At 46.6% G+C, this 215,195-nt stretch overlaps 1 protein-coding gene across 1 annotated transcript; it reads right to left on the bottom strand.

The window, feature by feature from the left end:
• Nucleotides 1-48,291: 48,291 nt before the first annotated feature.
• LOC310660986 (vasoactive intestinal polypeptide receptor-like) lies at nucleotides 48,292-158,218 on the bottom strand. The gene is made up of 13 exons (XM_083406650.1): nucleotides 157,796-158,218; nucleotides 122,295-122,391; nucleotides 97,142-97,249; nucleotides 85,842-85,945; nucleotides 84,431-84,528; nucleotides 83,646-83,778; nucleotides 67,460-67,613; nucleotides 66,870-66,930; nucleotides 64,029-64,095; nucleotides 63,041-63,132; nucleotides 55,838-55,970; nucleotides 54,559-54,600; nucleotides 48,292-50,156 (listed from the first exon to the last, which is right to left on the bottom strand). The coding sequence occupies exons 1-13, from the start codon at nucleotides 157,859-157,861 to the stop codon at nucleotides 49,965-49,967; spliced, it is 1,347 nt and encodes a 448-aa protein (XP_083262776.1). The 5' UTR covers nucleotides 157,862-158,218; the 3' UTR covers nucleotides 48,292-49,964.
• Between the last annotated feature and the right edge of the window lie 56,977 nt (nucleotides 158,219-215,195).

The following is a 215,195-nucleotide window of genomic DNA, read 5'->3' as shown; positions in this document are numbered from 1 at the left end:
CCTAAACAGGCAGGCCTCCACCCTGCAACATTTTGCTGCAGGTACCTCTCATTAGAGCTGCCTTGAAATTTAATCAATGGGCATGATGCTCTTATTAATTTTATTGGTTGTAAGCCACTTTTGGACGCGGGTGGCGCTGTGAGTTAAACCACAGAGCCTAGGGCTTGCCGATCAGAAGGTCGGCAGTTCGAATACCCACGACGGGGTGAGCTCCCGTTGCTCGGTCCCTGTTCCTGCCAACCTAGCAGTTCGAAAGCATGTCAAACTGCAAGTAGATAAATAGGTACCACTCTAGCGGGAAGGTAAATGGCATTTCTGTGCGCTGTTCTGGTTCGCCAGCAGCGGCTTAGTCATGCTGGCCACATGACCCAGAAGCTGTACGCCGGCTCCCTCGGCCAATAAAGCGAGATGAGTGCCGCAACCCCAGAGTCGGTCATGACTGGATCTAATGGTCAGGGGTCCCTTTAAGCCACTTTTACGGCGCCACCGACTGATGGAAAAGCAGAATCCTCATCATTTGACACCTAGTGTGAAGAAGAAGAGGAGTTTGGATTTGATATCCCGCTTTATCACTACCCGAAAGAGTCTCAAAGCGGCTAACAATCTCCTTTTCCCTTCCTCCCCCACAACAAACACTCTGTGAGGTGAGTGGGGCTGAGAGACTTCAGAGAAGTGTGACTAGCCCAAGATCACCCAGCAGCTGCATGTGGAGGGGCGGAGACGCGAACCTGATTCCCCAGATTACGAATCTACTGCTCTTAACCACTACACCACACTGTCTCTGTGTGTCAGGAGATGGCTAGTTTAGAACTCTGACCTGCTACTTTTCTAAATTCAAGGAATTATTTCTTATAGAGGAGCAACATCACCTGCTATTTTCCTAGCAGACACATTTGATGATGAGAACAAAGCTTTTGCAACTCCTCACCATTTTTTTTCTGCCCTCTGCAAATTTGGGTGTGCAAACCCTTTCCTTCTGCTTCTAAGAATATCCATCTGTCAAACTGGTAAGACAAATACCAAATTACATCAGGGCATGTGACATATGGCTCATAAACAATGATGGATGGCAGCTTGTATCCTACCCTCCACGGAGGTTATCAGATCAGTTCATGCTCAGATATTCGGCTCCTTGGCTTTCACCTTTTCGTCTTTCGACTGCTGAATTATGTGAAAGGGCATTGGCTGCAATTTGCTTTGTGTATTTCAGATTTTTCTTTACAGCCACAGGCACTGTGAAAACCCCCCATTTGCAGAGGGCAGGAAAAAAAAGTTAAAGGGACCCCTGACCATTAGGTCCAGTCGTGACCGACTCTGGGGTTGCGGCGCTCATCTTGCTTTATTGGCCGAGGGAGCCGGCATACAGCTTCCGGGTCATGTGGCCAGCATGACTAAGCTGCTTCTGGCGAACCAGAGCAGCGCACGGAAACGCCGTTTACCTTCCTACCAGAGCGGTACCTATTTATCTACTTGCACTTTGAGGTGTTTTCGAACTGCTAGGTTGGCAGGAGCAGGGACCGAGCAACGGGAGCTCACCCCGTCGCAGGGATTCGAACCGCTGACCTTCTGGTCAGCAAGTCCTGGGCTCTGTGGTTTAACCCACAGTACCACCAGCGTCCCTATTTGTGTGTTACACATCACAAAATTACTGCCACCCTTCTCAGCCACTATAAGGAAAACTAAGTACGTGCAGTGTTGCAGTGATGGGGGAATTTGGGGAGACCTTGGCTCTGGGGCTTTCTTCAGACCAAGTGAGCAGATATCATCTGCCCCAGGGCAATTGGCAGGTCCTCTTAGAGTTAGTATTAAGAAAGGCAGAAAACATGGAAGATGATCACGAATTGGCTGGTTACGTCTCTCCTTTTCTTTGATGGAGTTCCTTGCTTCACAGTAGCAGCTTAAATGTTGCACTTCTTTGTGCGATTGTTCCACATTTCTAATGAAAAGCTAAGCTCTGCATTTTAGCTGGCTGAAGAGCTTTCGTTAAAGGATTTTGCAGGTTGAATCTGTGCAGTCAGATGGAATCACTGCTCAATGCAACGGAGCTCATGGTGCCGTTCCTAATAAATTGGGTATTTTGCTACATCAGGGGTGGGGAATTGGATCCAGCCGGTGGGTCATATGGTTAATTCAACCACTCCATGTAGGTCAGTGGTGGAGGTGTGTGGGACTGTGCAAGGGACTTTGACTGTTGGGCAGGACAACCCATGTGTTGATCATTAGATGTCCTAATAATACTGGTGATTGGCTGGTGACTTGTCCCACCCACCTGTCAAAGTTCATTGAATTGTAGAGTTGTAAAGGACCCAAGGGAAATCTCATCCAACCCCTTGCAATGTAGGAATCTCAGCTAAAGCATGTGGGATGTGAAACACAAGAGCAGTCAAGTACAGCATTCCTAGAGTGAACATGTTTACACATGGGGAGGAATGTTTGTCCAGCCAGCAGGTAATCTTCCTGTTTCCTTCTGGGCTGGGACAGACTTCCTCTGCATGTGACTAGAAGTGGGCGTGGCCTCACCTGTGCAGGTAATGACAAAAGCACAGGGCAGGGCAGCCATCTCTCTCTCTTTGACTACATGCATCAAAGAAGCAACATCTGCTTAGCCAAAGATGCTCTCTTGGCCTCCAGCCAAGAGGGGACAAAGGGACTGTCTCCTTATGAGATAGTTTCCATGTGTATGTTACTTTTCTAAGCTAAGTCTGCCTTCTGGGATCCGATTGTGAACAGAATGTGAGTAAACTCTTTTTATACTTTTATAAAAGACTGTGTTGTGTCTTATCTTTTATGAGGGAATAAGGGGGAAATACCAGAACAGTTATTATATGGGCTTCAGCGAGCCTGAGCAAATGGATCCGCTGCAAGTTTAAAAATGGGAATATTACTCTGCTAAATTGTTAACTTGTTACCACAAATTTAAGGCTATAATCAAACAATATAGCCTCTCCTGCATCCCTGAACATTCCCACAAAGCACCCATGACAGATGACCACCCAACCTCTGCTTAAAAATCTCCAAGGAAGTAGAGTCCACCACCTCCCAAGGGAGTCCATTCCACAGTCGAACAGCTCTTACTGTCAGAAAGTTTTCCTGACCTTGAGTCGGAATCTCCTTTCTTGTAACTTGAAGCGATTGGTTTGAGTCCTACCCTCCGGAGCAGGAGAAAACAGGCTTGCTCCACCTTCAATGTAACAGTCCTTTAGATATTTGAAAATGGCTATCATATCTCCTATCAGCCTCCTCTTTTAACATACCCAGCTCCTTCAACCGTTCCTCATCAGGCTTGGTTTCCAGACTCTGGATCATCTTGGTCACCTCCCTCTGCACACGTTCCAGCTTGTCAACATCTTTCCTAAATTGTAGTGCCCAGAATTGCACACAGTACAGTGGTGCCCCGCAAGACGAATGCCTCGCAAGACGGAAAACCCGCTAGACGAAAGGGTTTTCCGTTTTGGAGGTGCTTCGCAAAATGAATTTCCTATGGGCTTGTTTCGCAAGACGAAAATGTCTTGCAAGTTCCTGCGGGGTTTTTTTCCTCCCCCCCCCTTTTCCCCAAGCCGCTAAGCCGCTAAGCCGCTAAGCCGCTTAACAGCTGATCCACTAAGCTGCTTAACAGCTGATCCGCTAAGCCGCTTAACAGCTGATCCGCTAAGCCGCTTAACAGCTGATCCGCTAAGCCGCTTATCAGCTGATCCGCTAAGCCGCTTATCAGCTGATCTGCTAAGCTGCTTATCAGCTGATCCGCTAAGGCCGCTAAGCCGCTAATAGCGCTAAGCCGCTAATCCGCTAATGGGCTTGCTTCGCAAGACGAAAAAAACCGCAAGACGAAGAGACTCGCGGAACGGATTCTTTTCGTCTTGCGAGGCACCACTGTACTCCAGGTGTGGTCTCAACAAGGCAGAATAGAAAGGGACTATGACTTCTCTTGATCTGGACACAAGGCTTCTGTCAGCCCATGTGGAGACAGGGACAGGGAAGGATCTGGTCCTGTAGGCCAAAATGCTCCTCTTTCAACAGGAGATGCCAGGAACCGAACCCAGAACCTTCTGCATGCCAAGCAGGGGCTCTGCCGCCGAGCTGCAGCCCCTCCCTATATTGAACAACTCGCCGTCTTGTTTTGCGTGTTCTCCCTCTGTGTACTGTGGATTCAGAAATTCAGAGTCGGAAGGCTCTGGCAAGCCTCCAGCCTGGATCCGTTGCGAGAGATGCTCAGCTGTGAGATTAAAGTCATTTGTCAATTGGCTACTGCAGATAAGGGAGGTATCTGTTCGGAAATCCCAGGAAAAGCCTGTGACATTTCCCCAGCGGCATTTGCGCCTTGCATTGGGGGCTGTGTGCGACGCTGCAGATTGTTTAAGAGACAAGCTGCGTTCATTCTTGGTATTTACAACATTTCTCATCTTAAAAAGCAGAGACATCGCCTTGCCAACAAAGGTCTGTATAGTTAAAGCTATGGTTTTGCCAGTAGTGATGTATGGAAGTGAGAGCTGGACCATAAAGAAGGCTGATCGCCAAAGAATTGATGCTTTTGAATTATGGTGCTGGAGGAGACTCTTGAGAGTCCCATGGACTACAAGAAGATCAAACCTATCCATTCTGAAGGAAATCAGCCCTGAGTGCTCACTGGAAGGACAGATCCTGAAGCTGAGGCTCCAAGACTTTGGCCACCTCATGAGAAGAGAAGACTCCCTGGAAAAGACCCTGATGTTGGGAAAGATGGAGAGCACAAGGAGAAGGGGACGGCAGAGGACGAGATGCTTGGATAGTGTTCGCGAAGCTACCAGCATGAGTTTGACCAAACTGCGGGAGGCAGTGGAAGACAGGAGTTCCTGGCATGCTCTGGTCTATGGGGTCACGAAGAGTCAGACATGACTAAACGACTAAACAACAACAACAACAACACAACATTTCTCAGGATCACTTTTGCCATTTTAAGAGGGCATCCTGCCTCCACGTTTTGAGGAGTCCCCCCGTACTTCATGCAGAATGAGGAGGCCGAATTCTGGACAGCACTAGTTCAAGCTAGACTCATAGAACTGTAGCATTAGACAGGCCCCAAGGGTTATCTAGTCCAACCCCCTGCAATGCAGGGATATATTTTTCCCCAATTTTTTAATTAGTTTTCCAAATTTATAACAAAGAAGAAAAACATCACAGTAAACACAAACAAACAAACAAACAAACATTTATCCTAACTGTTAAAATCCCAATTTTGTTATCATTGTTAGGTGACTTCCTCAAATCCCCCTAGCTGAGTTTCCATATACAGTGGTACCTTGGGTTACAGACACTTCAGGTTACAGACGCTTCAGGTTACAGACTCTGCTAACCCAGAAATAGTGCTTCAGGTTAAGAACTTTGCTTCAGGTTGAGAACAGAAATCGTGCTCCGGCAGCACTGTGGCAGCAGGAGGCCCCATTAGCTAAAGTGGTGCTTCAGGTTAAGAACAGTTTCAGGTTAAGTACAGACCTCGGGAACGAATTAAGTACTTAACCCGAGGTACCATTGTAACTCATTGTAGCAGTTTTCCAATACTACTTTCAAATAAAATTAACTTAGCCAGTTAACATCTTTCTTTCTTTTCATATTATCCTCTATCCATAATGTTATACAATTTAACATATTTAACTCCTAGGCCAATTTGGTACTTACAAATAGTTCTACTTATGTTATCTTAGCATATTTAACTAAATAGTCCTTAAATTTCTTCCGTTCTTCTTGGTGCTCCTCCTCTTTCCGTTCGCGGATTCTTCCAGTCAGGTCAGCCAGCTCCAGAAAGTCCATCATGCAATGCAAGAATATTTTGCCCACAGCTGTCCCTGGGTGGGCTCGAACCACGAACCTTCTGGTTAGCAGCCAGATGCATTGACCCATTGCACCACCTATGAGCTATGGGGAATTGTGGTGGTATGGACCTGGGGGAGACCCTTGTTTGAAATCACAGAGAGTTGGCAGCTTTTGTAATGTGCTTTTTATTCATTCCTAAGTACAAGTTAGGGACACGGGTGGCGCTGTGGGTTAAATCACAGAGCCTAGGACTTGCCGATCAGAAGGTCGACGGTTTGAATCCCCGCGATGGGGTGAGCTCCCGTTGCTCGGTCCCTGCTCCTGCTAACCTAGCAGTTCGAATGCACTTCGAAGTGCGAGTAGATAAATAGGTACCACTCCGGCAGGAAGGTAAATGGCATTTCTGTGCACTGCTCTGGCTCGCCAGAAGCGGCTTAGTCATGCTGGCCACATGACCCGGAAGCTGTACACCGGCTCCCTTGGCCAATAAAGCAAGATGAGCACCGCAACCCCAGAGTCGGCCACAACTGAACCTAATGATCAGGGGTCCATTTACCTTTACCTTTAAGTACAAGTTTAGCTGTCGGATTCTAGCACTGTTGCATGTCAGCTATGAAATGTCAGATTTCATGGCCTAGGACCCTCGTACCTACGGGACCGCCTCTCCTGGTATGCCCCACGGAGGACCTTAAGGTCCATAAATAGCAACCCCCTAGAGGTCCCGTGCCCTAAGGAAGTTAGATTAGCTTCAACCAGAGCCAGGGCCTTTTCAATGCTGGCTCTGGCCTGGTGGAACGCTCTGCCTCATGAGACCAGGGCCCTGCAGGATCTGATTTCTTTCTGCAGGGCCTGTAAGACAGAGTTGTTCTGCCTGGCTTTTGGCTTGGAGCCAATTTGATTCCCTCCACCTCTTTCTTTTTCCTTTTTCCTCCTGTGATGAGGCTGCATTTTAATATTTTAATGTTGTATTTTAATCTTGTTTTTAAGTTGTACTCATTCAACTTGTTTTTATTACTGCCTGTTAGCCGCCCTGAGCCCGGCCTTGGCTGGGGAGGGCGGGGTATAAATAAAAATTATTATTATTATTATTATTATTATTATTATTATTATTATTATTAACGCCTAACACTGTTGCATGTTGTCTGCTAAAATCCTAAAACACTGCTGCATGCTGCCAATTGTCCGGTACTATCTAGTCAGCTATCAAGAAGCGTCAAAGAACAAATGCTGAGAATACGAGAATACCTGCATTCAAGACCAACAGCAATGCATGTGCTTGGGCTATTACTTCTGCTCTGTTCTTGGCTAGTGTCAGAGTCACAAAGAAAACGGAAGCCCGGGTATTGAAATTCTCCAGGAGTAGTTCCCAGATATCAGTGCGGGTTTGCAAAATGGAATTCATTAGCTCATTCCCCCAGCACAGTTCATGATTCAAGTCCAGACAGCCTGCGGTGCTATAATGCATATTGGAGGGAAATGATGGTTTCCTTGCCAAATAAAGTCCATCTGCTGCCTTGGCAGGAACCAGAATACGAATGTATTGATTCTGACAGCGTTGTCCTGATTTTTATCTTCTCAAAAATGGCCCAGTTTCCTTGCTGCTCTGATGTTTGAAAGCTGGAAATAAAGTACTGCTTGTGGGAAGCGACAAAATCTTGCTTGGAGTCATAGGGCTGGTGTGTGTCTGTAGGAGTGTAGGAGAAATCTGGTTTGAACATTTTTATGTGAGCCTAATTCCCAATTCCTAAAACAAACATGCAACCGAAAATGCAGCTTTGCTTCAAATGATCACGTCTCCTCGTTTTGTGACGCAGTTCTGCAACCCAGAAATATGCACAAAATTGCAAATGTTAAGAGAAAGTGGGCTAAAAAATTTGCATACATTAGTGAACATCGTTTGTACAAGTGTGTATATTAGATGCAAACTGAATGAAAATGTGTATGTTGGGGGAATGCATATTATAATGCTTATGCATTTTCCTGAGGACTTTTTATTTATTTTAAAAATGGCAGACTGATGTGAAAATGTTGCTAACTGACCAGAGCTTGGAAAAACAAAACTGATGGGATCACCCAACCTTAGTTCCCTGCCATGGATTCCCTGACTGCCGTTGGGAGGAGACTCTGTGATTCCCATCTGTAAAATGGGTACAGCTTGAAATCCATTTGCCACGGCTGTTGGAAGGAATGAGATAGCTCTGAATACTCCCACCCATAAATTAAAGGACAATTAGCATTGATTTAGATCAGATGAATGCTTTTTGCTGAAACATTGTCCTAAACGTTTGCCTTTGTTTCCACAGCATGTATCTGTTCGTGGAAATTGGGTTAAGGCTTGACATCAGTACAGGCTGCTGTTGACTAATGGGGCATCTCCTCCTTCCATAGCACTCGGCTTGTGCTCTAATTGTAAGCTGTCAATATACAGTGGTGCCCCGCAAGACGAATGGCTCGCAAGATGGAAAACCCGCTAGACGAAAGGGTTTTCCGTTTTGGAGGTGCTTCGCAAAACGAATTTGCTATGGGCTTGCTTCGCAAAACGAAAATGTCTTGCGATTCCTGGGTTTTTTTCCCCCCTCCCCCCCTTTTCCCCAAGCCCCTAAGCCGCTTAACAGCTGTTCGCTAAGCCGCTTAACAGCTGATCTAAGCCTCTTATCAGCTGATCTAAGCCGCTAATAGCCTTTTAGCAGCTAATCCGCTAATCCCTTAAGCCTTTAATAGCCGCTAATAGCCCTTTAGCAGCTAATCCGCTAATCCCTTAAGCCTTTAATAGCTGCTAATAGCCGCTAAACCGCTAATAGTGCTAATAGCGCTAATCCGCTAATGGGCTTGCTTCGCAAGACGAAAAAAACTGCAAGACGAAGAGAATCGCGGAACGGATTCTTTTCGTCTTGCGTGGCACCACTGTAATTGTGAATTCAGGTAGGTAGCCGTGTTGGTCGGACACAGTCTAAATAAAAAATAAATAAAAAATTTTTGTCTAGTAGCACCTTAGAGACCAACTAAGTTTTTTCTTGGTATAAGCTTTCGTGTACATGCACACTTCTTCAGATACCTGAAGATACCTGAAGATATCTGAAGAAGTGTGCATGCACATAAAAGCTTATACCAAGAACAAACTTAGTTGGTCTCTAAGGTGATAGACAATATAATTGTGCTTATTGGTTTTTGGGGAAAAGGAGATGCTTTGAGGTAAGACTTTAAAAAAAAATAATGAAAAAAAATCATAAATCAACTGTTGGTCGAATCTTAACATAAAAAAAAAAACTAAGGTCATGGCCACTGGTCCCATCACCTCCTGGCAAATAGAAGGGGAAGAAATGGAGGCAGTGAGAGATTTTACTTTCTTGGGCTCCATGATTACTGCAGATGGTGACAGCAGTCACGAAATTAAAAAACGCCTGCTTCTTGGGAGAAAAACAATGACAAACCTAGACAGCATCTTAAAAAGCAGAGATATCACCTTGCCAACAAAGGTCCATATATTTAAAGCTATGGTTTTCCCAGCAGTGATGTATGGAAGTGAGAGCTGGACCATAAAGAAGGCTGATCGCCGAAGAATGGATGCTTTTGAATTCTGGTGCTGGAGGAGACTCTTGAGAGTCCCATGGACTGCAAGAAGATCAAACCTCTCCATTCTGAAGGAAATCAGCCCTGAGTGCTCACTGGAAGGACAGATCCTGAAGCTGAGGCTCCAATACTTTGGCCACCTCATGAGAAGAGAAGACTCCCTGGAAAAGACCCTGATGTTGGGAAAGATGAAGGGCACAAGGAGAAGGGGACGGCAGAGGACGAGATGCTTGGACAGTGTTCTCAAAGCTACCAGCATGAGTTTGACCGAACTGCAGGAGGCAGTGGAGGTAGTCATGAAGAGTTGAACATGACTAAATGACTAAACGACTACAAAGCAACTAGCTTTCCTTCAAAAGGAAGACTAATTGACCCAAGGATAGTCAGAGATGGATCCATTTCAAGGTATTTTCCAAGTCCTATGCCCCTCAATACAGGTGACTCTCAATTTACACCTGGGTCGAGTGAAAGGATGCGGGTGGTGCTGTGGGTTAAACCACAGAGCTTAGGACTTGCTGATCAGAAGGTCAGCGGTTCGAATCCCCGCGACGGGGTGAGCTCCCGTTGCTCGGTCCCTGCTCCTGCCAACCTAGCAGTTCGAAAGCACGTCAAGTGCAAGTAGATAAATAGGTACCCTCCAGTGGGAAGGTAAACAGCATTTCTGTGCGCTGCTCTGGTTCGCCAGAAGCGGCTTAGTCATGCTGGCCACATGACCCGGAAGCTGTACACTGGCTCCCTCGGCCAATAAAGCGAGATGAGCACCACAACCGCAGAGGCATCCGCGACTCGACCTAACGTATTGGGTCCCTTTACCTTTACCTAGAGTAAAAGGTAAAAAAAGGTAAAGGGCCCCTGGATGGTTAAGTCCAGTCAAAGGTGACTATGGAGTTTTGCTGCTCATCTCGCTTTCAGGCCGAGAGAGCCAGCGTTTGTCCACAGACAGCTTTTCAGGTCATGTGGCCAGCATGACTAAACCTCTTCTGGTGTAATGGGACACTGTGACAGAAACCAGAGTGCACAGAAACGTTGTTTACCTTCATGCTGCAGCATGATATCTACTTGCACTGGTGTGCTTTCGAACTGCTAGGTTGGCAGTAGCTGGGACAGAGTAACGGGAGCTCACCCCGTCGCGGGGATTTGAATTGCCGACCTTCTGATCAGTGAGCCCAAGAGGCTCAGTGGTTTAGTAAGGTCAGGTGAAAAGAACTAACTGAAGGGTGCAGTTTATTTATTGGCCAGCGTGTGGCGCCAAGCGAGAACGGAATGAGGTTACCATAGGGGACCATGTTTAGTTTCCTCTGCAGAGACCTGAGAATCGGATAGGACTCCTCTTATGCCTTTTCTCCAGGTATGGCGATTTTTTAAAAGGAAAAACATTTTCCAATGGGACTGCATATCTGAGGTACTGCTTGGGGGTGGTGGGGTGGTGGAATGGAATGGGAGGCCATGGAGAGAAAGCCAGGATTAATAGCATTCAGCTAAGTGGAACTAATTGAGATGAAAGATGAGCAAAACTCGTCAGCTCCTGACCTAATTATCAGGCAGATGGAAAGAGCAGGAGATAAGCAGAGCGAGTGAGAGCACTTATGGATATTGGAAAATAGCAAGGGTTCAAAAGAGATACAGGGATGGAGACCTCACTTGCTTAAAACCTTTGCTGCTCATGGTATCAGTACAGCTTAAATAAGATGTGCTACTTTATGTCAGGAGTTCAGCCTACACTCGAGTAGGACCCTGGCAGAGACACATGCCCAACTGGCATGTTCTCTCCCTCCTGATCAATAGTTCGGGAGCTTCAAAAGCTTTCTTCAGCCCAAACATCACAGCGACCGACGCCAGCCGACACAGGCACAATTAGGGATCCGCAGAGTTTGCGCAGCATGGGGAACAGACCTCAGCAACTCAGCATTTTGGCTAATCTACTTTACTTACATATAAACACACACGGAGCACTGCAACATGGCTCCCTCCCTCTCTAGCATCAGACAGCAAAGAGAAAAAGAACAAAGGACAATAGTCCCACTTCATGGAACACAGTAGCGCAAACATCCTGTCTCCGTCACTTCCCACTCTGTGGAGTCAAAACATACACTGTCATGTGATAGACAACAATCCCATGACTGCAACCATGGAGCAGGATTTCTAACACTTTATACAGTGATGCATCCAGCTCAGTAAAGTCTACACTGACTGGCAGTGGCTCTCCTGGATTTTGGTCCAAGGTTTCTCCTAACTGTATCTGGAGCTGTCTGGGGTTGAGAAGAGATGTTCTGCCAGTTTGCTAAGGCCTTTGCCTTCATAGCAACACAGAAAGCTGCCTTTCACTGAGCTAGATCGTTGGTCTATCTAGCTCACTATTGTCTATGTGGGATGTCATTCACTGAGAGCAGTCAAGTACAACATTCCCTGTAATGCTAGAGAAGACATGCAGGGGAATGTTTGGTCCAGCCAGTCGAAACTTCCTGTTCCTGTTCCTCCTGGCTGGGGCATCCTTCCTTTTGCATGTGATAGAAGGTGGGTGTGACCTAACCTGTCCAGGTAACAAAAGGACAAGTCATGCAGCACCTCTTTCCCTTTTTTTTTTTACTTCCTTCTTCATTTGACCAGCTTTTAGCTAGGACTGCTCTGCTAGCTCTCAGCCAGCAGAGGCACTGCGATTATTCCTCCATATGGGGTAGATCCACATGTACATATTTGTAACTAAGTCTGCCTTCAGGGATCCAACTGTGGACTGATGTAAGTACAGTGGTGCCTCGCAAGATGAAAAGAATCCGTTCCGTGAGTCTCTTCGTCTAGCGGTTTTTTCGTCTTGCGAAGCAACCCCATTAGCAGATTAGTGGACTAGCGCTAACCTATTAAAGGTTTAAGGGATTAGCGGATTAGCTGCTAAAAGGCTATTAGCAGCTTAGTGCCTTAGAAAAAGGGGGTGGGGAGCGGAAAAAAATTGCAGCAACTCGCAAGACATTTTCGTCTTGCGAAGCAAGCCCATAGGAAATTCGTTTTGCGAAGCACCTCCAAAACGGAAAACCCTTTCGTCTAGCGGGTTTTCCATCTTGCGAGGCATTCGTCTTGCGGGGCACCACTGTAAACTTCTTTTTACAGTGGTACCTTGGGTTAAGTACTTAATTCGTTCTGGAGGTCCGTACTTAACCTGAAACTGTCCTTAACCTGAAGCACCATTTTAACTAATGGGGCCTCCTGCTGCCGCGGCGGTGCCAGAGCACGATTTCTGTTCTCATTCTGAAGCAAAGTTCTTAACCTGAAGCACTATTTCTGGGTTAGCAGAGTCTGTAACCTGAAGCGTATGTAACCTGAAGCGTATGTAACCCGAGATACCACTGTATTGACTTGAAATAAGATTGTGGCGTCTTTATTCTTTTTAAGAGGGATTCAAGGGAATTTACCAAGAACATACAATTCAGTCTGCCTGGAAACCAATGTCCCCACTGTGGAAGGACGTGTGGATCCAGAATTAGCCTCCACAGTCACTTACAGACTCATTGTTAAAACCGTGTTTATGGAAGACAATCTTACTTGGCTATGAGGGATCGCCAAAGAAGAAGACGCAAATGCACCCTGGTTGATTCCTGTTCTGTAGCGGCTGTCAAGGAGTCTCCCAAGCCCCTCTTTGAGGACCAAGAGGCACCTGAATTGTGCCTTTTGATGCTGTGGTTTGAACTTCACGGCTGCACCTGCAAAATTGGCCAAGGGAAATTGTTACCTAGGGTAAAGGGTGGAGGAAATGAGAGCCTTTTGTCAGACTAGTGAGAGAAGTGTCCTCAGCGTTTTGCTGCTCCAAGCTGATAAGTGCCCACTTGGAAGAGCTTCCCCTGTGAAGTGGGCTTCTCTTTTGTGTCTTTAGAAAAAAAGAACTCTGGGGAAATCCTCTGTGATAAAGCAGAGGCAATTGTGCTGCGATGAAGAAGCAGAGAAAGCAGTTCAGATGGAGAGACAGAAATTATTCTCCTTTCTCTGGGAGGGTCCTTTACTGCTGCAGAGCAATTGCTCTTCCTTAGCCTGTCGCTGCGGTCCTGCGCAGCACTTAACCCATCCCCAAATCCCCATTGCAATCCTGCAAGCACTTATCCCCACGTCAAAGGTTTATTCTACACCAAGGCTGCCTCCAGACTGGTGCTTTGTGTATGTGCAGGTAGAAGCATTCTGCAACCTGTCATTGGCACAATAATAGTGTGTTAGCGGTGAATCTGTGCTGGACTGCTCATACATCGGGGAATCACCAGGGAAACACTGGGGAATGACTAATACAGTGGTACCTCGGGTTACAGATGCTTCAGGTTACAGACACTTCAGGTTACAGACTCCGCTAACCCATAAATAGTACCTCGGGTTAAGAACTTTGCTTTAGGACGAGAACAGAAATCGTACTCCAGCGGCATGGCGGCAGTGGGAGGCCCCATTAGCTAAAGTGGTGCTTCAGGTTAAGAACAGTTTCAGGATAAGAACAGACCTCCGGAATGAATTAAGTACTTAACCTGAGGTACCACTGTAAAGCAGGACTGGAGCCACGTTGGCAGTGTACATTTAAAGCACTACGATAGCACTTTAAACAGTCATGGCTTCCCCCAAAGGATTCTGGGAGCTGTAGTTTGTTACGGGTGCTAAGAGTTTTTAAAAAGGTAAAGGACCCCTGACAGTCAAGTCCAGTCATGAACGACTCTGGGGTTGCGGCACTCATCTCGCTTCACTGGCCAAGGAAGCCAATGTTTGTCCACAGACAGTTTTTCCGGGTCATGTTTCCAGCATGACTAAGCCGCTTCTGGCGAAACCAGAGCAGCGCTCGGAAACACCGTTTACCTTCCCGCCGGAGTGGTACCTCTTTATCTACTTGCACTTTGATGTGCTCTCTGGAAGGACAGATCATGAAGCTGAGGCTCCAATACTTTGGCCACCTCATGAGAAGAGAAGACTCCCTGGAAAAGACCCTGATGTTGGGAAAGATGGAGGGCACAAGGAGAAAGGGACGACAGAGGATGAGATGGTTAGATAGTGTTCTCAAAACTACAAACATGAGTCTGACCAAACTGCGGGAGGCAGTGGAAGACAGGAGTGCCTGGCGTGCTCTGGTCCATGGGGTCACGAAGAGTCGGACACGACTAAACAACTAAACAACAACAACAAGGGGCCAGCCACGCAGCCATCTTTCTCTCTCCCACTTTGGCCACTGCTCCTGATGCATCTGATGCTGTCTGAAGAAGAAGAAGAAGGGTTTGGATTTGATATCCCGCCTTTCACTCCCCTTCAGAAGTCTCAAAGCGGCTAACATTCTCCTTTCCCTTCCTCCCCCACAACAAACACTCTGTGAGGTGAGTGGGGCTGAGAGACTTCAGAGAAGTGTGACTGGCCCAAGGTCACCCAGCAGCTGCATGTGGAGGAGCGGAGACACGAACCCGGTCCCCCAGATTATGAGACTACCGCTCTTAACCACTACACCACACTGCCAGAAGCACATAGGATGAATCCCCGTATGGGACGAATCCCCATCTTCTGTAACTACAAGCTTAGAGCCTGCCTTCAAGGATCATACTGTGAACTGAATGTAAGTAAACTTCTTATTACTTTTAAGAGAAGACTGTTGTGTCTTTATTATTTTTAAGGGGGAATAAAAAGGGGAGTTACCAGGATCAAGCCAATCTGGGCAAGCCAGATTTGATTGCTTAACTAAAGAGCTTCAAACGAATCTGCCAACTAGCTTTCTGCAATACAGAAGGGAATGAACTTTGCTGCATGACTCACTAGCTTGAGTTAGGAAGGATAATATTTAATCAATATAGCCTCTCCTACTATCCACAACATTCCCACAATGATTCTGCTGCGGTCCTGATCCAGGACACCTGAAATCCCATCAATTGTCATAAGGGGCACACAGGGCTAACCAAGGAAAACCAGGCGGCTGCTATTAAAATGAGGCTGCATTTTAAATTGTATTTTAACCCGTATTTTAATAAACTGGTTTTGTTTTTGGTTTTGTTTTGCTTGCTTGTTTGTTTGTCCCCCCCTTATGTTTTACTGTATTTTTATTGGTGTTAGCTGCCCTGAGCCTGGCTCTGGCTGGGGAGGGCAGGGTATAAATAAATTATTATTATTATTATTATTATTATTATTATTATTATTATCATACGGCAGGGGTGGCCAACTCCCAAGAGACTGTGCTCTACCTCATAGAGTTAAAAACTGGCAGTGATCTACCCCCTTTTGGGGGGTACAGGCCAACACTGTTGAACTTTAGGCGAGCCAAAGTTGTTGAGCTTGTTTGGGGGGGAGCCAGTGATCTATCAGTGATTTACCACAGACATCAAGTGATCTACCGGTAGATCACAATCTACCGTATTCTTTGCTCTATAAGACTCACTTTTTCCCTCCTAAAAAGTAAGGGGAAATGTGTGTGTGTCTTATGGAGCGAATGCAGGCTGCGCAGCTATCACAGAAGCCAGAACAGCAAGAGGGATTGCTGCTTTCACTGTGCAGCGATCCCTCTTGCTGTTCTGGCTTCTGAGATTCAGAATATTTTTTTTTCTTGTTTTCCTCCTCCAAAAACTAGGTGCGTCTTGTGGTCTGGTGCGTCTTATAGAGCGAAAAATACGGTACCTGTTGGACGTGCCTGATATACAGCAAGTGGAATCCTACTGGCTTCCTGTGTATGTTACGGTGCTGAATGCAGCCGCCAAGTCCTGCAAGGTAGCTAATGAGGCTGACATCTCATAAGAAGGTTTCAGCGCCTCCTGTACACTTTAATAATTCACCACGATATGTATCATTGATGGAGCAACACTCATCCTTTCGAGTTTTTGCAAGCCGTGATATGAAACACCTGCAAAGTGGGAAGGTAATAGGAACATGCCATTAGCTAAGACAGCAATGTCAGCTGTAGGATTTGCCTGTCGAAAGCTCTGCTTTTTTCTTTTACTGTGTTTTGTTTTTCTAGGGTACTGCCCAGGTAGGAGATGATAGAATCGTAGAGTTTTTTGAGGGAAGGGGCATTGACGGCCATGCTTTTTTTTTTTTTTTTAAAAGGTTTAGATGACCAACTCAATGAAAGAATGCAAAAATGGAACATGAGATATCAGCGGAAGAATCAAGGGACACACTCTAAAAGTAGCAGTGCAGAACAAAAATCAAAGCACAAGAAGTTGAGGGTAATTTAAGCATCTCTAGACCTCTAGAGATATGGAATGTAATTGATGTTGTAGATTATCGCTATTGACATATGTAATCAAGTTCCACCAAACTGTATGCAAGATTACATTTCCTTGTAAGCCTCTTAACCGCTGTGTCATTTTCTCAGAGATAGCCGTATCCTACACGACAATGATAAATTTGAGTCCTTTCACGTTTTCCATTTCTGTACATTGGACAGTCATTCGAGGCAAGTAAGAAAGCAATAAAGAGGCAGCAAGAATACTCATCACAAAGTATTGGAAGACACAAGAGCTACCCACCCGGGAAGAACGGCAGATGAAGCTGATGGACTACATGGAATTGGCGGAAATGACTGGCAGAATCCGAGACCAGGGAGAAGAGACGGTGGAAGAAGACTGGAAAAAAATTAGAGTATATTTACAGAAATATTGCAACATTAATGAATGCTAGAAGAATGCTGGAATGAAGTTATATGGTTTTAGCAGAAATGTTATAAAGAATTAAGCAAAAACTGATTGTTAATGGGCCGAAGTGGAAAATTTAAAGTTAGATTGTGTTAAGATAAATTATAGAACAAAAAATTGAAAAAGATGGAAAGGATTTGCTGAAATAACTAATTGAACTGGAATACAAAAAAGGGAGGTGTGAGGAGGTCGATGAAACAAGTAAATGAAAGGTAAAGATATGGAAATGTTGGATGTGTTTTTTGAATGTTTTTGTTCCTCTAGTTGTGTTGATGTATTCTTTTTTTGCTTTTCTTTTTCTTTTTCTTTTAGATGTATTGTTTGTTAAATCTTTTGTTTCTTTCTCTCCCCCCCTGTAACTATTAAACTTCTAATTAATATTATTTTTTTAAAAAAAGAGTTCCTTGAAATTCACATGCATGTCTTTGAATAAAGACAATAGCAGCAACTGAGGTGTAACTTGAACATGTTCTCTATAGGAGAGCCAGTGTGGCGCAGTGGTTAGAGTGTCAGACTAGGAACCTGGGAGACCAGGGTTCGAATCCCCGCTTGGCCAAGAAGCTCATTGGGTGAGCTTGGTCCAGTCACTGCCCCTCAGCCCGACCCACAGAGTTGTTGTGGGGATTAAATGGGGAGAGGGAGAACCATGTATACTGTCTTTAGCTCCTTGGAAGAAAAGGTGGGATATAAATTCAATAAATAATGATGATAATAATTTCAAGCAACACTTTGGACCTGAACTCCCCTGCAAGTGGACATTCCCACCATTTAATATTATTTAAAACAGGGGTCAGCAAACTTTTTCAGCAGGGGGCCGGCCCACTGTCCTTCAAACCTTGTGTTGGGCCGGACTATATTTTTTTTTTGGGGGGGAAATGAATGAATTCCTATGCCCCACAAATAACCTAGAGATGCATTTTAAATAAAAGCACACATTCTACTCATGCAGTAGTAGTAGTAGTAGCAGTAAATAATAATAATAATAATAATAATAATAATAATAATAATAATAATAATTTATTATTTATACCCCACCCATCTGGCTGGGTTTCCCCAGCCACTCTGTGTGGCTTCCAACAAAATATAACATACAATACTCCATTAAACATTAAAAGCTTCCCTAAACAGGGCTGCCTTCAGATGTCTTCTAAAAGTCTGGATTTAGATGTCTTCTAAAAGTCTATATTTGGGGGGGGGGGGACGAATTCCTATGCCCCACAAATAACCCAGAGAAGCATTTTAAATAAAAAGACACATTCTACTCATGGAAAAACACGCTGATTCCCAGACCGTCCATGGGCTGGATTGAGAAGGTGATTGGGCTGGATCCAGTTTGCCTACCCATGATTTAAAAGGTCCAGGAAAAAGTAGAAGGCTACTTTCACTAGTCTGTACTTCTCTGGTTAGCTGCTTTTATTAAGTTGCAGTTACACGCCACCCCAATCCCTTTGAGTGGTGTGGATTCCAGGGGTTGCAGACATGCTTACCGGTGTCTCTGTTCCTTTCTGGGACAATGATATGTGGCTTATTGACACATGTGTGAGACCTGCATCTGGATGGAGAGAGCACAAAGCGTTCACATCCCAAGAGGGTCCTGTTCCTCCCATTGCTGCAGCCTCCGATTCCAAGAGATCCCAAACACGTATGAGCTTCCCACTCTCAACTCTGGGATTGTCTTTTGCTAATTACCCAGAGCTCAGGGCAGGGTCTACCGCCTCCCTATATTTCTGCAAGAGTCTGCCTTGTTGATGGCTTTCTTGATGGGTTAATGACTTTGCCTTTGTTTCATAATGGTCCATCTCCCGGCAATTCCCTGGTCAGGAGAACAAGTCCAGCCTATATTTTGCTATTGTTGTTGTTTAGTCGTTTAGTCATGTCCAACTCTTCGTGACTCCATGGACCTGAGCACGCCAGGCACTCCTGTCTTCCACTGCCTCCCGCAGTTTGGTCAAACTCATGCTGGTAGCTTCAAGAACACTGTCCAACCATCTCATCCTCTGTTGTCCCCTTCTCCTTGTGCCCTCCATCTTTCCCAACATCAGGGTCTTTCCCAGGGAGTCTTCTCTTCTCAGGAGGTGGCCAAAGTCTTGGAGCCTCAGCTTCAGGATCTGTCCTTCCAGTGAGCACTCAGGGCTGATTTCCTTCAGAATGGAGAGGTTTGATCTTCTTGCAGTCCATGGGACTCTCAAGAGTTTCCTCCAGCACCATAATTCAAAAGCATCCATTCTTCGGCGATCAGCCTTCTTCATGGTCCAGCTCTCACTTCCATACATCACTACTGGGAAAACCATAGCTTGAACTATTCGGACCTTTGTTGGCAAGGTGATGTCTCTGATTTTTAAGATGTTGTCTAGGTTTGTTATTTTGCTGTAGCCATTGATTAAACGCAACATTTGCTAGAGCCAGGAATTATGGGTTTTGCCTAAATTCTAACCTCTTTACGGAACCCAGAGATTGTAGGAGAGCCTCTCAACTTAAAACATTGCAAAAAGAGAGAGACAGAATCAGCCCTGTTGTTGTTATCCATTAAATTTCTATACTGCCTTTCATCCGAGGATCACAGGGAGTTTGCGATATAAAGAGGAAGGCAAGAGCCAGAAAACAATGCAAAAAAAAATAAGGCTTGCCTCTTTCTCATCCTTTCTGGGCCCAGCTTGCCATGGATTAATGCATCCCAGCTCCATTGCCTGTAATCACCGACGTTTATTGCTGCCTTGATTTACACAAAACAGGAGCTGTGTTTATGAGAGCTACCACCAGCTGGCAATTGCGAGACCTCTGAGTGACAGTTTTAGGGGCCAGGCAGAGCAGTTTTTGCCATCATTAATTGCATGTCCTGATGACTTCTGGCAGCGCACGATTTTGCAGGCATTAATGGGTGCTGTTAGGAAGAACGTGTCTCCTTGCCAGCTCCAACAGAGCAGCTGGGCCCGTCTCCTCACGGAAAGGACGCCGCCGCTCAGTTTCGACGCTGGAGAGTTGTGCTTGCAACTGGCAAGGGAATTCCTGGACTGTAATGGTTCTAGGGGTTGCTCGTGCGTAAGTTGCCGCCACTCCTGGCTAGGTTACCTGGTTGAACCCTTTCTGTCTGAACAGCCTCAAGTTCCGTGGCTGCCTCAGTTGCTGGCAGAATCCATCAGTGGTCGTTTCTTGAACCTCTTCCAGCATAGAAGCTGTTTGACGCCCAGTCTTCTCCTACTCTCCCTGCGCGGAAGTCTTCTGCGCAGGGAGGGTGTGGGCAGCGGAGTACCCGTGCTCTCTCCGCTGGTCTCCGGCGAAGAGTCCTGGAGCCACCTCTCCGATTCCCCCATCTGCCCCCCTTCTCCACAGGTGTTACGCTGATTTCCTTCCCCAGCGGATGGGCTGCCTCTCTCCCTACTGGGACCCTCTCCGGCATCCCTCTGGAGCCTTCTCTCCGCCCCCAGCTCCGATGGCAGTTCCCTGATATGGACGTTGGAATATCCTTGTAATACCATATTGGCCTGAATATAAGCCTCACTCGCCCCCCCCCCAATTCTGACCGTGAAAAGTTAAAGTGTGGCTTAAATCCGCTTACAAAAAAATTGGCTTTTACGATATCGCTGCTGAAACAGACATACAGTAAAACGGAACGGGTGTGAGTGTCTGCAGAATTTCAAGGGAGGGGCTTATATTTAGTCATTGTCTCTCCCCCCGCCTTAAATTTCAAAGGTGCGGCTTATATTCGGGCCAATACAGAACAGTGGTACTTCGGGTTGCATACGCTTCAGGTTACAGACTCCGCTAACCCAGAAATAGTGCTTCAGGTTAAGAACTTTGCTTCAGGATGAGAACAGAAATTGTGGTCCGGCGGCATGGCAGCAGGAGGCCGCATTAGCTAAAGTGATGCTTGAGGTTAAGAAAAGTTTCAGGTTAAGTACAGACCTCGGGAGCGAATTAAGTACTTAATCCGAGGTACCACTGTAGTTGTTATGGAGAGTTTACAGGGGGGCAGTAAAACTTTTTCAGCAGGGGGCCAGTCCACTGTCCCTCAGACCTTGTGGGGGCTGGACTATATTTTGAAAATAATAATAATGATGCAAGAGCCCCAGTGGCTGCTTACCTGCGTCTTGCAAGTGGCAGGGGCTGGCAGTGGCAGCAGTGGCTGGATAATGAGCGGCGCATGAAAGGGCTCCGGAGAGGGGCTGCTTAAAATGGTGACCGCTCAAGCAACAAAGCCCAGCCCCCCTCCTCCTCTAGGCAGGGTGGGGAGAATCCAGGAGGAGCAGTGGCGTAGCGTGGGTTGTCAGCACCCGGGGCAAGGCAAGTAATTTGCGCCCCCCCCTGCACTGTCCCTCCCCCAAATAGTCCCTCGCTCTCTCTCCGCACCGCACCGCACGCCTGGCACCCTCCCCTCCACAGTGGGCGGCGACCCGGCGGCTCGGATCGGATTCGCACAGCCAGCCCTGCAGTGAGAGAGAGTGAGTGAGCCAGGTAGGGGCAGAGAGCTGCGAGTGCGAGCGCCCCCCCCCCCCAGATGTTGCGCCCGGTGCGGCCGGCCCCCCCTGCACCCCCCACGCTACGCGACTGAGGAGGAGGGAGCATAGCTGTCAACTTTCCCCTTTTCTTGAGAGGAATCCTATTTGGAATAAGGGAATTTCCCTTTAAAAAAGGGAAACGTTGACAGCTATGGGGAGGAAGGAGGCATGACCGGTGCCGCCATTGTGTGAGGGAGAGGGGAAAAATGCATGCATGCTGGCAATCCATGCAGCGATTCCCAGACCGTCCGTAGGCCGGATCCAGAAGGCAATTGGGCCTGATCTGGCCTGCGGACCTCAGTCTGCTGACCCATGCCCAAGAAGCTCACCCTGAAAACCTGTCTGAAACCTTTGACAGGCGCCTCCTCCTTGCCTGCAAATGATGTTCAGAGCATCGTCTCTTGATGCTTGTTTCTGCGAAGAGACCAACGGAAGCCAGCAAAGAGAAGAAAGCCATCACCCACACCATTAAGCAGAGGCCATTGAGTTCAGTGAGACTTGCTCCCAGGTAAGGGATCACAGGACATTGGTCTTCTAGTGTCTATTACATTGAAATAGGTCTTCTTAACTGCCTTCGCCCAGGGCGGCACAGGTTGTTTGACATGACTCTTGCTGCTTCCTGGAGCTTCAGAGGAAGATGAGTGAAGGGGTTTGTGTTCTGAGGATGATCAGACAAGGAAAGCAGGAGAGAAGGAAGGAAAGCTTCGTTTCCTGTCGCTTTGAATCGTGTTGGGCTGTGATGCCTGGAATCCCCAAGGTGAGCAGAGAGCTGAAGGGAGGCTGGTGACGTGTGCAGAATAGCTTTTGATGAATTATTCCGACACAGCGAAAACTAAAAGGAAATAAGGCCCCAAGATTCTGCTTCAGAAATGCGAGCTCCTTTTTGTTGTGAGCTTTCTGCTTCCTGCTTCCAAGAATTGCAAAAGCATCGCCGAAGCTACTGTAGCCTGACTGCAGCATGCCAATGATACAATGCGATAATCTTTATTGTCATTGACCCATAAAGAACAACGAAATTGAAAAATCTACATAAAACATTCAAAACCCAACAAGCCTGCCATCCCAGCTATCCCAGCCTGGTTAGCCCCCTAAAAACTCGGATACCCCATTTTAAAATACAATATACTCCCATAGAGACTCCTTACACTGTGTTTAAAACCAAAATCACATTAGGGTCAAAACTGTTTCTCAGGCGGCTACTCCTAGTCTTTATAAACCTGTGGTTCGCCAGAATCGGCTTAGTCATGCTGGCCATAGAATCATAGAATCATAGAGTTGGAAGAGACCACAAGGGCCATCGAGTCCAACCCCCTGCCAAGCAGGAAACACCATCAGAGCACTCCTGACATATGGTTGTCAAGCCTCTGCTTAAAGACCTCCAAAGAAGGAGACTCCACCACACTCCTTGGCAGCAAATTCCACTGTCAAACAGCTCTTACTGTCAGGAAGTTCTTCCTAATGTTTAGGTGGAATCTTCTTTCTTGTAGTTTGGATCCATTGCTCCGTGTCCGCTTCTCTGGAGCAGCAGAAAACAACCTTTCTCCCTCCTCTATGTGACATCCTTTTATATATTTGAACATGGCTATCATATCACCCCTTAACCTCCTCTTCTCCACATGACCCAGAAGCTGTACTCCGGCTCCCTCGGCCAATAAAGCGAGATGAGCACCGCAACCCCAGAGTCAGCCACGACTGGACCTAATGGTCAGGGGTCCCTTTACCTTTTTACCTTCTTCCAGAAGGCAGAAGCTGAAAGAGATCATTTCAGGGGTGCCCACTATCCTGCGCTATCTCTGCAGCTTTCTTATGGCACCTGGAAGCATAGATTTGATCCAAGGTGGGAAGAGTGCACCCAATTATTCTCTCCGCAGTCTTTACAACCCTGGACAGCATTGTTTTTTCCCTGACCGTGCAGCTCACAGTGATGATGGCAAAAGCAACTATTACCTGCTCTGTGGGTTTCAGGGCTTGAGCCTGTCAGCTGCTGCTTTGGTGGATGATGATTAGGAATGAGATTTGAACCAGGGGACCTCAGGGTCTCACTAACAGTCATTAGCTGTGCTGCACACAGGGATTCTGTTACGACCTGCTGGGAAGGGTTGCGGTGCCCATTTTGCAGACATCAAGCTGCTGTTTTACAGCCACTTTGCTCAGCAATGCGAAGGCGAGTGACATGATAGACGTTTACAGAATTATGCATGGGGTGTAAAATAAGGGGATGGAGAAAAGCTTTTCTCCCACTCGCATAACACTAGAAATCATGGACATTGTCAGGGAACTGCCATCAGTGTCCGAGGGAGAGAGCAAGCTCCGAAGGGATTCCAGAGAGCGTCCCGGGAGTGGGAGAGGCAGCCCGTCTTCTGGGGAAGAGAATCAACGTAGCTCCAGTGGAGAAGGGGGGCAGATGGGGGAAGCGGCGAGGCGGTCCCATGACTCCTTGCCGGGGACCAGCGGGGAGAGAAGGGGTCCTCTGCTGCCAACGCCCTCCTTGCGCAGAAGGCTTCCGCGCAGGGAGAGTAGGCGGAGACTTGGCGTCAAAGAACTTCTTTGCTGGAAGAGGTTTAAGAAACGCCCACTGACGGATTCTGCCAGCGATTGAGATGGTCACGGGCGAGGGGCTGCCAGGACAGGAAAGGTTCACTCAGGCAACCCAGCCAGACGTTGGGACAAGCTTACGCATGAGCAACCCCTAGAACCATTACAGACATCTAATGAAGTGGAATGTCGGAAGATTCAGGACAGATAAAAGGAAGCAAATCTTCACATTTGTGAAGATGGGCTCTGCTGGACTGAACAGACGAGACCAACAGTGGGTCCAGTGGTCGAGAAGGCAGTTTCTCCAGGTGCTGTAGGGGGAAGTGAGGAGCAGATGGTGCTCATACACCTGGGAAGGTAGTGTTGGGATTCACAGAATGCTGGGAGAGATAGTAAGTCTGCAGGCTTGAGTTTGCTGGCTGATGCAACTGGCTGATGCAATCAGCCTGCAAAACTTTCTGTGGAAGTGCTGAGTCAGAAAGACTCGGCAGTAATGTGCTGACAGTTGATTGGCTGTCAATGGTTTAAAAGGGAAACCTGTCCAGCAGTAAGTGGGTGGTGTAGAGGAGTGTGATCAGAGAGAGAGAGTTAGAGCTCTTCCTATTTGCCTTAAGGTGCAGCCAGGTACTCTGTTTGACTGTATGAACTGCTCATGTATTATAGCCTGTAGATATGTGTATATATAAAAAGGTAAAGGGACCCCTGACCATTAGGTCCAGTCGTGGCCGACTCTGGGGTTGCGGCGCTCATCTCGCTTTATTGGCCGAGGGAGCCAGCATACAGCTTCCGGGTCATGTGGCCAGCATGACTAAGCTGCTTCTGGTGAACCAGAGCAGACCATGGAAATGCCGTTGAGCTTCCCGCCGGAGTGGTACCTATTTATCTACTTGCACTTTGACATGCTTTTGAACTGCTAGGTGGGCAGGAGCAGGGACCGAGCAATGGGAGCTCACCCCGTCGCGGGGATTCGAACCGCCGACCTTCTGATCAGCAAGTCCTAGGCTCTGTGGTTTAACCCACAGTGCCACCCGCTTCCCTATGTGTATATATAGCTCACAATAAATATACCGCACTGAAGAACCTGGAACTCTGAGCATTTCTGCTAAAGTGCTGTGGAGAATTCGCGACAGGTAGCCCATCTAGGGAAGGAAAATTCTCATCCTAAACCTTGTGGGATGTCAGGGATCGGTCTCAAGAGGATGAGATGGAAGAAGAGGATTGGTGAGGATCAACCCCCTTCTCCTGACGCTGCAGGAGAAAAGGAAAACAGCCTTGATTTACAGCAGGGCTTTGAGGAGTTTGAGGAAGGTCACAGAGCAGAGATAGACGAACAAAGGAGTTGGGACTTGTTAGAAGAAAGGTGTGTGTGTGGGGGGGGGGAATTGTGACAGGGCAGCCAGCAGACACGTTGTCACTGGAGAGTATTTCTGATTCCCCTTCTCCCAGAATTCTGTGTTCGTTAAGGGTTCAGTAACAACAGAATCAGAGACTTTTGACTTCAAGCCATCGTCATAAGGGAGGCTGCTCTTGCTAGGAATGTGGATGGAGGAGCCCAGTTTGGAGCAATGCCATGTTAAGGCTTGTTGAGTACTTTTGTCTCTCGCTATTAGGAAGGGACACGGGTGGCGCTGTGGGTTAAAGCCTCAGCGCCTAGGGCTTGCCGATCGAAAGGTCGGCGGTTCGAATCCCCGCAGCGGGGTGCGCTCCTGTCGTTCGGTCCCAGCGCCTGCCAACCTAGCAGTTCGAAAGCACTCTCGGGTGCAAGTAGATAAATAGGGACTGCTTACTAGCGGGAAGGTAAACGGCGTTTCCGTGTGCGGCTCTGGCGAGCCAGAGCAGTGATGTCACGCTGGCCACTTGACCCGGAAGTGTCTTCGGACAGCGCTGGCTCCCGGCCTCTTTGAGTGAGATGGGCGCACAACCCTAGAGTCTGTCAAGACTGGCCCGTACGGGCAGGGGTATCTTTACCTTTACCTTTATTAGGATGGAATAAAACTAATTAACAAGGACTCTCCTTGTTTTCTATGCTCTTGTTGCAACCAGGGAGGAATAGCTCTCCTAAAGCCTTGGCAGAGCGTTGATACGGGACATCTTTGGGAGGATAAAAAGCTAGGGAATAAACTCTACATGTCTGGAGTGGAGTCCCTAAGATGGTTTGGTGGCACCTTCTACACCTCCTTCCAGCAACCCCCGCAGCCAAGCTGGTGCCAAACGTCTTGCTTTCCTTTCCTTTGGACCCCGTCAGTGAGGCTGAGAGGGTGGGCAGCCCAGGACCTCCAGACACACTGCCCAGGCTTGCGCCCGGGGAAGTTACCTCGGTGCTGCTAATGTAGCGGTTGGACTTCACCTGTGGGAGCCCACTCCATTATCTCTCAAGACAGATGGGTGCCAATAAGTGTGAAAACTAGGAGAAATGCACTGGTGAATTTTCATGAGGATTTCCCCCCCCTCAATGTAGAGAATTGAACTTAAGTGTCACGGTCCGGTTCACGGGCGATCGAAGTCCTGGCAGGGGATGCCAGGACTGGGGGCAAGATGGCGGGGTGGGAGCGGGAACGGGGGTCCAGAAGCCAGGAGTCAGGAAGCCAAGAGTCCGAGGGTCAGAGAGCTGGGAGTCAAGAAGCCAAGGGTCCAAGGGTCAGGAAGCAAGGAGTCATGAAGTCAGGGGTCCGAGGATCAAGAAGCAAGGAGTCACGAAGTCAAGATCCGAGGATCAGGAAGCAGGAAGCCAAACACAGCAAGCAGGAAGCGTATTGCTGTGGCAAAGAGCCGAAGGGAAAATGCTGATCTTATATCCCTTCCTGGCTCTTGCCACCAGGTGCTGTGAGTTACCAATCAGCCTCACCTGTGTGGCCGCGCCTTGCCTCTTCAGAACAAACTTAGGAAGGCCCCAGTCCTGCAGAGTCCTATTGGTCACAGGGCCTGGCTCCTGTACGCACCCCTGACATTAAAACTGGAAAAAAAATAAGAAACAGGGAGAAACTGAAATTGACAGATGTGGGCATCCCTAAAGAGAAATCTTTACATTTGTCAACCCAGTGGGCAGCTCATGACTGCACTCATTTCTCTAGGAAAGGAACAGGAGAAGAAGAAATCATATTTTCATCCCTCCCCCCTACACCATTTCTGCATCAAAAGGCGATAAATACAGCAGCCGAAAGCGCCAGGGTGGCCGCGATCGGTTACCTTAATAGGTTCTGGCTGCGGCTCAAGCCTGCGGCTGCCTCTGAGTAAATCATCCATTTTGAGGTGATGCCTGACTCTTAATGGTTATTGTTGATTTAATATCACTAGATTTCCCTCAAGGAGGTCACGGAACAGAACTGGAATACCAAGTGTGAGGATGGTGTTTGCAAATGAGATTCTCGGAGGGGAGTTTATTGAGGTTTTTAATGCTGATTGTGAGCGGAATATTCATGCTACTATAACAAAGTGAAATATTGCCACCTCTGACACCAACGATGTACAGTCTCGTAGGAGGTCGAGCTGTAGTCTTTATTTATAAAGACTGCCTGTGCAGACTCAGGCTGTGGTTTTTTTGCCTGGTTCCTTTGGATTTATAACAATATTTGGAATGTCAGAGGCCTTTTGTCAAAGATTAGCTGGTTTATTTTAAAAAAGGCCTTCCTCAACAAGACACTGTAAGTTTTTCAGGGGACCTTTGAAGGGTGTTTAATGTCAAGGGATGTCGTCACACAGAGAGACAACATAATATTTTCCTTTCTTCTTCCTCTCCTTTGTTTTTAGCTAAGATAAACCTGCTGAAAAAGAAAGAAAATTGGTCCACCTGCCAGGAAGACAGATGCTTTTGTCTGGATATTTCTTTCCTTAAACAAAACAAAACAAAAAAATGCACCGCTTTGAATGGAACAAGATTTTATGGGAGGTGTGCGGCTGCTACAGAAAGCAGCATGGGCACATATAAACAGGTCTGCCCATCCACCTTAGACAAAGTGAGCAAGAAACGTAGTTGAAGGCTGCTGCCCCTAAGCTGCCCCACAGCATTCCCCTCTGTTGGAAGGCTGCACTGACCCACCTCTAACCAAATGACTGAATCAGGCACAGTGGAGAACGTTATCCCATTATCAGTGCAGGGAAAAGTTAGATTCCTTCCAGCTCTATAATTCTATGATCCTATAATTCTATGATTCTAAATGTGGAGGCAAATAGCTGGCAGTCCTCCAGAGCAGTGGGTCTGAGACCTACCCCCAGATTAAATCTGCAGAGAAAGAGAGACCTGCCATTCCAAAAACACCTTTATACCCAATTTATGGGAAGCAGATGGCGCTGTGGGTTACAGAGCCTAGGGCTTGCCGATCAGAAGGTCGGCAGTTCGAATCCCCGCTACAGGGTGAGCTCCCGTTGCTCGGTCCCAGCTCCTGCCAACCTAGCAGTTTGAAAGCACATCAAAGTGCAAGTAGATAAATAGGTATCACTCCAGCAGGAAGGTAAACGGCATTTCCGGGCGCTGCTCTGGTTCGCCAGAAGCGGCTTAGTCATGATGGCCACATGACCCGGAGGTTGTACGCCAGCTCCCTCAGCCAGTAAAGCGAGATGAGTGCCGCAACCCCAGAGTCCGCCACGACTGGACCTAATGGTCAGGGGTCCCTTTACCTTTAGCCAGTGTGGTGTAGTGGTTAAGAGCGGTAGTCTTGTAATCTGGTGAACCGGGTTCGCTTCACCGCTCCTCCACATGCAGCTGCTGGGTGACCTTGGGCTAGTCACACTTCTTTGAAATCTCTCAGCCCCACACAACCTCACAGAGTGCTTGTTGTGGGAGAGGAGGGGAAAGGAGAATGTTAGCCGCTTTGAGACTCCTTTGGGTAGTGATAAAGCAGGATATCAAATCCAATCCAAACTCTTCTACCCAATTTACAATTCTCATCCTTAGTTCTAAATTCTCTCTCTCTCTCTCTCTCTCTCTCTCTCTCTCTCTCTCTCTCACCTCCCAGCCTCTCTCATTCTCTCTTTTTCACCCCCTCAACTCTCACTTTCAAACATTCACACCCCAGCCACCCCCCCTTGCCTGCAGTTACACAACCCCTTGCCTGTTCCATTGACAAGGCTGCAGGCAGAAGCACACAGGTTATATTTCTGCTGCTGATTCGCTGGGCCTATGACCCACTTAATAGCACACACTCCAAAAGCCTCTCTCTACGCTTGTAAGCGAGAGATGTCCAGGGCTGCGAGCTGACTGCATTCCCCTCTGTTAGCTGATTCCTGATGAAGAGGTTTCTACGGGTCAAGGGAGCTTGTCGTGCCGCCCTTGTTTATCCCACCTTGCCGTCGCCAAATCAGTTTGGCCTGCAATTAAATGCAGACTTTCTGCCCCTCGTTTTAATTTGAGGAAGAAACCCTGGCAAGCTTGTCATAGCAAATGACAGCAGCATCTTCTAATTAAACTCCCCTGTCAGTTGTGGGTTGATGAATGCAACATCACTGCACCGCGACGGAGAGAAGCAAGGATAAAATATAGCCTTCCTGTTCACCCAGGGTTCTGATGCCTGAAAGATAATGTTCCGCCTTGAAATGATTAGCTGGCTATGTGCGTGTGCAACTATTTTGAAATGTTTTTAGGAATTCTTAAGGTGTGCAGGGAAAGAGGATGGAGAGATATTAATTTGCCCGAACACCCCTCCAGGAAAGAAAGAGAGGATCATTCTGAGAGTTTTCAAGGGCATATTTTTGCCAGCCAAAAGATTTAAGGATGGTGCAAAACAGGGGTGTGAGGGTGCGGTCTAAGAAGGGTTGTGGACAGAGAGAATTCTGATGGCAAGTTGGAGAGGAGGGAAAATTCCTTTATACAGTAAGCCCGCAATTTATGCATATTTAACTGGTGTGCATTCAGCTTTGTGCATGTGGAAAACAATTGAAAAAACACTGAAAAGGAGGTGGAAAGGAGGCAGGGTTTTGGGAAAACTGATTTTGGAAATTGAATTCGATATGTTGGACTGTCTCTCCCCATATGAACCTACCCGGACCCTGAGATCATCTTCTGAGGCCCTTCTTTGTGTGCCTCCTCCTCGAGAGATCTAGAGGGTGGCATACCATAAAAATATATATATCCTTTTAAAAATCTACCAAAGTGGTTTACAGCAATAAAAACATGAAACCATACAGCAAAACCACAAAAAGGCATGTAAAAAGGCATCGATGGTCTGGGGGGTGGCAACACGAGAACGGGGCTTTTTCTGTGGTGGCTCCCCATTTGTGGAATGCTCTCCCCAGGGAGGTTTGCCTGATGTCTTCATTATACACCTTTCGGCACCAGGCAAAATTGTTCCTCTTTAACCAGGCCTTTGGCAGATTGATATCCGATGCCCTTTTAAAATGTGTTGGGGATCTTGTTTTTATTTTCATTATGCATTTTGTGCTTTTATATTGTGATTTTATGCTGTGAGCTGCCCTGAGACCTGCAGGTATAGGGGCAGTATAATAATAATAATAATAATAATAATAATAATAATAATAATAATGCCTGGAAAATAACCTCTGCATAAGCTGTGGGCTTACTGTACTGTGTTTACTGTATTTCAATCACACAAGAGAAAGAGGTTTATAAATACTCACACCATCCAAGGAACCAAGAAGCATAATCGCAGTTCAATATACATTCCAACCAGCCAAGGGCGAGTGTGGTGGGTGGGGATGGGGGGCGGACACAGGGAAAGGGTGTGTCTTGGGGAGAATCCAGAGGACAAGAGTGAGAGAGACACAGAAAGAACTGGAGGTGTCCATTCAGGTCCAAACAATTCTATTCTATAGAAACTGGCAGCTTCTCATGATGGCTTTTCATTAAAATAAAAATAAAAATTGGGAGGCTATTGCAAACATCTGCCATATAACATCCAGCTTGGTTTGCGTGCCAGAAACGAAGCGGGTTTTGTTGTTTTTGTTTCGGATTTTGGCTCAGAGAGAGGAACTGTGAGTTTGCATTGGGTTGGACTGAAAACAGAATGTAGCACAGCAGGGCTGCAGATACGGCTCTTAGGAAGGACTGAGGGAGGATTATCAGTTTTGCCCTTTGCTTTGAGGAGCCTGGCTGCTTCCAATAAGCTCAAGCAGTCCGTCCTGCCTGTCATTTCTCTGCTGGAAATCTCCTGAACCCTGCATTGCCTGCACCTGGCAGAGCCATGCTGGGTGAGTTAATGCAGCATTGCCTTGAGGTACAAAACAAGAAACAAATGTGCACTGTTTTAAAAAATTCATCTTGAGCATGTCTGTCCTGATCCATTAGAAATCTCTGCCAGAATAGCAATGGCTCAGTGAGAGAGAGGTCTAAGACATGAGTAGGCAAACTAAGGCCCGAGGGCCGGATCCAGCCCAATCACCTTCTAAATCCGGCCCACGGACAGTCCAGGAATCAGCGTGTTTTTACATGAGTAGAATGTGTCCTTTTATTTAAAATGCATTTCTGGGTTATTTGTGGGGCATAGGAATCTGTTCATTTTTTTTCTTTCCAAAATATAGTCCAGTCCCCCACAAGGTCTGAGGGACAGTGGACTGGCCCCCTGCTGAAAAAGTTTGCTGACCCCTGGTCTAAGACTTTCTGGACTAGTAAAATGCTGGGGTGAGTTCAGGACCCTGGACAGGGACAATGGTGCCCTGTCAGCATAGGATGTTCAGGACCATGGTCAGCGAACATGCAACTGAGAGCAGGTGGAAGAAGATGCTTCAGCACTGGTTTGTTTCAGTTCCCAGAGCCCTATAGTCTAGCCTGGAGGCTCAAGGCTGAAGCCTCACCTTCTGACTGCTGTAACAAGCCAGTAAAAGAGTAAGTGTTGGATAAATCTGTTGGGAAGTCATGTACTGTCAATGTACAGTGTAGATGTGACCTTGTTGTTGTTTAGTCATTTAGACGTGTCCGACTCTTCCTGACCCCATGGACCAGGCACTCCTGTCTTCCACTGCCTCCCGCAGTTTGGTCAAACTCATGCTGGTAGCTTCGAGAACACTGTCCAACCATCTTGTCCTCTGTCGTCCCCTTCTTCTTGTGCCCTCCATCTTTCCCAACATCAGGGTCTTTTCCAGGGAGTCTTCTCTTCTCATGAGGTGGCCAAAGTATTGGAGCCTCAGCTTCAGGATCTGTCCTTCCAGTGAGAACTCAGGACTGATTTCCTTCAGATGTGACCTTATTTTCCTCAAAATTCTGGAAACCATGGTTTACCCCTCCCTGGGCTGCTGGTCCCAGCACCCTGAACAAACTACAGTTCCCATGATTCTTGGGGGTGTGTGTGTGTGTGTCATGTGCTTTAAATATGACTTGACCGTGCTTTAAGCACAGGGTGTAGATGCGGCAGGCTAGATCTCTGAGTGCTTTGCGGGTGAACAGGCTCTTCTTTTGCCCTGCCCTCATTTTTCTTTCAGATTTCCCCCTCCCCAAATGCTTTTGCCAAGCACTCTCCTCTTGTTAGATTATTTCCCTCAAGAGCCTCCTTGCTCCACCCCCCCCACCAGCCCTTTCCCTTTTATCTTTTCAAAAGATGCAAGGAATGAATTGTTCAAAGCCTCTAAATGCCAAACCAAAGGCAATTTCTGCATTGCGAAAGATCGCTTTCTCCCCCTCCGCATGGAGGACCTTACGAGCCCTGAGGGGAGAAAAGGCAATGGCCAAAGAATGGTTATTATGTCTAATAAATAATGGCCTATATTCTGCAGTCCTTGCCCACGGATTTTAGTAGAGATTAGAAACTCAGCCAACATATTAACCAGCCTTGTGCCTTGAACGCAACCTTTCAGCTGCTGAACAAGACTTCAGTACAACATATCCAGGCTTCAGCCTCAAGAAAATGGAAGAGTGGAAATTATGATAAAAAGACTTCCTCAAAGCATTTGCAGAGTGCCTTCTTCCTAACCCTTGAGCAGATAGCACCCATAAATGTGGGATAGTCCCTGGCCAATTGCTGGGGTCTTCAGGCCAATTTGTGGTAGTGGTCCCCTATGGCTGAGATGCATTCAGTGTCATGGAATTGTAGAGTTGGAAGGGATCTCTGAGGGTCATCTAGTCTAACCCCTTGCAGTGCAGGAATCACAGCTAAAGAAACCCTGACAGATGGCCACCCAACCTCTGCTTAACAACCTCCAGTGTGATACCTTCTGAGATACTCCATTCCACTGTTGAACAGCTCTTCCTGCAAAAACGTTCTTCCTAATGTTAAGTTAGCTTTTCCTTTCTTGTAATTTGAACCCATGGGTTTGGGTCCTTTCCTCTACAGCAGCAGAAAACAAGTTTGCGCCATCTTCCCTGCGACAGCCCTTTAGATATGAGGAGTTGGCTATCATGTCACCTCTCAGTAGCTTGGCTCATTTCCCCCCCCATTTTTTTTTATTGGTTTTCACAATATTATAAACAAACAAACACACAAGACAAACAAACATAAATCATAGCCTTATTGAAAATTACACTTATTAACTTTGCTAAGTGACTTCCTCACTTCCCCTTGGTTGGATTTCATTGCATGTCCTTTTAACGGTTTTCCAAATCCCAATTCTTATGAAATTTAACTTAAACATTAACATCCTTAAATCTTCATCTTATGGAATTAAACATATTAATTATTCACTTAACATAAATAAAATCCTAAGGCAATTAAGTATCTGCAAGCTGTTTTCAGTTAATTTAACTAAAAATATTTAACTAAGGTAAAGGAACCCCTGACCATTAGGTCCAATTGTGGCTGACTCTGGGGTTGCGGTGCTCATCTCGCTTTACTGGCTGAGGGAGCCGGCGTACAGCTTCTGGGTCATGTGGCCAGCATGACTAAGCTGCTTCTGGTGAACCAGAGCAGTGCATGGAAACGGCGTTTACCTTCCCGCCGGAGCGGTACCTATTTATCTACTCGCACTTTGATGTGCTTTCGAACTGCTAGGTTGGCAGGAGCAGGGACCGAGCAATCGGAGCTCACCCCGTTGCGGGGATTTGAACCGCCAACCTTCTGATCGGCAAGTCCTAGGCTCTGTGGTCTAAGCCAATTAAGTATCTGCAAGCTGTTTTCAGTTAATTTAACTAAACATATTTAACTAAATAATCATTAAATTTAATCCACTTTTCCTGATACTCCTCCTCCTTCTGCTCGCAGACTCTTCCGGTTAGGTTGGCTAGCTCCAAAAAATCCATCATCTTCATCTGCCATTCTTCTATCGTTGGCTCATTCTTTTGAGATGCTGATGAGAATTCTTGAAGTGGCCAGCTAAGGTCGTTATCTGACAAGGCCTCATCTCATCCCAGAGGGGAGGGGGTGTGAGCGGGAGCAGCTTCCTGTTGGGGCAGGGAGGTGTGATCGACTCCCTGGCCCTGATTGCTTCTGCTGCCGTGGCCAAGCCTTTCAGCCAACCAATAGGGCCGGCTGGTGGGAGGGGCTAGCCGTATTTAAACAGCTGCGGCAGCGCTCCGCTCCCAGTCTGGTTATTGGAATATGTGTGCTGTGTTGGAGGATTGGGTATGCGCCATCATCTACCCCTCCTCTTTTGGGTATTCCGTTGAAGGAATCCGGCAGTCGTGGATCCTGTCTGATGCCCTGCTGGTGGCTAGGGCCATGGCACGACCCCCGGTGATGTCATGGGGAAGCTTCCAGTTGTATTTGCATCAACAAGCTCCTCCCATTGGTTGTTAACCCTGATATGACTCGCAGCTGTGCGGGGTGGAGTCTGGTATTGCTGTTTCATCCAGTGCCTAAGCCAATACTACTCACATGCTGTAACCAATAAAAGTTGTGGCCTAATTTTGCCCATTAACCTAAAATAACACCAGTGTGGTGTAGTGGTTAAGAGTGGTAGACTCGTAATCTGGTGAACCGGGATCGCTTCCCCGCTCCTCCACATGCAGCTGCTGGGTGACCTTGGGCTAGTCACACTTCTTTGAAGTCTCTCAGCCCCACTCACCTCACAGAGTGTTTGTTGTGAGGGAGGAAGGGAAAGGAGAATGTTAGCCGCTTTGAGACTCCTTCAGGTAGTGATAAAGCGGGATATCAAAGCCAAACTCTTCTTCTTATTATTATACTCCTATGCAGGTGGCGGGTCCTCGACTCATAATAATCAGTCCAGAAACATCCTCCAGTAGATTCCAGCCCTCACTGGGAGCAGGAATTGGAAGCGACTCATGGCATTGTCCAGATTGACCCCCACCCCACCCCCACAGTATGTTCCTATCGCAAATAAACAGCCCTCCATAAAACTGGTCACAGATGACATGGAAACAGGTTACCAGTCCATGGGATCCCACATCCAGGTCTTAAGCTCTTCTCCTTCCTTAAAGGTAAAGGGACCCCTGACCATTAGGTCCAGTCGTGGCCGACTCTGGGGTTGCGGCGCTCATCTCACTTTACTGGGTGAGGGAGCCGGCGTACAGCTTCCGGGTCATGTGGCCAGCATGACTAAGCCGCTTCTGGTGAACCAGAGCAGCGCACAGAAACGTTGTTTACCTTCCCGCTGGAGCAGTACCTATTGATCTACTTGCACTTCGTGCTTTCGAACTGCTAGGTTGGCAGGAGCAGGGACCGAGCGACGGGAGCTCACCCCGTCACGGGGATTCGAACCGCTGACCTTCTGATCTGCAAGCCCTAGGCTCTGTGGTTTAACCCACAGCGCCACCCGCGTCCCTTCTCCTTCCTTAAGAATACAATAAAAGAAAGAAAGGAAAAACTTGGTGCTTACCCCAGTATGCCACCCCAGGGAGACCCCACCCACCTCCAGCTCTCTGACTTTGATTGACAATGCCTTCTCTCAGCCTGAGCCTCTCTATCTGTCCTCCCCCCCACCCCACGTTTCATGCCCGTCAAAATAACAGACATTACGCTAGCAATTAGCAATCAGGGCAGCTGGCTCTTGGATCAAAGAAATTGGCTTCTGGACAAACTCGAGTGCTTTTGTCTTTTCAAAGTAAAAGACTATTTTTTAAAGAAAGAATAAAATGAAAAAAAATGCTGCAAAGCAGTCTTTGAGAGTAAAACGACGACGGGTGCTATTACTGACTTCAGAGAGAATCACTCACAGGAAGGATCAGTCACTGAAGAATTGTACTTAAAGGGGACCCATGAAAGAAGCAGCGATTTGAACTTGAAAGCTGTTTTCTTGCAGGATGGTTGGCATGCATTGCTTTATTCCAAAGATCTGCTTTTCTTAAAATCCGTATTATTTATTTATTTATTTATTTATTTATTTATTTATTTATTTATTTATTTTTATTATTATTATTATTATTATTATTATTATTATTATTATTATTATTATTGCCACCCTTGCAAATCCAAATCTTGGCATTCATGGGCACTTCTGATATTAGAGTTGGAATCTTTCCATGCTATTAAGATAAAGAAAAGTCTGGATAGTGATGCTACAGCTTTGCAACTTAGCTACAGTGGCTCAGTTGCTGGGGCACGAGAATCTAATTCTTGGGGCTGTGGGTTGGGCAAAAGATTCCTGCATTGCAGAGAGCCAATGTGGTGTAGTAGTCAAGAGTGATAGACTCGTAATCTGGTGAACCGGGTTCGCTTCCCCGCTCCTTCACATGCAGCTGCTGGGTGACCTTGGGCCAGTCACACTTCTCTGAAGTCTCTTAGCCTCACTCACCTCACAGAGTGTTTGTTGTGGGGGAGCAAAGGAAAGGAGAATGTTAGCCGCTTTGAGATTCCTTAGGGTAGTGATAAAGCGGGATTTCAGATCCAAACTCTTCTTCTTCTTCTTCTTCTTCTTCTGGATATTAATCTTTTGCATCTTTATTTTATATCTTATGGTTTATATGGAAATTATTTAATTTGGCTGTGTACCTTTTGATGTTTTCTTTATTGCTCATGACTACTTTTGTTATGTTGTAGTTATGTATTTTTTCTCTCCAGGTTATAGGCCATATTGAGCACGATTTGAGCTATGGAAAGGCAGCATACGAATAAAATTATGTATGTATGTATTCATGTATGTATGTATGTATGTATGCGGAAGGACTTCAGCTTGCAGTCCATCAGCTTCACATGTAAAAGCTCTAAAGTTCAATCCCTGCACCTCCAGGAAGGTATGAGAGTGTTCTCTGCCGAAAACATTGGAGGAGCTGCTGCCAATGTTTACAGCTAGGTGGACCAACAGTGTAAGAAAGTGCCAGGAAATGGTCTGAATCAGAGGAGTGGGAAGATCTGCTCCTCTCTGAAGAAGAGCAGGAGGGGGAAGATTCAGTTTCAGGAGCAGAGAGAGACATAGACACTGAACAACTCAAGCAGGAGTGACCTGTTGTTGTTTAGTCATTTAGTCATTTCCGACTCTTCGTGACCCCATGGACCAGAGCACGCCAGGCACTCCTGTCTTCCACTGCCTCCTGCAGCTTGGTCAAACTCATGTTTGCAGCTTTGAGAACACTGTCCAACATCTCGTCCTCTGCCGTCCCCTTCTCCTTGTGCCCTCCATCTTTCCCAAAACCAGCGTCTTTTCCAGGGAGTCTTCTCTTCTCATGAGGTGGCCAAAGTATTGGAGCCTCAGCTTCAGGATCTGTCCTTCCAGTGAGCACTCAGGGCTGATTTCCTTCAGGTTTGATCTTCTTGCAGTCCATGGGACTCTCAAGAGTCTCCTCCAGCACCATGATTCAGAAGCATCCATTCTTCACCGATGAGCCTTCTTTATGGTCCAGCTCTCACTTCAATACATCACTACTGGGAAAACCATAGCTTGAACTATACGGACCTTTGTTGGCAAGGTGATGTCTCTGCTTAGTTACGGGAAAATGGAAAGAAAAACGGAAGGGAGGGAACAGCCAGCAGAGACATCATTAGAGAGTTTAGGGGACCCTCCCTCTCCAAGAAGTAGGAAGTCAGTCCGTATTAGAGAACAAAGAATGCAGAGAGGAGGAGAAGGAACTTCCCATTGGTGCTCAGGATCTTGCTGGAGATGGAAGGGCAAGGAGGAGTTAGAGTAGCCAACTGCTCTCCTTGTGGGAAAGATGTGGATTTTTCCTTGCAACCACATGACTGAATAAAAAGGACTATAAAATATAAACTGCTCATTAATTCTTGTCTGCAAAGTTACCGAAGGGAGGGGAGGACTATCTACGCCCTGGCAGAAAGCTTCCTGTGTTATTTTATTTTTTATTAAGTTTGCATGCTATCCTTCATCCGAAGACCTCAGGGCAGTTCACAGCATAAAGATACAAGATAAAAAACACAAAGTATATAATAAAAACAAGAACAAAACAAACCGATAATGCCGTCCCCTCCATTAAAAAGGATATAGCATTCGGCCAAAGACCTGGTTAAAGAGGAATGTTAGAATTCCTGCATCATGATTGCAGCCATGGGATTGTTGTCTTTCACATGACAGTATATGTTTTGACTCCACAGAGTGGGAAGTGACGGAGACAGGATGTTTGGGTTACTGTGTGGGGCTATTGTCCTTTGTTCTTTTTCTCTTTGCTGGCTAATGCTAGAGCGAGAGGAAGCCATGTTGCAGTGCTCTGTGCGTGTTTATATGTAAATAAAGTAGATTAGCCAAAATGCTGAGTTGCTGAGGTCTGTTACACAAGCTGTGAACACTCTGCGGATCCCTAAGTGTGCCGATGTCTGTTGGCATTGGTCGCTGTGATGTTCGGGCAGAAGAAAGCTTTTGAAGCTCACGGACAAATGACCAGGAGGGAGAGAACATGCCAGTCGGGCATGTGTCTCTGCCAGAGTCCTACTTGAGTGCAGGCTGAACTCCTGCCAGTTTTCACCTGGCACCTAAAATTATAAAATGAAGGCACCAGGCGAGCTTCCCTGGGGAGAGCATTCCACCAACGGGGAGCCAATGCAGAAAAGGCCAGTTCTTGTGTTGCCACCTTCTGGAACTCTTGTGGAGGAGGCATATGAAAAAGGTCCTCCGATGGGTCCGTTCCAAAGTTCCTATTATGCAACTCCTGCAGCTGATGGTGAGATGCGATTCTACAATGGTGAGAACCCACAGCTCTCAGAGATCCAGAATGAACAACACACGGTCAACATTCCTGCCTTCTGGCCTCCGGTTTGTGTCTGTCTTCTGCTCGACATTTTAAAAGCTAAAACTTCTCAGGTTTGGAAAACATCAACAAGCTCTCAGTTCTTTGGCCTTGATAGGAGGAGGCCACATCCAGTCTTTTTCTGGTATATTTTTCAAAGGTTACTGGACATCTTTAGAAACAGCAGAGAGTTCCAAACCCCACCCAGGCTGATTCACAAGCCGTTGTGAACATTCTTTAAAGGTCTTCGCGGTGGAAAGGCCGTCAATGGTCTCCCTAAAATGCCATATCAGGCCCCCGCAAAGCATAGCATGCCAACTTTCCTCAGCAACCAAGCCCCAAATGGCTGAGAGATGTTGCTGTTAGCAAGAAATGACCCAGGAAAGGTGAATCTTCATGCCAAGGTCCTCGAGACTCCACAGTTCTTGGTGGGAAGGGAGGAGTGAAGAAAACCAGCAAGCCAAGGAAAGGTTGGGTTCAGGAGTTCACACAATCTGTGCAAAGTCTTTGAGTGACTCAGCCAGAAGACGCGGAAAGCAAAAATAAATTATAAATAAATAAAGAAGTGCCAGAAAGTCCAAGGACCATTTGTCTTGTAAATCGCGAGGGGGTTATAGCAACAAAATACATCATCTTATGAACTTGTGATAGAAATGGATCAAAACTTAGGTTCCTTTACTTAGGGTTATCTTTATAACAATGACAAACCTAGACAGCATCTTAAAAAGTAGAGACATCACCTTGCCAACAAAGGTCCGTATAGTAAAAGCTATGGTTTTCCCAGTAGTGATGTATGGAAGTGAGAGCTGGACCATAAAGAAGGCTGGTCGCTAAAGAAGGCTGGTCGCTGAAGAATGGATGCTTTTGAATTCTGGTGCTGGAGGAGACTCTTCAGAGTCCCATGGACTGCAAGAAGATCAAACTAATCCATTCTGAAGGAAATCAGCCCTGAGTGCTCACTGGAAGGACAGATCGTGAAGCTGAGGCTCCAATACTTTGGCCACCTCGTGAGAAGAGAAGACTCCCTGGAAAAGACCCTGATGTTGGGAAAGATGGAGGGCACAAGGAGAAGGGGATGACAGAGGACGAGATGGTTGGATAGTGTTCTGGAAGCTACCAGCATGAGATTGACCAAACTGCGGGAGGCAGTGGAAGACAGGAGTGCCTGGCGTGCTCTGGTCCATGGGGTCACGAAGATTCGGACACGACTAAACGACTAAATGACTAAACAACAACAACATCTTTATAACGGGGAAGGAAAACCCTGCCTCCCCATTGCTGAGGGCCACATTCACTCAGGGAATTTTTCTTGGGGGCCACGTACTGGCCATGGGTGGAACTGGGGCCTAAGGTAGATGGAGCCAACCCCTTTTCTCTCCTTCTGCCAGCCCCTTCCAATGTTCCTCTCTCTTTCCCACATGAACATTAGCCTGAGGGCTGAATGAAATTCGGTTGAGGATTACAGGTTGCCCACCCTTGTTTACACGGGAAGTTACCTTTTCATTAAAAACAAGAGAAATACGCCTGAATAATTAATTTAGATGAGCAGTGTGCAAATGAATAACTCTTTCCCTCCCCACATTCAGAGATCACACTATACATTTAAAGCACTATGATACCACATTAAACTTCCTCCAAAGGATTCTGGGAACTGTAGTTCGTTAATGTTGGTGAGTGTTTTTAGACCACTATTCCCTTCACAGACCTACAGTTCCCAGAGTGAATAAACAATCTATCTTCACAGGGTACTTTTAACTATCCTTCAAACTGGAGAAACTTGTCACACTTGGCATCTGCCCATTTTTGAAATTAAATTTCTATATGCAATTGTTGTATTTATTGCATTATTGTTTTTAAACTGTTTTTATATATGCCATTATTTTAACGGTTTTTATAGATGTGATTGTTTTATATAGGCTGTTATTCTGTTGTAATTTGCTTTAAAATGCCTCACAGGAAGTGATTCATAAGTGATAATAATAGTAGCAATAATAATAATAATAGGGTTCACTGCCTCTTGCCTTTAAACTACAGAAGAATTTCCCTTTCTGTTGTTCTGCCCTTTGCATGAAGCTCCACTTGCAAAACTCCTAGCGGGTGCCAATTGGGTGTTAAAAATGCCCAGTGATTGAACCTGGCTTCTAAGCTTGTCTCTAAAGCAACTTTGCAGATTTAAAGTGGCAAGGGGCAGCGGGATAGCTGGGCAGGAGACCCCAGTGATTTTGGCAATCTCCTTCTATTAGAGGGTCACTCAGTGGTCAGAGACGGAGGCTTGGAGGAATACAAATTGACACAGCAGGCCAGCACTCAAGGTCACACATTCGCTACTGACCAACAGGTAGAGACGTTCCCATCAGCCAAGCTGGTGTTCTCAGGGCTCTGTTTTGAGAGCTTCAATACCCCAGGAGACCACTTAATTGTCACCCTTTGAAGCATGAATGAAATGGCACTCTGCGGGAATCTGGGATGCAGATGCTGGGAGCCAATGTAATGGCGCTTCTCATTAGTGAGAAGCATTTCCCCCTTAATCATATTTGCTCACGGGGAACTGTTTGTTTGATGGGAGTTACCAGTGCAGAGGGAGCTGGAATTGCCTTAATGTTCTGTGCTGCTGTATAATAAGCTGCCTTCTATGCAGTGCCAAGTTAAACGATGAACTCCACGAGGCAGTGAGGGCCACCAACCTGGATGGCTTAAAAAGAAGAGTAGACTACGGTGGTACCTCTGGATATGAGCAGGATCCGTTCTGGAGCCCCGTTCACATCCAGAAGCGAGCGCCACCCTCGTCTGTGCGTCTGCGCATGCACGGGTTGTGATTCGCCGCTTCTGCGCATGCGTGTGATGTCATTTTGACCGTCTGCACATGCATGAGCGGCGAAACCCGGAAGTAACGCGTCCCGTTACTTCCAGGTCGCCGCGGAGCACAACCCGAAAGCGCTCAACCTGAAGCACATTTAACCCGAGGTATGACTGTGATTTGTGGAGCTTTAGGCTCTCAGTTTCCGTTTCCGTGCTCTGCTCTGGTTTCCCCAGAAGCGGCTCAGTCATGCTGGCCACATGACCCAGAAAAACTGTCTGCAGAAGCGGACAAACACCAGCTCCCTCGGCCTATAGAGCGAGATGAGCGTCACAACCCCAGAGTTGTCCACGACTGGACTTAATTGTCAGGGGTCCCTTTACCTTTACCTCTTTAGGCTCTCGGTGGCTACAATGGCTGTGTTTTATCGCCACTTTTGGAGGCAGCGTTGTCAGTTAGAGAGATGGTGAGTAAAGGGTGACACGATAGAAGCTTATACGATTATGTGGAGGAAGCAGATAGAGAGAAAAGCTCCTCCCTCTCTCCTAACACGAGAACATTGGGCATTCAACGAAAGTGAAGATTGGAAGACTCAGGACAGAGAAAATAAAGGGTTTCTTCACACGGCACCATGGTCAAACTGTTAGAATTCCTGCTCCGTGATTGCAGTCATGGGATTTTCGTCTATCACATGACGGTGTATGTTTTGACTCCACAGAGTGGGAAGTGAGAAAGACAGGATGTTTGTGTTACTGTGTTCTGTGAAGTGGGACTATTGTCCTTTGTTCTTTTTTCTTTGCTGTCTGATGCTAGAGAGAGAGGGAGCCATGTTGCAGTGCTCATTGTGTGTTTATATGAAAATAAAGTAGATTAGCCAAAATGCTGAGTTGCTGAGGTCTGTCACGCAAACTGCGCAAACTCTGTGGATCCCTAAGTGTGCCGGTGTCTGTTGGCATCGGTCGCTGTGATATTCAGGCTGAAGAAAGCTTATGAAGCTTGTCTCCTGGGAGAGCAAGTTCCTGTCAGGAGTTCAGTCTACACTCGAGTAGGACCATGGTAGAGACACATGCCTGACTGGCATGTTCTCTCCCTCCTGGTCAATCGCTTGGGAGCTTCAAAAGAGGATTTAGCTTCCTGACAGACAAGGCAATCAATGGCTACCAGTGAGAGCCAGTGTGGTTTAGTGGTTAAGAGCGGTGGACTCGTAATCTGGTGAACCAGGTTCGCTTCCCCGCTCCTCCACATGCAGCTGCTGGGTGACCTTGGGCCAGTCACACTTCTTTGAAGTCTCTCAGCCCCACTCAGCTCACAGAATGTTTGTTGTGGGAGAGGAAGGGAAAGGAGATTGTTAGCTGCTTTGAGACTCCTTAGGTTAGTGATAAAGCGGGATATCAAATCCAAACTCTTCTTCTTCTACCAGCCACAATGGCTCTGCTCTGCCTCTCTCTGACCTGTGAAGGACCTGCTCTGCCTGTCATTTCCGTGACACAGGATCAGAGTTTGCGGACCTATTCCCAGCCTGGCAGGAACACTCAGGGTGCAAAGCAAGAGTCAGCGATGGGTATGGCCCAAGTTTGAAGTCTGCTGCTCCTGATTTAGACCACCAGCGGCCCAAACCAGCACCTTGTTGCAAGGTTGTTGTGAAAAAGTGACCCTCCTCCCCGAAGTCTCCTCAAAAGTTGCAGCGAGGGAGCTGCCCCATTTTTTGCCTCTTTCGTTAGCTCACGTGGAAGAGTGGAAGTCCGAATTGCCTTCCATTGCAGCCTGCTGTAGACGTGTGACATTTCCTACTGCCAATAGCGATCTGATTTGAAGCGCCTCGTTTCATGCTAAATAGGTCACGGCCGATGCAGCGAGATGGGTAGCACGTTGGAAGCAACGAGAAACCCTTCTAAATCACCAGGAGGCAATTGAGCCGCTGGCGTTGTATGTTGCAGATTCGAGGAACTTAAAACAGAAAGCAAATAGAAATGCACATTCCGAACCCGTTATAGATGAGTAACCTTGAGGAATTTAGCAAATGCAAGCCAATTTTCATCTGGCTGTTTGAATGCATGCTGCTTTAATTATGGGATGGCTATAGCGCAAAGGTGCCCAAATAAAGTTGTTGAGCTTTTTTCAGGATGGAAGTTACTGGTTTAGGATTTTACCCCAGGATATACCGCCACAGGGGCTGGATTAAATCAACCGTCAGGCCGGATTAATAATAATAATAATAATAATAATAATAATAATAATAATTTTTATTTATATCCCACCCTTGCCGGCCAGAGCTGGGCTGAGGACAGCTAACAACAGTAAAATTACAGTAAAAACATAATGGGGGGGGGGGGAAACCAATTTAAAATACAGGTTAAAATGCAATTTAAAATGCAGCCTCATCAAAACCATAAGGGAAGGGAAACATAAGGGTCAGACTGAGTCCAAACCAAAGGCCAAGCAGAACAGCTCCGTCTTGCAGGCCCTGCGGAAAGATGTCACGTCCCGCAGGGCCCTGGTCTCCTGTGATAGAGCGTTCCACCAAGTCGGGGCCAGTGCTGAAAAGGCCCTGGCCCTAGTTGAGACCAATCTAACCACCTTGCGACCTGGGACCTCCATAATGTTGTCATTTGTGGATCTTAAGGTCCTCCGTGGGGCATACCAGGAAAGGCGGTCCTGTAGGTTTGTGGGTCCTAGGCTGCAAAGGGCTTTAAAGGTCAAAACCAGCCCCCGAAATGGACTTTGGACATGCCTGCTATAGCGGGAGGCATCAGACAGGCTGTTTGCAGGACATTAGAGAGCAGTCCCCTAGGTTTGCCTGTCAGAATCAGCCCCACTGCCAGCGGAACCCCCTCTTGCTGCTGAGAAGGTGGTCTGGGGCATGGCTTTGACCCTCAGCTTCCAAGCAGCAACTCTTTGCAGAATGCCTCAACAAGAGGCGGGGTGTTTCACCCATGGAAGTGGTAGTGAGTGGGTTGGGGTACAGGGAGGGGAGGGGAGGCAGGAGACAGCCATTCCCATCTTGCCTCAGGTGGCAAAACGAGATGAGCCACCGCTGTTCCATCTGGCAGGGATGGGGGTGAATTAGTTCACTTTGCATTTAAGGTAAACCTACCTAACAAGGTCCGTATAGTTAAAGCTATGGTTTTCCCAGTAGTGATGTATGGAAGTGAAAGCTGGACCATAAAGAAGGCTGATCGCCGAAGAATGGATGCTTTTGAATTATGGGGCTGGAGGAGACTCTTGAGAGTCCCATGGACTGCAAGAAGATCAAGCCTATCCACTCTAAAGGAAATCAGCCCTGAGTGCTCACTGGAAGGACAGATCCTGAAGCTGAGGCTCCAATCCTTTGGCCACCTCATGAGAAGAGAAGACTCCTTGGAAAAGACCCTAGTGTTGGGAAAGATGGAGGGCGCAAGGAGAAGGGGACGACAGAGGACGAGGTGGTTGGACAGTGTTCTCGAAGCTACCAGCATGAGTTTGACCAAACTGCGGGAGGCAGTGGAAGACAGGAGTGCCTGGCGTGCTCTGGTCCAGGGGGTCACGAAGAGTCGGACACGACTAAACGACTAAACAACAACACCTAACATGCATGAATGAATTCTGAAAAATAGGCAGAGAAACTCAGGCAAACTTCCATGTGGAATTCTAAAATAAAGAATCACCAAGTGATGTTGGAGTTGGGTAGAAGGTTGGAACAATAGTAACTGTGGTCTTTGGAACTCCCTGCCCATTGTTTTTAGGTAGGTGCCTTCCCTGAGCTGTTTTCGGCAGCTGCTAAATCTGTTTGCTTGTTTGCCTCCCCAGATACGTAAAGCTGACATGTGTTTGGGAGATGCAATTTCATTTTACGACATCTGTTTTTAACCGCTGAATGGACGGAGGTGGCAATGGCTCCGAGTACCAGTTGCTGGAAAACCAGGCGGGAGAATGCTGCTCTTGGGCTCAAATCTCTTGCTTCCCACAGGCATCTGGTTGTCCCCTGTGAGAACAGGATGCTTGACTAGATGGGCTATTGGCCTCATCCATAAGGTTCTTCTTATTTGTGTGGGTCCTGTAGGAGAGGCTGTGCCCAGCGCCCTCTGTTGTGATTTAGCCAAGGTCAATAATGTCTAGGCAACACGTGATGGACTATATGGAATTGGCGGAAAGGACTGGCAGAATCCGGGACCAGGGAGAAGAGTCGGTGGAAGAAGATTGGGAAAAGTTTAAAGACTATTTATAGAAATATTGTAAAACTATGAATGTTAGAAAAATGCTGGAATGAAGTTACATGGCTTTAGTAGAAATGTTATAAGGAATTAAGTGTAAATAGATTAATAGAGTATTAAAGGGAAAAATAAGGTTGGAATGTATTAAGATGATTACAGGATAGAAAACAGAGGAAGATGGAAAGGAATTGCTGAAACAATTAATAGAAGTGGAATACAAAAAGGGAGGCGTGAGGAGGTCGTGGAAATAAGTGAATGAAAGATAAGATGTTGAAACTGATGGCTGTGTTTGATGTATTTTAAATTGTTTTTGTATTGTGTTGTTTTTCCCCCTTCTTTTTTCTTTTTCTTTTTCTTTGTAATTGTTGGAAAAGTAATAAACATAATTTTTTAAAAAATAATAATGTCTAGGCAACACAATGACCACATACATAAGTAATAGACAATCTTTATAGAATTCCTTCAAATCATAAAAAGTTCAAAATGAAATCTTTATTCTCAAAGTCTCTGAAAATCTCTAAATGAAGCGAGGTACCAAACATAGTACGGTGGGAGACAAGCTGTGAAGCTTTGTGTAATCAACAATGATGTCCAACACTGAACGGTAATTCCAGATATTGACTACCGTTTCGTAGAATTCTTTGTCACCTTGGTGGGTGGATATAGAATGCTTCATAAACCCATCTTATTTCAAATGAATGTATATAAATGAAAATATCAAATGCTGTGGAACAGTGCTCATGTAATAATGTATTTTGATATTTTCATTTTTATCAATTCAAAGCTTGTCTTTCATCCTACAGAGTTTGGTACCTCGCTTCATTCAAAGATTTTCAGAGACTTTGGGACTAAAGATTTCGTTTTGAACTTTTTATGATTTGAAGGAATTCTATAAAGATTGTCTATTACTTATGTATATGGTCATCGTGTTGCCTAGACATTGTTGACGTTCTCTTTGCAAAACAGGGGTTTGTTTGGTGTTTTAGCCAAGGCCCAATGGGATCCAAAGATAAGAGTTTTGCCACAGCCTTGAGGTAGGCTGTTTTCACTGCCAGCGATGAACTTTCAGCTCCATTCGTTAGTAGCAAAAGGAGATTAACTAAAGCAAGCGGAGGCAGCTGCCACCTGTTCATCTGCTGAAGATGATTCTTGTTTCTTTTCCTGGATTTTATTGACTTTAGTGCCTTGGAAACTGGGCCCCTTGGTATAAATTCTTAATCAGGCAAAGGGTTAGAGATGGGTTATTATTTTTTTTCTTTTGACTTCCTTTATCCTGTATCTGGCCTCCTTATTTACTTCTTATAAGCTGTTTCTTTACGAATAATTATTAAGATTTTTCTAATTATAACTTTAATAGCCTTTTATGTGGTTGTTTGTCTTGTCGTATGTTATGCTTATTGTATGTTATGTTCATGTTTAATGAGGGTGGATTTCTGTATTGGGGGGTGGGGTGGGGTTTGTAAATAAAATTTCCAATAAAAATTTATTAAAAATAATAACATAAAATAAAATAATTATTATTTTTCTTTTGAAAACAACACAGTCCGACTGCAGCCTCTCTAGGGACTGCACCACTGAAAGGGGATTTATTTCTGAGTCCCCTATAAACATCTGGTGGAAGCTCTCTTTCTTTTCTTAAATGATGAATTGATCCCCCCCTCCAAGCATCTAGTGATGAGCCAGGGCTGAGGTGGGGAACCTCAGGGATGGCGAGGGGCATAATGTGGCCCTCCAGTTCACCTTCTCTGGCCCATGGGACTCTTTCAAGTCCGCATCCCCTACCCCCAGTCCACACCTCAAACTGATCCAGTTCTTCTACCTCCGCCCATGAAAGAAATTGCCCCCCAGGCTGAAAAAATCCCCCATACCTGCTCTTGGTCTATCAACAGATGGCTCTCCTCTCATTTCCCATAGATGGGGAAGTGAGCTGGGCGCCATTTTGAATCAAGATGGTGGAGCGAATCTTTCAAAGTCATACCGATTTTTTTAGTTTATTGGAATTCCTCAGCAAGGCTGGGTACGAGGCGGCTAGGAGTGCACAAATGCTTTGCAATAGCCGTACAGTGGTACCTTGGGTTAATACCTTAATTCGTTCTGGAGGTCCATCCTTAACCTGAAACTGTTCTTAACCTGAGGTACCACTTTAGCTAATGGGGCCTTCTGCTGCCGGAGCACAATTTCTGTTCTCATCCTGAAGCAAAGTTCTTAACCTGAGGTACTTTTTCTGGGTTAGGGGAGTCTGTAACCTGAAGCATCTGTAACCTGAAGCGTTTGTAACCCGAGGTACCACTGTACTGGGAAGAGTCTGGTTCCCACTTTCCTATAAGTAGAATTTAAGCACAGCACGTTTCCCCCTTACCGGTTTATTATTTCCTCAACGGAATGGCAGCCACAAATGAAGAGATTCCTCCTCCCTCCCCACCCCCACCATTTTGAAATGGAAAAGAAGAGACACCTTCAAGATGAACCATTGAAAGGCTAAGGATCCAAACTATTTACAGTTCCAAGTCTGGCGAAATAAATAACACACAGTCAAAGTTCGTAAGGAACAAGGCAGGCTCCGTGTCTGCACTGGCCAAGAGGATATGGTGACGATCGTCACACTGAGAAATGGTCGTTGGTGGAAAGAGGGAGGGCTTCTGCGCACACACAGTCTGTGCTGCTTTCTGAAGAGCGGGCCCAGAAAGTTCCTGAATATTTACAAGAGGGCGGAATTAAGAACTCTGGCACCTCAAGGGAAAGCAGCCAAGGGCAGGATGATCGTCGAACAAGTTGGTCTTCTCCCTGCTTTCCATCTGAACCATGCGCATAACAGGCTCCTGAACTGAGAGTCCATGAGTTATCAAGAGCGCACAAGTCTCATCCCCCCTTGCACGCTTTCTGTCCTTTTCAGAATCCACAGGGTTTGTTGAATGGAGGTAACATGAAAACAGAGGTCCTTGCACCAGCTTGTAGCATCTGGGTATGCGTCAACAGACCCTGGCAGTGGAGTCTCCCTGTCCAAGCTGCTCAGATGTCACCACCCAGCCTGGAAAGGGCAAGCCTAGTTAGGAAGGGCATATTATTCACCCATCCCAGGTCAAAGAACCTGGTGAATCGTCTTTTCTCCAACCAGCAGGTGCTTCCAACACCAAGAAATGGAACATCTCTCCTTTCTTTTTTTGATGGGAGGGATTGCTTGATGGTTGAAGGTGGGGAGAGAGCGCATGAGATGTAGCTGATTCAAAAGCAGTGTGCAAACCACTGCTGGTCACTTCCGGAGGGGCCACAGCTTATTGGGAGCGCATGTGCTCTGCATGCAGAAAATCAATCCCTGGTATCTCCAGTTGAAAGTGCCTCTAGGCAGCAGAGCCCAGAGAGCCTCTTGCTGAGACCCTGAAGGGTTGGCAATTATTGCACTTCCTGGACTTTCCTTCCCCAAACAGAATAGAAGACAACCTTTTCCAGGAGTGCCTTTGGGGACCCAGTTAAAGCTTCAGATATATAACCAACAGAGCATTCAGGATGACCCCATGCTGTCTCTGGAGTTGAGATGGCCTTCTGGCTTCTGAAGTTTATCCGGAGAGAGAGGCTTAGTCGGCTGCATCATGTCCAGGGAGCACTTCTCAGATCAAATGATTCCTTCTCTCCCACGAAAGATCTTGGCAGACGAGGTCGCAACACCTGCTCCTTTCCCCCATTGGTTCATTCTGCACCTGTTGGTTGAGAGCTGCAAAGGCGGGCTCTCTCTTATCCACCATGCACTGAGATTCCGCTGCATTCACAAGCGCTCCAACAACACCCAGAACTTAAAGACTTGAGAAGAACCAAAGGGAGACTCCACCACCCAACCAGGCCTCTTCTCATCCTTCCGCTATTCCAGTGTTTTGTCCTGCTTTGGTTGACAGCAGAGTGTTCTGTCTTAAAAAAAAAGAATGCACACACACAACTTCACACCTGTCACCCTTAATCCAAAGTCCTGGCTGGCGTCATTGCTTTGTGTCCCACCCATTTGGTCCCTCGGTCATTCGCGTCCGGGTCTCAAACCAGAGACAAGTCGGCTTGGAAGCTGGAGCAGCGCCTGCTCTTGGGGCTGCACTTGGTCAGCATGGAGATTTGGGTGCTGAAGTTAGTCCCGTTGCTGCCCATGGAGGGGTGGTGATATTTCATGTCGGAGCCCAGGAACCTCTCCATGTGCCACCTTCGCCACTTCCGCTTCAGCTCGGCTTGGACCTAAAGAAGGGAGCAAGGAAAGGGAGAGGGCAGATGAACTAGGGAAGGGAGAAGGAAGGAGGTCTCCTGGATTTGTGGATGTGCTTCGTGGTGAAGGGACAGGTTACCCAAACCTGAATGTGCAGCTCCCAAACCTGAATGTGCAGCTACCCGAACCAGGCCCCAATAACTCCCAAATGCCTTCTTCAAGGATCCATTAGCTAAAATCCATTAACTTGAGCTGTATAAAACAGGACCCAGCTGTGCAAACAAAGCCGTCTCCTTTATCAGTCCATGAAGGCTTAATGATGGATGGCCTTGTCAGTTCCGAGTGGAGACGGGATGGCAGATCTGGGGCTTATCTTGTAGGTTGTAAATATTCTGACCACTCTGACGCACAGACCTTGCAAGACAATAATAAACTCTTTCTCTGACCCAACCTCGGTGTCTGATTGACTCCTCCCTCCCTCCCGGGAGCAACGCAGACCCAGCCAATGGGAAAGGTCTGAAAGGCTACAGTGGAGCTCTTCTAGGCTGAGAGCCAGAGTGGTGTGGCGGGTCAAGGGCTGGAGCAGGCTTCAGAGGCTTTGCGTTGCTATCGCTGAAGCCAAGGAGCCTGCATTCGCCCCATAGGACACACACACATTTCCCCTTCATTTTTGGAGGGGGAAAAGTGCGTCCTATAGGGCGAAAAATACGGTACTTAAATCCTAAGCCAATTTAGCACTTGCAAGTACTTCTACTTATGTGGTTTGCGAACTATTTTTGGAAGCCAAATGTCCGATGGGGTTTCTGAATGACTGCAGGAGCTTCCTGCAGACAATCAGAAGCTGCGCTTTGGTTTCCGAATGCTTTGGAAGTCGAATGGACTTCCGGAACGGATTCCGTTCAACTTCCAAGGTACAACTGTAATTGCATTCAGCATGGGGATGATGGAAATCCTTGCTGCATTTTGCAGCCATGTGAATCTTGCTTATCACAGATTGCATTTCACCACCCAAAATATCTGTCTTTCTCTAAATCTTCCTTCCTTCCTTCCTTCCTTCCTTCCTTCCTTCCTTCCTTCCTCTCTCCCCCCTTTCTCATTCCCTCTTTTTTTCTTTATTACTTTTTAATTCTCCCCCACCCACTCTTTTCTTCTTTCTTCTTCTACATTACTTACTTTCCTTTTTTCCTCCCTTCTAAATATATCCTGCCCTTTGTCTGAAGGCTCCAGGGCAAGTTACAGCAATAGGCAAATAAAACCATCAATAATAAAAGAGAGATTTAAAACCAGCAAAATAATAATGTTTTTTGTTTTTTTAAAAGAATACCTATTAGTTTTCTGCAGTCTTCTGCCAGGCTTTCAAATGTAGGCTGCAGAAAACTGACAGGTATTTCTTTTTTAAAAAAAAATCTATTATTTTGCTGGTTTTAAATCTCTCATTGTTTGCTGGTTCTAAATCTCTCTTTTATTATTGCTGCTTTTATTTACCTATTGCGGTGACTTGCCCTGGGGCCTTAAGACAAAGGGCAGGATATAAGTAGAGGCCTCTTGAGCCATGGAGTAAAGGCAGGGGAACCTGCTCAATGATGGAGAGTATTAATTAAGAGAGGGGGTTTAAAACACCCAAAGGATTATTTGAAGCAGAAGGGGAAATGGCATAGCAGTGCCCAACCTAACAGTTCAGTTGAGGGAGCAGCTGCCATTTGGCTCACGCCCTCTTCTGAACAGTTTCCATTCAAGCACAATAAACCCTATTGGGGTATTCACTCAAACAGTTAAGAATAAGAATCATAGAATAGAATCATAGAATCATAGAGTTGGAAGAGACCACAAGGGCCATCGAGTCCAACCCCCTGCCAAGCAGGAAACACCATCAGAGCACTCCTGACATATGGTTGTCAAGCCTCTGCTTAAAGACCTCCAAAGAAGGAGACTCCACCACACTCCTTGGCAGCAAATTCCACTGTCAAACAGCTCTTACTGTCAGGAAGTTCTTCCTAATGTTTAGGTGGAATCTTCTTTCTTGTAGTTTGGATCCAATGCTCCATGTCCGCTTCTCTGGAGCAGCAGAAAACAACCTTTCTCCCTCCTCTAGGTGACATCCTTTTATATATTTGAACATGGCTATCATATCACCCCTTAACCTCCTCTTCTCCAGGCTAAACATGCCCAGCTCCCTTTGCCGTTCCTCATAAGGCATCGTTTCCAGGCCTTTGACCATTTTGGTTGCCCTCCTCTGGACACGTTCCAGTTTGTCAGTGTCCTTCTTGAACTGTGGTGCCCAGAACTGGACACAGTACTCCAGGTGACGTCTGACCAGAGCAGAATACAGTGGCACTATTACATCCCTTGATCTAGATGCTATACTCCTATTGATGCAGCCCAGAATTGCATTGGCTTTTTTAGCTGCCGCGTCACACTGTTGGCTCATGTCAAGTTTGTGGTCAACCAAGACTCCTAGATCCTTTTCACATGTACTGCTCTCAAGCCAGGTGTCACCCATCTTGTATTTGTGCCTCTCATTTGAAGTACTGTTTTGGGGGGACAGGGGGCAGGCAGGTGTGGAGGACTCCCTGGTCCTGAATGGGGTAACTGTGCCCCTGAAGGACCAGGTGCGCAGCCTGGGAGTCATTTTGGACTCACAGCTGTCCATGGAGGCGCAGGTCAATTCTGTGTCCAGGGCAGCTGTTTATCAGCTCTATCTGGTATGCAGGATGAGACCCTACCTGCCCACAGACTGTCTCACCAGAGTGGTGCATGCTCTGGTTATCTCCTGCTTGGACTCAGTGGCGTAGCGTGGGTTGTCAGCACCCGGGGCAAGGCAAGTAATTTGCGCCCCCTAACCCATGGATTTGCGCCCCCTAACCCTAACCCCCAGATGTTGCGCCCGGTGCGGCTGGCCCCCCCTGCACCCCCACGCTACGCCACTGCTTGGGCTACTGCAATGCGCTCTACATGGGGCTACCTTTGAAGGTGACTCAGAAACTACAATTAATCCAGAATGCAGCAGCTAGACAGGTGACTGGGGATGGCCACAGAGACCACATAACACTAGTCCTGAAAGACCTACATTGGCTCCCAGTACGTTTCTGAGCACAATTCAAAGTGTTGGTGCTGACCTTTAAAGCCCTAAATGGCCTCGGCCCAGTATACCTGAAGGAGCGTCTCCACCTCCATTGTTCAGCCCGGACACTGAGGTCCAGAGTCAAGGGCCTTCTGGCGGTTCCCTCTCTAAGAGAAGCCAAGTTACAGGGAACCAGACAGAGGGCCTTCTCGGTGGTGGCACCCGCCCTGTGGAACGCCCTTCCATCAGATGTCAAGGAAATAAACAACTATCTGACTTTTAGAAGACACCTGAAGGCAGCCCTGTTTAGGGAAGTTTTTAATGTTTGATGTTTTATTATGTTAATATTCTGTTGGGAGATGCTGAGAGTGGCTGGGGAAACCCTGCCAGATGGGCGGGGTATTAATAATAATAATAATAATAATAATAATAATGATAATAATAATAATAATAATAATAATAATAATAATAATAATAATAATTGCACAGGGGGTAAGCTGGGGCAGCATCTGTCAGCCCTGCCCCACAGAACATCTCCATATCCATGCATTAGGAGGAACGTCAGTAGAGGGGAACCTGATGTATGCAGCTAAGTCTCCTCTAACGTATAGAACCCTGAATGAACAGCTGGCCTGAGTTCCAGTTCACATGGGGAGCCTCTGTGTGTGTTTAGCAGAAATATCTTACTATTCAAGGCCTCCCCAATGTTTGGAGAGCGGAGGCCAGCAGGTGCAGCTCCTCCTCCTCCACCATGAAATTCTTAATCTTGGGAGTGAACACACAATAGGGCTCATGTGACTTTAAGAACTGCTGCCTGGGTTTGCTTATTTTCTTCTTCCCTCCTCCTCCCTTTTTCCTTCTGTGCTGTGCCTTTTAGATCATAAATCTACAGGCATGGGCTTGTTTTGTTTTAAATCTGTGTATAGCATCCAGTAAATTCTAGGCGCTTTTACGAAACAGCAGCAATGTTGCTCTCATTCGGTCTACGTTCCTTGTTCTGTGAAACTAACATTTTTTAAACGAACCACATATCAAAAGACAGCAGTAATTATTAAAAGTCCTCAGAGGTTTGGAGAGCCATTGCAACCTGTCTCAGAATATCTGACCTCAGTTTGGCTTTGGCTCTCGTGTATATTTCGTTCCAACATCTGAGAAATACTTATTTTTCCATTGTTAAACGATGCGTCATAATTTGCTAAACTCTGCATTATGCATTGCGGTGCAAGAATAAGGAGCAAATTCAATTAAATTTGATCGATGAATTAGTTGGCGGAGCAGCAAAAAGGCAGGTCATTAATGAACTAAACGTTATTTAATCGCTCGGCAGCCCCAGTAATGCTTGTTCCCTTTGCAAATATCGTGGCTGATCTTACCTCTCCATTGAGGAAGCAGTACAAGACAGCCACCACAAAGCCCTAAAAAGCAGGGAATAGAAAAGAAGAGACAACATAGATTTTTATTTCAGTGCCTTTGTTTTAGGGACATATTTAAATGTGTAGCCTCACCCCCACACCCCAAAGGCTAGGGAAGAGTTTGTATCAACCCCAATGGAACATTCCGTTCAAACTCTTCCCAGACAAGAAAGAGAAAAAAAAGTCAAAGTTTCATGTCAAGAAGAGAACAGAATCTCTTACTTAATACAAGCACAACAGGAGTTTTCTAAGTGGATCTCTACTGGATCACCCCAGCATTACCCACAAAGACATCCAATCTTGGGCACTGTGCATAGCTGTCAAGCGTCCCTTATTTGGCGGGACAGCCCCTTATCCCAGCGCCATGTCCCGCTGCTGTCCCTTATTGATGATGTCCCTTAAATAAGCTACTGAAGGTAATGGGGCCCTTTCTATGTCTAGCTGTGCTTTGTCAAAAACAAATTGTTGCTGTTTTTTTTGTGTTGAATATATGCTATATGGTGATTTATGGACCTAATAGGTATCTAAAGCCATTTGCACGCAACAAAATATGTATTTCATCAAAGTAATTGTTGATCCCTTATTTTGGCTGCTGATCCCTTATTTTGAAATCCGTAAATTGACAGCTATGGCATTGTGGGAGATACAAAATGGTGGCCAGGATGACAACTGCTGATGCAGATGCAGTAAAAAATATATCTTAGAATAAAGAAGAAGCTATTTTGTTGCTAATGGTGAGATCTCTTCCACAAGAGACACGGTGAAAAATTCCCCTCCATGAAAATAATGCAAAAAAATTCCCACCTCCGCTTATCACCAATCCCGCTAACCATCTTCTTCCCCAATGCACTGTTGCAAGAGACTGGTCTAGAGGGCACCACCAGAAATGGGGCAACAATAAGCCAGTTTCCCACATGTCCTGCTTACGGGTTTCCCATAACGGGCATTTGGTTGACCACTATGGTAAGTGTGTCGCTAGACCAGACAGGCCTTTCTTAAGACTGTGCCCCAGAATCCTCTGCAATGCGTCATGGTCCAGTGGCAGAGAGTAAGCTATCAAGGACATTGGAAAGTCACTGTCCAACACTGAGGCCACACTAAGCAGACGGAGGAGGTGAAGGAAACGGCCAAAGGGACCCTTGGAGCTCACCAATGTCCAGGTGGGGACAGACACAGAGTATGAATGAAATTGTGATCATTCCTGTGAGATCCAGCCTTGCAGCAGGGGGACGTGGCTTACCTGAAAGGATCCCAGCACAAGTTCGAAGACCAGCTTCATCTCCAGCAGCTTTGATTTGTCGGGGAAGAGGGCGAAGATGGTGTAGTGGATGCCGAAGAGTGGGATCAGCAGTAAGGTGGATTTTGCAAGTCTCCTGGCAGGAGGGAGAAGAACAGAAAGGGATTGGTGCACAGGATGGAAGAAGACCTGAAGGTCTAGAGCTGATCTGCATGCCCAGCTGTTATGTACTGAAGTTCTCACCCTGGGCCAGCAGGGGGATACTGTAGATAGTTATGCAAATAAGGGATCGAAAGTGACGTTCAGTGATTGGATAATTTTAGAAAATTGTTACAGTTACGTTGTACTGGAGTGCTATATAAGCAGGCTGACTGAACCCTTCAGTTAAGTTCTGTTCTGGTCTGTGAATAAACAAGAGCTGTTTGAAGAATCGCTGTGTCGTCTGATATGTTCACCCACAACTTAACACCAGCGATAAAAAAATCATGATGCACAGTCCAAGCAGGTGGACTGCACATCAAACTGTACGTAAGATGACAACATAAAGGTAAAGGTAAAGGTAAAGGTAAAGGACCCCTGACAGTTAAGTCCAGTCTCTTCTGTAAATACAAGCTAAAGCCTGCCTTCAGCATCATACTGTGAACTGAATGTAAGTAAACTTCTTATTACTGTTAAAAGAAGACTGTTGTCTTCTTTTTTAAAGAGGGAATTAAAGGGGAATTTACCAGGAACAAATCCAATCTGGACAAACCAGACTGGATTGCTGAACCCAAGAGATTCTAACGAATCTACCAACTAGCTTCCAGCAATATACAGGGGAATGTACTCTGCTACCAGCTCACTAGTGTGAGTGAGGAAGGATAATATTTAATCAATATATCCTCTGCTACTATCCACAACATTCCCACAAAGATTCCCCTTCTGCAAGGGATGCGGCCAGAGAGTCAGAATTGAAGAAGAAGAAGATTTTGGATTTGATATCCCGCTTTATCACTACCCTAAGGAGTCTCAAAGCAGCTAACAATATCCTTTTCCTTCCTCCCCCACAACAAACGCTCTGTGAGGTGAGTTAGGCTGAGAGACTTCTGAAAAGTGTGACTAGCCCAGGGTCACCCTGCAGCTGCATGTGGAGGAGCAGGGAAGCGAACCTGGTTCACCAGATTACGAGTCCACTGCTGTTAACCACCACATCACACTGGCTCTATACGATAGAAACCTGCCTTTAGGTCTGGCCCCAGAACACCTCACCAACTAGAATCAATTCGAGACTGAGCCTTAAGAAGAACCGCACCTCCACCAGTGGGGTTGGCACCATCCTCAGTGAGAAGCCACATCCAGAATCATAGAGATGGAAGGGACCCCATGAGTTATCTAGTCCAACCCCCTGCAATGCAGGAATCTCAGCTGAAGCATCCATGACAGGTGGCCATCCAACCTCTGCTTCTAAACCTCCAAGGATGGAGAGTCCACCACTTTCTTGTGGAATTTGTTCCACTGTCAAACAGAACATACTGTCAGAAAGCTCTTCCGAATGTTTAGTCAGCTAAAGGGACAGAGCTTGTCTCAACGGCCACTGATTCGGATGAAGTTTCTGGGCTGGAGTCTTCTAAGTCAGAGGAAGACAATGCAATCTGCTCTGGTCAGACCTCACCTGGAGTACTGTGTCCAGTTCTGGGCACCACAGTTCAAGAAGGACACTGACAAACTGGAACGTGTCCAGAGAAGGGCAACCAAAATGGTCAAAGGCCTGGAAACGATGCCTTATGAGGAACGGCTAAGGGAGCTGGGCATGTTTAGCCTGGAGAAGAGGAGGTTAAGGGGTGATATGATAGCCATGTTCAAATATATAAAAGGATGTCACCTAGAGGAGGGAGAAAGGCTGTTTTCTGCTGCTCCAGAGAAGCAGACACGGAGCAATGGATCCAAACTACAAGAAAGAAGATTCCACCTAAACATTAGGAAGAACTTCCTGACAGTAAGAGCTGTTTGACAGTGGAATTTGCTGCCAAGGAGTGTGGTGGAGTCTCCTTCTTTGGAGGTCTTTAAGCAGAGGCTTGACAACCATATGTCAGGAGTGCTCTGGTGGTGTTTCCTGCTTGGCAGGGGGTTGGACTCGATGGCCCTTGTGGTCTCTTCCAACTCTATGATTCTATGATTCAATCTGCTCAGGCACAGAGAGATCTAGGAGAACCTGGTCCACTTTGCACTGGGGTCCCTTGAGTGGAGACATCCAGGGCTGACTCTTACAGCAATACCTCCTCTCAGTCCATGGTCTCAGTTCCCCAAAGGTGGAGAGCTAGATCATGAGGTCATGCCAGACAGAAAACATTTGATGGGGAGTGGTGCCAACTGTAAGCTTTTCGGGGCAGGGAGCTGATATACATAGTTTTAATGCTCTTATTACACCCAGAGGAACAATATTTTATCCAAGAGTGCTATAAAAACTAACTGCAAGTTAATGCTGGACATGGATGGGTGTTGGAAAAGTGGCAGCTCCTCATCCATGAATGTACTTTGCGTTGTGACTTCACAATATTTTGTGTTTAGCTCAGTCGGTAGAGCCTAGGATGCCTTAATCTCAGGGTCATGGGTTTGAGCACCACACTGGGCAAAAGATTCCTGTATAGCAGGGGGTTGGACTAGATGGCCTTTGTGGTCCCTTCCAGCTTTACAATTCTATGATTCTATTCTTCCGCCATCTCTTGCTACTTGCAGTCAACGGACTCCATAAAACACCTCTTTTTTTGTCATTCTGGCAGATCTGGGGCTGAGAATGCACCTCTGTTCTGTCTCTGGCTGAATTATTTGTAGTTCTGAGGATTAACTGAGGACAACTTCCTTCCACCAGCACCACTTAATTTGCAAAGGTGCTTGGCTGATGAATATCTAATGCTGGTGTAGTTAGACTTGCAGAGTTCCCGATGAGCTCTGCTAAAAGAGAGGCCTTCGAATCCGTTATGACGCTGCCCTGATTGGGGACATCTTTCCATATGCTGATTTAATCAGAGCTCCTTGGAGCAAGGACATCTTGAATTGGAAATGAGAGGAAGCCGCAAATGTTCAGCAGGGAGTAAGAGAAGACAGAGGGGCCAGAATAGTGTAGCACTGAAGCTGTCAGAAAAGGTTCACGGGGATTGGGGCTCAGATGAAACTGTGATGCTCAAACCATGGCTAAGGGGCAGGATACAGCCCTCTAGGTTCCTCTGTCTGGCTCCGGGGAGTCTGCAATTCAAAGTGATGGTGCTGACCTTTAAAGCCCCAAACAGCCTTGGTCCAGTATACCTGAAGGAGCGTCTCCACCTCCATCGTTCTGCCCGGACACTGAGGTCCAGCGCCAAGGGCCTTCTGGCGGTTCCCTCGCTGCGAGAAGGCAAGTTACAGGGAACCAGGCAGAGGGCCTTCCCGGTGGTGGCACCCGCCCTGTGGAACACCCTCCCACCAGATGTCAAAGAGAAAAATAACTACCAAACTTTTAGAAGACATCTGAAGGCAGCCCTGTTTAGGGAAGCTTTTAATGTTTAATAGGCTATTGTATTTTAGTGTTTTGTTGGAAGCCGCCCAGCTTGGCTGGGGAAACCCAGCCAGATGGGTGGGGTATAAATAATAAATTATTATTATTATTATATATATTATTATTAAGCACTCATTGGACCTGCACCTGTAACAAGAGCGGAATGCAAAACGAGGTATGACTATTGGGGACACTGTTACTGATGCAATAATGTAGCGAGCCTCTCAACTCGTCTCTGTGATAACTGACAAAATGAAGCCTCTCTTTTTTTTGCAATAGGAGCTGTCTTCAGACAGCCCACCTCCTTGCCAATATTCTTGATAGCAAGACTCTGGAGCAGAACAACACAAACAGCAGCCTGGCAAGGAAACACTCAATGAGCGCGGCGGTTCCCTGATGTCCTCGTTTCAGGAACTGCCAATGGATTCCAGGAGCTGCTCACTCTAATTTCTGCAGGTGCGATGGCTTCAGATCAGCCTTGCGCTTCCAGCAAAGTGGCAGAACTCAGTTTCTGAGCAGAAACGTCTTGGCTTCCGCTTCCTGGAAACTTGTTATCAAGTGAAGGTGTGATTGTAAGAAGATCCTTGGCGGATCAGGTCCAAGGCCCATCTGGTCCAGCACCCTGTTCTCACAGGGGCCACCAAATTCCTGGGTGAAAGGGGTACGACAACAATCTTCCCTCCTGTAGTTTCCAACAACTAGCATACAGAAGCATTGCTAAGACCAACATGGAGGCAGAACATAGCCGCCATGGCTAGTAGCCACTCAGGGCTGCATTTAGGTTTGATGCAGCCCTAAGCTACTGAAGGTAATGGGGCCCTTTATATGTCCAGCTGTCCTTTGTCAACAACAAATTGTCGCTGTTTTTTGTCTGTTGTTGTTTAGTTGTTTATGTTGGGATACTGCCAGGGAGACAAAGTCCATCATGACTCCACATCGTCTCCGGACGTCCATCGATCTCCCGTAGACACGCAGTATCAGCAATTAGCGACACGAGCTCCAGAAATAGCTTGCCACATTCCAGAGCTGATGCACGCTCTATCAGCAGATAATGCGCAGCAAAAGATGCACACAGGAGAGCATTATTTACAAGTTTATTCAGCGTTGATCAGAACAAAGAAAACATGACTGCCTGCTTCAGTGTCTCAGACACAGAGGGAAAACGAAAGCATACTCACAACAGAAACATCCTGTGAACAGGAAATACGCAGGCTGTGACACAAACATCCTGCTCCCTGTTAAGGTGGAACGGAAATATCCTCACAGTTTAGTCGTGTCCGACTCTTTGTGACCCCATGGACCAGAGCACACCAGGCACTCCTGTCTTCCACTGCCTCCCGCAGTTTGGTCAAACTCATGCTGGTAGCTTCGAGAACACTGTCCAACCATCTCGTCCTCTGTCGTCCCCTTCTCCTTGCGCCCTCCATCTTTCCCAACATCAGGCTCTTTTCCAGGCAGTCTTCACTTCTCATGAGGTGGCCAAAGTATTGGAGCCTCAGCTTCAGGATCTGTGCTTCCAGTGAGCACTCAGGGCTGATTTCCTTCAGAATAGATAGGTTTGTTCCTCTTGCAGTCCATGGGACTCTCAAGAGTCTCCTCCAGCACCATAATCCAAAAGCATCAATTCTTCGGCGATCAGCCTTCTTTATGGTCCAGCTCTCACTTCCATACATCACTACTGGGAAAACCATAGCTTTTACTATATGGACCTTTGCTGGCAAGGTGATGTCTCTGCTTTTTAAGATATGCTATATGGTAATTTATGGACCTAATAGGTATCTAAAGCCATTTGCACATAGCAGAATGTAGGCACCCTATATATAGAAATGAGTAAACCAGTGATATTTTCGGGAGCAGGCTAGCAGGCAGGGCCCATGGCTTACATCATAGGAGGCTACACAACACACACTGTTGCTGTATGTAGGTTTTATTTTATTTGTCTTTTATCTTATATTTTGGAATATTTTTGGGGGGCCCCCAAGGGAGTGGGGCCGTAAACTATAGCTTGTTTAGTTTATACGTAAATCCAGCACTGTAGCCACTTGTATGATGGTGTGTGAGCATCTAATCTTGAGTTTCCTTTTCTTTCTGTAGCAGAGTTCCTTTTACAGAAAAGCTTTCCTGAATCTTTTACTTCTTTACAGCACCAGCAGCATCTCTTAGTGAAATTCCCACTACAGGAATACACACCATTTGGTTCTGCTTCTTAGAGTATTACCGTATTTTCCCATCTATAAGACGCCCCCGTGTATAAGATGCCCCCTATTTGGGGGGACTCTGATTTAAGGAAATGCAGGGAGATGGCTCCCGTGTATAAGATTCCCCCAAATTTTGTACATTATTTTTTAGGGGGAGTACCTAGTCTTATACACAGAAAAATACGGTATTCACAAAACTTTACACTGGTCCTAAATAAATAAATAAATAACCCAACATAATTTTTTCCTCTTTTAGCCATCCAGGGCAGAGAGACCTTATGTGACTCATTCACATGCTCATTTACACTGACCCAGACTTAGTCGACCACATGTGCTAATAAGGACACCTGTTGCTGGGGAAATTTTCCGTTGCCTAGCAACTTGTTCAAGACCGTTTCCAAGTTTCTTCTAGAATATTCCAACATTGGCAGCCCTCTCCTCCATGGATTGGTCTCATTCTCTTTCAAAGCCAACTAAGTTGATAGGACAATGCATTTCTGAGCGCCATTGCTCCATAGCTCAGACTCCATTTTAAACTGGACTAAAGTGTGCCTTTGTAACCGGATTGCCATTTTAAGCCTGCCTGAACAAAGTTGCTGCATTTGTTACTCTTCAATGAGTATTCTGAGTGAATAAATATTATTGTTACTTTTTGCAAGGCTGTCTGTGTAATTATTGTTTTCAGGGGGGGGGGGAGGGGGAAATATTGGGAGAATCTGGTGGGCCTTAAAGCAACTTGGATTACTTAAACGAAAAGGCTAAAACTAGCCTACCAAAGCTTCGCTTTTTAAGCTGCAAAGTGATGCACTCTGTTGAACTCACAAACATGAGGAAGGAAGGATAATATCTACTAAATGTACCCTCTCCTAGCATCTATAATCATCCTGTGATGGTTCTAGGGGTTGCTCGTGCGTAAGTTGCCCTTACTCCTGGCTAGGTTGCCTGGTTGAACCCTTGCTGTCTGGACAGCCTCAAGTTCCATGGCTGCCTCAGTCGCTGGCAGAATCCGTCAGTGGGCGTTTCTTAAACCTCTTCCAGCATAGAAGCTGTTTGACGCCCAGTCTCCTCCCCCTTTGCCTGCGCGGACGTTTTCTGCGCAAAGCGGGTGTGGGCAACGGAGTACTCGTGCCCTCTCCGCTGGTCTCCTGCGAAGAGTCCTGGAGCCACCTCTCCGATTCCCCCATCTGCCCCCCTTCTCCACTGGTGTTACGCTGATTTCCTTCCCCAGCGGATGGGCTACCTCTCCCCCTACTGGGACCCTCTCCCCCATCGTCCTGGAGCCTCCTCTCCGCCTCCCGCTCCGATGGCAGTTCCCTTACACATCCCTACAGTTGTGAGGATAAAACAGGGAGGGAGGAGAACCATGAATCCCACATTGAGGCTCCTAGGAGGAGATGGAGGGTATAAATATTAACAACCTATCTATCTATCTAACCTCAGGAAACGCAAAAAAAAAACCAAAACATTTTTTGAGCTGCAAAGTAAATTCAGACTTACGAATACTGGCTTGTATCATTTCGTCCGACATCTGGAGAGTGAAGTTTCTGAACTAGGATCCGGATGATGCAAATAAAGAGGACAAAATTTATCTGTGGGGGAGAGAAATCGATAAACAAAATTAGAAAAGGGGGACAGGTAAGTCCCTTTTCTGTCAAACGGAGTCAACAGACATGACTAAACTGCCACGGGGTGATAAGGGGTTAGCTCTTGTCATTCTTTGTTACCTTGCCATGTGGCACGCTAAGATTTTGCCACACATTCGGTGCAGGTGTGTGAGGTAATGTGTGAGGTAATGTCGTGTGTATGAGCTCGTAGAATGGCCCTGCTTCAGAAGGATTATTTTGCCCACCACAACTTCATTTTTTTTTTTTGGTGTACGCAGCATAATCGAGAGACAACAAAGACCAGACACCGTTCAGAGAGCAAGACAGGACGGCAGCCATCTTGGGCCTGCCATCAGCCTGCTTGGGACTTTTGTGTTATGACATCCCAAGTATGATGATGTCAAGCCCACAGAGCACAGCTATGCACACGTCGATGCCATGACAGGTCAAGAGCCTTTTCGGTTAGTCGGGAAGTCGGAGGAGATGGAGAGGTACCGTTTACCACAGCACACCTAAGGTTAGTGCCCCGAACCCAGAAATCTGCTTGACCACATGTTGCTTAATGGACCCTCAACAGGGTCTAGCAGAACGTGTCTTAAAATCTGAGCCTAGAACATGTACCTATGTGGCTTAGAACCCCACCCCACCCTGGAGCAGAAAGTCAGCATGAACTGGACTTGTGAAGGATGTGAATCAGAACTGATACATCCGGGTTCTGTTCCTGCTAAGCAAAGCATATTCTTAGCAAAACTCCTCTCTAGAATCCAGTAACAAAACACCGGAGGCGATTTCTGCTTCCCCAGAAGCAACAGCGATGCATGAGAAGGCCAGCGAAGGAATGAGGGGGGGGGGGAATATATATATATCCATGGATACATTACCAATATGGAAACCAAAATGGGAGCCTTGATGATCCACCAAAAGGGAGATTCGATTAAGTCCCAGCAACTGTAAAGGAATACGGATAGATCAAGAGCTTCTTCTTGAGTACGGAGGAAGCAGTTGAGAAAGTAAATGATACCCTTCAGTTCCAGACAATGTAGAAGGAGGATGTCTGTATCTTAAAGAGGCACACACAGTTCATGGGACCACAGCTCAAGGGTAGAAGCACATGCTGGTATCTCTGCAACAGCATCTTAGGCCTTCAGCTGAGACCACGGGAAGCTGCTGTCAGCTGGAACGAACTATCATGGGTTAGATGGGCCCAGTGGTTTGACTCTGCATGATATATGCTCATGTGCAGCAGTGATGAGGCCTGTGGGGCCCCACAGGAACTGAAAAGGGGCCCCAGACCACAACTAACACTTCCCAATTGCTGCACAATGCAGGGAAAGAGAGGAATAGCAGAAGTTGCCATGAGCCCGTCTTGCTCAGTAATGTCTATACTGGGGCCAACGTTGGGGAACCTCAGACCCAGGAGCCAAATGAGGCTCTCCAGGTCTCTTCAAGTGCCCCTCAGGCCTCTCTAGGCCACATCTCATAGAATCAAAGAATCATAGAGTTGGAAGAGACCACAAGGGCCATCGAGTCCAACCCCCTGCCAAGCAGGAAACACCATCAGAGCACTCCTGACATATGGTTGTCAAGCCTCTGCTTAAAGACCTCCAAAGAAGGAGACTCCACCACACTCCTTGGCAGCAAATTCCACTGTCGAACAGCTCTTACGGTCAGGAAGTTCTTCCTAATGTTTAGGTGGAATCTTCTTTCTTGTAGTTTGGATCCATTGCTCCGTGTCCGCTTCTCTGGAGCAGCAGAAAACAACCTTTCTCCCTCCTCTATGTGACATCCTTTTATATATTTGAACATGGCTATCATATCACCCCTTAACCTCCTCTTCTCCAGGCTAAACATGCCCAGCTCCCTTAGCCGTTCCTCATAAGGCATCGTTTCCAGGCCTTGGACCATTTTGGTTCATCCTTAGGCAATACCTGAGACCATGCCCTCTTGCTTGAATGTGACAATACCTCTTGTTTGCCTGGTTGTAGAGCTGTGGTGTGCATACTCAGTAAACTCAGGCTTTCACAGGGCTGGAATCTAGCTACAGTCATACCTTGGAAGTCAGATGGAATCGGCTCCAGAAGTCCATTCGACTTCCAAAACATTCGGAAACCAAAGCGCGGCTTCTGATTGGCTGCAGGAAGCTCCTGCAGCTAATCGGAAGCCACGGAAGCCGTGCCGGACGTTCAGCTTCTGAAAATTGTTCGGAAACTGGAACACTCATTTCCGGGTTTTGATTGTTTGGGAGCCAAAACGTACGAGTTCCAAGGCATTTGGCAACCAAGGTACGACTGTACTGTACCATGCTAAAGGTTGCATCTGTTCCTCCACCCGTTTTCTCCTTGGCTCTGTCCACCAGTGGCAAGTGACCCCCAGAATAATAATGGTAACAGTAATTTTATTATTTGTACCCTGCCCATCTGATTGGGTTGCTCCAGCCACCCTGGGCAGCTTCCAACAAATATAAAAGCATAATAAAACAACAAACATTAAAAACTTCCCTAAACAGGGCTGCCTTCAGATGTCTTCTAAGAGTCAGATAGTTGTTTATCTGCTTGACATCTGATGGGAGGGCATTCCACAGGGCGGGCGCCACCACCGAGAAGGCCCTCTGCCTGGTTCCCTGTAACTTGGCTTCTTGCAGTGAGGGAACTGTCAGAAAGCCCTCGGCGCTGGACCTGAGTGTCCGGGAAGAACAATGCGGGTGGAGACGCTCCTTCAGGTATACTGGGCCGAGGCCGTTAGGGCTTCCAAGGTCAGCACCAACACTTTGAATTGTGCTCGGAAATGTACTGGGAGCCAATGTAGATCTTTCAGGACCGGTGTTATGTGGTCTCGGCGGCCGCTCTCAGTCACCAGTCTAGCTGCCACATTCTGGATTAGTTGTAGTTTCTGGGTCACCTTCAAAGGTAGCCCCATGTAGAGCACAATGCTCCCTGTGAGGGAATATGGGCTGAAAATGATTCCCTAATCCTGGTCTATCTCTCCAGGAATTCAGAAAGGTTCTTTTCTAGCTGTGGATTGAACCTGGTGCCTTCTACATGCAAAGCAGGTGTCCAACCATTGAGCCACGGCCCTTTCTGAGTAGTGTTGAATAAACACCCCAAACAGGAGACTCGTCCTCATGAAACACCCCCAGTATTTCGGTGGAAATATTTCCTGCTACACACTTTTTTTGCAAAGCAGTTCTCGTATGTTATTTCCAGGAATAACACTTGACCCTAGTATATGCATTTCTGCACTTATTAGTTGGCTAGAGAACATCATTTGAAAATTCGGAGGAGTGCAGATTTTGAAGGATGGCTGTGCCTCAGTTTGGGTCTTGTTTCAGAAAGCGAAAATTAGGCAGGTTTTTCTTTAAATGCAAACTGAACTGGATGTATCTATCTTCCTTTGTGACATACTCAGCGCTGTTGTCTAAATACCACTGCCTGAGTTTGCTGCCTCACTCTGCATAATGCCAATTCGGAGCCCGAGAGGGTGCAAGGAAGGAGCGAGATTCGGAAATCAACAAACACTGAAGTTGCCAGCTCTTCTTGGAAAACAGGAACTGAGCATCGCTTCAACACAAACAAAAAGCTGGCAAATGAACGGAGAGAGTCAGTACTTCTGCAGCCCCAGCCTAGGCGTTAAAGCCCAATTTTACCACCTACAGAGCCCTCCTCATCAAGCCAACATTTTCTCCTGACACCAGGAAGCCTTGTGGATGAATTTTGCCTGCTTACCCAACATCCTCAAAGTGGATCCGAGTGATAGTCCAGGCAGAGATAAACAAGCTGGGTGCACCTGCCAAGTGAGGATCAGATTTTGATTAGATTTCAAAGTTCTGCTTTCAATCTGAAAGTTGCATTTGTATTACATTATTCTTTCTCTTTCTCTCTTTCTCCCTCCCTTCCTTCCTTCCTTCCTTCCTTCCTTCCTTCCTTCCTTCCTTCTTTCTTTCCCTCCCGCCCTTCACCCTAAAGCCCCAGGGTACATTACTACATTTAAAACAACATTAAAAACAATGAAAAACCACTTGGAATATTACAATTTCAATTTGTTTCATTTTTTAGAACTGTTGTTTGATTTCAGCCCTGGATATTCTTGTTCTGGTGTGTTCTTAAATGGTGCTGTATTGCATGCATACAAGAAAAAGAAGGAATAAAATAAAAAAGGGATGATGGGAGTTGTAGTCTGGCAACATTGGGGGGGTCAGGACAGACGGACTACAGGTCCCTCACCTTCTGCTACGGACTATTTCTGTTCTTGCAAAAACACAGCAACGTTTTTCTATATCAGAAAAAAAGGCACGCCGACCAAAGAGGTTGCCTACCCCAGCCGATCAGGATGTACCACCAGAAATATTTTTTCTCTGAGAAGAAGGAGATGACCAGAAGCGTGTGAAGGTACAAGCCTTCAACTAGGAGCCAGAAGAAGTTGGCCATGATGCAGTACTGGAAGAAGACCATGGCAGCCTTGCAGCCAACCTGAAATGGAAAGATGAGAACGAGAAATTTAACGGGTCGGTCGTTTCTGCTTTGTAAGCAAACCTAGGTTAGGGATAGAATCATAGAATCATAGAGTTGGAATCGACCACAAGGGCCATCGAGTCCAACCCCCTGCCAAGCAGGAAACACCATCAGAGCACTCCTGACATATGGTTGTCAAGCCTCTGCTTAAAGACCTCCAAAGAAGGAGACTCCACCACACTCCTTGGCAGCAAATTCCACTGTCAAACAGCTCTTACTGTCAGGAAGTTCTTCCTAATGTTTAGGTGGAATCTTCTTTCTTGTAGTTTGGATCCATTGCTCCGTGTCCGCTTCTCTGGAGCAGCAGAAAACAACCTTTCTCCCTCCTCTATGTGACAGCCTTTTATATATTTGAACATGGCTATCATATCACCCCTTAACCTCCTCTTCTCCAGGCTAAACATGCCCAGCTCCCTTAGCCGTTCCTCATAAGGCATCGTTTCCAGGCCTTTGACCATTTTGGTTGCCCTCCTCTGGACACGTTCCAGTTTGTCAGTGTCCTTCTTGAACTGTGGTGCCCAGAACTGGACACAGTACTCCAGGTGAGGTCTGACCAGAGCAGAATACAGTGGCACTCTTACTTCCCTTGATGTTGAAGCACATAATGAGTCTCTTCCTACATGGCCTGACAAGCATGGGCTTCTTTTTTTTTTTTTTTGTAGCCCCCTGACATCATTTACCATCCACAAACCCCTTTGTACTTCTGTTGTCCCTTCACAGAATCAAAAAATTGTAGAGTTGGAAGGGACCCCAAGGGTCATCTAGTCCAACCCCTTGCAATGCAGGATTCTCTCTCCCCCCCCCCGATGATCTTTATTGAATTTTTAGTTACATACTATACATACACATACATTATATTTCACATTTGTTCTTGCTCTCCCGAGCTGACTTCCCTTCTTCTGGCTTCTTTGTGTCCTCTTTGACTTTTCGAATTGTCTTTGTCCATTTTCAATAAGATTGTTCTTCTTCATTTTTTCCATTAAACAAATAAATCTTTCTATGTATACAAATTCTTGTTGTCTGTCTATATTCATTTACAAACATTGTTCAATAGTTGTCCATTTTTAATTCATTTTGATATTATTATCCAGTAAATTTCTTGTATTTTCCCCTTATGAGATATTATTTTAATTCTACCGGTTTCCCTATTTCACATCATCTTCTCTATATATAACATAAATTTTCCCCATTCTTTTTGATATGTTTTATCCCCCTGATGTCGAATTTTTGCTGTTAATTTGGCTATTTCTGTGTACTCCATAATCTTGTGCTGCCATTCTTCTATTGTAGGCAATTTTTGCTGTTTCCGTACCTGAGCCAGCAATAACCTCGCTGCTGTTGTTGCGTATAAGAACAGTTTCTGGTCATTCTTGTCAATGTCTTCTCCCACCATTCCCAACAGGAATGACTCTGGTTTTTTCTTTTTCTTTTTGGCCACTTCCTTTTTTTTATAATATAAATTATAAAATGTACCACAAAACTTATCACTTATACAATCTTTTTAGACTTCCATCAGCACCTCTGATGATCCACCGTTTTAACCACTTCTTATGCATTTCTTAACTTTATATTGCCTTTACATCTCTTAACAAATCATCCTCCCCCTTGTCCATTTTCGCAATACTTCCAATAATACTGCTCACAAAACTTCTTGCAACCCTACAAACGTCGTCTGGTCTTCACAATTACTTTTCAAATAGTCCGTAAATTTACTCCAGTCTTCCGTGAATTTCTGGTCTCGCTGGTTTCAAATCCTTCCTGTTAGTTTATCTAGTTCTGCATAGTCCATTAACTTCATCCTCCATTCTTCAATCGTTGGTAACTCTTCTTGCTTCCATTTTTGGGCCAATAATATTCTTGCTGCTGTTATTGCATAAAGGTAAAGGTAAAGGTACCCCTGCCCATATGGGCCAGTCTTGACAGACTCTAGGGTTGTGCGCCCATCACACTCAAGAGGCCGGGGGCCAGCGCTGTCCGGAGACACTTCCGGGTCACGTGGCCAGCGTGACATCGCTGCTCTGGCGAGCCAGAGCCGCACAAGGAAACGCCGTTTACCTTCCCGCTGGTAAGCGGTCCCTATTTATCTACTTGCACCCGGGAGTGCTTTCGAACTGCTAGGTTGGCAGGCGCTGGGACCGAGCAACAGGAGCGCACCCCGCCGCGGGGATTCGAACCGCCGACCTTTCGATCGGCAAGCCCTAGGTGCTGAGGTTTTACCCACAGCGCCACCCGCGTCCCACACTGTTATTGCATAGACTCTGTTTTTTTTCAAAAATGTATGCAATGCAGGATTCTCAACTATAGCATCCACGACAGATGGCCATCCAGCCTTTGGTTCAAAACCTCTAAGGAAGGGAGTCTGTTCCACTGTCAAACAGCTCTTACCATCACGAAGTTCTTTCTGATGTTTAGTTGGAATCTCCTTTCTTGTAAAAGAGTCAGACCCTTGGCAGGATTTTAGGAAGCAGCCTTCCGCTGCTGTACCTGGAGACACCAGGGGATTTGCTTTATTGCTGAGCTGTGATCCTTCCCCAAGGAAGGGCGTAATAGGCTGCGGAGAGAGCTGGATCTCCACTGACCTGTAAAAACGCTATCAAAGGCTACAAAAAAAGAGTTATGTAGCTCTCAATGCAATTTCCCATTGCCGACAGATCACTGCTCTGCAGCGCCCTCTGGTGTGACATTTCCATAACACATTTCTAACGCTATAAGCGACCAGTGTAGATTCGCCTACTGGATTTTCCCCGCTGCAGTGCCGAACAAGCAGAGCAGGTCTAAATGGCAACACAGCCGCCGGCTTTGCACAAATTACCTGGGGGAAACCAGGGGGCAGTTTTTCTCGAGGGGGTGGGAAACAATCTTGCTTCCATTCTGTTTTCTTTTCTACTTGCTGATGTGAACCGGGCACGACAATACCATCTTCTGCCCAGCACTAGGGAAGTCAAGAGCATGAGATGTTGCTGAGCTCATGGGTGCTTGGGGCTAACATGCCTTCCAGCAAAGGATGCCTTTTCCTTGCTTGACCCTTCACCCCACCTGCTATTCTTGACTTTCCTTTCCTCCCATTTCTGTCTCTCTTCCCTGCTGTTAACATTTAGATCGCAAGCTTCTAAAAGCAGAGAGCTCCTTTTTTCTTTCCTTGTCTGCTTTGCTCTCTAAAGATTCATCGACGGTGCTGTATTCAGTGACGGCATCAGCAACAAATAACTTGGGGGTTATAAAAGTGCAGCCCCTTTGGGTGGCCCAGTGAAATCGAAAAGGCCAAAAAGGTCTAGTTACATCTCCTCCTGCAGACAAGAATGGCCGTTTCTTCACCTTTGCAGTTTCCAACCCCCTGCAGGAGATTATAGCATAGCAAGCAAACTCAGAGAACACTGTCCGGGGCACAGAAGGAGGAGATATACTGCAAAACGGCCGGGTTCGCCTGAAATCAAACCGAGAAGTGCTCGGTCTGTGTTTGGCTCGAAGTTCTAATTTGCCAAGTCAACCGGGTTTTCAGATGGCACCAAAGGCAAGATGTTGTGAGGACATTTGAGGACAGTCATTGGCCATGAGACAAAGGCTTCTGAGTTGCTAAGGTGGTGCTCGTGACATTAGCATCTCATCAGAACAGAGCAGGGCCGACGTAACCTCTTCTACGCCAGTGTGGTGTAAGTGGTTAAGAGCGGTGGACTCGTAATCTGGTGAACTGGGTTCGATTACCCGCTCCTCCACATGCAGCTGCTGGGTGACCTTGGGCTAGTCACACTTCTCTGAAGTCTCTCAGCCCCACTCACCTCACAGAGTGTTTCTTGCGGGGGAAGAAGGGAAAAGGAGATTGTTAGCTGCTTTGAGACTCCTTAAAGGGTAGTGAAAGGTGGGATATCAAGTCCAAACTCTTCTTCTTCTTCTTTCCCAACTCCTCCTGCCATCACTGTTGCCACACGATCTTGCATTGTTGGTTATAGAGTAGGCCAAAGTTTTAACTACAGAATTGCCTTCAGAGTTATACATTCGTTGAACATGGGTGTTCCACTGAGGTATCATGTCTGTGCCAACCTTTGAACACCTGCTGAAAACTTTTCTATTCTGTCAAGCTTATGCAGGCAATTAAAAATACATCATTCCACAATGGTTAATTGTTTATGGTTTTTATAGTCTGGTTTTAATGCTTTTATTGCTGTGAACTGTTTCGATATATTCTTCATGACACAGCAGCACACGGATTATTATTTTTTACAAATAGATAAATAAAAACTAACAATTATTCACATATGTATCCTGCACAACATTTTTTCTTTGTTGTTTAGTCGTTTAGTCATGTCCAACTCTTCGTGAACCCATGGACCAAAGCATTCCAGGCACTCCTGTCTTCCACTGCCTCCCACAGTTTGGTCAAACTCAGGTTCATAGCTTCGAGAACACTGTCCAACCATCTCGTCCTCTGTCATCCCCTTCTCCTTGTGCCCTCCATCTTTCCCAACATCAGGGTCTTTTCCAGGGAGTCTTCTCTTCTCATGAGGTGGCCAAAGTATTGTAGCCTCAACTTCAGGATCTGTCTTTCCAGTGAGCACTCAAGGCTGATTTACTTCAGAATGGATAGGTATGATCTTCTTGCAGTCCATGGGACTCTCAAGAGTCTCCTCCAGCACCATAATTCAAAAGCATCAATTCTTCGGCGATCAGCCTTCTTTAGGATCCAGCTCTCACTTCCATACATCACTACTGGGAAAACCATAGCTTTAACTATACAGAGCTTTGTCGGCAAGGTGATGTCTCTGTTTTCTTTTTCTATTCCACTGTTAAAACCATTTGAGCTTTCAATATTGGGAGCGAAACAGGGCACCGTAAAATTTGGAATCCCATGTTTTCAAACTCGGGGCATCTTTTTCATCAAGAAAGTGTTCCTTATTTGTGACATCTTCAAGCCACTTCCAGCTGCCCAAGATTCACAGTGGCAGCTTAAGTCAATCAATAAATACAGGTACATGACTGACTTTTGTGCCTCTAGAGAAAAGCCAGAAAAGTCTCAGCTACCAGGAAGCAAAATGAAACTGTGCATTGGATGAGTTTGTACAGGAGAGCAGGGTTATTTATTTTATATAGAAAAAACCAGGAACAAATAACCAGCGACCAACCAAACAGGACCCAGAATGAATTTTAGGTGGGTGGGTTGCCTGTGTGTGTTTTGTTTATATGGCAGACTCTTAATCCTATTCAGGTGACTGGAAGGTTAGCTTTTTGTTTATGGGATTCATCTTGGGTGAAATTGCAAGATTTATGTGGGCAACAGTTTCTCCACACACCCCTCCACTGCCTGCCCCCAAAGGGTTTCCAGTCCTATTCACCCACTCTTAGCCATTCGCTTGTATCTGACCTCAATAATTTCTTCTGACGGTAAGGAAATGTCAAGACATTTAAAAATCCATCTCTCCGAACAGGCAGGCTACACGAACCACAGACGTGTACCCGCCCCTAATATGTCAGTCTTTCAACAGCTTTCGCCCCAAATCTGTGGAGGATGCTGAACGGATGTCACACACGAAAAACAGCCATCTCCCCCAAATATTCATTTTTCTTCAAAGAGTTTTATCTATTTTTGGGTTATTTATTCCCTCCCGTCCCCATTTGTTCTCTAAATATTTTGCTTCCAACGCAAACATTTCAGGCAGATCCACACCGCACGTTTAAAGCACATTTAAGGCATGTGACTTTCCCCAAAAAGAAATCCTGTAGTTTGTTAAGATTCTGGGAGCTGTAGTTTGTTATGGGTGCTAAGAGATTTTTAAAAGGTAAAGGACTCCTGACAGTTAAGTCCAGTCGTGAACGACTCTGGGGTTGCGGCGCTCATCTCGCTTTCAGGCCGAGGGAGCCAGCGTTCGTCCACAGACAGCTCTCCGGGGCCTGTGGCCAGCAGGACTAAACCGCTTCTGGCGCAACAGAACACCGTGACAGAAGCGCATGGAAACATTGTTTACCTTCCTGCCACACCTATTTATCTACTTGCACTGGTGTACTTTCGAACTGCTGGGTTGGCAGGAGCTGGGACAGAGCGCCAGGAACTCACTCCGTCACGGGGATTCAAACCGCTGACCTTCTGATCAGCAAGCCCAAGAGGCTCAGTGGTTTAGACCACAGCGCCACCCGCACACACACCTGCAGAAACCGCCTTCTTGACCGTTGGACCTACTATCAGTCTCGTCCGCTCAATCTGACAGTCTGTCTTCACATGCAGGGGAAGGTCCCTAACCCACCGAGGGTTTGAGACCCATCAGCTACCCTCACCTGATTTAGCCAGCCAGTCGAAGTCGTTCTGGGGTGTGGCTGCTATTGCATGCAGACAGCTTTGAGAAGTCACAGGTGAGAGCTGAGTACAAGGTGGGGCTCAAAGGTGGACAAACTACCCCAGAAGGAGCATTATGTAGTACCCCTCCCCTAACATCCCATAATGTTCATATTTTAAGACCCACTCCTATGCCCCGATTCCACCCCCCCTTTCCACCCTTCATCATACCTGCTGAGCCCAGGCTTTTTCTACCCTCTGTGAACTTGGCTGGTTGATGTCAGCCAAAGTTGACCTGCTGGGCTCACGTGTCAAATCAGGTTTTGAAAACCAGATAAAAATAGAATTAATCCCCTTTTTTCAGCTGCCCTGAATGGAAGCTATTGTCCTGTTCACGGTGTTATTCCTGCAAATCACTCACAGTTGTTTTTAGCCCCTTTTCTGATGCTGCTGTCTGTTTGCCAAGTGGAACTAGGCCAAGTCACCAACATCAAAGGGGGAGTTGTGTGTCTGCCGGGGTTGTTTTGCAGTCTAAGAAAATGTGTGTTGAGCTACAAAGGCAGAATTATAAGTACCTGGGCAGGAGACGAGCAGGAACAACATGGAGGAAGCTTTGATTGAAGACTTCCTGGGGAAGAACCTGTGTCAACTGCACTAAGCTCCTTAGAAGGGGTGGGGTAATATGTGAAATTAATTTTTAAAAGAACCACCAGAAGAAGATGTAAGATTAAGGGGGTGTTTGTCATTTGCTCAGTTCTGCGGTCTGTTCTTAAGCATCTAATTCACTTATGGAACTTGCTGCCCATAGCAAATGGGGAGGATCACTGGTTCAGATGGCTCTGAAAGAGACCCCTAGAGGTCTTGCAAACAGGACACTGCAGTAGATCAGGGATCCCCGATCTTTTTAGGCCCATAGGCAGATTTGGAATTTCGACCAAGTGTGCCACCCCACCTGGTCACTTCTCCCACGCCCTAGTGTGGATTTCTGCCCCCTTCCCAAGGATGGGAAAGTGAGAGAATAATATGCCTTTATTTTGCTTTTCCAAGGGATTTGGGCAAAAGCTGGATCCAGTAATCTGAGCCTTGAAGAGCACATAGAGCTGAAAGAGGAAGTGGGAAAGTGGGCCATTTCCCAAATCTCCTCTTTTGGCTCTGTGTATTTTTCAAGGGATGGGACGTGGGTGGTGCTGTGGGTTAAACCACAGAGCCTAGGACTAGCTGATCAGAAGGTCGGTGGTTCGAATCCCCGTGATGGGGTGAGCTCCCGTTGCTCGGTCCCTGCTCCTGCCAACCTAACAGTTCGGAAGCACATCAAAGTGCAAGTAGATAAATAGGTACCGCTCCGGCGGGAAGGTAAACGGTGTTTCCGTGTGCTGCTCTGGTTCGCCAGAAGCAGCTTTGTCATGCTGGCCACATGACCCGGAAGCTGTCTGCGGACAAACGCTGGCTCCCTCGGCCTATAGAGTGAGATGAGCGCACAATCCCAGAGTCGGTCATGACTGGATCTAATGGTCAGGGGTACCTTTACCTTTACTATTTTTCAAGGGAGAAAAAGGCAAGCAGGCTCACTACCTTGTGACCAAGGGGGACATGTGTGTGCACTCAGAGACTTTGTGGGCACCAAGAAAAGACTTCAAGGGCAACGTTGCACCCATGGGCAACATACCACTGGCCCCTGGACTAGATGGACCTTTGGACAGACACAAAAGAGTTCTTATGTTCAAAGGCCGGAATGCCAATTGAACTGCTATTTGAAAGTGAAGCCAATAGCTGCGGAGGTGGATATTAATTTTCTTTAATGGGTGTCCCTACTTCAGAACAGCAATCTTAATCTGCCATGTTTACTCAGAAGCAAATCCTATTGAATGACACAGGTGGTGATGTGGGTTAAACCACACAGCCTTGGGCTTGCCAATCAGAATGTCGGCAGTTCGAATCCCCATGATGGGGTGAGCTCCCGTTGCTCGGTCCCAGCTCCTGCCAACCTAGCAGTTCGAAAGCACGTCAAAGTGCAAGTAGATAAGTAGGTACCACTCTGGCGGGAAGGTAAATGGGGTTTCCGTGCGCTGCTCTGGTTCGCCAGAAGCGGCTTAGTCATGCTGGCCACATGACCTGGAAGCTGTACGCCAATAAAGCGAGATGAGTGCCACAACCCCAGAGTCGTCCGTGACTGGACCTAATAGTCAGGGGTCCCTTTACCTTTACCTTACCTCAGAATAGCAATGTTAATCTGCCGTGTTTACTCAGAAGCAAATCCTATTGAATTTGGCGGGGCTTACCCACAAGTAAACGGGTCAGGGTTTCTCCCCATTCAACTCCCAGCCTCCCAAGTTCTTTACTATTTTTTATTTTTTTAAAAACAAGACTTTTGGGACTGGTACGGAATACTAACAAGTTTTGACGCTTCGTGTAAATCAGTTTTATATCTTGCCAAATTCACGAGGCATTAAGAGCAAATTGGTCCTTACTCATGATAGCGTGATTGTATCCGATCATTTGTCACGCAAGAAACAAATTAAGGGAATCAAACGAGGGCCTTGAGGGAAGGCGTTTACGTGCCAGAAATTTAGTTCCATCATGAACTCTGATTAAAAATAAATAAGCTCCGGCACTTTCCCAAACATCACGGGCAATGAGTCTCAGTGATCCAGCTGGATGAAAAACAACAACCTCCATCTGAGAAGTCAGTTTTGGCCTATACAGACCTATACGGCCTTGGTCCAGTATATCTGAAGGAGCATCTCCACCCCCATCGATCTACCTGGACACTGAGGATCAGCTCTGAGGGCCTTCTGGCGGTTCCCTCCCTGCGAGAAGCCAAGTTACAGGGAACCAGGCAGAGGGCCTTCTCGGTAGTGTCGCCCGCCCTGTGGAACGCCCTCCCACCAGATGTCAAAGAGAACAACAACTACCAGACTTTTAGAAGACATCTGAAGGCAGCCCTGTTTAGGGAAGCTTTTAATGTTTGGTGCATTACAGTGGTACCTCGGGTTAAGAACTTAATGCGTTCTGGAGGTCCGTTCTTAACCTGAAACTGTTCTTGACCACTTTAGCTAATGGGGCCTCCAGCTGCTGCCGCACCGCTGCCCCACGATTTCTGATCTTATCCTGAAGCAAAGTTCTTAACCCGAGGTACTAATTCTGGGTTAGCGGAGTCTGTAACCTGAAGTGTCTGTAACCCGAGGTACCACTGTACTGCATTTTTATGTTTTGTTGGAAGCCGCCCAGAGTGGGCGGGGTAATAATAATAATAATAATAATAATAATGTTTTTATAAATGTAGGAACACAATATAGGAATACAGAGCCAGTGGACTTAGACCTGGGAGACCAGGTGGCTACTGTTGCATGCTGACAGGTGAGCCACAGGTGAGAGTTGAGTGCAGGCTGCCCAAGTTTCTTCTGCATTGCATCAACAAGGCCAAGAAGGGGGGTCTTGTTGCCTGGGCAGCCCAGGACCCCCATTCACACTGCCCCAGGCTTGCACCCTGGGAAGGCCACTTTGGTGCTGCTAATGCAGAGTTTTGAATTCACCCCCAGAGGCGCACTCCAATGTCTCTCGAGACAGACGGATGCTGACAACAACATGCTAAGGGATACACACCAATTCCTATGCTTCATAACCCTTGGCAGCTGGTGAAAAAGGGGAGGAAAGGGAGAAGAGTCAGTGGAAGAAGATTGGAAGAAATTTGGAAAATTGGAAGAAATTTAAAGACTACTTACAGAAACACTGTAAAATTAATGAATGTTAGAATGATGTTGGATTGAAGTTAAGTGATTTTTGCTAGTAGTAATGTTAAGGAATATGTAAAAAAGGATTATTAACGGGTGATAATCTAAAACTATAATATATTAAGATAAAAGATTAAGATAAAATTAAAGAGGGAAAGGATTTGCTGAATTAACCAATTGAAATGGAATACAAGAAAGGGAGGTGTGAGGAGGTCAGGGAAACAAGTAAATGAAAGATAAGATATGGAGAGACTGATTTGTTTTTAACTGTTTTTACTTTGTATTTTCTTTTTCCCCCTTTTTTATTCTTTCTAATTTTTGTAATATGTTGAAATCTCAATAAATATCTTTTTTTTTTTTTAAAAAAAAAGGGAGACGAAGAGTTGCAAACCTTTCGCTTCTGGAGCGCCTAAGCAGGCAATCGAGGGGAGAGGCACAGACCAGACGGATAATGTAGTTCGTACTCAATTTAGCCTGTTACACCTCTCTGTTTGTTTCTCAGAAAATAAGGCTGGGCCACCCAGGCTGTCGTGGCTCAGACCAACTGTTGCAAAATAAAAATGGGCAAACGTGATAAATCGACCTTATGCTTCCCAGCTCAGTAACACACATTTATTCAATGCTGTTGTCACTTGGGTGGACAAGCCAGAGAGGGGGGAAAGAAGAAGCAGATCAGAAAACAAATGTGGCGGAGCAGGCATGATCCAACACAGATTTTCTTGGAAGAAGGCCTCTGAGTTGGAGGGGGCATCGCGTGGCTAGGCATGGCATGCTTAGGGGGCTTGTGCAGGGGGGGCCCACACCTGAATAGGGGGCCCACTGTCAGCTTCACCTTTGAGCCAGTGCCAGCGACTGGGCTCAACCTCTTCAGCCCCAACTGGGCCAGGATTGCTGAGAAAGCATTTCTAGACCCACTTCAGGGAAGCAGGTCTAAGTGCAATGGACTCACAACTTTGAGCTGTGAGCACCAAACTCAGCAGAGCACAGCAGAGTATGAACTACACGAACGACGGCTCTGAAGCATAACTTCTTTATTCTTTTACAGCTACTGCAAACTAAAATAAACTAAAGACTAATGGAGACTACTGGATTGCATGAGTGTTACAGTTGCTTAAGCAGTCATCTTGAAGAATGGGTGCTTTTCAATTATGGTGCTGGAGGAGACTCTTGAGAGTCCCATGGACTGCAAGAAGATCCAACCTATCCATTCTGAAGGAAATCAGCCCTGAGTGATCACTGGAAGGACAGATCCTGAAGCTGAGGCTCCAAGACTTTGGCCACCTCATGAGAAGAGAAGATTCCCTGGAAAAGACCCTGATGCTGGGAAAAACGGAGGGCACAAGGAGAAGGGGACAACAGAGGACGAGATGGTTGGACAGTGTTCTTGAAGGTGAAGCATGAGTTTGACCAAACTGCGGGAGGCAGTGGAACACAAGAGTGCCTGGCCTGCTCTGGTCCATGGGGCCACGAAGAATCAGACACGACTAAACAACAACATGCAGTCGTCTTATCTCTACACAGATAACACTCAGACTCTCTCAGAGTCAGGCTGGAGCGGAAGAAGCGATGAGCAGATTTCACCCCCTCCTTTCTGGAAACATTGTCAGTAGATTCTTGCAATGGGAGGGGTGAAATATCCACACCCACTGGTAAGAATTTTCTGCCTCTGCTGCACAGAGGAGGAGCATCCAAAACTGGAGCTCTCATTGGGTCTTAACTCACAAAGAGATGCAAAATCACACCATCCCATAAATGCCCACTTGGCTGTTTTGATCTGCAGAACTGGCATTGCTACAGGCTCCACATGACACTCATTCCGCATTTGTAAGAAATCTATCGTCTAGTGTGGACTCTGGAACTCCCTGCCTATTGAAATCAGTCAGATGCCTGCACTGTACTCTTTCTGGCACCTGCTAAATGCATTTTTTTTGTTTCCAGACATCTATCTTGGACAGATAGCTTATTGATGATTTTCATCCTTTTTTGAAGGTTTTCAATAGCTGTGTTGTATACCGGTTCCTCGCCGATAACGTCATTGTCTTATCCTTTCTGTAAACCATTCTCTAAAAAAAGATTAAATTTTAGGAAATAAAAATCAGGGTCAGGAAAAGTGTGGCGATGGAAAATGGATTTGTTTCACTTGGAACTGTTCCCAAAGTCTGCTGTGAGAGTGGATTCAGGTCTTACAACAATACACAGATGGTTGGCCCTCAACAAATAACACTTCCAATTATTATTATTTTTTTGGGGGGGGGGGCAGTGATGGCTGGTGCCCAGTGGGAATTGTGGACTGGAAAGCTGGGAGGAGCCAACAGTAGGTGGCGCTAGAGCCAAGGACAAGGTAGAGCCAACTCCTCCTACTTTTGTCTCCATCCTCTTCCTGCTGGATTCTGCAAGGGCAACACTGGGACTAAGGAAAAGGAAGCTGACCGGAACCCTAGACTGGTTGCAAGTAGGAAAGTGGGCAGGTGGGGGCTGCCTGAGGGCAGACTGAGATTTGTGGGGCCTCCCACCTTCCATTGCTTGAGGGATCAATGACTGTTTTCCTGTGAATGAAAGCTTGTAGTATAGCTATGCACTAAATCAGACTTCCTCAAACTCGGCCCTCCAGATGTTTTTAGCCTAAAACTCCCATGATCCCTAGCTAGCAGGACCAGTGGTCAGGGATGATAGGAATTGTAGTCTCAAAACATCTGGAGGGCAGAGGTTGAGGAGGTAAATGTAAAGGGACCCCTGACCATTAGGTCCAGTTGCGGACGACTCTGGGGTTGTGGCATTCATCTCACTTTATTGGCCGAGGAGGCCGGAGTACAGCTTCCGGGTCATGTGGCCAGCATGACTAAGCCGCTTCTGGCGAACCAGAGCAGTGCACAGAAATGCCATTTACCTTCCCACCAGAGCATTACCTATTTATCTACTTGCACTCTGACGTGCTTCTAAACAGCTAGGCTGGCAGGAGCAGGGACCGAGCAACGGGAGCTCACCCCGTCGCGGGGATTCGATCCACCGACCATCTGATCAGCAAGCCCTAGGCTCTGTGGTTTAGACCACAGCACCACCCGCATCCCAGAGGTTGAGGAAGCCTGCACTAAATAGAGTAAATGATGGTTTAGAGGCAGTGTAGGTAGTGAGGAAGATACAGGGATTTATTTTGGGGGCTTCTTCTTCTAACTGTGTGTGTGTGTGTTTGTGTGAGACCCCCCTCCTTTCTTGCCGTCTTTTGTATATGATTTCTTCCAGCTCGCTTCCGTTGTGAAAGCAGAGGAGGCAGGAGGAGGAGGAGGATGAGAAGCCCGTAATATGAATCAGCATGGACTTTATTAATATAATCGTTCTTTTTTATAGCATTTATATGGATGACTTTTACAAGACCGCTTTCAAAACAGCCACATTCTCCTAGGAGACCATCAAGGCGGAGAAACAGTCCTTAGGAGTGCTACGTGACATCGCAGCAAAACATGTTATGCACACTTCTTGGGGCGAAAAGGTTGCTTAGTGTGCCCAATCGCTTGCCCAGTCTTCGCTGCCGTGCTCTACAACTCGACATTAGCCTGTGCTTTTAAAAAGTCGCCAGCATTTTAAGAACACAAAGACAGCCTTCAGGATCAGGCCAGCATTCTGTCCGCACATTGGCTAACGAGATCCCCCAAAACAGAAACCTGCAAGCAGGATCCAATCACAAGACTGCTCCCCCCATGCAGTTTCCAGCTGCCGCCGTTCAGAAGGGTCACAGCCTTCCAACCATGGATTGCAATGAGAATTTCTCCTCATATGCAATTTTGCCTTGTGCACATTCCCCCCCCCCTTTGCAAAACAGCATCCCTAATATAACAAATTTTGTACCTTCTTTTCAGTGACATATGGGTTTTGCAAAATATGGCCCCAATTAAAACTGTCGGCCAGCCAGAGGAATCCTCGCACCAGCTGTGCATTGCAGCGGCTGAACAGGGACATTCATAGAATCATAGAATCATAGAATCATAGAGTTGGAAGAGACCACAAGGGCCATCGAGTCCAACCCCCTGCCAAGCAGGAAACACCATCAGAGCACTCCTGACATATGGTTGTCAAGCCTCTGCTTAAAGACCTCCAAAGAAGGAGACTCCACCACACTCATTGGCAGCAAATTCCACTGTCAAACAGCTCTTACTGTCAGGAAGTTCTTCCTAATGTTTAGGTGGAATTTTCTTTCTTGTAGTTTGGATCCATTGCTCCGTGTCCGCTTCTCTGGAGCAGCAGAAAACAACCTTTCTCCCTCCTCTAGGTGACATCCTTTTATATATTTGAACATGGCTATCATATCCCCCCTTAACCTCCTCTTCTCCAGGCTAAACATGCCCAGCTCCCTTAGCCGTTCCTCATAAGGCATTGTTTCCAGGCCTTTGACCATTTTGGTTGCCCTCCTCTGGACACGTTCCAGTTTGTCAGTGTCCTTCTTGAACTGTGGTGCCCAGAACTGGACACAGTACTCCAGGTGAGGTCTGACCAGAGCAGAATACAGTGGCACTATAACTTCCCTTGATCTAGATGCTATACTCCTATTGATGCAGCCCAGAATTGCATTGGCTTTTTTAGCTGCCGCGTCACACTGTTGGCTCATGTCAAGTTTGTGGTCAACCAAGACTCCTAGATCCTTTTCACATGTACTGCTCTCATTTACAAGCAGGAAACCCAAGCATCATGGAAGCATAGAGTTGGAAGGGGACCCTGAAGATCATCTAGCCCAACCCTCAGCAATGCAGGAATGTGCAGCTGTCCCATACGGGGATCGAACCTGCAACCTTGGCATTATCGGCACCTTGCTCTAACCAGTTGAGCTATCCAAAGCCAATAACAGCAGGGGAAGGAAGACACCAGGAGGAGCAGCCCATAGCAGCAGCCCTTGGTAATATGATGCCCTGTTTGACACTCCTCTGACCCTTGTACCACCTTCCCAGAAGCGGGTAAGCAAATTGTTGGGCTTTGGGAAGGAGGCTCTGGCAGGGTCCTAGAGCCCTCCCGGCTCCTTCCCAAAGCTAGGTAATGGTTAACTAGGCTTTGGGAAGGAAGAAGGAAGACTCTAGGACTCTGCAAGAACCCTCATGCCTTCTTCCCCAAAGCCCAGCACTTTCTAGGCTTTGGGAAAGATGAGGAAACTCATCCTCCCTTGGCCCCTGTAAGGGGGAAGAAGAAGAGTTTGGATTTGATATCCGGCCTTTCACTCCCTTTAAGGAGTCTCAAAGTGGCTAACATTCTCCTTTCCCTTCCTCCCCCACAACAAACACTCTGTGAGGTGAGTGGGGCTGAGAGACTTCAAGGAAGTGTGACTGGCCCAGGTCACCCAGCAGCTGCATGTGCAGGAGCGGAGACGCGAACCCGGGTCCCCAGATTACAAGACTACCGCTCTCAACCACTACACCACATTGGCTCTCATTGGAACCAGTCATGTTGCCTTAAATCTGCCTCTGCAGCCCTTTTCAGGCAAGCATACGGTTAATAATACTAATACTACTAATAATAATTTATTTATACCCTGCCCATCTGGCTGGGTTTCCCCAGTCACTCTGGGTGGCTCCCAACAGAATATTAAAAACATGATAAAGCATCAAACATTAAAAACTTCCTTAAACAGGGCTGCCTTCAGATGTCTTCTAAAAGTTTATTTCCTTGACATCTGAGGGCGTTCCACAGGGCGGGCGCCACCACCGAGAAGGCCCTCTGCCTGGTTCCCTGTAACCTCGCTTCTCTCAAGGAGGGAACCGCCAGAAGGCCCTTGGCGCTGGACCTCAGTGTCCAGGTTGAACGATGGGGGTGGAGATGCTCCTTCAGGTTATAGGGCCGAGGCCGGTTAGGGCTTTAAAGGTCAGAGCCAACACTTTGAATTGTGCGGAAACGTACTGGGAGCCAATGTAGGTCTTTCAGGACTGGTTATGAGAGAGGCAAAATGGAGCATGCAAGACTAGCACAGAGGAGACCCCCACCCGTCCCTGAGTGCTCCCGGCAGAAGGCACAACTGACCGAGCCAATGGAGCAGTGGTCGGACTCCCCTCTCTCAAAGAGGATGACGTCCTTGATGAAGACGGCGATGGCTCTCATGATGAAGGACATGAAGAGATGCATGTGAATGTAATTCCGAGTGCAGTGGAGTTTCCTGGATGAGAGAAAGAGAGAAAGGAGTCTTTCAAAAGGGGCCCACCACACAGAGAGCCCGACTGAAACTGGTTTAAGAGCCAAGGGGCAAGCCAACTCTCTTCCCCTCCCTCAAGTTTCCCGTGTGTGTCTCTGTGACGTTAACATATGAGAGTGCTGGAGGTGAAATAGTTAAACAGGTTACCCAATCAGAACCCAGGGCGTGGAGTCAGAGGGACTATAAAACCAGCTCTGGGAGGGATGAAGGGAAGACGTTTGTTGGGAGTTGGGTGGTTGGTTGGCGTGGGAGTGAATTGGGATAGTCTGTGGGTAGGTTGTGTTAGTGTAGCGAAATAAGCTGAGTCAGGAACAGTTAGGAGCTAGGAAGACAACTAAATATCTGAGAGGTGGATTAGTGAGGGAGAGCAGGTAGCGGAAGTTATAGATCTGGATAGGCACCCCATGATTGTAATTGTCCGATACTGTTTATGAAACCACACGCTTGTTAAACTGCAATAAATAAACCGAAGTTTATGTTCCAATTTAACCCTGACTGGACTCAGTATTGTACCAGGTAGGGCCTGGGTGGTGGCAGCGAGAAATAAAGTGGTGGCACAGGGATCAATAGACGGTGAAACATCCGGGGACCCTGTGTGATCGCCACAGTCTCTTACCTGAAGAGACACAGAACCACCATGGCCGCCGTGAGAGCAACGAGAGACAAACTGTGCCCGATGGTGTACCCAGTCTTCACAGTGCCGTAGAATGTGTTCTGTCAACACAGAAAAGAAAAGCGAATAACAGCGTGTTTGCCTATTCGTTTGTTCAGTTTGTATCCCGCTTGTCTGACAACAGGCCCTCAAAGAAGCTTACAATGTTTTCGATCGCAAGGCTGCGGCTCAGGGGCAGAACACCTGCTTTTCACGCAGAACATTCCAGATCTGAGCCCCAGGGTCGGCCCAATACATTTTGGCACCTGAGGCAAACCACCAGGGAAGAAGGAGTGAGCGAAGAGCTACGTTAGGAACAAGGGAGGAATAAGCATTGGAATCTGGTCTCCTGTGGATCCTGCCACCTGAGGCTGTCACTTCACCTGACAATCTTCACCATTTCCAGGTGTGGTAGGAAACCCAGGAGAGCAGATGGTGGTCGGTGTAGAGAACACTGAGGTAGATGAACCAATGGTCTGAGACAGTTTTTGATGTTCAGTTAAAATTCAAATTCTTCTTCCATCTTCCCTCATCTCCCAGTTTACTTCACCTTTTCCCAATCCCAGTACCTCAGCCTTCACTTCAGGCCGTCAGCTGCTATTACCTATTGCTTGACAGAGCAACCAATACAGCCCTCAGTATTTTGTGAGTCAGTTAAAAAAACTCCATGCTACTAGTCTCTAAGTCGGGGGTGGATAACCTATTGCAGCCTGAGGGCCACAGTTCTTCATGGAGAACGTTCTGGGGCCTGTTTGTAGAAAGTGCAAAAGCAGATGAGGCTGAGGTATCTGTGGGAAGAGCAAAGGATGTGACTGTTTTCTTTGTACAGTCATACCTCATGTTACGTTTGCTTCAGGTTGAGCGTTTTCAGGTTGCATGACCTGGAAGTACCGGAAAGGGTTACTTCCAGGTTTCGCTGCTCGCACATGCGCAGACGTGCAAAATGATGTCACGCGCATGCGTAGAAGCGGTGAATTGTGACCCATGCATGTGCACACGTGGGTTGTGTTCCTTTCAGGTTGCAAACGGGCCACCGGAATGGATCCTGTTCGCAACCAGAGGTACCACTGTACAGTGGGTTGAGTTCCAGCTGCAGAAAAGCCAGTGGTTTCTACACAAAAACACCCCTTTCTCCTGTTCTCCTGCCCTACTTCAAGGCAAGAAAGAAGCATCGTCGCAGTTCTAGGACATATGCCAACAAGGCAAACACATTTGAAGGAGGTGTGGAACTGAACCCATTTCCCAGCCCAAGCAACCAGTGCGTTGTCACTCTCATAGCGTCAAATGCCGCGGTGTGCCAAAAGCTTCTGGAAACCAGATATTCGGCTTCTCTCGGCAACGCTACCGAACCCGACCTTGCTTCGAGTTTACTGACCTGTTCCACCACGTTTGTGGCGTTGGGATCATACCCACAGGCCGCGATGTATGGAGGGTACATTTCAGACCAGCCTTCGCTGGTACAGTTCCTGCTCACATTACCTAGAAGGGAAGAAAGCAAGAGGGTTGCAAGGCTTGACTGCTACAGAGTTGGGTAAGAATCTCTGGGAATTACATATTCTACTTGATCGTTTGCCTTTTTGACGGGTATACCTAAAATAAACCCCAAAGAGTCTGAAACAATAAAAAGTCGTAAAAACAGAAAAGTATCTATCTATCTACAGGTATTTATCTATCCATCCATCTATCACCTATCTATCTATCTATCTATCTATCTATCATCTATCTATCTATCATCTATCTATCTATCTATCTATCTATCATCTATCTATCATCTATATCTATCATCTATCTATCTATCTATCATCTATCTATCATCTATATCTATCATCTATCTATCTATCTATCATCTATCTATCATCTATATCTATCATCTATCTATCTATATCTATCTATCATCTATCTATCTATCTATCATCTATCTATCTATCTATCTATATCTATCTATCTATCATCTATCATCTATCATCTATCTATCATCTATCTATCATCTCTCTCTCTCTCTCTCTCTCTCTCTCTCTTTCTTTCTATCTATCTATCTTTCTTTCTTTCTATCTGTGCTGGAATGAGACAGTTTCTGCCATGTGCCCCAAATTCAGGAAGTGGGTGCCTCCTTCAGGAGGGAGTTCCAAAAATTGCAACACCAAATGCACGGCTTCTAGTAGTTACGAGCTGTGTGTCTGAGCTAGAAATTACCTCACCAGAGTTCCCTGTGCTGAGGAAAAGATTGTTCAGCCTCTTTGCAAACTGTAGTCTTGTGAGGGGAACAGGGGGCTTGTAACAACTCTTAGCACCATTAAGAAGCGACAGTTCCAAGAATCCTTTGGGGGAAGCCATGACGGTTTAAAGTGGTGTCAAAGTGCTGTAAGTGCAAGGTGTGAATTTGGCCTGAGTGTGCAACTTGGGGTGGTGGGGGTGGAGAGTAGGAGAGAAAGCCTACCAGAGCGCCAGAGTCTTGTGAGGGGAGGGGGAAAGCAACAAGTTACCACTTCCCAGCTTCTCAGAGGCATTTCTCTATCTTTTAAAAAGGTATTTTATTGATTTGTTAACAAAACAAAAGCAAATGTAACAAAAATAAAGAATAAAAAACGCAAAACCACAAAGCATCACAGCCTGGAAGGACAAAAGTACAAAGACGCAGAACAGCTCCAAATAAAGTATTGACTCGTACAAAAAAATCCCTTTACAAATAATAAAGATATACAAAAATGAAAGCATTGTCCACTTGTGAGTTCCATCATTACTGAGAATAAAGGTTCTGTATAGTCTTAAACCTGCCAGGCATTTGCATTTGCTGGTGGCAATGAGCAGCTATGTACCTCAGTGTTCTTATAAGAAATAAAATCATGCCTTCTGTCTCTCTACCTCTGCCACAGTTTTCCAAACTTGGATCTCCAGCTGTTTTTGGACTACAACTCCCATCAGTCCTAGCTAGCAGGACCAGTGGTCAGGGAGGATGGGAACTGTAGTTCAAAAACAAGAGGTTTGGGAAACCCCGGTCTATATGGCCTTTCAAGCTCTGCCCTTTAGATATTTTTAGTTTATGAGATACCTTTTCCAGAAGGGCAATTTGCCAAACCTTATTGCTCTATATCTCACTCATTATGGGATGCAGCAGGGGCCACCAACCTCTCTGGGCCAGCTGACCCTTTTGGGATGTGGAGAAAAGTCTGTGGGTGCCAGTCACAAAATGGCTGCTGTATCCAAAGGAACAAATAAACACACAGGGAGCAAAGAGGCACAGACCTGCCCCACCCTCCATTAATCGTGTGTGTGTGGGGGGGGGAGTGCTATCTACCACAAAGAGAGAAGCTTCTTGCCCATCTCCTCTCCTTGTAACTGGACAGACCTCACCTGGAGTACTGTGTCCAGTTCTGGGCACCACAGTTCAAGAAGGACACTGACAAACTGGAACGGGTCCAGAGGAGGGCAACCAAAATGGTCAAAGGTCTGGAAACGATGCCTTATGAGGAACGGCTAAGGGAGCTGGGCATGTTTAGCCTGGAGAAGAGGAGGTTAAGGGGTGATATGATAGCCATGTTCAAATATATAAAAGGATGTCACATAGAGGAGGGAGAAAGGTTGTTTTCTGCTGCTCCAGGGAAGCGGACACGGAGCAATGGATCCAAACTCCAAGAAAGAAGATTCCACCTCAACATTAGGAAGAACTTCCTGACAGTAAGAGCTGTTCGACAGTGGAATTTGCTGCCAAGGAGTGTGGTGGAGTCTCCTTCTTTGGAGGTCTTTAAGCAGAGGCTTGACAACCATATGTCAGGAGTGCTCTGATGGTGTTTCCTGCTTGGCAGGGGATTGGACTCGATGGCCCTTGTGGTCTCTTCCAACTCTATGATTCTATGAGTCTATGATTCTAAGAGCAGGGTTCCAACAAAGTGAAATGTGGGAATGTTTTTCCCCCATCCCAGACATCTTTTTGAAAGTTCAAAAAGTACATAGGTGCACTACACATGATGGTCTAAACCACTGAGCCTAAGGCTTGCCAATTGGAAGGTTGGCAGTTCAAATCCCTGCAACAGGATGAGCTCCTATTGCTCAATCCCAGCTCCTGCCAACCCATCAGTTCAAAAGCACATCAAAGTGCAAATAGATAAATAGGTACCGCTCCGGTGGGAAGGTAAATGGCGTTTCCGTGTGCTGCTCTGGTTCACCAGAAGTGGCTTAGTCATGCTGGTCACATGACCCGGAAGCTGTATGGTGGCTGTATGATCAGCAAGCCCTAGGCTCTGTGGTTTAACCCACAGCACCACCCGTGTCCCTTATGCACCGTGGGAGTCATTTGTATAACTGTATTATCTGCAAAGCCATTTCTATTATTTATCTGCCCTTTTATGACCTAAATTTGCAACCCGCCTTTCTGCCCAAAGACGCTCCCAAATGCCAAAGTTTGCAAACGCGGCCCAACTTTCTGCGCAGCCCAGGTGTATTTCTTAATTCTTAATAACGTCAAATCCCCAGAAACACCTGCTGGGTTATACGAACTGCCCACATTTTGACAGCACCGTAATAAGTACTCAGCCGTGCTGTGCTTTGTTTCTCTAAGTGCTTGGCACATTAGCTCTGCTGCGTGGGTTTGGCTATCAATAGGCAACTCACCTAAATGCAATTTCTGCCTCTTCTTAAAGCTCATCCTCTCCGTGATGCTTTTGTTCTCCTGTTCCTTACACTTGACTGAAGTGCCCTCCCATTGACAAAGTTTCGCGCCCCTTCCACTCAGATTGATGGGAGATTTGAAACAGATTCTGCTTCCTTTTGGGATTTGTCTGCCTTTCTTACCCAGGGCTTTGTTGGAACCCCAGAATCTTCCCATACCCCAAACTCTGGAATGCCATGAAGGAATAACCATGGGAATGGTTGGAACATGCGCAGAGCAGACATGGCTCAACTGGTGCGGCAGAGCTGCAGTACTAGCTTCCCACCAGCAGGGGCACTGGTGCTAATTGGGAGGAAGAGGGGAAAGGCGTCAGAGGGTTAGCATCACTTTCTCCAGCTGTGGAGGCAGAGCTTCTCTTCTCTCCCTGCCAATCACTCGTAGCCAAGTAAGATCATCTTCCATGAATATGGTCTTAACATGAATATGGCCTCTGCAGCTCAGGAGAGGCTGGAGGGTTACCGGACCCAGAGGCAACCTCACCTTTCCCTGACAGGGCTGGGAGAGGAGCACCTGCAGGCAATGGGTCCTCCATCACCTCAGGAGCCAGAGCAGACTCAGCTGGTGCCTGCACCTGAGGATCCAGCACAGGTGAGGACCTTTCAGGCTCAAGCCCCAGCCCCGGCTCAGCTGGTTCTGGAGGCGGGTACTCCTGTGCAGGCTGGGATTCCTCAGGTTCAGCCTCTGAGTCCGAATCCCAGGCCATCACAGTTGGCCTTGCTTCACTTGGCGACACTCCAAGTTCCGTGTTTACCCAGAATTCCCCCGAAAAATGTAAGCAAGAGTCCAAAAATGCATCAGTTTTTCTCCCCGGGAACGGCTCGACGGATGAAGGAGACGGCGGCGAAATTGTAAGGGACTGTTTATATTTGCTGCCTCGTTTCTGGAAGGCGGCGTGATTGATTCTGCCGGGGCAAAAAGCAGAAAAGAGAACAAAATGATCCGGGAGAGAGAAGGGGGGAAAAACCCTCTTCTGTACGTGGTCCAACATAGAAATGGAGCTAAAGAGACCGCAATCAATTTCAGAATAAATGTTCCTGGCCAAGAAACAAGACCAAAACCCTGATTTGGTCGAAAAAATAAAAATAAAAAGTCTTTGCTTGGCATGTCACATTTCTTTCCATGGAAAAGAATTAACGCTGGAGAGTGTTTTGGTAATATGAAGACTCCAGGAATCTATCTTATACTGAGCCAAATGGTCAGATCACTGGTCCATCGAGATCAGGAATGTCCATCTCAGGGGCCTAATCACTTAATCAAATCTGGCCCTGTTTGAAAAAAGTTTGAGCACCCCTGATCTAGATCAGCCTTATCTGCTCTGTTTGGCTCTCCAGAGCCTCACCAGATCATAGAATCATAGAATCCTAGAGTTGGAAGAGACCACAAGGGCCATCGAGTCCAACCCCCTGCCAAGCAGGAAACACCATCAGAGCACTCCTGACATATGGTTGTCAAGCCTCTGCTTAAAGACCTCCAAAGAAGGAGACTCCACCACACTCCTTGGCAGCAAATTCCACTGTCGAACAGCTCTTACTGTCAGGAAGTTCTTCCTAATGTTTAGGTGGAATCTTCTTTCTTGTAGTTTGGATCCATTGCTCCGTGTCCGCTTCTCTGGAGCAGCAGAAAACAACCTTTCTCCCTCCTCTAGGTGACATCCTTTTATATATTTGAACATGGCTATCATATCACCCCTTAACCTCCTTGTTCACCACCACCTGTTATCTGATCCAATTTTAACTGGAGCTGTCAGGGACTGAACCAGTGACCCTCTGCAAGTAGTCCTCTCTGTCACTGAACTCAGGGGTAGTTTTTGCACTGCCCTCTGGACAGACTCCCAACTCCCATCATCCCCATCAGGGGAGATGGGACCCTCCAAGTTAGACTACTGCAATGCATTGCACGTGGGGCTACCTTTGAAGACTGTTTGGAAACTATAGCTGGTGCGTAACATGTTGGCTATGGAAAGAAAGCATGAGCAGATCACCTGGATCATATAAACTGACCTGAATGGATTGTCTGCCAAGTAGTTTCTGGGCCCAATCCAAAATGCTGGTTTTGACCTTTAAAGTCAAATACTGCTCAGGACCTTAAAGGACTGCCTCTCCACACAGAAAGATGCCGTGATCCAGAGTTCATTGTCCGAGATCCGCCTTCTCTGTGTGCCACCAATGAGGGAGGTCCAGAGGATGGTGATGAGAGGTTGTGCCTTTTCTGTGGTGGCCCCGTTTAGGGAATACAGTGGTGCCCCGCAAGACGAATGCCTCGCAAGATGGAAAACCCACAAGACAAAAGGGTTTTCCGTTTGCAGAGGCACTTCGCAAGACGAATTTCCCTATGGGCTTGCTTCGCAAGACGAAAATTGACGAAAATTTTTGAATTTTTTCCCTGCTCCAAAACCCCTTTTTCTGAAGCGCTAAGCTGCTAAAAGCATTTTAGCAGCAAAACCGCTAATCCCTTAAGCCTTAAAAAGCCGTTTTTAGCCCTTAAACTGTCAATAGCGCTAATAGCGCTAATCTGCCAATGGGCTTGCTTTGCAAGACGAAAAAACTGCAAGACGAAAAGACTCGCGGAACGGATTCTTTTCGTCTTGCGAGGCACCACTGTACTCTTCTCAGGTGGCTCACCTGGTGCCAAGCTTGTCATCGCAAAGACATTTCCCCTTTTTCTGGGCAACACCAATGACATGGCACCATACAGTTAAAATTGTTTTTAATTATGCTTATGTGATCGTTTTGTTGTATTTTGGCTTGGATACAAACTACTTCTAAATTTTCTGAGTCAGAAGCGGTGCACAATTTTAATAAAGACCTGATGGAGAAGAGTTCTTGTGCTCATTAGGCCTCCTTTTAAAAAAATATATATATTATTAATTTTTACATATTAGCTATCATTCACACAACAGAACTTCACATCTTATACAATCTTTTTGGACTTCCATCAGCCCCTCTGATGGTCTTCCGTTCTTATCACTTATTCTGCATTTCTTAAATTCCTATTACCTTTAATTATCTTAACTAACAGTCCCCCTCGTTACCTTTTTTTGCAATATTTCAAATAGTCCACCTTACAAAACTTCTTGCAAACCTACAAGTGTAATATGATCTAGGCCTGACACTCCTGTGTAGATCCTGCTTGCTATTAAAGAGTTGACTACAACTCACTAGGTGTGATTTACCCCTGGTCACTCCTGTCAATTTCATAAAGGTAAAGGTAAAGGGACCCCTGACCGTTAGGTCCATTTGCGGACGACTCTGGGGTTGCGATGCTCATCTTGTTTTCTTGGCCGAGGGAGCCGGCGTACAGCTTCCAGGTCATGTGGCCAGCATGACTAAGCCGCTTCTGGCGAAACAGAGCAGCGCACGGAAACACCATTTACCTCCCCCCTGGAGCGTTACCTATTTATCTACTTGCACTTCATGCTTTCGAACTGCTAGGTTGGCAGGAGCAGGGACCGAGCAATGGGAGCTCATCCCGTTGTGGGGATTTGAACCGCTGACCTTCTGATCGGCAAGCCATAGGCTCTGTGGTTTAGACCACAGTGCCACCCATGTCCCGCAAACTAGAACCTTAGTTGCACTCAAACTTTTCTACCCTACTTATGGTAATAACATTGAGGGCAACATTTTACCAAGTATTGGGTGCACGTGTGAAGTTTTCCAGCAATTCGGGGAAAGTTTTTTTTAAAAAAGAAAACTTTCGGAAAATGTATTAAAGAATTCTTTTCTAAGGCACTTTGTCCCTGCTCCCGGCAGCATGAGGAGGTGTAGGCAATCAGAAGGTTTCCGAATGTTTTGGAAGTTGAACGGACTTTCGGAACGGATTCCGTTCGACTTCCGAAGTACAACTATACTTATATAGTTAAAATGACACACACACACACACACACACACACACACAAGCAAAGCAAGACTGTGGGAACACCAAGGTTTGCAGAAATAGAAAAATAATCTGTAGGAATAAAGCCTAGAGATGCTTCAATGAAGACTGGGTGTGGAATGATAAGTGTTGGGAAGAAACAGTGGAATCCTGACCATAAGAATTTGGTTCTGGCTTTTGTTTCTGTAATTATTTGTATGGGTCTCACCCCATCACTATATATATATATACAGTGGTACCTCGGTTTACATACACTTCAGGTTACATACGCTTCAGGTTACAGACTCTGCTAACCCAGAAATAGTACCTCGGGTTAAGAACTTTGCTTCAGGATGAGAACAGAAATTGTGTGGCGGTGGCACGGCGGCAGCGGGAGGCCCCATTAGCTAAAGTTGGTACCTCAGGTTAAGAACAATTTCAGGTTAAGAACAGATCTCCAGAACGAATTAGGTTCTTAACCTGAGGTACCACTGTATATGGTGATGGGGTGAGACCCTTATACACATACACACACACACACACACACACAATATATATATAAAAAGGTAAAGGTACCCCTGCCCTACGGGCCAGTCTTGACAGACTCTAGGGTTGTGCGCCCATCTCACTCAAGAGGCCGGGGGCCAGTGCTGTCTGCAGACACTTCCGGGTCACGTGGCCAGCGTGACAACGCTGCCCTGGCGAGCCAGAGCCGCACACGGAAACGCCGTTTACCTTCCCGCTAGTAAGCGGTCCCTATTTATCTACTTGCACCCGGGGGTGCTTTCGAACTGCTAGGTTGGCAGGCGCTGGGACCGAACAGCGGGAGCGCACCCCGCCGCGGGGATTTGAACCGCCGACGTTTCGATCGGCAAGCCCTAGGCGCTGAGGCTTTTACCCACAGCGCCACCCGCATCCCTAAAAATATATATACTGAGGCAGAATTCTGGAAGCCTCTAGCTTGCCACAAGAGGAAAGCCATGCCATAAGAGGAAGCTAAATAGAAGAACTTGATCTGCAAAGCAAGCTGTGGAAGTAAACTTGCTGGTTCCTGATGGCGCTATTTAGAGAGGGCTTCCAGGGTGAAAAGGCATCTCATTCAATTTCTAGGTGTAGAAACATAGCCTGGAGTCAATGCGTGGTTTTTTTTTGGGGGGGGGGGGAAATGACACTATCTGAAGCCAGCGGACTCCCCTGTCTGCAAAAAGAGCATACAGCAAGTGCAAAACGATTTACTGGAATCGGGTTTGGCAGCCAGAAATGGGAAAGATGGTAGGAATCCTGGTGCCTTGGAGAATGGAAAACAGAAAATGAAAAGAAAAAAAAAAAAGCCTGGAAAACTGAGCTGGTGATGTGGACAAGATGTCAGCTGCAGTGAGGGGGAAGACAAACAGCTCAGCAGTTACATGATTCAGCTAGATCTTTCTCAATTCTGCCCTGGCCCCTGCATTTATCCTGGCTAGCTAAGGAGAACCACATGCTTGCAGTCAGGCTGTTAAAGGTAAAGGGACCCCTGACCATTAGGTCCAGTCGTGGCCGACTCTGGGGTTGCGGCGCTCATCTCGCTTTATTGGCCAAGGGAGCCAGTGTCCAGCTTCCGGGTCATGTGTCCAGCATGACTAAGCCGCTTCTGGCGAACCAGAGCAGTGCATGGAAACACCGTTTACCTTTCTGCTGGAGCGGTACCTATTTATCTACTTGCACTTTGACGTGCTTTTGAACTGCTAGGTTGGCAGGAGCTGGGACCAAGCAACGGGAGCTCACCTCATCATAGGGATTCGAACCGCCGACCTTCTGATCGGCAAGTCCTAGGCTCTGTGGTTTAACCCACAGCGCCACCCGTGTCCCAGTCAGGCTGTTAGAGGGCACCAAACTCCTTCAAGCAAGGCTTTGGGAGAGTTGCCATTTAATGCCATGCAGAGTTTGGCCCAGAACGTTAAGCTTGCATCCTAGCTAAATGTCTTTGCACCGGTTCTTCCGGCACAGAACAGAACAGGGTTGTGCAGTGTCTGTCTGTGCGACTGACAGAACGTTTGAAGCCTCTGGATTGGCCAGGCCTGCTATCCATTCCCGGAGCTACCCTTGTGTGGTTCATCAAGAAGCATCTCAATCCTGCAGCACTTCAGTGACTCCAGATCCAGCAGTACAGAGCCAGAGACCTGGACCTGAAAAACATCCTTTTAGCACCTAGATTTGGAGATAGCTGCCCACACCCCAAGGCTTGCTCTGACAGCAACAACCAACTGGCAATGCAGGGGCCAGCGATAGCTCAGTTGGTTAGAGCAGGCTTCTTCAACCTCGGCCCTCCAGATGTTTTTGGCCTACAACTCCCATGATCCCTAGCTAGCAGGACCAGTGGTCAGGGATGCTGGGAATTGTAGTCTCAAAACATATGGAGGGCAGAGGTTGAGGAAGCCTGGGTTAGAGCATGGTGCTGATAACACCAAGATTGCAGGTTTGATCCCCCTTTTGGGACAGATGCATATTCTTGCAATAATCATTGGGGTCCCTTTCAACTCTACAATTCTAGAGTATGCCTGAAGGAGCGTCTCCACCCCCATCGTTCAGCCCGGACCCTGAGGTCCAGCTCCGAAGGCCTTCTGGTGGTTCCCTCCCTGCGAGAAGTGATGTTACAGGGAACCAGGCAGAGGGCCTTCTTGGTAGTTGCACCTGCCCTGTGGAATGCCCTCCCATCAGATGTCAAGGAAATAACTGACTTTTAGAAGACATCGGATGGCAGGTCTGTTTAGGGAAGTTTTTTAATGTTTGATTGCAGGCTTCCTCAACCTCGGCCCTCCAGATGTTTTGAGACTACAATTCCCACCATCCCTGACCACTGGTCCTGCTAGCTAGGGATCATGGGAGTTGTAGGTCAAAAACATCTGGAGGGCTGAGGTTGAGGAAGCCTGCTTTATTGTGTTTTTAATATTCTGTTGGAAGCCACCCAGAGTGGCTGGGGAGGCCTGGCCAGATGGGCAGGGTATAAGTAATAAATGATGATGATGATGATACTATGATCTGACCACCACCAGCCCTACCAAATATCAGCAGAGGTAGAGTTAAAAAATGCCCACAGTTTTATGATGACATTTCAAAAGCCTGCAGAAGACAGGTGTGATAACTGCAGTGAGTAAACTCTTGGGGAAAGTTGAATCTTTTAGTGAATCAGCTGTTCAGGGCGAGTGTTTCGCAATCAACAGATCTATTTCTTCTGCCCTTGTCTCACTGCATTCAGCGACTGCCACAGAACAAGGGGCTGTCATGAAGTCTGAGATTTAGAAACAGACGGGCTCTTTACAACCAGCCCTGACAAAAGTTTGAGTGGAGGCGATGGGGAACAGGGGATGAGCTTTATGGAGCTCAGCCCATCTCCAGTGAAGGCGTTTTGACAGATCCGACCCTGCCTATCAAATTAGCTGCGCTTGCCAAAAAAGCTCTTAAGTCAGGGGACCTCAGAACAGAAAGATTTTTTAAAGAAAATCACCGTTTCATTTACAGGGTTCCTGACATGGTGGAGGCACGACTGGGAGAGATGTGCTCAAAATAACTCCTGGCATGGTGTCAAGAAAATAAAAATAAAAGACAATGTCAGAGCTCTCCTGAGGAACATCTTGACTGGCTGGGCAGCATGAGCCAATCAATGGGCATCTACTTAGAAGCAAGTCCCACTGCAATCAGTAAGTACTAAATACTGTGTTGCCTCGGTTCTTGAACATCTCTGTTGATGAATGTTTTGGAACCCGAATGCTGAAAACCCGAAGTCAATGCTTCTGTTTTTGAACGCGCCTTGGAAGTCGAACGGCTTCCACTGCTTGTTTTTCAATTTTCTCAATTGAATTTGTAGACAGCCCTTTGCGCCTTGGTTTTCGAACGTTTCAGAACTCAAATAGTCTTCCGGAACGGGTTACATTCGAGAACCGAGGTGCCACTAGCTAGGTGAGAAGGAGGAAAAAGCTTTCTCTACCCGCTTTCTCCATAATGGGGAAAAAGAAACTGTGCAGGTGCCTCAGGATGACAAGATGTCTGCCATCAGACTTGGCACTCGTTTATAAAGTTTTTTTATCAAAGCTGTTCACCTTTAGTCAGAAAGACTCGCAGATATAAACCCACAGACAAAACCATCTTCCTGTATGCTCTGAATTGGGAGAGCCACTTACCTGCAGTCCTTGAAAAGAAGGTGAAATAGGCAGGGCAGGGCAAGACTTTGACTTCGCCCAGACTTCCTGCAGGCCAGCAAGTAAGGTTATCCCACATACTCCCGCAGCCTAAGAAGAAAGAGAAATGGAAACTTCAATGGAAACAGCAAAACCGAAACAAGCTTTGCACACTTCATGTGGGGCAGCACTATATGGAGGGCCACATACATCTAGAGTCAGCAAACATTTTCAGCAGGGGGCCGGTCCATTGTCCCTCAGAACTTGCGGGGGGCCGGACTGTATTTTGGAAAAAAATAATGAATGAATTCCTATGCCCCACAAATAACCCAGAGATGCATTTTAAATAAAAGCACACATTCTAGTCATGTAAAAACACCAGGCAGGCCCCACAAATAACCCAGAGATGCATTTTAAATAAAAAGACACATTCTACTCATGTAATAACACGCTGATTCCCGGACTGTCAATGGGCCGGATTTAGAAGGCGATTGGGCCAGATCCGGCCCCAGGCCTTAGTTTGCCTACCCATGATCTAGAGCAGCCTTTCTCAACCTGTGGGTCCCCAGATGTTGTTGAACTACAACTCCCATCACCCCTAGCTAGCAAGGCCAGAGCTCAGGGATGATGGGAGTTGTAGTCCAACAACATCTGGGGACCCACAGGTTGAGAACTGCTGATCTAGAGTCTTCAGTTGCCTGTTCCACATGGTGAAACAGTGGGGTGTGATTTGCACAGGTGAAGCAGCACACGGAAGCAGCAATGGGTGTCAAAATCATTCCCCTCCTGGTTTCCCAAAAAGTTTTTCTGCTCTGCATGCATGAGGCTAGAACAATGCATTGTAGAGTTTGCAAGCTGATGGGGAATTCCTCTTCCCTACAAGCAATAAAAATCTATCCTGCCTCGCAAGGTTGCTGCAGGGTTTAAATGTGAAGAACCTATTTCAGTTCATGATTTCATTTCTTTTATTTATATCCCGCCTTGCCTCCCGGGAGCTCAAGGTGGTGTAAATAGTTCCAACCAGCCACATTTTATCCTCACAACTACCCTGTGAGGTAGATTAGGCAGAGAGTGAGTGATCAGTCCAAGATCACCGGGAGAACGTCATGGCAGAGTGGGGATTCGAACCCTGGTGTCCCAGGTCCTAGTCCGACACTCTAACCACTACACCACACTGGCTGCATTGTATACCACCACCTTGAGCTCGTTGGAGAAAAAGGTGAGATAGCAATGCAAATGTTCCTTGCCTTCAACATTTCATCGGCCATGAATGCAGACAATTCCAGGAAGCTATTTTCACTCTGCTCTATGAAAAAACCCATGGTGCCTTGGTGGAATGGTATTATTGTACAACAATCCCACACAACATCTGAGCTAAAGAAACATGAGCTACTCTGTGGCACCAGCATTTTGGCACTGCTCTGCCATAAGGATCCAATGCACCCTAAATAAATTTTGTTTGGCTTTTTATTGATTTATCTCCTCTTGTTCTGCTCTCTAGAGGTGACATTAGAAAGTGTATTGATGCTATGCGAAAAGGGATGTGTAGTATTTTCATCAGGCAAAGCTGCTTTAGGGAGGGAGAAGTCCAGCTGGGCATTTTTGTTAAAACCCCAAGGGATGGAGTGAGTCAGGCTACCAAAAGGCAAAAGACAGAGCAGAGCAAAACCGTTTCTGATTGAGAGTTCAAACTTCATTTGTGCAGCAGGGTGTTCTGCTAATTTAACTGATGCGATGATACTCAGCAATCGCAAGCCTTTGGGAACATTTGGATTTTTGAGTGAGTGTTGAAGAAGAAGAAGAAGAAGAGAAGAAGAGTTTGGATTTGATATCCCGCTTTATCACTACCCGAAGGAATCTCAAAGTGGCTAGCATTCTCCTTTCCCTTCCTCCCCCACAACAAACACTCTGTGAGGTGAGTGGGGCTGAGAGACTTCAGAGAAGTGTGACTGGCCCAAGGTCACCCAGCAGCTGCATGTGGAGGAGCGGGGAAGCGAACCCGGTTCCCCAGATTACGAGACTACTGCTCTTAACCACTACACCACACTGGCTTCACACACTGGCTCCACACACTCTTTTTATCCCCCTCCCTGGATCACCATTACCCACCCTGAAGCAGCAAGGAAGACAAAACACTTCACTTTTCCAATGGATCCAGCAGAAATCATCATCATCATCATCATCATCATCATCATCATATTTATACCCCACCCATCTGGCTGGGTTTCCCCAGCCACTCTGGGCAGCACCCAACAGAATATTAAAAACACAATAGAACATCCAACATTAAAAACTTCCCTAAACAGGGCTGCCTTCAGATGTCTTCTGAAAGTCAGATAGTTGTTTATTTCCTTGACATCTGATGGGAGGGTGATCCACAGAGCGGGCACCACCACCGAGAAGCCCCTCTGCCTGTTTCCTGTAACCTCACTTCTCACAGAGGGAACCGCCAGAAGACCCTCAGCGCTGGACCTCAGTGATCAGGCAGAATGATGGATGTGGAGACGCTCCTTCAGATATACTGGGCCGAGGCCGTTTAAGGCTTTAAAGGTCAGCACCAATACTTTGAATTGTGCTCAGAAATGTACTGGGAGCCAATGTAGGTCTTTCAGGACTGGTGTTATATGGTCTCGGTGGCCACTCCCAGTCACCTGTCTAGCTGCCACATTCTGGATTAGTTGTAGTTTCCGGGTCACCTTCAAAGGTAGCCCCACATGGAGTGCATTGCAGTAGTCCAAGCGGGAGATAACTAGAGCATGCACCATTCTGGTGAGACAGTCTGTGGGCAGGCAGGGTCTCAGCCTGCGTACCAGATGGAACTAGATTGGAACCTAGAAAACCACATAGAGCTGAAAGAGGAAGTGGGAAAGAGGGCCACTCCCCTAACTTCCTCCTTTGGCACTATGTACTTTTCAAGGGGAATTCATCATGCGAAAGGCTGGGTTGGATGAATCCCAAGCCGGAATTAAGATTGCTGGAAGAAATATCAACAATCTCAGATATGCAGATGACACAACCTTGATGGCAGAAATTGAGGAGGAATTAAAGAAACTTTTAATGAGGGTGAAAGAGGAGAGCGCAAAATATGGTTTGCATATATGGTTTGCACATACCCCACAAGAGCTTGGGGAATGTGTTGCCCCTCTAAAGTCCGCCTTCTAACATAGGGTATCTGTAGCCATCCAGCCGTGGCCTAGGACCCACGTACCTACAGGACCGCCTCTCCTGGTATGCCCCGCAGAGGACCTTAAGGTCCGCAAATGACAACACCTTGGAGGTCCCAAGTCGCAAGGTGGTTAGATTGGTCTCAACTAGGGCCAGGGCCTTTTCAGTACTGGCCCCGCCTTGGTGGAACGCTCTGTTCACAAGAGACTAGGGCCCTGCAGGACTTGACATCTTTCCGCAGGGCCTGCAAGATGGAGCTGTTCCGCCTGGCCTTTGGTTTGGACTCAGTCTGACCCTTATGTTTCCCTCCCCTTATGGTCTTGATCTATGGGCTACTATTAAAATGAGGCTGATTTTCAAATTATATTTTAACCTGTATTTTAAATTGGTTTTTAAAAAATTGTAATTTAATTGTAATTTTACTGGTGTTAGCCGTCCTGAGCCCAGCTGGCCGGGGAGGGCGGGGTAGAAATAAAAAATTATATTATATATTATATATTGCTGAACTGCAACTCCTAGCGTGGCCAGGAGTTTGGGGTGATGGGAGTTGCAGTTTCCCTGCCACTCCCATAAAAGCTAGGAGGCATCCACTGCCCGAGGATTTTCTAAGCATTCCTCTTCATCCCGACATCAAGATGGCCAGTTCAAACCACCAAAGAGCAAGCGGCCCAGCAATTCCTCAAAAGGTATCGACACCTGAAAGGCCACACTCCATTTTCTGTCTTTTGACAGAGCTGCACTGCAGAATGAAAATCACATCCAATTGCACTAAGGAACTCCAGAGTCCTTGGATCTCAAGCACAACTTATACATATGCAAGAGTTGAAGCAGCATGAATACTTGAGGGTTATCTTTGCTCCTCGGGCGAGAAAAGTAAACACGGAGTTGACGATGTGAGTCATTTTCAAAGGAGTATGGGGGTTGGGGGAGGAAGAGACCCACTTTCTCCACTGTGGGAGTATTTTAACTTGGTTCATCTGATAAGCGCAGAGGCGTCTTAATTTCTCCCTGTGTTTCATCTGCCAACAGAAAAAAATAAACGAGGAGCTTGCAGTGCAACTGGAAAACTGCAAGTCTTTGCATGTTAGAGCTTCCCCCGTCCAGCCCCCATTCAGGGAGATGGAAGTGGGAAAAGAAAAACCCGGTGGCTTGGAACAGCCCCTGGAGATCAAAAGTGGCTATGAAGAGAAATTTTGGGAGAGAGAGGTCAAAGAAGGAAGTTGTGTCCACTCACTCTTCCATCAATATGGTTGGTGACCCTGCCATAATCCTTTGCAGGACACATGAAGGACAACCAGACCCTACCTTCAAGGGTGCCCCATTCGCATGATTTTCCATGCATGGAAGTATCCCTTCAAGGACACCCATCAGGAACGAAAGCCAAACTGATGCCCGGCAATTCTAATTTAGTACAAGAGGAAATCTGGAAACCATCCTATTTTCAGTTCCACCAACTCTCATATAAGGGCACTGTAGCAACCACTAAGCAAAACTCTCTCAGCTACTTAAGGTTTTTCTCTCTGCAGTGGAATAATAGGTAAAAGTAAAGGGACCCCTGACCATTAGGTCCAGTCGCGGATGACTCTGGGGTTGCGGTGCTCATCTCGTTTTATTGGCCGAGGGAGCTGGCATACAGCTTTCAGGTCATGTGGCCAGCACAACTAAGCCGCTTCTGGTGAACCAGAGCAGTGCACGGAAATGCTGTTTACCTTCCTGCCGGAGGGGTACCTATTTATCTACTTGCACTTTGATGTGCTTTCGAACTGCTAGGTTGGCAGGAGCTGGGACTGAACAACGGGAGCTCACCCAACCACAGGGATTCGAACCGCCGACCTTCTGATCGGCAAGCCCTAGGCTCTGTGGTTTAACCCACAGCGCCACCCGCGTCCCTAATGGAATAATAGCTGGATGTATAAACTCTGCTGAAAAGACTAGTAACGCCTGTTTTCAAATGCCTGCGATTAACTAGAAAACTTGAGAAGTCTGCCCACGAATGCAATATAGGCAGCCTCTTGCTGTGAACGCTCAGCCTTTAGTCTAGATTTTATCAGCATCTTAATCCCTCGACAGGGATGGAGTGCAAAAAGAAAGGGTTCTGAAGAACTCTTTTAATGGAAGTAGCCCTCTTTTAAAATAGGTGATGTTTGAAATGTGCCCCTTGATGATAGAGACCGATCCTCTCTCACTTGGGTGTTGCATTGTGGGACACTTAGGAGTGCCTTATACAGGGTTAAAGGGACGCGGGTGGCGCTGTGGCTAGACCACAGAGCCTAGGACTTGCCGATCAGAAGGTCAGCGGTTCGAATCCCCGTGACGGGGTGAGCTCCCGTTGCTCGGTCCCTGCTCCTGCCACTTAGCAGTTCGAAAGCACGTTAAAGTGCAAGTAGATAAATAGGTACCTCTCCAGCGGGAAGGTAAACGGCGTTTCCGTGCGCTGCTCTGGTTCGCCAGAAGCGGCTTAGTCATGCTGGCCACATGACCCGGAAGCTACACGCCAGCTCCCTCGGCCAATAAAGCGAGATGAGCGCTGCAACCCCAGAGTCAGTCACGACTGGAACTAATCGTCAGGGGTCCCTTTACCTTTTACCTTACCCCTAGGTATACCCCTGTTTTTCAGTCACACCATTCAAAGCTCCTTCAGTTCCCAGCTAGCTTTGCCAAGAAACTCTCTCTCACTCTCTCTTTCCTGCTCAAGATCCAGTGGTTGCCTTCTGACATTGAATTGCATTGTGCACCTGGATGCATGCAAGATAAGGCGCAAGCTCGAGAGAACCTTTTTAACTCAAATTCTTATTAAGCTTTCCAAAAATTTAACACATACACTTCAATACACAGTAAAGCATTTTTTTTCCTTGTTATTTTTGGCAACTTCCCATCCCCTTTTCCATGATGTTTTGATTTCCCTCCCTCTGCCTTCTACTTCATATCTTAGCAACACTACCTTTAAGTTCTTCTGTTGCTCATAGTTCAAATCCTGCTCACATATTCATCCTATAATGACATTTCTTTAAATGCAAGCTCGAGAGCTCTTGTTTGGTTTCGAAACCCTTTTCTTTCGGTGTTGTCAGTCATGCTTATTTTTAAATGCCTGACTTGCTCCTATTTGCTAGTGGGGTTGGCGCTATATTCTTAGAATATCTCTGCTTGTGCACATTGCTGTGGCCGAACCTGTTTCACACTCGCCCAAGTTCCTGTGCAAACAACAGGCCGGGCAGAGTGCTCCAAAGCAAAGTGATCCGTGCTTGCCTGGTCTTGATGGTCTCTGGGCAGAGGACTTGCTACCATAAACCTCTCTTATAATATGCGCTGGCAGAAGGGAACAGCCCATGCACTGAGGGGCTGTCAATGCACACCTGCCAACTCAACTGATCTCTCCCGGTTGGCCACTGGGAGAATAGGATGCTTGACAAGATGGACCACTGCCCTGATCCAGTAGGACTCTTCTAATGCTTTTAAGGATGGATGGCAGATAATGGATTGAAGTTGAATCCTGACAAGTACAGTGGTACCATGGGTTAAGTGCTTAATTTGTTCCGGAGGTCCGTTCTTAACCTGAAACTGTTCTTAATCTGAAGCACCACTTTAGCTAATGGGGCCTCCTGCTGCCACGTGATTTCTGTTCTCATCCTGAAGCAAAGTTCTTAACCCGAGGTACTATTTCTGGGTTAGCGGAGTCTGTAACCTGAAGCGAGGTACCACTGTACAGTCATACCTTGGGTTACAGACGCTTCAGGTTGCGTTTTTTTCGGGTTACGGACCTGCCGAAATCCAGAAGTACCGGAACGGGTTACCTCCAGGTTTCAGGGGTCGTGCATGCGCAGAAGCGCTAAATCGCGCTTTGCGCATGCACAGAAGACCAAATCGCAACCTGTGTGTGCACAGACACGCTGCTGCGGGTTGCGAACTCTGCAGGTTGCGAACATGCATCCTGCATGGATCACGTTCACAACCCGAGCGTCCACAGTATTGTTTCTGGGGGACAGAGGGTGGGCAGGTGTGGGAGACTCCCTGGTCCTGAATAGGGTAACTGTGCCCCTGAAGGACCAGGTGCGCAGCCTGGGAGTCATTTTGGACTCATAGTTGTCCATGGAGGTGCAGGTCAATTCTGTGTCCAGGGCAGCTGTCTACCAGCTCCACCTGGTACACAGGCTGAGACCCTACCTGCCCGTGGACTGTCTCGCCAGAGTGGTGCATGCTCTAGTTATCTCCCACTTGGACTACTGCAATGTGCTGTATGTGGGGCTACCTTTGAAGGTGACTCAGAAACTACAACTAATCCAGAATGCAGCAGCTAGACTGGTGACTGGGATTTTTTAAATATAAAAATGTAAGTCTCAGCACCTAATTCTCTTTTACAAAAACACAAAGCACTGACTAGTGGCCATTGATAGCCTCTCACTCCATAAATTTATCCAATCCTCTTTTAAAACCACCGAAGTTGGTGACCGTCTCTACATCTTGTGGCAATGAGTCCCGTAGGTTAAAGAAGTGCTGTGTCGAGGAGTCCATTGTTTTGCCTGTTGAGCTTCACTGGATGACATCACTAGTCTCCTGAACCACTCTCTTTCTCCATATGCTTATACAGTGGTACCTCGGGTTAAGAACTTAATTCGTTCTGGAGGTCTGTTCTTAACCTGAAACTGTTCTTAACTTGAAGCACCACTTTAGCTAATGGGGCCTCCTGCTGCTGCCGCGCCGCTGGAGCACGATTTCTGTTCTCATTCTGAAGCAAAGTTCTTAACCCAAGGTACTATTTCTGGGTTAGCGGAGTCTGTAACCTGAAGCGTATGTAACCCAAGGTACCACTGTACACGTCTACTGAGCCCTCCTTCCCCCCACTTTTCTTTCCCCCAAACCACAACACCCCAAACACTGTCAACCTTTCCCCATAGGGAAGATGCTCTGCCCCTCTAGTCATTTTCTGCGTGCGAAGTGACAGAGGTCTCTGTTATTGACTGACTGGCAACATCTATCTCTATTTCCTCCAAGGAGCTCAAGGTGGTACAGTCCCCCCTCCCTCATTTTAATCCCCACAACAACCCTGCAAAGTAGGTCAGGCTGTACGGCAGTGACTGGCCGAAGGTCACCCAGTAAATTTCATGGCCAAGTGGGCATTCAAACCTTGCATCTCCCAGGTCCTTGTCACACGCTCTAACCACTACACCACCGCTGCCTCCCATTACTAACTTGGCTATTCAGAACCAGCAAGGCAGGAAAACATTGCTACCAACCTGAAGGCTCTGGGATAGCACCAGTGGCATAGCGTGGGGGGTGCAGGGGGCCCCGGCTGCACTGGGCGCAACATCTGGGGGGGGGGGGGCGCTCGCACTCGCAGCTCTCTGTCCCTACCTGGCTCACGCACTCTCTCTCACTGCAGTGCTGGCTGTGCGAATCCGATCCGAGCTGCCGGGGAGCCGCCCACTGTGGAGGGGAGGGTGCCAGGCGTGCAGTGCAGAGAGAGAGCGAGGGACTATCTGGGGGAGGGACAGTGCAGCGGGGGGGGGGGGCACAAATTACTTGCCTTGCCCCGGGTGCTGACAACCCACGCTACGCCACTGGATAGGACATATCTAGGCAACAGTTTTGCAAACCCTCATCCAAGTTTCCAATCAACATTTGAGCATGAAGTAATCCATCACAGGACACCAGTAATAACCCGACACATACAGGTTTCTTCCTCGTAATACATAATAAATAGCTCTCTTGTTTGGGACCAGCTCACCCGGCTATCAATTACTTCCGAGATCAAGGAGGAGGCGGCTGGATCCGCTCATAGCTGGGGAAGTTTTGGCAAGCAGAACAGGAACAATCCTGTGGTCCAGATGATGCGGTCCAGAAACTCAACTGCTTGCTGCTGCTCCAGCAAAGGGTGTGTGTATGTGCAAGGCAACATCTCCCAGCCAAAATCACAAGCTTTTCTTTCTCAAAAGTCAAATATTTTCGTCGGGACGAGGACCAGCACATCCATCAGGTTGCATAACGACACAGGAATGTTTCCGTGAAGTGGCTGTTGCAACAAATACTTCCCCTTCTGAAGAGACAAGCGTCAGGTTTTTCCCCCAACGTTGGATCCAAGAGGGAAATGCAAAATGATGAAATACGAAACGAAGCAGGATTCCCCAACTGGTGCCCTCCAAATATTGAGTGCCGCACTTCCCCTGGTGGCTCAGGCATTGGTCAAGGACGATGGGAGTTGGAGTCCAGTAACATCACCAGGTTGTTGAAGGATTATTATTATTATGAGATTCCTGCATCGCAGGGGGTTGGACTAGATGACCCTAGGGTCCCTTCCAACTCTAAGATTCTATGATGATGATGATTAAGTAAATTTGTATACTGCCCTATACCTGCAGGTCTCAGAGCGGTTACAACATAAAATCACAGTATAAAAACACAAAATACATGATAAAAATAAGAACACGAAAAAAATCAATAATCCTGCCCCAATACCTTTTAAAAGGGCATTGGATGTCAATCAGCCAAACAAGAGGAACGTTTTTGCAAGGCGCCTAAAGGTTTATAATGAAGTCGCCAGCCAAACCTCTGTAGGGAGAGCATTCCACAAATGGGGAACAACTGTAGAAAAGGCCTGTTCTGGTGTTGCCAGCCCCCAGACCACCGGTGCCTTTTAAAATTCCTTTTTGTGGTTTTGTTGTATGGTTTCATGTTTTTATTGCTGTAAGCCACTTTGATAGATCTTTTAAAATGACATATATGGTACGCAAATATTTTTACAAATAAGTACTAAATCTCTGGGGTTGCAGAGAGGACATCTCTGCCAGGCCTGCCGAGAGACGCCAGGGATTGAACCTGTGACCTTCTGCATCCGAGGCAGAAGCTCTACCACCAAGCTCTGGCTTCTATATGCTGTTGCGCATGTTGCTAGCCAAACCCAATTATTTATTAACAACACTCTAGCCAGTGTGCATTAAGGTCACTGCTCCGTTACTATAATAATAATTTATTATTTATATCCCGCCCATCTGGCTGAGTTTCCCCATCCACTCTGGGCGGTTAAAAACAATACAGCATTAAATATTAAAAAGTTCCCTAAACAGGGCTGCCTTCAGGTGTCTTTTAAAGAGAAGATAGCTGCTTACTTCCTTCACAACTGAAGGGAGGGCGTTCCACAGGGCAGGCGCCACTACCGAGAAGGCCCTCTGTCTGGTTCCCTGTAACCTTGCAATGAGGGAACTGCCAGAAGGCCCTCGGCGCTGGATCTCAGTGTCTGGGCTGAACGATGGGGATGGAGACGCTCCTTCAGGTATGCAGGACCGAGGCCGTTTAGGGCTTTAAAGGTCAGCACCAACACTTTGAATTGTGCTCGGAAACGTACTGGGAGCCAATGTAGGTCTTTCAAGACCGGTGTTATATGGTCTCGGCGGCTGCTCCCAGTCACCAGTCTAGCTGCCGCATTCTGGATTAATTGCAGTTTCCGGGTCACCTTCAAAGGTAGCCCCACACACAGCACATTGCAGTAGTCCAAGTGGGAGATAACTAGAGCATGCACCACTCTGGCAAGACAGTCCGCAGGCAGGTAGGGTCTCAGCCTGCGTACCAGGTGGAGCTGGTAGACACCCGCCCTGGACACAGAATTAACCTGCACCTCCATGGACATCTGTAAGTCCAAAATGACTCCCAGGTTGCGCACCTGGTCCTTCAGGGGCACAGTTACTCCATTCAGGACCAGGGAGTCCCCCACCCCCACCAGCCCCCTGTCCCCCCAAAACAGTACTTCTGTCTTGTCAGGATTCAACCTCAATCTGTTAGCCGCCATCCATCCTCCAACAGTTACAGCTACACATCACTTGGGAAGACAGGCGAACTAATACCAGTGTACTGGAAGAGGCAAAGATCATCAGTGTTGAAGCAATGATTCTTCAACATCAACTTCGTTGGACTGGTCATGTTGTTAGGATGCCTGATTATTGTCTTCCAAAGCAACTACTCTATTTCGAACTTAAAAATGGAAAGCGTAATTCTAGTGGTCAGCAAAAGAGATTTAAAGACTGCCTCAAGGCAAATCTAAAAAATGTAGTATACACACTGACAACTGGGAAACACTGGCCTGCGAGCGCTCCAGTTGGAGAACAACCTTGACCAAAGGTGTCATGGGCTTTGAAGACACTCAAACTCAGGACGCAAGGGAGAAACATACTAGGAGGAAGGCACACTTGGCAAATCCACACTGTGATCAACTCCCGCCCGGAAACCAATGTCCCCACTGTGAAAGGATGTGTGGATCCAGAATTGGCCTCCACAGTCACTTACGGACTCACTGTTAAAACTGTGTTTATGGAAGACAATCTTACTTGGCTACGAGGGATCGCCGAAGAAGAAGACAGCAACCAGTTTTCTGCAAGTGACAAATGAGGTGTGCACCTCCAGATATGGCCCCCAAGGCCTTTCTATCTGGTCCTCAGGACTCTCACGGAGCAATATCCCCTATCCCTAAGCCTGTCCATCACTGGCCCCAAGGTCCTTGCTTGCCTGGGTGGAAGATGGAGACAGGTGTGTGTTTGCGTCTATACAGCTCTAACCTTTGCCCATGAGGAAATATGGACCTCAGTCAGAAGAAAGTTCCCCTTATCTGAGCCAGAATAAACACCCTACAAAAGAAAGAAGACAAAGAGTGCGAAAAGGGGCCCAGGGACAGCAAGTGAATGACTCCAACTCATCGCTGTTAATCACAGCAACAATTGCATCCTTGTGTTTATTGCGACAGTTGTTAGGAGAGCTAATCCCGAGCATATTTGCATCTATTTTCTAAAGATGTGGTGGGAGAGAGGAGAGGAAGCTGTTCCAAATTTAAAATGTCTCTTCCTTCACAGCACAAGGTGATTTGCTGCTAAAAGGCTGCTTAATCCCAGAAGATAGAGGACAGATGTTTTTCTCCCCAGCTACAAGTCAAACAAACTCTTTGGCTTGCATGCCTCTGCCTTCGCGGCGGAGAGACAAAAAGTGTTCCCGCTGCAGCCACCGAGCAAACAAAATGTCATGCGTTTATGGAACGAGGTTGCAAACCCGAAGCTAAACAAAGCAACTAGGTGGAAAATGGGGAAGGAAGTGAGAAATATTTTGCTAAGTCTGCTCTCAGGGGGAAGTGGTAACAGCCAAACGAAATCTCACTCGGGGCCTGTCATGTATAGATCAGCGCTTAAAACCGTGTCGGACATTTTGCTATATATTATGCTCTCTGCCTGGATTGTGGGAGATTTTGCATTCAAACCTAACAATGCACGCCTATGCTAGTTAATAAATGATGGGGTTAAGGACCAGGCAGCTGTAAATTGCTGTGATTTGTTACAGAAGGCTTGGTTAGGTCATGCCCCCCTCACCTTTGGAGAGGAAGTAAATAAGGGTTGTTTCCTGTCCTCCCATCTTCTCTTTGAACTATGTAACTGAGCAGACATCTCAGACTGTATGTTTGAGATTAAAGTCCGTATTTTGTAACCAATAATACCTTGCCTGTGTTGTTTCTGCTGCAGTGTCGAATGATACATGAGTGAGATCTCTGATTCCTGTAAGTAAAGCATTTAAACTTACTTAAGGCTGTAGTCTATTTACTCTGTTGTAAATAAAAATATGCCCTTTTCCCTTATGGGGTATCCAAGAGCCCATATAGAGTCCTTACATAGGTTCCCTATTGGTAGGAGAAAATAACAGAGGCCAACCAGAGAATATTGAGAAGCAAAGCAGCTAGTAAGCTTGATCTTTATTGATCTGTTGCAACAGGGTGCTCCCCTCACACGCAGGAGAGGAAGAGGACCCCCAAAATTGCTGTGCAAGGGCTTATAAAGACTTTTGAAATTCCCATTCTCTAGATCAAGACCACCCCCAGAAACATTATGCATACATCACAGAAGGGGTGTAACCTAAGACCACCCCTCAGATACATCCCACCTACATCACAGAAATTTAAATGTTGTTTTTCTCCTGTCACAGTTTATCTCCTGTCTGGCAAATTACTTGATTGGATTGCCTGGGGAGCCTGGTCATTCTTTTGTAGTGGTAAAATACTTATTTCCTGGGCCAGGTCACAGGCTCACACCTTATTCAAACAGACATATCCTTGAGACAGGATTTGTGAGGAAAGAGACAATGGGGAGGCTTTTCCAGTTTAACCTTGCAGAGAAAGGATTTGGTCAGTTTAAGAATCAAAATGGTTCCAGGTTGGTCTTCCTGTGTTGATCTATGTATGTGCAGTTATGAACATTACCATATATCTAATACCATAAAATTCCTATCACAACTCCGAGAACGGTGGGGGGTGGGGGAAAGCAGAATTGCAAGCACTTAATACAATGGTACCTCAGGTTAAGAACTTAATTTGTTCTGGAGTTCAGTTCTTAACCTGAAACTGTTCTTAACCTGAGGTAGCACTTTAGCTAATGGGGCCTCCCACTGCCACTGCACCGCCGGAGCACGATTTCTGTTCTCATCCTGAAGCAAAGTTCTTAACCCGAGGTAATATTTCTGGGTTAGCGGAGTCTCTAACCTGAAGCATCTGTAACCTGAGGTACCACTGTACTAGGACATGCAAAGGTCTGACAACTTGTATTTTACTGTGCTTTGCAAACACTGCACCTACTTTTGTATAAATCTCTGTTGGAGGCTCTTTTGGCGATGGAGTAACCGAAACTCCATGTACTTTTTGAATTCAGGCAGTCTGCCGTTTTTTTCTTTTCTTTTGCAGTTTCCCCACTCCAGGACTCAGGATTAACTGGTATCCCCCAGTTAATTTCCAACAGGTGTAAATACAGTGGTACCTCGGGTTACAGATGCTTCAGGTTACAGACTCCGCCAACCCAGAAATAGTACCTCGGGTTAAGAACTTCGCTTCAGGATAAGAACAGAAATCGTGCGGCGGCAGCAGGAGGCCCCATTAGCTAAAGTGGTACCTCAGGTTAAGAACAGTTTCAGGTTAAGAACGGACCTCCAGAATGAATTAAATTCTTAACCAGAGGTACCACTGTACAGGTAACTGACATCTTTCGCTTATTATCTTTACATGATCGTAGCTTTGCACGTGTATGTGTATGTGACGGGGGGGATAAATAAATAAATGTGGAGTGGAGGAAACCCACCATTCACCACTCCCCATTTCTTTATCCCTTCTCCCCTGCACACGGCTGTGATCACAGGCTTCCTTGGCACTGGGAAGGCTGTCTGAGGGCTTAGTGCAGGCACCCCCAAACTCGACCCTCCAGATGTTTTGGGGACTACAATTCCCACCATCCCTGACCTGTTAGTCAGGGATGATGGGAGTTGTAGTCCCAAAAACATCTGGAGGGCCGAGTTTGGGGGTGCCTGGCTTAGTGCCTCCTTTACTGGACTTTGTGAAGGTGGAATGAGGGCTCTGGGATGCTGTCTTCCCGAAGCCAGGCAAGCAGCCCTCCACCTTGGGGGGGGGGTATTGGGGGGGCTGTTTCCTGCCTTTATGCATTTATGTGTGGACCCTGGAACCAAACCCTCCTATAAGATGCAAGTTACCTGCATAGTGAAGGCTCTGTATTTACTCCAAATATAGAAACTTTTATTTAATAGCTTTCTTTCCTTCCTTCCTTCCTTCCTTCCTTCCTTCCTTCCTTCCTTCCTTCCTTCCTTCCAAAGTTCTAGGTTCTGGAAATGGCATTTCTGAACTTCAAATGCAACTTCCACAAAAGTTTCAAAGATTAATTTTTCGGTTCCCCAGCAGGCGGTTTTGCCGTCATCCAGACTGAAAGGGCAAGAATTTACCCTCTCAGAGGAAGCAAAAGGATGCATTAATTAATTTCTTATCTTGCCGCGCTACAAGCTGAAGAATAGAGCAGATGCCACATTTGAAAACTCATTAACCTTTCTTGACAGCTTTTATTATTATTATTTTAACATTTTTCTGTGCTTTGCTAAATCTCCCCTCCTGAAAGGCACCACGTGGTGCGTTTTTGACAAAGACTGGCAGAAAGGAAATCACAACAAAGAAATCTTTGCTGGGATCTCCAAGACAAGACCCTTTCAAGAATACATTTCTGCAAATCATTGTCGGAAGGAAATGATTAAATGTTTTGGATTTATACACTTTTGCTGTGTGTTACAGCTTGGGGAGACAGAGCCTCTCTCAAGCGCTACAGTGAATAAAGTTGGATGAAGATGTCATGCCAGAGTGTGACAGCTGTGAAAAAAGCGAATTCCACGTTAGGGATGACTAGATGAGGGATTGAAAAATGGAACTGTAATCTTATTTGGTCTTTCTAGTCGAAGGTGGAGGAGACTCTTGAGAGTCCCATGGACTGCAAGAAGATCAAACCTATCCATTCTGAAGGAAACCAGCCCTGAGTACTCACTGGAAGGACAGATCCTGAAGCTGAGGCTCCAAGACTTTGGCCACCTCATGAGAAGAGAAGACTCCCTGGAAAAGACTCTGATGTTGGGAAAGATGGAGGGCACAAGGAGAAGGGGATGACAGAGGACGAGATGGTTGGACAGTGTTCTCGAAGCTACGAACATGAGTTTGACCAAACTGCGGGAGGCAGTGGAAGACAGGAGTTCCTGGCGTGCTCTGGTCCATGGGGTCACAAAGAGTCGGACACGACTAAACAATAACAACAAGTCGAAGGTTTCCATTGAAATAGGTTCAATCTACAATGCGATGGCTAGCATTTTTCCTGCACTTGCATTATTGGGGCTTGGGGATTATCTTAACCAAAAGATGACTGATAAAGATTAGCCTTCTTGCACTGTTAGAGATAGCCACATGCCAGAAGTCAGCAGAAAATTTGAATAATGAATCATGGCATGCTTGAGGCTGGAGAGTAGCATTCAGGGCCGTCTTAAGCATACGCAGCGCCAGGGTGCAAAGATCCGCCCGGTGCCCCTTGCTTGCCCAGAGTTGTTCGTCCTTTTTTGGGGGGGGGGGACACCCCAAAGTTGTTGACCCTTTTTTAAAGGAAATACAGTGGTACCTCTGGTTGCAAACGGGAAAACGGGATCCATTCCGGAGGCCCATTCGCAACAAGAAAGGAACGCAACCCGCAGCGGCGCATCTGCGTGGGTTGAGATTTGCTGCTTCTGCGCATACGCATGACATCATTTTGCGCGTCTGCGCAAGCAGCGAAACGCGGAAGTAACCCTTTCTGGTACTTCCGGGTCGCCGCGGGACATAACCTAAAAGAATGTAACATGAAGCGGACGTAACATGAGGTATGACTGTAGTTGTTTACCTTTAGAATGGTTGCGGGGCGTAGGAAGGTGGGTGTGGGTTCCATGCTGGGGAGAAATGCCGGGTGGCACAGTCACCACTACCTCCCCCCCAGCTGCATGGCGGCTAACTGTTTCGGAGCGGTGTATAACATTGTGGGCATCGCAACAAGAACTACCCACTCTGGAAGAATGGCAGATGAAGGTGATGGACTACATGGAACTGGCAGAAATGACCGGCAGAATCAGAGACCAGGGAGAAGAGACGGTGGAAGAAGATTGGAAGAAATTTAAAGACTATCTACAGAAATACTATAAGATAAATGAATGTTAGTATGTCATCGGATTGAACGTAAAAGGTTATTAGTAATAAAGTGGTAAAGGAGTACAGAAAATTTAAAGGTTAAAAGGTGTAAAATTAAAAGGCTTTAATTTGTTAAGATATTAAGGAGATTAAGATATATTAAGATACTAAGATCAATTTAAAATTAGACAAGACAGAGGGAAGGGATTTGCTGATTAAATATATGAACTAGAATACAGTGAAGGGAGGTGTGGGGAAGTCTGGGAAATAAGTAAATGCAAGGAATATTACGAAATGGAATTGTTTTTAATTGTTTTTCTGTTTCTTTTTATTTTTGTGTTGCTTTCTCTGTTGTTTTGTATTTTTGTATTTTTGTACTTCTGTATTTTTCTGTTATTTTTTCTTCTTATGTAAAAAACTTAATAAAAAATATAAAAAAAATAACATTGTGGGCACTGCGCGCCACATCCTGTTGCATGCGCAAGCTGCAGGTGGCTTTTCCGTTGTTGGCGCATGCTCCCAGCGCCACCCAACGCTGGAGTGCTGCGGGCTCTTCTGCTGCGGGTGGCTCGTTGCAAGTTCGGGGCAAACGTTGGAGTCCGGGGAAGAGTCGCCCGCAGCAGAAGAGCCCATGGCGTTCCAACGGGCTCTGCTCCACTCGGCTGTCGGCAGCTCTTGCCCAGACTCCAATGCTAGGCCCCAGATTCTTGGCCTGGTACCTCTGAGAGCCTGGTGCCCGGGCGCGGTGCACCCTTAGCGCCAACGATTAAGACGGCCCTGGTAGCATTAGTTGGAAAGCTAACATGTCAACTCAGAGCAGCCAAAAGAAAATCTAATCCTTCCTCTTTTTATAATACTGTTTATCAAATACATGAGGACCAAGGAAGAAAACCACCGAGTACACATTTTGGAATAACGCGATCACCATTTATTGAGATTTGAATGAGGATGGCTCAGTCGGTAGACCATGAGACTCTTAATCTCAGGCTCATGGGCTCAAGAAGAGAAGAAGAGTTTGGATTTGATATCCCACTTTATCACCACCCGAAGGAGTCTCAAAGCAGCTAACATTCTCCTTTCCCTTCCTCCCCCACAACAAACACGCTGTGAGGTGAGTGGGGCTGAGAGACTTCAGAGAAGTGTGACTGGCCTAAGGTCACCCAGCAGCTGCATGTGGAGGAGCGGAGACGCGAACCCGGTTCACCAGATTACGAGTCTACTGCTCTTAACCACTACACCACCCTGGTTCACATTGGGTAGAAGATTCCTGCATTGCAGGGGGTTGGACTAGATAACTCTTGGGGATGCTTTCCAGCTCTACAGTTCTACGATTCTAGGATTCAGTGGTGAGCGGGAATCCACTGGATTCTGCCTGATGGCTCGTGCCCTTGAACACTGGCAATGTCTCTGCATGACAACTCTATTCCGCAATACTGTTATATCAGCATGCTTTTACATGAGTAGAATGTGTGCTTTTATCTAAAATGCATCTCTGGGTTATTTGTGGGACATAGAAATTCGTTTCCCCCTCCCCAAAAATATAGTCCAGCCCCCCACAAGGTCTGAGTGACATGGACCCCCTGCTGAAAAAGTTTGCTGACCCTTGCTTTAATGTTTAAATGAGAAAATCCCAAGCCTCCAGAACCGGCCGCTTCTACCGCCTCACTACTGTAGGAGCAATGCTGAGAAGCTACGGCAGCGGACCCCATTAGGAAAATGAAACTGTGCTCCCTTTTGCTTCATTTGTGACTCAGCCCACCTCGCGCCCCCAATTCCTTTCGCTTCTCCTGAGCTGCAGTGATCGTCCTGATTGCTCTCATATTTACCCCCTAGAGGTTTTTCCTCATCCAATTTGTTAAAGCAATCAGAGCTTTCAAAGAATCAGACCAGGCTGCCCAAGACCCCAGTCGCTTTCTGATCCGTTGTCTCCACTTTACTTCTCAGTGCCATGCTGGGTGGTTTTGTGCTTGTGGAAACATGCAGAGCGGGGGACCTGAGCAGCCAGCAGCCCAGCAAATGAGCCAGAACAGATTGAAAAAGCTTGTTATGGTTTGTGTGTGTATTAACAGAATGAGTGATTAGGAAGGAAATTGATTAGCTAAAATGAGATAATCAGATTACACCCATGTGGATGAGTAGCTGCCATATTGTTTATCTGGCTCTGATATGCCCTCCCCTCAATAATGCTATTCTAGGCAGCATCAACAGGAGTATAGCGGGAAGTAATCATACTGCTCTCTTCTGCCAGTATTTGGAGTACAGTGTCCAGTTCTGGCCACCACAGTTCAAGAAGGGATATTGACAAGCTGGAATGTGTGCAGATGAGGGGAACCAAGGTCTCGAAACCAAGCCATATGTGGAATGGTTGAGGGAGTTGGGAATGCTTAGCCTGGAGGAGAAGACTGAGAAGGAGACAGGGTAGCTGTCCTCAAATATCTGAAGAACAGTCACATGGAAGATGGAGCAAGCTTGTTTTCGCCTGCCCCTGGTCTCCCAGTTCACAGTCCAACACTCTAACCATTACACCATTTACCACTGGACTACAGCTCCCAACATGCATGATCTGCTAAATGGGGCTGATGGGAATTGTAGTTCTTACAATGCTTTGAAAGCACCACGTTGGCTATCTCAGCTGCAGTCAGTATTTGTGAGGACAGATAACAACAACAACAATTATTATTATTATTATTATTATTATTATTATTATTATTATTATTTATACCCCACCCATCTGGGCAGCTTCCAACAAAACACTAAAATACAATAACCTATTAAACATTAAAAGCTTTCCTAAACAGGGATGCCTTTAGATGTCTTCTAAAAGTTTGGTAGTTATTTTTCTCTTTGACATCTGGTGGGAGGGCGTTCCACAGGGCAGGTGCCACTACCAAGAAGGCTCTCTGCCTGGTTCCCTGTAACTTGGCTTCTCGCAGTGAGGGAACCGCTAGGCGGCCCTCGGAGCTGGACCTCAGTGTCCGGGCAGAACGATGGGGGTGGAGACGCTCCTTCAGGTATACTGGACAGAGGGTGCCCACACCTGCCAGCACCACCATATTCTCTCAGAAATGCTTTTTTAAACAAACCGTTTCCTCTAATACAGCACATTTTAAAATGGTAGCTGAAAACCCCAGGAGCCGGCTTCCTTTTCCGCATGGGGAAGCAGACTCTGCAGCTTTCCACGTCCTGATGAACTATATTTCTAGATTATTGGCTGTGCTGACTGGGGTCAATGAGAGTTGGAATCCAAGAACATTTGAAGGAGCACAGATCCTGCAGCTAGCACTCACTGCAAGGCACAGGCAACAAGTTTTCTTGGAGGGCAGTGACAACACCACCAAACTACCACGCCTAAACAATTTCGTCTGTCTTCGCCTTTAGCAATAAACTGAGCCAAACCAATGGTTTCCCCGTTTGCTTTCTGCAAGCCACCCATCGCAGCCAGCTCTTCCTGCTTCATAGAAGGAAACAGCTTGTATATTTAGTGTCCAGAGGTAAAGGAATGATGGATGAGGCTTTGCGGAGGGCTGGTCTTGAGTAATGACTAGTCAGCGGCCTAATCAAACATGTCCAAGCAGATTAATCACCTTTAATCAATGCAAGTGATAAAAGGGCTTCTAAATCCAATGTTCTTTTCAGTTTGTACTGATTATGTCTGACTCTTTCCTTCTTTTTTAAAAAAGACACCCTTCATTTCATTAGCCAAAGGCAACAAATTGCTTTTTAAACAATGACCGATATTCCCACCTGACCACAGGATGCAAGCGGCTGCAGCAGTTAATACACATATCTGCCTATAAAGCTGTTCTATTAGATTTGGGACTGCAAGGATTTTCGTGCTCGCTGCCACGGCCAAGGGGCATTGTATGTGCAAAGGACAGGCATGTTGGAACTGATCAGAGATGCCTGGATGGCAGGTCACATGGGGCTTTGCAGAAGGCTGAGGGAGAGTAGGACTCAAGGCAATGGATTCAAGTTACAAGGAAAGAGATTCTGACTCAACATTGGGAAGAACTTTCTGATAGTCAGAGTTGTTTGGCAGTGGACGGGACTCCCTAGGGCAGTGGCGTAGCGTGGGTTGTCAGCACCCGGGGCAAGGCAAGTAATTTGCGCCCCCTAACCCGTGGATTTGCGCCCCCTAACCCTATCTCCCAGATGTTGCGCCCGGTGCGGCCAGCCCCCCTGCACCCCCCACCCTACGCCACTGCCCTAGGGTGGTGGTGGTGGACTCAGGGCCGTCTTAACTGTTGGCGCTAGGGGTGCACTGCACCCGGGCGCCGGGCTCTCAGGGCGAGAGTCCTGGGCCGAGCGTTGGAGTCCGGGGAAGAGCTGAGCGAAGCAGAGTCCGTTGGAGCACCGCAGGCTCTTCTGCTGTGGCCGGCTCTTCCCTGGACTCCAACGCTCGCCCCGAACTCGCGCCGAGCCGCCCGCAGCAGAGCCTGCGGCACCCCAACGGGCTCTGCTCCACTCGGCTGTCAGCTCTTGCCGCAGCTGCATAGCGGCTAACTGTTTCGGCGCCATGCCCGGAGCACCGTATAATGATGTGAGCACTGCAAGGCGCCGCCTGTTGGTTGCGCCACGCTGTGGGTTCCTTTGCTGGCTTTTCCACTGTCGGTGCACGCTCCCAGTGCCGTCCAACGTGGGGTGCCAGGGCAGAATGACGGGGAATGCAAGCGGCAGAGCACGTGGGGTGCTCTGGGCACTATGCGCGCAGCCGAAACAGTTTGCCACTGGGGGGGGGGCAGTGGGCGGAAAGTGTGTTGACTGTGCTGCCCAACATTCCCCCCCCCCCAGCATGGAACCCGCATCCACCTTCGTACACCCCTGTGCGTGGAGCGCTGGCACCCCCGTTGGTTGGGGCTGTGAGTCCTTGCATCCCACTACCGTATTTTTTGCTCTTTAAGAATCACTTTTTCCCTCCTAAAAAGTAAAGGGAAATGTGTGTGCGTCTTATGGAGCGAATGCAAGCTGCGCAGCTATCACAGAAGCCAGAACGGCAAGAGGGATTGCTGCTTTCACTGCGCAGCGATCCCTCTTGCTGTTCTGGCTTCTGAGATTCAGAATATTTTTCTTCTTGTTTTCCTCCTCCAAAAACGGTATTTCCTAAAAAAAGGTCAACAACTTTGGGCAACCTAGGGGTGCTGGGAGGAGCTTTGCACCTTGCCGCTGCATATGCTTAAGACCGCCCTGGGTAGACTCTCCTTCCTCGGACGCTTTTAGCAGAGATTGGCTGGGCATCTGTCATGGCTGCTTTAGTTGAGAATCCAGAATTGCAGGGGGTTGGACTAGATGACCTCCAGGGTACCTTCCAAATCTAAGCTTCTATGATTCTGTGAAGGGGCAGCAGAAGTACAAGGGGGTTGTGTGCATGGTACATGATGTCCGGGGCCCATAAACAGCGTAAACAAATAAATTCTTCCGATGCTCTACCACTGACCTGTAGCTGCTCTTCTGAAAACAGCATAATATTCCAGCCCTCCTGACTTCCAAGCAAAGGGACTGCTTTAAATAGGAACAAAGGAAACTTCCTTATACGAGGTCAGACCCTTCTACTAGGTAGCTACCGTCTACACAGAGCGACTATTTAAAGACGACTGACCCAGTTTGTGGTTCCTTCACTGATTTACGCAGAAAGATTGCACGCACACCTCTAGTTTTTGCAATGCAGCATCAGTTAAATATACATAAAGGTAAAGGGACCCCTGACCATTAGGTCCAGTCGTGGCCGACTCTGGGGTTGCTCATCTCGCTTTATTGGCCGAGGGAGCCGGCGTACAGCTTCCGGGTCATGTGGCCAGCATGACTAAGCTGCTTCCGGCGAACCAGAGCAGCGCACGGAAACGCCGTTTACCTTCCCACCCGAGCGGTACCTATTTATCTACTTGCACTTTGACGTGCTTTCGAACTGCTAGGTTGGCAGGAGCAGGGACCGAGCAACGGGAGCTCACCCCGTTGCGGGGATTCGAACCGCCGATCTTCTGATCGGCAAGCCCAAGAGGCTCAGTGGCTTAACCCACAGCACCACCCGCGTCCCTTTTTGTTAAATATACATACATACATATATATATAGAGAGAGAGAGAGAGAAATGCACATTTTCTGGGGGAACTGTGTACGACATAATTGTGTATTTGTGTGTGTGTTTAACGTGCAGAAAACCCAGCAGCTGACATGGGATGGAAACATACTAGTCCATGGGTAGGCAAATGAAGGCCCAAGGGCCGGATCCAGCCCAATCGCCTTCTAAATCTGGCCCGCGGACGGTCCGGGAATCAGCGTGCTTTCACATGAGTAGAATGTGTTCTTTTATTTAAAATGCATCTCTGGGTTATTTGTGGGGCATAGGAATTCGTTCTCTCCCCCTCCCCCCCAAAATATAGTCCAGTCCCCCCACAAGGTCTGAGGGACAGTGGACCGGCCCCCTGCTGAAAAAGTTTGCTGACCCCTGGACTAGTCCATCCACCCCAAAGTTGAGCATTTGCTTTGGATGTTGAATGACCTTGTTTGGATCTGAGGAAGCCCTTTGCATGGTATCAGAGGAGATAACACTGGACTGCAACAGCATTGGACTCCAGGTGTTGGACTACAACTCCCATCATCCTTGACCACTGGGCTAAGATGGCTGTGGATGATGGGAAATGTAGTCCAACAACTGAGGACCTAAGGTTGTAGAAGACTGGGCTAGGTGGACCAATAGCCAGCCTCAGAGTCAAGGAGATTCCTGAGTAGGAACATTTTTATTTTTAGTTGGAGGGAGAATTGCTCATTAGTCCCAATTCCCCCTTCCCAACTCTCTCCAGACACGACACAAAGGAAGACCAGATCTGGAGAGTGTTCTGGAAAGATATATTCCTAAGGCTGGCCTTTCAGGCTGCTAAATTCAGAAAGGTTATCTGCTTTCCCCCTGCAAGTGAAACAAATCTCTGCACTACAATAAAGGGTGAATGCTCCCTGTTAGCTGAGGCCAACTCACAGAGCCGATTGTTTACGCCACGTTCAAACCTGCCCCGTTCCTTAAGCCTCCTTTAAATAGAAAGAACTCGTTCGGTGACTCTGAAGGGGAACATGGGGAAGGCAAGTTAAACACACCTGGCTCAACAATCGGACCTGAAAAGTCCCCTCTGTCTGCAGAGCTCACACCTGGGCCCAACCTCTCCTGAACCTCCATCCTGGATTTCAAACGTGACTGAATCCCATGACACTGGTTTCGGAGCCGCGGCAGCCATTTTTAGCCAGAGGAACATTAAAGCCCCACAAGGGGCTAGTTCTCAGTGAGGTGGCAAAGCTATATCTGGGATGTGCATTTGGTCATGTGGGTGGCTCACATGACCAAATGCCTTCATAAAAATAATAAAAAAATTCCCTCTATGCAGAGAAGACAAGCCTGGCAGAGAGAATACAGTGGTACCTTGGGTTAAGAACTTAATTTGTTCTGGAGGTCTGCTCTTAACCTGAGGTACCACTTTAGTTAATGGGGCCTCCCACTGCCGCGGCGTGATTTCTGTTCTCATCCTGAAGCAAAGTTCTTAACCCAAGGTACTATTTCTGGGTTAGCGGAGTCTGTAACCTGAAGCGTCTGTAACCTGAGGTACCACTGTAATTTCTTTCTGACATGCTTGTTTTCTATATTGTGGGGGATCCATGTGTGACATCAACTGACCACCTCAGTTGGAACTAGGTGTTTTTGTAGTTTTCCTGTTCTTGGTCTGGCTCTTTAGCCTAATAATGCGATTGCAGGTTTGGGCAGGAGAGAGTTAACAGGACCAGAAGAATTGCTTAAAATTGGTCAAACTCCTGCCTAGCCTTTGGTCAGATGCATCCTTTTGTTAGTGAAGCTATAGGTGAGGAGTTTCCATGGAAACTAACTGCTAGACCTCCTCTTTAAGTCTTCTGAATGGGGCGAAAGCCGACAACAGATTGCTGTTTGAGTGAGACTAAGACTCAGAAAACCTGAGTTTTTGATTAGCGGTTTATCAGAGTGCTACCTTTCTATCTGACATGGGCTTTGGGTGTCTGTTTAAGCTGCGCTTCTGCCTGCATATTCGCAAATGAACCCGAATGTTGCAAAACACCACACTAAGCCTCCAGCGACCTCCTTCCAAAAGGATTTACTGTATTTTTTGCTCTATAAGACTCACTTTTCCCCTCCTAAAAAGTAAGGGGAAATGTGTGTGCGTCTTATGGAGCGAATGCAGGCTGCACAGCTATCCCAGAAGCCAGAACAGCAAGAGGGATTGCTGCTTTCACTGCGCAGCGATCCCTCTTGCTGTTCTGGCTTCTGAGATTCAGGGTTTTTTTCCCCTTGCTTTCAGCCTCCAAAAACTAGTTGCGTCTTGTGGTCTGGTGCGTCTTATAGATCGAAAAATACGGTACGCCACTTACGAGCTTCTTGGAGAAAAAGTTGGGATAAAAATGCAACAGATTAAATCAATCAATAAACAAACCAGAATGAGTCGGAGAGGATACACAGAAAGCAGAAGAGCTGTTTAAAATTCTAAAACCCCAATTCTTACCTAAAGTTTGGTTATCAAAGTCTGAGTGCTCAAAACATTTGTCCCGTTCAGATTCGATGATCAGCATGATAGAACATTCGGGAGACATGCTTGACACCTGCAGGAAGGCCAGAGAGAAAAAGAGATATTTTTTTTAACCCTCATCCAAGAATTGAGTCTGTTTGTTTAAAATGAGCTGTCCTTCCATAAAAAAATTCTCAGGGCAGCTACCGTCAGGAAAATAAAACACTCAGAGTAAAACTCCTGTGTTAAAACAGCAGGATCATATAAAAAAGACACGCCGTACTGGAGCTGACCTTAACTGACCCAGGACCTTGGAACTGCTATGTTCACACATTCAGTTAACTTTTGCCCCACTCTTTCCAGGCACAGGCCTGCACTTAAAAACTCTATTTCTGAGTGGGGCTCCCCACCCCACAGCTTTCCCCACAAACCCCCACTTTTTAAGCACTCAGACAGAGCAAATGTGAATTTGGGTTTTCAGCGGACGTTTGCTCCGAATGAGCTTTAAAGAGCATGTTTTTGCGAGGAAAGCTCCAGAGCAAAGAAAGAAAGTATGCTAGGACATGGAGCCTAAAAGCACGGACCTAGAATCACAGAGTTGGAAGGGAACCCAAAGATCATTTAGTCCAGTCCCCTACAATGCAGGAATCTTGTCTCTGGAAAGATCAGAGGAAACTTAAATGTATTTATTGAACTATGTAGGACAAAGTAGTTAACTTGAAACCCAATAAAGAATAATTTGTATTTTTTATATATACAGTGGTACCTCGGGTTACATACGTTTCAGGTTACAGACTCCGCTAACCCAGAAATAGTGCTTCAGGTTAAGAAAGGTTGCTGACCCCTGTACTAGGGGGAATTTCTGCCATCAATTCCACCATGAATAAAATGGTTGTGCGCTGGCGCGCTGGTTCAGGGAAATGTAATAGGTAGCAACAGAAGGGTTGAAGCACTGATAGTTACCTGTTTGGTGTGGGGGTGGGAACAGGGACACATGAGCTTAAGTAAGCACTATACCTCTAAACCAAGGGACGAGGGTGGCATTGTGGGTTAAACCACAGAGCCTAGGACTTGCCGATCAGAAGGTTAGCGGTTCAAATCCCCGCGACGGGGTGACCTCCCGTTGCTCGGTCCCTGCTCCTGCCAACCTAGCAGTTCGAAAGCACGTCAAAGTGCAAGTAGATAAATAGGTACCACTCCAGCGGGAAGGTAAACGGCGTTTCTGTGCACTGCTCTGGTGCACAGAAGCTGCTTAGTCATGCTGGCCACATGACCCAGAAGTTCCAGAGAAAGAGGTCCTGGTACTCAACATACAGTTCTTACAGTTAGTGCCATACCAGTGCTTTTCTTAAAGAAAAGAAAGAATTGCCATTGCTGCGTACCATTAATATAGGGTTACCAGAAGTCCCCGTTTCCCGGGGACAGTCCCCGGATTTGCAAATAAGTCCCCAGCCAAATTCCATCCCCGGAATGTCCCTGATTTCATCTAATGTCCCCAGGAAACACAGTCTCAGCAGCCCGGAGTGGTTGGCTCTGGCTGGCTTCAGGAGCTGCTCTGAAGTCCCCATATGATGGTGGTGCCGGAGCTCTAAGATGCAGCTTCTGGGCTGCCTCCACCTTCCCTGACTCCAGCAACTAAGCTGTGAAGGGAGGCTTCATGCTGCCTATCACAGCAGCCTCCCAACTCCTACTTGTGTGCAAGCAGGAGCGTGCAGGGATCTCTCAGTTAGGCCTCCCTTCCCAGCTGAGGGATCCCCGCCCCCTCCTGCTTACACGCAAGTAGGAGTTGGGATGGGGCTGCTCCTCAACGTGTAGCATTTATTGATTGATTGACTGATTAATTGGTTGGTTGATTGTGTCCCCGGATTCATTGAAAAAAATCTGGTAACCTTACCTTAATACCCCCAGAAAATATTTACAGAAATATTGCAAAATTAACGAATGTTAGAAGAATATTGGAATGAAGCTATATGGTTTTAGCAGAAGTGTTATTAAGAATTATATGAATATTAAGTGTGAATGTGTTAAAGTGGAAAATTTAAAGTTACCGGTAAATTGTGTTAGGATAAATTATAGAACAAAAATTGAAGAAGAGGGAAAGGATTTGTTGAACCAGTTAATTTGAACTAGAATACAAAAAAGGGAGGTGCGAGGAAGTCGAGGAAATAAGCTGATGAAAGATATAGATATAAAATTTGGATGTGTGTTTTTGTTTTTTTATGTTGTATTGTTGTATTGTTCTTTTTTCTTTCTTCTTTTTTATTGTTGATGTATTGTTTGTTGAATGCATGTATTGTTTTTCTTCATTGTTTCTCTTTTTATAATTATAAAATATCTAATAAATATTAATTTTTTTTTAAAAAAATTAATACCCCCAGAAAAAGAAGCACCGATGTTATTCTACAGAACACTATGTGCATCACTAATGCTGTGGCTTGTTTCAGGTGATATTCTCTTCCGGCCTCTTTTCACTTTCCTTCAGCTTTGATCTTAAGCATTTTAAGTACATCACCACGCTGCAAACTGCCTTGAGAGCTCAAAAGGCAGTAAATACATTTGAATAAATGAAAGATTGAGAAGCTCCCTCATACGGACGGAAAGGGAAGGTTAGGACTACCCACGTCAAACAGAATCTCGAAGATTTTAACAGACTGGTACTGGTTTTTTTTATATCATGTCTTCAGGGGAAAAAGGGTTTTTAAGCCGATGCTGGCATTTTACCTACTTTCGGAATGATTTACATAAATGAAATACCTGTGCAATGCTCAATCAGAATGGAAAAAAACCAGACAGGATTTGCAGAAAAGATGGAGAAGCAAGCAAACCCGAAAGCGTTATTCCTGTACTCAAGTGATATTTCCTGGAGGAGACTGCTAGCACTACTCTTGGTGCTAGGAAAAACAGGCAAAATAGACTCTTGATCTGATACAAGAGACCTGTTGCCCCAAACCAGATAAGGAGATCCATGCAAGTCAGCAAGGTTTTTGTGTGTGTCAGCAGTGGCTAGATCAGGAATTCCAGACACAAATTGGTTTTTTGCATCTCAATGCACATTGGGAAAACACATCTAACTCTGAATGCCTTTGAAAACAACGCAGGGCACATTCTGATGCACATTGAAACACACATTCCAATCTACATTCTGGCACAACTTAAAATAAAAAATAATATTTTTGGAACTGTGGCTACAGCTGGATTGGGGCATATAAAGGAGACACACTATCACATACAAAGGGTGGGTTTGACATGTTCTCCCTGGCCTTCTGCTGTGAAGGTCATCGCACGCCTGCGTGCCTACTGCTCACAGTGGCTCTTTGGACTTCTTCTGAATCTGTGGACATGCATGTAGAACAATAAGAAAAACACTACATCCAGAAGAACCAGAATACCAATCTATTGGAGGCTTGGGTGCAACTCAGCTTGCAAAAGAGGGGCTAGCATGGAGGTGTGATGGCCTGGGATTCTGACTCGGAGGCTGAACCTGAGGAATCCCAGCCTGCACAGGAGTCCCCGCCTCCAGAACCAGCTGAGCCGGGGCTGGGGCCTGAGGCTGAAGGGTCCTCACCTGTGCTAGGTCCTCAGGTGCAAACATCAGGTGAGTCTGCTCTGGCTCCTGAGGTGATGGAGGACCCATTGCCTGCAAGTGCTCCGCTCTCAGCCCCATCATGGGAAGCCGAGGTTGCCTCTGGGTCCAGTAACCCTCCAGCCTCTCCTGAGCTGCAGAGGCTCAGGGCAGAGAGGTGGAGGGAACTAAGTTCCCACAGGAGGAGTGCTCACCTCCAGGCCAGGAGAGGTGAGTCACCTGTGGACCGGGGCCGCCCTATGCCTCAGGGCAGATAAAAGCCAGCCAGCCCCAGTCCCAGGTTGCGGGAGCAACATTGTTGGTAGCCAGTTCCTGCCTGCACCCTGTCCTGCTCTTCTGCCAGAGTTCCTGACCTCACCTGACTCCCTGCCTTGGACCCAGCTTCAGCTTTGACGGACTGTCTCCATACCGCACCCTCGACCTCGGACTGGACTTGGACCTCACCGCACGGTTAACCCTCGGGACTAGCACAGTAGGTGAGATTGAGGAACCTCCAAATTCCCAGACTATCCGCATACCTTTATCTCTATGCTGACTTCTCTCTCTCTCTCTGTTGTTTAGACCAGGCTTCCTCAACCTCAGCCCTCCAGATGTTTTTGGCCTACAACTTCCATGATCCCTAGCTAGCAGGACCAGTGGTCAGGGATGATGGGATGTCTCAAAACATCTGGAGGGCCGAGTTTGAGGAAGCCTGGTTTAGACCCATACACCTTAGGTTGCTATAGGAATAGAACTACCTATGTAAATCGTATAGAAATTTATTTATGTATGCAACTACAGCGGCAAGAATGTTACTTGCCCCAAAATGGAAAGAAGATGTCGTCCCAGCAAAGGAAGAATGGATACAAAAACTTAAGGAATATGCAGAAACGGCGAAACTTACTGGAAGAATAAGAAATTGAGGTTTAAAATGCATTTCTAGGTTATTTGTGGGGCCTGCCTGGTGTTTTTACATGAGTAGAATGTGTGCTTCTATTTAAAATGCATCTCTGGGTTATTTGTGGGGCATAGGAATTCGTTCATTATTTGTTTTCCAAATATAGTCCGGCCCCCAACAAGGTCTGAGGGACACTGGACCGGCCCCCTGCTGAAAAAGTTTGCTGAGCCCTGGTTTCCTCCTTGCAGCCGCTTTCTCACTATTCCTCCCCAGACATCAGATAAGCCAAACACACAGATACCCAATCCGCCACCCTCTTACTATCCTGAGTTTTGTGCGCATCTTAGCACAGAAATCAGCCTGCAGGGGCAAAGAGCACACTAACTTTGCAAGCTCATACTGCTGGCATAAACTGAAAGCTGAAAAAAGTATAGTACGGGAGACCATCAAGTCTGAAATGGAACATAACAAATCTGGTCTTACCAGCTTGTAACAGCGCCTATAAAGTTAGAGCTCGCTTACACTGGGTTTCTCCATAAACTCTACTGTAAAACACACACATACTTTGCTGTCTCTTGGGTAACCAGAGTCTAGTTTATCGCCGTCGCTCAGAATTTGGACTTTATCCTCTGAAAGGCCTTGCGGTTTCTCCCAGATTTGTGCCTTTACAACTCAATTAATCTTGTAGGAGCCGGGCTGCGGATTGGCGGTAGAGAATCTTCTTTGCATGCAGAAGGGGCCAGGATCAGTCCCCAGAACCTCCATATTAAGTTGGGAGAGAGACTCCCTGCCTGCAATGTTTGGAATTTGCCAGGTGCGTTTTGCACCTGGCTATCAGTGAAGATATCTGGGTGCCAGGATGACGCCTGGCATCTCTACCATCGGGAGGTGCATGCCTGAGAATCCTTGGATCTGGACCGTTTTCACACACTACTACCACATCCTGTAGAATTCATATCAGTTATACTTTATCTACATAATCGGAAGAAGAAGAAGAGTTTGGATTTGATATCCGGCTTTATCACTACCTGAAGGAGTCTCAAAGCGGCTAACATTCTCCTTTCCCTTCCTCCCCCACAACAAACACACTGTGGGGTGAGAGACTTCAGAGAAGTGTGACAAGCCCAGGGTCACCCAGCAGCTGCATGTGGAGGAGCAGGGAAGCGAACCCGGTTCACCAGATTACGAGTCCACCGCTCTTAACCACACTGGCTACCAAAATGCTTTCTCTGTGCAGCCTGAGGAGTGAACAACTTTATAGTTAATTGTTGTTGTTTGTCTTCACTTAAACCCCCCTACTGCCCTGCTCACAGTTGTGAAGAATACTCCTGCATTATGAATGGTGCAGGTCACCATTAAAAAATGGCTAGTGGCCGTCATGACAAGTATGATCTACTGAGAGTTCCCAGTTCACTAGGTTCACAATAACCTTGGTAAATAATGTTATAGCCTTTAGAGGAGAGTGATCATTCTCCAGGACCTCTCAGTGACTTTTCTTCAAATTCTTCTGGGTTAACTGAGAAAGTTGGAATTTAAGGGACACTGTTCCACTCCTACCAAATTGATTCCAGAAGGTAGTACTGGGCCATAGCTGCTGTTACCCCTCTAGGCAGGGATGGGGCACCTCTGGCTTTCCAGATGTTGGTGAACTCCAACTCCCATCAGCCCCAGTCACTGTGGCGAATGGTCAGGAAAGATGGGAGTTGTAGTCCAACAGAGTTGTAGTCCCTCTTCTGCTCTCTCCCCATTTACTGTTTTCCCTTCTGTTTTCTGAGTCATAGAATCATAGAGTTGGAAGAGACCACAAGGGCCATCGAGTCCAAACCCCTGCCAAGCAGGAAACACCATCAGAGCACTCCTGACATATGGTTGTCAAGCCTCTGCTTAAAGACCTCCAAAGAAGGAGACTCCACCACACTCCTTGGCAGCAAATTCCACTGTCGAACAGCTCTTACTGTCAGGAAGTTCTTCCTAATGTTTAGGTGGAATCTTCTTTCTTGTAGTTTGGATCCATTGCTCCGTGTCCGCTTCTCTGGAGCAGCAGAAAACAACCTTTCTCCCTCCTCTAGGTGACATCCTTTTATATATTTGAACATGGCTATCATATCCCCCCTTAACCTCCTCTTCTCCAGGCTAAACATGCCCAGCTCCCTTAGCCGTTCCTCATAAGGCATCGTTTCCAGGCCTTTGACCATTTTGGTTGCCCTCCTCTGGACACGTTCCAGTTTGTCAGTGTCCTTCTTGAACTGTGGTGCCCAGAACTGGACACAGTACTCCAGGTGAGGTCTGACCAGAGCAGAATACAGTGGCACTCTTACTTCCCTTGATCTAGATGCTATACTCCTATTGATGCAGCCCAGAATTGCATTGGCTTTTTTAGCTGCCGCGTCACACTGTTGGCTCATGTCAAGTTTGTGGTCAACCAAGACTCCTAGATCCTTTTCACATGTACTGCTCTCAAGCCAGGTGTCACCCATCTTGCATTAGTGCCTCTCATTTTTTTGCCCAAGTGCAATACTTTACATTTCTCCCTGTTAAAGTTCATCTTGTTTGTTTCTGATCCACTTAAGAAAAGCACACTCTGGATGAACACGACAAAAACAGGTAGCGTTGTCGGATGACATCCTCGCATCCTTATCTCCCCACAGGCACTGCCACAAGTGGGTCAGATGCTTAAACTAGGGCAGGATCAACACACCCCTCTCTTTCCAGGCAGCAAGCAGTCTTGGAAAAGAGAACCGCTATACAGGCGCAAGCTACATACATATAAGCTTGTTGTTCTAGCCAAAGGCTGAAACAAACCTGCAGCAACAGTACCAAAGAAGCAATGCAGATCATATGTCCATAATATGAGCCAACATCCATGATATAAGAGAGAGGTTGGCAGAGACACCAACAAACTTGATTTCAAATTAAACCTCTGACACTCCCCAACAATTTATAGTGATTTTATCTAACTCCCTGTTCCTGGTTTTTATTTTTCATTTGCAGGCAACTGAAATAAACAATTTATATATACAGTGGTACCTCGCAAGACGAATGCCTCGCAAGACGAAAAACTCGCAGAACGAAAGAGTTTTTCGTTTTCTGAGTTGCTTCGCAAGACAAATTTCCCTATGGGCTTGCTTCGCAAGACGAAAACGTCTTGCGCCTTTTTTTAAAGCCATCAATGCATTCCTATGGGAAACCGTCAATACACAGTGGTGCTTCGCAAGACGAAAAAATTCACAAGACGAAAAAACTCGCAGAACGAATTAATTTCGTCTTGCGAGGCACCACTGTATGATAAATGTTCATAACTGCATATATAAACCACATGTCTGAAACCCCACAGAAAAAGTCCTGAAAAACCATTTTGTCCCTCCCAAATTGACCTCAAATATTTCTCTGCAAGGTCGAAGGAAAATGGAAAAGCCTTCCCATTGTCTTTTCGTTCACAAATACTGTCTTAAGGGTATGTCTGTGTATGAATAGGGCGAGCCTGTGACCTGGCTCAGGAACTAAGTATTTATCATTATGAAATAATCGCATCAAGTGACCATTAACAGGTAATCTGCCAGACAGGAGATAAACAATGCACTCAGATTTCTGTTGTAGACCGCCCTTTTGTGATGTAGGTATGATGTATCTGCGGGGTGGTCTTGAGCTACACCCCTTTCTGTGATGTATGCATGATGTTTCTGGGGGTGGTCTTGGACTCCAGGGTGGGCTATTTAAAATGTCTATATAAGGGTGGGCACACCTTTGTTTGGGGTCCTTCTCCTTTCCTGCATGTGAGGGGAACACCCTGTTCAATAAAGATCAAGCTTACAAGCTGCTTTGCTTCTCAATATTCTCTGGTTGGCCTCTGTTATTTTCTCCGACTGATGGAGAACCTACAAAGGACTCTATAAGGGCTCTTGTGTTCCCCATAAGGGAACAAGGGCAGATTTTTGTTTATTAAACAACGCAGCAGTGCCCTCCTCTGTGTTACGAGGCTGTTATTGTCACTCAAAAGAAACTAGACCATTTCTGCCTGGGTGTGCCCTGCTTGCTGGAGTGAGCAAAGGTTTCAGAAAGCGATCTCTTGGGTCTCTATGTAAGAGGCAGAGTAACAGATATCGAGTGATGTCTTCCGCCTGAGGTTGACCACAAATGCAAAGTCTGTCCACGTACGGGACCTTGTTGCAGTGGCCATCTAAGACTGCAGTGGGCATCTCTTGGAAACACGGCTCTGTAAAGGCATTTCTTAAGGAAACTGCTGAGAGTTTGGTCAGAGAACTAGCTCTAAAATGCTATGTTCCCTAGAGAGGGTATCAAGGTGGAGATCTGGTGTTTATTACTAGTTCTTCTGGATTTCAATCCCTTAAAGGTAAAGGAAAAGGTAAAGGGATCCCTGACCATTAGGTCCAGTCATGGCTGACTCTGGGGTTGCGGTGCCCATCTCGCTTTATTGGCCAAGGGAGCTGGCATACAGCTTCCTGGTCATGTGGCCAGCATGACTAAACCGCTTCTGGCGAACCAGAGCAGCACACGGAACCGCCGTTTACCTTCCCGCCGGAGCGGTACCTATTTATCTACTTGCACTTTGACGTGCTTTTGAACTGCTAGGTTGGCAGGAGCAAGGACCAAACAACAGGAGCTCACCCCGTCGCGGGGATTCGAACCGCGACCTTCTGATCGGCAAGTGATCCTAGGCTCAGTGGTTTAGACCACAGCGCCACCTGCGTCCCACAGCGCCACCCACACCCCTTAGTTGGCACTTAATCAAGGTCAAAGCAGAGCTCAGGTGGAAAAGAAGACTACAGGCAGCAGTGTTTTACGTGCCTCCGATATTTGTGTGACTGCACACACCCCAAACCTGGAAGTGACTCGAAAATGTCACAAAAACATCACAAAGGGGGGGGGGGACACATGGAATGGGGTCTCTGCAGGCTTCCTCAATGGTGTTTCAAATATATGCTATTTCACTTTCCAGAGTTGGTTATCACCCAGTTCCATAGAGCACAGTCATAAATTGCTACAACTGATTTTCATCTCGGATATTTAGGTTGCTGCAGCCTGCCCTGGAGCCTCTAACATGGGAAGTCACCCTTTGCCTGGCTCAAAGGCACCCTCAAGTTATCTCCAGCCCACGTCACTTATTGGTTTGCTTTCTTGCTTAGAGCTGTCTAACAAGGTTGACACATTCTCCTCTGCCTTCCCTTGATGATTGTTCCTTCGGCTGCTATAATCCCAGTCTAAATGTTTGGAAACATAAATGTGTCCATAACCTCTCAAGAGCCTGATCGGATTTCCGCAGAGAGCAGCCAATCGCAAGGCTCCAGGCATTTTCGGCCCCTTAGCCTGAGCCAGACTGCTGCCGATTCAACGCCCAGATCTCATAAACCTGAGGAAATGATGTCAGGGGTGACGCATAGAAAATATTTACTCTAGCCGCAATATCAAACAAAGAGTGATTTGTCGTTATCAGGTGACAGCGGTGAGAAAAGTGGAGCAGAGAAGTCCCGGATTTAGAGAGCTAAGGAACCACACACATGCAAGGCCACCAAAGTTGATTCTTGTGTCTTATGCACCAGCAGGCTGAAATTCTGCAGGTGCAGCTTTCCTCTTGGCTGCATTTGCACCTGTTGGATTTTGGCCTGCACAGTTACAGTCCTCTCCCCTCTCTCCCTCGCCACCCAGGCCAAGACGCAGAAGGTGACAGGGACATTGATGAAGTTTTATTTCAAGGAGGGCGGACAGTTGTCTGATTCCATATTTAATTTTTTTGGTAGTGAAGTGATTCCCCCAAATGGAGCTGAAATTTGGGGAGATGACTTGAATGCTATTAAAGGGTTAGAAACGGTTCAGAATCTATTTCTTTGGAGATTGTTCTCTTCACCCAATGGGACATCAGAGGCTCTTCGATGAACAGAAGCTGGTTGGACAATGGTCAAGGTGAGAGTCGACTGTGTATGAGTTAATTACCTGAAACGAAAGACATCCTTGCCCAATGGATGCTTTCCATCCAATTGCTATATGGAACTGAGGAGCACACATTGGGGAAAATTAAACATACAATGTAAAGCTAAAGGTAAAGGGACCCCTGACCGTTAGGTCCAGTCGTGGCCGACTCTGGGGTTGCGGCGCTCATCACGCTTTATTGACCGAGGGAGCCGGCGTACAGCTTCCGGATCCTGTGGCCAGCATGACTAAGCCGCCTCTGGCGAACCAGAGCAGTGCACAGAAACGCTGTTTACCTTCCCGCCGGAGGGGTACCTATTTATCTACTTGCACTTTGACGTGCTTTTGAACTGCTAGGTTGGCAGGAGCAGGGACCGAGCAACGGGAGCTCACCCCGTCGCGGGGATTCGAACTGCTGACCTTCTGATGGGCAATTCCTAGGCTCTGTGGGTAACCCCACAGCACCACCCGCGTCCACAAGCATTCAATGTAGCCTTGATTATTATCGTTTGCAGGAGCTGAATGAGGTTCTGAAGATGGACGAGGGCTAACTTGGGAATCGACTCCACTGGACAGAATCCAGGAAGGACCCACAAGCGATTAAATCATCTTAATGTTCCCCGTGCCTCCCTCTAGTGAAATCGGAGCATTTTAGAGCTAGTTACTTGTCTAAATGTCTGCCTGTACCATTAAGATCTGCCTTCGTTGAGTTGGGATTTCAAGCGACGCTGGTCAAGATTTCATACACAGATAAACTATGCATATGCGGGCAGTCGCAGGTAGAAGGTATTATTCATTATTTGTTTCGAGAAGCCTTGTTTGTTCAAGGAAGCAGTCATCCACTGGAGAGGGTCCAGTTTTTCCAGAGTGACTCCAACACTTGGTGATTCGCAAGATGGCCCTTTTCGCATTGGCGGCAATGAGGATTAGGAAGAAGGAATTGGACTGTGAACCGAAAGGAAGATTCGGAGGTCTAAATCTGAAAGACACTTTGTGTAGAAGTGGAGGCTCCCTAGCTATAGTCTCGCTGGAAATTGATGGTTCTGTTTGTATTAGTAGATGCCTTGATTTATATTTTGTGTTTGAAATTGCTTGTGCTTCTATGCTTTGGTCATGGCCTTTGGCAAGCACCAGTGGTGTAGCGTGGGGGGTGCAGGGGGGCCGGCCGCACCGAGCGCAACATCTGGGGGGGGGGCGCGCTCGCACTCGCAGCTCTCTGCCCCTACCTGGCTCACTCACTCTCTCTCACTGCAGTGCTGGCTGTGCGAATCCGATCCGAGCCGCCGGGTCGCCGCCCACTGTGGATGGGAGGGTGCCAGTTGTGCGGTGCGGTGCGGAGAGAGAGCGAGGGACTATCTGGGGGAGGGACAGTGCAGCGGGGGGGGGGGGCGCAAATTACTTGCCTTGCCCTGGGTTAGGGGGCGCAAATTACTTGCCTTGCCCCGGGTGCTGACAACCCACGCTATGCCACTGGCAAGCAACGTAAACTTACATCTCCTCTCTCCTCTCTTCTCCCTCTCCTTCCCTTCTCTCACCCCCTCTCTCCACCTCTTCTCTCTTCCTCCTCCCTCTCCCTTCTTCTCCCTCTTTTCTCTCTCTCTCACCACCCCCTTCTCAGTTACTCACAGTGGGCTGTCAATGGAGGAAGAAAGCAATCTCAGCCTCACAGACCCCCTACTTTTGGAAAACAACAACCTGATATCTATATGGTAGTTTTCTTTACGGGAATGGTGCCACAGAACCTCTGGGTGGGTTACGCGGACCCCTGGGGTCTGCGGACCACCAGTTGGGAACCACTGCTCTCAGCTAAGCAAGCATTATCCAGAGACTTCAGGTTCTGCAATTGAGGATATTGGGCAGTGATTTTTCTCCCGCTTGGGCTACAGTGGTACCTCGGGTTACAGACGCTTCAGGTTATAGACGCTTCAGGTTACAGACTCTGCTAACCCAGAAATAGTACCTCGGGTTAAGAACTTTGCTTCAGGATAAGAGCAGAAATTGTGCTCCGGCGGCGGGAGGCCCCGTTAGCTAAAGTGGTGTTTCAGGTTAAGAGCAGTTTCAGGTTAAGAATGGACCTGTGGAACGAATTAAGTACTTAACCCAAGGTACGACTGTACTGCATTGTGCTCTACGTGGGGCTACCTTTGAAGGTGACTCGGAAACTGCAATTAATCCAGAATGCGGCAGCTAGACTGGTGACTGAGAGCGGCCGCAGAGACCATATAATACCGGTCCTGAGAGATCTGCATTGGCTCCCAGTACGTTTCCAAGCACAATTCAAAGGGTTGGAGCTGACCTTTAAAGCCCTAAACGGCCTCGGCCCAGTATCCTTGAAGAAGCATCTCCACCCCCACCGTTCTGCCTGGACACCGAGGTCCAGCTCTGAGGGCCTTCTGGTGGTTCCCTCGCTGCGAGAAGTGAGGTTACAGGGAACCAGGCAGAGGGCCTTCTCGGTAGTGGTGCCTGCCCTGTGGAATGCCCTCCCGTCAAGGCAATAAGCAACTATCTTACTTTTAAAAGCCATCTGAAGGCAGCCCTGCTTAGGGAAGTTTTTAATATTTGATGCTGTATTGTGTTTTTAATATTCGGTTGGGAGCCGCCCAGAGTGGCTGGGGAAGCCCAGCCAGGTGGGTGGGGTATTAATAAGAATAAGAATAAGAATATATTATTTCACTGTTCACAGTCAAGGTAGGATTTGAACTCGAGTCCCCATAGCTGACAGCCATGCCACTAGGAACTGCCACGTCCTGACACCGCATGCCCCTGAATAGCAGCTGCTCAGATTAACAGCAGGAGAAAGCTATTACACCCGTTTCCCACCTTTGGACTTCCTGGAGGTGCAGGATTGGGCACTATGTGGAATTGGGTGCTGGCCTAGATGGACCTTTGATCTGATCTGCCAACGCCCTTCCTGTAGGCTTGCCATATTTTGAAGAGCAAAACAGAGGACACATTTGCCGACTTCTGTTGAGGCAATCGCCTGGGTGATGGGCCATGAAGAGAACAAAGGAAAGAGGCTCTGTGTGAGACGGCAAACCTGCGGGTGGACAAAGACAGAGCTGAGAGCAGAGAGTCTGGAGTGATGTGAGCTGGAACCAAAGCAGCAAAACTGGGAACTGAGAGAGACAGGGCGATGTTTGGTTTCTGTTTGAATCCAAGGCTTCAGCTATGGGGGAAGCAAGGCCATCTTGGGGTGTTGATGTTAGAATTCCTGTGAGCTCCTAACAGTTAATGCTGTGAAGCCCTCCAGGGCTTCAAGATGAAAGGTAAAGGTAAAGGTACCCCTGCCCGTACGGGCCAGTCTTGACAGACTCTAGGGTTGTGCGCCCATCTCACTTAAGAGGCTGGGGGCCAGCGCTGTCCGAAGACACTTCCGGGTCACGTGGCCAGCGTGACAAAGCCGCATCTGGCGAGCCAGCGCAGCACACGGAAACGCCGTTTACCTTCCCGCCAGTAAGCGGTCCCTATTTATCTACTTGCACCTGGAGGTGCTTTCGAACTGCTAGGTTGGCAGGCGCTGGGACCGAACGACGGGAGCACACCCCGCCGCGGGGATTTGAACCGTCGACCTTTCGATCGGCAAGCCCTAGGCGCTGAGGCTTTTACCCACAGCGCCACCCGCGTCCCCAAGCTTCAGGTTGTAGATATGTGCAAATAAACCACATAAAGACACCATAATCTCCTCTGTGCTTCATTTCCAAAGGAAGCACGGACACAGGTTAAGCGCCTTGAACCCTGGGAATCTTGCACCGCTCAGAGATTGGAGTGGCATGCAAGAATATTATCCAGCCTCTACTGCCTCTGTAAAGGGAGCCACGGAGAGACGGAGATCTCCGTCTTCTAATAAAGTGGCCAGCCACTTATTCAGCACTACCAAGATGTCAAAACAGATTTAGAGACTTCTCAGGCAAAGCCAGCTCTTTTATGAAATCTCCAAAAGCAGAGATGCGCTCCAGGGCTAGTTTCTCAGCAGAGGAGCCAAGGTTCATACATTGTCCGTGAGAATTCTAACATTTATTCTCGGCAAACCCCCCCCCCCCAAAAAAAAAATTACTCAATGCAGCGGGGAGGGGGGGGAGAAGAAGGAGGAGAGTTACATAACAATAGTTTCTTGTTTTTGCATGGAAGCAAAGTGAAGCTGCATAAAATGGTTGGAGGCATTTTGCTGTCCAGGAATTTTATTATTATTATTATTATTTAGAGGGCTGAAATCAAGGGCTGAATTCTCTGTCCTGCCACAGAATGAAAGGACAGCGGCTTCTGGAAAACTGTTGCTTTTTCATGCCAAGGGAAAAAAATTAATCACTTCTATAACCATCCTTGGTGCAGAAAATAAGATTTGTGCTTGCCGTTTGGAATGGCAAACTAGAGCATCTACAGGTGAGTAAATCTACTTGCAAGCAGGTGCCACAGACTCCCTCTACAGCTGCATGTACAGCTAGCGCAGAAGCCTATTATTATATTATTATTATTATTTATTTAATTTCTATACCACCCTATACCCAAAGGTCTCAGGGTGGTTCACATAAAATGTCAAATACATAGCCAGCATGACTAAGCTGCTTCTGGCAAAACCAAAGCAGCGCACGGAAATGCCGTTTACCTTCCCGGTACCTATTTATCTACTTGCACTTTTGAACTATCCATTCATTTCAATCAGTCTACCCGGAGCAGAGCCAGTTCTTGATTTAGATAAAGGTAAAGGGACCCCTGACCATTAGGTCCAGTCATGGCCGACTCTGGGGTTGCGGCGCTCATCACTCTTTATTGGCTGAGGGAGCCGGCGTACAGCTTCCGGATCATGTGGCCAGCATGACTAAGCCGCTTCTGGTGAACCAGAGCAGCGCATGGAAACACCGTTTACCTTCCCGCCGGAGCGGTACCTATTTATCTACTTGCACTTTGACGTGCTTTCGAACTGCTAGGTTGGCAGGAGCAGGGACCGAGTAACGGGAGCTCACCCAGTCACGGGGATTCGAACCGCTGACCTTCTGATTGGCAAGCCCTAGGCTCTGTGGTTTAACCCACAGCGCCACCCACATCCCCTCTTGACTCCCTACCCAGCCACAAATCCTGCCCCCGGGTGAATTCCTTTGCACCAGGGAAATGAGCACCCCAAACTGGCTCGAGCAAAAATGGAAAATATTATCGCAGCCAGAGGATTGGAACACTGAGGAAATGAGGAAGTTTGTGCTGCATAGACTGTCAAGCCTGGGAGTTGAGGATTGTATAAAGCCCAGAATGAAATTAAAATTAATCAAAAACGAGATGTTTCCATAACAAGAGTTAAGAAGAACTGGCATCTCCCACTTGCTAAATCAAGATGACACTGTTGCTTTTCAGTTCCTACTTCCTGAGTTGAGGTCCAAACTACACATGACATTTGTCATATAGTTTGGCATCGCAGGGCTGATTTATTTTATTTATTTTTTTAAAAAACGAAACAGCGCAGTACGGCTTTGGTAGTAAGATGGATCTGGCCTTTGGCATCGTACAGCTGATTAAAAAAAAACACAAAATAGCCAGCTGGAGGGATCTATCAGATGGAGGTGATGGTGTGTGTGTGTGTGTGTGTGTGTTTAACCCTTTGCTTCTGCCGCAGTCTCAGTTGGAAGCAGCCCCCACCCATTGCTATTTTGCAAAGGGAAGAAAACTCCCACAGGCACCAATGGAAACTATTCTCCCAAGGCAAAGATTGCCCTTATAGTAGGGGGAATGAGTTAACCCCCCCCACCCCCTGCATCCCATTGCATCTTGGGTCCTTCCACGCTGGTTATTTGTGTTTACCATCCAGTCTAGTTTGACTGTTGAAAGAGGGGGGAAATACGAACTTCTAGCAACCTGACTGCAAAAAGGCAACTAGCCATTCCCTGGTTTAAGGAGCCATCAGTGCCTAGCCTATATATCTGAGTTCCTAACACTGCCCTAGAAGTCGAAATAAATTAAAAAATTGTCCAGCAGCACCTTAAAGGTAAAGGGACCCCTGACCATTAGGTCCAGTCATGGCCGACTCTGGGGTTGCGGCGCTCATCTTGCTTTATTGGCCATGGGAGCCGGCATACAGCTTCTGGGTCATGTGGCCAGCATGACTAAGCCACTTCTGGCGAACCAGAGCAGCGCACGCAAATGCCGTTTACCTTCCCGCCGAAGCGGTACCTATTTATCTACTTGCACTTTGACGTGCTTTCGAACTGCTAGGTTGGCAGGAGCAGGGACCGAGCAACGGGAGCTCACCCTGCCGCGGGGATTCGAACCGCCGACCTTCTGATCGGCAAGCCCTAGGCTCTGTGGTTTAACCCACAGCGCCACCCGCGTCCCTTCAGCAGCATCTTAGAGACCCACTAAGTTTGTTCTGGGTATAAGCTTTTGTGTGCATGCACACTTCTTCAGATACACTGAAACAGAAGTCACCAGACCCTTATATATAGTGGGAGGGTGGGGTGGGGTTTTTCTCAGTAGGGTAGTAGTAGAATGCAAAATTGTTCTTATGTGCAACAAAAGCGACAAGAGTATTGTTGGCTCAGAAATGGAAGCAAGAAGAAATGCCAACGAAAGAAGAATGGCAGACAAAATTAATGGACTACGCAGAATTGGATAAAATGACAGGAAGGATTCGAAACCTGCGGGACCAGAGATTTACAGAAGATTGGAAGAAATATACAAATTATTTGAAGAGCAACTGTAATCAGCAAATTACGCTAGTAGCATTACAAGAAGTTTTGTAAGGAGAAATATATGAAATATTGCAAAGAAGAGAAAGAAGGGAGACATTAATTATGAGATTTAAATGTAATAGTGAAAATAAGAAAGGTATATCAAGTCAAAAGATTGGAAAATTTTCAGATGTGATTGATGGAAGTAAAAAAAAATTGTATAAAATATAAAACATACTTTTATAACTTGAAAATCATATGCTAAAAAACTAATAATTTTTTTTTTAAAAAAAATAGGAGCTTTCCTAGCTGCCGTATATGGAGTCAATCCAGCTCATTATAGCCTACACTGACTGGCAGTTGCTCTCTGGGGTTTTAGGCAGGGAGTCTTTTCCAGGATTGAACTTGCAAGGAAAATGCTTTACTCCTGAGCTATGGCCCTTTCCTTTTGAACACGACCCATTGGTCTCCTAAATAGATGCATCCTGGTTCTTTAGGCCTGGGAAGAAGAGGCTGCAACAATTTCATGAATGAAGACTCAGGAGCCAGATGCAAGAACATAAAAAGTGCCCTGCTGTGTGGGAGCAAAAAGTCCACCTCCTTCGACATCCTGCTTCCCACACTGGTTTGCCAAACATAGGGTCGCCATGCGTCCAGAATTTCCTGGACATATCCGGAATACTGCAGTCAGCAGCAGCGTCTGGGCAGAAATCGGGGAAACGTCCAGACATATGGCACTCCATATTGGCAGTGTCATTTTTGCCGATTTCCCGTAAAAATAGCTCAAAATGGCATATATTTCCATTTTGCAAAAGAAGGCTCAGCAAAAACCAAAAGCAAAGAGAAGCAAAAGCTCAGCAAATTTGGACCCCCCCCCCTCAAAAAAGCTCAACAACTTTTCTGCCTGGATTTTCACTGTTTGATATATGACAGCCCTAGCCAAACACATTGGCAAATTCCGAGAAATGCACAAGCGGTGCTTCACATGGAGGTACCATATTTTTCATTTCTTTTTTTATAATATTTTTATTAAGGTTTTTACATAAAAAAAAAATAACAGAAAAATACAAAAGTACAAAAATACAAAATGACAAAAACAACACAAAAGAGAAAAAAACAAATAAAAACAATTCCATTTTCATAGTATTCCTTGCATTTACTTATTTCCCAGACTTCCCCACACCTCCCCTCACTGTATTCCAGTTCATATATTTAATCAGCAAATCCCTTCCCTCTATCTTAACTTAATCTTTATCTTAATCTTAATATCTTAATATATCTTGATCTCCTTAATAGAGGTACCAGATTTTTCGCTCCATAAGATGCACCTGACCATAAGACACACCTAGGTTTTAGAGGGGGAATGCAAAAAAAAAAAATATTCCTTAAAGGGAGCGCTGAGCAGAGCCTGTATGCATCCTGGGCTCTGCTCAGCGCTCCCTTTCATGAGCTGCATTCTGGAGGCCCATTCGCAACATGGAAGGAATGAACCCGCAGTGGCACGTCTAATGACGGGCAGAGCCACCCCCTGGCTGGTTTTAACTAAGGAGCAAGGCAGGCAGGCAGAGCTGTGTGGAGAACCCTCAATTCTGCATGGCTTTTGCAAGTCCTTGATGCCTGCAAAACCTTCCACTTGGTCAAAGAGCAGAGGTGTTCAGCATTCTCTGTCGACTAGCCCCAACCTGGTACCCTGTGGACATTTTTCATTCGTTTCATTTTTTCATTCATTGCATTTATAGAATTTATATCTTACCGTGTGTTTTTTGTCCAAGGGACTCAAGGCGCATACATAGTCACCCCCAATCGCATTTACTCCCCACAACAACCCAAGGTTTTCCTCCTCTTCATTTAATCCCCACAACAACCTGGTAAGGTAGGTTAGGCTGAGAGTCAGTGACTAGCCCAAGGTCACCCAGTAAAATTCATGGCCAAGTGGGGATTCGAACCCTGATCTCCTAGATCCTAGTCTGACACTAACCCAGGCATAGGCCAACTTGGCCCTCCAGATGTTTTGAGAAGACTACAATTCCCATCATCCCTGACCACTGGTCCTGTTAGCTAGGGATGATGGGAGTTGTAGTCCCAAAACATCTGGAGGGCCAAGTTTGCCCATGCCTGCACTAACCCATGGGTAGGCAAACTAAGGCCCAGGGGCCGGATGCAGCCCAATCGCCTTCTCAATCCTGCCCGCAGACGGTCCAGGAATCAGCGTGTTTTTACATGAGTAGAATGTGTCCTTTGATTTAAAATGCATCTCTGGGTTATTTGTGGGGCATAGGAATTCGTTCATTTCCCCTCCCAAAAAATATACAGTGGTACCTCGGGTTACATACGCTTCAGGATACATACGCTTCAGGTTACACACTCCACTAACCCAGAAATAGTGCTTCAGGTTAAGAACTTTGCTTCAGGATAAGAACAGAAATCGGGCTCCAGCGGCGCAGCAGCAGCGGGAGGCCCCATTAGCTCAAGTGATGCTTCAGGTTAAGAACAGTTTCAGGTTAAGAACGGACCTCCGGAATGAATTAAGTACTTAACCTGAGGTACCACCGTAGTCCGGCCCCCCACAAGGTCTGAGGGACAGTGGACCGGCCCCCTGCTGAAAAAGTTTGCTGACCCCTGCTGACTAACCACTACACCACACTGGCTCTTTGTTGTGATTTGGACTACAATTCCCACCAGCCCCAGCAGGAACGAGGGGAGCTGTGGTTCCAAACACGTGGGAGAGCCCACGCTGCGTACGGCTGGTTTATGCAGCCTGGCATTGACTCTCCAGGTTTTTAAATGGAAGACTTTCCCCAGCCCTACGTGGAGACGCCGGGCAGGAATTGAACCGGGGGAGCCTTCTGCCTGCAAAGCCAATGCTCTACCCATTGAGCCAAACCTTTCCCTAAGTAACGCCAGGTGGCAGAATGAAGAAAGCTGGGAAGCAGAGCTCAAAAGGGGGGGGGGCAAGAGAGAAACAAGAGAACATGAGCAGTTGTCATGTACCAGTGAGACAGCTGAGCCTGCCAACTGTACACTTTGGCTATGCAAAAGACAATGTGTTCAATTTGGCTCCCGTCCAGACTGGATTTACGTGGTTGTAATTCCGTTGGCAAAGGCAGAGCGATATTTTCACAGCGGACAATGCACTCAAAGTGAGGCCCGGTGGAAATGTGGCACTCAGTCAAGTCTCCCTCCCTCTTTTTAGCCTCTTGGCGGACATTTTTCTCACTTTATGAAGGTTTTTGGGGTCGTGAAGGAAGGTTTTTTTGCAATGCACCCACCACAATTCCTGGTTAAAAACCTCTAATTTTTATGGCGTTAAGGAACAACACTCGGCTCGGTCCTGCAATGCCAATTCTGGATTGGGGCTTTGCAAAGCAACGCATGAAGAAGAGATCTGTTTAACCCTGAAGCTCACATCCTTCATTATCTAATCGCCCACCCATCTCAATCACACTGAGGTGTTGCTACTCTGTGAAATGAACATAAAGGTAAAGGTAAAGGGACCCCTGACCATTAGGTCCAGTCGTGACCAACTCTGGGGTTGCGGCACTCATCTCGCTTTATTGGCCAAGGGAACCGGCATACAGCTTCCGGGTCATGTGGCCAGCATGACTAAGCCGCTTCTGGTGAACCAGAGCAGCGCACGGAAATGCCGTTTACCTTCCCGCCTGAGCGGTACCTATTTATCTACTTGCACTTTTATGTGCTTTCGAACTGCTAGGTGGGCAGGAGCAGGGACCGAGCAACGGAAGCTCACCCCATCGCGGGGATTCGAACCGCCGACCTTCTGATCGGCAAGTCCTAGGCTCTGTGGTTTAACCCACAGTGCCACCCGCGTCCCTTGAGCAGCACCTTAGAGACCCACTAAGTTTGTTCTGGGTATAAGCCACCCGCGTCCCGAAATGAACATGGCTAAGTGCATTTTCACACAGTTACTTCAGCTTATCAAACTCCTTCCCTGTTTTAATTCCCATACTCTTCATCCTGAGCACTGAATTACACATTTATCTATTTTTGTATCTATCTACTGTATATGGGACAGCTTCTCTAGGACTTTACTCTTTCAAACTTCAGCTGTTGGTACTAGTGCTAATATTTATATGTAGCCCACCCTTTCTCCCAAGCGAATTCGAGGCTGCAAATAAAGCAACAAAAACCAGACAATTAAAGATAAAAGCATCTGAAAAATATTAAGATATCCGAAAACCTTTTAAGGCAATCATGGGTCCTCGCAGCTAATCATTTCAAGGCTCCCGGGAATAGTCTCTTCTAGCCATTGACAGGGAGGGCATTCCACAAGCAGGGAGCCACCACCGAGAAGGCCCCGTTGCGAGGCAGCATTGACCAGGAGGCACCCAGCAACATGAAGCCTCCAAGTGTAGAGACAGTCTACCTCCAAACACCAGCTGCTGGGAGGAACACCAAAGGAGGGCTATCACCTTCAGCCTCTGCTCGAGAGATTCCCCAAAGTATCCAGCCTCTTGCTTCTCTACTGCGTGAAGCAGGATGCTGTGCTAAGATGGACAATTTGGTCTAATCAAGCAGGGCTCTTGCTATGTGCTTAAGTCCCAGTTTACGTCGTCAGCTGCCTTTTTTCTTTACAAATAAATTCACTAGTCCTCCGGGGGGGGGGGGGGGGTTCATGCGATGCATTTCCACTGGCTCTTTCAGTCAGCTTTAGCTGGGATTCCTATATTGCAGAGGGTTGGACTGGATGACCCCTGGTGGTCCCTTACAACTCTACAATTCTATGATTCTATGAAACCTAAAATATCAATAGGAATGAGTGAATGGGTTTCTCATTTTTCCAATCTTAAATCCAGCTCTACACATTTCGACGTCAGTTTGTGGTTATTCCCCCCCCCCCCAAGTCCTCAGAAAAATTAACCAGCATTTCAGTGCGAATCTCCAAACATGTAATGATTTTTGTTCATAATTTTATCTTTAGCATACACAGCTTTAGCAAAGCAATCCCACCTAATATAACACATTTTTGTATGCTGTTTTCACTAATGTAATGCTCACGGCATATGCAAACTGAATACGTAAAAAATAAAAATAAAAATCCAGCAAGCATTTTAATCAAAGTCTGATTTTAAAGTTTTGATTCCTGTTGGTTTTTGGTTTTTTTTTGTATTATACTCACAAACCGTTTAGTGGTTAAGCAGCACATAGCTAGCTTAATTAAATAAGCAAACAAATTTTGCACACATTACTAGGTTCGAGAACGGAATTGGCAAAAGGCAAAGGATTTCAAAGGACGGCTCGAGTTCAGTTTGCAGATTGTAAATTTGGTAGGTTTGCCTTTGTATTCAACCTGAACTGAATTCCCTTTCGCCACCTCTAAGCATCAGAGCCGGAATTCACAGCAAGCATAAGCACACCTGAATTTTCCTTTTTTACAGCAGGTTTGTGGCATCAGCTCAATGCTGCTCGAGCCAGGAAAACTATTTTACAATAACTTTTCAGATGCTGTCCTTATAAATCTAAGGCGAGGGCTGGCAGCTCTAAGAAACCCCAGACCTTCTGTCAAAATTTCTTTCATTCGCCCATTTGTCTTTCAGAGCAGGTGCTCAGAAGTCTTTGGCTCTTGGCCCCTAAACATATTCATCCCACGTCTCCTGGAATTTTAGCTCCGGGTCTCTGACCAAAACAGCTGCTTTAGAGGGCAGGAGAAAGGCTGGCCTCTTTCGCCTGCCACACAAAGAACTCACAGAGACCCGAAAGCAAAGCGTCAAGCTGTGCTGAAACGAATCTAAAATATATATCACAAGATTTTGCACAGAGCCGTGAGAGCTTTGTCATCCGTTCATCACGGCGACACCAGAACAAGGAAAGAGCAATGTTCCTTGGAGGATGGATGGTGGCTAACAGATTGAGGTTGAATCCTGACAAGACAGAAGTACTGTTTTTTGGGGGCAGGGCGGGCGGGTGTGGAGGGCTCCCTGGTCCTGAATGGGGTAACTGTGCCCCTGAAGGACCAGGTGCGCAGCCTGGGAGTCATTCTGGACTTACAGCTGTCCATGGAGGCGCAGGTCAGTTCTGTGTCCAGGGTAGCTGTTTACCAGCTCTGTCTGGTACGCAGGCTGAGACCCTTCCTGCCCGCGGACTGCCTTGCCAGAGCGATGCATGCTCTAGTTATCTCCCGCTTGGACTACTGCAATGTGCTCTACGTGGGGCTAGCTTTGAAGGTGACCCGGAAACTGCAATTAATCCAGAATGCTGCAGCAAGACTGGTGACTGGGAGTGGCCGCCGGGACCACATAACACCGGTCCTGAGAGATCTGCATTGGTTCCCAGTACGTTTCTGAGCACAATTCAAAGTGTTGGTGCTGACCTTTAAAGCCCTAAATGGCCTTAGCCCAGTATACCTGAAGGAGCATCTCCACCCCCATCATTCAGCCCCGACACTGAGATCCAGTGCCGAGGGCCTTCTGGCGGTTCCCTCAATGCGAGAAGTGAGGTTACAGGGAACCAGACAGAGGGCCTTCTTTGTAATGGCTCCCACCCTGTGGAACCCTTCAGATGTGAAGGAAATAAGCAGCTATCCTATCTTCAAAAGACATCTGAAGGCAGTTCAGGGAAGTTTTTAATATTTAATGCTGTATTGTTTTTAACACTTGATTGGGAGGCGCCCAGAGTGGCTGGGGAAACTCAGCCAGATGGGCAGGGTATAAATAATAATAATAATAATAATAATAATAATAATAATAATAATAATTTATTTATTTATTTATTTATTTATTTATTTATTTATTTATTATTCCGCCACTCCGAACATCCTGTGGGCTGGACATTTGCTTATCTTGTGGCTCTCTGCCTTCAGTGGGCACATCAACAGGCAGAAATTCAATGGTGTAGCTCAGTCGCAGAACACCTGTTTTGCATGCAGACGGTCCCCAATGGTACCTCCAGGTAGGGCTGGGAATGTCCCATGCCTCAAACCCTGGTGGGATGCTGCCAGTCCGTGTGGACAATACTGGGTTAGCAGGACCAATGGGCCTGACTTTGTAGAAGGCGGCTTCCTAAGCTCCTATGCGGTGAGGCAGTGCGGAATAATGGTTAGAGCATTGGGCTAGGACCTTGGAGACCAGGGTTCAAATCCCCACTTGGCCATGACACCCACTGGGTGACCTTGGCTCAATCTGTTAAGTGTGGGTGAACATATCAGACGACACAGCGATTCTTCAAACAGCTCTTGTTTATTCACAGGCCAGAACAGAACTGAACTGAAGGGTTCAGTCAGCCTGCTTAAATAGAGCTCCACTACAACACAACTGTAACAACTTTCTGTAACTATCCAATCACTGAACTTCACTTTCGATCCCTTATTTGCATAACTATCTACAGTATCCCCCTGCTGGCCCAGGGTGAGAACTTCAGTACATAACACTATCACTGACTCTCAGCCTAACCTACCTCACAGGATTGTTGTGGCGATTAAATGCAGAGGAGAAGAACCATTTATGCCCCCTTGAGTTCCTTGGTGAAAAAGGCAAGATATAAATGCAGCACGTAATAAATAAATAAACCACAGCTGAAGCATCGCCCTTCATTGCAGGGCTCAGACGGGTAAAGCTTCGCCTGTTGAATACCAGCCTGTTTCGCTGCTATTCCCAGCACAGAACCTCTCCCAGGAAAAAGAAAGCGGTAGAGAAAAGAACGCCAGGGGAGAGTCTGAAGAAACAAATTCTCCTCCTCACCCACGCCCGATAAATCTGGAGGAGAGTCGTTTCCCCCCAGCAGTATGCATGCTGCCTAGTTTTCTGGCATGAATCATTTTGAGAGCTCTCCTTTTCTAAAAACAAAAAAAATACCACCGCCTCTGCTTGTGGGAGTTTTTGAGAGAAGGGTGGGTGTCTCTCCCAGCGGCGATGATTTCACTTTCATAGCAAGCAATGCTCAGAATGCTCACAAAACGGCAGCATGCAAACGGTGGGCGGGGCGAGAGGAAAAGTGGGTGGGGCTGCATCGCAGGGGGTCAGACTAGATGACCCGTGGGTCCCTTCCAACTCTACGATGCTATGATACCATGCAAATTTGGCCTTTGTACAGCAGTTTCCAGATACGCTTTTCTCTGCCCTCCATCCAGGCGAGCGAGGGGCGTTATCAGAGTTCAGGGGCGCCTTCTGGCTTTTCCGATTCCAGGGAGTGGCAGGATTCGATTTCAAGCCCCACTCCACTAACCAACACTCTGCAGCAAACGGTGTGAATAGCAGGCGCAAAGGGAAGGGAAAGAGCACCGCTCTCCGAGTGTTTGCAAGAGAAGAAAACAAACATACAATGCGCTGGAATTAATAAACATCTCGCCTTCTTACATAATTTAGCTTGGCACAGCTTTCCGGAGAGGAAGAACAGAACAGCCTCTCCCCCAACTCAGAGCACTCCATGACACGAGGAATAAAAACATGAATGAGCATCCCTCTGAGCATATACAGAGCGGTTTCTGTTGCCTAAGGAGCAACCACAACCCAACCTGTCTGGTGACTGGGGGAGGCCCCCAAGACCACATAACACCGGTTTTGAAAGACCTACATTGGCTCCCAGTACATTTCTGAGCACAATTCAAAGTGTTGGTGCTGACCTTGAAAGCCCTAAACGGCCTTGGCCCACTATACTTGAAGGAGCGTCTCCACCCCCATCGTTCTGCCCGGACACTGAGGTCCAGCGCTGGGGGCCTTCTGGCGGTTCCCTCGCTACGAGAAGCCAAGTTACAGGGAACCAGGCAGAGGGCCTTCTCGGTGGTGGCACCCGCCCGTGGAACGCCCTCCCACCAGATGTCAAAGAGATAAACAACTACCTGACATTTAAAAGACACCTGAAGGCAGCCCTGTTTAGGGAAGTTTTTAATGTGTGACATTTTAATGTATTTTTAATCTTTGTTGGGAGCCACCCAGAGTGGCTGGGGAGACCCAGCCAGATGGGCAGGGTACAAATAATAAATAATAATAATAATAATAATAATAATAATAATAATAATAATTCGGGGAAATGAAAAAGAACCTCAAACCGTGATGTGACCTTATAAATGTGTCAGCTGTAAGGGTTTTTTTTTTTGGGGGGGGGGGCAGCTGAGAAGACTGATAATTAAGAGGATCAGAGCAGGTGTGAGGGGAGAATCTAACCCACTCCTCCTCAGATTTAATCCCCTGCTTTGAATTTGGTATCACTGAGAGTTGCTCCCACACCCAGTTTCAACATATGGGTTTATCTTCAGCAAAGAAGGAAAAGGTTAAACCTCCACCTCCCTCCCCGCCTGCCACAATCCCCAAAATTATTAGGTCCCCATTCAATCTGATTTTCTTTTTTTAAACGCCCCCCCCCCCCCACGTCATGGCTACTTTGGCCCTAAGACTGCGGGGCTTTGTAGGGTTCAAGGCTATGAAGCGCTTGACACACAAATGTTGTGATGATTGGACTGTGGTCCTTTAATTGCCTGCATCAGCCTTCCCCAAGCCGGTGTTGTCTAGTGGTTGTCAGGCTAGGACATGGGTTGCAATCCTGACTCATCTGTGAAGCTCACTGGGGAACCTTGGGCTCTCGGCTCACAGGGTCATTGCTGTGGGGATTCAGTGAGGAGGAGGTGGTAAAGGTAAAGGTAAAGGTAAAGGTACCCCTGCCCGTACGGGCCAGTCTTTACAGACTCTAGGGTTGTGCGCCCATCTCACTCAAGAGGCACTTCCGGGTCACGTGGCCAGCATGACAAAGCCGCATCTGGTGAGCCAGCGCAGCACGCAGAAACGCCGTTTACCTTCCCGCCAGTAAGCGGTCCCTATTTATCTACTTGCACCCGGGAGTGCTTTCGAACTGCTAGGTTGGCAGGCGCTGGGACCGAGCAACGGGAGCGCACCCCGCTGTGGGGATTCGAACCGCCGACCTTTTGATCAGCAAGCCCTAGGCGCTGAGGCTTTTACCCACAGCGCCACCCGCGTCCCCAGGGAGGAGGAGGAGGAGGAGAACTATTTAAACCACCTTAAACCCCCATGGAGAAAAAACCTGGACTGTAAATGCAATTATATAATATATAAACGAAGAAACCACTCCTTCTGGGGTTCTCTGGATGCTGGTGGAGCCTGCCTTGCATAAAGAGGGGGAAAGGTTCAGCCGGGTTCTCCCAGCAATGGAAGAATGTGTGCAGAGATGTCAAAAGCAAGGAAGCCCGGTGATTCATGAGGTGCCTTCTCCCCAAGCTATGTATCCTAGCATTTTACCCTGCCTAGGTTTACATTCCTACAGAGAAGCATCACGTTCTCTCGGGAGACTGTTTCTTCAATGTGAGTTCTTGCCCTGCCAGGCACTTCTCCTGGCCCTAAAAATATATCACCCTCCTCCTCTGCCTGCTGCCCCGGCCCTAAGTAGCTTTCTGTTTCTCAGATCTCTTGCTGAAGGCAATTGCCTGTGACTTCATCTGTTGCCACAACAAGAGCTGCGCTCTGCAGGAAGCTCACCTCAAGGCTCTCTGACCAACATTTCCAGGGGTCAGCTGTAACCACCCAGCTAGTAGCTTAGTCGTTAGAAGCCCATTTTCAGTACCTAAGGTAAATAACAAGGTGAGGGGAGAGCCTCCATCAGGCAAGGCCTCCTTCCACCTGCCTTGCCCCACTCCCTGGCCCTGGGATTCTTCATAAGGAAGCTGTGCCTGGAGGAAGAACTGTGAGGGGAGAGCCTCCATCAGGCAAGACCTCCTTCCACCTGCCTTGCCCTACCCTCCAGTCTCTGCTTCTCATTTTGTATTGTATTATGTTGTGCGCTATAGGGACGTGGGTGGCGCTGTGGGTAAAAGCCTCAGCACCTAGGGCTTGCTGATCGAAAGGTCGGCGGTTCGAATCCCCGCGGAGGGGTGCGCTCCCGTTGTTTGGTTCCAGCGCCTGCCAACCTAGCAGTTCGAAAGCACTCCCGGGTGCAAGTAGATAAATAGGGACCGCTTACTAGCGGGAAGGTAAACGGCGTTTCCGTGTGCTGCTCTGGTTCGCCAGATGCAGCTTGTCACACTGGCCACGTGACCCGGAAGTGTCTGCAGACAGCGCTGGCTCCTGGCCTATAGAGTGAGATGAGCGCACAACCCTAGAGTCTGTCAAGACTGGCCTGTACGGGCAGGGGTACCTTTACCTTTACCTTTATGTTGTGCGCTGTGGTTTGCTGTTGTTTTATTAACTGGAGTTTAGAAATTACTTATTGTAACTGTTGAGTAGATTTCTGTTTAATTTTGAAATGCTGATATTTAATATTATTCTATATTGTTTAATGAATGTTGAATGTTATTTTATTTGCATATTGTATATTGTATTATGCATATTGTCTTATTTATAAGATGTTAGCCGCTCTGAGCCTGGCTTTGTCTGTGGAGAGCGGGATACAAATAAAATTTATTATTATTATTATTATTATTATTATTATTATTATACTGTGGGGGTTGTAGTGTTAAACTAAGACCTCAGAGACCAGGTCCCTACCGTAAAGCTCATGGGATGACCTTGGGCCAGTCACACTCTCTCTCTCAGCCTACCCTACCTCACAAGGTTGTTGTGGAGAATTAAAAGGCAATGGGGCAAGGATTCTGCCAATGCAACAACACCTCCAAGTATGATATATATACGATATACAATATCTTTATTGTCATTGTCCCATACAGAACAATGAAATTGAAAAACTACATAAAACATTCAAAAGCCCCTAAAAACTCTGAAACCCCATTTAAAATACACTATACTATACTGTAAAACCCCCTAAAAACTGCTACTTTCTTTTCCTCCATTCACTTATATGGGAGAAACTAGATGTGCTCATTGAATTCATTCACTTATATGGGAGAAACTAGATGTGCTCATTGAATTGGGGATCAAGCACCCCATTTTCCCCTAGTGGCCCTCAGGCTAAGGGGCAGACTGCCTGCTCCATTCCATGAATTCCAGATTAAATCCTGCTCACCGTGTTCCTCATCCCATGGAACTGAATGGGAACCGCCGAGAAAACCGGGCCACTTTTGGGCAATCCTGCCTTGTGTTCTGATTCCATTGAAGGTAAAGGGAGCCCTGACCATTAGGTCCAGTCGTGGCTGACTCTGGGGTTGCGGCGCTCATCTCGCTTTATTGGCCGAGGGAGCCGGCGTACAGCTTCCGAGTCATGTGGCCAGCATGCTGCTTCTGGCGAACCAGAGCAGCGCACGGAAAGGACATTTACGTTCCCGCCGGAGTGGTACCTATTTATCTACTTGCACTGTGACGTGCTTTTGAACTGCTAGGTTGGCAGGAGCAGGGACAGAGCAGCGGGAGCTCACCCCGTCACGGGGATTCGAACCGCTGACCTTCTGATCATCAAGTCCTAGGCTCTGTGGTTTAATCCACAGCGCCACCCACGTCCCATAAGTGTGTGTGACAAAGGGACAGAGCCCAGAAGCTGTTTAAAAACAACAACCCCCCCCCAAACTACCAGTGAAAGCAGTATGAAAGTGGCAGGTAGATGATGGAAACACCTTGAAAGGGTGGCAAGAAAGATCTCCCGGCATGAGAGAATGGGAGAGGAGAGGAAAGCTGCAAAGTCAGAGCTGGGGGGGTCTGTCATTTTCTTCTTAAAAGGCACCTTTGAGTAGAAAAAAGATTCTGCATTTTTGCACTGTTCTTTGTATTTTAGACACCCGGCTGCTGATCTCCTCCTCCCTTGTTTTTTTTTATGTGTCACTGCTGTTATGATAACTTGTATTTTATTTGTATTTCTTACCAGAATTGAATTTAAATACAGTAACTGGTTTGGGTTTTACGCTGTGTTGACATCCGTGTTTCTATGTTGCAAACTGGCCTGTGTTGTAACCAATTTCACAACATTGTAACGAAGTAGCAAAAGGAAGCAAACTCCCCCCACCCACTTCAAACGACCAAAGGGAAGAAAAGTAAGGGATGCATGTGAGAATTATTGGGAATATATCAATGGTTACTCAAGTGCTTCCAGCTAAGAAATTAGAAGCCGACTTGGGAAGCTGGCGTTTCAAGAATGGCTGGGTGAGTGTGAGGCTAAATTCATACATCATTTGAAATCTCAACGCTCATCCACCGTATGCCTGTTAATCTGCGCTAAATGAATGCGGTTGGATTCCACTGAAAAGCACTGATTTTAAATCAAAACCATCCTGAGGGCATCAGCAGGATGGAGGAGGCTTGGCATAGCAGGAGATGGCTTTTTAAAACATTGGTAGGAATGAGTGTTCAAGAAGGACACTGACAAAGTGGAACGGGTCCAGAGGAGGGCAACCAAAATGGTCAAAGGCCTGGAAACGATGCCTTATGAGGAACGGCTAAGGGAGCTGGGCATGTTTAGCCTGGAGAAGAGGAGGTTAAGGGGTGATATGATAGCCATGTTCAAATATATAAAAGGATGTCACATAGAGGAGGGAGAAAGGTTGTTTTCTGCTGCTCCAGAGAAGCGGACACGGAGCAATGGATCCAAGCTACAAGAAAGAAGATTCCACCTAAACATTAGGAAGAACTTCCCGACAGTAAGAGCTGTTCGACAGTGGAATTTGCTGCCAAGGAGTGTGGTGGAGTCTCCTTCTTTGGAGGTCTTTAAGCAGAGGCTTGACAACCATATGTCAGGAGTGCTCTGATGGTGTTTCCTGCTTGGCAGGGGGTTGGACTCGATGGCCCTTGTGGTCTCTTCCAACTCTATGATTCTATGATTCTATGAATCTTTCGAAGACCACTGGGCTTAGAAAAAGATCCCTCAATTTCAGAAAGGATAATCTTCTCGGTTCCTATCAGCTGTAAGAGTTTAATGGAAACCCCATGTTCAAGGGCAGTATAACACTGCATAATAGATGCCCAGGAAAAAACAAAAGGAAGGGCTCATCCCTTTCATGCGCTGCCTGTGAGTATCCAGAAATAATCTGGTTTGCCTCTGCACACTGAACTAGATGGTCTCTTGGTCGGATCCTGCAGCCAGGGCTCTGTTTATGGCCCATTCATACTGGCAAGTTACAGTTTTTAGGTGGTGGGATGTGCACATGGGAACAGTCCCGGCAAACGACCCTGAGGAAATATGACTTGCAGAGAGAAGCTCCTTCGAGCTTTTTCTCATTTCGCAGAATTCTCGGTTTTAAGGAAGGCAAGGTGCCAAAACGTGTATTTGGCTCCTGAGGATAGCCATCAAAGGACCGTCGTTCTTTACAGCCAAGGTGACAGCAAAGCTCAAACAACAATTAGAAACACGCGTATTAAGGGGCAAGTCCTACTGAACTCAAGTGGGGCTTAACTTCGGGGCCAACTGTGTGTAGGAAGGGACTGGAGGTGTGACAACATCAATCCCTTTTTCTGTTCGCCTTCTGCATGAACCCATTTCGCAGATGGGAGGACCGAGGCCAAGTGACGCATTGGTTACCCTCCCGCAGGGGTAGGGTTCAAATTCACCATCTCCCAGGTATGCCGGCATTCGAAGGGAGTATTGCAAAGAAGACGTGTGGGCCACAGAAGAAACACAATTTCCCGCAAGACGGAAAAGGCAGGAGGGATTCAGTTTGTCCCTCTTCCCACCCCTGGTCTCCTTAATCCTGATGTGCCATTATTCTCAGTTTTCACACTATGACTTTATCCGCTCTCATGTCCCGCTTCAGTGATAGACTGATGCTGTGGACTACAAATCCCATCATCGCTCTCGGATGGACATTGCAGTCCTTAACTGCAGACCTGGAGATCATCAGCTGGGCTTCCCCTGCCCTTACCTGAACAAAATCTATGTCTGCGTTAACCGAAGTAATTGTCTATTCCTCCCTCCCTCAATAACCTGCAGAGCTCCATACACACTGGTGACAATATTATGAGAATAACATGCAATCTGTGACAGCCTGCACGTTCTGCAGCGCAAATGTATTTTGCAGCTGAACAGAGCGAGTGAAAGGGCATTAACTGTGGGATATGGAAGTGATTAATGGGAAGCGGGTGGGTGGGTGTGGTGTGTGGAAATAACCAGGTGATTACAGTCCAACAGGGTCTGTTTTAAAACGAACCCTGGAATAATATAGCAATGATCTATGATTAAAAAAACCAACAACAACTGGGGGGAAACGAAACAGAACTTGGGGGACAAGCAAATGATTATAGGCAGAAATCCAAGTCCTGCTGCACAAACTCAGTGCAGGGAAGACCACCCTCTTTGTTCAAGGTAAAGTAAAGGTAAAGGGACCCCTGACCATTAGGTCCAGTCATGGCCGACTCTGGGGTTGCGGCGCTCATCTCGCTTTACTGGCCGAGGGAGCCGGCGTACAGCTTCCGGGTCCTGTGGCCAGCAGGACTAAGCCGCTTCTGGCGAACCAGAGCAGCGCACGAAAATGCCGTTTACCTTCCCGCCGGAGTGGTACCTAATTATCTACTTGCACTTTGACGTGCTTTCGAACTGCTAGGTTGGCAGGAGCTGGGACCGAGCAACGGGAGCTCACCTCGTCGCAGGGATTCGAACCGCTGATCATCTGATCGGCAAGTCCTAGGCTCTGTGGTTTAACCCACAGCACCACCCGCGTAGCATTCTGAAAATTGATCACAACCCAGCTAAACATTAGCCCTCCTATTGCCTTCCCAAAGAGAGAGAGAGAGAGAAGGATTAAACACTTGCTTAACTTTCTTGCTGAAATCATCAGGGCTCAGAAACGCTTAGCTATGAAGGGTCTGCTGCCTTTATTGGGGCTATTGATTCAACTTTGGATGAGATGTATGCTGGATTTTTACCCACTGTAAGGCTTGTTGTCCCCTTCATGGATCACTGGACTGCAAGAAGATCAAACCTATCCATTCTTAAGGAAGTCAGCCCTGAGTGCTCACTGGAAGGACAGATCCTGAAGCTGAGGCTCCAATACTTTGGCCACCTCATGAGAAGAAAAGACTCTCTGGAAAAGACCCTGATGTTGGGAAAGATGGAGGGCACAAGGAGAAGGGGACGACAGAGGACGAGATGGTTGGACAGTGTTCTTGAAGCTACCAGCATGAGTTTGACCAAATTGCGGGAGGCAGTGGAAGACAGGAGTGCCTGGCGTGCTCTGGTCCAGGGGGTCACGAAGAGCCGGACACGACTAAATGACTAAACAACAACAACAACAACAGAGGCTTGTTGTGGGGATGAAAGGGCAGCGATTCAGATCAATATTGTGGTGTGTGTGGAGGCGGAAGTTTGAATACCCCCCCAGGACCACTGAGAAACAGCCTCCCATCAGCTTCTTTGTCAAGAGGTCCCATCACAAATCTCCTGATTTCATGTGTGGGTCTGATCCTTGGCTAAAGCACTTTCCCCCCACCAAATGAATCAACGAACGGGGGAAATGGAAATCTTTTGTTTGCCCTGTGCTGAGGAAAAAACCTGAAATTCTCCCCCCATAAACCAAAAATAAGAAGAATTAATAAAGTCCCTTGATATAAGCTGACTTTAAGCTCGCCAAGGCTGATCCATTGGTTTCAATACCAGAACTATACCACGCAGGAACAAATGAAAATGCTCTGAGCATGTGCAGAAAGCACCTGCCTCGTCGCCTGTTTGTCTAGAAATTAAGCATTGATAAAGTTGGAAGATCAATACTGCCAAATGCTATTGATTAATTTAAGACCGTTTCTATGCTACTCAATATATATATATATATTTAAAAAAACCTCTCATGGGTGTAGAATAAAACCAAAGCATAGATATGACAAAATAAAAACACAAGCACGTTTGATATCTGTCTTTGATATCAGACATGCATTTGTGCATGTATGAGAGACAGAGACCGGTGGCCACCATAATAAATACATGGTTTTAGTGGTTAGCAGCATCCTTCCAACATTCAGAATAAACTCGTCCAGATCACTGCTGGATGCTTTAAAAAACCAAGTTTGATATATGTGCGAGTGTGTGCATATTTTTTGCATGCGTGTATAAACACAAAGTGAAGTTTTTAAAGCATCAGACAGCCCTTTGGACAGACCTAGAAAACAGTCCATTTAAAACGTCACCCCCTGGAAGAAGTCCCAGTATGTTTACTGTGACTTGGTGCCTTGTGCCAGGCACTGTACAATGTTTTGACCCAACACAGAATCCATCCTTGTGGGCTTTTCTCCTGACACCCCAGTTTCCCCTCTAAGCTACTCCAAATAGGGCAAATTGAAAAGCGCAGCTCATTGGTAGCTTTGATTCATTCCCTGCTGTGGGATGGGAATGTCCCCTGTCTGAAACCTTCTAGAGAGCTGCTGCCTGCCAGTGTGGACGATACAGGCTTAGATGGACCAAATGTCTGACCCAAGGCAAGGCAAATTCCTATGTCCCTAATAGGGGAAAGGGGTATAGCTCAGTAGCAGAGGAACTGTCTTGTGTGCATAAAGTCCCATCTTCCATCTCCAGCTAGGGCTAGGATCATACCCCATCTGAAACCACCCACAGAGCTGCTGCCAGTCAGGGTAGGGAATACTGAATTTAAAACACTAGTGCTCTTCTAGGCTGCATCAACAGAATGCAGTTCTGATCAAGGGAAGTCATAGGTAAAGGTGAAGGGACCCATGACCATTAGGTCCAGTCGTGGCCGACTCCGGGGTTGTGGCGCTCATCTCGCTTTATTGGCCGAGGGAGCCGATGTACAGCTTCCAGGTCATGTGGCCAGCATGACTAAGCCGCTTCTGGCGAACCAGAGCAGCACACGGAAACGCCGTTTACCTTCCCACCGGAGTGGTACCTATTTACTTTGACGTGCTTTCGAACTGCTAGGTTGGCAGGAGCAGGGACAAAGCAGCGGGAGCTCACCCCGTTGCGGGGATTTGAACCGCCGACCTTCTGATTGGCAAGTCCTAGGCTCTGTGGTTTAACCCACAGTGCCACCCGCGTCCCTGCATCAACAGAAGTACAGTGTCCTGATCAAGGGAAGTCACAGTACCACTCTATTCTGCCTTCTTCAGAACACACCTGGAATACTGTGTCCAGTTCTGGGCGCCACAATTTAAGAAGGATGTTGACAAGCAGGAACGTGTGCAGAGGAGGGTGACCAAGATGATTACGGGTCTGGAAACCAAACACGGATGTTTTCTCCTGCTCTGGAGGGTAGGACTCAAGCCAATGGTTTCGAGCTACAAGAAAGGACTTTCCGACTAAACATCAGGAAGAACTTTCTGACAGTAGAAACTGTTCAATGGTGGAACAGACTCCCAGGACAGGTGATGGACTCTCCTTCCTTGGAAGTGTCTAAGCACAGGTTGGATGGCCAGCTGTCACGGATGCTTTAGCTGAGATTCCTGCATTGCAGGGGGTTGGGCTAGATGACCCTTGGGAACCCTTCCAATTCTACAATTCTTCGATTTTATGAAATGGACCAATGGTCTGGCTCAGTAGAAAGCAGCTCCTTATCTTTCTAAGGTATGAAGGTGGTTAGAAATCAGAGACTTTCCCTTCTCCTGTTTAAGAATTTCCTACCTTGCCATCCCCCTTACCGTTTTTGCAGAGAAAAAGGGGTAATTTCAACCCTTTGCTCACTCACCTCGGAAATTATGCAGCCGAGGACGGTCACCCAAAACCACAGACGCGGTCTTGCTTTATACTCCATAGCGTGACGGTGCGGGGCAAGGAAGATCCAACAATGCAAAATTGCTTCTTTCCTGCCGGATTTTCTCTTGGACAATGAAAATAATAACAACAACTACATTATTCTGCCCCGTGCGTTGCTTTGCTTATTTTTTAAAAAAACTCCTCTTCATGCAAGAGAAAGTGATCTCTGCATTTTGCAGAAGTTGAATTTTAAATAAGAAAAGTCGTTTTTTAAAAACAAAAATCCACCGGCGTCCTCCTTTGATTTTTTTCGTTTTCGTTTTGCAGACTCTGGCAGGGACGAGGCTCTCTTTCGCAGAAGAGACGCAGACCCGGAGCGAGAGGCACCAGCGAGCAACAAGGCTCAAGTCAATGTGCGGCTCTCTCCGAGGCGCCGCGTGGAAGGGCTTCCCTTGGCTCCGCCCAGAGGGCGGGGCTTGAGGGAGGGAGGGGGCGGTGCTGGCGGGGAAAGCCAATGGGAAGAGGCTCGGCTTGGCTGGGTCCAGGTAGGGATCTGAGTTTGGATAGCTTAGCAGGCAGGAGAAGGAGGGATGGAGGAGGAAGGTAAGGAACGAAAGACGGACGCGGAAGGAAGGAAGGAAAGAAAGAAAGAAAGGGGCGGGGGGAGGGGAAAGAGTTTTCTCCTGCAGTTCTCGGGGCGGTTTCCCCGTCGATCGCTCTTCCCAGGACCTCTGGGAACTGTAGCATTTGGCACCCTTTAACGAACTATAAGCAATGACAAACCTAGACAGCATCTTAAAAAGCAGAGACACCACCTTGCCGACAAAGGTCTGTATAGTTAGAGCTATGGTTTCCCCAGTAGTGATGTATGGAAGTGAGAGCTGGACCATAAAGAAGGCTGATCGCCGAAGAATGGATACTTTTGAATTCTGGTGCTGAAGGAGACTCTTGAGAGTCCCATGGACTGCAAGAAGATCAAACCTCTCCATCCTTAAGGAAATCAGCCCTGAGTGCTCATTGGAAGGACAGATCCTGAAGCTGAGGCTCTAATACTTTGGCCACCTCATGAGAAGAGAAGACTCCCTGGAAAAGACCCTGATGTTGGGAAAGATGGAGGGCACAAGGAGAAGGGGACGACAGAGGACAAGATGGTGGGACAGTGTTCTCGAAGCTACCAGCATGAGTTTGACCAAACTGCGGGAGGCAGTGGAAGACAGGAGTGCCTGGCGTGCTCTGGTCCAGGGGGTCACAAAGAGTCGGACACGACTAAACGACTAAACAACAACAACGAACTATAACTCTAAGGATGCTCTGGGGAGAAAACCACAACTGTTACAAAGTGTGGTATGGTGGTGCTTTAAATGCATAGAGCAGATGGAGCCATGGGCGTAGCCAAGCTGGGGCGCAGGGGGCAGCTGTCCCCTCCCAAATCAATAAAAATCAACACAAATCTGTGGTTCTGCCCCTCCCTACAAAAGACTGCCCCCCCAAATCCTTGCTACTCCCATGGATGGGGCCACCCAATCCAGCTCCAGGTGGAAGTGAATCAGCAACCTGATTGGCCTACAGGTGAATCCCAGAATTAGCCAATCACGTGGGGCCCATTGTGTAAATAATGTACAGTGGTACCTCGGGTTATATATGCTTCAGGTTAAATACGCTTCAAGTTACAGACTCGGTTAACGCAGAAATAGTACCTCGGGTTAAGAACTTTGCCCCAGGATGAGAACGGTGGCGTGGCGGCAGCAGGAGACCCCATTAACTAAAGTGATGCTTCAGGTTAAGAACAGTTTCAGGTTAAGTATGGACCTCCGGAACGAATTAATTACTTAACCTGAGGTACCACTGTATCTAAAGCAGACATTCTGGGGGAAATTCCAAACTTCCTCACCACTATGAGCTGAATAAAGAGCATGAAATCCACCCTCAACTCCTTATCTTTTTATGCAGAGTTACAGGTAGATAGCCGTGTTGGTCTGCCATAGTTGAAACAAAATAAAAAAATTCCTTCCAGTAGCACCTTAGAGACCAACTAAGTTTGTTATTGGTATGAGCTTTCTTGTGCATCTGAAGAGGTGTGCATGCACACGAATGCTCATACCAATAACAAACTTAGCCCATCCTTATTAGAATGGCAAAACAAACTCTGCAAATTTGTAGAAATGGCAAAATTGGCGGCAATTATTAGAGGTCACTCAAATCAGAGAATAATCCCAAACTGGGATGGAGTGAAGGAATACATGAAAAAATATTGTTCCGGAATTGAAATATTAATAGATAATGCGTAAAACGTGCAGGGGTAAGCAAGAAAATAACAATAGAAATGACTGAATAATTATTAAATTATAGCAACACAAGATGGAAGAAATAAAATATTGAGATCACACATGGGTGAAGGGGAGTGGGGGAATCTATAATATTATTTATAATATAAATTTCTTAACTGCGATGTATTTACATACAGCAAAGGGAAGCCTAGAGTAATCATGTATATTTTAATTTAGGTAATCTATGTAATAGGCTTATGTTAGAAAACGAATATGGATTTTGAATTTGATGCTTGTGTTTTGTTTCTTTTGGGTTTTGAAATAAAATTAAATAATAATAAAAAACCAATAACAAACTAAGTCAGTCTCTAAGGTGCTACTGGAAGGATTTTTTTTTTTTATGCAGATGTTTCTCTAGTCACCCACCTGATACTGAGGAGCAGTGCTTGAAAGCTCAATGGGTTGCTGACCTGTCCTCAGGAACGATGGGATTGGAGGAAGGCATTGGGACGCGGGTGGCGCTGTGGGTTAAACCACAGAGCCTAGGACATGCCGATCAGAAAGACGGCAGTTCGAATCCCCGCGACGGGGTGAGCTCCCGTTGTTCTGTCCCTGCTCCTGCCAACCTAGCAGTTCGGAAGCATGTCAAAGTGCAAGTAGATAAATAGGTACCACTCCGGCGGGAAGGTAAACGGCGTTTCCGTGTGCTGCTCTGGTTCGCCAGAAGCGGCTTAGACATGCTGGCCACATGACCCGGAAGCTGTCTGCGGACAAACGCCGGCTTCCTCGGCCTATAGCGCGAGATGAGCGTGCAACCCCAGAGCCGGTCATGACTGGACCTAATGGTCAGGGGTCCCTTTACCTTTATCAGCAAGCAAGACAGCATGCCCATGTCTAGGGCAGCCTTCCCCAACCCGGTGCCCGCTCAGTGTTTCAGACCACAACTCTCATCTGCCTCAGCCAGCGCTGTCAAAAGCTGACAGTGTTAGATGCGCCTCGCATCCTCTGCGGCTAGGGATTAATAGAGCTCTTTCAGCAGCCTGAGACGACAGGCGACTTGACAAGTGTATTAACAAGGCAGTTCCCCTCTAAGCACAAAGCACAGAAGGAAATTTTGCTCTTAGCCAAACAGAGGCAGAGCTCGGTGATGACAAACAGAGAGAATGTAGTGACAACATGGAACAATATATAACCACTGAATTGTCATCTTGATGCTGTTGATCAAAGCTTAGAAGACAGCCAAACAAACATCCCTGGTCTTTCTTTCTTTCTTTCTTTCTTTCTTTCTTTCTTTCTTTCTTTCTTTCTTTCTTTCCTTCCTTCCTTTTTTCCTTCTTTCTTTCCTTCTCTCCAGGGCTTTTCCCCCCAGCCAGAACTCACTGGAACTCAGTTGTGGTCGCCATTGCCTGGTGGAACGCTCTGAGAGCCAGTGTGGTGTAGTGGTTAAGAGCGGTAGTCTCGTAATCTGGGGAACCGGGTTCGATTCCCCGCTCCTCCACATGCAGCTGCTGGGTGACCTTGGGCCAGTCACACTTCTCTGAAGTCTCTCAGCCCCACTCACCTCACAGAGTGTTTGTGGTGGGGGAGGAAGGGAAAGGAGAATGTTAGCCGCTTTGAGACTCCTGAAGGGGAGTGAAAGGCGGGATATCAAATCCAAACTCTTCTTCTTCTTCTTCTTCTGTCTCATGAGACCAGGGCCCTGTGGGATCTGATTTCTTTTCACAGGGCCTGTAAGATAGAGTTGTTCCTCCTGGCCTTTGGCTTGGAGTCAATTTGATTCCCTCCCCCTCTTTCTTTTTTCCTTTCTCCTTCTGTGATGGAACTCCTATCTGGGGACTTTCCTGGCTTTTTTCTGGCCCACATAGGATCAGTCTGGATAGTTGGCCTTGGTGAAGTCTTGACGTTTTCATCCCCAAAAAGGTTTTGATTTGAGTTTCTACTGAAATGAGGCTGCATTTTAATGTTGTATTTTAATCTTGTTTTTAAGTTGTATTTTAATCAACTTGTTTTTATTATTGGTTGTTAGCCGCCCTGAGCTCGGTCTTGGCTGGGGAGGGCGGGGTATAAATAAAATTTATTATTATTATTATAGAATGAGGGAGGCATTCATGGTGAGTTCTGGCACCTTTTTCTAGAAAAATAGCACCCTTTTCTTTCTTTCTTTCTTTCTTTCTTTCTTTCTTTCTTTCTTTCTTTCTTTAAGCTGCCTTAGGCCATAACCCAGGTTTGCCTGCACTGACCGCCAGCAGCTCTCTCCAGGGTTTCAGGCAGAAGAAATTTCCAGCCCTACCTGCAGATGCTAAGAAATGAACTTTGACCTTCTACATGGGAAGCAGGTGCTCCGGCACTGACCTCTCTTCCATTAAAGTAAGATCCTAGACCATAACGAAGGCTGATCGCCAAAGAATTGATGCTTTTGAATTATGGTGCTGGAGGAGACTCTTGAGATTCCCATGGACTGCAAGAAGATCAAACCTATCCATTCTGAAGGAAATCAGCCCTGAGTGCTCACTGGAAGGACAGATCTTGAAGCTGAGGCTCCAAGACTTTGGCCACCTCCTGAGAAGAGAAGACTCCCTGGAAAAGACCCTGATGTTGGGAAAGATGGAGGGCACAAGGAGAAGGGGACGACAGAGGACGAGATGGTTGGATAGTGTTGTCAAAGCTACCAGCATGAGTTTGACCAAAGTGCGGGAGGCAGTGGAGGACAGGAGTGCCTGGCATGCTCTGGTCCATGGGGTCACGAAGAGTCGGACACGACTAAATGGCTAAATAACAACAAGAAGATCCTAGTCCTCATGGTTTTAAAGCAAGAACTGTTTGAATAGGTACGAAGGAAGCAGTCTTATACTGAATCGGAGCACTGGGCCATCAGGCTCAGTATTTTGTACACTTCTGTGTGCAAGGCAGATGCTCCCTCCCTCTTTTCCTTTGAGATGAACATTCCAGAGAATATGGCTGGTGTATATGTTAATTCAAGTATTCAGGCTTCTCCTGCTGCTCATTTATTAAACAATACGAACATTTCTGACAGTGACCCAGGAGCTGTCTCAAAAGTTTACAGCAGTGCTGATTGATGGTGCAAGGGAGAGGATGAGCAAAAACACGGGGTCTCAAATAGACACGCACGCACAAGTCACGAACAACACACATGCACCAATGTAAAAGGAGAGTTTCTTTGGGAAGGAAAGAAGAAGAAAACCATGTTTCTCTGTAATTGCAGTTTCTGATCTAGGAGGTAAGCAGAGAAGCGGCTGAAGCGCTTGCATCTTCTGCTGAAGCAGCAACAGACAGTGCACTGCAAAGCCAAATTCATGTGTACAGGACAGACATAAGAACGCTTTGATTCGCCAGCATACAACTGGTCTGTGGAACTCACCACCACAGGAGGCAGCAATGGCCAATGACTCGGATGACTCTAAAAGAGGATGGACAAATTATTGGAAGGGAAGGCTTTCTGTGGCTACTAGCCGCAATGGCTAGATTCACCTTCAACTGTTGGGGCAGGTTGATCTAGGCTATATGTGCGCCACAATGAAACAAAAGGAAACCAATTGGAATTTGAGTTTTGGAGACAGAGAGAGATACAGAGTTCTGAGTGTGCACACTATAGACCTGTTAAGAGCTTGGCTGTCTGCTTGGATTTAATGCAGAGCGCTACACTATGGCTATTTATCAGAAGGCTTAAGCTACACGTCCCCAATAGAACATTTCGAAATAAATGTCAGGATCGCAAAATGCCAGCTAACGACCTGCTTTCATTGGAAGCCAAACCCGAGTTAGCGCTGCACCACTGGAGCTTATGGAATCGTAGAACTGTAGCGTCAGAAGGAACCCCAGAGGCCATCTAGTCCAACCCCCTGCAATTCAGGAATCCCAGCTAAAGGATCAAGCGCTTTAACACCGTGTACACAGACCAGCCCATTGCCGGTAGAAGCCACTGACTCAACATAATTGATAGTCCATGGGGACACCCGCCACCATTTTGCAATAGACTCGAGAAAGTAGGGGAATGATCCTTCTTTTTGGGGCATGGCAAAATATGGCTCCCTTGGCTGATTAGATTTAGGACCTATTTTCAGGAGCAGCAGACACCACTGACATGCATTGTGTGTGGGAATGTTCAGGGTGGCAGGAGAGGATATATTGTTTATTAATATCCTTCCAAACCTGCGCTAGCAAGTTCCTTTACTTAGCAGAGTTCCGCAGCAGAAGCATACTGGGCCCATAACCCTTTGTGGGAATGTTCAGCGTGGCAGGAGAGGATATATTGTTTATTAATATCCTTCCTAACTTACATTAGCAAGTTCCTTTACTTAGCAGAGTGCATTCCCCTTTACACAGCAGAAAACTAGCTGCAAACTTGTGTGAGTTTCTTAAGACAATATGCAATTCCGTCTGGCTTGTCCGGGTTGAAATGTGTTCTAATATTTTCCTGGTAAGACCCCTTGAATCCCTCCTAAAAGAATAAGGACACCACAGTCTGATTCATAAGCAACAAAAAGAAAGTTTACTCATGACCAGGCAGAGCACAGTGTGATCCCTGAAGGCAGGCTTAAGGCTTAAAATTACAAACATATACAAACTGGTTTACCCCCTAAGGGAGATTTACCTAGTGACTGCAGGCTAGCAGTCCAGCAGTTCACAGGACGAAAGGAAGATGGAAAAGGGAGAGAGTGATAGCATGCCTTGTCCTTTTACGAGATCTGGAAAGGTCACACCCACCCACTAGTCACATGCAAGGAAGGATGCTCCAGGCCAGGAGGAACAGGAAATTTCGACTGACTGGACAAAACATTCCCTTGCATGTCCACTCTAGGAAAACAAGGAATGTTCCCTTTTCTTTCCTACCAGTCCTTAATTGGGTATATTCCTTATTTCCTCTTTTAGACAGCTAAGTTGATGTGATGTGCACTGCATACCAGGGATGATTAATTCGGAGCTTTTTCTCTAGAAATTTCCTTTTTCTGCATGATAACATTATGGTTTTCATACTAATTCTTCTTTAACCACAGTGTTGATGGTTTCTGTTTTCACTAAGGAGAAGAAAACCACAATTTGTCGTGTGTTAAAAGATACTTATTCAACATCTTTATCAACGACTTGGATGATGGACTCAAGGGCATCCTGATCAAATTTGCAGATGACACCAAACTGGGAGGGGTGGCTAACACCCCAGAGGACAGGGTCACACTTCAAAATGACCTAGACAGATTAGAGAACTGGGCCAAAACAAACAAGATGAATTTTAACAGGGAGAAATGTAAAGTATTGCACTTGGGCAAAAAAAATGAGAGGCACAAATACAAGATGGGTGACACCTGGCTTGAGAGCAGTACATGTGAAAAGGATCTAGGAGTCTTGGTTGACCACAAACTTGACATGAGCCAACAGTGTGACGCGGCAGCTAAAAAAGCCAATGCAATTCTGGGCTGCATCAATAGGAGTATAGCATCTAGATCAAGGGAAGTTATAGTGCCACTGTATTCTGCTCTGGTCAGACCTCACCTGGAGTACTGTGTCCAGTTCTGGGCACCACAGTTCAAGAAGGACACTGACAAACTGGAACGTGTCCAGAGGAGGGCAACCAAAATGGTCAAAGGCCTGGAAACAATGCCTTATGAGGAACGGCTAAGGGAGCTGGGCATGTTTAGCCTGGAGAAGAGGAGGTTAAGGGGGGATATGATAGCCATGTTCAAATATATAAAAGGATGTCACATAGAGGAGGGAGAAAGGTTGTTTTCTGCTGCTCCAGAGAAGCGGACACGGAGCAATGGATCCAAACTACAAGAAAGAAGATTCCACCTAAACATTAGGAAGAACTTCCTGACAGTAAGAGCTGTTTGACAGTGGAATTTGCTGCCAAGGAGTGTGGTGGAGTCTCCTTCTTTGGAGGTCTTTAAGCGGAGGCTTGACAACCATATGTCAGGAGTGCTCTGATGGTGTTTCCTGCTTGGCAGGGGGTTGGACTCGATGGCCGTTGTGGTCTCTTCCAACTCTATGATTCTATGATTCTATGATTCTATGATTCTACGCCTTGCATCTCCGGGTGCAGAATCTTGCAGCTTCACCTCTTCTCTTGATTATTGCTTGCTAATGTTAATGCTAATCCTGCTAATGTTTTGATCTGTTTACAACGTCAAGGAAACTATTTTCAAGTACAGCGTCTAAGATTTAGGGACCCAGCTTTGGTATTATAGTTATTTCAACAGGGCAGAACTCACTCAACTCAGCGTGCCAGTTGAGAAGGCCTGCCCTGAGGCACTTTAGAAGAAAAGCTTATATAGTAGTTCGAACACAGCAGACAAAGAGCCACAAAACATTTTCACATATGTCAGAAAAGGTGACAGGTCATGAGAAGGAGGGGGGGGGGGATAAAACTTTTTCTTTTTCTACTACGATAATAACTAACAACCCCCCCCCCAGAAGAACCGTTTACATTATTTACAGCAAGTGAGATGGGAAAATATAAACTGTGTGGAAATAACAATACCATATAACTAAAGCTTTTGTTTTTTGAAACGCTTGGAAGAAGATAAAAGACTCTCCAAATATTGATATTAGAAAGAAGCACGGTTTCGTTAGCCGCTGGAGAGACACCAAAAAACTTTGGATGGACTTTGAGAAGGGTGATGTGACACATTTTTTAATTGGGATCCACCATTATGGGGTAAGACCGTGTTGCAGAGATAAATAGTCATGGGGGAGGTGAACTCTTAATTTGTTATTATATCTGTATTTCAAGTCTGATTTGGCAAATCTCCCCTGGAAAGACTAATGTTTGATGCAAACTGTCTGAGAAAATTAATGAGCAAAGGCCTAGATTTTATTTCATCAGAACTGAGAGAAGATGGCGTCTGCCACTAGAGAAGGACTTTTGGATTGATTCGGCATAAACACCAGCGTGTGAGGACATTCTGCAAACAATAGACTTGCCAGCTGCAAAAAAAGGAGAGTCATACAAATTTCACACAGAAGCACATTATTGTTTACTTCAACTCGCCTGTGGAAACAGCTCAGAGGCCACAAAAGAAGGACGGATAACAAGAGGAAGATTTAAAGAAGGAACTATTGGAAACTCAAGGCAGTAGAAACATAAGGTGATTAGAGCCCCATGAAGCATGGGAAGCCCCAACAAAAATTTATAATTTGGCAGAATATTTGGACTATATGATATGTATCTATATAATCTGGAATACTTAATGTGATCTGATTGGGTTGTTAAAATGGAAAATTTAATAAAAATTATTATTATTATTTTAAAAAAGAGAAGTAAGTAATGCATTGCTCCATCTTGACCCCCACAGCACCTCAGAGTGGCCCCAATGTGCCCAGGCCATTTGACCACTTTAGGTCTCAGATGTTCAGCGTTACCCTGGCAACTTAGCCTTCAGTGAGGGAAGAGTATCATAAAATCCTCTTTCTGGGTCTCAGAGAGAGCTGATTTACCCTCCGGTGCGAAAACATCCTGCCATTTGCACCACTTTCAGGGGTAGATGAGGAGACACGGAATGCAGCGTAAGAGTGAGGAGACTCACAGATGTACACAAAAATCGGATATAGCTGTTAATGATAAATTAACATGTGCTATTAAGGTAAGATGGGGAATGTGCAGGAGAAATTGTCAGTGTTTGTAAAAAAGAAAAAAAAAGGGTTCTGACCTCCCTTTGTCGCCTCAGCCTGGTCCTCGGACCCTTGTCATAAAAGAGTCCACGAGAAGAGTATCCTTGCAGAGTACTTTCTGCTTTTATTCTTAAAAGTCTTTCTGCAAAACTGTACCAACTGTACCAACTGTACACACCTCAACACTGCCAGCTTTCAATAACCAACCAACCAACCAACCCAACAACAAACTAACATTTCTCACTCTATATATACAAGTACAACCCCTTTCCGTTTTAACAGTACAAATTCTACAGCCGCCTTCCCTATCTCCTCAAAATCCGCAATCTATCCTGCTGATGGTTGTAGAAGCAAGATTGATGGCCAGGGAACATGTTTCCTGGAGTGCTTGAACACTACTCTACCAGATAATCAGAAAGGGGTTGTAATGGTTCTAGGGGTTGCTCGTGCATAAGTTGCCGCTACTCCTGGTTGAACCTTTCTGTCTGGACAGCCTCAAGTTTCGTGGCTGCCTCAGTCGCTGGCAGAATCCATCAGTGGGCGTTTCTTGAACCTCTTTCAACATAAAAGCTGTTTGACGCCCAGTCTCCTCCTACTCTCCCTGCGCGGAAGTCTTCTGCGCAGGGAGGGTGTGGGCAGCGGAGGACCCCTACTCTCTCCGCTGATCTCCGGCGAAGAGTCCTGGAGCCACCTCTCCGATTCCCCCATCTGCCCCCCTTCTCCACTGGTGTTACGCTGATTTCCTTCTCCAGTGGATGGGCTGCCTCTCTCCCTGCTGAGACCCTCTCCGGCATCCCTCTGGAGCCTTCTCTCCGCCTCCAGCTCCGATGGCAGTTCCCTGACAGGGGTCAAACCATTGCAAGAGGTGTTGAAATTTTGGGAGGTTGGAATAGTCACAATGGAATGGTCACGGGGGTGGGGTGCGCACTTTTATTCTTATTTATTTATTCTTATTACGTTGTCAAAAGAAAAAAGAAAATTATTAAAAAGAGAAAAAAAGAACACACAACAATCAGGCCTAATACATTCTAAAAGGTTAAATGCAATTTAAGTGAAACACTGAAACATTATTAAATATATTTTATACACACACCTGGGGGTTCTAACAGGCATAGAGGGTTAAGGCAGCATTGAAGTTGGCGCAGTGCGAAAGCACCAGCAGGACTGCTGGATTGGCTCTGCATTAAAAATCTGCTTGCGTTAAAAATCATTTAAGTTTAAATGACTACCCAATGAATCAGGGGACCTTTTGAGCTGATCAAAAGGCTCTTCTAATCAGCTAGTCAAAGCAATTGACTTAACGGTTGCAGCCCTTTTAAATGAAAAGTAACAGTTGCCATCAAAAACCAATTCTCATTAAAAAACTTCCCTTTTCTTTCCTACCAGTCCTTAATTGGATATATTCCATATTTCCTCTTTTAGACAGCTAAGTTGATGTGATGTGCACTGCATATCAGGGATGATTAATTTGGAGCTTTTTCTCTAGAAATTTCCTTTTTCTGCATGATGACATTGTGGTTTTCATACTAATTCTAAGCCCAGGTAAGATACTTCTATTGCTTCTGTTGCTTGTTCTTTAACCACAGTGTTGATGGTTTATATTTTCACTAGGGGGGAGGGGACCACAATTTGTCAGGTGTTAAAAGATACGCCTTGCACCTCTGGGTGCAGAATCTTGCAGTTTCATCTCTTCTTGACTATTGCTTGCGGCTACAGTTTGAGTGGGACGCGGGTGGCGTTGAGGGTAAAACCTCAGCGCCTAGGACTTGCCGATCGTCAGGTCGGTGGTTCGAATCCCTGCGGCGGGGTGCGCTCCCGTTGCTCGGTCCCAGCGCCTGCCAACCTAGCAGTTCGAAAGCACCCCCGGCTGCAAGTAGATAAATAGGGACCGCTTACTAGCGGGAAGGTAAACGGCATTTCCGTGTGCTGCGCTGGCTCGCCAGATGCAGCTTGTCACGCTGGCCACGTGACCCGGAAGTGTCTTTGGACAGCGCTGGCCCCCGGCCTCTTAAGCGAGATGGGCGCGCAACCCCAGAGTCGGACACGACTGGCCCGTACGGGCAGGGGTACCTTTACCTTTACCTTTACAGTTTGAGTACAGCAAAATAATGTATGTATGCTTCTTGACTTCATAAACATGCTGCACAACACTAATTCCTCGGCTTGCTGTTAAATTTTCAGAGGATCCAGGACAGACAAAAGGAAGCATATCTCCATCTATCACATTTAAAAATTTGTAAAGTGAGCAGGAAAAACCCAGGAACTGAATCAGTCTTTCAACGGCCACACTGTTGACTGTAGACCAACTTTTTTAAAAATAACATTTTATAGATTGTCCAAAAATAACAATAACAAAAACAAAACAGTTTGACTTCCCTCTAATCCCTTCCTTGGTTCTATTATTTATTGACATAAAGGTAAAGGTAAATGGACCCCTGACCATTAGGTCCCGTCGTGGCCGACTCTGGGGTTGCGGCACTCATCTTGCTTTACTGGCCGAGGGACCTGGCGTACAGCTTATGGGTCATGTGGCCAGCATGACTAAGCCACTTCTGGCGAACCAGAGCAGCGCACGGAAACGCCGTTTACCTTCCTGCCGGAGCAGTACCTATTTATCTACTTGCACTTTGAAGTGCTTTCGAACTGCTAGGTTGGCAGGAGCAGGGACCGAGCAATGGGAGCTCACCCCGTCGCGGGGATTTGAACTGCCGACCTTCTGATCGGCAAGCCCTAGGCTCTGTGGTTTAACCCACAGTGCCACCCACGTCCCATGTATCAGCATACTGCATGTCTATTACTAAATGACTGTAGACCAACTTTTGCCAACCAGGTGCCCTCCAAATGTTCAGACTAGAGCTGTAATCAGCCCCGGCTTGGAGAAGGCTGCTGCAGAATGTATGGTCGAATGCTTCCTTGCACTGGTTAGGGCCATAAGGCAATGCCACCTGAATGTTTGCTCACTCTAGCTTTTTCTTAAAGGGAAGGATGACTGCAAATGCTGGATAGCTCAGTTGGTTAGAGCGCGGTGGTGATAACGCCAAGGTTGCAGGTTTGATCCAGCTGCATGTTCCTGTATTGCAGGGGTTGGACTAGAGGGTCCCTTCCAACATTATTATTCTATGTAAATATACATAGGGACGCGGGTGGCGCTGTAGGTTAAACCACAGAGCCTAGGACTTGCCAATCACTAGGTCAGCGGTTCGAATCTGCCAACCTAGCAGTTCAAAAGCATGTCAAAGTGCAAGTAGATAAATAGGTACCACTTCGGTGGGAAGGTAAACGGCATTTCCGTGCACTGCTCTGGTTCACCAGAAGCGGCTTAGTCATGCTGGCCACATGACCCGGAAGCTGTACACCGGCTCCCTCGGCCAATAAAGCGAGATGAGTGCCGCAACCCCAGAGTCGGTCACAACTGGACCTAATGGTCAGGGGTCCCTTTACCTTTACCTTTATATATATATATGATAGCCAGGTGGTCCTCTTGATTCATGCGAGAAGGTTGTGACTGACTATTGCTAGGTTCACTGGTATGCCAGTCTCTTGTGCAAATTAGTCAGGAGGAAGCTGGATTCAAAAATTTGGTACTCCTTTTTTTTTAAAAAGCACACACACATTCAACTAGAAACTTCATCCTTAATTAATTAAAGCTTTGCAGTACCAAGCTTGCCCTGATAAATTGCACTGATGGTCGTGATGATTTTTCTCCAGTTGCTGGCAGCTCCCCACAAAAGGAAAGCTTCTTGTTATAACTGCACATTGAGGATTCTGGTGTTGGCACCACATCACCGCTTCATTCCTTAGGGATTTAAAAATAGTTCCTGGCTGGCTCGCTCCCCAGCCAGCAGAAAAGATTTAGTATGCAAGCCCAGCTCCCTCTCTCCCCGCCCCCAGTGTAACTCCCTTGGCACCATCATAATTCATTGAGAAACAGTGGCGTAGCGTGGGTTGTCAGCACCCGGGGCAAGGCAGTTAATTTGCACCCCCTAACCCGTGGATTTGCGCCCCCTAACCCGTGGATTTGCACCCCCTAACCCTACCCCCCAGATGTTGCGCCCGGTGCGGCCGGCCCCCCTCCACCCCCCACGCTACGCCACTGTTGAGAAATGGCTGGAACAGAGACTAGGGTTCGGCAGGTGTACCATTTTGTTCCTATAGAGATGGAAGTCCAGAAATGGCTAAATATCTGAAGTTTCAGGGTGGGTGTAAGGTGTTGGCATGGGTGGGCACCCATTGAGGCCCATGACTTTTGAAGGCAACAGAGCCACTTCCACCTGAGGAGGAGGTGGGCTTGTGGGCTTCACGGCCCCTCCATGTGTGCGGTGGGCAGAGGCCAGCCCTGCACGATTGGGGAGGATTCCCGGCCGTGTCATCCCCTGGCTGGCCAATCAGCTGGCTCGGGGGGCATGGCCTGCCCTATTTAAGGCAGGACGCAGCCAGGGATCTCCTTCTTTGCCGCCCGCCAGCTGTTCCTGCTTTTCCCACCCTCACGCCCTATCAGGTTTTCATTCCTTGACCTTGCTATGGACCTTGATTGGTCGCCGTTGAGGGGCCTGACAAATTGGCACCAGCCACTTGGTTTTCGCCTACCTCATAGCAAATTGTCAAAACTTTCTGGGTATTGGCGGTTAGGCACTGGCATTATTCTGTAGATGGAAGAGGGGAGGTAGCGCCATCACCTGCCCCACATATTGAAGGGTAGTCCGTTAAAGGATTATAGGGGAGTGTGGCCCTGTCCAAAGCCTAAGGAGGTTAGGGCCCAAGGCACGACCCTATTGGTGGCCCCGGGGGAGTTCCTAGTTGATGTGCATCAGCAGGACTCCCCCTACTGGTGGTGAACCCTTCCTGGACTTCATGAAGATGGGCTGGAGTCGGATATAGTCAGTTAGGACCAATGCCTAAGCCAATACCGCTCTTCATCTGTAACCAATAAAGTTGTGGCCTTTTTTAGCCCATTAATCTTAAATAATTGTGTCATGTGTCATTATTTCCACCTGGGGGGGACGGGAACTCGCCACGCAACACCCTTGAGATCTTCCTCTGGTGTCCAGGAGGCGTCCAAGTCTCCACTCTCTTCCTCCTTGGCCATGGGATGGCAAGGGCGATGACCTTTCCTTCTGTGAAATGTACCTAGAACTGAAGGCGGAAGTGTGAAATCTGACACTTTACCACTTCCTCTTTCATCTCAACGTGCCTTTCAAGGCTCAGATTCATTCTTTCACCCAGTACCCTTGGAAAATCAAAGTTTGTGAGAGAGCATTTTGTCTGTTTCTTCACAGGGAGGGGTGGTTTGACCTAAGGGAGGGAGAGAGAAGAGACCAGAGGGGGTGGCACCTGCAACACTTGCTCAGGGATCCAGATGTGCCCATGGGGATGAGCGAGAGATTGGCCCTGGCAGGGAGCTGAAGGAGTAGCTCCTACTACGACTTGATTGCCAGCTGGGCAAAAAACAGAATGAAATAAAAACACCCAGTGGTGCTGGTGCTGGTGGAGATCAAGAATGCCTACTAAAGGGAGGATGCAGAGGGCATTGAGAACCAGTGTGGTACAGCGGTTAGAGTGTTAGATTAGGACTTGGGAGACCAGGGTTCGAATCCCCACTGGGCCATAAAGCTTAGTGGGTGATATTGGGCCAGTCACTGTATTCTTTCAGCCTCATCAACCTCATCAACCTTGTTGTGGAGATTACATCAGGAGGGGGAGAACCTTGAGATGGTGGTTTATAAATTCAGCAAATCAATCAATCAATCAATCTCTTAGCTGAGCTTGCTGGAGCCAGCATTGTAGAGTTCAAATTAGTGACTGAATTGTCATCCGGAGCCTTACAGCTCTGTAGAAGTGGTCAGATTTGGACGCTCATTAATCTAAAAATGCAACCACCACAGAAAAGGGGTTGGCGGGGAAGTGACCCCCTCCATATTGATAATTGAGAGTCAGAAACCCTTGTGAGTTTGGAACCATTCAGGCACCAGCAATCATCATAAAAAAAGATAAAAAAAGCTCAACCACTCTGGCTTCCTAAGAAATAATAATAATAATAATGATGATAATAATAATAATAATAATAATAATAATAATAATAATAATAATAATTTATTTATACCCCGCCCATCTGGCTGGGTTTCCCCCGGCCACTCTGGGCAGCTTCCAACAAAACACTAAAATACAATAATCCATTAAACATTAAAAGCTGAACAACTTTGCCTTTCCAAAGAAAGCTCAGCAACTTCTGCTTCCTAGCAAAAAAAGTGGACCGTCAGATTAAGGTCCACCATTTGACTGCGGATTCAGGACCCTCAACTGTGTGTTTTATATAATCCACTTTTTATTATGTTCTGTGTATATCGCAATGCTGATTCAGTTTCATTCATTCATATACAGTGGTACCTCGGGTTAAGAACTTAATTCGTTCCAGAGGTCCGTTCTTAACCTGCAAAGGTTCTTAACCTGAGGCACGCTTTTGCTAATGGGGCCTCCTGCTGCCGCTGCACTGCTAGTGCGCAATTTCTGTTGCAAAGTTCTTAAGCTGGAGCAACCACTTCCTGGTTAGTGGAGTTTGTAATCCGAAGGGTCTGTAACCCGAAGTGTCTGTAACCTGAGGTACCACTGTATTCAGTTCCATTCATTCATTTGCTTCCTAAAAAAAAACCCTCAACAATTTTGATCCATCAAACGACAATGGGTAGATCACTGTCAGTTTTTTATACTGTGAGTGGATCGCAGTCCATTGGGAGTTGGATGTTCCTAGTCTAGGGCTTTTTCTGAGCAACAGCATAGACACGGTGTCTGCTTCTCAGTTTGTGACTCCCAGCTCATGATTTCTGGCTCCTGGGCTATGACTCCTGGCTTTTACTCCTCAAGTTGCCTATGTACGCAGTCTGCTGGGATACTCTCCTACTCTTGAGAATCCTCCAGTCAGCAGGCTTTGCACAGGAGAACTTGACTATGTATTCTGCATCCCTTGCTTCAGTTGTTCCATCTCTTGCTTTGGTACGAAGGATCATTGGCCTTGCTCTTTCCTCATTTGCCCAGATACCCAAGTTATAAAGTGCATAAAGGTAAAGGTAAAGGGACCCCTGACCATTAGATCCAGTCATGACCGACTCTGGGGTTGCGGCGCTCATCTTGCTTTATTGGCTGAGGAAGCCGGCATACAGCTTCCAGGTCATGTGGCCAGTATGACTAAGCCACTTCTGGTGAACAAGAGCGGTGCACGGAAACGCCGTTTACCTTCCCGCCAGAGTGGTACCTATTTATCTACTTGCACTTTGACATGCTTTCGAACTGCTAGGTGGGCAGGAGCAGGGACCGAGCAACGGGAGCTCACCCCGTCGCAGGGATTCGAACCGCTGACCTTCTGATCGGCAAGTCCTAGGCTCTGTGGTTTAACTCACAGTGCCACCCACATCCCTTATAAAGTGCATAATGGCATAGCAAGTTGATGCAACTAGCCCTTGAGAAGCATCTTAATCCTCTGGGATGCGTAGGTACAGACAAGCTTACCATTTGATAGCTCCTTAGAGCATTAGGATGGTGACTTGTGCACGAGATCCATCATGAATACGCCCGGTGTACTCATATAAATGAAGAATAGGCAGGGTTTTTCATTTAACCAAGCTGGGGATGATTCATCCCCCAATAGCAAGCAGTCCACCCACCTCTCCAAAGGAAGTGAGATATTGCAACTTTGCTCTTAAAGCCGTGCTCAGATAGTCACGAGCTTTTGGGAGCTAGATGTCTTAAGTCGTAGAAACTGCCAGAGCAAACACTTCCCTCAATTAATCATGTGGAGCTCTGCCAAGTCATCGTGGTAACATCACCTTTTCCCCATCTGATACTTGGGGGGAGGAAGCCAGAGGACCCAAGAAGGGTTTTCCTGAGCCCATTACCAGGAAGTGAGGAGCTGTGCAGGCTATTTGCATCAGCTGTTGTGACAGGAGAGACCTCAGATTTATTCAGAGACCATCATGCAAGGTGGGCATGGATGGGAAGATCTTCAAATGCATTTGGCAGAGTTCACCCTCAAGATTTGCCAATTTTTTTTTTGCTCTATAGGATGCACCACACCATAGGATGCACCTTGTTTTAGAGGGGGAGAACAAGAAAAAAAAATCTCCCCCTCTCTGCTCAGCGCCCCTTCAGCAAAGCAGCAGGAGAAACAGAGCCCCTTCCGTTTCTCCTCCCACTTCACTGAAGGGGCGCTGCGCAGCTCTCCCTCTCTGCTGAAGCCAGGGGAGCAAGACTGTCCTGGCTTCAGCGAAAGGAACCTGGAGCCTGTGGAGCGCAGTGGGAACTCGTGCTGCACTCCGAAGGCTTCAGGCGGCTATCCCTGAAGCCTGGAGAGTGAGAGGGGTCAGTGCGCACTAGCCCCTCTCATTCTCCAGGCTTCAGCGAAAGCAACGCAAAGCCTCCGGAGCGTGGAGGGAGCACTCCCTCTGTGCTTTGGAGGCTTCACGTTGCTATCGCTGAAGCCAAGGAGCCTGCATTCACTCCATAGGTCGCACACACATTTCCTCTTAATTTTTGGAGGGGAAAAAGTGTGTCCTATAGAGCAAAAAATACGGTACGTGCCCCCAGAGTCATAGTTTGTAGAGGAAAGGATCTGTAGCAGGGGTGGAGAACCTCAGGCCTGGGGGCCAAAGGTGGCCTGCCAGATACCATGGACTGGTTGGCCGCAGAGGAATGGTGAGAGGAACCAGCTGGGGAACCACCACGGCATGAAGGCTCAGAGCCTGGAGAGCAGTGGTGGGACAACAATGGGTTGTCAGAGGGAGAAGACTGAGAAGAGGTAACAAGGCTTAGTGAGCTGGGAGAATCTGTGGCAGAGAGAAGTCCAGAATCAGAGGCAGAAGCTCAAGTAGGAAGGAGGGAGGCCACAAGGCGAAGATGAGTCAGGCGGGAGTCTTGCTGTGACAAGCTCCCCTCTCGCCTTGTCGACCAGGACCAGGAGAGGCATGAAGAGGGCAGGGGAGAAGTTAACTCCATCCAGGCGCAGTCTCTGATTGCTTGGACAAGCTCTGGAGAGGAGGGCTCTTTGCTGTTGATGATAGTTCTCAAGCTTTACTGTTCTGTACCCCACATAGAGTCCCTGTAATATTGAGCTTCATTGATGGCAGAAAGTGAGGAGGAATTAAATAACCTTTTAATGAGGGTTACATCTTGGAGACAAAATGAATGGCTGCAATGGAGGGTGGAAGAAGGTTTTGGCTCCAAGATGTGACCAGCTACTTTCTCAAGGTCTTCTAGAATGCAAGGAGAGCCCTGTAGCTGGATCAGGCCAATGACCCATCTAGCCAGCATTTTGTACTTACAGTGGCCAACCAGATGCCTTCAGGAAGCTCAGAAACAGGACCCAAGTGCATCATCATCATCATCATCATCAATTTATACCCCAGCCACTCTGGGTGGCTCCCAACAGGATATAAAAAACACAATAAAACATCAAACATTAAAAACTTCCCTAAACAAGGCTTCCTTCAGATGTCTTCTAAAAGTCAAGTACTTGTTTATTTCCTTGACATCTGGTGGGAGGGCGTTCCACAGGGCGGGTGCCACTACCAAGAAGGCCCTCTGCCTGGTTCCCTGTAACTTTGCTTCTCGCAGCAAGGGAACCGCCAGAAGGCCCTCGGTGCTGGACCTCAGTGTCCGGGCTGAACAAAGGGAGTGGAGATGCTCCTTCAGGTATACAGGACCGAGGCTGTTTAGGGCTTTAAAAGTCAGCACCAACACTTTGAATTGTGTACAGAAACGTACAACAGTGCTCTCCTCACCTGCAGTTCTCCACAACTAGTATTCGGTGGCCTACTGACTCTGACAATGGAGAGAATACATAGCCACTGTGGCTAGTAGCTACCAATGGGTTTATTCTGCATGCATTTGTCTAATCTTCCTTTATAGCTGTAATGGTTCTAGCGTAAGCTTGTCCCAACGTCTGGCTGAGTTGCCTGAGTGAACCTTTCCTGTCCGGGCAGCCACTCGCCCGTGACTGTCTCAATCGCTGGCAGAATCCGTCAGTGGGCGTTTCTTAAACTTCTTCCAGCAAAGAAGTTCTTTGACGCCCAGTCTCCGCCTACTCTCCCTGCGCGGAAGCCTTCTGTGCAAGGAGAGCGTAGGCAGTGGAGGACCCTTCCTCTCCCCGCTGGTCCCTGGCAAGGAGTCATGGGATCGCCTCGCCGATTCCCCCATCTCCCCCCCTTCTCCACTGGAGCTACGCTGATTCTCTCCCCCAGAAGATGGACTGCCTCTCCCACTCCCGGGACGCTCTCTGGGATCCCTTTGGAGCTTGCTCTCTCCCTCGGACACTGATGGCAGTTCCCTGACAATAGCCATCCAAATCCATCACCGCCTCTTTTGTGGGAGCAAACTCTTTAATGTCAGTGTTCTGCTATCAGTGAGCAACAGCCTGCTAACTCACCAGTGAATCATTCTACTGTTTGCCTCATTATATGAGCCAAGTGCTCTCCAAACACCATAATATTAGGATTAAGGAGGATAGTGATTTCAAGTGTTTGGATGGTGATGCAAATGGGATAAATACCCAACAGATGGATTCCAGGATGGAATGGGAAAACATCTCATTGATAAAACTCTGGAGACTTTTGAATATGTCGAGATCATCCAGTCATACAGTGGTGGCTTCATCTGCTTGGATATTTCCCTCTCTTGGTACCACCAGTTCTTAGGGTAGAGACAAGGAAACTGTGGCCCTCCAGATTTTGCTAGACTAGATTACTCCAATGTGTTATACCTAGGGCTGCCTCTGAAGATGGTTTGGAAACTTCAGCTGCTGCAGAATTCAGCGGCAAGAAGGTTTGAGCCTATTACACCAATCCTGGTCCAACTGCACTGGCCACCAATTTAGTTTCCAGGCACAATTCAAAGTGCTGGTTTTGACTTTAAAGCCTTAAGCAGCTCAGGACTGCAATACCTCAAGGACCACCACTTTCCATATGAACCTACCCAGACCCTGAGATCATCTTCTGAGGCCCTCCTTCATGTGCCTCCTCCTTGAGAGGTCTGGAAGGTGGCAACACGAGAACGGGACCTTTTCTGCAGTGGCTCCCCATCTGTGGAATGCTCTCCCCAGGGAGGTTTGCATGGTGCCTTCATTATACACCTTTAGGTGGCAGGCAAAACCATTCCTTTGTAACCAGGCCTTGGGTTGATTTGATTGACATCCTATGCCTTTTTAAAATGTGGTGTTTTTTTGGGGGGGGGGGTTGCTATTGGGTTGTTGTTTTGATTTTGATTATATATTTTGTGGTTTTATATTTTGATTTTGTTCTGTGAACCGCCCTGAGACCTCCAGGCATAGGGCGATAGATGATGATAGATAGATAGATGATCGATAGATGATGATAGATAGATAGATGATAGATGATGATAGATAGATAGATAGATAGATAGATAGATAGATGATAGATAGATGATAGGTGATAGATAGATAGATAGATAGATAGATGATAGATAGATAGATAGATAGATAGATAGATAGATAGATAGATGATAGATAGATGATAGATAGATAGATAGATAGATAGATAGATAGATATAGATATAGATAGATGATAGATAGATAGATATAGATATAGCTAGATAGATAGATAGATATAGATAGATAGTAGATGATAGATAGATTGATGATAGATATAGATAGATAGATAGATGATAGATAAATAGATAGATGATAGATAGATAGATAGATAGATAGATAGATGATTGATAGATAGATAGATAGATGATAGATAGATAGATAGATAGATAGATAGATAGATAGATAGATAGATAGAGATAGATAGATAGATAGATAGACAGATGATAGTTGATAGATAGATGATAGATAGATACATAGATAGATAATAAACTACAGTTCCCATCATCTCTGACCATTGATGATGCTGGCTGGGACTGATAGGATTTGGAGGCCAGCAATATATCCCCTTCGCCTATCCACTTTCTCCAAACCATGAATAATTTTGCACCTCTATCCTCTCAAATTTTGTACACTCCCCATGCAACGATTCCAAATCTGTGCAAATTTTTTGTCATGAGCCTGTGCAAGAAACTGTAGTCTTAAACTACATGGGACTAGAAAAGCAGTTTTTTGCAGCCCTGTCTCAAAATTGCCAAGGTGGCTGAAGCTTTCGGACGTGCCGAGATCACAGCGATTGCCTCTTGTAACTGGTGGTTTAGGCTGTAAATCTGGGCTCTGTCCCAGCTTCCTCAATGAGCACGAAAAAATAGCCATTGGCTCAGGGATTTAATTCTAGTTCAGTATGTACAATGGACAGCAGCAAATCCTCACGTAGCCTCACGCAGGAAGCACAGTATTGGTTTTCTTGGTCAAGATAAATTAAGTTAGAATAAGGAGACTAATTCAAATTGACCATTTGAGAGTTGTTGGGTTTTTTTTGGAAGAAGCTCAAACACAGTTTGCAAATGTTTGTCGGTTGGCTTTCTTTCTACATATCTAATTGTTTTGCCAAATATTGCAACATCAGGCTGGGCAGGGAATTGAATTACACAAGCTACATCTGCCTCCTGGGAAGTTCAGGACTCTCTCGAGACCTCACATGACACAAGCACTTATTTCATACGATCATCACCTGATCCCCAATGGTGCATCTCCACAAAAGATTACACTGTAAGTATCTCGCAGCCCATAAAAAGTAAATCAGCCATGACAATGAATAGCAGAACATCTCAGCGTTTCAAAACGTCTCCCTGACAACTCGCTTTGTAAAGAGTCAAGCTGCAAGACCTTTAACCCCATTTGAGTCCTTAATGTTCCAAGCGCAAGAATCTGAAGAAGCATCGGTTTCAAGTATTTACACGTTATGAACAGAAATAGACATTAGCTCTACTGAAAGTTTGAAAATGATATGGAGGATGGACATGAACTCAAAGCAGTGGGGCCTTCTTCCTTCCTTCCTTCCTTCCTTCCTTCCTTCCTTCCTTCCTTCCTTCTCTCCTTCCTTCCTTCCCCTCTTTCTTTCTTTCTTTCTTTCTTTCTTTCTTTCTCCCCTTCCTTCCTTCCTTCCTTCCTTCCTTCCTTCCCTCCTTCCTTCCTTCCTTCCTTCCTTCCTTCCTTCTCTCCTTCCTTCCTTCCTTCCTTCCTTCCTTCCTTCCTTCCTTCCTTCTTTCTCTCCTTCCTTCCTTCCTTCCTTCCTTCCTTCCTTCCTTCTCCTCTTTCTTTCTTTCTTTCTTTCTTTCTCTCTCCCTGGAATGTGTGTATAACCTTTCTCACTCCAAAGACCCCATATTCTTTTGAACCATCTTCCAAGATGCCAGTAGTGGGCAGGGCAGAGACAAAAGAAGGTGGAGCAACAAATGTTAATTGTAGATTAGTTTCTTCACCCACTTCCTGGTCTTCCATCCCGACAAGCCAGCAAGACATACCAGTTAGAGTGTTGGACTATGGCCTGGGAGACCAAGGTTCGAATCCCCACTCAGCCATGAAGCTCACTGGATGACCTTGAGCCTGTCACCACCTCTTAGCCTAACCTACTTCACAGGGGTTGTTTTGAGGATGACACATGGAGGAAGAGAACATCACCTTGAGCTCATTGGAAGAAAAAAGGTGGAACATAAATTCAATCAATCAATCAATCAATCAATCAGCAAGAGACATGACCACCATTCAGGGATGCACTTCAGTCAGGCAAAGCTATTTGGGATGTGGAGTAGGGCCGATGGGTGTGGCTTGAGGAGAGTTCTTAGGGCCAGATAGAGAGGACTAGAGGGCCACATCCAGCCCTGGAGCTTGAGGTTCCCCACCCCTGGACTAAACCATCACTGAATTCCATCTCTGCTAACCAGTGCTTTCCCCCCTAAAAATGTTAGAATATGAGTAAAATAAGATTTAATTTATAAAAATATTAGAAGCAAGGTTTTAGAAATGTGTAAGAAATTAAGAAGGGAAGGAGTATCAGCCAAGTTGAGGGAAGTCAAAAAAGAGAATGGATATAAAAAAAGATGTAAGAATTGTATAAATTTTATATTGGAAAAATTGAATAAAAATTATTTACAAAAAATAAAATAAAATAAAACAGAATGAAACTGGAAGCTCTGAAAATCTGAAACTGGGAGGAGGCAGAGTACCACAATACTTCCCCCAGATGATGCAATGATATATCCAATGTACAGATTATCATGCAAATTTAAGACTGGGATGTCTATATTATGCTGCAACTTTGTGTGAAATCTAAATCTGTGGGACCGGTTATTATGGTTGTTAAGTCCCTTTGAGTTGCATCCAATAAATTTAATAAATAAAAATAAGCAGACATATGACTACAGTATCCATGATGCAGTACCCATGATGAATACAGTACCCATGCCGAATCCTTGAGCTAAGCATGCAGGCACGAAAACATTCTGGACCTATAGATCAGGAATCGGCAAACTCAGCCCTCCAAATGTTTTGGGACTACAACTCCCATCATCCCTAGCTAACAGGACCAGTGGACAGGGATGCTGGGAATTGTAGTCCCAAAACATCTGGAAGGCCAGGTTTGCCTATGCCTGCTATAGATGAAGTGAGGAAACTAGTGTTAATGATGCAAGCTGAATTCTGAACAGCACCTGAGCCATTTCTGAATATGGCCTGAAAATCATTTAAGAGGCCTGTCCACATTTTCATTTTATTTTTTATTTTACAGTCTTTGAATACAGATCAACTTGCCTCTCTGCAGTAATGTGAACAGGTTCTGGTCACTTCCCTGTCTTGCCTTCTGCTTTATGGCTTTATTAGCATGCGGTTGTTTCAAAGGACTCATTTAGGAATTCTGGCAGGCTGGCTCCCTTCACTGCTGACGGTTCCTTAAGAGGAAAAAGTTGATTGAGGGCAGAGGTATTCTTGGGAGAGAGAGAGAAGCAGCCTTTGAGTCCAAAATCTAATTGCGGCATCGCCGAAGGGAAGCACAGCCTTCTCTGTAGGACAAAGGCACACGCCGTACTGTGCCATAACAGATGGCAAAGAAAGCAATCAGCTTAATCACCATTTGGAGAAACATCCTTGTCAGCAGAAGGGAGCTCAGGCTTGATGGCTCTAGCTTGATTCTATGAAGTCTAGCAATGTCACTCTTGCAGGTGTGGAATGCACAGAAATAGCAAGATACTAAGGAAGGGTAATTTTGGGAGTGGCAACATAGATGGTGCTCCTTTTGTGGGATGTGACATCACCGTAGCAGTCAAGTACAACATTTCCTGTTTGCCCAGAGTGGACACACAGGGGGACGCTACTCCAGCCAGGAGGACTTCCTGTCACACCTGGTCTGGAGCATCCTCCCTCTGCGTGTGACCAGGAAGATGGGTGTGTCCCTGGGAGACCCTGTAAAAGGGCTGGTCACACAGCCATCTTCCCTTCTCCTGATGCTGCTCTTTTGTTCTTTGGCTGTCTGCTGGCTCTCAGCCAGCAGAACACGGGCTCATTCACCACATGGGATGAACCCACACTCTCTTCTGTAACTACAAGCTAAAATCTGCCTTCAGGGGTAATGTTGTGAACTGAATGTAAGTAAACTTCTTATTAGCTTCCCACCAGAGCAGTACCTATTTAACTACTTGCACTTTGATGTGCTTTCGAACTGCTAGGTTGGCAGGAGCAGGGACCGAGCAACGGGAGCTCACCCCGTTGTGGGGTTTCGAACCACCGACCTTCTGATTGGCAAGCCCTAGGCTCAGTGATTTAACTCACAGCGCCACCCACATCCCATAATCAATGTACTGTAAAATAATTAATGTACTGTAAAATAAATAAGACAGTATTTTAGATGGAAAAAAACCACATTTATTTCTTTTCTTATGTGCACTCATTGCTTGGATGGGGGCTCAGGGTCCTCTTCCACAATCACAATCGGCTTGGCTACTGGCATTCGCGGAGGCCTCAGAGAGCTCCCGTGGCTGGAGCCCAGTCGCGGAGCCTCTGCAGGCCCACGGACATCGGGGCTTGGTTCCTGGCATTCGCAGAGCCACTCTCGGCACCTCAGATCTCAGAGAGCTCCGTAGGCTCTGCAGATGTCCAGGTTTGCCTCCAGGCAGCAGCGAGGCCTCCAAGAGCTCAGACAACTTACTTCCGGGTTACAATCATTCGTAACCCCAAAAAAGTAAGTTGAAGCATTCATAACCCGAGGTACCATTGTATTGTGAACAACACCGAACTTTGCTGGTATCTTCATGAACTTACCTAAAAAGATGAAGTAAACAAAAGACTGAGTTAAGCATTTGAAAAATTCATTGTAACCAGACATTATAAGTTCATCTTAAGTTGGGTAGTTCGTAAGTCACAGGTTTTGCATTTTTCTCAGAAGATTGATAAAGAATGTATAATTATTTTGGTAATTATTGTTTGTATATTAGCCTCCAATGTGTTGCAAGAGTCGTACTACTTGAAGGTTGCAAAATGGACTATAACTGTTTAGCTGGTGATCATTAGCACTGTAAAGCAGGGAAACGAACATTCAGTGTGAAAACGGCATGCGGTGTTTACAGAGTAAAACAAAAAAGCAAACAACATAATCATGCAATAATGGCTGACTTGTGTTAGATAAGGCAGTCCCCGGAATACCAAACCGCAATTTTGTGTTGTAAATATACTTCTAATCTCTCTTCAGTGCTGATGCAAAGAGAGTTAGCTTAAGAGTTACATATTAATCCCTAGTCTCTCCCCCCCCCCCAAAAAAAAGGAAAGAAAGAAAACTCTCTGCAAGGAAAAATCTAGCATTTCAAGGAGAAAGGTTCTAGGTCTAGAAGAAGAAGAAGAAGAAGAAGAGTTTGGATTTGATATCCCGCCTTTCTCTCCCCTTCAGGAGTCTCAAAGCGGCTAACATTCTCCTTTCCCTTCCTCCCCCACAACAAACACTCTGTGAGGTGAGTGGGGCTGAGAGACTTCAGAGAAGCATGACTAGCCCAAGGTCACCCAGCAGCTGCATGTGGAGGAGCGGAGACGCGAACCCGGTTCCCCAGATTACGAGTCCACCACTCTTAACCACTACACCACACTGTCTACTGTTGTGCTAGTTTTGAACATGCAGGGCATTTGTTGTTGTTTGAGCAGGAGGGGGATGGAAAAAGGATAGGGAATGAGCACATCAGCTGACCAAGTTACAACACCCGGCTGATCACTGCTGGAAACAGAATGCTGGTCTGTGAACCCTTGATCCAAGAAACCACCTCTTTATGTCATCGCATCAAGTATGCTGCCATAGCCTGATGGGATGGGATGAAATGGCAATCAAAACAGCTAATGCTTGCATCTCTCAGCCACCTGCAAATATGTCTTCTGGGTCTGGGTAGATGGAAGAAAAAAATCTCTTCTCCAATCTTTATTTTTTTAAAAAATAAAATTTTTTTTAGGTATTTTATAATTATAAAGAGAAGAGCAATGAAACAAACAAACAAACAAACAAACAAACAAACAAACAATACATGAATTCTACAAACAGTACATCGACAACAAAAAGAAAAAAGAAAACAATACAGCAATACAACATAAGAAAAAAGCAAAAACACACATCCAAATTTTTATATCCAAATCTTTCATTAGCTTATTTCCTCGACTTCCTCGCACCTCCCTTTTTTGTATTCTAGTTCAAATTATCTAGTTTGACAAATCCTTTCCCTCTTCTTCAATTTTTGTTCTATAATTTATCTTAACTCACTTTAACTTTCAATTTTCCAATTTAACACATTAGCACTTAATATTCATATAATTCTTAAATAACCCTTCTGCTAAAACCATATAACTTCATTCCAATATACTTCTAACATTCATTAATTTTGCAATATTTCTGTAAATATGCTTTAAATTTTTTCCAGTCTTCTTCCATTGACTCTTCTCCCTGGTCTTGGATTCTGCCAGTCATTTCCGCCATTTCCATATAGTCCATCAATTTCATCTGCCATTCTTGCCGGGTGGGTAGTTCTTGTGTCTTCCAGTACTTTGCAATAAGTATTCTTGCTGCTGTTGTAGCATACATAAAAAAGGTTCCAATCTTTAGTCTGAATTTGGGGATAGCAGGGTATTGGAAGCATGCTCAAAGGGCATTTCCACCAGTTGCACAAGGTTTTATGTAATGCATTCTTTGTTGAAATACCAGAGATTGCATCTGTATGTGCGATGGTTTTAAAGAAGCGCTTCCTTTTATCTGCTTCTGCTGGCTTTTGAAGACACCTCGATCACTTGACCCTGAATCTCTTGCTTTAATTGCTGTGCTCTTTTAATATGACTCAGTCCACGATTGAATTATGTATGTTTGAGTGTTCATGCTTTGATGGGATCGTTTTATTCTGTATTTTTAGAGCTGTGTTTTTTTATTCTGTATGGTTAGAGCTGAGTGCCCTGAGTGCTCACTGGAAGGACAGATCGTGAAGCTGAGGCTCCAATACTTTGGCCACCTCATGAGAAGAGAAGACTCCCTGGAAAAGACCCTGATGTTGGTAAAGATGGAGGGCACAAGGAGAAGGGGACGACAGAGGACGAGATGGTTGGACAGTGTTCTCAAAGCTATCAGCATGAGTTTGACCAAACTGCGGGAGGCAGTGGAAGACAGGAGTGCCTGGCGTGCTCTGGTCCATGGGGTCACAAAGAGTCGGACACGACTAAACAACAACAATGGTTAGAGCGTGGTGCTGATAACAGCAAGGTCGCTGGTTTGATCCCCATATGGGACAGCTGCAGATTTATGCATTATCCTTTTAACCCCCCCCCCTTTTTTTGCAAATTTTGTGAAAGGTGCTCCAGGAATGTAAAGCTACATGTCCACAGAAGAGCTTCTGCTCAATGCACAGATTGCAGGATCCTTCCCTTCGCCCTTTATTTACATGTTCAGGAAATTTAATTAATGAAGGTGAAAACAAGACTCCGGGAAAACAACCAAACTGTTATTATCTTTACAAAAACCCACTTTTTTTAACGGTTTGGGAAAGCTTGTTTGCCTCCATGCAAAGGATTCTCAAACTCAACCTGAAAAACACTGTGTTCAAACAAACATGCGCCATTTTCTTTCAAATTCAGCCCTCTCCCCTTACACACAGAATAAATTGCCATCCGTTAAACAGCTGCTGAGAAAGACCTCAGGGCTGAAACGAATTTGGCACTTTGCATGCATTCTCCCCCCTTTAATGAGCATGTATTAATTTGCACCCAATTTACTCCAATTAATGGAAGCATTTATGCTGAAGTGTCTAATGATGTGGGCAAAAGTATATCTGTTTGGAAATGTGTGTGTCTGTTAATTATACATTAAAATGACAATCTTTTGAACAGTGCTTAACGATACATTTCTGAAGCATAATTCAGCTGCAATGAAATAATACTAATAAGCAATAGTAATAAAAATAATGATTTAAAAGTGCATTTCTTATTGGAAAAGGAATCTTCTAGAGTTATAGCCAGCCAGCCTCACCCTGAAAGAAGAGTATGCAGTTTGTTCAAAACAGTAGTTTTCAGAGAGTGTTATTTTCATTTTCTGATTTACATATTTGTGCCATTTTGTAAGAAAAATAAATGAGCAGCTCAAGTTCAGAGTTGTGAGGTACAGAGGGACTCTTTGGTGGGGCCACATGCTCTGTGGCAGAGCACATCCTTTCACGCCAAAATTGTTTTAACCCCCACCAGTGTTTTTAATTGTTGCAATTTTTACACATGAGGTTATGGAGTTGTTTTTAATGGCTGACATTCTCATTGTGAAACCTCTGTGCCATATTGTATGGGAAGTGATTCACACATGAGAATAAAATAAATTTGGGATATATTCTGAACTCCTCAAACTGGTTTCAATTACAGCACTTGACTAATTTTTGTAATGCTTTTCATCCCCTTGAAATGCCTGATTTTGACCTTTGCAATCTGAATAACTCACACCAAAATCCAGATTGTGACATTTTTATTTATTGATTTTTCACACGCCCTTCATTTAAAGTCCTCTATTCTACCAGGTTTTCTCCTTCTGGTATTTAATGCAGTGCAAAAAGGAATGCTGATTAGGGCCAAGGTTAATAGCACCAGCCAATTAACAGTCCAGAAGCTTTGTGGAGCAATGAGTGACTATTCTGTGTGCTTCTAATTAATGTGTTTATGTCTTTAGAATGACTTTCTATTTTTAAATGGTTTGGAGACATTAGACTTCAATCCCAACTCCACTTACCTGGGAGTAAGCCCCATTGAATCCCATCGGAATTACTTCTAAGTAAATGTGAGTAGGGTTGTGTGATGTTAGACTTGAGAATTAACCCATACATTTTAGATAAATTTGGGGGACAACGTGGCCAAGCAGCTTATTTTCAATGGGAAAGTGAAACACATGCTTAAATCTCCAGCACTGTGATCAATCAGTCCCAAAAGTAGTAGGGGCACGGCATTTTAATCAAGAAGAAATCCTTTGAATATAGACTTTTGTCTTGGCAAGTTGACTTTAGGTCCCGAATTCCACTTGCACACTGGATAATGCCTGTTGACTTGAGATCTGCAAAAGCAGGTCAACATGGGTTGCAACGAATGTGGCATATAGAGAAGCTGCGGACTGTTGACTTCAACACTTAGCCTGCTGAAAAATCAGAACCATGGACAGCAGCACAAATCTTCTGGCAGCTTGCAATGACTAGCCATGGGTAGACAAACTAAGACCTGGGGGCCGGATCTGGCCCAATTGCCTTCTAAATCCGGCCCGCGGACAGTCCGGGAATCAGCGTATTTTTACATGAGAATAATGTGTCCTTTTATTTAAAATGCATCTCTGGGTTACTTGTGGGGCCTGCCTGGTGTTTTTACATGAGTAGAATATTTAAAATGTATCTCTGGGTTATTTGTGGAGCATAGGAATTCGTTCATTTTTCTCCCCCCCCCTTTCAAAAATATAGTCCAGCCCCCCACGAGGTCTGAGGGACAGCCTCCTGCTGAAAAAGTTTGCTGACCCCTGGTTCCTTCTGCCACCCATAAACTATGGAATGGCTTCCAAACATGCCGGTCAAAAGGATGTATGAAGCTGTGATGTGAAGTGGCCAAGTTTTTGCCTGCAGCAGTTAAAGCGACACACCTGTGTCTGATCTGTACTGTGTTGCTCCAATCTTGTTCCAATCTTAAAGCAGGGGGCTTGGGGGAGGAAGACTCACAAAGCCTCCTCCTCCCTTTTGAGATCAAAGGAAAAGTGATTTGGGCAGGTGGGTAGTCTCACCTACGTGTCAAATTTGACTGAAGACACAGATCCAGGTGGATCTGTCTCAGGGAGCTGAAAAGTTTTCCCAACTCTATTGTAATATCTTGCAGTTACTTCCTCTCCACCCCCCAGCATCTACCACCTGAGGAGGCCACTGTTGGGAAACTGTACGTGCAGCTACTCACACAGAGTCAATTAAGGTTTGGCAGATAGCCAGAAGGCAATCTGAAGGAGTAAGTCTGCCTGGAGATAACAGAGGCATGGAGACAGCTCCCTGATTGGTCAAGCTCTCTCAGGGGAGTGATAATTAATGGTCTACTAACTGGAATGTGTTAGTTCAGAGGTTCAGTGTTCAGGAGTTCAGTGGTTCAGTGTGTCAGTGTAGGAGTTGCGAGTCATGTCAGAGAGAGCTAGAAAATGATCCATGTTCTGTTCCTGTAAATAGTCCACTGTATATAATAAACACCTAACTACCAGTTCCTGGTTGCTGCTTCGTCTATCCTGTCTGCAGCCAAGTCGCCAATTGCTTCCGTGGATTCTGCGTTTACTCTGCTAGGTCTGGCTAACCTCCTGCAACAAGTCGGAAAGTTGCGAAACACCAATAGGTTTTACCAATAACCACTTCACTGCCACATGGTAGGGATGAAACTGTTCTTTTATTCATCTTTTGACCATTTTATTATGGCTGCGGTTTTTACCATCTAATTTTGGCGGTGGCTTTTGTAATAATACTTTCAGAGAGTCATAGAATCATAGAGTTGCAATAGACCACAAGGGCCATCGAGTCCAACCCCCTGCCAAGCAGGAAACACCATCAGAGCACTCCTGACATATGGTTGTCAAGCCTCTGCTTAAAGACCTCCAAAGAAGGAGACTCCACCACACTCCACCACACATACTTCATACAACTATGTGAGCCACTTAGATCTCTCTCTCTCTCCCCCCCCCCCCGCCCTGCAAGTTGCTGGCCATCCCTACATCAGCATGGATTAGCTATCTGTTGTGTAAACAAATGCTTTTCGCTATTCCAAAAAGCTCCAAATGTGGATTTGTTGCTGGCCAGAAGTTCCCTCCAGAGTGATCTCTTCCCCTCATCTGGGTCCCATTGAAAGAGCAATGTCCTGCCAATCACTTATACTTATAAGTGATAAATAAATAAGTGATTGGCAGGTTAAATTGATAAATTATGCCAAGCTCGCTAGAATAACAGGAAGATTAAGGGATCAAGACGAACAGAAATTTCATGACAATTGGAATAAATATTTGACTTATCTTGGAACTAATTTTCAGACGACACTGGCGGGGCTGAATTAACTCTAACAGTAAATGATACAGGATTAAAACGATAAAATACGTGAATACAAATTTATTTGATACTTACCAAAAGTGTGGAAGGAAGTCTACGGCTCGGCAGAGCCTAAAAGAATTATGTGTTGTATTTTTGATTTGTTGATTTGATGTGATACGCGCAAGTTATGGTATAAATTTTGTATTTGTTCTTATGTATAAATGAGCAATATTAATAAAAATTTACTTGCAAAAAAAAAGAAAAAGAAAAAAGAAAGAGCAATGTCCTGGAACCAAAAAGGAATGGAACATAAAGAATCCATTTAGTCTCAATTCTGACCTGGTCATTTTGCTCTACTGCTGCTGCAACGTATTAATAAATCCCACTGCAACAGCACACCATTAACCTCTACCTGGGGAGTTTTTCATTCACTCTCCCTTAGCTGACATCTTCAGCAAACAGGTTACGAACCAAGGAACTACTCTTGTTAATGGAACCAGCCTTCATCGTTGTCATGATTAATACAGGCTGGCTATTTACACTAATGCAGATTCTACTCGTCTGCCAACAGATTTCAAGTGAGAAGTGGGAAAGTTTTTGTATGTGTGTGTGTGTTGACTTGAGTTAATTTGCTCCCCTCCTTACACTTTCAGCAAGAGGGGGCAAACTTCAGGAAGGATATCCAAGTGATTCCTTAAGGAAAGTGTAAGGCCAATAAAGCGAGATGAGCAATGCAACTCCAGAGTCGGCCACTTACTTTTACCATAGGGATGCGGGTGGTGCTGTAGGTTAAACCACAGAGCCTAGGACTTGCCGATCAGGAAGTCGGCGGTTCGAATCCCTACGACGGGGTGAGCTTCCGTTGCTCGGTCCCTGCTCCTGCCAACCTAGCAGTTCGAAAGCACATCAAAGTACAAGTAGATAAATAGGTACTGCTCCAGTGGGAAGGGAAACGGTGTTTCTGTGTGCTGCTCTGGTTTCGCCAGAAGCGGCTTAGTCATGCTGGCCACATGACCTGGAAGCTGTACGCCGGCTCCCTTGGCCAATAAAGCGAGATGAGTGCCGCAACCCCAGAGTCAGCCATGACTGGACCTAATGGTCAGGGGTCCCTTTACCTTTACCTTTAAGTCTCTGAAACACGACTGAACCGGGAGTGGAAAAAATCCCTTCCTGGCACAAAGTTGCAACAATGTCATGTGCTTAGGTGATTTTGCACTCTGGGCTTAATGATGCTGAATACCTGTTGCTGGGAATGGCAATGGGGGAGAGAGAGAGCTGTTGTGCTTGAATCCTGTTTGCTGGCTTCCCATAGGCATCTGTTGGTCCACAGTGAGGACGTTGCCTGTGGTCTCCCACCTCGAACGAACCTCAAAAATTCCGAGCACAATTCAAAGTGTTGGTGCTGACCTTTAAAGCCCTAAACGGCCTTTGCCCAATATACCTGAAGGAGCTTCTCCACTCCCATCGTTTTGGCCTCTAAAGTCTTAAACCGCTCAGGACCGCAATACCTCAAGGACCACCGCTTTCCATATGAACTTACCCGGACCCTGAAATCATCTTCTGTGGCCCTTCTCTGTGTGCCTCCTCCTTGAGAGATCTGGAGGGTGGCAACATGAGAACGGGGCCTTCTCTGCAGTGGCTCCCCATCTGTGGAATGATCTCCCCAGGGGAGTTCACCTGGCGCCTTCATTATACACCTTTACATCCTATGCCCTTTTAAAATGTGTTTTTTTTGTGGGGGGTTATTGGGTTGCTGTTTTTTATTATTATTATGTATTTGGTGGTTTTATATCTTGATTTTATTCTGTGAACTACTCTGAGACCTCCAGGTACAGTGAGGTATATAAATTCAACAAATTCAATACTACTACTACTGGGGACGCGGGTGGCGCTGTGGGTAAAACCTCAGCGCCTAGGACTTGCCGATCGTATGGTCGGCAGTTCAAATCCCCACGGCGGGGTGAGCTCCCATCGTTCGGTCCCAGCTCCTGCCCACCTAGCAGCTTTCAAACTGCTCTCTTAAGTGCAAGTAGATAAATAGGTACCGCTTTATAGGTAAACGGCGTTTCCATGTGCTGCGCTGGTGCTGGCTCGCCAGAGCAGCTTCTTCACGCTGGCCACGTGACCCAGAAGTGTCTCCGGACAGCGCTGCCCCCCGGCCTCTTAAGTGAGATGGGCGCACAATCCTAGAGTCGGACATGACTGGCCCGTACAGGCAGGGGTACCTTTACTTTTACCTTTTTTACTACTACTACGGGACGCGGGTGGCGCTGTGGGCTAAAGCCTCAGTGCCTAGGGCTTGCTGATCGAAAGGTCGGCGGTTCGAATCCCCACGGCGGGGTGCGCTCCCGCTGTTCGGTCCCAGCGCCTGCCAACCTAGCAGTTCGAAAGCACTCTTGGGTGCAAGTAGATAAATAGGGACCGCTTACTAGTGGGAAGATAAACGGCGTTTCCGTGTGCGGCTCTGGCTCGCCAGAGCAGTGATGTCACGCTGGCCACGTGACCCGGAAGTGTCTTCGGACAGCACTGGCCCCCGGCCTCTTTGAGTGAGATGGGCGCACAACCCTAGAGTCTGTCAAGACTGGCCCGTACGGGCAGGGGTACCTTTACCTTTACCTTTACTACTACTACTAATAATAATATTCTGTATGCCAGCTAAACCATGTAGTGGCTAGAAACATTCCAGCAACAGTTTCTCAGGCAGACAACAGTCTTGTCCATCAGGAGAATCTAGTTACAAGTTTTCAAGTCTTCGCGCTCAACTTATATATTTTTCCTGCATGCGAATCTATGACTTTGCTTTGTTAGACTGTTGGAACTCTCCTTGTCCTGACATAATTTTTCATTTAATAAAATAGTGTCCTCCATTTCTGAGTGAGCAATGTGACAGAAGCAAAGGGGGTGGGGGTGGGGAGAGGAACCTCACCTCCCATTGTTATGCTGATTAACTGTTGCAACGCCAATCTAAATGAAGCGTATTTGCTTTCTTATCTATGGTTCATACTAGCTAGAAAAAGCAAAGGCAAATCAACATTTGCACATCTTGATATGAAAACCATCTTTGCATATAGATCTGTGAGCCTTAAGAGAAAAAACAAATGCACCCCACACTTGATCTTTGAGAGCCAGTGTGGTGTAGTGGTTAAGAGCGGTAGTCACGTAATCTGGGTAACCGGGTTCGCGTCTCCGCTCCTCCACATGCAGCTGCTGGGTGACCTTGGGCCAGTCACACTTCTCTGAAGTCTCTCAGCCCCACTCACCTCACAGAGTGTTTGTTGTGGGGGAGGAAGGGAAAGGAGAATGTTAGCCGCTTTGAGACTCCTTAAAGGGAGTGAAAGGCGGGATATCAAATCCAAACTCTTCTTCTTCTTCTTCTTTTACCACATTCAACTGAAGTCATATCACTACATCTGTTTCCTTCCTTATACTATGCCTTCCTGAAATGGTTGCCAGCTTACTTACTGGTACCTGCTCCTCTGCCTTTAGCAGCATCTTGATCCCCACATATTCACAGGTGTGTGTGTCTTTATTTCATGCCCCAAAAAGCTTCATCAGCTGATTTCTGCACACAAAGTGCTGTTAAAGGCACATTCACAAATGAGTCTATTTTATCCTGCTCACTTGACAACCTTACTCAGCTGGTTGATATAACAATGTCTGTAGCTTTAGATTGTAAGACTGATGGTAAAGATTGTTGGTTTTTATTTTTTTAATGCTCTTTAAGCTCTGGGTGCCTTTTTTGGCTGAAGAGAGGAGTAAAAAAAGCTTTAAATGGGTCATCATCATACATCCCTGACCACAGACCAAGCTGCCTCAAATTGATAGTCGCTGGAAGCAAGAGACATCTGTAGGGTCATACAGATTCTCCATCTCTGCCTTACAAGCATCTTGTAAGATCATAAAATCGGTCCAGTATATCTGAAGGAACGTCTCCACCCCCATCGTTCTGCCCAGACACTGAGGTCCAGCTCTGAGGGCCTTCTGGCGGTTCCCTCCCAGCAAGAAGTGAGGTTACAGGGAACCAGGCAGAGGGCCTTCTTGGTAGTGGCGCCCGCCCTGTGGAATGCCCTCCCATCAGATGTCAAAGCGATAAACAACTACCTGACATTCAGAAGACATCTGAAGGCAGCCCTGTTCAGGGAAGTTTTTAATATGTGACATTTTAGTGTATTTTTCATCTTTGTTGGAAGCCACCCAGGGTGGCTGGGGAAACCCAGCCAGATGGGCGGGGTACAAATAATAAATTATTATTATTATTATTATTATTATTATTATTATTATTATTGAACTGTGTCCCAACTAAAGAAGATTGGCAAGTTAACTTAATGGAATATGCTGAAATGGCAAAACTGACAATGAAACTAAGAGGAAGAGACGGCAACGAATTTAAAGAAGAATGGAAGAAATTTATTGCATATATACAGAAGCATTGCACACAGGTTAATACATTAGCAGGGTTTTAAAGATTACTTGTAATTTTGTTATAAATGGATAATAAGTAATTTAAATAGGTTTTAAACTGAACAATGGACATGTAGTATATTGATAAGTAATGGAACCAAGGAAGGGACTAGAGGGAAGTCAAATTCTTTTGTTTTGTTTTTGTATTGTTACTGTTTTTTACTTTTTGTTATCTTTGGAAAACCAAAAAATTGTTATCAAAAATGTGGGATGTGAAACACAAGAGCAGTCAAGTACAAAATCCCTAGAGTGGACATAAAAGGGGATGTCTGGACCAGCCAGTAGGAACTTCCTGTTTCTCCTAGGCTGGGACAGACTTCCTCTGTGACTAGAGGTGGGTGAGACCTCACCTGCCCAGGTAACGAAAGAGCAGAACTGGTCATCTCTCTCTGTTTGACTACATGCATTGAAGAAGCAACATCTGCTTAGCCTAAGATGCTCTCTTGGCTTGCCAAGTGACGACAAAGGGACTATCTCCTTATGTGATAGTTTCCAGGTGTATATTACCTTTGTAACTTAAGCCTGCCTTCTGGGATCCGATTGTGAACAGAATGATGTGTGAGTAAACTCTTTTTATACTTTTATAGAAGACTGTGTTGTGTCTATCTTTTTATGAGGGACTAAAGGGGAAATTACCAAGGAAACTTATTTTAGAGAGGCTTTAGCGAGCCTGAGCAAATGCATCCGCTGAGCAAGTTTAAAAAGGGGAATGTTACTCTGCTGAATTGTAGAACTTGTTAACACAAGTGGAAAGGATATAATCAAACAATATATCCTCTCCTGCATCCCTGAACATCCCCCCCCCCCACAAAAAGAATCATAGAACTGTAGAGTTGGAAGGGTCCCTCAGGATCATCCAGTCCAACCCCCCACAGTGCAGGAATCTGCACCTGTCCTAAAATGCAGGATTGAGCCTCGGCTCAGTATACCTGAAGGAGTGTCTCCACCCCCATCGTTCTGCCCGGACGCTGAGGTCCAGCGCTGAGGGCCTTCTGGTGGTTCCCTCATTGTGAGAAGTGAGGTTACAAGGAACCAGGCAGAGGGCCTTCTCGGTACTGGCGCCCGCCTTGTGGAATGCCCTCCCATCAGATGTCAAAGCGATAAATAACTACCTGACATTTAGAAGACATCTTAAGGCAGCCCTGTTCAGGGAAGTTTTTAATCTGTGATATTTTACTGTATTTTTTGTTTCTATGGAAGCAGCCCAGAGTGGCTGGGGAGGCCCAGCCAGATGGGCGGGGTACAAATAATAAATTATTATTATTATTATTATTATTATTATTAGCATTATCAGCACCATGCTCTAACTGACTGAGCTGTCCTCACTGTTGTTACCCCCTCCCCCATATCGCAGATGGGGAGAGGGAGAGAGAGATGTTCACCTTAGGCTCCTCAGTGAATTTATGTCAGAAGCGAGATTCGAACCTTGGACTGATTTTCATCTGTGAGCCTGCTGGATCCGCCCAATGGCCCATCTAGTCCAGGATCCTGTTCTCACAATGGCCAACCCATGGCAAAAACCCTCAAGCAGGATTCAAGCACAAGAGGCCTCTCTCCTCCTGAGGTCCCCATCTTTTTCTCGTAAATTGCCCATGCAAACAAATGTTTCTTTCCATTTGCAGGTTGCAATTTGCAAGTACAAGATCGGCTTTTTCAGAGAGGCTTGGAAGACACAATGCGATGGGAAGAGAGGTAAGAAAGCTCAAAGAACCCATTGCATGGTTCTTGCATCCATCCAAGCTCATCGACCTCAGAAAATCCTTTTCTGCTGCTCAGTCCGGCAGCATCTCAGCTGCGGCTTAAGTGGATGATGGTTGAATACCTCGTTCCCCTTGAGAGATCAATTCATCGCAGCAGAGTAGATTCAAAGAGTGAGAAATGGGAGGTTGGGAAAGTCAGCGGGGAAATGTCTCTCTTTAAGGCTGCTGTGATGGTTTGAATAAAAATTGGCCTGGCGGTAAGAAGGTTTGATGTCTCTGTTTATCCCCCCCACAGATAAACGCAAAAGGCCCAATATGGCTTTATTTTGCTTAATGCTGGTGACCACGGACAGCGCTTAGTTCTGATTCAGTTTATTCCCCCTTGATGCAATTATGGTTCAGAGGAAAGGGCACAGCTGGTCCTTGCTATTGCGACATGTGGCTGACGTCTCCTTTGGAAATAGCAGCCTGAGCCTAGCAAAAAATTGTCCTTTTCTTAAAAACACACACACAAAAACACACACACAAGCCCCGTTTTATTTCATAACCAAGCTGATGAAGCTATTGATCTGTGCTGCATCAATAGGAGTATAGCATCTAGATCAAGGGAAGTAATAGTGCCACTGTATTCTGCTCTGGTCAGAACTCACCTGGAGTACTGTGTCCAGTTCTGGGCACCACAGTTCAAGAAGGACACTGACAAACTGGAACGGGTCCAGAGGAGGGCAACCAAAATGGTCAAAGGCCTGGAAACGATGCCTTATGAGGAACGGCTAAGGGAGCTGGGGATGTTTAGCCTGGAGAAGAGGAGGTTAAGGGGTGATATGATAGCCATGTTCAAATATATAAAAGGATGTCACATAGAGGAGGGAGAAAGGTTGTTTTCTGCTGCTCCAGAGAAGTGGACACGGAGCAATGGATCCAAACTACAAGAAAGAAGATTCCACCTAAACATTAGGAAGAATTTCCTGACAGTAAGAGCTGTTTGACAGTGGAATTTGCTGCCAAGGAGTGTGGTGGAGTCTCCTTCTTTGGAGGTCTTTAAGCAGAGGCTTGACAACCATATGTCAGGAGTGCTCTGATGGTGTTTCCTGCTTGGCAGGGGGCTGGACTCGATGGCCCTTGTGGTCTCTTCCAACTATGATTCTATGAATGCACAGGGCAACATGATTGCTATTTACATGTAGGAAGCAGGTAGAGTTTTACTTGCCTCATAGAGGTTTGGACTAGAACCGTACAATTCTATGATTCTACTTGGAACAGTAAGGTGCGAGTTCAAATCTCTGCTCAGCGATGGAGATCTTGGAGTGGCTTTAGGGAAGTCACACTATCGCAGCCTGAACTACTTCACAGCGAGGGCCAAAGTGAGACATTTTGGCTCCTGAGGTGATCCACAAAATGCTTCCCTCCCCTAGTGGGAGGTGGTGGAAAAAAGAATAATAATCAGAAATGTTTTCAGAAAAAAACGCCTTCTGAGAAATTTCATCTCAACTCTAACCCTTGCTAAATGGGAGCAACTGAGCTAACTCTGAGATAGATTTGTGGCTGTGGTTATTGAAGTGTTAAGTAGGTTCCCACGAAGACACAGTGATAGCAGCAAGACATTTTATTGAACTAGCAGAACTGGACAACAGGGGCAAAGCAGCTGCTTATATACATTTCTTCCTTTTTTAAAAATTCTTTTTATTAGGTTCTTTTTTAAGACAAAACCATACAAAATAAAAAAAAAACAGGAACACACAAACAAACAATAAATACCAAAAGAAAAAAGAGAAAGTAAGAAGAAAGAGAAAACAACATATCACAAACAAACCAAGATCAATTCATATCCACACATTGATTGACTTCCCTTCATCTCAGTTTCGGCTATATAACCACACTACCTTTCTGCATTATCGTATTTCACCCTCTATCTATACATCACAAGTTTTATGTTACACCTACTGTGATTTTGATATTTCCTAAATTTGTTTCTATATATGTTATGAATTTATTCCAATCGTTAATAAATTTTTCACTTTTTTGATGCCTGATTTTTTGTGTCATCTTTGCTAATTCAATATACTCGAATAATTTGATTTGCCATTCTCTAACCATTGGGATATTCGAGGTTTTCCAGTTTGGAAAACTGGAAACTGCTTATATACATTTCTGAAGACCTGGGCCACTCCCACACCCAACGTGATTGGCTGTCTAAATTCCCAAGCTGCGAATCATAACTCAGAGTTTAAGGGCCAATGGCAGTGGCCCAAATTCTGAAATGCTCTGCGATTGGATATCGTGTATTGAATCAGAACACAGAGGATCAGAATCCCCAGTCCAGACTCAAGCTCAGGGAAACACAGACCACTGAATACATAACGGTTATAGTGGGAGAGATTAAGGGGAGGGGAAGGGAAGAGAGAAGAAAAAACCTGTGGTGCACCAAAGTGAATTAGATTACAGAAGGGAATAAGGTAAAAGGTAAAGGGACCCCTGACCATTGGGTCCAGTCATGACTGATTCTGGGGTTGTGGCGCTCATCTTGCTTTATTGGCCTTGGGAGCCGGTGTACAGCATGACTAAGTCACTTCTGGCGAACCAGAGCAGCGCACAGTAATGCCGTTTACCTTCCCGCCAGAGTGGTATTTATTTATCTACTTGCACTTCGATGTGTTTTCGAACTGCTAGGTTGGCAGGAGCAGGGACCGAGCAACGGGAGCTCACCCCGTCATGGGGATTCAAACCGCTGACCTTCTGATCGGCAAGTCCTAGGCTCTGGGGTTTAACCCACAGTGCCACCCGCATCCCACAGAAGGGGATACTTCAGTGCTATTTTTCTAAAAAAAGAGGTGTCAGAACTCTCCATGAACAACTTCTTGTTCTCTTAGAATGGGAATGGAGAGGTGCCGGAACTGAGTTCCTGCGAGTTCCCCCTGAAAAAAAGCCACAGAAACCTTCATCTCATCCCTCTTGCATTAAATTGTTCTCAGGTTTAAAACTGAATTAATCGCAGTTGAGTACAACCTAGGAATAGTCATCAGCAACATCTATGCTTTAAAAAATTTAATAGCAGTTATGGGGGGGCATTTTCATTTGACTTACAGGAACCCTTCCTCCCCCCCCCCCATTCCTTGTGAACATTGCTCTCCCCCCATTGTTCTATTAGTCACCATAGGGAAGCCTTCCTCTATTAAAGGGCGGGGGGAGCTTTTTAATGAAGAATCTTTGACTCTCAGAATAAGACAATTTCCCCTTCGTGATTGGAGTTAAGATAATCAGAACTGACAACGTATTTTATACCCTAACTCGAACAAATCTAATTTGCCTCTCTCCAAAGTCCTTCGAAGTATGACATTAGTTCCACAGTGAGCTGCAAGAGCCGCTCAGGGAACGATTGTGCATAGAAAATTGAGAGTTGCCGAGAACCCAGGGAGTTGGCGGCATCTCTTGCAAACCGTCCGCTGCAAAATGCCTTCAGGCAACCTAGTTTACTTGGAGGCCTGCCACCACTGCTCAGGGCCTCTTTGCAGAATCTATTTCAGCCACCAATTGTATTTTTAATATTTTGTTGGGAGCCACGCAGAGTTGCTGGGCGGCATATAAATAATAAAATCAATAAAATTATTATTGCACATTGTGCGGGTGGCTCAAGGCTGCAATGAGTTGAAAGTGTTTATTTGCATGCCTTTCCCCCCCTTACTTTTATTTAATTCCCATTCCCATTCAGCTCTGATTGATTTATCCCTGCTTCAGGTTCAGATTTCACCATTTGATTTTTTTTTACTTTTTACCTGGACTAATTCTTTGCTTGTCTTTTCCCGGATACCATATGCTGGATTGATCTCTAGTATCATGCATCAAAGTGCAGAGGAACCTGATTTCTGGAATATTGCTGTGGTTTGTTAGCTATCACCTTGCCAACAAAGGTCCGTATAGTAAAAGCTATGGTTTTCCCAGTAGTGATGTATGGGAGTGAGAGCTGGACCATAAAGAAGACTGATCACTGAAGAATGGATGCTTTTGAATTCTGGTGCTGGAGGAGACTCTTGAGAGTCTTAAGGAAATCAGCCCTGAGTGCTCACTGGAAGGACAGATTGTGAAGCTGAGGCTCCAATACTTTGGCCACATGGAGAGAATAGAAGAGAAGACTCTTTGGAAAATACCCTGATGTTGGGAAAAATGGAGGGCACAAGGAGAAGGGGACGACAGAGGACGAGATGGTTGGATAGTGTTCTCGAAGCTACCAGCATGAGTTTGACCAAACTGCGGGAGGCAGTGGAAGACAGGAGTGCCTGGCGTGCTCTGGTCCATGGAGTCACGAAGAGTTGGACACGACTAAATGACTAAACAACAACAATTGTTAGCTACATTCCTCTCTTAAACCAAAAGACAGTGGAGAATAATGCAGAAATATTTAACTAGGGGGCTGATGGGGTTTAAGTGGGCCAATATAGGATCCAGCAATGGTTGCTATTCATTTAATTTAAATCTTGTAACTATTCTGAGTGATGTGTTTAAGTTAGTTTGCATATTTATATCTTATTGGTCTTTCCTCGTAATCTCTATTTGTATACAGTGGTACCTTGGGTTACATACGCTTCAGGTTACAGACTCCGCTAACCCAGAAATATTACCTCGGGTTAAGAACTTTGCTTCAGGATGAGAACAGAAATCATGCTCTGGCGCCATGACGGCAGCGGGAGGCCCCATTAGCTAAAGTGGTGCTTCGGGTTAAGAACAGTTTCAGGTTAAGAACGGACCTCTGGAATGAATTAAGTACTTAACCCGAGGTACCACTGTATATTGTTCCTCATTTCTCCCTTCCCCGGGAACCACTGTTGATTTCTGTTTTATATTATCACGCTAATTTCTTTGAAAAGCTGAAATTCATTCACTGGGAGAGGGAGCAAGCCTTATGAACCAGTGTGGTGTAGTAGTTAAGAGCGGTGGACTCGTAATCTGGTGAACCGGGTTCGCATCTCCGCTCCTCCACATGCAGCTGCTGGGTGACCTTGGGCTAGTCACACTTCTTTGAAGTCTCTCAGCCCCACTCGCCTCACAGAGTGTTTGTTGTGGGGGAGGATGGGAAAGGAGATTGTTAGCCGCTTTGAGACTCGTTCGGGTAGTGATAAAGCGGGATATCAAATCCAATGTCATGGTCCAGTTCATGGGTGATCAAAGTCCTGGCTGGGGATGTTGGGACCGGGGGTAAGATGGCAGGGTGGGAGCAGGAATGGGAGTCCAGAAGTCAGGAGTCGGGAAGCCAAGAGTCCGAGGGTCAGAGAGCTGGGAGTCAAGAATCCAAGGGTCCGAGGGTCAGGAAACAAGGAGTCACGAAGGCAGGGGTCCAAGGAGCAAGGAGTCAAGGAACCAAACACAGCAAGGCAGGGAATGTGTTGCTGTGGCAAAGAGCTGAAGGGAAATGCTGACCTTATATCCCTTCCCATCTCTTGCCACCAGGTGCTGTGAGTTACCAATCGGCCTCACCTTGCTTCTTCAGAACAAACTTAGGAAGGCCCCAGTCCTGCAGAGTCCTATTGGTCACAGGGCCTGGCTCCTGCACGTACACCTGACATCCAAACTCTTCTTCTTCTCTTCTTCTTCTTCTTCTTCTGAGGAACGGTTGAGGGAGCTGGGATGGTTTGGCTGGGAAAAGAGGAGACTGCAAGGAGATAGGATAGCCATCTTCAAATATCTAAAGGGCTGTCAGTCACATGGAAGAGGAAGAAAGCTTGTTTTCTCCCGCTCTAGAGGGTAGAATCTGAACCGATGGATCCAAGTTACAAGAAAGGAGATTCCAACTGAATATCAGGGAGACCTTTCTGATGGTAAGTGCTGTGGAACGGTCTCCCTCGGGAGGTTGTGGACTTTCCTTCCTTGGAGGTTGTTAAGCAGAGGTTGGATGGCCATCTGTCATGGATGCTTTAGCTGAGACTCCTGTATTGCAGGGGGTTGGGGTCCCTTCCAACTCTGAAATACTATGGTTCACTGGTCTCCTATTCAAATAAATATTTCCAAACAAATGTGAGCCTCTGGGAGTTCTATTTGGCCACCACTTGCATGCTCACTGGGGCAATCTAAGTACTTCATTTTCAGTCCTGATGGCACGAGTTTTCACCAGCAGTTATCTGAGGGGTGCATATTCCCATGAACAAAGCAACCCATCTCTTGTTTGTGGGTTTTAATTCTCCTCCTGCAACTGCACCCAAGAGTCACAGTGCAAGCCTAACCTCATCTACTGAGCAAGAAATCCTACTGAATTCAATGGAGCTTACTCCCAGGTAACTGGATTGCAGCCTGAGTCCGGGTGTCCTGAGCGATGCAAAAACGAGGCCAAGCGATGTCTGCATGTTTGCTGTTAGCTATTCAATGCAGGGCTTAGCAATTCATTGAAAAGTCTCATGTGAGATGAGTCAGGTTTATTTTTATATATATAAAAAAGGGAAGATATTTCTTCATTCCCTGGGAACAAAAACAGTGAGCTATGGAAGAAAGGCACCGTGTTCCCCTAATAGCAATATTGATATAATGCAATAAAGAGTTGCTTCATTATTTCTTCACAGATACTAATTAAGCTTTCAAATCTTGAGTGCATTGCTTATAGAGACATGGATGAGCCGCCGGCTCCCAAGAATGTGGGTATTTAAAAAATGGAAAACACCCCTGGAATGATGGGATGGGTGGGTGCCTTGAATCCGGGCAGGGGAACTGGATCTGACCAGAAGGCCAGATCATTATCTTCCCCATCCATGGTGGGTCAAGTCTAGCAGCTGAGCAGGCAACCCATTTTTGTCCGAAGTGCTTTGTCAACCTGGATGATATTAAATATTTCCCCATTTCTACATCCAATATTTTGCCCCCGGCAGGGGGAAGCATACCTGAAATCAGCCTTCCCAAACTGGTTGCTGTCCAGATCTTTTAGGCCACAACTCCCATTGACCTCAGCTGGTACAGCCCTTCTCCACAAGATCCAGGAAGGAGCTTTCTCAAGGAGACCCCACAACACCTCCTGAATGGGAGAAATGACGGGCAGAACATTGATCCTTCCTGGACAGTGTTATGTCAGGATTTATGATGTCTCTTCTACACAAGACGTGGCAAGCTGGCAGGTTAATGACTCTTAGATTTATTTAGTAATTACAGTGTTACCTCGGGTTACATACGTGACTGGACCTAATGGTCAGGGGTCCCTTTACCTTTACCTAAACAGGGCTACCTTCAGATGTCTCCTAATAGTCTGGTAGTTGTTTTTTCCTTTGACATCTGGTGGAAGGGTGTTCCACAGGGCAGGCACCACTACCAAGAAGGCCCTCTTGTCTGGTTCCCTGTAACTTGGCTTCTCGCAGCAAGGGAAACACCAGAAGGCCCTAGGCGCTGGATCTCAGTATCCAGGCAGAACGATGGGGGGGGGGGCAGAGACACTCCTTCAGACAAGGAAAAGTTCTTACCAACTGCTTTTTATTCAATATTCACAGAGAGAGGCTTGGAAACGCAGCCTCTTGGAATAATGGAGTTGCCCTGAGTGAGTCTCCACCCCCTTCAAGCGTCATCACTACGGGTGCTGAGAAGTGCCACCCATCTCTGAGCTCTCTGCTCTCCTACTTTCAAGGCCCACTGGGTTCTGGGGGGGGGGGTCTGGAATGTTTCTAAAGACACTGTGTCAATCAGCTATTATTGAAATTGAAATACTTTATTGTCACCTGTACAAGTTGTATACAGTGAGATTACACGAGCACCCCCCACTCAGCTCTCTGTGGGTGAGCCAGTGTGGTGTAGTGGTTAAGAGCGGTAGTCTCCTAATCTGGGGAACCGGGTTCGCGTCTCCGCTCCTCCACATGCAGCTGCTGGGTGACCTTGGGCCAGTCACACTTCTCTGAAGTCTCTCAGCCCCACTCACCTCACAGAGTGTTTGTTGTGGGGGAGGAAGGGAAAGGAGAATGTTAGCCGCTTTGAGACTCCTTAAGGGGAGTGAAAGGTGAGATATCAAATCCAAACTCCTCCTCCTCCTCTTCTTCTTCTTCTTCTTCTTCTTCTTCTTCTTCTTCTTCTTTGTCTTATTTCCCCTCGTTTACTGACGCACACCCACCAAAGCACACCCACCTAAGTCAGTTGCCCTGTTGTTCTCTTTTCATTCAGCAGACTAACAGCCCACGGATAGAAGCTGTTCTTTACCCTGTTGGTGCGACTAAACCTGCTTCTATATCTTCTGCCCGAGGGCAGGAGAGCAAGAAAGTGCCGGCCAGGGTGTGAATCATCCCTGAGAATTTCCCTCACTCTCCTGAGGCAACGTTCTTCTGCTATTTCATCCAGTGGATTCATGGGACAGCCCATAATATCTTGTGCTGTATTCACCACCCTCTGTAGGCACTTCCTATCAGATGATGTCAAACCAGCATACCACACCGTGATGCAGTAGGAAAGGACACTTTCTATTGTAGAAGGAGATCATCAAATGTTGCCCTCCTGGTGGTTCCTCCTCCTTTCCTCCCTTATTTCCCAGCTTTCTCCCTCTTCTGCCTCTGAGCTGTGTTCTCCTTCAACCCCCTGTTGTGATTCTGAACTGTCTTATTCTTCTCTGAAAGGGTCCTGCTGGGGAAGAAGTCTCCACCATTCCTCCTGTGCCCAGTCGCTGACACTTGGTCACTGAGAAAGCTCCTAAATGCTTTTCAAGCTATTGACATGGACTCGTGGAAATGTCAATTTATATATGCTGCTGGCGGGTGGGAGATCATTCGACGTCAATGACAGCCCTCGTTCTGTGAGATAACGATGGCACCAAGAAAAGCAACCACGCCACCAGCCATTGATCACGGAGGTGGCTTAATGAACAGAACCTGAAGAAAACTCAATGGCCATAAATCTTGCCATTGAAGGAGAGAGTGACTTTGCAGCAAGGGACCAGCCAGGCCATCAGTCATTGTGGAGAACTCCGAAGACGAGATGGACTTGTTTCGCACACATGGCTCTTGCAGAGGATGAAATGCTTTAACCGAAAAGCACAACTCATATATGTAGCCCCAGGATAACTTTGACGAGCATTATCTTCCCCAAACAGAAAATATTTGAAGTGAGCTCGTTTTTCATGTGTGACAACCAATTTCAGCCAATCTCCGCAGGGCCCAGGATTCCTTCGCAAAGGATCTCTCAGGGGGAGCAGATGAATCCTAAATGGATTCAGCTTCCTTTCTGCAGCCTTTTAAATGCAAAATGTGAATTCCCTTCCCAGAAAGACAGTGATATTGCTCCATAGCTGTGCATTGCATGGAGAAGGACTTTCCTTTTCTCTGTCCTGAGTCTTCCATCATCCAGCTTCGTTTTCCATCATCCAGCTTCGTTGTGTTTCCACTAGTTCTAGTGTTACGAACCCCTCTCTATCTTTTAACAACACGTGTTGCCCTGAAACCTTAATGGCTTCAACACTGCAGTGGAATGGTCTCCCTCTGAAGAGCCAGTGTGGTGTTGTGGTTAATAGCGGTAGTCTCGTAATCTGGGGAACCGGGTTCGCGTCTCCGCTCCTCCACATGCAACTGCTGGGGGACCTTGGGCTAGTCACACTTCTCTGAAGTCTCTCAGCCTCACTCACCTCACAGAGTGTTTGTTGTGGGGGAGGAAGGGAAGGGAGAATGTTAGCCGCTTTGAGACTCCTTAGGGTAGTGATAAAGCGAGGTATCAAATCCAAACTCTTCTTCTTCTTGTCTTGCTGTGGTTTGACCCTGTATCTGTTGGATTCCAAGCCTTTATCAGGAGAAACTGGCAACTCTCCCAGGCACCCGGCTTGGTCTCCTGTTGACCTCCCGGTCTGCATTCTCGGCAGGATCCAGGCAGAGGTCACGATAGGCGATCCTTCTCAGCGTGAGAAGAACACACCCCTCTTTCCTGCCCCCCCGGCAGGGGAAAGAGATAGACAGAAACGTATTTACATGGCTTTATTTCTGTCTTTGCAGTGTTACAAAAAACATGACTGCTCTCATCAAACTCCAGCAGCCGACTGACAAAACACTTCCTGTACAGCTCATATTACACTCTGAGCTAATTCCGGTGCCCTCTGTTTCCCACAGACACTCCCAACATCATGTGATTTTTTTTCAAGCAATCAGCTCTCAGCAGCATTGTTTCTATATCGTAACAGTATCTGGCCTGAATCTCACTGGCCACTTAGCCTGATTGTTGCCTTTGTTTCACTGTGCCACAGGGCAGGAAAGTTCAGCAGGCTCTCAAACAACAGCACCAGAAGATTGTCCAGAATGGAATGTGGCTCTTGGGTTCCTCAGCCCTGATGTTAACCAGTACCTCTATGGTTCTTTGACCCTATACCAGCTGCACTGGCTCCCGGTGGAGTACAGGATCAGGTTTAAGGTCTGGTTTTAACCTTTAAAGCCCTATATGGCCTAGGACCCTCGTACCTACAGGACCGCCTCTCCTGGTATGTCCTACGGAGGATCTTACGGTCTTCAAATAAAAACATCTTGGAGATCCCGGGCCACAGGGAAGTTAGGCTGGTCTTGACCAGAGCCAGGGATTTTTCGGCCTTGGCTCTGATCTGGTGGAACGCTCTGTCACAAGAGACTAGGGCCCTGCGGGACTCGACATCTTTCTGTCAGTATATGGAAACATCACAGCTGCAGACAGCCAGATTGTTGACATCACATGATGCACCTATCTGTAGGAAAGAAGAATTTCCCCGGACGTTCACAGGCTGGATAAGTCTTTGTGAAGAGTGTAATTTGAAACCTTCCGTTTGCGCATGCTCAGGAAGTTTGTCAGACATGCTAGAAGAACTGAACTGAAAGGACGTGTTTTTCTCTAGTGCTGTAATGTCAGAAATAAACATCATGTAAGTAGATTTCTGACTTATTTTCTTTCCCCTGCGGAAGCAGGAGGGAGGGGTTGTGCATTTTACCCACACTTGGGAAAATGTCGCCTATCAAAATCTCCCTGGTCTGTCCGAGATATCAGCCAGAGGAGGTTACCGGTATGCAAGCTCCGAGGACAGTGAGAGGGGCCCGCCTCTGTGGAGGGGGCTTGCAAACCAACACTTTCTGCAGGGCCTGCAAGACAGAGCTGTTCCACCAGGCCTTTGGCCAAGGCACAGTCTGACCCCCTCTCCCCTTCTGTAATCCTCATAGAACTCTAACCCAATGGTTGCCATTAATTTGACTCTGAATTGATTTTAGAATGTATTTCAATTAATAGATTGTGATTTTATGCAAACTGTGTTATTTTTACTGTTGTTAGCCGCTCTGAGCCCGGCTTTGGCTGGGGAGGGCGGGATATAAATAACATTTTATTATGATGATAGTAGTTTTCTCTCTGTCACTGGGAAAGCCTCAGGAATTCTCAGTGGTCAAAACCCAGCTTAATGTCTTGCTACATTTCAGGTAAGGAGCAGAGACATTTACCGTATTTTTCGCTCCATAGGACGCACTTTTCCCCCTTCAAAAATGAAGGGGAAATGTGTGTGCGTCCTATGGAGCGAATGCAGGCTTTCGCTGAAGCCTGGAGAGTGAGAGGGGTTGGTGCGCACCGACCCCTCTAGCTCTCCAGACTTCAGGAGAACCCCAGCGCCAGCCCCACAAGGTCGGGAGACAGCGGGGAGGCGGAACGCCGCCATCCCGCTGTCCCCAGACCTGATCTGAAGGCAGGCGGTGGGGAGAAGAGCGCTTCTCCCCGCTGCCTGCCCCTCAAGCTCCGGGGACAGCAGGGAGGCGCGGCGCGCCTCCCCCCTGTCCCCGGACCTGATCTGCATGCGGGCGGTGGGGAGAAGAGCGCTTCTCCCCACTGCCTGCCCCACAAGCGCCTGGGGGGGGGGAAATAATTTTTTTTCTTTATTTCCCCCCAAAAAAACTGGGGGGGGGAATAGGTGCGTCCTATGGGCTGGTGCGCCCTATGGAGCGAAAAATACGGTAGCTGGAATCTGCATGAATTTGTGTCTGAGCTGTTTGTTGCGCATTGGGGATTTGAGCTAGCAACTTATGATCTGAGTCTCTGTTTCACTATCCCATTTCCTCACCTCAGAAGTGATAACTAAAAAAAAGGAAAAGCTCAGAAACTTTTAGGGTCGCACTTAAAGTATCTCCTCCCCCCCCCCGTTGCAACCCCCCAGTCAAATTATATAGCAGTTGATGAGCCTTGAAACAGCAAAAACAAGATGTAAAACATCTCACAGCGGGAAGCCGCTAAGAATGCCGCCTCCTGTAACATTGCTAAGAATCGGTTGCTGCCTTAAACCGCCAGGTATGCCACTTCATGTGCCTCATCCATCTCTCTCTTGCTGAGCGAACCATTCTTAACACATTCTGTGGCCTTTGTCAAATTTGCCAAGCTTATAAGGGGGGGGGGAGTTGGCGGGGAGCGCTCAGCACCAACAATATATATATGTAAGCCTGCATTTGCTGCCTTGGAAACTCGAGACATATGGCGAAAATATTGTTGTTTAAGGGAGAAGGTTGCAAGCACTGCTGCTGCTGCTGCCTCTATCTTTTTACTCATCATAGGTAAAAAGGTGGGAGCAGGGTGCTGCAAAAGCGTTGCTGTCCTTGTTGATTGCAAAGGATATGTCTAAGGCTTATAGAGTCACCTGTGCTGACTGATAATCTTTTCTGACTCCCCAGCCCTGAAAAACAGGTACCGTGTTAAACAGCACAGCATGTTTCAGTGTATTCTTTCTAAATGTCTCGCTGCACTGACTGCACAACAACAAGGCGAGGCGAGGATACGCTTGCCCCAAAACCTTGATATCCTGGAGATGGAAACTGTTTGCCGCAAATGTGTTTTGGAAAATATGCCAGGCACATTTCGACTTATCAAGTCTTCTTCCTGTAGCATATCGTTGGAAAAGAGCATCTCTCTGTGTGTGGGCTCAGAGGGCAAATTCGTGTGATATATCATGCTTCTGCAAAGTTTTGCAGTTTCAGAAGAACACTCTAAGACTCTTCTGCAGCACAACACACTCCACATCCCAATGGCTCTCAGCCAAAAAGATGTACAGTGGTGCCCCGCAAGACGAATGCCTCACAAGACGGAAAACCCGCTAGACGAAAGGGTTTTCCGTTTTGGAGGTGCTTCGCAGGACCAATGGGCTTGCTTCGCAAGACGAAAATGCCTTGCGATTCCTGGGGTTTTTTCCCCCTCCCCCCCTTTTCCCCAAGCCCCTAAGCCGCTTAACAGCTGTTCGCTAAGCCGCTTAACAGCTGATCTAAGCCGCTTATCAGCTGATCTAAGCCGCTAATAGCCTTTTAGCAGCTAATCCGCTAATCCCTTAAGCCTTTAATAGCCGCTAATAGCCGCTAAACCGCTAATAGCGCTAATCTGCTAATGGGCTTGCTTTGCAAGACGAAAAAAACCGCAAGACGAAGAGACTCGCGGAACGGATTCTTTTCGTCTTGCGAGGCACCACTGTACTCGGTTCTGCTCTCTATGCTTCTAGACCGGACTTGCAATCTACCACATTGGGGAGGATTGTTCCCCTGGGAAAAACAGACCCAATGGTCTCCTCCCTTGCCGCTATTCCTGAAACCAGCACACTGTCACCGAATCATCATAGCTCAAGCACCGGTGCTCAAACCCAGCCCCTGCTGTGTTCTACAAAAGCATTCAGCTCAGAGGTCACTGAGACCAGGGCTTATCCAGCGATTATTAAGCCCTGGTAGTAATGCACCAGATCAGCAAGTTTTTCTGCTCTTCTAGGGATCCACTGACTGCCGGCCCATCAGTTTGAGAACCCTAATGCGCTGTCGAGGCTGACATGTACTGCGCTTTTAATTGATCAAACCAAAACCATTTGGAACTCAATCAGCAGAATCTGTGTGGCCTCCTGTTCACACTTATGCTGAACGTCAAGATCCTGCTGGGAGTCTGCTATTTTTGTTTCACACTGATTTAAAAATAATATCTATAGTCATAATGATATAAGAACAATTCCTTTCAATAAACCAGCTTATGCTCCGAGTTTCAACCCCTTGGCCAATAGCCTCCAACCTTTCTGGGCCTGGGGGCACTTGGAAATCTACCTATTGTTATCTGCTTAGAATGGGTCCTTGATCTTGGATAATAACTCTTGCTTGCCAAACAGAGATTAGAGAGGTGTGTGTGTGGAGAGAGAGAGAGAGAGAGAGAGAGAGAGAGAGAGAGAGACGAGTTTGCTGTATAAAGGTAAAATTGACATTTGTTGCTTCATAGAATCATAGAATCATAGAGTTGGCAGAGACCACAAGGGCCATCGAGTCCAACCCCCTGCCAAGCAGGAAACACCATCAGAGCACTCCTGACATATGGTTGTCAAGCCTCTGCTTAAAGACCTCCAAAGAAGGAGACTCCACCACACTCCTTGGCAGCAAGTTCCACTGTTGAACAGCTCTTACTGTCAGGAAGTTCTTCCTAATGTTTAGGTGGAATCTTCTTTCTTGTAGTTTGGATCCATTGCTCTGTGTCCGCTTCTCTGGAGCAGCAGAAAACAACCTTTCTCCCTCCTCTATGTGACATCCTTTTATATATTTGAACATGGCTATCATATCACCCCTTAACCTCCTCTTCTCCAGGCTAAACATGCCCAGCTCCCTTAGCCGTTCCTCATAAGGCATCGTTTCCAGGCCTTTGACCATTTTGGTTGCCCTCCTCTGGACACGTTCCAGTTTGTCAGTGTCCTTCTTGAACTGTGGTGCCCAGAACTGGACACAGTACTCCAGGTGAGGTCTGACCAGAGCTTCTGGTCACAACCACACCTGGAGTCCTGTGTCCAGTTCTGGGCAACACAATTGAAGAGGGAGATTGACAAGCTGGGACATGTGCAGAGGAGAGTGGCCACAATGATCAAGGAAACCAATCCTTATGAGGAACGGTTGAAGGAGCTGGGTATGTTTAGCCTGTAAAAGAGGAGGCTGAGAGGAGATATGACAGCCACCTGCAAATAGCTAAAGGGTTGTCACATGGAAGAGGGAACAATCTTGTTTCCCATTGCTTTGGAGAGTAGGACTCGAACCAATGGCTTCAATTTACAAGAAAGGTCATTCCAATGAAACATCAGGAAGAGCTTTCTGGCAATAAGAGCAGCTTGACAGTGGAACAGTCTCCTTCCGGAGGTTGTGGACTCTCCTTCATTGGAGGTTTTGAAGCAGAGGTTGGATGGTCATCTGTCATGGATGCTTTAGCTGAGATTCCTGAATTGCAGGGGGCTGGACTAGAGGACCTCTGGGGTCCCTTTGAACTCTGAGATTCTGTGATTCTATGATAAGCAGCAGCAGCAGCAGCAGCAGCAGCAGAAGAAGAAGAAGAAGAAGAAGAAGAAGAAGACGAAGAAGAAGAAGGAGAAGAAGAAGGAGAAGAAGAAGGAGAAGAAGAAGAAGGTTTGCATTTGATTTCCCGCTTTATCACTACCCAAAGGAGTCTCAAAATCCTGAACAACTTGGAACCAGTTGACCTGAGAGAGTGCCTTACCCCTTACTCTTGACCACATCAATATGAGGAACTGGCACTATTACAGGTGCCACACAATATCCATTCTGTATCTGTAAGAAATTGATCTTTTAGCATGAAAGATCATGGAACTCCCTACCTACATTGCCTTCACTGTACTCTTGGCACCTGCTAAAATCACCTTTGTTTAGAAGAAGAAGAGAAGAAGAGTTTGGACTTGATATTCCGCCTTTCACTCCCCTTAAGGAGTCTCAAAGCAGCTAACATTCTCCTTTCCCTTCCTCCCCGACAACAAACACTCTGTGAGGTGAGTGAAGCTGAGAGACTTCAAAGAAGTGTGACTAGCCCAAGGTCACCCAGCAGCTGCATGTGGAGGAGCGGGGAAGCGAACCCGGTTCACCAGATTACGAGTCTACCGCTCTTAACCACTACACCACACTGGCACACCAGCAGAGACCCATCCATCGGCCTGAAATAGATCAGCTCTCCAGGCTGCTTGTTTCCTGATCAGAAACAACACTTGGTTTCATCTTCCAGGTTTTCTGGGAATGCAGAAGGGAGAGGCAAAGACACTCTGGTCCTATTCATCAGCCAGGAGACTAAAGGTTGCTAGGCTGTATGAGTTTGGGGGGTATATGTGTATTGTACTACGGTCTGCTATTGAAATATACTCGGAGTTGAGAGTGGATTTCATGCTCTTTATTCAGCTCATAGTGTTGAGGAGGAATAAATGTTTCTCCAAAATATCTGCTTTATATACATTATTTACATAATGGGCTGCATGTGATTGATTAATTCCGGGATTCTTCTGTAGCCCAATCAGGTTGCAGATTCACTTCCACCTGAGCTGGATTGGGTGGCTCCTGTGGACTGTTACGACAAAATCTGGGTGCGAGGCTGCTCTGCCACCCAGCTAGTCGGACTAAGTCCGCGGGTCCCTGTGGAGGAAAATGAGTTCAGCCGGAGACAGGAGCAAACTGCAGAAGATCCATGTTTATTGCGCAACAAGGTTCAAGGCGAGATTGAACAGCGAGAAAGGGGTGACATGAACTTTTGAAACTTCCCTCCATGTCCCAGAATACAGTGCAAAATGCATCCCAGTTACATCATGAATACATTAAGAAGAGGTTGGGTTACACAGATTACATCATGAATATATTAAGAAGAGGTTGGGTTACACAGAATTAACATATGGAGGAGGGAGGGGGGAATATGCAGAGCTGGAGATATGCGTAGATAAGCACATCCTGAGTACCGGTGATGAGAAGACAATGGTCCATGTATGCATAGTCTGCCACCTGGCATTGCCCAGAGGAAAGGCCAGGCAGAGTGATTTGACAGGATTAGGGTCTTAACACCTTGCTTGAGGGATTATGGAGGACAGGGAAGGTGTCATGGAGTTCTAGAGAAATTGAGCAAATTGGCACGTTGATTTTCTATGAATTTTATAGATTTTAGTCCCTTTTGTCATTGACAATTGGAAATAAATGGATATATTGTAGCAAAGAAGGAGGTGAAGAAGACATGCCCCCCCCTTCCGTATCAGGACCAATCATACTGCTGCATTATTCTAGGACCAATCAGACTGCTGCATTTTGGATCCTATTCAACTCAGTACATAACAGCTATGAACTGCTTTGAAGGCCATTCACGGAAAAGATGGGATGCAAGACCGATAAACAAACAATAATGTCAAAGAATTGACAGTTGCACTTAAGAAAAAGATTCTCCCTATGAGTAAGTAAAACAAAAAAGGAAAGTAAATAAAAAGGGACATTGCAGAGAGCAGTCTGAGCAACAGCTGTCATCCTCTTGTGCTACATTGCTACCTGCAGGGAAACAACAATAATAATATTGCTAATATTGAAATGGTATCTCCCATGTGTATTCTGAAGCAGTGCAGTCACCTCTCCCTTCTCAGTATCATAGCACATTCAGCTATATGCTTAGGCCAGGCCTGCAATTCTACCCACACTTACTTGGGAGTAAAGCCAAGTGGAGCTTGGTGGGAATTATTTCTACACTAATGTTTGGGCCCTTGTGCTGCACATTAAGGTTCAGAAATCCTTTTTGTGCTCTCTCAGGCTGGAATCAATATCCACAGAAATTGCTAGCTTTGGGAAGACTTGAGTGTGCTTGCTGCTTTCCAATTACACTCTTCGTTTCACTTACTGAACTTCAGTGAAAGGGAACAGACGGGGAAATTGAAGGAGATTAGTAGGCAATTTCTTTTGGAGGGATACCTATCTCATTAGTGAACAAGGCAACCTCCTGTCTGGAGGCGATAACCAGCCTAAGAGACCTGGAAGGCAAAAAAAAGGAATTAAGGGTGGATACAGAAAAGCAAATTCACCTACGCACACAAACACAGCAGCTCTTTGGGATTGTTGTTGTTGTTTAGTCGTTTAGTTGTGTCCGACTCTTCGTGACCCCCTGGACCAGAGCACGCAAGGCACTCCTGTCTTCCACTGCCTCCCGCAGTTTCATCAAACTCATGCTGGTAGCTTTGAGAACACTGTCCCACCATCTCGTCCTCTGTCGTCCCCTTCTCCTTGTGCCCTCCATCTTTCCCAACATCAGGGTCTTTTCCAGGGAGTCTTCTCTTCTCATGAGGTTGGAGCCTCAGCTTCACAATCTGTCCTTCCAGTGAGCACTCAGGGCTGATTTCCTTCAGAATTGATAGGTTTGATCTTCTTGCAGTCCATGGGGCTCTCAAGAGTCTCCTCCAGCACCATAATTCAAAAGCATCCATTCTTCGGCGATTAGCCTTCTTTATGGTCCAGCTCTCACTTCCATACATCACTACTGGGAAAACCATGGCTTTAACTATACGGACCTTTGTTGGCAAGGTGATCTCTCTCCTTTTTAAGATGCTGTCTAGGTTAGTCATTGCTTTGGGATCTTTGGGATAGCTTTACTCATTTCCCCCCATTCAGAATATTTATGAACAGTATCCTTAGACTTCCCTTCACCATCCATATTTTCATTATCATTTTTTTCCTACTGCATCATATACTTTCTCTTTTTTTCTTAAAACAATCCATTTTTACCTTAGTTTTTAATTCATTACAAGCATTACTCAAATCCTGCTGAGGTTTTTAGTTGTTTTGCAGTGTTCTCTTAAGTAAATTGTAAATTTATTCCATTCCTTATTAAAGTTTCTATCTTCTTGGTTTCTAATTTTCCCGGTCCTTTTCGCCAGTTCGGTGTAGTCCTTCATCTTCATCAACCATTCGTCTCTGGTCGGGACTTTATCTTCTTTCCATCTCTGGGCCAGTGGAATCCGTGCTGCTGTCTTCGCATACATAAATGATCTTTTCTGCTCGCTTGGGATCTCTGCATCTAAAGTTCCTAGTGAAGAAAACCTCTGGTTGGATGTAATGCACTACACCAGGGGTCAGCAGATGTTTTCAGCAGGGGGCCGGTCTGTTATTTATTGAGTCGGTCTCTTCCAATAAATCTCCTCGGACAGATTTATTGTTTAATGGCGCCCGGCACGTTTCCTCTG

The sequence above is a fragment of the Podarcis tiliguerta genome (genome assembly GCF_965153285.1).
Source record: "Podarcis tiliguerta genome assembly, chromosome: 12".
NCBI lineage: Eukaryota > Metazoa > Chordata > Lepidosauria > Squamata > Lacertidae > Podarcis > Podarcis tiliguerta.
The sequence above is the reverse complement of the archived record's forward strand: the minus strand, read 5'-3'. Positions and strand labels throughout refer to the sequence as shown.

Coding starts and splice junctions, on each gene's coding strand:
- LOC310660986 (XM_083406650.1), bottom strand. CDS start 157,861: ATGGAGTATAAAGCAAGACCGCGTCTGTGGTTTTGGGTGACCGTCCTC. Junction 66,931..67,459: donor GTACATCCTGATCGGCTGGG/GTAGGCAACCTC, acceptor CTCACTTGGCAG/GTGCACCCAGCTTGTTTATC. Junction 50,157..54,558: donor ACTGCTTCCTCAATGGAGAG/GTAAGATCAGCC, acceptor TCCCTTCTTTAG/GTCCAAGCCGAGCTGAAGCG.